This window comes from Schistocerca americana, chromosome X (genome assembly GCF_021461395.2).
Source record: "Schistocerca americana isolate TAMUIC-IGC-003095 chromosome X, iqSchAmer2.1, whole genome shotgun sequence".
In the NCBI taxonomy this organism is placed as follows: domain Eukaryota; kingdom Metazoa; phylum Arthropoda; class Insecta; order Orthoptera; family Acrididae; genus Schistocerca; species Schistocerca americana.
This window is the reverse complement of record NC_060130.1, coordinates 236886542-237130334: the sequence shown is the minus strand read 5'-3', so window position 1 is coordinate 237130334 and position 243793 is coordinate 236886542. Positions and strand designations below refer to the sequence as shown.

The following is a 243793-nucleotide window of genomic DNA, read 5'->3' as shown; positions in this document are numbered from 1 at the left end:
TTTTGAATGGCCTCAACTAGCTTTGGATTGATACAAATTCCATCCTGCTCTGTAATGTGACCCAAATACCGAACTTCTTGCAATACAAAATGACATTTCTCTAACTCAATGTTAACCATGCTGCGCACAGATGACACTTTGCGCAACCACTCCAAATTTGCTGGAATATTCTTTGAATACGTGATTATGTCATTCAGGTACACCATACAGTGATTTGGTTTTAATTCATGCAACACACTATCCAATAAACAGTGACAGGTTACCGGCATGTTTTTAAGTCCAAAAGGCATACAACAAAATTGAAAATGCCTAGTCGGTATTGAGGATACAGTTTTTGGTTGGTCCTCCAGCATTACTTCCAACTGGTGGTAACAACTACGTGAATCAAGTGTTGTGAAGTGCTGACATTGACCCCAAGTTGTCCAATGTGTCTGCTATATTAGGAAGGGGATACACATCTGACACCATTTTCTGGTTGAGGAACCAGTAGTCAAAACAGAAATTATATGCTTTGCCATCATCTGGTGATGTTTTGCTTACAATTACAATGGGAGCAGACAAAAGGCCTAAAACTTTATACAATGCCATCTCTTACTGATCTACAAATTCTTCCATAACTGGCTGTTAATACCTTGGAACTCAATACGGTCATTTGTAAATGGTTGCTTTACTTCCACTAGAAATTTGATGTTAAACGAGCCATTTTACGGGTAATGGATCAGACAGATTAAATGATTCCATGTACTCACTGAACAGTTTTTCCACTAATGCTCTATCCTGTGCTTCAAAATGTGCTACCTTACTCTTTAGTGCCTACCGATTGAGACTCTCCAGCATTGTGTAATTTGCTGTAAAATCATGGTCTAGTTCATCCTCATCCAACAGTTTTCAGTTCGCAACCAGGATACCCTGGGACAATGTTACTTCCTCGGGGCCAAAATTATCGATACTGACATGCACTACCCTCGTGTTGTCTATCTCACAAACACAGGACATGCTATAACGTATAAAACAACTAACTCCAACTAGTTCTCCTTTATTTGCCAAAGGTTCATCAATGTACAACGAGTTCACTGGCAGGTCAGTACCAACATCAATTCAGACTAGCTTTCCAGTACCTTTCGGTATAGGATCCTGTAAATTGACCTTAATGGATCTTGTATGCAGTTTAATTGGTTTCCCCTGGCCATGGGTTGGACTTTGCAACAATGAAGGTATTCTAGCTGCAGAGTCTAGCTGAAACAATTTTCCATCCAGTTCTGCCGTTCGAGGTTGCAACCAGTAGATCGAGTCTGAGAATAATGTTGTACCTACTGCTAGCCAAAGGAAGAACTTCTGCATCCAGTGCCTTTCTGGATCATACAATGGCTGCTGGTACCACGTGCTGTGGATCTCTGATACGATCGCAGTGGGGGGGGGACTTTGCAGCAGCGGCCGTGGGACAGGTTACTGCCCTGTCTCAGCAACTGTTCCTAGCTGAGGCTGTCTGGCATCAGTGGGCCATGGTCTCCGGCTCTGGCCCATCACAGCTTTTGTGGAGGCAACGTCCCAGGATGAAAGAGACAGCATGTTACCACAATGCACTTCAGATGATGGTTCCCATGACATGCAGCTGCCTGCTGATGGCATACAATGATCATTACAGCACCGATGTCACTCTGGCACCTCCTAGGTCATGACCTGCATTACGATGGTGACTTATGATGGACAGTGATGGCAGTGATGACTCCAAACTTGTGGCGGCACTGAGTGGCACAGGCTCAGCATCACTCCAATGCCTCATGAAAGTTGATGATGAGCCGGCTGCCACACCTTAAATACGGATTTCCACTGCTGCTGTCTGCAGTTTTTCTTCCCCAGTAGGTTGGTGGAATATTCTGGTGTTGCTTGGCTGGTGTAACTGACCCGATTACTGCCCTTTATGTAGACACACTGTCATACGGTGAGCTCCTTCTTGTCACATCCTTCACTGGCCATTGAGACAGCATTCTCTTTCATGTTGCTTAACTAGGCACTCTGCTGACCCACTTGTGTCACTGTACGATACCTTTAATCTGCGCAACACAATGTAACACACATATAACTTCTGATTCCCAATATTCCTTCACATTTTAATCATCTTCTTTACTGTAGAACTCCTACCTTTAACTAACTTACTCACTCTAATTATTTGACCCTCTACAGCATAGCAGAATCACTCTTCTTCAACGAACACAATGTGCCACCATTCATCAGCAGTCCATTCTTTCTGTTCATAGCACCACTCCAAAAGCAGATGCTTGTGTTGTGTTAATGACAAGCTACACACGGGATGGTAATTCCCTAGTCTGGCCACAGATAGTCTCTGACCAATCGGGCGGGATGACACAGAATGTTGCAGGGAGTCCATTACCTTATCTCGGAGAGCAAGCACACATGCGAAGGGATTACAATGTGCTCGGTGCACAATGTGGTGATCCTCTCTTGGGATGGTCAGATGTGATCAACTCGAAGCTTGATGACAAGTACGCTTGTGTCACGTTCAACACAGTCCAACATTGGGCCATGGTACATCCAAAGGCCCCACTGATCTGTATACTGTACAATTCAACCAGACAGAAAAATGGAGACCCAAAATGTGCTCTCTTCCAAACTGATAATGTTGACTCACACGAGTCTGCAGCATTTCCATGCCCTTCACACTGATCACTCAATATCTGATGCAAGTCACCCCCCATTATACCCTACCAGATATGGTACCACCATCAAAGCACACCCCTGTGACAGAGACCTGCAATGCTAATTATTTACATATCTGGAGTGTAGTTGTATGAAGTTCCATTGACAGCATTCTCAATCTAAAGGGGAAAACTGTCATGTTGCATTTAATATATATCAGTGCTGTAAAAGATTTGGTTGAAACTGTAGATGGGCAGACCATTTTGCACTGTTAAGTGCATACACATACCAACACCCTCTCCTCCCAACACCCAACATATGCGCGCGCGCGCGTGCGCACACACACACACACACACACACACACACACACACACACACACACACACACACAGAGAGAGAGAGAGAGAGAGAGAGAGAGAGAGAGAGAGAGAGAGATAATAAAAGCTGAGTTGGCAGCATAAATAAGCAACTAATCAGAAATGAGTAGAGCTTAAAGAACCGAGAAGTCATCATTTTTACATTCAAATTCATCTCAATGATCCACTTCAACCCACTTTCCAAAAGCTGTAATACAAACATCACCATCGAAGGTTGTTAAAAGGGAGTGAAATAATGTATAGTGCACTCAACAGTTAAAGAAAATTAACATTTATTAATTGCAGACAGCACATATTTCTCACTGGTAGAAAGAGCAATACAAAAATATTACCACAGTCTACCTCACATGATTTATTCTTTAGTTCCATTAATAACACTGTTACTATATCACATTTTTTACAACTTTTCAACTTTTATCCAATCAGCTGCATTCCATTTGATTTTAAACTGCCAGATGTATGTCATAAAATAATGACTAATAATCAGCAATTCATAAACTAAAAGTAATACAAGAAGTCATGCCTCATTTTGTGGATTTCTATAAGAAATATTGAAGATCAGATATAAACAATGGGTAGGAGAGATTAAAATTCCTCCACCTCAATAGCATCTGGTCACGATGAAAGGTGTTTCACAAATGGTGACTGAATATGCATCAAAAATACAATAGTCAAATAAAATGATGAACAAAATTTGTAGCCTAACAAGGAGCAAGGACAAACATTTGCACATGCATTGTGTACCTTGCTCTCCCACTGCCCCCCGCCCCCCCCCCCCCTCCCATCTGGTCCCTACAAACTGCAGGACAGTAGTAGTTGAAAAGCTGAGCTATAGTGTTAAACATCTTTTTTATGCGCATACCCACTGTTTCACACCTCAGGGTAAGCAGCTGTCTTTACTCACTGCATTGCAAGAAATGGAACTGAATTGAATGATAAAATATGTGTAAGCATAGGTAGGAACATACAACAGTTCACAGAAGTCAGTGGTGAAACTTGAGAGGTGAGTAGTTGGATTTGATGGAGGTGGTGGTGGTGGTGGTGGTGGTGGTGGTGGTGGTGGCTGTGCCAGCAAATGGCTATTGGATAGAATTTGTGGGTTAGGAAGCTTTGAAACTGACATATTATCTTTTTTCTACAATTCACAACAGACTGAGAAATAATGTTGCCAATGTCCTTGCCGTATTCTCATTCTCACAAAAAACTCGACAGTAAATCATTAGTGAGAGTACTTACAATTGCACTGGAAACAACTGATGGTCTCACAACCTAATCCTTAGTCAGCTCTGCAGACAGATGGTGTCTATTGGCCTGGATATGAGACTATTGGCATACAAAAAGTTGGGACAGCATACAAGACTGATAGCAGCCACAATCATCATCACACAATTGCCACCTGCCATGTAAGATATTTTGTCATTTATGTCTTATTGTGCCGTTCATTATCTTGCAATGAATATTCTGGCCTCTCTAGGTTTCTATCTCTCAAGAACATATTACCTTACACACACACACACACACACACACACACACACACACACACACACGTGCATATTACCCATATTACTGTTCACTGTAATGTGAAGGAACTCTGTGATATAGACTTTTGCTCTCCACCTAATTACACTACTAAGCTGAGGGAAGAATACTTTCCTAAATTTTTATGCACGTACTCTGGTAAGCACTCCATTGGCACCCCCCCCCCCCCCCCCTCCTCCTCTTAATTCATTTCTTCACATTTCTCCATTCAGTAGGACTTCAGAACCTGCACAATTTACAAATATTACGTAAAACTGTTTCTGTAAGCTTGCAATTCTTCTTTCTGCCACTTTTAGTGAAACTACTTCACAGCAAGTACAGTTTCACACTCAATCAATTTAAAATTATGTTTGAAATTATTTACCCTCAATTTCAGTCACCATGAGCATCCAGCATTTTCATGAACATTTGTGACATTACAATGTGGTAACACATTAGCACTATGTTAAAATATTGAGTGTTTAGTGTGTTAATATAATGAGCCGAGATGAAATTTGAAGAGATTGGTTGGTTGGTTTGGGGAAGGAGACCAGACAGCGTGGTCATCGGTCTCATCGGATTAGGGAAGGATGGGGAAGGAAGTCGGCCGTGCCCTTTCAGAGGAACCATCCCGGCATTTGCCTGGAGCGATTTAGGGAAATCACGGAAAACCTAAATCAGGATGGCCGGACGGGGGATTGAACCGTCGTCCTCCCGAATGCGAGTCCAGTGTCTAACCACTGCGCCACCTCGCTCGGTATTTGAAGAGAATAGCAGAATAAAAATAATTAACAGAATTAATTGTATTGCTGCAGCATAAATGTTCAGATCAAATGCTTTAGTTTCATTCACTAATAGGAAGGAGGATATCCATAATGGAGAGATTAGTCTTTAAATATATCCTGGCCTAATAATAATAATAATAATAGTAACTGTGACTGTATAGATAACTTCAAGGATTCAATTTTTTAAAATGTAATAGGCACTACTAGGATACACAACTATGGATAATAGGTCACCCAAAGGTAATTCCCAGAGTTCAAAGACACATGAGGATAAGAGAGAGGTGTCGCCTATACATGAAACAAGGTCCCAACAGCATTCCACAAATAAAGCTACTACAAACTTTACTGAGGATTAGGCAAAATTAAGCATTCAGTCTCTCAGACACTGCTCTGCATGTTCGAACATATTCACTCTGTAATAAGTTTTTATCTCCAGACCAGTGTTCATATTAATCTAAATTAGCCAATGACATGTCACACCCAGTCCCCCTCCTGCTCTCACCTGCTTTTTTACTCAGTTTCCTTCTTTCTACGTATGTGGCCAACAGAAACTCAGAGCCCCAGAATTTTTCAACCTAAGTACTTATCACAGATTACATTAAATTATATTTTCCAAATTATCCATGCTATAATAATTTTAGTCTTTTTCCATCTGAAGACATTAACACACTTCTGTGAGATTGACACCGACATGTGTCTTATTGTCCAGAATGTGTTTCTTTACCAGCTGCTTCTTGTCAGCTGCAGCACAGGTGATACATCAGTTTCCCAGAAATGGGCAACTGTGAAAATTTAGCAACTTGTATGGAACCTGTAATATAGATAATACTACAGTTAATACATTGCCAACAATTATAATTGTGAACATCCAATAACAGAACAATATGCATCAAGCTAAATACCAGTAAAAAATTAAACATCATCCATTCTTACAGATATAATATTAAGAGCTCTAAAGTGACATTTAAATTAAATAGAATGTAACTGGACAATTACATAAAAGTACAGCAGAGAGTCCACTATGAGTGTTTTCGTATTATCTATGATGACTCTCGACCTGTGATGCATGCAAATCGGACTTTCAAAACACGCATTCTTGCTCAGTTACAAAATTGTTCAATTGTGAAATACTTACAGCAACTCTTAAAAAATATCACACAGGGTTATCATGAACTAACAGTAGCAATATTAAAGGCAGTGCAAGTATTAGCGAATGTAGCAGGAACATCTCCCGCACCACCTGTGCCTGTAGCCTTTCAACAGTTTCTGATACAGAAAAACAAAAGGTCACATCCTTGTCAGGAAATCCCACACTGTATCAACTAATACAAAAAGTAGAACCATTAATAAATAGAGCAGAACTCGAGTTACCTCGAATGTTTTCTTTATTGTGAGAACATCTGTTAACGAAGAAACATATTATTGCAGACAGGTTAGAATTCTCACATCAAAGGAAGGGCCCCAATCAATTGTCTGAACTGGGCTGCTGACCAACTGCAGTTAGGAAGGAACTGCAATTTGAAATATTGACATGGGTACAACTTTGGGGAGATTGTACTGAGAAAATGAGATCCATCTCTGATGCAAGTTATGCAAATTGCTGAAGCCCACAAGACTGCCCATGAAGCACAGATTTGTTTCCGGTAGAAGAAGACACCATGACAGTTAACACTCTTGACACCACTTACGCAGGATGCCATGCCGCCTGGCAGGTCCCACGCTTACTCTGCAGCCCAGCTGTCCTCGTAAAGGACCACATTGGTGGTGATGGACCATTTCACCAGCAATGCCACTGCTCAGCTGTAAACGTCATTTCATTCACCCCCCCCCTCCCCACACACACACACACACACACACACACACACACACACACACACACACCACACACACCACACACACACACCTGCCCCCATTGGTATGCAATATGTCACAGGTGTGGCAGAAAAGAACACCTGCAAGAGACACATTGCAGCAATTCTGATGCAGATATGTAGCAAACCAAGTGAGTGAGAAATCTATTGTGCTGACTTCTCAAAATGTGGCCCAGATAATTTACTCAGCTGCATTCATTGACAAGCATCCTTTGAGATTCCTTCTGGAAATCTGTGCTTCTGTGTCACTGCTAAACCAATCTAATTATGTTTAGGTTCACCAGCATTGCAGACAGTCGAGGCAAATCTTTAGGCCTATGGATGTCATTGTGTGCCTTTTTCAGGTAAGTTTCTAGTTTTACTTACTTCTAACTGAGTCACTCATCCAGTAAATTTTCGTTAGTAGCTGACTTGTTAGCGGACAGTGTCTCTGGGACAGCTTCAAATTTTTGGATTTACAGTTCATGAAACAGTGCACACCACGCCATCTGAAGGGTCTCCCAGTGAATGCATGGGAAAAATAATTCCCTGAGAATTCCAGGTGTGAGCGTGACGATGGTGTCGACAAGCTACTGATAAATAAATGGTGACTGGGCAGCACCATATCACAATAATGACTTTTCTTTCCTTTCAGCTGAGCTATATACCAGCTATAATCTGCAGTTTAATCACAGTTTTTAAACACTGATAATCTATATGCAACAATATTTATATAATTAACACACTTTGAAATATTAAGTATTTTAAAATTTGTAATTTATAAAACTCAATGAAATTTAATGCTAGGTTAAAAATGCAGGATTCCCTGAGATTTTATCAAATTTCGGAAATTCCCTGAGATTTCCCATATTTTTCTGGGTAAAATGTTAATTCCCTGAGAATTCCAGGTTTTCCAAAAGAATCGCCACCCAAATGATATTTATACCCAAATTACTGATTTCTAAGCTTATATTGTTAAAGTGGCGGCAGCTCTGCGCTTCTTCAAAGCCCTGCCAGTGTCTTTGGTTCTTAAAGATGGCCTCAAATTAGAGCCAGATAGGTTCATTCACGGAGACATTGTAACCCCTAGTCTTTGTAGTCAATGGGCCACTCCCATGGTAACTGTACATAAACCAAACATCACCTAGAGACATCGTGACAATTTCAAAGTATCAACAGATGCAAAAGCTGAAGTGGAAACTTATCCTCTACTGACCACAGATGAACACACTGTAAAATTTGGCCACTGCACTGTATTTAGTTGAATTGACCTCACAAACATACTTTGTACTAAACAAGCCACAGTGGACTTAACCATTTATAATGGGGATCTTATGGAATATCTCAGCTCTTACTATATTTTACTATTTTATGGATCAACTACTATAGGGCATTATCAACAGTGCTGCATAACTTGATGATATTTTGGTCATGGGTACGACTTCACAGGACCATCTTCACAACCTTGAGCTTTTGTTCTAGAGATAGATAAGAAGAGGACTTGAATACAACATATTTAGTGTTTAAACACTCAAAAAATGGACTAAAACTAACAGAGGATCACGATGTGGCAAGATGCAGGCCCGCATAAATGTCAAAGACTTACAAGTGGTTCTCAGAAAGATAAACTCTTATGATCGATCGACTGAAAACCTATCAGAACTCTCATACACACTGAACTAGCTACGGTGTCAAGGCATGCATATGGACTGGTCATTTAGTTGTTGACATGCTTTCTAGACTTTAAAATACTACCTTAAGACAGCACTATATTTAGAGATGTACACCCCTAGTTTGCTTATGGTGATAGCAACAGACATGTCTCCCCGTGGTATCAGCACAGTCCTATACTGTAAATACCCTGATGGAACAGTATGCCCTAGCGCATATGCTTCCAAGATCTTACCTGCTTCTCAGCAACACTATTCTCAGAGTGTGGGAGCCCCCTTCCCATTATTTACACAGTTCGGAATTTCAGTTATTCCTTTACAGACAGAGATTTCATCTCATTACATATCATCGTCCTTTGCTCACTACATTTGGCCCCAACCATTCCATACCAGACTGGACTGCCCATCATCTCCAGCACTGGACACTGTACTTGTCTAACTTTCATTATTCTACCCACTACTCAGAAGTGACGTTACATGCAAATGAGGATGCGCAGTCCCAGTTCCCAATGAGACCTCACTTTCAGTTGACATGAATTTGTGGTTTCCATCTAAATTCAGACGGGATTTCCACCTTTCCCACTTTGGCTTTGCAGCAACTGGCAGGGCCACTGATCAACGTCAGCAGGCTGACTTCATGGTTGCCTTCACTGTACCCTTTCGGATATGCTGTGTCCACTGCCCCAAGTAGCAGCTGACACTTCTCTCTTCCAGGCTGGCTTATTGGTTTGGGCTTGTCATTTTGGGCACCACCTAATCTGGGTGCATAAGGCACTCTCTGCCTGCCACAGATCCATTCAGTATATCTCAGCGTGCCACCACCGATTTCTGTGGCATCATTGAAACCGATTTTGTCTTCACCATCCCACGCAGCAGCCATTTGCTCCTCCACCCCAGCAGACTGTCTGGTCTCCTGGCAACTCTTTTATCCCTCATCAAGCATTGTCCTGCCTCAGCCTTCTGCAGCAATGTATGTGGACACCTACTTGTTGCCTTCCCTAGTAGTGGCCTCTCCAGATCTCACACCACCTTCCTCTTCTCCCCTGCTGGTCGCTGCTTTTGGGGGGGAGGGGGGGTTATGTAGCGGTACCAGCCAACATTACAATGGAAACTGAGTAGCTGGAGCAACATTACCACTAATCAGAAGGCACCAATCCTCAGGCATGCGCCCTGGCAGAAACATGCCAGACTCTGGCATACAAGCTGGCCTAAGCTCAAATGGCTTTAAGCACTATGGGACTTAACATCCGAGGTCATCAGTCCCCAAGACTTAGAACTACTTAAACCTAACTAACCTAAGGACATCACACACATCCACGCCCGAGGCAGGATCCGAACCTGCGACCGTAGCAGCAGTGCGGTTCTGGACTGAAGCGCCTAGAACCACTCGGCCATAGTAGCCGGCCAGCCTAAGCTGATGTCAATGCAAATAATGGAGTACACTACACAACTATTATTATACTGCCTAGGGTGTTATTCTGATGGACTTTAATTGTAACAGACAGAATTTGATATGGCTTGGACTGAACTTTGCTTGGAAACGCAGACTTAAGATAGCTTGCAGTGTCCTTAATAGAACGTTGTATATGCATTGTGTCCCAGGAGGAATGGTAAATATTTAGGGATCTGACAGGAATGGTCATATGAAGCAAGAATGTCTAATAAAAACGAGTTCTAGAATGCATACTATAAGTGCTATGAGCACTACTACATGCTGTGAGACAGTTCTCTTTTACTGAAAGTACATTGCTTCATATTTTGGGAGGTTGTAGTACAGACCAAAACAAGAAAAAAATGTGCAGTAAATATGGGCTCTAAAATGCATACCTTAAGAGCTAATTAGACCATGTTCAGTAGAAGAGATGAGTTTCAAGAAACAAAGATGACCAAGTGTTCATATCTCTTGAGGTATGGATTTTGGAGCCTATGTTTATTCAACTTTTTTGCTTCAAATGATCACTCCTATCAGATCCCCACATACTGACCATTCTTCCAGGGACACCCTATATATCTCTCTTACTGGTAATAAACTCCGTTGTTTGTACTGTAGATCACCTTTTACAAAAAAAAGCAGAAGGCAATACAGTGGTGTGTAAATACATGTATTCTGAATATTCAATGTATTGTATGCAAAACAATATATAGTGTACTGGAGAAAACAATTAGCTCTGCTTGTGAGTTTAGTTCATACATCATAATTTATACTCACTACTCTTCAGCTGACTCCAGTCAACTGTCATACAGTCACATAAATTTTACATTCGTATTTGGAAACGTCCAGCTTTAGTAATATATTTTACACCTTTAAAAGGTTTGTACTTTTCACCATACATATCCAATCGATTAACTTTGAGACCAGAAACAGCTAGCTGATTAATGGTGAACTGAACCTAGAAAAATAATAAAACACACAATTATGTTTTTACCAAACATTTTAATTTCAACACACACACACACACACACACACACACACACACACACACACACACACATTCAGAAGTTATAAGTGATTTACATTGACAGCTTAAAATGTTTTTTCATGCTCATACAGTCCAGTTTGTACTTCTGTATGTAAATGGGCAGTGCAATTAGCAAGGTCATATTTGTGAGTGTTAGAAACGTTAGTGCAGCTACCTGCCTACAGTGTCAAGAAGGGAACTAATACAGGAATGACACATGCAACGTCACTCCATGCAGAGGCAAGATTGTGAAAATGGAGAGAGGAGAAATAATTAATAGCTGTAACATACTACAGAGGCCCGGGATGGATGAACTCCACAGTAGCTGGGCTGAACCGAGGTGGGGGTGGTTTTAAGATGACGACCAATGGTTGCTCAAAGAAAAATAATCATTAGTCACGCATTTTGTTGAACAACGAACTACAACATTTGTAGCGCACTGCATGGTGGCAATGCCCCCTGTGCATGTGCTGTACGCAACGACTGAGAAAGTGCTGATATGACAGACGGCCCATGACCTGCTGCGACGCCAGTGGCTTGACAGCAACACTGATGTGTTGGGTATTTGTTGGGCCATGTGCCATCTGGGCACAGCTCTGCAGTTCAGGGCAGGGCAACTGGATGGTGCGGGAACCCGCTGTTGTTCTTGTATAGGAAGTCAGCCCTCAGCAGTGGTGTCCAATCTTGCAAGCAGAGACACACACATCAGTATGCCCACCAAGGTGTAGGTGGTTGGGTAACTGCACTACCCTGGCCTTGAATGGCTGCCCCAGGGCAGAAAGCTGGCTGCGGCTGAAGTGAGCCTGGAGGTGAACTACCGGCAGCAAGGCACTAAGGCCACAACAGTGGACTTACCACCCAGCAGTAAGCTCACCATTGGCAGAGGTCAAGTTTCATGGCGGCTGTTTACAGAACCATGTTGCCCCAACAACCGGCATATACCCTCCCTTGTACGTGGTTGCCACCAGACTGAGATCCCTTTGACTAAAATTGACAAGTATTTGTAACAGCTCCATGTGTACATGTTTTTCTGAAGAAGCATTTTCAACTACATAAGTCATGACAAGCCTGTGGCTTGGATGTGTAGCAAGTGGCCTGCCAATGCTGCAGTCACCCTGTCTTTGTACACCCCCTCGGAGGTGTAGCCAGGATTGGGAAGTGATATGAGCTATTAATTAATACACAGTGCTCAGGTTTAGAAAACTAAACCATATCAGTTTATACATGATATGAGGCTTTCCCGGCATATATGATGCTTCCAAGGTTCTCTGGTGTACTGCCGGAGGCAATCGTTGGAGTTCCAAGATATTGCAGTGAACAACCATTCTGCCATCATCATGTGGTACTGATGGAATGAGGGGGTCTGCAGTGCACTACCAGTATATATACCTGTAGGTCCAGAATTCTGGTCTCACAAGTTTCACGCTGTGCTCAGTGGCGGGGGGAAGTGCGGCTGTGGCGGTGTGGTGGAGAGCCTTAGTTATCTGCTGGTCACTGTCTGGATTGCATCTCATGTACGGATGTTATGATTTTCTTTGATTGAGGTAAGTACGGGTTTCCATGCCTTACTTAGTCAGAAACCCGTGTCCCATAACTATTTTCTGGAAACTCCCATAAATGAAAAATTATGTCAATTTATGTTCCTAATTGTATTTTCCTCGTGAATTTCAATATTCTTTTATAAAAACAGAAATGAAATTCATATAATTTGATAGCCCATAAAAACGCTCCATTTGAGTCACGACGCCTGCAATGCCAATGGCTAGCTCGCTGCTCCTACTGTCGTAATGTTAATTCACAGTGCCATCTTGTTTTGGAATTTACTTTTCGGAAAATGGGTTATGAATGGTGTTTAGTACAGTACTGTACAAATACATCTATAAAAACTCCTAAAAATTTGTTTTTGAGTGTTCCAAAGAATGAGAAGATGCGTAAAATGTGGTCGCAATGTACCAGCTAATTGCCACCATGTCGACGTATGAGTTCCTAGCTTCATTAAATAAAGTTTTGCACTGTGAAGTTAACATTAATTTACTTCCAATATATGCTTTCCCACTGTTACAAGGAAGGATAGCGTCATTCAAATGGAATTCTTAGTGAAAATTGTCATTTTAACCATTTTTACCTAAATTATTTGGTAGCTCAATTGTTAGAGTGGTGGACCGTCAAATTATAAAAGAGGACGTCCATAGATTGCTGGTTCGAATCTAACTTTAAAGAATATATTAACTTTTTTTCAAACCAACTGACAGTCCTCTCATATGAAAACAAAATCACAATTACAAAATTTTACCACACTGACCAGAAAAAGAATTATATTGTATTTTTCTCCTGGGTCCAAGGGGTGCTGAGTGAGATGCTAACTCAAACCCGAAAGAGCCAGTGGGATAAAAACTCGTAGACAAAAATGGGGATGGGGCTGCGAAAGCCCAAGTCATGGACAGTAACTAAAATGCGATAGCGCCAAGCCATGTCATATGCCTTATGTAGGTCAAAGAAGACCGCGACAAGGTGTCAGCAGTTAGTAAAAGCTCATCTGGTTGCTGTTTTCAATCCGAGTAAATAGTCGGTTGCAGACCATTCTTCGTGGAAACCACACTGATACGGGGACAAAAGGCCCTGAGATTTGAGTATCCAACACAACCGGAAGCTAATCAGCCTCTAGAGCAGTTTACGAAGTATGTTGGTCAGGCTAACCGGTCAGTAGCTGTCAAGAGACATTAGATTCTCCCCAGGCTTAATGACAGGGACAACTACGCTGTCTCGCCATTGCAAGGGGAAGGCACCTGTGAGCCAAATGTGGTTGAAGACCCTGAGCAGATGTTGCCTCTGTCTAACTTCCAAGTGCTGGATCATCTGGTTGTGGATGGAATTCGGCCCAGCGGCCTGCAAGAATTCCCATTCAATGAAGGGTTCATTATAGGTTTCAGCTTGTTGGGGGTTGGAACGGAGGAGGATTTCTTCAGCACATCATTTTTGATGGGGAAAGGTAGCAGGATAGCAAGAAGACTCTGATGCTGTCGCAAAATGTGTTGCAAGGTGTTCTGCAAGGACTTACAAATCAGTACACAGAACACACTGTAGGATAAGACCATGGGCAGCTGATTTTCACTGGTGACCCAAAAGGCTATGGAGCTTGGAGGTGGCAAACACAATGCTCCCTACATTCCTTTTTACTCTGCTTAGTAAGGTTGTTGGTCTCAGCATAGACAGACTTCAAAGTGGTAAGGTTGATCGGTGAAGGGTGTTGTTTATATCATTACAGCACCTGTCAGTGTTCTTTGACAGCACTACGACGTCCTTGGTCCATCACAGTACTGGTCGACAATGAGGGGGACCCGTGGACATGGGGGATAGCAGTGGCAGTGACATTGGCATGAAGGATAGTGTCACAGAAATCCTGCACGACCACATCAATGCAATCCAAGACAGAGGTGTTGAAGTGCACAGCCGATGTATACAAAAGCCAATTGGCTCTGTAGAATGCACAACATGGGGGCCTGTCTGCCTGGTGGTGGCAGGGGAGTGACAGGATCACCGGAAAGTGGTCAGTATCACAAAGACCATCAAAGGATGACCAATGTAGGGAAGTCATGAGAGCAGGCAAAGAAATCGCCAGATCAACAGCAGAAAAGGTGCTGTGAGCGGCACTGAAGTGGGTAAGGGAACCATTATAGAAGAGACACAAATCAAAGTCTGTAATAAATTGGCCAATTAGAAGACTCCTACCCATCAAAGTGGCACTCCCCCCGCAGGGGGTGGTGTGCATTGGAGTCCCCAAGAAGGAGATACAGGGGCGGGAACTTGAGTGTTAAAACTGGGAGTCAACCATAAGAAAATGTCCTACCCAGAGGGAGGTAGACACTGCAAATGGTGAGTGTTAGGGTCGTTTGCATGCATACCGCTATTGCTTCCAGGGGTTCCAACAGAATGCTTGATAACAAATTCATGAAAGTGCATTTCTTGAAGAGCAAGACAGATTAAGAGGAAACAGTGTTGTATTTCCAGTACGTGACAATAATATCCATTGTAATTACCTGGATGAGCATGTGGTGGAGTCCAGGTTAGACATAAAGAAGCTGAGGGGAGGTCTGTTACTCAGTTACAGGTCGTCACCGACGAGGATGGCGTGACATCCATAAATAAATGTCAGATGGGGGGAGATGTCACCTATGAGGACAGTGGGGGAGCCTTGTCCTGGCACTTCTTCTTCTTCTTCTTCTTCTTCTTCTTCTTGTTGTTGTTTCGGAGGATGAGGAGGGCAGGGTATGGAAGGAGAACAGGCTTCTGCAAGATCCTAGACCGAAAGAGAAGGAGTAACCTTGGGATACACAGACTGTGCGTCTTGTGGCCGAGTTGTGGTAGCAGGCTTCTGGCCTGAGAGACGCCAAGGGTAGAGCCCCATCACTGGTGGGTGCCACGGGGGAGGGGGAGGGTGTGGAAACTATGGGGGAGGTGGAGGGCATGGTAACTGTAGTAGAGATATGAGGAGGAGGAGGAGGAGGAGGGGGGGGGGGGGAGGGGGAGGAGAGGGGAGGGGGAGGGGTGAGGTGGAGGCAGGAAAGGGAGGTAGGAGGTGGAAGGGGAAGGTGGAGGGGGGAAAGGAAGGTAGGATGGGGAGAAGGGAGATGGAAAGAAGACAGGCTGCAATAGCTCAGAGCCCTGTGTGCACCAAGCACAAACTCAAGAAAGAATCGTGAGGCCCATGGGGAGGGGGGGGGGGGGGGATATGCACATAGACAGTGGAGGAGGCGACGGGCAGAGGGGGAGGAGGCGACGGGCAGAGGGGGAGGAGGCGACGGGCAGAGGGGGAGGAGGCGACGGGCAGAGGGGGAGGAGGCGACGGGCAGAGGGGGAGGAGGCGACGGGCAGAGGGCGAGGAGGCGACGGGCAGAGGGCGAGGAGGCGACGGGCAGAGGGGGAGGAGGGAAAAGGCGACGGGCAGAGGGGGAGGAGGGAAAAGGCGACAGATAATAGAAGATTAGATTAGAATAAATAAATACCCTGGCAACGCCAAGTTTCTCAGCTAGTTTTGTAGTAAAGTGTGGAAATTTTTACCTGGTTTGCCCACGAAGGTGGCAACCAGAGACAACATCAATTACACGCACATGGTGCTCAAGTTCAGAAACAGAAACTGTACTGCTTGGGGAGGGTGGAGGACATTGCCACTGCAAAGTGTGCTACAGTTGTGGTAGTTTGTTCTTCAATAAAATTTGTGGTGAATAATCATGTTTCTTTGAGCAACCACAGCCTGACAATAGACCCCTCCCCACTTCAACTCAACGCTGTTACTGAAGAGACTCTGGGCCTCTAGGGGGCATGTAGCATCAGCCCTCCCTGAAGCGGAAATCCGCGGCTGGACCCAGCATCTGTCACAGCTGTAGCTGTTGGCGTTGAAAATTACAGTTGAGCAAATGAGTGGACTCTTTTGCACATCATCTCCTACTTTAGTGTGCAGGGGACATGGGTCAAAGATAGGACTGTCATAAAAAAGAGGCTATAATATCTAATACATATGACTTTCATTTATATTTGGCATTTTAGTTTAAAACAATGGATACATCTGTATAAAATCTATGTAGTCATCTTAAACAAGTTTCTTAGTCAGCAAAGTTAATTAAAATTTGAGGAACTGAATTTAAATGATTATTTATTGTCCTTGCAGCTGCATCATCCATTTCAATAGCCACTTCATCTATGAACACAGATAATTAATTTATTAATTTACAACTGTCAGTCAAGACTGATTGATCACTAAGGAATATTAGCAGCAGCAGCCGAAGTGAACAGCAAAAGCTTTATAATGGGGGAAAAATGCTTAAATGGGAATAAATGAGAAAGGCAGCATCTAAGAATTAAAGAAACAAAATATATTCAAATCGTAAGAAAGGCCTAATACACACATGCATATCATTACTTTACACAAGCCGAAAGATTATATGCGATACAAATCTGCTCATTATCTTTTACACACTCACAACATAAAACAAAGCAGCTGATGATGAACTGCATTCACAATAAGCTATATGAAAACTGGAACTACAGTTATGGGAAAACTACTGATTACTTACATTTATTGAGGGATTTGATTCTACGGCAGGAGCACCTGACTGCAAATTGATCTGAAATTTGAAAAGGTCATAGGCTTGTTATTTATGGCAATGTTAACAAAAAGGATTGCAGATAAATCAGGAATTTAACTATAAATATTCTGACAGTATATTACACACACTTCTGCTTCATCATCAAGTGGCTTCAAAGCATCTTCCAAATATTGTGCACATAAATATGTAACTATGACATGTCGGTATAACAAAACTGAATTATAAAGAAAGGTAATGCTGAACTTAAAAGCAAAGGTCAGTTTCACTAGCAAAGCACTTTAACGGGAAGCAGCACACTCTTGCATTCCTCATGACTATGAACTGAGTTATACAGCAAGTCGTAAGAGGGTCCTCCACCAATATAATATGGAATCCGAAGCACAGTGTAACTTGGCATTTTTCACTTGCATGGAATATATACAAAGATGAAAGAAATGATTAGTGACAAAAAGAAATAAAAATTAGAGATTAGCAGGTCTCAGACCCTGAACTGTTGGCTTGCTAATCTCACACTTACAACAACATGACAAAAGTCATGTCAAACCTTCTTTGGCCTGGCAGAGTGCAAAAACTTGATGTGGCAAGGATTCAACAAGTCATTTAAAGTCACCTTCAAAAATAGTGAGCCGTGCTGCCTCTATAGCTGTCCATAATTGCAAAAGTGTTGCCAGAGCAGGATTTTGTGTACAAACTAACCCCTCCATTATGTCCCTTAAACATTCAATGGGATTCATGTTGAGTACTTAAATTGTCCATAATGTTCTTCAAATCAATCGTGAATGATTGTGACCCAGTGACATGGTGCACCATCATCCACAAAAATCCATAGTTGTTTAGGAACATGAAGTCCATGAATGGCTGCAAATGGTCTCCGAGTAGCCAAACATAATCATTTCGAGCCAATGATTGGTTCGGTTAGACCAGATGACCCACTCCATTCCATGTGAACACAGCCTACACCATTTTGGAGCCACCATCAGTGCACGCACAGTGCCTCGTTGACAACTTGGATCCATGGTTTCATGGTGCCTGTGACACATTCGAACCCTGCTATCAGGTCTTACCAGCTAAAATCGGGATGCATCTGACAAAGTCAACATTTTCCAGTCATCTAGGGGCCAACTGATATGGTCATGACCCTAGGAGAGGTGCTGCAGGGAATGTTGTGCTGTTACCAAAAGCACTCACGTTAGTCGTCTGCTGCCATAGCCCACTAATGCCAAATTTCGTCATACTGCCCTCATGGGTATGTTTGTCGTGTGTTCCACATTCACTTCACAAAGTGTTGCCTGTCTGTTGGTACTGATAACTTTATGCAAATGCTGCTGTTCTCGGTCATTAAGTGAAGGCCATCGGCCACTGTGTTGTACGTGGTGAGAGGAGATGCCTGAAATTTGGTATTCTCGGCATACTCTTGACACTATGGATCTTCGAATGTTGATTTCCCTAATGATTTATAAAATGAAATGTCACATGCCTCTAACTCAAACTGCCATTCCGTGTTTGAGGCTGTTCATTCCCTTCGTGCAGCCACAATCACATTGGAAATATTTTCACATGAAACTCCTGAGTAAAAATGATATCTCCACCAATGCACTACCCTTTTATACTTTGTGTAGGTGATACCACTATATGTAGATGCGCATACCACAATGCCATAAATTTTGTCACCTTAGTGTATGCACAAGGCCACTCAGTGATGGCATGCCTGCTATTAATGCAAAGATGTCACAGTACTATTTACTATTTACTTGTGAAAGATTAAAAGGTAGCACTATGCTGCACAGTTACTGATTATCGCCATCTACATATTATTCTTAGTTATGTTCGCCTTTTGTATAGCATCATCAGTCTGATGTGAGAATATTATAATGAAACACTGATAGTAGTAGAATTATGTGGTGCGGCCCACAATGCTACACACAACGCAGCAATGTTGATTTGGAAGCATGATGTTCAAGCGATTGAGGACCTGTTCTACAAAATCTCACAAATTCCATACAGCATTCTGTCTGGGCAGGATGGAGTGTCGTGCACATCACTGAACATGTGTACTGAGTTTCTCAAAGAACTGCTGCACCATTTTTGTCATGAGTACATGCACTGTCATCTCAGCAGATGGTACTGCAATTGGGGGAAAAAAAAACCAGTCTTACTCAACCGATCCAGAAGACCACAACTCTGGATACCAGCTGTGTACTGGTTACATACACAGTGAAGCCCCGCTTTTACATTTTTCAGGGAACTTTACAAAAATGGTGTGGGAAAATGTAAAATATGGGAAATCACATCTTAAGTAGCGGAAGTTACATATAGGATTTCCCCTTTCATTTTTGCAATTTATTATGTATAATTACGTACATAATAGGCATCAAAATACTCACCTGGGACTTTTTTTATTATTGAAAAAAGATTGAGAGTTTTTTTATATATGTTTAGCTGCTAATGTAACCAGAACAGGTAACTGTCTGGGAAACACAGTCATGTGACGTAATTTCCTACATATTATCATTTTTGGAAAACATGTAACTGTCATCCATTATTTAAATAATAAAACATTGCACCAGTTAAATATTTTTTTAACCTTAGCATAATGTGTTTCGAGAATTTATTCTCATTCTCAAGCATAAATATTTACGTAAGAATTTTTGTGGTGTTTCCATATGTGGTGTATTGCATTTATTGCACTGTAGTTGTCTTTTTGAGGTTAAAAATTACTGTGTGTCCTACATTAGCCAGAAAACCACATACACAACCTGTCACCCACATTGTTTGAAGGTAAAACATCACAAAAACTACTTACGTAAACATTTGCACTGGATGGTGAGATTAAATTCTTGAAACATGTCTTGCCAAATATTAAAAATACAAAATTTTGCTGTTTAAACCAAAAACAATCGGGCAACGCAAAGAGAGCAATGGTGTCACCTAGTACTACAAGTGATCAAATAACAAAACATGTGAAGTATGCGCACATTTGCATTCGAGTTAATGTAAAGGTTTCACAAAGATCACAGCAATCGTGAAGCTGCGAGTGCGCAGTAGGGACAGTTTGGAAACAGTTGTGACTAGACATGATACCTTTATCTGAAGGCACTAAGTTAGTCCCATCAGCCACCATCCCGAGTAGAGCTGGGCAGCAGCAGAAGATAAAACAGTAACTGTTAAGACTTTTCCCAATTCAGATCTGCTGAACAGAGTGTGCTACTGTCAAGAAACTTAACCACATAACATCTGTAAACATTACTTGAAGGCCAGCATCATTTTACCTCACTTATGTCATATTCTTTCCCCGCAAACATTTTTTTCATAAAGTGTAAATCAGGAACATTATAAATATGTTAATGAAAAATTGGGTGTGAATTACCATTTTGAACAAAGGAAGTTTAATGGGAGTGGTAAAGTCATAAATGGTGTGAAAATGTTAATTCTGGGAATGTAGAACCAGGGTATACTGTACCACAGATAGACATACTAGGAAAATGTACATGGCGGCACTATTCACTCACTGTCAACAGCCAGGGCAATATTCACGAGAAGTCACTACTGTTAAATTTACTCCAAACTTTTACACATCCATTTGTAGGATGAAGTAGAAATCTTGACACCACAATTTTTAACTGTCTTACTCACACAATTTTTTGAACTGGACAGTTGTTTTCACTACTGAGCTTATTTGAGGTGTGGGTGACACAGTGGGTGCCTTTCGTAATAAGTCACATACACAAGTGTCCAATGTAAGGTACCACATATATGTTTCTTGGTTAACTGTGGCTGATCAGCTGTCCCAGCGCATCTGTCAACTATCAACTTTTTCACATCTTCTACTGTTTGACAGCAATCTCTCTTTCACTTAAGTTTAGCCATCTCTGAAAATGAGGCACCATCTCTGAAAATGAGGCACCATCTCTGAAAATGAGGCACCATCTCTGAAAATGAGGCACCATCTCTGAAAATGAGGCACCATCTCTGAAAATGAGGCACCATCTCTGAAAATGAGGCACCATCTCTGAAAATGAGGCACCATCTCTGAAAATGAGGCACCATCTCTGAAAATGAGGCACCATCCTCTGCTCCCCCCCCCCCCCCTCCCCCAATTGATTCATTCTTTACATAAAATCAAGGAACACTTTTGTCTTCACATTATACTCAAATATACAACTCGTGTCAATACGTACACTGGGATTTCAGTACATTTTGTCATGAATGTCACACAGTCAGATCGAAAATTTGACGAGTGTCTCAAAATTATATTTTCTTGTAATATAGGAAACTGCAGAAAGACTTTTTCCTTCATAAGATTGAGTGTTCCTTTAATAGTAGTAATTCAAAGTACTGGCTAGATAGGCAAGGTGACCTCAGGGACTGCACTACCCTTTCCCATTTTCTTCACACTTACATGATTTCAAGTCGTACCCTTATATCAATACCCTAAAGAAGTGCAAAGCACTTTTTGTAAAATCATGAAAAAAATCTACTTTGAAGATCTACCATGTGCTGTTGAGTATAAAAGCTCTCCCCTTGGACTTTAATACCTACTACAAATTTTTCTTTTGTTTCCTTTACTGTTTGCTCAATACACAGACTGAATAACATCGAATCTTCGTTGATCCATTATGGATCGTGGGATGACAGCTGGTATGAACTTCTTGATGCAATAATTTACCAACAGCCTTATGATTTGTAGAAGTTTATATTATTTTATGGACTTCTATGTGCTGCTACCAGTTTCGGCATTACATCGATGCCATCTTCAGGCCCCACTCGTCACAGTCACGGATCCAGTTATATGGCTCCTTCCGTGTATAGCGATTTTACGACTATGACAAGTGGGGCCTGAAGATGGCATCAATGTAATGCTGAAACTGGTAGCAGCACATAGAAGTTCATAAAATAAAATAAACTTCTACAAATCATACGGCTGTTGGTAAATTATTGCATCAAGAAGAATAACATCGAGGATGTTTCCACTCGTATATCACCGAAATTAATTATCCAGTTACTTTTCCTTAAGACTCACTTCTAAACCTATTACAATTCTTATGCTTGAAAAGATGTGTCATACTGCAAAATGAAAGGAAGGTCACTGAGTTAGCTGACAGATCACATCTATTCCATTTTATTTTATAGCATGACACAGCATTTCACCCAGCCAGAATTTTGCTACACATTATTACCCTAATACCTTTGCGTCAGAAACACTTTCCTTGTCTGGACAAACATGTTTTACCCCTCATCCATAGCTTTTAAACACCAAGTATCTGGATTTTATACATTATATACGAAAAGTTGTAGTACAAGTAAAACTAAAACTGTCAAGAAAATTTGTGTAACACCTATGATTCGAAAACAATGCTGTACAGCTAACATCTGCAACAAAGATAGACAGATTTTTCAACATCTTTCCTAGTTGCTAAGAAGAAAATGTGAAAATGAGAAAGAGCAAAACCTTATAAATCGATAAAAAAGGAGGAATTAGATGATCATCATATAGTTTGAATATGTGAGATGTTGACTAAATGGGAGTTTGGAACAATGGAGTGCAACAGAAGTGGATTCTTGGTAAGCTAATAAACTGCTGAATGAGAAGGGCAAAGAGAGAAGGCTAAAGAGCGCACAAATGTTCTGTGGCAGTTGGGCACTTGCAGTTTTATTACGTCAGAGAGATTGGAAGTGTATCCAAATGTACAAAACAGAAGTCCAGCACAGCAAAAATGAAAACTGTCATGTGCTCCAGTTAACAATCTTACCTGGACGATGCCAATGGACGTGTTAAAAGGCCTTTAAGTAATTGGCCCATTCTCTTTCAGTAATCAACTAAACACACAAATTGTGTGCAAATTAGCTACTTTATGTCTTACACTTTTGTGTGTGTGTGTGTGTGTGTGTGTGTGTGTATGTGTGTGTGTGTGTGTTTAAATACAACTAACAAATTATAATGTGTAAGTGAACTCACAGTGCCTCGGAGATTTGGCAGTCTCGATGTATCTATACGTCCAATATCCCACATCAGTACTTTACTGACAGGATCAAAGGAATATTTCCCTTGATTAGGAACAAGACTACAGTTTAGCACAGATTTTGGCATTGGAATTTCAATAACAACATTCTCGACCTGTGAAACAGAAGAACAGCTATGTACATTAAATGTTTCCTCTAAATTTCTGTTTAGAAAACTAGGTTCTCTCTTTCTTATTGTAACAGTTCCCCCCGTCCCTCAGGCAATGTAAGAATGTGAGGAGGATAAGTAAAAGGTTTTGCCGAAAGAAACATCATTTGTTAAAGCCGTTATTAATGATTCTGTCACATTTACAGTATTATATTAGGCAACCAGTTTCAAATCTTAAAAGTTCATTTTTAAGCCTGGCCTACTGAGGCTGCACTAACAGTGCCTGATCTTAATAATAAACATCAAAGTGGCAACACATGCTTTATAAATGTTTGCAGAATGAATGCCACAACCCACACGTGCCTCTTACCAAGTCAGAATTTTGATTTGGTAAGAGAATTGTTAATAAAAACTTTAAGAAATTTAACAAAGTTGCTGGTTCCTTGTCAACAAAACGTTGAAAAAATAAAATTAAAATAAAATAAACAAATAAAATATTTGGATACATGTCTAGTCTCTTCTCTCAGTTATAAAATGTTAAGCGGCATAGATTTACACAACATGACCTGCTACTAACACATCTCTAAATGCTAACTTCACACACAGTGTTTGGCCACTAATAATAAAAAAAATTAATTACTTATAAACAAAACCTTACTCACAGTTCTACCAATTGTCTGTTTTGGTCCCACAGTGAGATCCAGTCTTCCTCCTCCAACATCTTTAAAGGAAATACTATGCCTTACATATATAGGGATCGCTACTATATTTTGAGATCCAATGTGGTAAGACATAAGACGGAAGTTCCCATCAGGAGGGATAAAAGACAACAGTCTTTCAGCCTGCAATAAAATAAAAAAACATGTAATCAATTCATAAACTGTAATCAGGACCATTATGTCAATTAGTCAAAAGCTATTTGTGCAAATCAAGAAACGTGCTCCACATACCCCATTACTACAACACGCTCTTTCTTCCAAGAAAGATGTAACATTTCTAACCTTCTGCAAATGTCACTATAGTGAAAGTCTCCATAGCTCTCCCACATAAAATATCTTTCTCATTATAAGGCATGTTTGTCACACGCATCTGGATGTTTTCATAGAGCAATAAATAATACGTCTGTTAAATTTTGGGTGTGCTGCCACAAAAACTTTATTTTTCTAATATTTAAGCCGCGCATCTTCTGGCCATTGAGTTAAAATAAAGGTTCTGACTGATATATATAATATCTGTAATATTTGTATTCTTTGTCAGGAGCAGCATAATGGCTACACAGCAACTAAATATCACAAAATGGCTACACACAGATACTAAATATGAACATTTTGAAAGATCAATATTTTCTTTCAATCTTTGTGCATTTTATTTCACTTTTTTGTGCAAGAATTCCCTAGTAACACTCAGAACAATATTTTCACACAATACATATAGCTCTCCATAGCAAAACTACTGCAGAATTTTAGCATATCAACGTAATAAAGTACAACATTTTAAGTAAATTCAAAAACATATTTCTTTGACATTTTTCACAGAAGATCATAAGCTAGAGGTATGCAAGAGATAATACTGAAATTTATGACAAGATGGACAAGTTGAAAACCATTTGAGCACATTATTTGACAAGGAGAAAATGGTATGCAGCTATATATATCTGTGAACTGATTTTGAAGAAATGTCTTTCTTTGGGCAAAGAAAGAAAGAAAGAAAGAAAGAAAGAAAGAAAGCACACCCATGAACAAAGCTGCATGAAGGACACTACCTAACAAGATCAACACACTAAGAAACACCAGCCAAAACAGAACCAAAACACAGGACTATCTTATATGACATACTAGGTCAAAATTTTTAAAAACAGAATCTCACAGTACACAAATAGAAAGAAGAAATATAATGCAAAATAGAATAAATTGAAGACATCAAACACAGAATTCTGTTTTGTGACCACCTAGAATGAACAAATGCTTCCAAATGGACAAAACATTGACCAGGTTCTCGTAATCTCTCCTCAGTAGCACCACTTTTAATCACCTAAAAGCTGAAAGTGTAATTGAGTGTGGGATGGTGTTTCAGCAAAGATGTATATGGCACCTCAGTTTAGTTTGCACTCATGTTGTTGTTGTGGTCTTCAGTCCTAAGACTGGTTTGATGCAGCTCTCCATGCTACTCTATCCTGTGCAAGCTTCTTCATCTCCCAGTACCTACTGCAACCTACATCCTTCTGAATCTGCTTAGTGTATTGATCTCTTGGTCTCCCTCTACGATTTTTAGCCTCCACGCTGCCCTCCAATGCTAAATTTGTGATCCCTTGATGCCTCAAAACATGTCCTACCAACCGATCCCTTCTTCTAGTCAAGTTGTGCCACAAACTTCTCTTCTCCCCAATCCTATTCAATACCTCCTCATTAGTTACGTGATCTACCCACCTTATCTTCAGCATTCTTCTGTAGCACCACATTTCGAAAGCTTCTATTCTCTTCTTGTCCAAACTGGTTATCGTCCATGTTTCACTTCCATACATGGCTACACTCCATACAAATACTTTCAGAAACGACTTCCTGACACTTAAATCTATACTCGATGTTAACAAATTTCTCTTCTTCAGAAACGATTTCCTTGCCACCGCCAGTCTACACTTTATATCCTCTCTACTTCGACCATCATCAGTTATTTTACTCCCTAAATAGCAAAACTCCTTTACTACTTTAAGTGTCTCATTTCCTAATCTAATCCCCTCAGCATCACCCGATTTAATTTGACTACATTCCATTATCCTCGATTTGCTTTTGTTGATGTTCATCTTATATCCTCCTTTCAAGACACTGTCCATTCCGTTCAACTGCGCTTCCAAGTCCTTTGCTGTCTCTGACAGAATTACAATGTCATCGGCGAACCTCAAAGTTTTTACTTCTTCTCCATGAATTTTGATACCTACTCCGAATTTTTCTTTTGTTTCCTTTACTGCTTGCTCAATATACAGATTGAATAACATCGGGGAGAGGCTACAACCCTGCCTCACTCCTTTCCCAACCACTGCTTCCCTTTCATGCCCCTCGACTCTTATAACTGCCATCTGGTTTCTGTACAAATTGTAAATAGCCTTTCGCTCCCTGTATTTTACCCCTGCCACCTTCAGAATTTGAAAGAGAGTATTCCAGTTAACGTTGTCAAAAGCTTTCTCTAAGTCTACAAATGCTAGAAACGTAGGTTTGCCTTTTCTTAATCTTTCTTCTAAGATAAGTCGTAAGGTTAGTATTGCCTCACGTGTTCCAACATTTCTACGGAATCCAAACTGATCTTCCCCGAGGTCCGCTTCTACCAGTTTTTCCATTCGTCTGTAAAAAATTCGCGTTAGTACTTTGCAGCTGTGACTTATTAAACTGATACTTCGGTAATTTTCACATCTGTCAACACCTGCTTTCTTTGGGATTGGAATTATTACATTCTTCTTGAAGTCTGTGGGTATTTCGCCTGTCTCATACATCTTGCTCACCAGATGGTAGAGTTTTGTCATGACTGGCTCTCCCAAGGCCATCAGTAGTTCTAATGGAATGTTGTCTACTCCCGGGCCCTTGTTTCGACTCAGGTCTTTCAGTGCTCTGTCAAACTCTTCACGCAGTAGCTTATCTCCCATTTCATCTTCATCTACATCCTCTTCCATTTCCATAATACTGTCCTCAAGTACATCGCCCTTGTATAAACCCTCTATATACTCCTTCCACCTTTCTGCCGTCCCTTCTTTGCTTAGAACTGGTTTGCCATCTGAGCTCTTGATATTCATACAAGTGGCTCTCTTTTCTCCAAAGGTCTCTTTAATTTTCCTGTAGGCAGTATCTATCTTACCCCTAGTGAGATAAGCCTCTACATCCTTACATTTGTCCTCTAGCCATCCCTGCTTAGCCATTTTGCACTTCCTGTCGATCTCATTTTTGAGACGTTTGTATTCCTTTTTGCCTGCTTCATTTACTGCACTTTTATATTTTCTCCTTTCGTCAATTAAATTCAATATTTCTTCTGTTACCCAAGGATTTCTATTAGCCCTCGTCTTTTTACCTACTTGATCCTCTGCTGCCTTCACTACTTCATCCCTCAAAGCTACCCATTCTTCTTCTACTGTATTTCTTTCCCCCATTCCTGTCAATTGTTCCCTTATGCTCTCCCTGAAACTCTCTACAACCTCTGGTTCTTTCAGTTTATCCAGGTCCCATCTCCTTAAATTCCCGCCTTTTTGCAGTTTCTTCAGTTTCAATCTGCAGTTCATAACCAATAGATTGTGGTCAGAATCCACATCTGCCCCTGGAAATGTCTTACAATTTAAAACCTGGTTCCTAAATCTCTGTCTTACCATTATGTAATCTATCTGATACCTTTTAGTATCTCCAGGATTCTTCCAGGTATACAACCTTCTTTCATGATTCTTGAACCAAGTGTTAGCTATGATTAAGTTATGCTCTGTGCAAAATTCTACAAGGCGGCTTCCTCTTTCATTTCTTCCCCCCAATCCATATTCACCTACTATGTTTCCCTCTCTCCCTTTTCCTACTGACGAATTCCAGTCACCCATGACTATTAAATTTTCGCCTCCCTTCACTACCTGAATAATTTCTTTTATCTCGTCATACATTTCATCAATTTCTTCATCATCTGCAGAGCTAGTTGGCATATAAACTTGTACTACTGTAGTAGGCATGGGCTTTGTGTCTATCTTGGCCACAATAATGCATTCACTATGCTGTTTGTAGTAGCACTCATGCATACATTTATTCTTGACTAGGATTATTAATAATGGTGACCAGCTTGTCAAGCACAAACGTTTATTAGCATGCTGGACTAGATCATCCCTACGATTACAATGGCAAAGGTAATGATTATGCTGTGGCACAACAACACAGTTCACATTTACTCTACAATGTCACAGTTCATACTTAGCACTACCCAGTGGCAGTTTATTAGAGAAAGTACTAAACTTTGGTAGTTCAATTAACCCAGTTCATAATGAGCTTCAGTGTGTCTAACTATCACTTGTATCGATAACAATGACATTCCACACTCTTACTCATCACAACACAGTTCAATTAAAATGTTCCTTAATTTAGGTTACAGAAATCACTCTCAAGTCTTTAAACATTAAAGTTCTCAAATTTTGTGATTTTCAGTGTGCATATTTTCATATACTGAATGTGTGCAGTATTGGCGTGAGTTAACATTGTGAGTGTGCCCAACACCAATCTTACTTGCGAACTTACAAATTGTGAACTGCCAATTTCTGGTGATGTCTGACTACTTATAGATGGACACTACAGTGAGATGTTATTTTGTATGTTACATTATGCTTTGAAAATAGGCTAGGCTAGATTTTATTGTTTTGGAAGAACTAGCAAAACTAATGTGATTTTGGTTTACAGAAAATGATGGTGGTCAGAAATTTATGAAAATACATGCAACGAATTCTCCTCATGCAATGTGTGTCCCCCTATTTACACATGATTGCCATATGGTAAAATACATGAAATAACTGATTAGCAAGTAAATTAATCAATGCTGTACCTTATTTTTACAGAAAAATTAAGGCAACAAATGTATGCAGTCAAAATTCAGAATCTAACAGTAGTTATGACAAAATGTGTGATGGAAATTGGCATGGGTTATGAACTTTGAATTTAATGATTTTAGAAGATAATTAGTTTTGGATAATTTAAAGTACTTTATAGGAAAGTCAGACTGCTTAGCTCTGTGTTTATGTGGGACATTATATGTAACTAAGCTGATTAGCTCACAAAGTTTTTCATATATCAAACTATAGTGCTAACTGTAATTAGCTGTAACCTTTAATTAACATGCTATATAGCTAAACCAACGTTACTTCTTGAATCATTGTAGTGGAAAGAATAAACGGAACTATAAATTTTAGTGATACTTAGTCTAAATAAGAACTTGAGATTTTTTAGAAAGTATACATGCCACTAGGTAAATGTATGGAAAAATATGACAAAAATTAGCCAAAGAGTTTGGTTAATTATGAGAGTCATAACAGATGGGAGGAATACAACAGCTAAGTCACATCATCTTCAACATCTCTGATTTGAAGCCAGGGAGGGAGAGGGTGGGGAAGGGGTTTGGAGGGGGGGGGGGGCAATCCCTAGTACATGATGCAGAATGTTGACAAAGGTCTAGAGGAAGTGCGCATATGGCCAGAAAGTACACAAAGCTGAAACATCTTCAGAATAACTATGGCGACATTTGAGATGTTCTGAGACAAGAAATTGACAACTGGTGCCAAAAGGTTTGATAAACACAGTGAATTAATGAAAAATAATGAATGAGAACATCTGTCATAATGTGACTATGAAGTCTTTTGCAATGTACTCCTTGGATAAAAGTCAGATAAAATCCCAAACTTTCAGTGATTGCCTCCATCACCACCACCACCATCAATAATAACAATAATCATCATTATCTTGTCAGGAAATTTGTGTGTGACAATTCACGTTTAGAACTGAGATTGTAAGTACGAAGGCGTTATTTTAGCTGGCCCTCACATGGGCTATGGATGCAGACCAAATGCCACCAGATACGGAGATGGGCCCATTTTGATATTCCAATGGCTTCCTGGAGAAAACAGAGAGAAAGACAGGCACAACATGAACAAGAGGAGGAAGAGCAAAACATAGGGAACAAACAAAAAACTCCTGGAAAAGAAAGAAAGGGAAGATTTTAAGTTTTTTCATGAGGTCCTTAGTAGTACAAACAAATCAATTAAAAAAATACATTAAAAATAAATTAAAGTAAATTAAAAGAATAATAATATCATCATCATTTTTATGGAAAGGTGGCAGCACAAATTATTATTGATTTCAGGGCCATGAGTGCCTTTACCAAAAAGCCTGAAGACTTACATGTCTGCTTTCAGATGCACTAGTAGGACATAAATTAGTCACCAAAGGACAGATTAACAACAATTTATGTGTGTGTGTGTGGGGGGGGGGGGAGGGGGGGGGAGGGGGGGGTGTTTAGAAACAATACAAATTTTAAAATATGTACTATGATGTGTAATTTGAGCTTCTCTCACACATCGAACATTTTGTTAACTTATGGGAAGGCAGCTGGGGAACATCATCAATATTTCGACAGGTGAACATGCATCATTTTCATGGAGAGCATATTTATCGTTACTTCTAAAAGTTAAATAAACTTTGTTTTTGTCTTTACTCACATGAGTGCTGTTGACAAGGGATTTCAAACTGATTCAGAAGGCTTTTGACACTGTACCACACAAACGGCTTGTAGTGATATTGCGTGCTTATGGAATATCATCTCAGTTATGTGATTGGATTCATGATTTTCTGTCAGAGAGGTCACAGTTCACCGTAACTGACGGAGAGTCATCAAGTAAAACAGAAGTGGTTTCTGGTGTTCCCCAAGTTACTGTTATAGGCACTTTGCTGTTTCTCATCTATATAAACTATTTAGGAGACAATCCGAGCAGCCATCTTTGGTTGTTTGCAGATGACGCTGTCATTTATCGACTAGGAAAGTCAACAAAAGATCAAAACAAATTGCAAAATGATTTAGAAAAAATATCTGTATGGTGCAAAAATTGGCAATTGACCCTAAATAATTAAAAGTGTGAGGTCATTCACAGGAGTGTGAAGAGATGTTTTGACACTGTACCACACAAACTTCAGTTACATGAGAAATCAGTCAAATTTAAGACTGCACATTCTACTAAATACCTAGGAATTACAATTACAAACAACTTCAATTGGAAGGAACACACAGAAAATGTTGTGGGGAAGGCTAACCAAAGACTGCGTTTTACTCGCAAGACACTTAGAAAATGTAGCAGATCTATTGAAGAGACTGCCTACACTACGCCTGTCCGTCCTCTTTTAGAATACTGCTTACCAGATAGGATTGACAGAGTACATAGAGAAATTTCACAGAAGGGCAGCACATTTTGTATTATCGCAAAATAGGGGAGCAAGTGTCACTGAAATGATACAGGATTTGGGATGGAAATCATTAAAACAAAGGGGCTTTTTAATTGTGGCAGAATCTTCTCATGAAATTTGAATCACTAACTTTATCTTCCGAATGTGAAAATATTTTGTTGATGCCGACCTACATAGGAAGAAATGATCTTCATAATAAAATAAGGGAAATCAGAGCTAGCACGTAAAGATATAGGCGTTAGTTTTTTCCATGCACTGTACAAGTTTGGAATAATAGAGAATTACTGTCAAGGTGGTTCGATTAACCCTCTACCAGGCACTTAGATGTGATTTGCAGAGTATTCATGTAGATGTACATGTTTTGATGTTTGCCATGGTAGTTCATTACATTAATTCCCCTGCTGTTAATCACATGAAACCAATGACTCGGTTTAGCTCAAAAAATTTGTACTTTGCTCTGATGCCCAAATGTTTGGTGGACCACCAAAACAATAATGTTGGACAATGCTGGACATACCCTCATATGTCAAGAGGTGTGAACAAGTAACACACCCAGGTATGGTGGTATGGGGAGGCATAATTTGGCATGGGTGTACTGATCTCAGTATATTTCAAATGCACAGTCAAACCAAACAGTGTTGGTGGAGCAGCTCTTGGAATGAGAGGACATTTGGTGAATGGACTAACCTGCATGTTCACCAAACTTAAAAATCCTATCAAGCATGTGTGGGATGGTTTGGGGAGATGTACTGCAGCACGGCCACATGCATCGATGGCCATCCAAGTAGTTGTCAACTGCACTGGCAGAGAATGGAATGCCCTCCTCCAAGAAACCCTTACAACCTTTTGGCCAGCATGGAAGCACATTGCAGAGTACGCATCACTGTTCATTGTGATCACACACCATATTAAGAACCGTGCCTCACCTTTTGTAATGTCCAGGGGACCATCAACAATTACGGTAACTTCAGTGTAATGGTTGTCATTGAATAAAAATGTCATACCTATTTGTCTCACGGAATATTTCTTTCAGTTACCTTCAATACTATACTGCAGCAGTTCTTTCGCTGTGCAGTACAAATTTCATCGAGCTATGTTACTTGGCTGTGATTTGTCATTGAGCAATGCCACTTGGGAGTAACGTCAAATGAAAGTTACTTCCATGCTTACGTTCTGCACATAGGTATATTTTTTAAGAGCAAATAACATTAACTTAAGTAAAAATGGTACAACAAAGGAATCATCTGTAGTATTAATATTGAGCAATAAGATAAGCTCATGTGCCCAGAAAAGGCATAAAAATCCTAAAACAGGATTAAATACCAACAACACTATGGTTACAGATGGTAGAGAAACAGCTAACATATTCAATGATAACAACTTAAATGTGGTAGAGAACTTAAAACTGGAAAGACACAGTCCACAAAGGAAGGTTACTAAGTTATCACAAAAATGAAGCAGAATCATGTTCTTGAAACCAGTCACAGAAGATGAACTCAGGGAAACTATAAAGAAACTGCAGTCCAGTAAATCAGCTGGTGATGGTGAAATATCGAATCATGTAATAAAGCAAGTAAGTGAGCAAATAATCTCACCATTGTTGGACATAGCAAACAGCTATCTCAGAGATGGAATTTTTTCCAGAAAAACTGAAGATAAGCAGAGGGGTATCAGCGTAAAAGAAGGCGATAAGGACAACCCCAACAACTACAGGCCAATTTCACTGATATCAGGTTTCTCAAAAATCCTGGAAATGCTTATGTATAACTGATTAGTTGACTATCTGGACAAATATAACATACTCATACGACCACAACACGGTTTCAGGAAGAGTAGATCTATGGAATGAGCAATTGGCAATCTGACAGAATACATTATACAGTCCTTAGATGAAAAACAAGTTGTATCTGCAATGTTTCTGGGTCCCTCCAAAGTATTCAACACTGTTGACTGTGAAATACTGATAAGAAACTTGGAAAACTATGGTATTCGAGGGCAAGCAGGGAAGTGGATAGAATAATACATATGCAACAAGAAGTAATATGTATCAATAGGGGATGCATATCAGTCAGAAACCAAAACCATCAAATACGGAGTGCCACAGGGATCAGTAATGGGGCCATTGCTGTTTAATCTGTTTGTTAATCACATAGGTGTTGACGGGAAAGAGAAGAAAATATTGTACGCAGGTGACATGACAATACTGAACAATGACCAAACTGTGACACAGCTTGAGAGAAGAGCATACATGTCTGTGAACACCACAGCTCAATGGATCCTGGAAAATGGAATTGTTATAAAACTAAAAAAGACTATGTATGCAGTGTTCAGAATTAAAGAGAAGGCTGTGGATATGGGTTTAGAGGCGGATGAAACGAGACTAGGAGAAGTGGAACCCACTAGATTTTTAGGTATTACGATGGATAACAAGCTGAAATGGAAAAAACATATTAATTCTGTCTGTAAGAAACTCAGCTCCATCATATTTATAAAAATGCAGCTAGCACAGCATGCAGACAAACAGCTTCTGAGCACAGTATGTCATGGACTTGTGCACAGTATACCATGGACTCTTCGAGCCATACCTACAATGTATGTGGTAGTGTGGGGAAACTCAAATATTCAAGAGATAAAAAGGGTGTTCACATTAAAAAAAAGTCAGAATCATATTAAGAAGAAAAACCTCTGAAACATGCAGAACTGCTTCAAAGGACCACACATCTAAACTTTTTCCTCCTTGTACATATATTAAACTATACTACATGTTACAAAAGATACTGCAGAAAGGACTACAAATGCAAGTGTACACACCCACAGCACACACAGGAAGAATGACGTATGAAGCATACCCCTCTGACTGGCAATGTTTGAAAAAGGACCCCAGTACTCAGGTATCAAATTACTAAGAAGTGTGACAACATCCATGACACTAAGTTTTCAAATAACCTAAAAGACTATCTGGTGGAAAATGAATTTTGGTGTTGATGAGTACTGCTCACATTAAATTTGTAAATATTGTTAATTATAATCAATGATGTTAGAATAGTTAGGAAGTATTTGATAATGAAGGTTTTTGTATTTTTGACATGTCCTATTTCACATGCACATTCACTGCATACCATATAATCCTACAGGAGCAAATAAAATTCAGTTCACTTTTATGATCACTGACTGACTCACACCCATCAACTAGACATGTACAGAAGACATTCTATTTCACACAATAACATAACATTCTTTGTTACATATTGCATGACATAGCTTTCCTATTTACCTATATCACCAACATGGCAGATATGCAGCACATAGTGTATTTCAACAATAATATGTGTTACATAATTCTTTGTTGAGATTGAAATTTTTGGCAGGCAGTCAGACACTCACAATGAGAATTTGCACAAAATTAATGAACCAGTTCTTCTCAATCTTAACAGTACACAGTTAAAAATGTTAAGGATAGCCAGTCTTCCAATTCATACACAGTTCAGCTACAAGAAAGTTGGGGTCATAGAGATGTATTTCAGTATTTAAACAGCTAACCTGCCAATGACCCATGCCCGCAACTAAATTATGCATTAAAATTAATTCACTCTGATAACGTGGAAAATAGTGTACCAGCATTTATTAAGACTACAGACAGACTGTGTACACACAGGCCCTAAAGCGACCTCTAATTTCCTGGCCACCCAGGTGTTCTAGCCCCGTTCGCTTTAATGGTCGGCTCAGACTGTTTCCAGCTGCAGGGTGAAGGAGGATTTCCCTAATCCTAAAGGGTTGGTGGTCGAAACTGGCTAGGCAGGCTTTAAGAGTGAATACAAGGTGGAATCCAAAATGTTTGGGACTGGTGCTGCCATTTGGAAAGTAGGAGTATTAGATCTTTGCACCACTAGGTGGCAAGAGCTCCACATCTGATGAGCCAGTGTGTGGAGTGGCATTCAGCTGGAAGGACGTGTTGTGTGTCCACAGTGATTTCCGTAATACTCTGTGTTTTGTGTGTGGCGATTTTACGATGGATCTATGAACAGAACAGCGCGTGTGTATCAAATTCTGTACAAATCTCACGAAAAGTGCTACGGAGACCCTAGAAATGATTCAACAAGTGTTTGGGGGATAGAGCATGAGCTGTACATGTGTGTTTGAGCGGCATGCTCAGTTCAGGGCTGGCCGTACAGACATTGAAGATGATGCTCACATTGGAAGGCCCGTTAGCTGCACAATGCCAGACATTGTTGCCAAACTTCAACAATTGGGTTGAAGTGTGCACGGACCTTCGTCAGACCACATCTGATGACCCAACCTTCTTGCCACAGGTTATCACCGGCAACGAGAGGTGGATTTATGGTTATGACCCACAGACAAAGCAACAATCGTCCCAGTGGAAGAGAGAGGGCTCTCCAAGACCCTAAAAAGCGAGACAGGTGAAGAGCAATGTGAAGAGCATGACATCATACCAAGAGAACTGTGCAAAAAGAATTTGTCACACCCAACCAAACAGTGAATTCTCGCGCACTACTGTGACGTTCGCGACGGTTCCGTGAAAAACATATGGCAATGATGGCCTGAACTTTGGCGTCAAGGGAACTGGCTGCTGCATCACGACAACACGCCCTGTCACATGTCCTTGCTCACCAGGAACTTTTTGGCAAAAAAACATGGCAGTTGTACCCCACCCACCATACTCGCCAGATGTGGTACCTCGCGACTTCGCGCAGTTCCCAAAACTGAAACTCAAGTTGAAAGGCCTTCAGTTCGACACTCTAGAGATGATTCAAGAAGCATCGCTGGCGGTGATAAACACCCTCAAAGAACAAGACTTTCAGAAAACGTTTGAACAGTGGCAGAAGTGCTGGGACCAGAGTTTACTTGCAGATAGGAACTGCTTCGAGTGTGATGGTGACCATTAGTCCAAAGGTAAGCAGGGTGTATACATGGACAAGGAAAAAAATTCCCAGATTTTTCCCAGATTTCCCGGTAAAAAATAAACTTTCTCCCAGGTGAAAATACACTTTTTCCGTGTTATGTGACAGTATGCTATTCCTCAAAACTGTAAAACTTATCAATCCTTTGAATGATTATGGTTTTATACACCGGCGTAGAATTTCCTGCCACCTCAGGAAACGAAATTCAGGGAGGGGAAAAAAAAAGTTTTGGAAAGATGTCAGATGTGCAGCAACATCTACACTGTATATTTTCATGTTAGAAAGTATAAATTCGAATTCCAACAAACACCGCACGTTACTTTCCGAAGCATTGAAATCGAGATTGCGATGTACTTTTGTAAGCCAGTCATAGCTCATGTTACGTGATCTCGCCAGCCAATAACAGAGGATATTCAGGGCACAGGACGTGATGTAGTCACCCAATAGGAATATTACCGTTAAGTAGTGCGAACACACAAATAGGAAACGTTAATGGTTTAAATTAATATACGCAATGTTGCTACAAGGGAAAAAAAGCTTTCACATATTAGTCTCGAAGATTAATAAGCTGCAAGAGAAGCTAAGCTTCCGCATATAATGTTGATCTTTTTTGCATGGGTTACACTTTAAGATACATTACAAATGTGCCAGTAAAATTTTTAACAACGACATAAATGTGTGATCTTCTGGGCTCCAAATTATATTGGTCATCCTCAAAGAGTTTATTTTTAGATGAGATTCATATGCTCAGTGATTTAAGAAATTCATCGTACATCCTCGTACATAGATCATCTTGCGTAAAAGGAAATTTACTTTGAAAGTAACGCTTTTCAAACAATCATACGCAATATTTTCCCATGACCTGTTAGAAATAGGTTTTGTTTAGGCAGTTTCCAGAGAGCGACAGATAACAGGCATCACTCGTGCAGCTACGATGACGCAGGAAGCTCGAATGATCGTATGTGTAAGACATTAAAAGATCTTACATTATGTCTTTTACAAGACATTAGCGGATACTGTAAGAGCATCGGAATTTCGTGGACCATACTAAAATGCATAATTCGGCTAAAAGTGCACATTCGCATGTCCAGATTTGGATGTAAATTTTCTTGGAGTACCAGCACTGTATTATCTCATGTTTGGTTCTTTATTATGGTATAATTCCAAACGTGTTAGAAGATGAAAATGTGCACTTGAAATTCAGCGAACAGTTAGAACTAGCCAATAATGTGGAATTACACATTTAGTTTCAAATAAATTGAATGCCTCAGTGGAAAAGAGTAATGAAAGTCAAATTTCTTCAGCAAACTGACAAAAATAACTTCGTTGTTCTGCAAGGCAATTAATGTTTGACTGTCAGAAAGGCGGAAATAAAATACTCTGAAACTAACAACAAGTTTTAGCCTTCCGTAATTATGTGAAATTATTTTAATTCACTTGATAGCTCCTGGTCACAGAAAAAATCCTTTTTGTTTTCATTTGACGTGAGAGCAATAGACGAAGAGGAAACAGCAAAATCACTAAAACGTAAACAAGGGTCACGTGGGGACTATCCACCTCTCCACTACAACTCTGTGCATCAGCCCCAGATCTACGATATTTCCGAACTGGGGCAATACAAGATAGTGTCCCCCCCTCGAGTGTTTGAGGCAGGACGCAAAAAATTTAAAAAATCCACTTTTCAAGAAATGGTTCAAATGGCTCCGAGAGCTACGGGACTTAACATCTGAGGTCATCAGTCCTCTGGAAATTAGAACTACTTAAACCTAACTAACCTAAGGACATCACACACATTCATGCCCGAGGCAGGATTCGAACCTGCGAGCGTAGCAGTCGTGCGGTTCCAGACTGTAGCGCCTAGAACCGCTCAGCCACAGCCACACTTTTCAAAAAAATATGTTTGTTTTGTAGCGCACATCTTTCTGTAGAGTCTGATACATAAAAACATACGTTTTCGAGGAAATGTGAGACATTTTGAATGGTCGTAAGTGTGTCAAAGTGCAGTGTCATGCCTCTTCACACAGCATTTTTCTATTGATGGTCACTGTATTTCGCTCTGTGAAATTCAAACGTGTAATATTTTGTAATGGATGCCATCAAACTATATTCAAGACAGTGGAAATTAAAATGTCCTGCGTTGCCTCTCCTTCTCCCGGTTGGCCAGTTTGACATCCTGCCCCTCTTAAAAAAAAAAACTCTGAATTAATATTGGATGGGCTTATTTGCAACTGGAAGAAAAAGAACTCTTCAGAAAATTTGCACTCTTTATTGCTTATTAGCTAGTAACTTGCTGTTCTATGACACAAAATTAAATACAGGATACATAAAACCAGTAAAGACAAGAGACAAGCAAGACAGTACACATTTCTTCAATCCTTAAGTTCCAGCATTTCTTTCTCTCTACTCCTGCTACAGCTTTACATGGCATTCTTTCCTTTCTGGGAAACAATCTATTACCTTATCAAAGTTTGTCAAACGTTTTGCTACATGAAAAAACCAAATGTAGTTGTCGAATACTGAAAAAGCTGTTAATACAAATAGTAACCAAGATTGGTGTGGTTTTTTGATCTGATTACGTATATTTTGTCACTGTCTGCTAGATAAAATGAAATAAGCCTGCCTAATGTTGCAGCAATTGTTATACACTCCAAATAAATGATACAGTTTTGGCATTTTTAATAACACCACAGAATATAATTCAGGAAGTACCAATATCAAATGACTATTAGGCCACCTACAAGCAAAAAGTTTTATGTTAGGAAATAGTTTCACATTTCATTTCTACGCTCCAGCTTCTCAAGCATGAGATCAAAAAGTAGTAGTAAGAAATTTTTATACAAATGATGTCCCCGTTTCTTCTCCTTTCTCGTCCTAACAAACAACCTTGTCATAACTAATTCTGTAACTCTCTCTGCCAGTGTCAAAACTTATTCTCCGGTTAACTCCACTAACCCCGCCACAATCACCGGTTTAGTTATTCCACATTTATTCTCCAGTTAGTCGTTATTAAGTGTTCGTACAACACGTCTTCTGCGCTACTCCCAGAGTACAACTTTAGCGGCTGCTATCTGGGCACTGTACAACTGGCCCTTACTAGTGTAAAGGTCTGGCCAAACCTTTTGTGTCAAAATTTCATTTTCTTGGATACACCGAGAAGATAATACATAATCTTTTTTACCTCTTATTCCTGTTACTCGTTTATTTCCACTCTGGTAATCTCAACCTATGGATTTCGCTAGTAATTATAACAACGCAGATCATTCACAATCCCAGTCAACCACATAAACAGCGATTGGCATTCACCCGTTCGGCTTATTCTGCTCAGCTCGTGTAGCCCCTTTTGTCTGCAGGAAAGTTTATTTCTGGATGGAATGGGGATTCCCCTGGTAGAGACATCACATACACTATGCACGCATTCAAAAATCAACTTACGATTCATTCAGAAATCAACTTAGAATTTGTTCAAAAATGTTCAAAATTCTACAGGGATGCATTTCAAAATCAATCAATAGACCAACGTGCGCAGGATGCTAGGCGCTTTGTGAAACAAGGTCTGTTTCGTCAAGAATATTAATTTGGTGCTGCCGCCCCCTGAAATTGCCACCCAGGGAAGATACCCCGGTTTGCCAGGTCTGTTACACACATGTAAATCTGCCAGCTTAGGGCGCGTCAGTAAAATTTTTCCAGGTAGCATCTGGCTGCTATTACTTATACAGCTAACTGCCACACTTCTGTAGCCAGAAGTGGCGACTCAACTGCGCATGAGCTCACTTGCAACTGCTCAAACAAATTTAATGTAAGCTGTTTTGACGTCACGCTTATCGGAAGCAATTTGTTGTTATGAGGCACTGCACAGTCTTCCTAAAGCCTTTGACACATTTTGCTGTTGGCAGACGCTTGTATGACCACTGTGTTTTGGTGTTCTACATGGCGCATTTCCTTTGGAACGTAAGTCTTATTTTAGTTTTCTTTCTCTCGTTCATGTTTTATTGCTGCAATATTATTTGGGCAGTAGCGAGATACAGTAATATCCTTTGTTAGAGTATTGGTTCTTACAAATCAAAGTTACAAAAATTTAACTAAAAACTCAAACAATGAAAACTTCCTGGAATTCTAAAATATTCCCGGGTTTTTCCCCGGTTTTCTCCTGGATGAAAAAATTCCCGGGTTTTTCCCGGATCTCCTGGTTGTCCCAGGTCATATACACCCTGGTAAGGTTTTTACCAGATGGCAGCACCAGTCCTGAAAATTTTGGATGGCACCTCGTACTTACGCAGCTCGGTTGCTGTCACCAACATCCATTACAAAAAAAGGTTCTTGAAGTCCTGTATAGAGGCAGCACCTTACAGAGGTACTGCTTCTGATTCCAATTGGCTGAAAGGCCTATGTCAGGCCTGCCAAAGTACGGCCTGTGAGTGCTCCCCCTTCAACACAACACGCACGGTGTTATCACGGCCTGTCCACAGCCTTTGGTTCATCTGTTTATCAGCTGTCAAGTGGGGCACCATCTCTCTGACTGTTTACTCAAATTGTACACTGTCATACCTCCACTCGCCGTCCAACTTCAAAAAGGCATCGCTGTTTTGTTAGTCAGCTTCCTCTCGGAGTTTTTTTTTAGCTTTATTCCTCTTAATATTCCACTACTTTTCAGGTCATCATTTTGGTTATTCTGTAGCTATTATCCTGGTCATTACTGTGACTGTATTTCTACTATGGTTCTTATGAATGTCGAAAACAAAGAACATAAAAAACACATTTACAATGATGAGTGGGAGATTAAGTACTTTTTTGTAAATAATTCCAACGAAAAACCCCAATCATTAATACGTAAAAAATGCTTTAGTCAAAACAAAGGTAACAATCTTTCTCGACATTTCTCTTTGCTCCACAAAGCCGACACATAGGTGTTACTCTCGTGACAAACAATGCACTTCAGTTGATAAGTTAAACAAAAAAAAGGAGTTGTCCGAACCATAAAGTCTTAGAGAAAAGATTTTAACTGCATTGGGTACAGTATGCTTCAAATTATCCAAAGCTCAGAAATGCTTCAGTAATGGCTTACTTGTGAAAGAATGTGCAACAGAAATGGCAAAAGCATTTCCTTTTATTGTGCCACATATTCATTGGCAAGTATTAGTTCCTTTCTGGCTGTCCATATTTTGACTACATGATATGTCACATCCTAAAGCCTTGAAATGGGCTACCTGTCCATTCAGTTTACTACTGAGGACTATTTTTGTTGTACAATGTAAGCAATGTAAAAATTACAAATGAAGTTTCCGCATACGGACTCAATCCCTTAACCCTGGGATTACCATTCTGTACTCTTTTATGCTGCATCAACTGCTGTCTGGAAACTACACTAACATAAATGGGACGTGTCTGGCCCACCGCAGACAGAAAGTTTTAGTTTTTCTAAATGCTTGGCCATTGGGAGCTACTACTCCTGTCACTTTCATTTCTAGCCAAGCACTGCACATACCAGAATAAATTTGGACGAGATCTGTGATGACAAGTCAGTGCAGCTGCCTCCTTAGTGCAGTATGGAAGACAGAGAGAATATGAAGAGTGTTCACAGATGCATGCATGGAGTTCTACTTACAAGGAGAGGCATCCAGGGTGGGATCGGCTTTATGGAACTAAATGTAGGGTGATATAGGTTAAGATCCCAGGTATCATACCCTGCAATCATTCACCCTGGTGAGTTCTTGTTTGCAAGTAATTGATGAAGAAAGTACCAGAATTTTGCATGATGCTCAAAAATGTTAAGAAGTTCTGATTACACAGTTTCCTTTATCACATTATTTTAATCACCATAAGAACTTTTCATCTATTTCATTTTTTTCTTTATACTATTTTTTTCCAATTGGAATTTTTGTGAATACGAATTTAATTATGCTTATCTACTATAATATTAAATTATCTGACAATTCTAACCTATCAGTTAAAAAATGAAAGACCAAATAATCTATTTATACTGACACTGTAGTGGTGTGAAAAATGTAGTTTTCGTTAACAGCCGGGCAATTTTTTTGCATGGTAATCATCACAAAAACATTTAAAACATAACCTAAATACCTACTGCACTATAGACAAAATACAGCAGACGAAGATTTAAAGGAAAGATGGATTTATAATTACAATGAAATTCAAAGAAAATGCAAAAAAGATCTAATGAATGCATTAATGTGGACGAAAAAACAGTGTGGTAAAACAAAAGAAATTAAATTTAAACGAACACACAAAATTAATGAAAACCTCACAAACAAAGGTTTCAAGTGGAAAAAGATTGATAGGAAAAAAATGAGAGCAAATGAAGAAGTTGATATTATGATTAAAATGATGTGACAAAGGAATGAAATAAAAAAATGACATTTAAATCAATTGATTAAATAAAATGATGATCAAAGTCATTTTGATAAAAATTTAAAAATAATAAAGATTTACTGCCCCAGGCGAGATTCAAACACACAACCTCCTGCCTGTGAGGCTACTATCTTGTCCATTACACCTCACAACCATGGGTGGTCAGGCAGTGTGAGAGTGATCTTTTGGTGTGGAAGGGTTTACAGCTGCCAAAATGCAGATACTGTAGGCGGTTAGTGGATTTAATATAGACAGAGGTGTGGATGGAACCGCAAGGTGGACGTCAATGTCCAGAAAGTTGGCACTTCTGGTTGAGAAAGACCAGAGGAAGCAGATAGGAGAGAAGTTGTTGAGGTTGGAAAGGAATGAGAATAGGGTGTCTTGGCCCTCAAGCTAGATCTTGAAGATATCGTCAATGACCCCTCACCAGACAAGGGGTTTGGGGAGGCTAGGAAAATTTCCTTTAGATAGCCCACACCAAGGTTAACTTGTAGTTTGCCAGGCAAGTGCCCATCGTTGTGCCATGGATTTGTTAATATATCTTCCCCTCAAAGTAGTTGTGTGTCATGAAGTAGTTGGTATATTCTCAATGGCATCCTGCACACCTAGCTTCTACATGCTCCCCAAAATCCATAAATCCAACAATCCTTGATGCCCCACTGTGGCTGGTTATTGTGCTTCTACCAACAGATTTCCCCTCTTGTTGGCCAACACCTCCAATTAATTGTGTGAAACCTAGTCTCTCACAAAAGATACTAACCACCTCCTTCACTGACTGTTCATCACCCCTACCTCTTTATCTCCTGGACCCCTATCCATCACAGTTAATGCCACCTCCCAATCCACCAACATCTCTCATGCCCATGCCTTGCTGTAATCAAACACTACCTCTCTTAACATCTTTCAGACTCAAAACCCATACTCCTCACCAACACTACTACTTCTCCTTTGAGAGGAAGATGTATGAACAAATCCACATAATGGCTATGGGTACACACACGGTGGGCTATCTAGAGGAACCCTTCCTACCCTCCCAAAATCCCAAACCCCTTACCTGGTGAGTGTTCACTGTTGAAATCTTCATGATCTGAACTCAGAGCAAAGATGCCCTATCCTCAATCCGCTTCAGCCTCAATAATTTCTCACTTATCTGCTTCACCCAGTCCTCCTCAACCCAATGTGCAACCTTCCTGAGCATTGACCACCTCCTCTCTGATGGCTTCATCTACACTTATGTCTGTTATTAAACCCATTATCCACAAACAGCACCTGATTTTGACAGTTGTCTTGCCTTTCACACCAAAAGATCCCTCCCATACAGTCTGACCACACGTAGATCTGTAGTGACAAGCACTCCCTTGCCAGTATGCTGGCATTCTTATAAGGGCCTTCACAAACAGGCACCACCCCCCAAACTTTGTATGTAAACACATTTTCCATGCCCTATCGTCACATACCCCTAACCCCTCCCCCACCATCCACAAGAATCAGTTACAAGGGAGCTGCCCCCTCTTCACCCAGTGTCACCCTGGACAGGAACAAATGAACCATATCCTTCACCAGGGCTTTGATTATCTATCATCGTTCCCTGAAATGAGGGACATCTTCCTCTAGAGCCTTCACACCCCTACTCAAGTGGTGTTCCATCGCCCACCCAACCTACACAACATCCTAGTCCACCTCTACGCCATGCCAACTTCTAACCCCTTGCCATAGGAATTGTATCACTGTTGAAGACACAGTGCAAGGCCTGCCCAATCCATCCACCCCGCACTTCCTATCCCAGTCCAGCCTAGTCACAGGCTTATCTCCTATAACTATCCTAGCACCAAGTTCTGTTAACACACTGTCCGCATACTCTCCACCCAACAGTTTCTCCTTCCCACGTCCTGTCACTATCTCTCAATTAAATGTCTCTTCACTTTCATCGGGCGTTGTTCCCCACCAGCTCTGAGACCTGTGCATCACATGCCTAGTCTGTGCACTTGCCACCCCTCCCTCTCGCATTCCTAGCCAGAAAACTGGCTGCCTTCCTCTGAGCCACTAGCTACCCACCTCCCACCTCAAGTCCCCCTTCCTGTGTCCCACCTCCCTCCCCCCCCTCCCTCTACTCACCCCACCTGCGACAATCACCACCTAACCCTGGGCCACCTGCCGAACTGCAATGCATTGTGCGTCCACCCATCGCTACAAAGGGGCACAGAGGTGTGGGCTCTCTCTCTCTCTCTCTCTCTCTCTCTCTCTCTCTCTCTCTCTCTCTATCTCTCTGTGTGTGTGTGTGTGTGCGCGCGCGCGCGCGCGTTTTACACTTTAACCTGACGAAGGCTTTATTACAAAAGCTAGCAAGTTTTCTATGTTTTTATGTGCACCTGTCAATGACTCAAAGGTTGTGCTTTTGCGTAAACATTTTGTATACAACCACGCATGCAGATAATCTCAAGGTTAATGCCAGATATTCATTGTATTTCAAACATTTCATAATTGTGCAATGAATATCTGTAAAGATATACCATTAAATGGGGTGAAGTTGACCCCTGGGGTAAAGTTGACTGCAAAGTTCAAAAAACGTATGATGTTTAAAAACTGCACATTGGTGATGAAAATTCTTTTATTTTAGTTATTACATTCACTGTCAAAAGTTCTTAATTTGTGGTAATGGCGAACATGTACAGTATTCTGAACCTGTATCAGAATGCTAATCTTTTCAGGAGGACTGGTTTTTTTTTCTCTCTAAGTTTTTTAATGAGTTTTTATCTGTGTGACAGGCATAAAACAACCCAAGCAACTAAGTCATGTGTCATGCACTGATCCTTCATAATGGTAACTAGATCAATAGTAAACTTTATTATATTTACTTATTTATGTACACACAAATAAAACTTTGTAAATTCTTGGTGGAACTGGGGTGAAGCTGAACGTATTCTCTCCAGCAGTTACTTTATGAAAAACATCTGTGAATGTGGCAACACTGTGACCTAATGAACACAGCAACAAAGTGAAAGTGGATGCAGCAACAATTGTTTATTAACAGTATAGTGGTGGAGTGAGGAAGTCACAGTTGCAAGTGTCTGTTTGTTAACTTAGGAATTTGTCACGTAGATCGGTTTGTTATAATGTACAGTTGAGATTGTTAAGGGTAGTCACTGTGAAAATGCCACGTAAGTACACTCGTGAGTGAATTTAAGAAATATAGCCTGGGTGTTTTAGAACTGTCTCACAGAAATTTTAAATGGAAAAATAAGCATTAACAAGGCTACCTAAGTATCTAAAATTCCCAAAGGAACACTGACAAAAAGGATTCATGGTTGTTATGGTAAAGCACTAGGTGATCAGCCAGTTTTTAGGGCTAAAGAAGAAGAATGTGTGTTTCTCTGGAATTTCACAAATCAAAATTGTGATCACATTTTTTAGTCCTTAAATTTTCTTGGCATGTTCCACTGGAATTAGTATTAAAATTTAAATATTATACCAGAATCATTTTCTGTCATTCATAAAGCTCCAGAACAAATAAAGTTACCCTAGAGTCAGGAATAATTGACAATTACCACATAACAGATAATCAGTAACTTCACCCCCAAGGTGGAGTGAAGTTGGCTGACTTTTTTTCCATCTGTTACAGCAAAAGATAATAAACACCAAACATTTTATCAATACAGCTCAATACCCATGCTCTGAAAGAAAAACCAGTACATTAATTTTACTTGTTTCAGAAATATTTGACGTCCAAAATTTGTCAACTTCACTCCATGTGACAGTACCGAAATTCTTTCATGCTAAACTTGTAGTAGATGAAAAGTTTTCTCCCAATCACGGAATGACCCCATTGTGGTAGGTGTCGGTGTTTACTTTTGACTGTCCCTCATGCCTTGTTTTTATAATCACAGTGGCATCAAAAAATTTCACTGCTTTATTTAAGTTTATAACAAATTTTCCCAAGACTAAAAAGAAGGTGTTCTCCATGTTTAGAAGATTGTACCTCCATTTATTGCTTGAGAACACAAAAATAATATTGCCTACCCACTTTCCAACCTCACAATCAACAACAATAAAGCAAAGGTCTTTATTTGATCCCTAATAGCAATACTGAAGGGCTTATCTTTCTATCTATGACGACATGATGATATAATTCACAGCAGTGTTTGTATAAATATCCACACCACACACAATCACCTTAATAATTGAAAATTCAGTACATAATGCTTTAAATTTCAGATTTAGTTTTTCTCAGTCACTGTATTTTCACCCTGTAACATATACACCGTCTGATCAAAAGTATCTGGACACCTCTTTCTGATGTAGAATTGACCAATAAATATCAGGAGTCAGACCAACCAGTATAAGAGGAGGTGGGAAGTATTGTGTTGTCAGTAGAGAAGCAGTAACACCAGAATGAGTCAGTCATGAGAGCTCAGTGACTTCAAATGTGGACTATTCACGGGCTGTCACCTGAGTAACAAATCCATCTGGTACATTTCAACCCTTATAAAGCTGCCCAAGTTGACTTTTGGTCCCTGGGAGAAGTTAGATCACTGATTTCCCTTCAGACCCCAGTGATCAACATTGCTACCGATCTTTGGTTTTACCTCTTGAGGAAGAATGAGCCACCATAATTTCACAGACACCCAGGCAACTTCTATCAAAGGTCAAGCCGTCATCAACATGAAGGGTGGACAAACCTCATATTGATGTCCACTAATAGATGTTCTGATACTTTTGACCAGATAGTGTACAGTAGAGGAACTACTGATTTGTAACATTCAATACCTTCAGTCAATCTGCTCTAAAAGATTTTTTAACATCCTACTGGTGAAATGACAGGTGTTTTAGCAATGCATGCTCACTTCGCTAGCACAACAGTCCTAATTTATTCGCATCTCAGTATTTTGCACACCTAATTTCTTCTAGCTGTCTCTCAGTTTCAATTCAGAATAGAAATAATCTCAACTTATCAACATACGATCATCCAGCTGTTACAAGGGTGGTTATAATTAAACTTTTGCTACCTGAGCCAGTGTATGTGGAAAACTATTTACTTTACGTGTACCCAACTTTATAGGAATGACGTTCAGACTGTGCGCTGCAGTATTTGCATTGTTAGTAGTGTTAGTGTCATGACTTGCCATTAGGTGTCAGTACTGGTACAGTGACACAGGGCGGACACACAAGCATCAGTGTGCATTACAGCTGCAGTCAGTCAACATGGATCTGGACAAGGGCAGCAGGGCTTTACTCATAAAGCTGTTTCATCAAAGGAATAGCAATAGTGCTGCTGCTCTTCACAATCATTGATACAGTAAGGGAATAATGAGCAGTCTTCTCACTGCACCAGAGTTGAAAGAATATGATTCCAAAGTCTGAATTAACTGGCAATTTGGGAATTACTACTGGGAGAGTCCAATGGCCAATTGTGCCACAAATTGTTGAAGAAGTTACTGTTGACATGGCTGAGGATGCTGGATGAAATGTGCAATCTTCAAGCAGTGTCACGACAGCTGAACATTCCATCATCCACCCACCTGTACAAACGTCCAGGCTGTCGTGGATGTAGATGATCATTACACTGACCAACATCTGTGTAGCTGGAATGCAAACTTGGAATGTAATTAACAAATGTTACCCTCTCACATGGAAAATACAATTTGTTTCTTTCTACAGTTCATTTGTTATTTCTCTTCCTTATGTCCTTACACGTGTTTCCACTGTTTCATTGTTCTACAATCACTCATTTTTCATGGGGCCCTCTCAAGTAGTGAAAGTTAATTATAACTGCCCAGTATATTTACTGAGATGCTGTTAATATTCTGCTCTGGGAGCCTCTAGCCTGTGCTGAACTCTAAGTGGCTGTTTTACAATTCTGAATTGTTTGAGCATAATTTATTCTCTGCAATTTTAAGTAACCTGTTTAGACTTGTACCTTTACTGATATTGTAGTAGCTTCAAAGTACAGTATTGCATTTTGGTCCTTGGTCCACAACTTTACCAGTAATAATTCAAAACAGCACTGCCAACTTCTTCAAATTTAGTGCAATGTACATTACCTCTCATTTTACCATATGCATACTATTTCACAAATGTGAGCCTGCACCTAATTTTCAGCTGTCATCCTAATGGCTTGGAAGCATTCATTCAAGTAAGTTACAAATACAAATAACGGTAGTTTTTCCCACAGTTTTTGGGATTGTCCTTTGGCAACCTACACAGACTCAGTACTGTTTTTTAAATTATGCACCTAATGATAGTGTCCTTTTCTATCCATCATGACAGTTCACAGTTTTTATCAGTTCTCTTTCTTCCCATATAAATTTATTCAAACTTCAAATCTTACTTTCAATCTGTGTAAAAAAATCTGTCAAACTGAAGATTATACAAAATTTGATATTTGTTTTACACTTTTAATGAAATCAGATTGTTCTAACAGCATTTATACAATCTGTTTTGACTGTAAGGTTATGTGGTTTCAGCATACTGACCTCAGCTAATTTATGTCTCTTGAGGGCAGTGTGCTCTGCTTCTAAATGCCACCGTCTGCTCTGACCAGTAGTTCATGTGATGATTTTATCAAAGCATCATGTGGCACTGATAACATGACAGTTTAACTCTCTCAACATTTCAGATATCCTTATACATTTTACTCATTATTCTTTAATTTTTAATGTTTACTGAAGAGTCAAACTATCTTCTCTTCTGTTTCCGTACACAATTTACCTTACTTGATTACTAACGTCTTCATAGAGCTCTATTTTCTATTCTACTTTCCCATACAATGTGTGTGTGTGTGTGTGTGTGTGTGTGTGTGTGTGTGTGTAAAAGAAGGGGTAGGAAGGAGGATTGTTATATGATACAGGGAGGTGTGATGTAGAGGGAAAGGGGGTGAAAGACTGATATGAGAATGAAGAAGAAGAGATTTTAGATTGGATTGATGAGGTTAAAGGGACCAAACTACAAGGTTATTGATCCCTTCATTGTAAGTGCCTAAAGACGGGAACAGTCCTCAGAGAGGAAGAACACAGAAGACAAATTCTGATAAACCTGAATGCAAGTAAGAATCAGTAAAATCAAGAGAGAGAAAGAAGTAGAATGTGAGAGCAGGCTGAGAAGGAGTAAGGTGGTGGGCAAGCTGTTCCGCCCAGAAAACAGCTGGTGGCCCCTGGTACATGTTATGTGGTGGGAGATCCATCCTCTGTATGTGACCACTGCTTCCTCACCCTATGTTACCATCAGAAAACAACCAATGTGGGTAAGTTGATAAAATCTCAGGAAAGAGAACAACCACAATGAGACATTAAAACAACAAATATAGAAGACTAAGAAGAATAAAAGAAGTGGGAATGGCAGGAGCTAAGATGGACCACTGAGCAAGGGTGACCATGAGCCCCTTGGGTCAGAGCAGGCAACGAGTCCAAAGTGGCCTACCTCACAGAAAGGAGAGGAAACTGTATTGATGAGTAAAATATAAAAGCAGACCAGATGCTTTGGCATCGTCTGGCAACAAGTTAGCAGTATACAAAGCCAACAGAATGGTGGGTTCCCTGTGAAAAGCATGAAGGTAAGATTCTCACATGGCTGTGGTACCGTTTATTGCTCACAGTTAGTTTGGAGAAACCAGAGCATACTATTCTGTGTTCCAAGTCTCCAACAACTGACAGCATAGAGTCAACCAAAGATCCGGTTCCAGTACCCAATCACCAAAGTTGGCATCTGGGTAGCCAACTGGGATCCCAATGTGACTAGAGGTCCAGATGAAGATGGCTGACTATCCAGCTTTGTCCGGATCACAATGGAGATTCTGGACAGTCACAACCAATGGATGTCGACGGTAGCGCTGGTTGATAGCCTGAAGACTACTCGGAGAGTCACTGCCGATTATAAACATCTTGCTGGTTAAGAACATCTTGCTGGTGCCAGGTGAACATGACTAAGGGCTTGATTGATAGCCACCAATTCAGCAGTCAGCACACAACACACTACATCTGTTTCGCAGGGAGTGTAGTTCACTGCCCATGCATATGTGTAGGCAAAACCAGTTCATCCGTTTACCATTGAGCCATCAGTGTATAGCACTTCCGAACTCGGAAAAGCACCAAGGATGGCCAGGAACAGGCAGCAAAAAACCATGATATTAATAGTCTTCCAGTCCAAGGGCTAGGTTGACACAGATCTGAGGATGGGGTACACACCATTCAGAGATAGTGTATGCGAACTACTATTGTGACTCCAGCCCTGGGCCTATGCTGTGCGAGGTGGAAACCGCGACCAGGAAAAAGAATATGGCAGTTCAGATGCCTAGGGGGGGCAGCAAATGTATAACACGCAGGCTATTCACAGGGCTAGTCCAAACGGCACCTGTCATACATCAGACCCCACAATGGTGTATCGGGTCCAGCATCCGCAACACTGAAGGCGATTGTGAGCCATATGCCACACTCCCATAATCAAGGCAGGACAGGATCAGAGCTTTGTAAAGCTGCAGATCTGGCACCCCAGCTAGTGTTACTGAGGCAGTGAAGAAGTATTAAGGTGAGTATTAAGGTGTGGCCAGCACTTTTGCTTATGTTGGCAAAGATGGGGAGGCCACGCAAAGAGTGATTAAACTCCACCATACTGAGTTATTAATAGTCGCGGTGGAGGTTTGGTTGTGGATCAACAGTGCAAAGGTGACAGAAGTGCATCACATGTGTCTTGGCGGCTGAAAACCAAAAGCCATGGATGAGAGCCCAACGGGCACACACAATGCAGGACCCTGTGGCACACCATCCCCTTGTACATTGGGGCGGGGGGAGGGGGATGGGGGGAGGGGGTTGGAGAGAGGACTGTGGGAAACCTCAACTTGAACCCAAGAAGTCCAGTGTGATAAGTTTCAGATAAAAACCAGGAGTGGGCCCCGGAGACCCTACTCGTGTACGGTTTGCTGATGCCATGTAATGTCGTAAGCCTCTTGTAAGTCAAAGGAGAAAGAACGTGTTGTAAGCAGGCAAAAACAAACCCAAATTGTCAGCTGTAAAACAGCCTTTGTGAAAAATGCCCTGGGATGGAGTCAAAAGGACCTGTGAGTCAAGGTACCAACACAGCTGTGGGCTCACCTTAAGTTCGAGCAACTTGCACAGAACATTAGTGAGACTTGGGTGATTTCGATGCCCACACAGGCTTGTCTGCCCTAGTTTCAGGTACAGAGGAAGAACAGAAAGCTCTACAACTTGTGGCACCTTCAACCACTGGCTGGTATCTGGTTGCAGATTAGCAGAACCCTGAGTGTGGAGTACCCTGAGGGACCTCTTATGAGGGGGTGAGGAGTCAACGCTTCCAAAGGAGTAGGAAGTAGAACAAGAGTCCCCAACCACCAGGGGAGCAGGTGTAGTCAAGAGGTCCCAAGGACCCAATGTAGGATGTACAAAGAGTGAGGGTACTGCTGCCAGAGAGGATGATGTCATAGCTGTAGCATAGGTCATTGTCATGCATGCAGAATGCAAACTATCACGTTTCTTCTTGGCCTCTTGAACCTGTCATTGGTCTGTAAAACAAGGTCGTGGTGGAAGACAATACCATATATCGTACTGAGAATGTTATTGGGGTGTGGGGGGAGGGAGAGGGATGGATGATAGTAACAGGAATGTCATCCAGCTTCTCACAGGTCAGCAGCACTTATGACTAGGGTATGGAGGCCATTTTAATCAGAACTGAAAGATTGCTGGGGCCATGTGGTCACTAGTGGAAGAAAGCTTAATTCGTTTCATATGCATGTCATCTGCCATGGTGTCACCCACTTTGAGTGCCACCCATTCTCATGAATGGCCTCTAATGATCTCATCATCAATGGAATGTTGAACTTAAATCTTCATCTTCTTAATGACCACAAAGATGTCGGAAACCAGAGGGAGACGGAGAGGGAGGGGGGAACTATACAAGATTAGTATATTCCCAATACCATCCCTCCAGGTCCTTGGTGAATACAGACATGAAAGGAACAAACACAAATAGTTGCATTCCTCTTTATACAATACGCACTTATTTTTTATCTCCACTCTTCTCAAAGTCCTGTATCGCCCCCCCCCCTCCCCCGCCCCCTCCAGTCCCCATCCAACAACATAACTTGCCTGTATTATACTGCACCTACGGTTGTCATCTCCACACTTGTGCAAATGATCTGTTGCCTCCCTCCCTCCCACTTTCCTACTTCTCTTCCTTTCTCTGACAGCCCAACAACCTCTTATTAAGTTGACATTTGAAACATCACATAACGAAAGAAAGAAAACACAAACATCAGCAAAATAAATACAGCAATGTAAGTGCAATATGATATTTAAATGAATGCGATGTATGAGAGATATGTACCACTTAAAATAAGAAACAGGCAGGAAAAGCAGTTCAAATAGTGGTAATTCATGTGGAAATTCATGCAAATGTAAGCTAGAAACAAATGAGGGTATGTAATTAGTAAATTAATTCCATTTCAGTACTTTATTAAAAATATTCTTTATGAGTTTTTGAAACCCTCATGTTGGAAAACATGCATTTTCCAAATTGCTGATGATGTTTTAACTAAATAAAATTGATGGTACAGTGTCAAAAAAACTAGTTTGGAAGAGGCTGTATAAATGAACAATATTATAAATATATTACTGAAAGAACCTCAACACTCTAGTGTGTATTTAGAAAAATGCTTAATGAAATCATGCAAATGTTATCAATGCCTAAGAAAAGGCATTTTCACAAATTCTATAGGGACTGCAAGCAAGCAAGCAATAATTAGTTAATCATGGTGTTCATCAAACTGTATCATCTTACATGACAATATATCAATTTTAAAATATTAACACTTAGAAGTTACCAACAAATTAAACAGATATATCCACATTTGCTTACAGAAAGTGAACTTTACCTCCCAGCGCTTGAAGCGAACACAAGGATGGAAGCTGACATCGTCAAACAGGCGAGGGTTCATAAATGACAGAGTCAGATCGGGCATCCCACTCAATTTTATGCAGCAGTCAATCTGGAACAAACAATAGGAGGGAAACAGCAAATTAGTTTACATAATTGACAACACAAAATGTTAATACTGAAAGAAAGAATTATAAAATGATCACAATGTGAATAACTGAATAATATTAGGACAAACACTATCTTTTATATTTGAGCCCTTACACATATTATTAGAACAGATGTGTTGCAATGCAATTGAATTAAAAAAACTCACACGGAAAGTGTGTCATTCTGATCACAGGTTTTGATAAAATTTTGCACAAATTATGTTTACTTGAAAGAAAGATATCAGCATTATTCCTGGGAATACATACAGATCAGAATTTTGCATCAATGGAGCATTTCATTAAATATGTCTCTCCCCCTCCCCTTAGGTGAACAACTGTTCATTCTGCAGTTACAGTGCTGCTGTGTGTGGTGCAGGTGGAGGGTGTTGTGAATATGTTTGGTATATGGTTCTATGTTAACAAACTAAAAACTAGTCAGAGAATTAGTAGGCAGTATGCTGCTTGGTATATTATTTTTGTATATAAGCTTATTTAAGCTTTGTTGCCTTCATCAGTACATCTGCAAACAATCACATTTATTTATATTTTGCATACTATACAATTTATAAAGGTTTTTGACATTGGATGTTTTACTTGAAGGAGACGGACATATGTCAACTTCGAGTAAACTATTACTGCTGCCTGTAGTTGTTGGAAGTAATAGTTTTTCAGTAATATTTTGAAGTGGTTTATGATTTGATACTGTACATATATTATAAAACATTTCTTACTATTTTGACAGTCGTAGAAATTAAAGTTCGAAAGCTGGTTGTTTACTCAAAGATATTTATGTTGTTGCAGGTCATGCATCTATGGAAATGTTATTCATGTGTTTGTGACCTCTACTGTTTTTGTCATCCATTATCCCTACATAAAATATTGATAATTTTTTAAAAACTGTTTGCTTGAAATCCATTTATTTATTTAGTTTATTGTGTGGATAATCCTTTGTGTGTATGTATAGTTCAAATTCCTCCAAATTATTCATTACTGGAACTTTTGGGATTTTGTGCACGATTTGTAGTGTGTTTTCAATGTTGTCAACTTCATGTTTTTCATTTTTAAGGTGAGTAAAGGAATTTGATTGGTTGTTATTTGTTTCTCTCATGTGTTCTCTGAATCTGACAATGAAATGTCTTCCACTCTGTCCTATATAAAATTTTGTACAGTTGTTGCAGTTAATTTTGTAAATTTCAGCATTTAAGTGTTTTGTGAGTACAGCTTTAGTTTTGTGCTAATATTATTTGCTGTTATGTAGGCTAATATCATGTTTGTATATTTTATGAGGATGTTTATTTTATCAGATAATTTTCTCATATCGTTTGTTGGTATGCAGATGATGTATAGTTTCTCTCAGTGTGATTTTATGATTTATGGGGTCTTTTTTTTTTACCTTTTTTGTATAGCTGTAGAACCATATTAGGGTTATAACTGTCCTTGTATGTGAAGTATTGAAGTGTAATTATTTCTCTATGTATGGCCTCCTGTTGCAGTAGCAGGTTTAGGATTCTGTTAATCATGGGACGAAATGACGCATATTTGTGAATTTTTGGATTTGAAGATGTATGGTTAATTATTCCATCTGTAGTAGTTGGTTTCCTGTAGATTTATATAGGGATAACAGATAACAAAAACACCAGAGATTACAAGCACATCAGTAACAGTTCGATAGATGCATGATCCGCAACAATATAAACATCTTTGAGTGAACAACAAGCTATCAAACTTGAATTTCTATGACTGTCATAATAATAAAAAATGTATTATAATATACACGCACCAAAAAAAGTTCTGCATCACCTCTGTTCCGAGAATTCCGGAACCTGTACAGAAAACTGGAAGAGAGATCAACACAAACATCATTTCCGCCTTTTTTATTGCTCATGAAAACCACACATTGCAAGTTGTACTACCATACAGTGAGACCTTCAGAGGCGGTGGTCAAGATTGCTGTACACACCAGTACATCTAATGCTCAGTAGCATGTCCTCTTGCACTGATGCATGCCTGTATTCGTCGTGGCATACTATCCACAAGTTCACCAAGGCACTGTTGGTCCAGATCGTCCCACCCCTCAATGGCAATTTGGCGTAGATCCCTCAGAGTGGTTGGTGGGTGATATCATCCATAAACAGCCCCTTTCAATCTATCCCAGGCATGTTCGATAGGGTTCACATCTGGAGAACATGCTGGCCACTCTAGTTGTGCGATGTCGGTATCCTGAAGGAAGTCATTCACAAGATGTGCACGATGGGGGCGCGAATTGCCGTCCATGAAGATGAATGCCTGACCAATATGCTGCTGATATGGTTGCACTATAGGTTGGAGGACGACATTCATGTATTGTACAGCCGTTACGGTGCCTTCCGTGACCACCAGCGGTGTACGTCAGCCCCACATAATGCCACCCCAAAACAGCAGGGAACCTCCATCTTGCTGCACTCGCTGGACAGTGTGTCTAAGGCATTCAGCCTGGCCAGGTTGCCTCCAAACACGTCTCCGACGATTGTCTCGTGAAAGGCATATGCAACACCCATTGGTGAAGAGAACTAATGCCAATCCTGAGTGGTCCATTTGGTATGTTGTTGAGTCCATCTGTACTGCGCTGCATGGTGTCGTGGTTGCAAAGATGGACCTTGCCATGGAAGTCGGGAGTGAAGTTGCGCACCATAGAGCCTATTGCGCACAGTTTGAGTCATAACACAACATCCTGTGGCCGCACGAAAAGCATTATTCAACAAGGTGGCATTGTTGTCAGGGTTCCTCCGAGCCATAATCTGTAAGTAATGGTCATCCACTGCAGCAGTAGTAGCCCTTGGGCGGCCTGAGCGAGGCATGTCGTTGACAGTTCCCGTCTCTCTGTATCTCCTCCATGTCCAAACAACATCGCTTTGGTTCACTCCAAGATGCCTGGGTACTTCCCTTGTTAAGAGCTCTTCCTGTCACAAAGTAACAATGCGGAAACGATCGAACCGCGGTATTGACTGTCTAGGCATGGCTGAACTACAGACAACACGAGCCATGTACCTCCTTCCTGGAGAAATGATTGGAACTGATGGGCTGTCGGACCCCCTCCTTCTAATAGGCGCTGCTCATGCATGGTTGTTCACATCTTTGGGCGGGTTTAGTGGCATCTCCGAACAGTCAACGGGACTGTGTCTGTGATACAATATCCACAGTCAACATCTATCTTCAGGGTGATGCAAAATTCTTTTGATGTGTGTACATGCTGCATCAAACCATGAACAACTTTAAAACAATACTGAAAAAAATTTTACATCCAAAAAGTATGGACAGCAGTAATAGTTTATTCAAAGTTGAGATATGTCTGTCTACAATGTCAGGATGTCAGTACAACATCAAATGCAACAAACCTTTATAAATTATATAGTATGTAAAATATAAATAAATTTGATTATTTGCAAATGTAGTGATGAAGGCAATAAAGCCAAAGTAAGCTTATATGCAAAAATAAAATACTGAGTAGCATACTGTGTACTAATTCTCTGCATAACGTCTTACTGTGACTTAACATATGCTGCAGGTCCCACAATAAAGGAACTAATAACTATTTTATTCTTATCGCATATTTCATGTACATACCGTATTTACTTGAATCTAAGCCGCACTCGAATCTAAGCCGCACCTGAAAAATGAGACTCGAAATCAAGGAAAAAAATTTTCCCGGATCTAAGCCGCACCTGAAATTTGAGACTCGAAATTCAAGGGGAGAGAAAAGTTTTAGGCCACACCTCCAAATCGAAAAAAAGTTGGTCTATTGTAATATGAGAGACAATTTAGGTAGGATAAATGACGATACAGCTACAGTAGTTTGGTTCGAGTCGTAAGCTTAGCAGTTAAGCTTTACCAGGTAGCCATTACTATGCGTCAAGCGTGCTCCATCTGGTTTGAATCGATTGCTTATTTTTCTTTGATCTGATAAGTGCCGTTCTCTTTGTTATAGGTGTTTACGTCACTCTAGGCTGAAAATGCATTATTGTACTGTGTCATGCATTGTTTGTCGCATTCTGATAATAAGTGTTTACGACCTGTCGCCGCTCTTGGCATGGCTTGCTTTGTGCGCGTTACCGCCGCTTACAATAAAAAAAAAGAGAGGAATTGTCTCATTAGCGAAACAATGGCAAGAGACTGCTATTTGTTGTTACACTGCTGCTTTCTTTTATAATGATGAACAAGAACCAAATAATAGACTGCGTATGATAGATGTTTTGAACGAGAGTTTAGCTAAAATTTTTCTCCTTTTAAAAATCTTTGCAAACGCCTCTTTTGTACATTACATTCTGCACAGAAATTAGAGTCATCTTAGATTTTAAAATCTAGTCAATCACCGTGCATCATTTCTGATTGTATCACTATTAGCCACAAGAATAATATGAATATAAACATGACATGATATGTATATTCTTCCACATTTGCTGCTGTCTCACACTAGTTTCGTAGGTTATTAGGCAGACAGGATTTAAATGAGATAGCAGCAAACACGAAAGAATACATGGCAAAATGTTTATATTCGTATTATTCTTATGTTGAAGAGAATACTGCATGTGATTCGCAATTCATAAAAGTTCCTATTACCAACCATCTCTTCTCACAGGTAGGAAAAAGTTCAGAACGTAGATTTGGCCATATTGACAAACATCCCAAATAGTCTTGCCAGTCGGACTTTCGTAGTACATTGAAATGCTGTTACATTCGAAGATGAACAACACTGAATTTGTATTTACTTCGTTGGATAATGTATGAAAATACAGTGGTTGAAACTCGGGGAGGAGTAAAAAGCTCGTCTTACACCTTTTTTTTTTAAATTTATTTACTGTCGCAGAGGTTTTGGCGCCAGTATTTATCTTTGTGCCAGCAAAGCATGCCTGTGTAGCGCTACATATATTCGACGGCAGAAGTTAGTTGTGGTGGCACCTACCAACATTTTTCAGAACTTCCGCTTACTTTGCACTCTATTCTAAGCCGCAGGCGGTTTTTTGGATTACAAAAACCGGAAAAAAAAGTGCGGCTTAGATTCGAGTAAACACGGTACTCTTGGGATACACAGGGTTAGGCATGCTGTGGGCAAGATAACAGTTGAACAGCATGGGATGTCAGGGATATTGCTCCACAGCCACATTCTACACTGATCTCCTTCCATTGGAAGCACAGCCAGATTCAAAAGGGTTGAATGATTCTCAAAACTTGTTTTAACAGATCAGGCAATGCTGCCATGCAATTATACCCAGTCCGCTGAATCTTTGCACTTAAGATGTGTGTTTCAATTTGTCTGCATAACAGTGTAACAAGTGAAGAAAGAGATGTACACAGTGTTAGGCGTGGGTCACAAACCAGTCACAACACAGTAATCATTGCCAGTTGGAACAGTGAATTTCCTGCATTTCTGGCTTTGTTTTAAGTGAACATAAACTATGTGCATTGTGTATGGTTTCTATCACATGCCTGCGATGTACTGCACTCTGTTTTGCTGTGATTTAGGAAGTTCTGCCAATTGCGAAATGCCACCAAAAAGCCTTTGTTCACCTAGTAACAATCCTTCACGTCAAGGTGTGCCGCTAAACAGCCAGGCATTAGAGTTATCATGGAGAATTCTTGAGATTCACAAGCAGGATAAAGAAAACAAAGTACTCATGAGCTGCCACCAATTCCTGTTGATATAGTTGTGGAATGAACATGAAAAGCTCTTGCAATTAGTCCAAGAACAGTAGTAAGTGAGGCAGTATTACTGCAAAAGTTGAAACATGCAGACATGAGCTGTGACAATTGCGTGCCATCTGGATCAAATAACATATTTTTACTGACTCCTGTAAAGAAGAAAAAGCAGCCTCACTCTGCCAGTGACTTAGATTATTACCAGACTGATGAAATTCACAGGCATGTTTATGCTTGCTGAAGCAGGGAGGAGTGTCCTACCACAGAAAAGTTATTTTTGTCATTAAGTGAAAGTAAACTTTTCAGGGGTGGGAAAAGTCACTAAAACTTGTGCTGTAAAGTATGGGTTGCAATAAAAAAAAAAAAAATAAAATAAAATAAAAAAAACAACACTAGACTGATGCATAGTCATGTTAGAAAAGGCAAATATTGTTAAGGCTCTAAGCATTTTCCTGCACAAAGTATTGAGCAAAGACATTCATTTGATAATATGGCTACACAAAATGTGGGTTAAAGGCCAGGGGAAACTGTCAGTAAATGCTGGATGGATGGCACTCTAAGCAGTAGAGGTCATCAGCCAACAAGAAGAGGAGCTAGATTAACTGTGGTCTATGCAGACTCTTCCAGTAGTTTTGTACCGGATGTACTTTTAGTTTTTCGGTCCAAAAAGACAGTTGATTACCATGAAGGCATCGGTCATACATGGTTTGTTGAGTGGTTCAGGAACTGTTTAGAACAATTTCCTGCCTACCTCTCAATCCATACTCCAAAAATCACTGGATGGTGCATGGCGGAGGGTACCTAGTATCACTACTAGTCATTTCCTCTTAAGTTCTACTCGTAAACAGAGCAGGGGAAAAATGACTGTCTAAAAGCCTCCACACGAGCCCTAATTTCTCACATCTTATCTTCATGGTCACTACACGAAATGTACGTTGGTGGCATAGAACCACTTTGCAGTCGGCCTCAAATGCCACTTCTCTAAATTTGGGCAGTAGTGCTGTTTGGAAAGAACACTGTCTCACCTCCAGGGATTCCTATTTGTGTTCATGAAGTACCTCCATTATACTTGCATGCTGATTGAACCTATCGGTAACAAATTCAGCAGCTCAACTTTGAATTGATTCGACGTTTTCCTTTAATCCGACCTGGTGGGGATCCCAAAGATCTGAATAGTACTCAAGAATGGGTTGCACTAGTGTTCTATACACAGTCTCCTTTATAAATGAGTTACACTTTTCCAAAATTCTCCCAATAAAATGAAGTCAAGCACTTGCCTTTCCTATTACCAACAACTGTGATGGACAATGCTCCCTAGCATTCAGTAATACTGAACAAAGCCCCAACCATAAATGGTCACAAAGAAGTTATCAGACAGTGGTTACAGGTGTGCCATATTACTACCGATGTATGATGAACCTTCGTTGATATTCACTTCTTAAAGAAAATAAGCCAATCACTCCTACATATGTAGTAGACGAAATCAGTAAGGAGCAGAATCAACCCCATGGTGTTAGCATGAAATGATGTAAAGACGAACAGACGGAACTCTTGTGCTTTGCAAAAATAATAAAAACTGTGGTGCAAGATACACTTAAGAACTATTTAAATAAATATAACCTCCTTTCCAATGACCAGTTTCTGATCAGGAAAAAGGCACTGAACTGGCAAAAGCATATTTCAAAAAACATGTCCTAGAAGCATCAGATAAAGGGAACTCTACAAAAGATAACTTCCTCACTGTAATTAAAGCATTTGACACAGTCGATCAAAAACTACTGTTAAATAACCGAGAGGAACTGGGAATGAGTGGGGTAATAAGGAAGTGGTGCTAGTCATACCTAGGAAATAAAGTACAGTTGAGTGAAATTACACACATATCAAATAGCTCTAAATATATTGTAAAACATACTTCTGACCTTTAAATACATAAATATAGGCATACCACAGGCCAAAGTGCTAGGTCCAGTATTGCTCCTAAATTAGATTAAGGATTTCCCACAAAGTATCAAGCATTGGGAAAGAATACTGTTTGTAGATTGCTAATGTACTGATCACTGACAAATCACCAGAAGCATCAAGAGAGAAAGCTGAAGACACATCGAGCAGAGTATAAAGATGGGCTATAAGCAATAAAGTCACACTTAATATAAAGGAACCAAGCACTGTGAACTTCTACATAAACAAAAACCCAGATTACAATAACTTGGAAGTAAATAATGAATACATACAATGTGTGGAAAGCATAAAATTTCTTGGAATGCATACTGACAGTCAAAGTGGGGAGAGAGTGTAAAAATAATTAGTAATGGAATATGTACAGCATGCTATTCCCTCCAGATTCTTACACCAGTGTGGGATATTCCTTGTATCAGATCAGTGTATTTTACTTATACACTGCATGGCAGAGTACACGTCACATTGTACCATTAATTGGGGTTTCTTCCCACTCCATTCACACACAGTGCATGGAAATAATGATTGTTTAAATGCCTCTGTGTTTTCTGTAATCAATATAATCTTGTCCTTACAATCTCTGTGTGGGCGATTAGAAGGGGGTTTTGGTATATTCCTAGAGTCATCACTTAAAGCCAGTTCTTGAAACTCTTTCTTGGGACAGTTAACATTTGTTTTCAACAGTTTGCCAGTTCAGTTTCTTCAGCATCTCTATGATACTCTCCTATGGGTCGACAAACCTTTGACCGTTTGCACTGCCCTCCACTGTACACCTGCAATATACGTTTGGTACAGATATCCATCTACATCTACATCCCACATGCTTAAGCAGGAGTCCAGAATGGGTTGTATGAGTGATTTTTAAGGAATCTCCATTATAGACTGACTGCATTTTCCCAGTATTCTACGAATAAACTGAATTTTACTGCCTGCATTAACCCACCCGCAATAGAGCCATTTCATTTCATATACCAACAAAGTGTTATATCCAGGTATTTGTAGGAGTGGGCCAATTCCAACTGTGACTCACTGATGCTATAGTCATACGATACTACATTTTTTTCATTTTGTGATGTGCACAATTTTACATTTCTGAACTTTTAGAGCAAGTTGCCAATATTTGCACCATTCTGACATCTTATCAAGATCTGACTGAATATGTAGGCAGATTCTTTCAAGAACTATAGATAACAGTGTGATCTACAGAAACTCTGGGGTTACTGTTAATATTATCTGCAAGGTCATTAATATACAACACGAACAACTAGGGTACCAACACACTTTCCTGAGGCACACCTGAAATTACTTCTACATCTGACGATGACTCACCATCCTCCTTACCAAAAAATCCTCAATCCAGTGACAAATTTCGCTTGATACTCCTTATGATTGAGCTTTTGACAACAAGCATAGATGTGGAACTGGGTCAAACACTGTTTGGAAATCAAGAAATACTGAATCTACCTGACTGCCTCCATCCAAAGCTTCCAGTATGTCATATGAGAGAAGTGTGAGCTGGATTTCGCATTATTGATTTTTTCGGAATCCATGCTGACTGGTATGGAGTAGGTCATCCTGTTTCAGATATCTCATTATGCTTGAACTCAGAATACGTTTGAAGATTCTACAACAAATCGATGTGAAGAATATTGGAGGAACGTTTTGCAGATCACTTCTACTACCTTTGTTGTAAACGAGTGTGACCTGTGCTTTCTTCCAACTACAGAGCATGGTTTTCTGTCTGGGATATCTACAATAGATCATAGTTAGAAGCAGGGCTAACTCAGCCACAAATTCAGTGTACAATATGATACGAATTCCACTGGGTCCTGGAGCTCTGTTAAATTCTAAAGATTTTGGCTGTTTCTCAACACCACTGACACTAAAAGTTATTTTACTCATCTTTTCAGTGGTATGAGGATTAAAATGGAGGAATTAATCTGGGTTTTTCTTTGTAAAGAAACATTCGGAAACAGAGTTAAGCATTTCAGCTTTTGCTTTACTACACTCAGTTTCAATTCCTGTCTCATTCACGAGTGACTAGATACTAACTTTGGTGCTACTAACAACTTTTACACATGACCAGAATTTCTTTGGGTTCTGTGAAAGACCATTTGACAATATTCTGCTATGGTCATCATTGAAGGCTTTACACATTGCCCTCTTGATGGCCAAATGCATTTCATTCAGGATCTCTCTACCTACAGACCTATGCAGTAACATGATTCTTGTAAGGTTTCTTTATAGTCACTGTACAGGTACCATGGAGGGTCCCTCCCACTAGGAACTTTTCTACTGTGTATGTAACTGTCCAGTGCATGGACCATTACTCTTTTAAACTTGGGTCATAGTTCCTTCACATGCCCCTGGTCTGCACCGAAAGTTCAAAGTTCCTCATTTAGATATGACACTACTGATCTTTTATCTGGTGTACCGAGCACAAATATCTTTCTGCTCATTTTAGATGTCCTTTGTACCCTGGTTACCATTGTTGACACAACTGTGTCATGGTCATTGATACAAGTTTCAATGAGACCTCCTCAAAGAGAGCAGGTCTACTTTTTGTCATTAGATCTAATATATTTTCTCATGAGGGGGGTTTCTGAACCATCTGCTCTGGTAATTTTCACAGAAGGCATTTAGTAATGTTTCACAGGATGCCTTGTCATGCCCATCACTAACAAAACTAACTTCCCCAACTGATTGTTGAATGATTAAAGTTTCCATCAATGATTACAGTGTGACTGGGGAACTTGTGTACAAGCGAACCGAGGTTCTCTCTAAAGGTTTTGGTGGGCGATAGAAGGACCCAATTATCATCTTACGCCCACCTCTGATACTGAGTCTTGCCCAAACAATCTCGCATGCAGCTTCAATTTCTGTCTCAGTGGATCTGAGTTTCTTGTCTACTGTGACAAATACACCACCTTTATTTCCCATTACCCTATTCTTTCTATATACACTTAAATTTTACCCAAAACTCTCATGGCTTTCAATGTCAGGTTTCAACCAGCTTTCTGTACATAGTATCATGTGACACAGTCAGCTACTTGCGTAGTGGCTCCTGAAGTGTAGTTTATTTTTTTTGTTTACACACCAAGTTCCATAGGACCAAATTGAGCAGCAAATCTTCAAGGTCAGGGAACGTGTCAGTACATGAAATAACAACATAAAAGCAATAACAGAAAAAAATAAATGTTTATGAACCCAAAAAAAGTCAGTCCATGAGGTTAAGTAAACACAATCAACAATGCAACAAGAATAAGCTAAATTTTTCAAGGAACTCCTCGATAGAATAGAAAGAGTGACCCATGAGGAAACCTTTTAGTTTCAGTTTCAAAGCACGTGGATTACTGCTAAGATTTTTGAATTAGAGTGGTAGCTTACTGAAAATGGATGCAGCAATATACTGCACACCTTTCTGCACAAGACTTAAGGAAGTCCGATCCAAATGCAGGTTTGGTTTCTGCCGAGTATTAACTGACTGAAAGCTGCTTATTCTTGGGAATAAGCTAATATTGTTAACAAGAAATGACAGTAAGGAATATATATATTGAGAGGCCAATGTCAAAATACCCAGACTCATGAACAGGGGTCGACAACAGGTCCGTGAACTTACACCAGTTATTGCCCTAACCGCCCATTTCTGAGTCAAAAATATCCTTTTAGAATGGGAAGAGTTATGCCAAAATATAATACCATACAACATAAGCGAATGAAAATAAGCAAAGTAGACTAATTTTCATGTTGAATGACCACTCACTCCAGATACCGTTCAAATAGTAAAAATGACAGTATTAAGTCTTTGAACAAGATCCTGAATGTGGGCTTTCCGCGACAGCTTACTATCTATCTGAACACCTAGAAATTTGAACTGTTCAGTTTCACTAATCATATGCACATTCTGTGGAATTAAAACATCAGGTTTTGTGTGTTAGGAACTGTAAAAACATAATCTTCCTGTGATTTAGCATTAGTTTATTTTCTACAAGCCATGAACTTACGTCATGAACTGCACTATTTGAAATGGAGCCAATGTTACACACAACATCCTTTACTACCAAGCTAGTGTCATCAGCAAACAGAAATATTTTCGAATTATCCCTAATACTAGAGGGCATATCACTTATATAAATAAGGAACAGGAGTAGCCCCAACACTGATCCCTGGGGCAGCCCCCCCCCCCCCCCCCCCCATCCTCACTTGACTGTACCCCAAACAGACCCCACATCACAGCCATTCTCAACATTGTGAATAATGACATTTTGCTGTCTGTTGCTAAAGTAAGAGGTGAACCAACTGTGAGCTACTCCCCGTATTCCGTAATGGTCCAACTTCTGGAGCAATATTTTATGATCAACACAATCAAATGTCTTAGTTAAATCAAAAAATATGCCAAGTGTTTGAAACCTTTTGTTTAACCCATCCAGTACCTCACAGAGAAAAGAGAATATAGCACTTTCAGTTGTTAAATGACTTCTAAAGCCGAATTGTACATTTGATAGCAAATTGTGTGATATAAAATGATCAATTAACCTTACATACACAGCCTTTTCAATAACTTTTGCAAACACTGATGGCATAGAAATACGTCTAAAATTATCTACATTATCCCTTTCCCCCTTTTTATAGAGCAGCTTTAATACTGACTACTTTAATCGTTCAGGAAACTGACCATTCCTAAAGGAAAAATTACAAATATGGCTAAATACAGGGGAACATGTGCAGCACAGTACTTTAATATTCTGCTAGGCACTCCATCATAACCATGAGAGACCTTAGTCTTCAGTGATTTAATTATTGACTCAATCTTCCCCTTGTCTGTATCACTGACGAGTATTTCAGACATCGATCTCGGAATGGCAATTGCCAAGAAAGTCATATGATTTCCTGTAGAAACTAAATTTTTATTAATTCACCAGCAATGCGCAGAAAATGATTGTTAAATACTGTACATGTATCTGATTTATTAGTAACAGAAATATTTTTACTGCGAACTGACTTTATATCGTCGACCTTGTGCTGCTGACCAGACACTTCCTTCACAACTGAGCATATAGTTTTAATTTTATCCTGTGAATTAGCTACTCTATTTGCATACCACATACTCTTTGCCTTCCTAATAATATTTTGAGCACCTCACAATACTGTTTGTAATGGGCTACTGTAGCTTGATTGTGGCTACTTCTAACATTTTGATATAATTATATAATTCCCGCTTTGTTCTACAAGATATCTTTATCCCACTAGTCAGCCACCCGGACTGCCTATTACTGCTAGTACCCCGTTTAGAACGTTCTAATGGAAAGCAACTCTCAAAGAGCATGAGAAATGTGTTAAGGAAAGCATTATATTTGTCACCTATGTTATCGGCACTATAAACATCCTGCCACCCTTGTTCCTTGACGATGTTTAGAAAACACTCTATTCCGGTTGGATTACATAGTTTGTAATTAAATGTGACATTTGTTCGAGTACTAAACCCTTGTAGTGTTAAAATTTGTGCATCATGGTCTGAAAGACCATTCACCCTTTTACTAATAGAATGCCCAGCCAGTAACGAAGAATTAATAAAAATATTGTCTATGGCAGTGCTATTGTTCCCCTGCACCCTCATTGGAAAAAACACAGTCTGCAGCAGATCATGTGAATTTATGGGATCTATCAACATCCCTTTTATTGCACCACCATACATAAAATTTATATTGAAGTCACCACAAATAGCTAATTTCTGGTACTTCCTACAAAGTGAAACAAGAACCCTGTATAGCTTGAGCAGAAATGCTCTGAAGTCAGAGTTAGGGGACCTATAAACAACAACAATTAGAAGTTTACTTTCATTAATTTCAATTGCCCCTGCAAAATATTCAAATATCTGTTCAGTGCAGTGCCATGATATGTCTATGGAATCAAATGGAATACTGTTTTTTGCTTACATAGCCACTCCCCACCCTGCAAGGAACTCCTTGAAAAACAGCCAGCTAATCTGTATCCTGACAAAGGAAGCCACTGAATTGTCCAATTATTTAAGTGGTACTCTGATATACCAATAATTTCAAAGTCAACATCTACAGAGCAGTTCACTAACTTTACCCCTAATACCTCCTATATTTTGATGAAATATGCTAATTCCTTCTTTACTTTGAAACATTACGTCCTCAGAAGGTGAGCACTTAGTTAGAGGGGCTTCCTTTAAGCAGGTATATCTAAAAAAGGTGCAGCTCTAACACCACCAACTACAGAAATTTTTCCATGAGTGATCCCACCACCATCATCACCCACTACCTATAAGTTTGCCAACCTCCCCTTCCCATACCTATTGAGGTGCAGGCCATGCCTAGTGAATCCTGATCTACTGATAGACCCAACTGGCACCAATGAGATGTGACCCACACCCTCTGCCATCCGCACCCTCCCCAGCCCCATGTTAATTGGCCTACCAGCTGCATTAAGATGAGGCCGATCATGATGCTGAAACAGTTGCACGAAATGTACATTAGTGCCACCAGTTTGAGAAGATATCTTTACCAGGTCACCACCTACATCACATTCCCTGTCCCTATCAAGACTGTTCCCTGCTCCACTCACTATCACTACCTGATCCTCCTTCGTAAAATTCCTACATAGTTCCCCTATGCTGTCAGCCACTTGAGATAACCCTGCACTAGGCTTCACAATGCTGGTGACCTGGTATTCACTCCCCAACACTTCCTGCAACTGCTGGCCCACACCTCTACTGTGCGAACTACCTAACAGCAGAACCTCCTCCTTTCTGTTAAGAGTTTGCAACTAACCTAGGCCTCCTAATTGATGAGGACCGCTGCATGATCCCTACATCTACAGCTACACGAGGCTCCTCTCCACTCACTCTGACAGCTGGTCAAATCTACTGCATATACACAACGTATAACTGTCTGAATACCTCCTCTTCCTAGCTGCCTTCTTGCCAACTGCCATTTCCCATTCTCCATGACCCTTCACCTTCCTCAACGTATCTAGTTCCTCCTTTGTGCATTGTAACTGCACCTGAAGGGCCCAGATATTATGCTCTTGCTCCTCTATCAACTTATTTCTTCTACAGATTCTGCATTCATAGGAGAGGATCTCACTATAATGACCACTGACTTCCCCCCTGCATTCCCCCCCCATGAAAATTGTAGTGTTGGCTGAAGTGCCAACACCGTGTTGCTAAAGGAGGCGGAAATGCACGCTTTAACTCACGCAGACTGGCGTGAGGTCTGGAACAGTTAAGAGAATTAATAGTAGCAAATAAAGTACGTAGTTGATGTAATACTTAACTTTAATCCACAATTCGTGTACATCGCTCTTGTTGATACATCAATATAACTGGTAATGGCGCCTTGCTAGGTCGTAGCAAATGACGTAGCTGAAGGCTATGCTAACTATCGTCTCGGCAAATGAGAGCGTATTTGTCAGTGAACCATTGCTATTAACGTCGGCTGTACAACTGGGGCGAGTGCTAGTAAGTCTCTCTAGACCTGCCGTGTGGTGGCGCTCGGTCTGCAATCACTGACAGTGGCGACACGCGGGTCCGATGTATACTAACGGACCGCGGCCGATTTAAAAGCTACCACCTAGCAAGTGTGGTGTCTGGTGGTGACACCACAAAAATACTTTGAACAAATCTCACATCGTAACCCACTACTCAAAAACCTACAACAAAGCCCACACTCCTCACTCATGGTAAAATTGTACAGTTACTGAAAACAAACTATATGTCTACATTACAAAAGTTGAATTACAGCAGTAGAACTATTTATTATGTTAGTGCACACCTGATCCATTTATGGAGTCCCTACAGTTCTCAACCCTATGGCTACCATCCAGAAAATCGCCGCCCAGCTTATCACAAAACCCTCGGAGTCTCTGGTTCAGTCCTCCCATTCAATCCAGAATCAGGAGGTCACGTTCAGTTCTGGTTAGAATGTTGCAAATAGTGACACTTGTTTAAACTCTGTCCTCACCCTTCTTTGCCAGTCACTGAAATGAGCTAAGTATGACCTCGGAGCCCAGATGACACGCATCGTGTGTTCCAATGTGCGCCACAATCTGCAGTTGGTTGCAGCCTGTTCCCTCAATGGCTGCTGGAATAGCCTCTTCAGTATGTTGAATGAGGCCCCCAGGTGCACACAGTGAGTCCACCTGGTGTTGCTTACTTCCCTTGCTGCCATTTCACTGAGAGGTACCATTACCCACCGTACAATTGAACTGTCAACAGTTAATAGAGCCTTACCCTTCTGCGTTTGCCGCCTCTGCACACAGAACAAAGAAAGTTTCCCCAAAACAGGTGAATTGAATCCTACTGGATCAGTTTCAGTGACAGATAACACCTTGAACTCATTGATTAGGGGGACTGGCATAACACCCTGAATTCGCCCTGGTGCATGTGTACCCTGTATAGGACGCCTGGATCTGTCATTGACAAATCACTTGCAGTCAAGTGGATGAGTAATGACAGATCCTGCACTTCCTGCAGAGGAGATAGGATCCACCAGAAAGGATAGTACTCAAGGTATCACAGGTAAAAAGACTTTTAGGAACTCTTCCAACACAAACATTCACAGCAGCTGCCAATCATTTGACAGTAGTCATGGAGATTTCCAGCTGCTTATGAACATCAACCAACTCATCTGGTGTTCGAGAACAGCAGTCACAATAGGGTCGCATTTTGGTTTGTATGATGTATTACAGGACAGTGAACAAATAACTTTAAATTAAGCCTGCTGATTATCTTTTATATCTATTGGGCCAAAAAAATTACTAATCCCCTATAAGACCTGAAGCAAATACACCAAACGAGATTTCTATTAAAGCAATAGAAAAACCTGTAGTAAAAATTACAGGCTTCCTAAAACTTTTTGAGGTTAATTACTGTCATTAACAAACTTGAAAATAGAGTGAATTTATGATAAATGTAAATAATATATACTCCTCCTGAAAAGGAAAACTAAATGTAACACAATAAGTTAGTTATAACAGTAACTAAATCATGAATGCCAATTAGTTTATGCACAAGACAATGGAAACTTCCAAAAATTCTCAAAAATGTATGTTTACTTACACTAATGTACACTAAAATTTTGGGTGATCTATTCTTTGGCAGCCACTCTGAATCACAAATGCTGATCGGTTATGAAGTAAGTTATCCATAGCTCTCTCAACTTTTGAAAATTTTCAAAAACATAGTTCTGCAAGAGTCCAATCATTCTCAACAATAACAGTTTCTTACATAATTTTACAATAAAATAAGAGAATGATTGTTTTCAAACATGACATGCCTAGTGTTCTCAAAAAGTTTAAAAGAGCACAAATAATTTTAAGCCTAAAAATAATAACAGTACAAGTTTATCACAATACTCACAAATATTTGAAATTTCACAGTATATGAGTTTGATACTATCAATGCAAGATTACATGGAAGTGACAAAAACTGTAAAACATATGAATCCAGAATTTAAAATCAACATACAAAGCTGGCATAAGCAACATCACAAAAAAGTTATTCCAAAGTAATAAATACATAAATAAATGTGCAATTGCACAGATTTTTTACTCTACAGATTCCCTTGTAGGTTTAGGCACAACTCATGAAAGAGCTGTGAGCCCCCTTGTGTTGGGTATGGGGCTGGTCCTGTCAGCACCAGTGGCCAGCCTAATTCCCTCATGGTAGATAGCATCAATGATCTTCAGATATGAAGGTCTCACCGATCCATACACTGTGACCCACAGTCTAGCCACGATACCACAAAAGCATAATAAAAATGGAGTAGATGTGCTGTGTCTGATCTCCAAGCCCTGGATAAGGTATTCTAAGATGTTCAGTGCCTTCTGCGTCCTGGCTTTCAGGTTGCTCAAGTCTGGTAACCACCACAGTTTGGTGTTAAAAAAAGTTCAGAAATATCATAAAGCCTCTGAAATGTAGAGTGGTGTCCCTCATAAGCAAGTTAGGTGAATTAAAAGTACAACGGGAATGATTAAAATGAAAACACACACACACACACACACACACACACACACACACACACACACACACACACACACACACACCCTTGTCTGCAGAAAACAGAAAATCCACCTCTGCAGGCCACTTCTCTAACATCTGCACTGTAAGTTACAACTGATGAGTCGTCGTTGCAATACTGGAGGAGGAACAGAAAAATGCAAGATCTTCCACAAATATCGAACATTATACAAGACTCCATACATTAGATTTGATACTATTAAAACTATGGAAAAGAGGATAACACTTAAAACACTGCTCTGAGGAACACCATTCTCCTGCTCAAAACGACCCAAGAGCAAGTCACCAGCTCAGGATGTAGAAAGTGATAGGAAGGACACTATGAAGTTGGATTTGTCCTAGAATACTGTGTCTCCAAGTACTGTAGTACGCTTTACTGATGTCAAACAATATACTGATACAATGACGTTTACATAGGACAGCCTGTTGGGTAGCCACCTCTGGCAGTCATGTTGTTGACATTGGATCAAAATCTCCGGAATACATACTGTAAGTGGTTAAGGAGTTGCCTGGTCTCCAAAAACCAGACCAGATGATGGTTAACCATTCATTACAGAGTCTTTATGACACAGCTCGTTAAGGTGATGTTCCCATAACTACTGGGGCATGTGCAGTCTTTTCCTGTTTTGGGGAGAGGTATCAATATCGCCTCTCTCCACGAGCTGGGGATGTGACCTGTCTGCCACATCAAATTAAAACAGACAGAGAGAATTTCCTTTGATGCTGTTCGTAAATGTCGAAGCATGCCGTACCGGATTTGGTTGTGACCGGGTACAGTATCATGAATCTCAGACAGTTCTGATTCCAGCTCCCACATGGAGAAAGGATAATTGTAAAGTTCATAATTGTCAGATTTTATGTGTAACTTGTTCCTCTCTACAGTTTTACAGTAGTGGCAAAATGCCAGATCCTGTCTGGCAGTGGCAGTAGTCATTGCAAAATGCTCTGTTCTTATCTGAGCGATGTCTGGGTGTTTGGAAACACCCCCGTTTCAGCACTGCTGCTATTGTTAAACAATTTAGTTTACCAGAAATCCTCCTGACGGCTTACCTTACTTTTGCAGAACAAGTGGAAAGATTGATACAGTCCAGGAACACCTGCCATGTCCTTTTATTGCTCTCCTTAACTATGTGTCAGGTCTTGGCTCTGGTGACCTGACCCAGATTGCTAAGTGTACAGGTAAGTCAGACGTATAGAAGATCACGTGTGTGACGTGGTCCACCCATTACTGGATGCTGCCTGTGTGTTCAAACACGGCCATCTGGCTGAACAGCATCCAATTAGCTCTGTTGACCATCCATCATGGTGGCTTTCTTTAAGTAATGTTCCATCCGGTTGATGGATTCACAGTGGGAAGTGGTCGCTGGAATGAAGGTCACCAGTTGCTGCCCACTGAGCGGGGCCTGTGAGGGCTGGAGAGCAGAAAGAAAGGTCAATGGCCAAGGATCACCCAGCAGTAGTCCTTGTAGACGATGCAAAGCTCTTGAGACATTGTGAGGTTCTCCAAAATGTATCCCTAGGACAAACAGAGCTCAAGCCCCAGAATATATTATTTTCCAGTGGGAGAAATAGGTGGGGATGTCGTTCTATAAGGCCTGTGAGAGTCTCAGAGTCCATCGCAGCCTGTGGAAGTAAATACATTGAGCAGATATTAACATCCGACCTACACAAACTTCGATGGCTACTGCTTTTAGGTTAGTAATCAAGGAGAGAGAAGAGGAGGTGTGTGTGTGTGTGTGTGTGTGTGTGTGTGTGTGTGTGTGACAGACACAGCAACCCCTCCCTTGGATCCCCAGTCAGGTCATTTTTGCATTGAAGGGTATAGTCCCATAGCACAGGGGCGCCAGTAGCTTTAAAAAGTGTTATTTGTAAATACAAGCACAGTGGATCAGTGCCTGTGCTAGGCGTTTCAGCTCCTCCACATAGGTCCTGAACCCACTAATATTCCACTGTAGTATGGGAGCCATTTATCACTGGGGGTTTACCTTTCACACTGTCTCTCCATTGGTGTGGGGATCCTACAATGGGTGGAGATTGAGTCTTGGGGCGACACGGTTGTCCTGGGCTGATCCCACATTCCATTGGCTCTGAAGGAGAATCAGTAGTACCATCAGATAGAATGACACAGACATCACCTGACAGTTTACTATCTGTTTTTGCCTGTGGCTGAAACTTCCCGTTTGCTTTTTTTTTGGATGGAAAGGCTTTGTAGGAACTACCACAACAGTGGTAATGGTGGTGATGGACAGTTTACCAGACCCTGCTTTCGAAGGTATTGTGAGATCTGCAATGTTAGCAATCATGGCTTTTCCTGATTTTGTCATGAGAGGGGTGGGGGGCCATGGGTTGTGAAACAACTGCTGCTTCACAAGTTCACTGAAAAATGAGTTAGTAGTACTGACACTAGCAAACTCCATTTGTGTACAGATATGCTGTCAGAATAGGCCTTTTAACAGCTGAAGCAGAATATTGGTGAATGTGGGAGGCTGCATAGCCTTGTAGATCTATCTTGCCTCACCATACGGGATGTGCTTCGTTGGTTTACGCTCCTGTGTCTTCCTTTCTTCAAGGCACTGGTACTTCAAAACCAACGTATTTAAAAGGGGAAAAAAAAAATTGTGGTTTGTGGCAGAAAACCACAGGGGCTCAAAGGGTTAAAACAGAGCACTGGCTCAGGAACAGAGGGACAGGGTTTGAAGTGAAGGAATCCTACCTTGATATGCTTTGGGAGTTTTGTGGTAGTGAAGGCAAGGATAAGTGAGTCGGATTTTATGAGCTCCCCATCCACCCTTTCCATTACATGTCACATCTCAATGATACCTTCTTGAGCCCACTTATCTTTCAGTTCTTTTCTGGGAATATCTAACAGCTCTCTAAAGGACAACATCTTTGCTGTAGTTCAAGGTGCTGTGGAGCTCTGTTTCATTGGTTTTATTACCCAGGGCATTTAGCTTTCCACAATTTCATTGCTTGCAATGTCCTCCAAATCTTTTTGAATGTAAAAAGGTTAAACTTTCTCAAAGCTGCCCCCTTTCCTTTTACATGTTATAAACACATTCTGAGTATCAGCATACATTTTCTTACTATAAACACAAGAACTCTTAGCATTTACTGAGTATGGAGGACTGGATAAACAAGGCCTCTTGTGAGATTGGGTATTGAGACCCACCAGCAGTACAACCATTCCACTGGGGGGCTGATAACTTACAGTTTGAGAGTTTCACCTCAGTTTCATGAGCAGCTATGGATATAAAGGTCCATCCAGATAGAGTCCCACTTCCCTAGGTAAGCCTCAGGTACAACAGATTCCCCAGGTTTTGACCATCCACACAACCTGATTGTTTAAATCAACATCTGCACCACTGTGCAATATGGTGGGTGGTCACTGTAGCATGCCCAGAGATTATAGTTGCAGCGGACTAGCGGTGCTTGCCAGTTCCCAGCTCAGGACACCCAGGCTCTTCAAGCCAGTATCCAGCAAACGAATGTGAAGTTCCTTTAGGGGCTTGCCATTTAGCAGCACAACCTGGGAGGCACCTGTGGGTTACTGAATACCATGGAGAATGCAGTGAGCAGTACCTGCTCAGCAGGAGTAGGGTCGACTGTCACTATTACTCTTTTGATGGAGTACGTCTTCAATTAGTGTCCATGAGCTGGAAAGACTGCCATGGTCTGTGCTATGATTTTGCACATGTGGAAACTGACAATGGTGTGCTCACAGCAAGTCCGACAACTGTGTCACCAGAAACCAGCATGTAACCAGCAGAGGCTCCTCGTTTAAGGTGGCAGCTGCCATTGGCAGTGGAAGTCAGATGGCTGGATTGTGCAGTTCCAGCAGTGCAAAAGTACCCTGTGAGACCAGCAGTGGCACTGGCTTTCCACAAGGCACACAAGAATACCTCCCACACTATCCCATAAAGTGCCCTGTCACCAACAGGATTCATACGCATATCAGTGAGTGGAGGCACATGTGTGTGGCAGACCCTTACAAACCTTACAGCGTGAAGATAGCTCTGCACAGTATGGCTACTCCCCAGTTGTCATCTGGCACCAAACTCACCACACTGTAGGTAATCTATCCATTGCTACAATCTGCTGCAGCCAACAATAACCTCAATCACTGACACAGTGACACCAACTGCAACTGACTCTGTAGGTAGTCATTTTTCTCAAATTTAGGTATTTAGTGTACACACACAACATGGTGGCACGCAGAAACCCCAGTCAGAATTGTACAGGTCACCCTTCTGATGCTCAACTGTCACACTAATGGCTAGCACAAGGTGTGACAACACCCTAGTTGTGTGATATCGCTAACTATTTCATTCTGTCTGGCAATTGTCGCACATGACAATTCCCGATTCTCTACTCCAAGTTTGGATGATCAACCACACAGTGTGTGACTGACTGTGACAATGCTTTTGCTTTGTGGATTTGTCTCACCATGAGAAAGTGTCACTATGTTCAGAGCAGTGGTTCATCAGCCACTCAGAACTGGACTGATGTGACAGGTGCCTGTTGGCAACTTAATATTCTGATGACAAATACCATTTAGCATCTTGAGATAGGATGCACATGCTCATCTGGCCGAGTACTGGTTTATGCAACTCTCTGTGCTAGTCTATCCTGAGGAAGTCGCTTCATCTCTGCATGAATATTGCAACTTACATACATCTGAATTTGTTTTCTGCAGTCACTTTATTTCCCTCTGTAATTTTTACCTCCTGCACTTCCCTTCGTTGCCAAACTGATGATTACTTGATACTCAGGATATTGTATCAACCATTCCTCCTCCTAGTTATGCCATGCCATTTCTCTCTCTCCAATGCAATTCAGTACATTCTCATTAGTTATTTGATCTACCAATATAATCTTCAAAATTCTTCTGTAGCACTACATTTTGGCAGTTTCCACTGTCCACATTTCACTCCCATACAAGTCTACACTTCAAACAACTTCAGAAAAGACTTCCTATAAATTTATATTCACTGTTAACAAATTTCTAAATAAATTGGACAGTTCAGAATGGAAAAACAACAATACGGAAAGGATAGATTGCTACTCGCCACACAGAGGTGGTGTTGAGTCATTGACAGGTACAATGGAAGAGACTACTAAAACACTAAAGCTTTCGAACAAAGTCTTTCTGCTGTAGCATAAAATGTGCACGTGCACGCCCACATCCGCAATCCCCCGCCCCCACAAATCTCTCTTTTTTAGAAACACTTTTGTTGCTATTTATGTCCTCTCTTCTTTTACCATAAGTTAATATTATGCTCAGATAGCAAAACTTATCTCTATTTTTGCTGTCTCATTTCCTGATCTAGTTCCCTCAGTATCAGCAGATTTAATCTGACTACATTCCATCACCCTCATTTCACTTTGACATTGTACTTCATCTTCTAACCTGAACTGACAAATTATCCTTTGCATTCAACTGCCTTTCCCAGCCCTCTGCCATCTACGAAAGAATTACAATGTCGTTGGCAAATCTCAAAGTTTCCCCTCTCTTCTCCCAGAACTTCAATCCCCTTTCTTAAATTCTCCTTAGTTTCCTTTACTGATTGCTCAATGTACAGATTGAATACCACTGAAGTAGAAGTGACAGGGTCAGTATTTCCTCGAGTGTTCCTACATTTACCTCGAAGTCATATAGTTCCTACCCCGAGTATGCTCCTGCCAATGTTTCTACTGTTCTACAGGTACTTCCTGTTAATAAATTAATGTGTAAAGGTAATCACTCACCAAACATCAGAGGCATTGAGTAGTTGAATGACAGATAAACAAGAATGAAATGTTCACTAGCTTTCAGAATCACCATTCTCCGAGTTAAGGACACAAGCACCAAGTATGTCCTATTCCAGTCCAGTCACACTCTTATCCTGTCAGATGCAGGTCCACCTGTGAAAGAAGTCATGTTACATACTGACTCTGCTATAGTTTAGGCACAGTGTTCTAATTGAGCATAACCATCTATCAGCCATTCACCCCTACAAATGGCCACTACCGAACTGCAGCCAAGAGCAGAGTCCACCACAAGTCAGCACAGCACACCGACGAGCACTACACACACAATTTTGGTGCCTACTTTATGATCTGTGTCATCCAGACCCTTTGCCTGGTACCTCCTTCTCTGAATTACATAGACAGCAGTTGTTCTGGCACAGCATAATCTGATCCTACAATTCTCCCGACTTCAATGTACTGTTCACACCTGCCTCTGCCATACTCGTAGATCCTAACTTCACTTGTCCCGTACACCTGCATACTCTTCCTCACAGTCTATCCCCCCTTTGTCCTATTTCCCCCATTCTCAATCGACATTACCGCATCAATGTGCACTGCATGATCTCACTAGTGAGGGCACTTGCGCTGTAGTTCTATTCTGTACATCTGCTGCCTCACACCGATTGGCCACCTTTCCCAAATCCCTCTCTGCACTCTCTGCCTCCCTTCTGTCTTCAACACAGTTGAGCTGCAGAGTTACAGTGCCAGCACTGTCTTGTTAGCCGGTGTGTTTACACTCTATAGCTCACACAAGGATTGTCCAGAGGTTATCAATTTTCAGTGCTGTTGATTTGCATTCTGACAACAGCTCTTCTATTTGGTGAATTATTAACTTTACATCTTAAATTATTTCCACCCAACACGATTTTCCACGACCATATTGATAATTCCTGTCAATATTTTGCAAGCGTGACTTATAAAACTGATGGTTCAATACATTCACTTGTTGGCACTCGCTTTCTTTGGCATTCATATTATGTTTTTTTCTAAGTCCAAGGGTATCTCATATATCTTACATAATGAGGAGGAACAGTATAATCATGGTCAGTTCTCCCAAAGATCTAAATAATTCTGCCACATTTTTATACTTTCTCCTTTCATGAATTAAAGTAAATATCTCACATTTTTGAATGATTTCTATCAGGCCTCATCTCTTCACTTATTTGATCCTCTGCTGCCTCCATTATTTTGAGTCTCGAAGCTACTGATTCACTTTCTACCACGTGTCTTTCTTCCCGTTTCACATGATTGTGCATAATGCTCCATTTGAAACCCCAGACATTCTCCAGTACTTTCCGTAACTTTTTATGTTACTGTAATTTCTGAAGTTTTACTCTGCCATCTGTAGCGTATAGATCATCGTCCGACTCCGTATCTGCCCCTGGAAATGTTTTGCAGTTATGGTTTCAAAATCTTTGCTTTACCATTCTATAAGCTATCTGAAACCTTCTAGTGTCTCCATGTATACAAACTTCTTTCACGATTTTCAAACTAAGTGTTAGCAACAATTAAATTATGCTCTGCATAAAATTCTACCGGAGACTTCCCCTTTCACTCCTTTTCACCAGCCCATGTACACCTACCAATTTTACTTTCTCTTCCTCCTCAAATTCCAGTCCTCTGCTGCCACCAGATGTTTCACTCTCTTTACTATCCAAGTAAACTTGTCTACTCTCATGGATATTGGCGTCACATTTATCTCGACTTCAGCAATACATTCACTACACCATGTCTGGTTTTAATAGAGGAGTAATTATTGTCTCCCTTAAAGTTTTCATACACTGGTAGATTAAAATGACTGTTGCTTTTTGTTGTAGGGTCACAGACGTCATCCACCCACAGATTTGATTGCAGTTCCATTTCTGGCATAATACAGTGGACTCTTGTCTCAGCCGCCATAACATACTAGCACACAAAGTCAGCTGTACAGATTTAAAAAACACCACATTTTTTCATAAAATATATCATCCATCTAGCAGAAAGATTTCTCTAACACAATTCTTCATGTAAAATGAACTGTATTTTTCTTCTGATATGTCTATGGTGTTAGGTACTTTGCATGGCTTTAATCATCAATTATAAAACACAGTCATGTGCAGTTTCTTGATGTTCTCATTTACCACAGCAGTACTGGGCTTTGAAATGACGCACAAGACACTCTATAAATCTTAATCAAAATCAAATGAATTTCTGTTGGTGATAAACTGTGCCAAACAAATAAAAAAAATAAAAATAAAAAAACAACCCTTTGATTGATCTCAAAGTCATCTGCGTGTCAAGCAAAGAACTTTTCACACTGCCACTGTATTTGCCAAACTTGTGAGATAACAAATTGTATGTGACAACCAGAGCTGAACTGTAGGCACAAGGCATTAAGTAAGGAACAAAAATACACCACTGAAATTCTGCGAATGTTATTGGCAGCCGGAAAAAAAGGAAGATTTATATATGAATGCAATTTATTACTTACACTGAATACTGAAAGCTAATTATGCAACTACTGAAAATATTTTGCCACACAACCCTACCACATTAAATAATTAAGAACCCCCCCCCCCCCTTTTATCAAGTACTGCAGGCAAACCAGATTGTCTGTCACAAGAAATTTCACATGAGGTTCTCAAAATTCCATTTTTCCTCTTTCTTTAAGGAGCTTCCAAATAACAGATGTCTCATAAAGCACTGGTAACATAACAGTATTAATAGTTTAGACACACTTTCTCTGTGTAATAGCTCACCGAAAAAAGGTGTTCCATTCATATACCGAATGCAAATCTGGTTGCATTAATGACTGTAGGCATAGTAATGCTGCACTGCACGATTTTACTAGGCAGGATTACAATTTTGTTAAAGTTCTAACAAACGAGCTCATAACAGATTAAGTTAGTGCTGGGATGGTGTGCTAATCATTGTGCAACAGTTCTCCAAATGGGGCAAACAGAAACGCAAGCACTGCTGTGCTACTTAACAGGACACAGTGAGGTAATACAACATAACTTCACCGACCAAGTGCCACTGCAAAGTCAAATGCAAACAGAAAGAACTGAACTCAGCAATACAGAATAATCATTGAAATTACCACAGCATGGCAAGGAGTGCTGATGGATTCAATAAATGAGTAGAAATGCGCTCACACAATCAGAGCCACAACATCATATATGCAGGCCAAAGAAATACAGAAGCTTTCAGAACTCAAGAACACATTCTGTAGTGCTGCTATGCTGTCCCTGTCACTAGAACCAGAAAGACTGACAGTCTATTGAGTTTCAGGAAAACCGCCAGACGTTGATTGGCGATGGTCAGCCTGCTACTTACTTGTTGACTTCAACACCAAGAGACGGTCAACCTGATGCAAATCACAGCCGTAGTCTGCCACTGCTGCTCACTAGGACATCACGGATGAGAAGAGAAGACTGGTGAGCACCCAGATTTTTTTGACAAACATCACGCAAAATCCAATCTTTTGCAGTATACAATACAGCTAAGTGAGACGGTTTTCACTGGGGGATACTGCTGCATGTGAGGCAATGTCACAAGATGCATCCCTCATGAAGGTGTTGCTGACTACACTGCGAACACATATCCTAAGGATTGGTTCTTGTGATAAAATACAATCAGACATGTGGAAGTTAGTGTGGGTTTCTGCTGATACCAATTTGCCACAGGAAATGTAGTAGAGCCACTATAGGAAAATTACGAATTGAATAGAATGCACTGCATGATGAAAGAGAAATTCTGACATCAACTGCAATCAGGATTGAAATAAATCTAATGGCACCGAGTGAAAATTTGTGCTGGATCAGGACTCTAACCCGGATTTCCCATTCATCACAAACGGTAGCCTCAACCACTTTGGCTATCTGAGCACACTTCCCATCTGCTACCCAAACAAGTTTCTCATCAAATCCAAATTCCCATATCTCACACAATACAAATGTAGCGTCCCATGTTCTCTTAGCTAGCAGCCTCACCTCATTTCCGCAACAGGTCAAGCAAAGGAGGTATAATTATTTGTCATCAAGGTGAACGTGAGTGGTACTTGACAGCAAATAATGATACCTTCAATGTCTGTTCCTCCATACATGTCTGAAAGAACAAACACCATACATATAGGCGAATTTGTGGTTCCTGTAAGCCTGGATAACTTTAGCACGTAAGTGGTTAGTGTGTCGAAGGGCCTATTTATTGTCACATTAGAGACATTAGATGAGAAAGATCTTTTTAGGTCAAGTTATGACAGATTCACAACCTAACTATCAATGCTGCAGCATTAAGATAAAATGTGGGTCACTTGCAGGAGAGAGTCCTTGATTACCCACCACTGTATACCTATAGGAAACAATGTGCCAGTTTGTAAGAAGCTTTACAGCATAGCGAGGCATCTTCAGCCCATAACAAAAGAGTTTATAGCTCAATAGTTAATGGAAAGTATTATACAACAAAGTGATAGTTCGTAGGGAACAAATATTGTCATCACATCAAAAAAAAGTCAACAGATGGCACCAGAAAGTATAGATTCTGTTACAATTACAGCTACCTAAATACGAAGACCATGGCATATGCACATCTGATCCCCAGAATTACGGAAACATTGGACAACTTCCTACAGTGCCAGTACTTTACAACAGCGGATCTGAGAGGTGGGTACCATCAGCTGGAAGTAGTCCTGGAGGATAGACCAAAGACTGTTTTCACAGTCCCATGCGGACATTATCAGTATAAACAGATGTCATTTGGGTTCAAAAACACACTGCCCACATTCCAGAGGTTATCAGATGGAGTTGCAAGTGGGTTAAAGCAGACCACTTGCATGGTGTATCTGGACAAAACCATCGTATTTTCGAAGGATATGCCAGAGCATGCGACATGCTTGGAGGATGTATTCAGCAGGCCGTGATCTACCCATGTAATGCTTAGCCTACACAAGTGCCATTTTGCACAAACACATGTAACTTACCTTGGGCATGTGGTTAGCAGGAAAGGTATTCAAACTGATCCTCATCTAACAGAGGCAATTCAGACTTCACAGCACCACAAACAACAAAATTAATGGGTTTATGCAATTATCACATATTTGTTAAGGATTCAGCACATATCATGGAAGCCCTGAATCAACTGTAGAGCACAGGTGAGAAATTCCACTGGTCAGCATACCGTATTTACTCGAATCTAAGCCGCACCTGAAAAATGAGACTCGAAATCAAGGAAAAAAAAATTTTCCCGAATCTAAGCCACATCTGAAATTTGAGACTCGACATTCAAGAGGAGAGAAAAGTTTTAGGCCGCATCTCGAAATCGAAACAAAGTTGGTCCATTGTAATATGAGACACAATTTAGGTCGAATGAATGATGATACAGCTACAGTAGTTTGGTTCGAGTCGTAAGCTCAGCAGTTAAGCTTCACCAGGTAGCCATTGCTATGCGTCAGGTGAAATACGGGTACCCTTCCTTTTTCACGTGCTTCATCTGGTTTGAATTGACTGCTTATTTTTCTTTGATCTGATAAGCGCCGTTTTCTATGTTATAGGTGTTTACATCACTCTAAGCTGAAAATGCATTACTGTACTGTGTCATGCATTGTTTGTCGCATTCTGATAGTGTGTGTTTACGGCTTTTCGCCGCTCGCGGCATGCCTTGCTTTTGTGCGCACTATCGCCACTTTAAAAAAAAAAAAAGAGAGAGAGAGAGGAATCGTCTGATTAGCGAAACAATGGCAACAAGAGACTGCTATCTGTTGTTACTTACACTGCTGCTTTCTTTGATAATGATCAACAAGAACCAAGTAATAGACAGCGTATGATAGAAGATGTTCTTAACGAGAGTTTGGCGAAAATTTTTCTCCATTTGAAAATCTTTGCAGGCGCCTCTTTAGTACATTACATTCTGCACAGAAATTAGAGTCATCTTAGATTTAAAAATCTAGTCAATTGCTGTGCTTCATTTCTGACTGTATTAGGCATAAGAATAATATGAATATAAACATGACACGATATGTATATTCTTCCGCGTTTGCTGTTGTCTCACTCTAGTTTTGTAGTTTATTAGGCAGACAGGATTTAAATGAGATAGCAGCAAACACAAAACAATACATGGCAAAATGTTTATATTCGTATTATTCTTATGGTGAAGAGAATACTGCATGTGATTCACAATTCATAAAAGTTCCTATTAGCAACCATCTCTTCTCACAGGTAGGAAAAAATTCAGAACGTAGAGTTGGCCATATTGACAAGTAGAGTTGGCCATATTGACAAATATCTCAAACAGTCTTGCCAGCCGGATTTTTGTAGTACACTGAAATGCTGCTACATTCGAAGACGAACAATACGGAAATTGTATTTACTTCGCTGGATAATGTATGAAAATGCAGTGGTCGAAACTCGGGGTGGAGAAAAAAAGCTCGTCTTCCACCTTTTTTTAAAAAAAATTATTTACTGACGCAGAGGATTTGGTGCCAGTATTTATCTTTGTGCCTACAAAGCATGCCTGTGTAGCGCTACATATATTCGACGGCAGAAATTAGTTGTGGCGGCACCCACAAACATTTTTCGAACTTCCGCTTGCTTTGCACTTGATTCTAAGCCACAGGCGGTTTTTTGGATTACAAAAACCGAAAAAAAGTGCGGCTTAGATTCGAGTAAATACGGTAACTTCAAGCAGCATTAATTTTTGTTGCAGCACTTGGCTTTCCTGATTTTGAGAAGGTCTTTATCTTCTCCTGTGATGCCAGCAATGGAGTGGTTGGTCGTGTTTTGAGCAAGAACATCCAGTAGCATATGCGTCAAGACAATTGAACAAAATGTAGTGTAACTTCACTATGGAAAAGGAGATGGAAAAGAAATGGTCAAATTAATGTAAACCATTTCTTTTCAATTATTTTATTTCTCCTTGTATTATCAAAGTGTAGACAATATATGGCATAAATTTAGAATAGGTAAATGTTAACTTTTTTGGCAGATACTGTATCTTGATAAAATGGTTTGTAATTTTGATTAGTCAGAATAAGGAAAAAAAATTCTCAAGAAGACTGTTGGAAAAAAAAGGGGGGGCGTGGTCTTCTTATAGTCAGGGGTGTCTTATACCCAGGTAAATATGCTATCTGCAGTATGTAGTTTGCACTTATAATACTGAAATGCATACTGGTTCAGGTCTGTTGCCTTCCAACGTGGTGTACAGTAGAAAAATGGCATCCCTCTTTGATACCATGATTCCTAACAAGGGAACCTCCCCATCGCACCCCCCTCAGATTTAGTTATAAGTTGGCACAGTGGATAGGCCTTGAAAAACTGAACACAGATCAATTGAGAAAACAGGAAGAAGTTGTGTGGAACTGTGAAAAAATAAGCAAAATATACAAACTGAGTAGTTCAAGGGAACATAGGCAACATTAAGGACGATGCACACGCAGGAGCGCCGTGGTCTCGTGAGCAGCTGCGGAACGAAAGGTCCTTGGTTCAAATCTTCCATCGAGTGAAAAGTTTAATTTTTTATTTTCAGTTTATGTGACAAACTCTTATGTTTTCATCACTTTTTTGGGAGTGATTATCACATCCACAAGAAAACCTAAATCGGGCAAGGTAGAAGAATCTTTTTACCCTTTCGCCAAGTGTACAAGTTAGGTGGGTCGACAACATATTCCTGTCATGTGACGCACATGCCGTCACCAGTGTCGTATAGAATATATCAGATGTGTTTTCCTGTGGAGGAATCCGTTGACCTATGACATTGCGATCAAATGTTTTCTGTTCCCATTGGACAGACACGTCCTTTCATCTACTAATAGCACGGTTTTGCGATGCGGTCGCAAAACACAGACACTAAACTTATTACAGTGAACAGAGATGTCAATGAACGAACGGACAGATAATAACGATGCAAATATAAAGAATGTAAAATTTTCAGTGAAGGGAAGACTTGAACCAAGGACCTCTCGTTCAGCAGCTGCTCACGCTACCACGGGACCACGGCGCTCCTACACTCACTCTCTCCAATATGTTGCTTATGTGACCATGGACTACTAAGTTTGTATATTTTGCTTATTTTTTCACAGTTCCACACATCTTCTTCCTGTTTTCTCAATTGATCTGTGTTCAGTTTATCAAGGCCTATCCACTCTGCCAACTTATAACTAAATCTGAGGGGGGTGCCATGGGGAGGTTCCCTTGTAAGTTAGGACCAGACTGTGAATCAGTTAAGAAATTTGCTAAAAGAATACGTGAGGTATGGCAGAAAGTAAGGTGAGCCAGTACTAAAGCTTTGGAGTGACAGGAAAGTCCAAACAGCATGTGAAACTACAATAATATGAAGTGGGTCAAAATGGTATTGGTCATCAACCCCTTACACACCTAAGAGAAAGGTGAAAAGGTTTTTGACAAAGTATCAGAATCCTTATTAGGTCATCGAGATGACTTCTCTGGTTACCATTAAAGTACAGTTTCTGACAAATGTCTCTCCATGTGTATAGAGTTAAACCTTTTTGAGGAATGGTAGATCCATTTTCACAGGTCCCAATGATGGAGTCAGTGCGTGTGAAAACAATTAGCAAAGTTTGGAAGTATGTACCAGTACACAAGCAGGATGCACATAGCATACCCTATGCATTACGGTCACATGATAAATAGTAGTAAAGTTCAGCTGTGCCATGTCTACAAGTTGTTCTATTCTTGTCAAATGTATATGGAGTTGTACTATGGGTCGTTATAGTACTATTATAGGCACTTATTTTTTATTAGTTTTATTGTATATACATGTTTTTGAAGGAGGGAGGAGATGACAGGAGTTCCTTTCCTAGGTGACGAACAACCAAGTGCAACCAAATGGATTGTGGTAATCATGATGTGTCTGCACAGCATCAGTGGACAAGCAATGCATGAAGCTTGCGTCCATCCGTTGGAAGCAGGTCTGTTATTTTCTTGACAATTGAATGTATTGGAGATGAGTCACCAACAGACATTTAGATTAAACACTGACATGTGGGAAGTAAGAAACCAGTCCAAGGACTGCAATAAGCATTTGTAGGGCTGTATAAGGAAGTGGAGGATAACAAAGTCCTCACTGAGGTACAGGGTAAATACAAGGAATTGAGCACGTCACAGGGCAAACTGAGAGCTCAACTGACACAAATCACTGACACAAATCACTGACACTGTACCACAGATATTAATTTGTAGGAAATGAAGGTGGTTCAATGCAGGAGGGAAAATATTAAAAACAGTATTTGGGACAGCAGATAACAAAGGTATTTGGGAGCTGAATACCACAGTTAGGCAAGTGCAAACACTGGCATACACCACCAAAGCTATAGTAGATTGGCATACAGCACAATTGTCGAACTTTGAGCAAGATGTTCTGACCAGATCCAAGACGGTATGTGAGTTAAGCATGGGTTTACCCCAATACACCCAGGATATGAAGGGAACAGTAATTTAGGAGAAATACAAAAGCAACTGACCTTACTATACAGTAAACGATCAATAGCCAGTTTTTTATGAGCAATGGCACATAGACTCAATGATGCACGAATTGAAGATGGGTCACTGCAGAAAATAGTTTACCATAAGGCAAACAAACCATTAAGTTCAGTGTTGCTGCCACCACAATTCTTAAAAGGGTTGCAACTAGTGGAAGAAGAATTCCCTGTAGAGCTATGGCATAAAGGAGAAGTGTCGGAGAAACACTTTGCAATGTTTTACCACATGGCAAATGTGAACAGAGCAAATGGACAGAGCACAGTTATACGTGTTAGTTCGACCACCAGTTGTAGAGATGAACACGCCATATAGATATTACACAGTTCACCCATATTCAGTAAGACGGACAGTTATGGGATGGTTGGTTCAAATAAAGATGCGAGATATTTTAATTATGTTTGAGCATGGACGAGCTCACACTCTTATGTCTCTGTGTGACCTCGAGGAGCATTCGAGGAGAATATCATCATTTGTTAAGCCACAAAAATGCAGACTGATGCACTGACAGGCAACATGCAACTGTTTCTGGGGAAACAAAGACAATGGAATGATGGACAGAAATATTTGCATCACAGCCTCATTTTCAAAAGATAGACACACATTGGATATACTTAGTCTTTGCACCAGCGTCATAATTACGAAATGCTATAGGGAGGGAAAACTTCAGGGCACAGTATAGTTTGAGTTATGTGATAGTGGCATTTTGGTGAATGGCTCAACGTGTGAGATAGCTGTGACAAACTTCTGCCTCTCAGCTAAACTCAAGGGTATGACTGTACTCCAATTTACTCTCTCTACTTCATATTGGCCAGAGAAAATTCCTGCGGTACTGCCAACACAGAATCTAACTTATCTTACCAATACCCTGAATGCTAATCTCATACACTCCTTACACACACTGATAGTATCTCAGCAGGGCAAAATTTCCATGGAGCAAATGTTCCAACATATTCAACAATACTACAGGAGAACCAATGCTGAAATGTGGCAACTATAAACATTATGACCACTAGTTTTGCCCCATTACTGATAGTAATTTGCTTGCTTATTTTACTTTTTTATCAGATGCAGGAGTCTTCATATATCCAGAATTAGCCACATATCAGACACCTATCAAGTGGTTAACTAGCATAAACCAAGACATGAAATAATGGAATTGTAAATTAGTATAACTTTTGAGAGAAGGAAATAAGTATAATGGAACATAATCATAAAAGAGAGCTCAGCAAGCCAAAACTCTATAATGATAATATAGAATTAGGAAACAATCCATGTAAGCCAGTTCCCAAGAACAAAAGTTTTGCGCCATGTACATTTACATAAGTAGATCTAAAAAATGTCATAGAGGGCAAGCAGAAGCAAAATTTGGGACGATTTTCTTTGAAATAGGGGAGGAATGTTACACTGCAGAATAATTTTACTGAGCAGGCTTAAAATTTTGTTAAGGTTCTGACAGGCGAGCTCGTAACAGATTAAGTTAGTGCGGGGCTGGTGTATCAATCACTATGTCAACATGGTGTACCACCAGTGCAACATACCACAGAATAGGGCAGACAGATATGCAAGCACCACTGTGCTACTCAACAGGGCACAGTGAGATAACACTATGTAACTTCACTGACCAAGTACGACTAAAAAAGTCACACGTAGACAGAAAGAACCAAACTCAGCAATCCACAATCATCGTTGAAATTACCACAGCAAGGCAAGGAGCAATGACATGTCTCATGAACGGGGACAAATGTACTCCTACAAGCAGAGCCACAGTGTCATAGATGCAGGCTCAACCTGTGAAATAGAGATGCTTTTGGAGCTCAAGAACACACTCTGCTGTGTTGGCAGAACCAGAGAGAATTACAGTCTGATCAGTGAAACATGCTGATTGACGTTCACCAGCCTGTTACTTGCTTGCTGACTTCAACACCAAGAAGCAGGCAAACTGATGCAAACCACAGGTGTGGTCTGCCCCTGCTGCCTAATGGCATATCATGGATGAATGAGAGGACTAATGAGCAGCCAACCCTGCCCAATGCTCAGTCATCACAGGTTATCTGCAAGCTGCCATCTTCACATTGATCAGGTGAGGTACATCCATGCTGCCCCTTCGTTGACTCTTGAGTATCTGGTGCAGTATTGGTCAATCCCTGGTGGATGACTGGGGGCCTAGTTTTGACGACAACTGGTGCCCTGGACCAAAGCAGTCTTAAATTGAGTGCACAACAGGCTGTCTTTGAGACTGTTGAAGTGGTAGCTGCACTGGGTCACTGCAGTACATCTGGGTGGTCTGCACCTTCCTCATCCCACTACTATAATCAATACAGCATGCTGCCATGGCACTGACCTGTGGAGGTGACATCATAGCTCACTGATGAGGTATCAGCATTCCTTTATAGTACATGCACCTGCAACCACCAGCCAAATACAGCACTGAAGACCACTATACCTTTGTAAACTGTGCTTGATCAACAAAAGCTATTACAGATAATGCTGAATCACTGATGTCTCTGGGCATACACAGGACCACTCACTCTCACTCTTTGCTCAACCTCTTGATAATGTGTACCCATCTCTGGGTCACTACAGTAGGAAAAAACTGTGTGTCAATCATGGCTTCAGCTTCTGAAGTTGTTTAATTAATCAATCCCCAAACAAATGGCATCTTATTGGCAATTTAAATTCTTAAATGGCGGTAACATACTTTGCTGAAGAACAATCCTCACTTTCCCATTTCATCCACATAAAATTTATAGAAAATTATACTGCTGCAAGTTAATAATAGTATCAATATTGTAGTAATAAATTTAATATACATAAATTCACTATATCAGCATCTGGTGCAAAATCACTCAGAGATTCAACTGAAAATAGAAATTTGGTCTTTATATCATGCACAAGCAAGTAAAATAAATGATTTCATCTTTTCTTAAAGCAGATGAACGACATACTTAGCTGCTTTATTGTTCCAATAGAGGAGAAATATTTCAACAGGTGGAATTTCAAGTGAGAGAAAGCTGACTATGCGAGATCAGGTGAGTCAAAATTTATAATGAACATTTGATTAAATAATAAAAATTTTGTGAGACTTACATCAATACATTACTTATGGAATGAAAGAGACATTTTATTGTAAAACAGACTGTGATCACGAGACAGAGTTGTGTGGTTTACAATTATTCAAAATTAATAAAAAATTTACTTACATATCCCTGTATTTCTGCAAACACTGTAGAGCCAGCCTTGTCAATTATTGCATCCACTTCCTCCACCACATCGAAGTACGCTTCATTATTTGTGTACTTCACACCCGTTCTTCGCCATGGGATATTTGATAACTGACCGCTAGGCAACGTTGCACTCACACTGAAATTGAAGAAATTGATTATTAAGGTCTTTTCAACACAATCTAGCAGCAATAACTTAGGAATAGTAACAAGCACTGCAGTGAATGAATAATGGGTCATGACAAAACCTATAAGGTAGAAGAATGACAGGCACAGACTAAAACGAGGAATGGAAATTAATTACCTCCAATTTTAAATATTGGTGTTCATTACTGACACTTTCAGTGTTCTGTCGTTCAGCTGTCAGAGTAAGGTTGCTCAGAATACAGCATCGATGTGTGAAGTCTTTATTTACTGAAACTTTTTAGTGCACTATATGGTGAGTGAATCAATTGCTTAATGAGATATCAAGAACATTTGTTAAGAGTTAAAACTGGGCTGTTAGCAGATTGCCAATAATCTGCCTATCAGAGTTTTGGAATTAACGTGCCAGTGGTGATAGCACAAGTGGATTATCAAGAAAAGTCTGTTTCCATAAAACAGGCAAGAAGTATAGCTCACAAGAAAGAAAACAAGCAGGAAGGGAGAGCAAGATTGGCTGTATGGTCACAAAACAAGATACATTAATTTTTACAGGTGTAATCAAGTGAAGTGTCGGTTCATTTGGCAGATGATTAAAGCTAGCAAATTCAACCACTCTTCCGATAAAATGATTTTAACAAATGTGGATTTACTTCATGGCACTGTTACATTCCAAAGGTTGGAATTCAGTAGGAGTACCAATATGCCTACTTCATTATTTACACAAGCTCAACCTCAATTTCTTCTGTACTAATACCTGCCATTTATTTTGTACCATCACCACCAAGTTATTACAGTTAAATATTAACTGAAAGATGAGGAACAACAAGTGGTCACAGGGACAAACACAGCTTAAACAAACACAAACAAGTCAGATAGTATAGTAAATTAATGGAAATTCCATGATGAAAATTACAAATAAAAATTGAGGGTTAAAAACAACTCAACTGCTTGTGATGAATGAGTGGTCCATAGGCCCTCCTAAAGCACAGAAAAAATTGTAGCAGTTTTTGGTTCTCTTTCAGCAACACCACAACATGAGTTGCTGAAGTCACAGAAGACTTACACAGTGAGACTGTGTGTGTGTGTGTGTGTGTGTGTGTGTGTGTGTGTGTGTGTGTGTGTGATAGCTAATATACACACAACACCATGGCTCACCACAGTAATTTTACACACACACACACACACACACACACACACACACACACACACAAATAGTTCAACAGGTGAAGAGGTTGAAACAATGTAACATGAAATAAGAGGAATTATGCAAAGAGGAGACAAAAATTTAACTGTGATAAGGAGGCTGGAATTTAATAATATGAAAAAGAAGAGGCATGGTAGGAGAACATGGATTGAGAGATAGGAATGAAAGAGGAAGCAACCTGTTAAATTTTTTCGCAAAACAAAATTTAATCATTGTAAAAATCTGGTTGAAGAATCATGAAAGAAGGTTTAATATGTGGAAAAAACACTGGAAGGTTTCATATGTATCATATAATGGTAACGCAGAGATTTTGAAATCAGTCTGTAAATTGCAAAACATTTCAAGGAGCAAATATGAACTCAGAACATAATATATAGTTATGCACTGCGGATTAAAACCAAAGAAATTGCAGAAAAAAGAAAAAAAAAATAAGTAGATGGGGCCTAGATGAGTTGAAATCACCAAACGTTGTTGATAGTTTCAAAAGCAACAAACATTAGGCAACAACTGGCTGAAATAGGCAAAAGAAATACAACAGGAATTCCATGGGTAGCTTTGAGGAATGATACAGTGATGACAGCAATGGATCAAATAGGCCATAAGACAAGGCTCAGCAGAACTCTTTGGATAATACAAAAACATGTGAAGGCAATAAATACATCAGACAATTATACTGACAGAGAGAAAAAAGCATGCAAGACAAAAGGAAAGATGTGTGTCATGTACAGGAACATCAATTAAACTTCTGGATAAAAGAGAAGCACAAGAGCACAGATGGTAATCCAGTACTATGTGAAGAAAGGAAGTCATGGAGATGACAGGATATATACAAGAGCTGTTTACAGGAAATACATTTAAAGGCAATATTACAGGAAGGGAATAGGCAAGGGACAGATATGAGATGAGGATGCACTACTCGAGAAGAATTTGAAAGAGCACTTAAAGACAGCCAAAACAAGACACCTGGGGTAGGTGACACTCCATCAGAATTATTGACATTCTTGGGAAAACCAACCCTCACAAAACTGTTCTAACTTGTATGTGGGACAGAGGCAGAATTTCCTCAGGTTTCACGAAAATCTAATAACACCAGTGTCTAAACAGTCAGACACTGAAAGGTGTGAGTATTATGGACTCAAAAGTTCTGGATGTAAAGTAACACCTGCTGTCTACAGAAGGATGAAATGACTGACTGTAGCTGAGCTACTGGTAAAATAACAGTATGCTCTGGGGAAATGCAAGAAGATAGTTTGAAGAAAAGCAAATCCATATTTATACAATTTGTAGATTTAGAGGTTTTGAAAATATTAGATGGAACACACTATTCGGTATTCTGAAGTTATTATGGATAAAAATACAGGGAGTAAAAATGTATTTACAACTTGTACAGAAAACAAATTGCATTTGTAAGGATCAGTGGATGTGAAAGGGAAGGAGCAGTTGAGAAGGGGGCTATATAGGTTTGTAGCCTACTCCCAGTGTTATGGTGCTGGGCGAGAAGTAAAGAAACTAAACAGAAAATGGAAAAAGAATTAAAGTTCAGGGAAAAGACGTAAAAACTTCAAGGCTCAGTAATAACAGCATAATTCTGTAGGATGACAAAGTATTGAGTATCAGCTGAACAGAGTGGATAGTGTCTCGAAAAGAGATTATAAAATGAACACTGACAAAAGTAAAATGAGGGTACTGAAGTGTAGTCAAATTAAACTGTGTGATGGGGAGGGAATTAGATTAGGAAATGTGAAAAAAAGAAAAAAAACAGATAAGTACTCTATTTGAGTAGCAAAATAAATGACAGTGGAAGAAGCAAAGTGGGTATAAAATGCAGACTGGCAATAGCAAGGAAAGCGTTTCTGAACATGAGAAATGTGTGTAAATTGAATTTAAATTGAAGTGTCACGATGTCTTTTCTGAAAGTACTTGTCTGGAATGCAGGCTTGTACTACAGTGAAATATGAACAGTGTACAGTAGTGACAGAAAGGAGAATAAAAGCTATTGAAGCATGGCACCGTATAAGAAATGTTGAGGATTAGATGGGCAATCGGTGAACTAATGAGGAGACAGACTGTTGTTTGTGCTGGCAGATACAGTACACAGCCATACATACAGAGGGTGCCCCAAGGCATGACCAGTCTTTTGTGTGGCACCAAGCAGTTACAATCAGGTACCACAGAGAGGCACTTTATTAATGGCAACTACATTCTGTGGTAGGGGGAATCTCTTCCTGTCACCTTTATGTTGGACACCACGTTAATTGGTGAAAGCAACGTAACTGGCAATGATGAGAAACATAAATGGCAATGTTTAATCAGCGACAAGCGCAAACGCCAAAACTGGTTATGAGTAGAAAAGCTACACCTGATTATGGATAAAAAGAGTGATAAAATAACTAGTGATGGGAAATAAAATACAACAGAATTGGCAACAAGGAAAACAAGGTTGCAAGCACAACATAACTGGCAAGTGCTTGTCAAACCCATGGCAATTGTAAGGATCAGTGGATGTGAAAGGGAAGGAGCAGTTGAGAAGGGGGCTATATAGGTTTGTAGCCTACTCCCTACATACTTTTGTATGGAACTATGAAACACATTCTGGTTGCTAACCCAATTTCTTTTTCAGGGTGATAACAGAGAATTTCAAATAATGTTAAGAATTCCATTTTTACAGAAATGGTTCAATCTGATGTCCTCAAGTCCATGATGCCGCTGCTGAACAGCTATCCACCACCCAGGAATTTATTGTGGCCCATCTGTCCAAACTAGCAGGAGAGAAGGAACATGACCATGAAAAATTTATGATGTCACTGCCACCATTTCCAGCTTTTGACTAGAAGATACAATTCTGACTCAAGTATGTCTCCAGGAAGGAGTACATTTGATTGTGCATCAATTATCAGGTGATGTTGAGCACGAAGTTTTTCTTCTTGCAAATGCTGGCACAGAAATTTTCATATTAAACCAAGAGCGATGCCCTGAAGTAGATCTGATGATGCTCCCCACTCCCATATACACTCAAATGCTAGCATGTTACTTTGAGGCTCAAGTGCAAATGGCAGCAGCTAGGCATAAAATTTTTCAGTGCTTTGAGAAACCCACTCAAGGATACAGGGACTAAACAGAGATCGCAAATTTCTGTGTGAGAATGAAACGTGCAAAAAGTCATATGTTGTTTCTCTCATTTGTGACATGCCCATCATGTACTCAGCTTACAATAAGTTGAAGTCTGACTACTCCATCGACATTTTCTTTTAATCTGGCCACATAAACCGACATTAGTATCAGCTGACTCACTTCAGTATGGAGACACTAATGTGCTTACAATGCATCAAAACAACCCGCATGGACAGGCTGTGAGTGCGACTATGTGCATAAGTCACTGGGCAAAAAAAGACACAAGCAGAGAAGATTGTAAATAGCTTCAATAGACAAAAATTACATTTATGTGCATGCTGTTTCTTAATCACAAGTGAGAAGGTTGTTTCTTCCGAAACGCACACCGCCCTTAATAAAAAAAAAAGGTCATAAATTTGAAGTGTGCAACACGAAGATAATCAGGCAACACAATAAAACGCTAAAGTACACAAAAGTGATTCATAACAAAAATAAAATTGATGTTCAAGATGAACATAAGGAAATAAATAAAATTTCACAGGCAAAAAGTAAAGTGAATGTTATTTTCCCAGTAAATGATACAGTTCTATCTGTGATGCTCAAAGTTACTCAGTGCCACTGAAGTTTCAAATAGACACGGGCTCTTCCATTTCTTTAATCAGTTCACAGGCATACAAAAAATTGGGAGCATCAGAACTACTTGAATTTCAGAGTTTGCTACTTTAAGTCAAGTCAGCATAAGATTATCCCTGTCAGCTGGCAGCTCTGTTGTCAGCTTTAACTGTGAAGTGCAAATGGCTGCAGGAGAAGCAAGAGTCTTCTGTAGAGCTGCGACACTGATACATTGTCGCAGAGATGTTTATGAAATTGCATTACATGACTGGTTGATGTGCGCGTGTGAAGTGACCATGCCCAACTCACCGCAACTGGCAGGGATCTAACATGCCTCAACTATAGCAACAGCTACCAACAACTTCCAGTAAAAGGTGAATTCTTAATAGATTTTGCATACAATTTACAAAAGAGACCAAATTTATAGTACTAAGCCCACACAAATCACAAAAATTAGTAGAAACAATTTATTCAATAAATTAAACTTCACCATCCATGGAGGACTGAATCAGATTCACACTGAATAGTTGCAGAAACTATTGAAACAACGTCATTTTTTATTAATCAACCGCACCATTAAAACTACAAAGTGCACATCACGAAGTGGAATGCTGTGCCAAAATTCTGTAAAGCACACAATATTGCATTTGCATTAAAGGAAAAAGTGAAACAGGAACTTTGTCGCATAGAGCAGAATGACATTACAAAATCAATTACCAGCAGCTAATAGGTGACACCAATTATTGTTTTACAAAAACCGAATGTCATGATGAGGATCTGTTCTGATTTCAAGGCAATAATGTGCAGGCCATAATACATGCATCTCAAATTCCAAAATCGAAAGGACCAATGTATACATTAGCTGGCAGTGTATATTTGGAACAATTATGTGCTGTTCTTGGCCAAATTAAAGGAGCTACTTCACAAACTGTTATGGATCGGAACAACCTGTACCTGGAACATTGAACGCCAATGTGCATTTGACAAACTAAGATAAAGTTTACTAGGTACCAGATTTCTTGCCACATTTGATCCCAATAAAATCTTAATTATTGCAACAGATTCTTCCAAATATGAGATCATCACAGACTTGTCATATAAACAATATTGTTTCGAGAGGGTGATCATATTCACATCCAAACACTGACAGCTGCTCAGAGGAATTATAATCAAACTGAAAAGGAAGGTCTTACTGTTATCTTAGCTGCAAAAAAGTTTCACGAGAACATTTACTGCCAAAGATTCATTCTGCGTATGGACCACAAACTAGTGATAGCTACATTTGGACCAAATAATACTGTCCCTTCCAGAACAGCTCAATGCCTGCAGCACTGGGCAATGCTTTTGTCAAACTATAATTATGAAATTGTTTTCTGGTCCATAGGTCAATATTCAAACCAGACTTGCTATAACGACTGTCAATAGGGCAAGATAAAATAAAACTGATTCTTCTGCTGATATATGACTGCTTCAGATTTCAGAAGTAAGGACACAGCTGAAAATTTTCCACTGAATTCCAACTTGATTGCAAAACTTGTGCCAAAGGCCTTCAGATAAAAAGTTAAACTATCAATCAGAAATTAAATCATTTTGGAACACGAGACATGTTCTCACTATCTATAAATGTGTCATTCTGGTACATTCAGAATAAGAAAAGATACAAATGATTCATGAAATGCTGAAATCGAAAACCGAACGTGCTTAAAATGATACATTAATGTCATTGAGACATTGTACATGTCAAATGCATTGCTCCTGAAAGCACTGATGGAGATGTAAATAACGCTTATGCAAGAAATACTGATCACTCCCCCACGATAATATTTTCTGTGGCCACAGGCATAAGGACACTCGTCATGTTTACATATTGACTATGCTGGACCATTTTTAGGAAGCTATCTGCCGACTGTCATCAACGCATTTCTGAAATTTCTGTATGTGATAAAAACTTCTATGAACACTGTCAAGAGCTGTCAAAATCAAAATTTTGGTACAATGGCATTAAATTTTCTTAACAGAAGTTCAAATTTTTGGGTTCAGAAATGTCATGTCAGATTTCCAAAACCGTACTATTTCACACTGAAGCAAATGGACTCGCTGAAAGATTTGTGAGGACATTCACATTTCATATGATAAAATTTACCTAGCAGTACAATGATAATGCACTCCACATGATACAAAATCTACAGCAGAAAAATTGCATGTGAGATCACATCATACTGTAACATCAATACTGAAGTTACTTGTGCATCCACAAATCAAGCACTGACAACAGTCGAGACAAAAATTTTTTGAAGTCAATCATCAGGTAATTATTACCATCTACATAAATGGAGAGCAGTAATGGGTACCAGTGAAAGCAATGCAACAGCTTGAGAACTTATTGTACAGTGTCCAAACTAATACTGTTATAACACTGAAACCCAGTAACCAAATGAAGCCACGCTACATGAATGCACATATAGGCAAAACTCTTGGTCCCCCCCCCCCCCCCAATACTCACACGACTCAACTGACTCTTGGGACCTGCAGTTGTAGCCAGCAGCCACCTCTGTCTTTGTCACTAGCAGCAGAGCTCAGTTGTAGCATAATGGCGATGTCCTAGACCTAGCTGGATATAGTACCCCACCACACAGACGAGGGGATGGATGACAGCAGAACGGATTAGCTTGATCGACTGCCCCCTCACCGAGATTTTGGGTAAAGTTTTCGATGGGTGCCAAAGGTAAAAGTCAGAGGGAGGACCATACTCTTATGTCGACAAGCACTGAGATATGCGAAGCTAATGAAGTAGACAGATGCTGTGTCCGCCAGTACATATGGTACACAAAAAATGCAGAGGGCACTGCAAGGCAAGGCCGTGTCCAGTATGGCACCATGTAGTTATGTTTGAACACTATAAAGGGTGCATATAAAAGACTATATTATGTATCTGCCTGTTATTCAAATAGTCCTATTCATTTGCCTCAATTATGGTCCGCCACCATAGACAGCAGTCAAAACACAGACTACATCTTACTTCCACATGCCATCAGACAAATAGTTCACAAATTAACATTCACCCACCAATCACAGATTTAAGCAGATGCACAGTTCCACTCAGTCAGTTTCTCCATTGTCTCTTGGTGGCACAGTTTGTGTGTGTGTTTATTAACATCCTGGACTTATCTCCTGTCACTGTCAGCACAGAGTGTATACACGGACAAGGAAAAAAAATTCCTGGATTTCTCCCGGATTTCCTGGTTAAAAATACACTTTCTCCAGAGTGAAAACATACTTTTTCCCTGTTAACTGACAGTATTTGTTCTCTGGGAACCGTATAACTTATCAGTCCTTTGAACAGTTATGGTTTTATACATGGGCGTAGAATTTCCTGGTGCTTTAGAAAACAAATCACAGGGAAAAAAACACTTTTGAAAAGATCTTTAAAGTGCAGCAACATGTGCGCTGCATGTTTTCGTATTATGAAAGTATAAATTGGAATTCCACCAAACACCGCATGTTACTTTCCGAAGCATTGAAATCGACATTGCGATGCACTTTTGTAAGACAGTCATAGCTTACATCACATGATCTCGCCAGCCGATGACAGTGGGTATTCAGAGCTTAGGACATGTGACGTAGTCAGCTAATAGCAACATCACTGTTAAGTAGCGCGAACACACAAACAGGAAAAGTTAATGGTTTAAATTAATACACATAGTGTTGCTACACGAAAAGCAAAGCTTTCACATATAATATTGGTCTATAAGATTAATATGCTGCAAGAGAAGCTTTCACATATAATTTTGGTCTTCTATGTGTGTATTACAATTTAAGATATATCACACAAACGTGCGAATAAAATTTTTAATACCAACATAAATGTCTGATCTTCTGTGCTCGAAATTCATCTAAATGGCTCGTCATCAAAGAGTTGATTTTTAAATGAGAATCAAACGGTCTGTGATTTAAGAAATTCAGCGTACATTCACACGCATAGTTCAACTTCTGTAAAAGGAAATTTACTTTGATAGTAACGCTTTTCAAGCCGCCATTAGGAATAAATATTTTTCCCGTGACATGTTAGACATAGGTTCATTTCTGCACCTGCCAGAGAGCACCAGATGACAGGCGTCACCGAGCTTGCGCAGCTACGATGTCGTAGGGCGCCCATATGTTCATACGTGTAAAACATTAAAAGATCTTACATTATGTCATAAAAGAAACAAGTCATCAGAGGACACTCCAAGAGCATCGGAATTATGTGACTCATACTAAATGTGCACATTTAAAAATGTACATTTGTACGTCCAGATTCCCAGTAAAGTAGGCCACGACCTCATATTAAGCTTTTCAATGTGGTTTATGGTATGTACATTTTCTTGGAGTACCAATACTGTGTTATGTCATGTTTGGTTGTTTATTACAGCATAATACCATACAAGCTAGAAGTTGAAAACGTGCACTTGAAATGCAGTGAACAGTGTGTGTGGAATTCAACACTTCGCTTCAAATATATTGTGCGCCTCAGCGGAAAAGATTAATAAAAGAAAATTTCTTTAGCAAACTGGCAAAAATAACTTCATTGTTCTGCAAGGCAATTAATGCTTGACTGTCAGAAAGGTGGAAATAAAATAAAATCTGAAAGTAATAACACATTTTAGCCTTCCGTAATTATGTGAATGTATTTTAATTCACTTGAAAGCTCCCAGCCACAGAAATCTGTTTTGTTTCCATATGACGTGAGAGCTGTAAACGAAGAGGAAACAGCAAAATCACTAAATGTTAAATACAGGTCAGGTTGAGACTACCCACTTCTCCATTGTAAGTCAAGACTGCCTCTGCCCCCCCCCCCCTCCCCCACCGCACCATCGAGCGTTTGAGATAGGACGTAAAAAATTTTAAAAAATCAAATTTTCAAAAATGTGTTCATTTTGTAGCACACATCTTTCTGAAGAGTCTGATGCATAAAACATGTGTTCAAGGAAATGTAGGACATGTTATTTGGTCTTAAGTGTGCCAAAGTGCAGTGCCCCACCTCTTAACACAGCATTCTCCTATCGCATGACACTGTATTTCACTCTGTGGAATTGAAACGTGTGTATTTTGTAATGGATGCCATCAAACTGTATTCAGGACAGTGGAAATTAAGATGTCCTGTGGTGCCTCTCCTGCTTACAGTCCGCCGGTTTGACATACTGTCTTTTTCTTAAAAAAAAAAAAAAAAAAAAAAAAAAAAAAAAAAAAAAAAAAAAAAACCCTCCTCAGAATATTTGCACTCTTTATTCGCTATCAGCTAACAACTCGCTGCTTTGTGTGACACAAAACTAAATATAGGATACATAACACCAGTAAAGACATGAGACAAGCAAGACAATACACATTTCTTCAATCCTTAACTCCTAGATTTTTTTTCTCTCTAATCTTGCTACAGCTTTACATAGCATTCTTTCCTTTCTGCGAAAGAATCTATTACCTCCGCAAAGTTCGTCAAATGTTTTGCTACATGAAAAATCGAAATGTCACTGTCTAATACTGAAAAAGCTGTTAATACAAATAAGACCCAAGACTGGTGTGGTTTCTCGGTCTGATTACATCTATTTTGTCACTGTCTGCTAGATAAAACAAAACAGGCCTTTCTAATACTGCAACAATTGTAACACACATCAAATAAACGAGACTGTTTTGACACACATGGTCATTTTTATAACGGCAGAATATACACTCCTGGAAATGGAAAAAAGAACACATTGACACCGGTGTGTCAGACCCACCATACTTGCTCCGGACACTGCGAGAGGGCTGTACAAGCAATGATCACACGCACGGCACAGCGGACACACCAGGAACCGCGGTGTTGGGCCGTCGAATGGCGCTAGCTGCGCAGCATTTGTGCACCGCCGCCGTCAGTGTCAGCCAGTTTGCCGTGGCATACGGAGCTCCATCGCAGTCTTTAACACTGGTAGCATGCCGCGACAGCGTGGACGTGAACCGCATGTGCAGTTGACGGACTTTGAGCGAGGGCGTATAGTGGGCATGCGGGAGGCCGGGTGGACGTACCGCCGAATTGCTCAACACGTGGGGCGTGAGGTCTCCACAGTACATCGATGTTGTCGCCAGTGGTCGGCGGAAGGTGCACGTGCCCGTCGACCTGGGACCGGACCGCAGCGACGCACGGATGCACGCCAAGACCGTAGGATCCTACGCAGTGCCGTAGGGGACCGCACCGCCACTTCCCAGCAAATTAGGGACACTGTTGCTCCTGGGGTATCGGCGAGGACCATTCGCAACCGTCTCCATGAAGCTGGGCTACGGTCCCGCACACCGTTAGGCCGTCTTCCGCTCACGCCCCAACATCGTGCAGCCCGCCTCCAGTGGTGTCGCGACAGGCGTGAATGGAGGGACGAATGGAGACGTGTCGTCTTCAGCGATGAGAGTCGCTTCTGCCTTGGTGCCAATGATGGTCGTATGCGTGTTTGGCGCCGTGCAGGTGAGCGCCACAATCAGGACTGCATACGACCGAGGCACACAGGGCCAACACCCGGCATCATGGTGTGGGGAGCGATCTCCTACACTGGCCGTACACCACTGGTGATCGTCGAGGGGACACTGAATAGTGCACGGTACATCCAAACCGTCATCGAACCCATCGTTCTACCATTCCTAGACCGGCAAGGGAACTTGCTGTTCCAACAGGACAATGCACGTCCGCATGTATCCCGTGCCACCCAACGTGCTCTAGAAGGTGTAGGTCAACTACCCTGGCCAGCAAGATCTCCGGATCTGTCCCCCATTGAGTATGTTTGGGACTGGATGAAGCGTCGTCTCACGCGGTCTGCACGTCCAGCACGAACGCTGGTCCAACTGAGGCGCCAGGTGGAAATGGCATGGCAAGCCGTTCCACAGGACTACATCCAGCATCTCTACGATCGTCTCCATGGGAGAATAGCAGCCTGCATTGCTGCGAAACGTGGATATACACTGTACTAGTGCCGACATTGTGCATGCTCTGTTGCCTGTGTCTATGTGGCTGTGGTTCTGTCAGTGTGATCATGTCATGTATCTGACCCCAGGAATGTGTCAATAAAGTTTCCCCTTCCTGGGACAATGAATTCACGGTGTTCTTATTTCAATTTCCAGGAGTGTAATTCACAAAGTACCAATATCAAGTGACTATTAAGCCTGCTACAAGTAAAAAAGCTTTATGTTAGGAAACAGTTTCACACTTCATTCATACGTTTCAGTTTCTCAAGCACGAGATTGAATAGTAGTAGTACAAAATTTTTAAATAAACTTGGAAACGTCATATTGTTCCACAATTTGTGTGATGTCCCCGTTTCTTCCCCTTCCTCGTTCTAACAAACAGTCTTGTTATCACTAATTCTGTAACTATTCCTGCCAGCGACAAAGCTTATTTGCCAGTTAACTTCACTAACTCTGACAGAATCATCGGTTTAGTTATCCCGCGATTATTCTCCGGTTAGGCATTGTGATATGTTCGTACAACGTGTTTTCTGCGCTACTTCCAGAATAGAACTTAAAGCAGCTGCTAGACAGGGACTGTACAACTAGCCCTTACTAGTATAGCAATCTGGCCAAAAATTTTCTGTCAAACTTTTCATTTTCTCGGATACACTGAGACAGTAATACGTAATCTTTCTTGCCTGTTATTTGTTTATTTCCACTCTGGTAGTCTGAATCTATGGATTTCACTAGTAATTATAACAATGCTCATCATTCGCAAATCCAAGCAACCACACAATCAGACAGCGGTTGGCTTTCATCCGTTCAGCCATACTCCGCTCAGCTCATATAGCCCCTTTTATCTGTAGAAAAGTTTGTTTCTACATGCGACGAGGATTCTCCTGACAGAGACATCATATACACTATGCACGCATTCACAAATCAACTTCATTCAGAAATAAACTTAGAACGCATTCAAAAATGTTCAAAAACCGACAGGGATGCGTTTCAAAGTCATAAGAATAATCGATAGACTAACGTGCGTTCGATGCTAGGCGCTTTGTGAAACACATTTGCCGCGGTCCATTTAGTACATGTCGGACCCGCGTGTCGCCACTGTGTGATCGCAGACCGAGCGCCACCACAAGGCAGGTCTCGAGATACGATATAGCACTCGCCCCAATTGTACGACGACTTTGCTAGTGACTACACTGACGAAGCCTTTCTCTCATTTGCCGAGAGACAGTTAGAATAGCCTTCAGCTAAGTCTTTGGCTATGACCTAGCAAGGCGCCATTAGCCTTACATAGTTTGATAGCTATCGTATGAAATGTCTCATCAAAGGATAAAAGGTAAGTATTCGAGGAGCTGCATACTTTTCTTATTAGAATTCACTACTTATCCTGTTCCAGAATTCACGCCCGTCTGCGTTAGATAGCGTGCCTTTCGGCCTCCTTTATCTACAAGGTGTTGGCACATTTACCAACACATCATCCTCCTCGGTCTCTACACAGCTCCATACGAATTTTCCACTGTTCATAGCAATGCTGCAGATCATTTTCGGTAAGTCCATACATTACTTCCGTCGCTTTTTCTTTTACTGCTTCAACAGTCTCAAATCTAGTTCATTTCAAAGCTGACTTGACTTTAGGGAAAAGAAAAAAGTCACAGGGGGCCAAATCAGGTGAGTAGGGTGGATGATCTAAGATGGGAATGTTGTGTTTTGCCAAAAATGTCTTCACTGACAATGCACTGTGAGCTGGGGCATTGTCTTGGTGAAGGATCCATGACTTTTTTCTCCACAAATCGTTCCGTTTTCTCCGTACTCGCTCACGTAGGGTAGCCAGGACGCTAATGTAGTAATGCTAATTCACTGTTTGTCCCTCTGGTACCCAATCAATGTGCACAATCCCTTTGATGTCAAAAAAAACAATCATCATTGCCTTGAATTTCGATTTTGACATTCGTGCTTTTTTTTGTCGTGGAGAACCAGGAGTTTTCCAATGCATCGATTGGCGTTTAGTTTCGGGATCGTAAGTAAAAAACCACGATTCATCGCAAGCAATAACATTTTGTAAGAAGGTGGGATCACTTTCAATGTTTTCCAGGATGTCAGAACAAATCATTCTTCGGCGTTCCTTCTGTTCAATTGTGAGACACTTTGGAACCATTTTTGAACACACTTCGTTCATGTTGAAACTTTCATGAAGAATTTGCCTAACACTTTCCTTGTCAACTCCTGTTAACTCAGACACTGCTCCGATTGTTAAATGGCGATCTTGTCGAACAAGTTTACCGATTTTTTCAATGTTTGCATCAGTTTTTGCTGACAATGGTCTGCCAGTGCGAGTGTCATCACTGGTGTCTTCGCGGCCATCTTTAAATTGTTTAAACCACTCAAACACTTGTGTTCGCGATAAACAATCATCGCCGTAGACTTGTTGTGACATTACAAACGTTTCACTTGCAGATTTTCCTAGTTTGAAACAAAATTTGATGTTAACACGCTGTTCTTTCTGTACACTCAACATTTTCCGATGCACAGACAAAACGTCAACTACTTAAAACAGACGCCACGGGCAGACTGAGTGCAGGAGGCAGATGAAACTCGAGCAGTAGGCGGAGCGAGAGTCACGTGACAGGCCACGCGACTTTCAGCCTTATTGCATTCGTTTTATTGTTTCACCAGTACTAGTCCGGTTTTTTTCTAGCCATACCTCGTATCCTTTGTTAGAGTATCGGTTCTTACCAGTGAAAAATTACAAAAATGTAACTGAAAACAGAAACAATAACAAATTCCCAGAATTCTAAAAAATTCCTGGGTTTTTCCCGGTTTTCTCCCAGATGAAAAACTTCCCGGGTTTTTCCCAGATCTCCCGAGTCGTATACACCCTGCAGCAGAGCCAGACTGGGCATACTTTTAGTTTAGTTAGATACTGTTCAGTGGAATCAGAAACTACACCAGTGCTCAAAGTAAGATCTGTGACTTCTTGCCATATCTCATCTTCATACTCAATTTACGTACTATATAAAATTGTAATAAATTATTGTTAATTATATCTTAGCCTGTGTTGCTTTAAATTTTTCTTCCCATCTTGTTTTCCCGGTGACAGACCTGATTAGTTGTTACATGCTTAGCAAGTCACTTCAATAACAGGAACTACAGTCTGTTATAGTGTGTTTTCCTTCTGCCACCTTTATGTTGGATTCCATGCTTATATATATGGTGAATGCACCAGGACACGCCCCCCCTACCCCCCCCCCCCTCCCCCCCTGCCACCGCCACCACCACCAACAATAATTATGAGATCTTCCAAGGAGAACAACTGTTGCAGGGTGTTTGCTTTCAAACATTTAACATCATACACATCAATGGCCATCTGTTTGCTGGAGCATAAAACGTGACTGATCTGAAAAGGCCACTTGTCACCACTCAGTGGACGTCCATTTGCAATATTAGCATTCAAATTCCAGCCTTCATCACTGATGGACAGCACTCAGCATGGGAGCATGAACCAGGCTGTTGCTGAGGAGACCCAAACGCTGCAACAGTCATTGAACGGTCATTGAGGAGACACAGTAGTGCATGTGTGTGCATCAGTGCCCCAACAAATATTAAAAGAAATGAATGTTGATAAAAAGAACTCACAATGTTATACTGGGAGGAGTAAACCTAGAAAATGACACTCATTCACTCCTATCTCACTCACATTGACCCACACAGTCACTCTACCTCAAATGCCATGAAACAAAGGAGGAATAGTGAAAGTTCTATAACTGGGATTAAAAAACAAGTAAAATGACATACGAGCTAAACCAATGGCACAGGGAAATGTGACTGGCTGACGACTTAAAACATGGGTGACTCAGTCAGCCTGACCCCATGTTAAGAATATCTCCTTGAATTTTTTGGAAAAGAGTTGGACACATTATAAAACCTTAAAACTCTTAACCATATTCATCTAAAAGTCACTTAGTACTGAGTGAAAATCTACTGCTGCTCTCTGGTCTGACAATAAAACACAGTCTAGTAAAATGTGGAGCACAGTGATCTGTACACCTTAAGTGCCACAAACTGGAGAGTCCTCTCATCAGAGCAAGAAGCCATGCTCAGAGGGCTGCAGCCAATGCGAAGACAAGTAAAGAGGATCTTATCCCATCTTCGTGGCCAAAAGGACGTACATCACGGCTGCACCAAAGACTTTAATAAAAGCTACTTATCATCTCTCACTTCTAAACACTCATATTCTCAACAATAAATGACTGTACCTCAACAGTGAGATGAGTGCACATACTGAACTGAGTGCGGATTTCGATGCCTCCTTGCATGCTACATCTGTCCTTTTGTTGCCCTTAACACCCATGTGCCCTGGTACCCAGAAGCGAGAGACCACCTTCCCTACCCATTGTAGTTCGAGGACAGTGTCCTGAATATTCTAGACTACTTAATCTGCTGTGTACAAGTGTTGTAGAGACTGAGGGGCACTCACGAGTGCTAAATTCATTGCGTGTTCAGATTATCTAAGCACATCTCACCTGTTTCAGCACCTACTTCTTAAGTACTTCTTAAGTAATAGAACCCAGTACATTGTCCTCGACGGTGTGTGTTCATCGGAGGTGAGGGTATCATCTGGAGTGCCCCAGGGAAGTGTGGTAGGTCTGCTGTTGTTTTCTATCTACATAAATGATCTTTTGGATAGGGTGGATAGGAATGTGCGGCTGTTTGGTGATGATGCTGTGGTGTACGGGAAGGTGCCGTCGTTGGGTGACTGTAGAAGGATACAAGATGACTTGGACAGGATTTGTGATTGGTGTAAAGAATGGCAGCTAACTCTAAATATAGTTAAATATAAATTAATGCAGATGAATAGGAAAAAGAATCCTGTAATGTTTGAATACTCCATTAGTAGTGTAGCGCTTGACACAGTCACGTCGATTAAATATTTGGGCATAACATTGCAGAGCGATATGAAGTGGGACAAGCATGTAATGGCAGTTGTGGGGAAGGCGGATAGTCATCTTCGGTTCATTGGTAGAATTTTGGGAAGATGTGGTTCATCTGTAAAGGAGACTGCTTATAAAACACTAATAAGACCTATCCTTGAGTACTGCTTGAGTGTTTGGGATCCCTACAGGTCAGGTTGAGGGAGGACATAGAAGCAATTCAGAGGTGGGCTGCTAGATTTGTTACTGGTAGGTTTGATCATCACGCGAGTGTTACGGAAATGCTTCAGGAACTCGGGTGGGAGTCTCTAGAGGAAAGGAGGCATTCTTTTCGTGAATCGCTACTGAGGAAATTTAGAGAACCAGCGTTTGAGGCTGACTGCAATACAATTTTACTGCCGCCAACTTACATTTCGCGGAAAGACCACAAAGATAAGCTAAGAGGGATTAGGGCTCGTACAGAGGCATATAGGCAGTCATTTTTCCCTCGTTCTGTTTGGGAGTGGAACAGGGAGAGAAGATGCTAGTTGTGGTACGAGGTACCCTCCGCGACACACCGTATGGTGGATTGCGGAGTATGTATGCAGATGTAGATGTACAAGATTGCATATAATTCTGCGGCAAAGACAGTAAAGTCTCAAAGCAGTCAGATATTGAGGACACGGGCAGGGAAAACAACAGAGCAATCAAGGGAATCTCCCGTTTTGACCCACCTGTAAAGATAGCTTAGAATTCTGGCGCTGAGATAAAATGTCATAAAATAATGTATTAAAAATATATGCAGGAGTGAAACCCCTTCTTTATTTCACTAAATCTAAAATTACTCTGGGTCTCTGCAGTAACCAGGGCGGCAAGCAGCTAAAACCCAATTCTGGGGGTGTACTTGCTCCATACCAAGTGACTCCAGCACACACTGCATGCAGAGCCCAAATGGCCTTGTTGAGCCCAAATGGCCTTGTTACTCATGGACTATTGGAGAAAAGGTATTCCAGATGCAGATGAGCTACAGTATGGTACGCAGGCAAATTCCGTGCTGTGAGGAACTTACGCGCCTAACATACCATGAGGAGATGCCGCTGGATGGAGATTGGCAGTTCTCCTGCCTCAGAGAGGACTACAATAGCTTGGAGTCCTTTGTGCACCACGCATGAACTCACTAAAGAGCTGTGAGCCCCCTTGGGGGCAGTGGGGGGGAGGAGGGGTTATGTGGCTGGTCCTATAAGCACCCGTAGCCAGCCTAATCCTCTCATGGTAGATAGCATCAATGATCTTCAGATAAAAAGGCCTTGCTGATCCATACACTGTGACCTACACTCTAGCTGCGAACACATGAAAGCCCTATAAAACTGGAGGAGACATGCCTTGTCTGCTCCCTAAGACCTGTGGTTAAGCACCTTATGGTATTCAGTGCCATCTGGGTTCTGGATTTCAGGTCTCTCAGGTGTGGTAACCACGACAATTTGGAGTTGAAAATGAGGCCCAGAAACCTCACTTAGTCTTTATAAAGTAGACAGGTGTCCCTCAGCTAATTAAAAAATATGGCAAGAATGGTTAAAATGACACAAACACACACACACACACACACACACACACACACACACTTACCTGCATAAAACTGCAAACCCCTCTTTGCAGCCCACTCCTCTAGTCTCTGCACTTGGAAACTGACAAGTCGCTGTTGCAACACTGGAGGAGGAATAGAAAACTGCAAGAAAGCCTTTTAGAAGGCTCCTTACAAAAAATGTTATACTATTTATGGATATGGCAAAGAAGGTAACGCTTAAAACACTGAGGAACATTATTCTCCTGCTCAAAACGATCCAACAATGACTAACTCGGAACCTAAAAAAACTACTTAAGACAGCAAAGACTCTATGAAGATGGGGAGGTGGTCATGAAAGCCCCATTGGTGCAGTTCCTCTAGAACACTGTCTTCAAGTAATGTCATACTCCTTATTAAAGACAAAAACTGTATCGAGACAGTGATGTTTACATAGGAAAGCCTACTGAACAGCCATCTCTAGCAGAGTCAGGTTGATGACAGCGGACCGAAATCTCTGGAAGCCACAATGAGAGTGGCTAAGGATTTCTATGGCCTCCAACAACCAGACCTGAGAATTGTTAACCATTCACTCCAGGATCTTTTTGATAGAACTCCATACGGCAACACTCTGATAACTACTGGGACATGTGCAGTCCTTTCCTAGTTTTAGGAGAGGTATCAAAACTGCCTTTCTGCATGAGTTAGAGATGTGACCTGTGCCACTTCAAATTAAAACATTCTAAGAGGATTTCTTTTGAAGCTGTGAGCAAATGTCAAAGCATGCTGTCCTGGATTTGTGACTGGGTGCAGTATCACGAGTCTCAGCCAGTGCTGATTCCAGCTCTCACATGGAGAAAGGGCAGAATTGTTGAATCTGAAGTCCAACTTGCCCCTATCTACAGTCGCATGGTAGTAGCAAAAAGTCCGACCTCGGCTTGCAGTGACATTCGTCATTGCAAAATTTGCAAAATGCTCTACCCTCGTCTAAGCAATGTCTCCAGGTGTTTGGAGACACCCCTCTTTCAGTACTGCTGCTGCTGATAAACAACTGTGTTTACCAAAGTCTTTCCGATTGCTTACATTACTTTTTTAACACAAATGGAATTGTGAACAGAGTCTAGGAACGCTTGCCATGACCTTTTCTTGCTCTTCTTAATTACATATTGAGCCTTGACTCTCGGGACTCAAAAGGCTGTGAGGTTGTCCACTGTTGGGCATTATTTAAACTATTGATGAGCCACATACTTGTCCCAGGTTGCTGAGCAGCACTCATTGGTCCACCAAAGTACAGGTTGCCTCCTAAGATGCACTGAGGACTTTGGGATGGATAAGTCAGCAGCACGATGCATCACTCATGTGCTGTGGTCCAGCCAATCCTGGAAGCTGTCAAGTGTTCAAACACAGCCAGCTGGCTGAGCAATTAGTGATAGGAACAACCAAAAGGAAACAATAGATTCATTCAGCTGTTGGAAAACAGTTGACTCATTTGGTTGTAGTCTTACATATCGGTTGAATTATTCATTCATTCTTTTGACAAACCAGTCTGTGGGAACAGACAGAGACTTATGTCAGTCTTTTGTCTTATTCAAACCTGGTGAGTGAAAGCATTCATATAACAGCCACAACCAATGGAGAAATCTTTCAATCCAGTGTCTCACACTGAGTGAAACCACTTAAATCCAGTGAAAACCACTTAAACCCTGTCAGTGATTGAGTGGGTGGGTGAAAACATTCATATAACAGACATGGCCATGGAGATTAGTTTCATTCAGCTGTTTTTGATTTAATGTGCACCAACGAAGCTCAAAATCAGTTTACCTGTAACTGTAGAGAAATGTGATAAAACAGCGAATAAATGACTGCTTACATGAAATCCTCTCAGAAGTAGAAGTATGTGTGGGACTAAAATTGGCAGAACGTGGAGGAAAAGTAGGTAACTCAATTATTTTCTTCAAAGGAAGAAACTATGTGAAACAATACAATGTCATGACGTCTGTACAATGTGGTTACAAAATGTAGCATACTGCAGACCTGCAAGGCTAAATTATAGCCTTTGATTTTTATTAAGGGGCAAGTGAAGCTTTGGAGAAGGAAACAAAGTTGTGAGTTTGGGTGGTTTTAGGTTTTTAAAAGAAGTTTTGTGGTGAAAACAGGAGGCTGGTATTTGATAGCTTTTTTATTTACATTTCACACATGGAGGGTAAAAGAAGAGAAAATTTTGGTTTATGGTGTAATGATGATAAACAGAAAAACTTTCTGAACAGGCCTCTCACGCTCCAAAGCAAATGAAAAGAGATGACTTTCACCATAGGATACACTCATCCAGAATTGGGGTATTTTTTTGAAAGACGATAAAACTGTGTGTCTGGCTTCCACTTACCATAGAGCACAAGTAATATTTGTCTCCAGACAGCAGGACAATGGTATTAAAATAAACATTCAATATTCTTCTGTACTAGAGGACTACAGTTGTAATATACAATTTGTGAACCATGCTGACAGACTTAAGACCTGCTGATTACAACAACATGATAGTTACTGACACAACATCAGAAGTCCTATTAGAGAAAGAAAATGAAATACTCAAGGATGTTTACAATGGCTCAGTATGTAATAAATTAACATGGAACACAAAATGAACACAGTATGCACATCAAATTACAGAGGTAGGTGTTTTTTTTTTTTTTTTTTTTTTTTTTTTTTTTGAGCTAATGGGCACTCAACAGTGAAGTTATTACCCTCTTTAAAACAAAAAATGTGGATTAAGTCTAACAATCATTCACTCACTCTGATCTCACTCACATGTAGCCACACAATCACTATCTCACATGATTGAAGACAACTGATAGAGGGTAAATGTCCTACACTTGTGATTAAAACAGATGTAAAACCATTGAAGATCTAAAAGAAAGACACAGGGAAATGTGACTGGCTGATCACCTACAAAAAAGCACGGGCGAGGCAGCCACCCTGCTAACACATCTAGAACATCTCCCCAACATTTTAGGAAACAAGTTGGACATACCACAAAACCTTAAAACTCTCACCACATTCATGTGAATGTTATCTAATATACATGGTAGGTCTGTCAGCAACTCTGCTGCCGCCCTCTGGTCAGAAAATAAAACATAGTCTAATTAAATGTGCTGCACAATGATCTGTATGCCACAAGCACCACACATTGGAGGGCCTTATCACTGGAGCAAGAAGCCATGCATCATAAGGTTGTGGCCTATGTGAAAACGAGTAAAGAGAGAACCTCACCCCATCTGAGTGGCTGGAAGGAGGTACACCACTGCTGCATTCTGACTCTACGAGATGGAGCTTATCATCTGCCACTTCCAGTTAGACATCTTCCAATCATAGCATGATGCTGTACGTCAACGGTGAGACTATAGCATGCAGGGGATGGCACACTGAACTAACTGAAGATCAAGGCATGCCTACTTGGTTGCTATTACTGCCCTTTTGTTCCTAGCAATACCAATTGTGCCCTGGCAGCCAGCAGAAGGATACTTCCTTTCCTAGCCATTGTAGCCAGAGGAGGGCATCCTGGATATCTTTAAGTACTTTATCAGCTGGATACAAACATTGCAGAGACTGAAGGGCACACAGGGGGGTCTGAACAGAGAACTAATCTGTATGGCACATCTCATCTACTCCCGCACCCTCAAGATTGCTGGTAGTGAATTCAGGAGCCAACCGAATCTTAAGGACACGATCTAGGGAAACAACAGAGCAACCAACAGGGTGCCCCTATTTATACACGTCTGTCAAGATAGCTACATACTTGTGGTGCTCACTTAAAATGTTGGAAAATACTGCATTAAAAACAGAAGCAGGAATGCAGTCTCTCCTGTATTGCACTAAATCTAAAATCACCAACTGCACAGCAACCAGGATGGCTGTCAGTTACAACCCTGGATTTGAGCCTGTACATGCCCCACACCAAGGGACTCCAGCACACACTTTGCACGGATCCCAAATGGTCTCATTCCCTACGGGCGTATCATAAAGAGGTGTTCCACAGCTGGACAAGCAATGGCATGATATGCTGGGGAAGTGGGAATAGCGAGGAGCTGACATGCCTGACACATCATGACAAGCTGCCACCAGATGGTATGTGGTGGTTCACCAGCCTCATCACAAACAATGTGTATAGTGCTTGTCCTTTAAACGCTCATGGACAGCCTGATCCCCTCATGGTGTACAGCGTCAATGATTTTCATGTATGATGGCCACGCCGACTTTTACACTGTGCACCCATAGTCCAGCTGTGATTGAACGAAATACCTATACAACTGAAGCAGACATGCCCTGCCCGCTCCCGAAGACCTGTGGCTAAGACACTTCAAAATGTTCAATGCTTTCTGAGCCTTGCCTTCAGATCCTTCAGGTGTGGTAACCAAGACAGCTTGGAGTAAAAAAATGAGGCCCAAAAACAGGAAAAAGGGAGAACAGTGTTCCACATTCGCAATTCAGCTAAATTAAAAATACGAGAATGATTAAAATTTACACACAAACACTTCTCTGCAGAAAACATAAAACCAGTATTTGCAGCCCACTCCTCCAGTCTCTTCAATGTAAGCTGCAACTGACGAGTGCTGTTGCAATACTGGAGGAAGAGCAGAAAACTAGAAAATCATCCACAACTAAGGAGCGTTGAACAGGACTCCTTATTGCAATGACAAAGAGGAACACCGTTCTCCCGCTCTGAACTATTTGACAGAGCATCACCAACTCAGTACCGAAAAAAAAATGCTTTGATTAAAAAGGACCACATAAAGATGGGGAGATAGCCACATAAGTCCCACAGGTGGAGCTGCCCTAGAGCAAGGTGTCTCCAAGTAGTATCATACACCTTACTGATATAAAAAAAATATACCTACACAATGCTGTTTACATAGGAAAGCTGCCTCTGGCAAGGTAAAATTGTCAACAGTGGATCAAAATCTCCTGAATCCACAATGAGAGCGACATAGGAGAAACCTTGCCTCAAACATCCAGACGAGACGACAGTTAACCATTCACTCCATGGTGTTTTCCAATACACCTAGTTAAAGCTTCACTCTGGCAACTACTGGGACACGTTCGGTCCTTTCTCAGTTTCAGAAGAGGGATCAAAATTGCATACCTCTATGAATTGGGAAAGCTGCCTGTCTGCCACATTGGATTAAAACTTCATAAGAGGATTTTGTTGGACACTGGTGTCAAGTTAAGCAGCATGCTGTATTGTATTTGGTCAAGATTGGGCGCAGTATCATGAGAGACAGACAGTGCCGAATCCTGATCCCACATGGAGACAGGGCAGTTATAGGACTCAGAATTGTTAGACCTCAAGTCTAACTCTTTCCTTTCCATGGTGGCACAGTAATGACAAAACGCTGGATCCTGGCTATCAGTGGCAGCAGTCAGTGCAAAATGCTCTGCCTTTGTCTGTGCAATGTCTCCAGGTGGTGTTTGGAGACACCCCTGACCCAAAAATGCTGCTACACATAACCAACTGCCTTTACCAAAAATCCTCCTGATGGCTTCCCATACTGTAGTAAAAACAAGTGGAATGGTTTGTAGAGTCCAAGAACACTTGCCATGACTCTTTTTTTTTTTTTTTTTTGCTCTCCTTGATGATGCATCAAGCCTTCAGCCTCGCTAATCAAAAGACTGAGATTTTCTGCCATCGCGGGGCTCTTTAACTGTTAGAGCTGCATGCCTGACCTGAATGACTGAAAAGCACTGTTAAGCCCACAAGGGCACAGGTGGCCTCCTAGGATGAGAGGACTTTGGGATGGACAGGTCATTGGCATGGTGGATTCTGGTGTGATGTGGTCCACCCACTCCTGGAACGGCAAACACAGCCCACTTACCAAACATTGCCCAGTTGGCTCTGCAGATCATCCATCGTGGCTGGGTCCTTCCAGGGAGAGCTCTAGCCACTAGATGAATATGCAGTGGGAAGTGGTCACTGGAATGAAAGTCGTCACTGACTTCCACTGAACTGAGTCTGCAGGGGCTGGAGAGCAGAGAGAGAGAGGTCGATGGCTGAAAGTGATACAGTAGCTGCACAAAAATGAGTGGGAGTGCCTGTGTTGGGAATGCACAGCTCGTGAGAAGTCAGGAAGCTCTCCAAACCCCAATCCTAAGGGCAGGCAGCGATCGAACCCCCACAATATGTGATCGGCACTGAAGTCTCCCAGTTGGAGAAATGGTCGGGGGAGTTGTTCTGTTAATACGTGGCAGAGTCAATCGCACTCTGTGGAGGTAAATAGAGTGAGCAAACAGTGATCCTCTGACATACATGAACTTGAACTGCAACCGCTTGCAGGTCAGTAGCTAGGGGAAGCATCCTTTTGCCCTTTCTCCAGTCAGGCCATCCTTGAGATACGACATATAGCCTCTCAGGAAGGGGGCATCAGACGCTTTAAAATGCATTTCCTGTAAACACAAGCACATGCACATTCCTGTGCTAGCAGTTTCAGTTTCTTTGCGTGTGACCTGAACCCAGTAATGTTTCATTGCAGTATGGAAGCCATTTTAACAGTGAGGTTTTAGTCTGTCTTTCCCTTCTTGTTCTGCCATGGTGGTGAGACGGCAACAACAGAGGGGTGGTGGTGGTGGTGGTGGTGGTGGTGGTGACAGGAAGTGCCACTTGAGGGACTCACTTGTTCCCTCAGGCAAAATCGACGTCCATACTGGCGATGGTATCAACCTCGTCAGATCCATCTGACGGCAAAGAGGCCACACAGTACGACGACTTCTGAGTGGAACCCTAAGGTCATTTGGCCTTTGTCCCCAACTTGGATTTTGGGATAGTGGCAAGGCTGATTTAACAGTCTTCTAATGTCTGCCATGAGGGTTTGCTATCTACACTGAATATTATGTTTGGCAACTTTCAATGCTTCAGTGATATAAGGACTGGGCTGTGGGACCTGCAATGCATGGTGGCAGCTGCATTTACAGGTGCAGGTAGATGTGCCCTCCTCAACTGTCAGTCTGAGTGCTAACACTAACCTTTCATACAGGCTGTTTCAATGCTGAGGCAAAAGACTTGACAAAACTTTGCGGCTGAGTGGCTTTAAATTCCTTCTTCGCATCAGAGTATGAGAGACATCGGGTGACTAATTCCCTGAATCTTCTTTTCTTCAGTGAAGACAGGACGGTCCCTGTTCTAAACTGGATGGGCCTGGGAGCAATTAACACACCTTGGTGGGCCGGTGCATTGAAAACCTTGTTCATGTGCCGCGCTGCCAAATCTTCCATATGTAACCTGACCACCACAAACAACAGTGGCATGACTGAAGTGTTGGCACTCCTCCTACAATATACTCTAGCAACTTCAGCATACTGAATCTCAGAATAAATGAAGCTGATTTTTGGAGTTCACCATCAACCCTCTTCATAACATTTGGGACTTCAGTCACCCTTTTACTTCCCAACAGTTGTTTTGTATCCATATCAATACTGTCCCAGCATGTGACAATGCCTTTAACAGTACTTAACACAGTGTGCAGTTTGCTGTTGATGGGATATTCTCCAAGTAGCTTGGCATTCAACAGCTTCTGTACTTGTGAAGCCTTCATAGCCTCAGGCAGGAGAGCAGCATTCTGCAGCCTCTTGATAGACTTGAGCTGCCCTGCAAGTCCATTGAGAGCTTTATGGGTACGGAATGGTAACAATTTTCTACAAGAACTGTCCAAATGTTTCATCACAACAAAAACATTATCTACCACAGGATGTGGTGTGTTACTTTGAGTAGTGCCACTGATAGAGATGACTCCGGTGGACTAGCTGTATGAGGCCTCTTAGGATTGTGGGTGTTCATTCTGCCCAACAGCCACCCAAATCATTGGGAGTAAAAACATGCAGCTAGGGAAGAAAGTCCACCCAGAGCTTGCCTGGGTAAGCCTTATACAACTGATGTACAGCAAATTCCCCAAAGGTTGCCTCATCATGACTGTTCTATAATCCTTGCGATCCGAGAGTCAAGCCAAGATCCACATTCCCTTTGACACTCAATGTTCCACTGCTGCACTGCATGGTGGTCGCTGAAGCATGCCCAGAGCTCACGATACTTACCAGTCCCCAACTCAGGAACCCTGGGGTCGCCAAGCTCTCACCCAGCAAAAGAATGCTGAGCCCCTGAAGGCAACATAGAGGTAGGAAGCAGCTGTCACTTTAAGCATAATGATAAATCTATAGACTTTGTAGCAAACATCAAGTTTTTAGGGATTAACATTGTTTGTCTGCTAACATGAAGTGAACATACAAAGATACTGGCAAAAAGAATGTCATCAGTATATTATGCTCTTAGGGTGTTAGCATTAGTTTGTTGCAGCCAATGTCTTGTGGTGACATACTATGCTTACATACACTCTTAGCTAAGGGATTTTTTTTCTGAAGATCACGGGCACAAAACATGGACACAGTTACTAAACCGCAGAAAATCCAAATGGAAGTAATAGCCAGGCTCATTGTTAAGAGCTATTTATAAAAGTGGGCATCCTTATTGCACTAATATAGTGCATATACCAATTTGTGGCGCATCATACAGGTATCAGGAAAAATATTGATATATACTGCACTAATAGCTCTATGCATAATCATGGAACAAGAGCCAGTTTGGAGTTACGTTTACCCAGGCAAAGCAAACAAAAAACTCAAAACAGCATTTTATACCAGGGAATAAACCTGTATAACAAATTGCAAAAGGAAGTGAAAAGATTACTAAAAAATATTTGTTTGGAAACACAGTGCCTCACACCTATTGAAGTCAGCAACTGGGCCACATGACAAGCATGAAAGTGCATCAATGTTGGAGTGCTGTGCGGTGTGCTGTTGGATCTCATGCACTGAGGTGACAAAAGCCTTGAGATACTTTCTAACATCATGTCGGACCTCCTTTGCCCAGTGTAATGCAGCAATTTGATAAGGTATGGACTCAAGTTGTTGGAAGGCCCCTGCAAAAATACTGAGCCATGCTGCCTCTATAGCCGTCTATAATTGTGAAACTGTTGCAGGTGCAGGATTTTGTGCACAAACTGACCTCTTGATTACGTCCCATAAATGTTCAACGGGATTCATATCAGGACATTTGGGTGGCCAAATCATTGGACTGAACTGTCTAGAATGTTCTTCAAACCAATCACGAACAATTGTGGGCCAGTGACATGATGCACTGTCATCCATAAAAGTTTCATCATTGTTTGGGCACATGAAGTCCATGAATGGCTTTAAATTTTCTACAAGCAGCTAAATCTAAACATTTCCAGTCTATGATCGGTTCAGTTAGACCACTGGACCCAGTACATACCACATATACAGCCCAAAACATTATGGAGCCACCACCAGCTTACACCGTGCCTTGGTGACATCTTGCATCCATCGCTTCACGGGGTCTGGGCCACACTTGAACCCTACCGTCAGCTCTTACCATCTGAAATTGTGACTCATCTGACCAGGCCATGGATTTCCAGGTGTCCAGGGTCCAACGGATATGGTCACACGAGCCCAGGACAGATGCTGCAGGCGATGTCGTGCTGTTAGCAAAGGCACTCGCGTTAGTTGTCTGCTGCAAAATTACACTGCCCTAAATGACGCATTTAGTGCACATCCCACATTGTTTTCTGCAGTTATTTCACAGTACTACTTGTCTGTTAGCACTTAGAACTCAACACAAATGGTTCTTCTCTCGGTCATTAATTGAAGGGTGCGAGCCATTGCATTGTCCATAGTGAGAGGTAATGCCAGAAATTTGGTATTCTCGGTACACTCTTGGCACTGTGGATCTCAGAATACTTTATTCCCTAATGATTTTCGAAATGGAATGTTCCATGCGTCTAGCTCCAACTACTATTCCACGTTCGAAGTCTGTTAACTCACACTTACATCGGAAACCTTTTCACATGAACCACTTGAGTTGAAATGACAGCTCTGCCACTGCAGTAATCTTTTATGCCTTGTGTATGCAATACTACCATCATCTGTAAATGTGCATTATTGCTATCCCATGACTTTTGTCACCTCAGTGAAGGTATAGTTACTTAAGCTATGTACACATTTCTTGTAGTGTATCTGTACTGTCAGTAACATAGTTATATTCTTTTCATATCGTTTGCTACATTATGTCTAGAGACAAGAAAACTGTAATGATATGTGGTGCTGCATTATTAATACTCTAAGGTTAATGCAAACAAAATGAAAGGCATCAAATATTGTTGGTGGGCAAAAATATACTACAGAACAATTAGCAGGAATAACTTGCTACAGGAGTTGAATATGGAAGATGGGTCTGGCTTTCATAACTTCCCTCCAATGCCATCTACTGATTAATTTCTGGCATATAATAACTGAAGTTTGTGGAGAACTGGTAGCTGTCCTAAAGGGTCGAGAATAAATGAGTAAATGAAAATGATCATTAAATTTGAATATTATCAAATTTTTGTTCATTTGGTATGATTTCACACAAATCATCGAAAATTACTTCCTGAACAATGTAGTCTGTCTTGGGGTTGCTTACAAATGTGTCAATATCAAATGCAGCAGTAGTTCCACAAGCTGTGACATTGTCACGAATAAAACAGTGACCCGTATACACAATAAGTTTCCTTTAATTTACGTCTATGGCCTTTTTTTTTAACAACCATAGGAAATTTATTGCAGCAGTAGTTCTCTGCAGAGCCCATTGTTTTTTATTGCTCTTCTTCAACTGCTTACTTCGTACATTCCACAAGCCTCATTCATTCTTTGAAAAAAACTCAATACAGCAAGTGGAAACACAACACCTAACAACTCTATAAAACAGACAATGAACATGGCATAATAGGTACACTAGCACCGTGCAGCAGTGACATGGTAGCTGGCCTCAAACATAGTTTCCTTTTATCTGTAACAACACTGCTACAGATAGCTGTTTCCACACTTTGAAACATATTTCTGAACAGTGTACAGATGCAGTAGCCAGAAACATGTTTTGACATGTTTCAAGTGCAGTGTGTACACAGCTTTAGGAACAATGCCCACTGTTGCAGCTGCTGCATTTTTTTATCGGGAAGCTTCAAGTGGAGGCCAAACAGCAAAATAAGGGGGCTTGTGATCGGTGATCAAGTGAAACTTAGTACCTCAGAGATGTATGACAGAGGTTTGATAAGTTTGGTAAGAAAGCAAGGGAAAAATGTTTGTTTCATAAGCAACCCACCCCACTCCTCAACAGTCTCCTTTGAAGGACACACATTTGATCTAGTGATTCACCAGCTGTGTCATCCCACCAGAAAAATACGTTCTATCAAACTCTGCAAAATACTCACTGCCTACAACCATAAAGTTTCAAGTTGGGGAACAGGAAGAAGTCACTTCGGGTTATGTCTGGTGAACTGGGTCGGTGAGGAACCAATTCAAAGCCCAATGCATGCACTTTTTACTGTTATTACTGATGTGTGTGCATTATCATAGTGAAAAAGTACTGTTTTGCATGGTTTATTGTTGGTCCTTGTCCACCCATGTTTATGTTCATTAATCCCAAAGTAAATGGTTTTCAATGATGGTGCAGATCCCATATGAACTTCATCCAATTCTGTTTCGATTTGTGAAGCAGTCCAACCCTTCAAATGGAAATATTTAGCAACAGTAAGAAAGTCTGTTTTCTACATTTTCAATCGCAATTGATACATTCGTTTCCGATGGAGGAAGGCAGGGTGATAGTGGGTGGAGCTCAAAATCTCTGCAAAAATAGTGACCTAAGATTTTAGAGATAGCAATGGAGTCCACAATGGCATCGTGCGCTACAGTCAGGCCGGAAACTGGACATTGGCCCAGAGGACCGTCAGAGGTTGATCCACATGATGGAAGAGGGAGTGGAACTGGTAAAAGGACCGGTAAATGAAATCCAACTAGCTGTTTTTTCTATCATGAAGACTGTGATGACACTGCGCACACAACTGTTTATAATGAATGCAGTTGTAGGATGAAAGTTAAAATCACAGAGAGTAAAGCTCTGCATGCGAACTGTGTCAAGGCACACCTCAGTCCACCAAGGGACTGGGACATGGCACAGTAAAGGTGGAGGTGAAGTGCAAGGAACGGAATGTTCTGCAGCAGTAAGGATAATGTTTGTAAGGTATTCAACCTGGTCATCACAACGGGGAAGAGTTGCTTGTTGAAGGTCACCAGGGAGTAGTAAAGCCTCCAGTTGACCTTAGAAAGCTGCCAATTAGGTTTACATGTAGGTGGGTTAGGAGTCAGCAAACAGATGGCACATGAGAAATGGTCGCTCAAGTACGAGTCAGAGAGAATGGACCACTCGAGATGATGCAGCTGGGCAGTGCAGTATGAGAGGTCCAAATGGGAACAGGTGTTTGTGGAGTCTGAAAGGAACATCGATGCTCCAGTGTTACAGCAGATGATGTTGAGTTGATTGAGTAGGCCAGCCAAGAGGGCACCCCTCGGACATGTTCTGGAAGAGCCCCAAAGGAGTATTAAAGTCGCCGAGCAGCAAAAAGGGGTGAGGGAGTTGCCCAGTAAGTGGGAGGAAGTCTAACCTGGTGTCAACAAATGATGGAGAGTGTAGATAGTGCAAAGAGAAACATGAAGAGAGGAAGGAAAATGCAGACTGCAACAGTTTGCAGCCGCTTGCTCAGTGAGATGGATCGACTATGATCATCATCCCAGATGTGCAGCATGACTCCCCCATGAGATGGCATGCCACCCTAGGGGGGGGGGGGGGGGGGAGGGAGGTCAAAGCGGACTGTAAAGAAATGAGATAGGTCAAAGCAGTCGCAAGGATGCAATTTTGTTTTCTGGAGGCAGAAAGCAAATGGACAATGAAATTCCAAGAGCAGCTGTAATTCCTCCTTGTTGGATCTAATGCTGTGAACGTTCCATTGGAGGAGAGTCATTACGAGGAAAAGGGAGCAGGGAGAAAAAATGAAGGGTTGTCACCTCGACAGCTACCAAGACACTGCTACAGGACACAGAGGCTGGAGGATCCTGTTCCATCTCGTCCTGAGGATTTCGGTGGATAAACAGGTGGCAGTGCGCAGCAGCAATATGGAGGTTGGCCAGGTGAGGGTGCCACGCACCACCACCGTCGAAGAGGATCTTTGAGTCAGTGAAGGAGAAGACATTTTGCCTTTGTTTTATTTCTTGGAGCCTTTGCCGGCTGGAGGGAAGTAAAAAGTCTTCTCGGGAGTATTCCTTCTGTCCTTCCCAGCCTGCTGGTTGTGTAGCGGGTGATTTCACTGCCAGAGGCAAAGATTTGGTGGCTTGTTGCACAGCTGGAGGAGGAGACAGGAATATGACCATGAAAATGGGTGATTTTGCAACTGCAGCGTTGAATTTCAGGTTGCAGGTGTACATGGCCTTGTCCTTCATGGAGCGAGATGGAGCAAAAACGGTACTGTAAGTGGCAGACGGTAAAACAGAAGGCTTCTGACTAGCCAACAACTTGTGAGTGACGGGGTAAGGTACTTTTCCTTCACCTGGATCTCCTGGATGGTCCACTCAGCGAGATACATGGGACATTCTTGGGATGAGGCTGCATGGTCATCACTGTGATTGATACAGTGGGGAGAAGGAGGTGGGCAATTGCCCTCGTGAGCATCTCTACCACAAGTAACATATCTAGCCGTGTTTCAACAGGACATTCAAGTGTGGTTGTATTATTGACACTGATAGCAGAGCATCAGGTTTGGAATGTATTGTCGGACCATGATGATTTCATAACCTGCTTTAATCTCTGATGGAAGCACTATTCTATCAAATGAGGGAGAAAGAGTGTGTGTAGGCACTACAGTTGCATCAACCTTTTTCATTACCTGATGGACCGCAGTGACGCCCTGACCGAAGAAGTAAGTTTGGAGTTCTCCCTCGGTCAGACCACCGAGCAGTCTAGTGTAAATAACACCCCACAATACAATTCAGCATTTGATAGGCCTCGACACGAGCAGAATAGCTGTGGAATCTTCAGCCTCATTCCGTTTACATTTAGTAGATGTAGACTGTGATGGTGATTGACTCAATGAAAAAAAAAAAAAAAATCCGCCATGATTGCCACCATCTCAGATTGCACACTCCTTCCAACTGGTCCCCCTCTTAGGTGATTATTCACATCTCAGGTTACACCTCCTAAACTTCTCACGGAGGGACCAACTGGCAATTTGGGAAGGTAACAGCTGAGGCCATCACGCCTCCCTGGGCCTGGCCTGTACAAGGGAGTTTGTGTGAATCCTACCTGTCGCCCCGGTGCTGGGAATTACGTGTTACACAGTTGCCTGTTACGTGTCAGACCCATGGGCCAACCTTCAGGAGCACACAGGGAGGAAGAAGAAACAAACAGGAACCTCAAACACCAAAGTGGTGGAAGGATCGGAGATGGAGAATGAAGAAAGAAAAAATGAAAAAACCTGGGGGGGGGGGGGGGGGGGGGGGGGGAGTGTTCTGATGTCAGGCTACTCAAACTTCAGAACACATTCCTAAAAATATCCCAGACTTGTTTCCTAATGGATGGGAAAAAGAACACCAGGAGGACAGACATACAGCATGGGAGGGAAAATGTGCTGCAAAGGCGGACACCCTGTGGTAGCCAAGCACAAACTTACCACAGAGTGGTGAGCCCCTGGGAGCCCTCATTCCTATTGCACCACAGTTTCAGTCATTAAGCAGTTGAAGACCTGTGGCCAGGTCAGCAGCAAAATGTTGCCATATGCTGACAAGAATCCTTAGTAAAGGGTAGAGGGCAGAAGCTAGCATTTGTGCTTTTGTAAGATGCCACAAGCAAACTGACAGTCCAGCTATCACTGCCAGGATGCCAGCACCTTTGACACTGCAGAAGTATGCAAGCAGGCTGCTGCCATTGCAACCTGGATTTTAATCCATTCCAAGATTAGCAGCTGGCTATTTCCTCATTCTACATGAGGAGCACTGATGGGCTGGTAAAACTGTGGTAGACTTAGCTGCCATAAATGCTCCTTATTTCAGCCATGCAGAATCTTCCATTGCCTGCCACCAGCTACAAGAGGGACATTCCACACCCCATCGACGATCCAAAATGAGTCGCCTAGTTGCTATTACTAGATGCTGCCTTCACTAACTGCATGACTACTGGATGCACCTAGGCCCGATGCCACCCTAAGTCAAACTGGTGGCCTTTCAGTCAGGGAAAGAGGTGCATGGTTCACACCTGAGCCTGTCTAGCTGCAAAGATGCCACCACCTTGCAGGCACACACTATCATTGCAAGCTTTCCCCTCCAGACTGCTGTTTCTGCCACCAATGCTGAGGCCCTCAGTTCCACTCTACATGCTCAAATGTTTTGCACACTGAGTCACTCAGTTACACTGCATGACCAATTTCTGTTGATCCAGTCATAATGGATTGCTGCCTGCCTGTCCAGGGAGCAGATACAGCATAACATTGCCAGAATGCTGACCACATAACCTCAAGTCAGCTGTTGCCCACTCAACAGGATGAGACCATGCGGTTGCCATTACATGAAGCCACTTGCTGAGCTGAGAATCTTTCCACAACCAAGATCAGCCGGCACCTGGGGAGCACTGACAGTCACCTGGCAACGCTACAACTGATGTATTTATCACTCAGAATAAATGTATTACTGTAACTGTTGTGTTATGAATTGCCATAGACAAACACCTGGCTCCATGAATGCACTGCTCAGTGAAGCAACACTCGATGCCTTCTCTGTCAGTAATGAGGTACCTGATTACACCAGCCATTCCGATACCCTGCTAGAACTGTCATCAGAAATACTACCCAGCTACAACTGCTGACAGAAGTGGCTTCTGACAGTAACAGTCAGAAAGGGTAGACTGGATTTGGGACACCAACAGCTGCAACGTGCAGCAGCACAACAGTGGGGCGAGCGGAAAAACTGCTTCCTGGTTATTTCCTGCAATGACGAGTCAGTCTCCTACCAGATTTCCAATTCTGGTTTGCATGTGCAGGTCATGAGACACTCACATGATGATTTGAGGGTGTGTAAAGTGAATTTTGAAAGGATCACATGTTATTTTGCGCTTAGTATGGGCAATGTAACATTCTGAACAAGGAGTCTGGCCCAATTGTCATTTGGAAATTTGTTTTGTAGAAAGTATTAAAGATGAGCAGCCAAACTGGAGAAGAAATTGAATAAAATGAGAAGTATTAATATAGAATTAGATTTGTGTGCTCCTCCCATCATCATATTTTATTCAGCTGTTGTGTTTTTGTGTATTAGTAAAAGGTTACATAATGACACGGTTAAAGACACAATGGGGCAATAGACAAACCAGTTAAACTGTGTGCAATATCACTGAGGCTCAATTTGCATGACAAAGTACTGCAAGGTACAGGGAAACATAACACTGTAGAAAGGATTCCACCTGTAATTAACATTGAAGTGAGGGAATTATGTGCATTGCGTCAGCATAGTTTTAGGGATGGATATCCTGGAAAACCTACGACAAACCGCTTTTGCAAAGATAAAGTTATCACAGTAAAATATGTCACCAAGTAACTTCACCTTGTCTATGCAGCCTACATCTATTTAAGGTACACAACCACAAACCCACCTGAACTCCCAGTACACCAAATTCTGACCGAACGGATCGTCTTTAAGAAATATTAGAAATAGTAAACACCACAAACAGATTAGACCTTCAGCCTGTTCCGATTGGAGAACTGCTGCCTACAGGACAATGCGAGGAGGGCAAACTACGATCATGGAAGTTTGTCACCAATCCATCAATCCCTCCAACTCTTATCCTAATTATGCTGCAGCCTTCCCGACACCTTGCTACAACTGGTGTCTGAAGTGCTGTGCCACTATACATTCCTTATTTATCTAATCAAGTTACACCCTCACACAACTACTTCTCCATCCGCAGCACACCTTACTATGCCAATCTGTTTATGAGCCATCTAGAGGAAAACTTTCTAACATCCCAGAACCCCAAGCCCCTTGTGCAGGTTCACTGATTGCATCTTCATGATCTGCACACAGGGCCAAGACACCTGGTACGCATTTCCAGACAGCCTAAACACATCTCTCATTCACATCACCTGGTCCTCCTCCTCAGTCTAACATGCCACCTTTCTGGACCTCAACCTCCACCTCTCTGATGGCTCTGTCCACACTTCTGTCTGCACCGAACCCACTAACCATCAAAAGCACCTGCTCTTTGACAGCTGTCATCCCTTCCACACCAAAAAATCACCTTCATATTGTGTGATCATCTAAATCTGTGGGTGCATTGGGGGAGTGGAGAGCTGTGTAGCGCTGGAGTGGGAACAGGGAAGGGGATGGGTTGGTGAAGGTCAATGACTGACTAAGGTTAAGGCCAGGAGGGTTACTGGAATGTACATTGTACAGAGAGTTCCCACCACACAATTCAGTGATCAGGAATGGAGAGAGTACAAGTCTAATGTCGAGGGTCACATAAGTTAGAAATTGAGGTGCCATTTTTCCGTCAGTGCTATACTGGCTTGCTTGCTTGCTTGCTTGCTTGCTTCCTTCCTTACCTCTACAGTTCTGCGACTGACGAGTTCAAGAACAGCAGGACTGCAGTCACTTCCCACTCGTTGAATTGTTCCCTCTCACTGAAGCATGCAATACTGTGAGGCTAGTTGTGACTCAGTACAGAAGTTGATTGTTTGATTTCGCTGTTGTCAAGTAGCACGGGTAAGATGTAAATCACTGATGACTCTCAGGATCAGACTGCCTATAACAAATCTGCATTTTGAGAGACTGTGGAAGGCGTAGGACGAAAATTATGTGATGCATTGTATATAAGTGCAAATGTGCTCCGTAAGAAGAAGAGTGATATTTGGAAAAAAGTTTGATTTTTGCAGTCCATGATTCCACTGAAAAATGTGCAGTGATCATCTAATGCAAACAAAAGATTTGTATTCTAGTTTATTCATCCTCCACCTTGAGAAAACGTGTGCTCCAACACACAAAAACAGGTCACAGAGAAATGTCAACATTATAGCCCTACAACCGAAAAATGCACTATGTGTGAATTTTTTGGTCACAGCAACTTGCATTTTAGGATTACTAGAGCATTGTGAAGCTTATGATTCATTTCTGTAACTTCTGAGAAGACCGATGTAAATTTATGTCAATAATTAACCAACACTTAGCAAATATACTTCATCCTTGTAACCTGTTTTCTTGCACTGTCTTTAATAGACTTGGTAACTCGTCAAAAGGATTTATAAACAGAATAATTTTCACTGCTAAGCCATCAATCACTACTGCTAACTCATCAATCACTGTATCAGTATGTAGTAATCATCATAGCCAACAATTTTTCAAGCATCAATGCCAGAAGTCCTCTTTCATACTTGTGAACTCATGTATTTGCTCTTCTTTCTACCCTAGTAAAGTCCACTTGCACCTGAAAACAGGCTCCAGTGAGGAGTTTTCACTTAAATGGGCAGCAGCAGAGACTGGTGAGACTAGGCTCTGAGCATACAGAGACTGCAAGCTGAAATAGTGCACTTTAATTGTGAACAATGAAAATACTAATGTCATGGGCAACTGTTCCCCATAATACAAGTAGTCCGCAGTCAGGATTAACCATACACATGTCATGCTTACCAGTCTGGCAGTTCACTCAAACATTAATAATGAACACACAACTACTCTTAATGGAAGTAAATACAATTAGAGGTCTGTTTCCCATGTTTTGAAGCACCTCAAGAAACGAACAGTGAAGAGATGGTGTGTACACCATATCGTGGGGCTAAAATAATGACGTGTGGCAATTGTACAAAGCAAAGAACAGAACCATATGGTGTCCAGAAGATGTACAAATGTATAATCAGCAATCCATAATAACCAATGCCTATCCTTAAAACAACAACACAATTAAAGCAAGCCAACAAAACTGTGTTGTTAATTATTGTGAAGGTGCTTTCATTACTAATGTCATGAGCTCTCTCATAACATTAACTGATCACAGAAGTTACTCCACGAGTGATAATTTCATCCAACATCCAAGTAAATGAAGAATAAATAATGCTATATATAAAAAATGCATGTATCTTACTTTGACTTTCCTGTTACAGTGTTGGCTATTGTTCTCAAAATGTTTGGTGGTTTTATCAGCTCTTTCAAAATATTAGATTCAGTAGCTAATGGAAACCCATTATCCAACATTTCATCAAGCAACTGAAAAAACAGAATAAATATGTTATTAAAAGCATAGAGAAAATCTATGACCAACCCAGTTTTTTCCTTCTCACTCACCTCATATACCACTACATAATGTTCCTTTATAATTGATTCTGTACATTCACCAAAATAATCTTCAAAGGTGTCCACAACACGATGAAGGAACTCAATAACAAATAAAGGTGGCACTGGAAAGCAAGAAAGTAAAGTATTATGTACTTGATTTATGCCAGAATGCAAATCACTCTATCTGCTACGACAGTCAAGATGTGTCTATGAAAGCAAGACAAAAGCTGAAACATGTATAGCGTAAAAGAACCTAGGCTTTCATTATTCTGCGTTAAGTGGAGCATACATGGGGCCAAACTCAAGACCTGTCCCTGTTATGAAAATTCATGCAACACACATGAATGAATAAATGTTTTAAAGTAAGTCATAGCTACAGTGTTTTGCACAGGAAATAGGTTTGAAACCGACAAATACCATCAAATATGAAGTGTGCTCCATCACATGGGTTCTTGGTCCCAAAATGAGCAGCAAGAGAAAAGTTCATTGCCAAACTGTGTGTGTTTAAGGCAACATTAGGAATTATTGAAAAGAATAAAAAGATGTCAATTGTTCTAGTGAAAACACAAATGTTCATAACAAAGAAACAGCAGTGATATGTGGTTACACACACGAATGAAAAAAGCTATCTGTGATATGATAAGGGTTTATGGATGACTGAGTATCCAGACTGGAGTTGAACAGATCACAGGTAATTGTGTAACTTTGACACTCATTAACAGTGCTCTTGTTGAAATAATCTGTGATTAATATGGTTGAAATGTAAAGAATGAATCAACAACAAAAAATCAACAACAATGCTTTCTTCATATTACAATGGTTATCTTACAATCTTCCCTACTTTGAACCAGACAAAATGAAACAAGGTAACAGTGGGTATTCTTCTAAAATGTACTCCTAAAAACTACATTAAGGAAGGAAGGAATATTAAAGTTTAATGTCCCATTGACAATGGGGTCATCAGACATGGAGTACAAGCTCATGTTGTTCAAGAAAAAGGAAGGATATTGGTTGTGCCCTTTCGCTGGAAATACCTCGACATTTACCTGGATTGATTTAGGGAAATTACGGAAAACCTCAATCAGGATGATCAGACACATGTTCGACCTGTTGTCCTCCTGAATGGGAGTCCAATGTGCTAACCGCTGCACCACCTCACTCAGGAAAACCTAGATTAATTAATAGACTAAGGGATAATATAAGAAAAATGTGCCTGGCTGATCACTTACATAAGCTGTGATCATTCATAAGGTTGGTTTGAACATAGTAGTGCTTTACTAGGCAGGTGCTTTTGGATGTGGTTTGCCTTTGCCTGTCTCTGTCCCTGAACCGACATACCCAGCCAGTTATAGACGAACCTACACTCCTATGTGGACTCCGAACCACAGTCCAACTTAGCATTTCTCATATTAACAAACATTTCAGAGGTGAAAGAAGTGATAAGTGACACACGAAAACCCTTTGACTGACTGGGGATTGAACCCAAGACCTTTGGTACGTAGTCTGGCACATTACCAAATAGCAACCCTGGTAAGTCACAGAAAACTCCTCCCTTATAATGTTGCAAGCAGACTGAACATTGAACAAAATCTATTCATTCACAGCAAATTAATCTCTGCGTCCCTTAAAATAATAAAGAGGGGTGATTGTAAACTAACCTCTGGGCTCTTATCTGAATATAAATAATCAGGTAAAATGTGTCACTTTGAGTAATATACAGCAGTTCCTCTTGCTAGATGCAGTATCTAAATGTCAAAGGACAGTGCTCAATTTGTAAATGAATTAGAACCATTTAATATTGCTGGAGTGGCTGGATGAAGAGGAGGACCATCTCAGTCAAGCTATCAGCTTAGTCACCCCCTATGTAACGCCCACCACTTGTGGCACTTTACCTCAACAGTGAGATGGCAGCAACTAAAGAGGATGTGATGCAGTGCAGGCCCCACTGGCTGTGAACAACTGAATTGATTTTTCTAAATTCTTATGCACTGTAGTACCTGCATTGAACATCAAGATGGTCTGAAGGGAGCTGGAGTTTCTAAGTTGTGTTCCATTTCACAGTCTTTTACATTGACTTTGATAATCATATGACACCATACTATACTTTCATGTGTAGAAGAGTGGGAGTTTTCTTACTTTTTCAAAAATCAACACACACAGACTATATGGTATTTCATTATTACTGCTGTTCACCATTTCACACACTTTATCAACAGATGCTCATTTCTCAAGTTGAACAAAACTGATACTTAGAGGAGTAAGAAGCATTCATAGAAATCCCAGCTGGATCTACATATGTACTCAGCAAACCACTGTAAAGTGCCACAATATTCCCTTTAGTGTGTGTGTGTGTGTGTGTGTGTGTGTGTGTGTGTGTGTGTGTGTGTGTATATTTAGATTTGAAACTGAATACTGCTGTGCCTGAAATTAAATATTCTTCTTGGACCACATCGAATTATGACATTTTAACCGTCACTGGTTCAATTGTGTCTGTGCTCGAACCTGAGAATGTTTCAAGCAATTTCAACTTTCTACAAAGTAAGACAACACACTTCTTTTCTCAAATGCTTAAATTGTATCCCAAAGGTACAATACTTCAACAGTTAGTAATAGGAAACATTGCTTGTCTCTTCAGTTTGATATCAGACATCCGACTACAAACAGTTTTGGCAGATAGCTATGAGTTTTGCGTTCTGATGCAATGTCATTTTTAGCATTGTCATGGTACATGCATTTTCTTGGTGGTGCAATGTGCTAAAGATGTTACACAAACTGTTTGCAGGTATTGCAACATGTGGTAATACTCCAGTCGAAGTCCCACCTTGAACATCTGTCCATCTGTGTAAGTGTCACATATGTTTTATGTAACACACACACACACACACACACACACACACACACACACACACACACACACAGTTTTCTTTCCTTAATTAATAAACTATTATTTTGATCATCGTTCATTGGCTACATAGACGTAGAGTTACACATTAGTCTGCTGAAGTGATATGTTACACCACATATTCCCCAGCTTTGGCTAAAAATGTCACAATGAATATATAACTTAAGTAAATGAATATGTGGTAGTACCTAGGTTTAAACTCTTAGCCATTTTAATTACGGTGCAGTCTTTACACCTTTCATATTTTGTGTAGCACTGCATTAATTATCTTTCAACCCAGAATTCAGAAAATTATTTGTTTCTTTTCTGAAGTTGACATTCGATTACTTGAGCATTGCTACATCTCAAGCAATCCTATGAAAGCAGGTTTAAGTATACTAACACGAGAAGGGTTTACATGAAGGAACTATTGAATGTGGATTGAGGGAGGATAGAATTGTGCCCCTGGTGGGGCAGTAAGAAAGGAAAGGTAAGCCTAGGAATGCCAGAGCCTGAGAAAGAAAGAAGACAGACCCCGAAGGCTAACCCCAAAGACAGACACCCTCCCCAACCTCGTTCAGGATCCTTCCCTGACAGGCAGACCTATGCGCTGCAGACTGCTAACCCACCACAACCCACCAGGTGTTGCTCACTACTCCGCGTAAGTCTTAGTCCATCATGCGCCCGGGCTGGCCCGGCAATCCCATCCAGCCCAACCCATAGCTCCTGAGATGCAGTGTGGCCAATGCCACAAAAGTCACTCCGTGAGCTACGTCAGCACCGCTCATCTCATCCAATTCTTGCAGGCTCATAAAATTTAAAGTAATCTACCCAAGTGTATATGATAAACTAAAGCTGCAAGAGCTAGTTTGCTACAGCATAAGCAGTCACGTGTACTTTTATATTTCCATACAAAAGATTTCATAAAATATAATAAAAAAAAACTACATCCATTAGGAACATAACTACCACAAAATATCTTATTTGGGTAACAGGATCAAGAAGCATGAAGCAGGAAGGTTTTGTTTCTTGTAAGCTTTCTGAGAGAATTGTTCATCCTGTACTTACATTAAATAAAAATATGCAATTTTATAATAAACAATTTTGGTGAGAAACATACCAAATAATTGTATATAAGTAGACTGTCCTTCAAATTTTGAGCAGTTATTGTACTCTCTGAAATGGCAAGTACAGCATGACTTAAATCTTTTCTGCCAAGGCAATAAATTTACATTTATATCTATGTGGCTATTCTTCAATACACACTTAAGTGTTCGGTAGAGGGTTCACAGAACCACTTTCACACTAAAAGGAGTGTTAAATAAGAAACACAACACTAATATTTGAAAGCAGGTTGGTTTTATTTAGGGGCCTGCACAGCACCACTCTACTGGTCAATGCCATAGTCAACGTCTTGCTGCATCAGTAACAGCCCAATCATTAATGTACTGCTCCCTGTGGATTGCATCCTTCATTAGGCCACAGGTGGAAGTCGGAAGGTGCGAGATCCAGGTTGCTGGGTGGATGACAAAGAACAGTCCATTGGAAGTTCAGTGAGCTCCTCTCAGGTGCACAAACTTGTAAAGCCCTGCGTTCTCATGGAGAAGGAGAAGTTCGTTTGCACTTTAGTGGTGATGAACACGCTGCAGTTGCCTCTATAATTTCCTGAGTTTAGCACATTGTTCATTGCACCATGAGGGAGGACAGAAAACAGAATGGTCCCTTCAGAGTCCCAGAAGACTGTCGCCATGACTTTAGCAGTTGAGGGTGTGGTTTTGAACTTTTTCTTCAGAGGAGAGTTGGTGTGGTGCCACTCCACGGATTGCCATTTTGTTTTCAGTTCAAAGAGAAAGATGAACCCATGTTTCATTCCCTGTGATGATGATCTACAAAAAAATTTTACACAATCAGCCTCTTAAAGTGCAAGCAATTCTGCACAGATGTTCATTCATTGCTCTTTACGGCCTTCTGTCATGCGGTGAGGAACCCAGGGGGCACACACCTTTGAGTACCACAACTAGTGAATAAGTGTGTCAGCACTACCAACAGAGGCGTCTAGTTGTGCAGCGAGGTGTTTTATTGTGATCCACTTATCACCTGGGATGATTGTGTCCACACGTTCCAACACTGCAGGAGTCACAGCTGGGTGCAGTTGCCTGGGACGTGGGAGATCGGACAAGTTTGCGCAACCTTTCTATGATGATGACAGACGCCTCGCCCAATGACTAACGGTGCTTTTGTTTACTGCTAGGTCTCCGTACACATTCTGCAAGTGCCCAAGAATATCAGCAATGCTTAGGTTCTCCGCCACAAGAAACTCAGTGACAGCTCTCTTCTTGGACTGCACCTCTGTTTCAGACATCATTCTGAAGGCTATGTATAGTGGCACCACCTATTTGAACTTCATGAAACTATAGGTACTGAAGTGGAAATATGCCATGATGTCCCACCACAAAGTCCACAGCTTTTCACCTGAAACTGGCTGAGGAAAAAATGTGTTGCATTACTTATTGAATGCTTCTAATATTTCTTGATAGGTCCATTCTTGAATAGCACGTGTTAAAAATCAATACCTTAATAATTCTGTGCAACCTCTAACAAGTTACCCCTTCCTTTAACTTTCTCAATGTCTTCCATATATACAATTAGATAAGTATCCCCCACCACGCAGCAATACTCCAGGACATGATGAGGAAGTACAGTAGATTCATTACATCATGTAAGCATTCTACCAATAAAATAGTCATCAGTTTGCCTTCCCCATCAGTTTCATTTTTTATGTTACTTCCAATCTGAAGTGTTTGTAATTGTGTAGCTTTCTGCAAATCTATAATTAAGGAATCAGCTTTACACCCCCTGTCAATAGCATAGTTATTTTGTGTGAATGAAGAGCCAGTTGTGTTTCACATTTGCTGACTTCGTGTTGGTTATGTGTCAACAGATCATTTTCTATGAGATATCTCGTAATGTTGGTACACAGCATACATTCCAAATACCTGATAAAAATCTATGTCAATAATATGGGTCTATAATTCAGCAGATTACTTCTATTTCCTTTCTTAGTTATTGGTACAAACTGTGCAACTTTCCAGTCTTCAGATATGCATTATTTGTCAAGCAAGCAGTTGTATATGACTGCTAAAAATTGAGTTATTTCGTCAGGATACTCCGATAAGAACCTAACTGTTATAAAGTCTGGACCACAAGATTTGCTTTTCTTAAGTGACCCAAGTTGCTTCACTACACCAAAGTATCTACTTCCAAATTACTCGTGGTGGCAGCTGGCCGCGATTCAAATTCCATAATACTTGCAACAACATCTATTGCAAAGAAATTTTGGAAAACTGTGTTTAGTAACCCACTTTAGTTAAACTGTTGTTGGTAACAGTATCACTGACATCAAACAATGAAGGCACTGAGTATGACTCACTTCTGGTATACTTTACATATGAACAGAACCTCTTTGGATTTTCAGCCAGATTTTGTTTTGTTGTGGAAACTACTGAAAGCATTTCACACTGAAACCTGCACTAAGTTTCGAGCAGCTCAAAAATGTTGCAATTTTGGAGATTTTATGTCCCTTTTAAATCAGGCATGCTTTTTTCACTGTGTCTGCAACAGTGTACTGATCTGTTTTATGTACCGTTTGGGACTTCTTCAGTCCCTTATTAATTTGCTTGGTATACGAAGTTCCATTGCTGCCAACACTACTTCTTTGAATGGAATGGTATTCAGTCTCGCTATAACCACCTTTTGGCCACTAATTTCCGCATTCTTCAAGACACTGTTTGCTAAGGATTGTTTGTAGCTATGAAGTGTTATTGCAACTGTTTACACTTCATGTGGACTCCTGAGCTAATTTCTCAAAGTAGACTAACAGCAGCAATGAATAAAATCTTATATGCCAGTCCATAAAGGTTGGGATATTTATACACAATAATTTCCAGCAGTAAAGCAACATATTTGGTTCTTCACCATCCTGTTTGTTTGCTGTTAGGTACTGTTTCTTTTCGTCTTCAAATACATACTGAAATTCCTCAGTGTGTCACACTCAGAAGCCCTTCTTCAAACTTGATCTTCTTGGATGACAGTCTTATTCTCTTATGTAGTTTCATTTCATGTATCTGGAAAAAGAACCAGTAACTTCAACTACAATAAATCACTTTCAAATGACTCTTAGAATGAGTACAATACCACAAAGAGGGAGGGTTAGCTATTCCCATCTCTTTACCTTAAAGCATTTAGCTAAATCAGGATAAGAGCTAGTTTGACTAACCAGCAATGCAGATGAATTAACCAGTTATGCCTTGAGCTTGATCTTCAATTGAGTTAAGGGGAGATGGAAGGCAAACGGGCTGAAAGAATCGATTTTTAGATTTTTCCATACTTGAGGTGCCCACTATTTCCTGTGTAAAACAGTTTTTGTTTCATATAAATACGACAATTTTTTCGTGAGCTATGATGGTTTTACACAATGTGCAATCTGGCATTTAAATGCCATCTTCTTTTTTTGCACTGTGCAGAGATAATGCACAGGTTTCCTTTATTCCTTGTAAGTTATTTCCTGCTTCTACTGTTTACCCTGAATCTACTGTCAATACTCATCATTCTGATCATGTTTGTTATTGTTTCTGAGTGCTATTTGTTGTACTTTGTGAAGTTGGTTGTGAGTGACATGTCAGAGTATGCCATTCCATATTCCGAATCCTTCGAATTGACAGTGCAATACTGATCAAAGGTCTGATTCCAGAGTACTGATCTCAATTTGGCAAGCCTGGTAGGGAGTTCATTCACTGGGATCCCAACACAGCCTGGGATCCAGACAAACACTGATTAGCATCCACATTGTCCTAGGGAAAAAAAGGGAATCGTGGATAGTCAGGACCAATGGATGACAAGGGTAACTCTGGTCAAAAGCTTGTAAAGTATTCAAAGAACTGCTACAGATCAGGAAAGGCTCACCAGTGCAGGAATGCATATGTCAAAGAGCATCAGAGATGGCTACCAACTCCACAGTGAAAGCAATGCAGCCATCGGGTAGGGAGTGGAGTTCATTACATCCCACTAGAATGTGAGCAAAGCCAGCGTGACTGGCTGCCATCAGTATAGACTACTTCTGAACCCTGAAACACACTGAAAATTGAGCAGAATTGCACCACGGAGTTGTACGTGATTGGGCCTGGAGAAGAGGTGGTAGACAGGAAAGCTGAGTTCAGAAAAAAAGGGACCAGATGCAGATGGCAAATGTAACCCCAGATCTGGGCCACCACTGCAGGAGGTGAGTCTTCATATCTGGAAAGAGGAGACAGTAGTTCGGGTGCTCTGGGGAGCAGCGAATGTATAACATACAAGTGGTTGATTGTTATTAGCACAGAACCTTAAATCCCAATGGTGGAACTCTTGCCTTTACTAGGAGGCTGAGCATGGGGCTAATCGAAAAGGCACTAGTTGCCAGTCATACCCCAAAATGGTGTATCAGGTCCAGCATCTGTAATGTTGAGACTCCTGTAATCTAGAAGGGATTGGACAAATGTTGTGTAGAGCTGTATCACAGTAGAGAAGCTCGCACCCCAGTTGGTGGTGCTAAGGCATGGAAGAGCTACAGTTGATAAAGACGGGTAAGTCATGTCAACTGAGCATCAAGGACCAGTCCAAAAAAATATGAAAGTCCACTACATTCTTGGACTGACCATGAAGGTACAGATATGAGCGGGGATGGAGAGTATGGCAATGACAGAAATGAATAAAGTAGGTGTTGGCAGCCAAAAAATGGAAGCCATAAGTGAGAGCCCTAGACTGCACCCAGCATACTGCTCCCTGCAGTCTGCATTCAGCAATGTCCATTGCGGAGGAACAGAAATAAATGCAAAAATAATCAGCATGCAAAGTGGGGGGATATCATAGATCCAGCAGCCAACATCAGACCACTGACTGCCACTAAAATGAGAGGGGGACACAACAAAACCCTGCAGAATCCCATTCCCCTGCAGATGGGAGGTGCTACAGGAGGCACCAACATGTACCTGAAAAATGATACATGAAAGAAAGTTCCACATAAAAATCAGGCATGGGCTATGGAGGCCCCACTCATGTAATGTGGCAAGAAAGTGGTTGCGCCTTGTGGTATCATAAGATCTATGCAGATTGAAGAGGACTGCAAAAAGCTGTTGCTGGTGGGCAAAGGCCATTCGGGTAGCAGGCACTAAATTCTCTGCAGTAGAGCGGCCTCAGCAAAAACCACCCTGCACTGAAGCCATAAAGTCCCAGGATTCAAGGATCCAATACAGCCTTAAACACACCATAGATTCACGTAACTTGCAGAGGACATTGGGTAAATTGATCGGATGATAGCTGTACATCTGAAGAGGCAGTTTACCTGATTTCAAAACTGGAAAGAAGGCACTTTCTCGACACTGGGAAAGAAATTCCCCTTCACTCCACAGACATTTAAAAATGACAAGATATGACACTGGCTAGCCACCAACAAGTGTTGAAGCATTTCATTGTGCACCTGGTCCGGTCCAGGAGCTGTGTCAAGGCAGAGTGCAAGGCCCATGGCGAATTCCTACTCACTAAAAAGGGTATTACATGGCTCCACGCAGTGGAGAGCGGAGAATAAAGGGAGTCATTCCAGACTCTGTTTGAGAAGATGGAACAGGTTGGGTAGTGGACTGACGCTGAGGCCAAAAATACACCTGAGCTTTCCCCATACCTGCAAAGATGGAGTATGTCACCATACGGCAGCGACATATCACTTCCAACAAATCTGCTTCTGTCATTTAAGAAGATAATGGGCCTGGGCTTGAAGTCACTTAAAGGCCAAGAGGCAGTCGAGAGATGGATGCCATTTGTAGTGCTGAAAGACATGATGACAGGCTTTAATGGCTCTGAGCACTATGGGACTTAACCAGGCTTTAACAACCGTAGCAATTTCTGAGGTCCACTAAGGGGCAGTCTTCTGTTTGGGAGAAGCCAAGAAAGAAGGAACTGCTGAAACAGCTGCTGAAAGGATGGTGTCAGTCAAAACTCATATGCACTCGTCAATGCCACTGTGTGGTGAAACAGTTGGGATGACAGCTGAGGAAACAGCATCTCAATTGACATTCGAAAAGGCCCACCTGGGAGGGCATCCAGGCAAGTGATGATGGAGAAAAGACGAAAAGTTTTGAAAATGATTGCTATCATACAAATCGTTATGAACCTCCCACTGCATGTACGGAAGTAATCCAGGGCGACTGACTGGCTGACTGACTGAGGGTTGTTATGGCACCAAACGGAGAGGTCCTAATCTAAATCTACATCAATACTCTGCAAATCACATTTGAGTGCCTGGCAGAGGGTTCATCAAACCACCTTCACAATCCTCTATTATTCCAACTTCGTATAGCGTGAGGAAAGAACGAACACTTATATCTTTCTGTACAAGCTCTGATTTCTCTTATTTTATCATGGTGATCATTTTTCCTTATGCAGGTCGACATCAACAAAATATTTTTGCATTTGGAGGAGAAAGTTGGTGATTGGAATTTTGAGAGAAGATTCCTCTGCAATGAAAAATGCCTTTGTTTTAATGAAGGCCATCCCAAATCCTGTATCATTTTGGTGACACACTCTCCCCTATTTTGAGATAATACAAAATGTACTGCCCTTCTTTGAACTTTTACGATGGACTCCATCAATCCTATCTGGTAAGGATCCCACACCGTACAGCGGTATTCTAAAAGTGGACGGACAAGTGTAGTGTAGACAGTCTCCTTAGTGATCTGTTACATTTCCTAAGTGTTCTGCCAATAAAACGTAGTATTTGTTTAGCCTTTCCAACAACATTTTCTATGTGTTCCTTCCAATTTAAGTCGTTTGTAATTGTAATACCTAGGTATTTAGTTGAATTTACAGCCTTCAGATTTGACTGATTTATCGTGTAACCGAAGTTTAATGGATTCCTTTTAGCACTCATGAGGATGATCTCACACTTTTTATTATTTAGGGCCAACTGCCAATTTTCACACCATACATATATATTTTCTAAATTGTTTTGTGCTTTGTTTTGATCTTCTGATGACTTTACTAGTTGACAAATGACAGTGTCACCTACAAACAACCTAACATGGCTGCTCAGATTGTCTTGCAAATCGTTGATATAGATAAGGAACAGCAAAGGACCTATAACACTACCTTGGGGAATGCCTGATATAACTTCTGTTTTGCTCAATGACTTTCCGTCAGTTACTATGAACTGTGACCCCTCTGACAGGAGATCACAAATCCAGTCACATAACTGAGACAATATTCCATAGGCATGTAATTTCACTACAAGCCGCTTGTGTGGTACAGTGTCAAAAGCCTTCTGAAAATCCAGACATACGGAATCAATTTGAAATACCTTGTCGATAGCACTTAACACTTTATGCGCGTAAAGAGCTAGTTGTGTTTCACAAGAACAATGTTTTTTAAATACATGTTGACTATGTGCCAATAGACCATTTTCTTCGAGGTAATTCACAATGTTCGAATGCAATATATGTTCTAAAATCCTGCTGCATATTGACATTAATGATATGAGCCAGTAATTTAGTGGATTACTCTTACTACCTTTCTTGAATATTGGTGTGACCTTTGCAAACTTCCAGTCTTCAGGTAAAGATCTTTTGTCGAGCGAAGAGTTGTATAGGATTGTTAAATATGGAGCTATTGCATCAGCACACTCTGAAAAGAACCGAAGTGTTACACAGTCTGGACCAAAAGATGCTTTTATTAAGTGATTTAAGTTGCTTCAATACTCTGAGGATATCTACTTCTATGTTACTCATGTTGGCGGCTGTTCTTGATTCGACTTCTGGAATATTTACTTCATCTTCATTTGTGAAAGGTTTTCTGAAGGCTGTGTTTAGTAACTCTGCTTTGGCAGCACTATCTTTGGTAGTATCTCTATTACTATCACACAAAGAAGGCACTGATTGTGTTGCCACTAGCATACTTCACATACAATCAGAATCTCTTTGGATTTTCTGCCAGTTTTGATACAAAGTTTCGCTGTGGAAACTATTTTAAGCATCTCGCATTGAAGTGCGTGGGAGCTGAACCAGATGTAAAAATCATCAACATACAATGCCAGCGTAACCAGAGGCCCAAAGAGGTTATAAGCCCATTGAAGTGCATGGGAGCTGAACCAGATGTAAAAATCATCAACATACAATGCCAGCGTAACCAGAGGCCCAAAGAGGTTATAAGCCCATTGATGGAGATGAGGAAGAGTGTGACCCTGAACACAGAACCCCGTGGAATACCATCCTCCTGGATTCGAGGGGTGTTGACTGAAGTGCCAACTCTAAGCTGGAAGAGCCGGTGGGATAAAAATTCGCAGATAAAAATCAGAAGGGGGTCACAAAATCCCCAGTCATGGAGGATACCTAACATATGATGGCACAAAGCTGTGTCATATGCCTTATGTAGGTCAAAGAAGACCGCGATACGGTTTCGGCGTTTAGAAAAACCCTGTCAGACTGTTGTTTCCAACTTGAGTACATGATCAGTTGTAGACCGCTCTTCCCAGAAGCCACACTGATACGGAGACAAAAGGTCCCAAGATTCGAGTACCCAACATAACTGAAAGCTAACAATCCTCTCTAGCAGTTTAAAAAGTAAGTTGGTCTGGCTGATAGGTCAGTAGCTGTTGAGAGACATTGGGTTCTTCCCAGGCTTAAGTACAGGGATAACTATGCTGTCTCGCCATTGCAAGACGAAGACACCCATGAGACAAATGCAGTTGAATTGTCCTGAGTAGATGATGTCTCTAGGTAATGTCCAAGCGGTGATCATCTGGTTTTGGATGGAATCCAGGCCTTGGGCTGGGTCATATGAAGAAGTAAGAGCCTGCAAGAATTCCCCTTCAATGAAATGTTCATTTTAGGCTTCAGCTTGGCGGGGGATGAAACAGAAGGGGTTCCTTCACCTCATCGTTCCTGCTGGAGAAGAGCAGCAGAATACGAGGTGCATTCAAGTTCTAAGGCCTCCGATTTTTTTTCTCCAGACTGGAAAGAGATAGAAACATGCGCATTGTTTTAAAATGAGGCTGCGTTCATTGTCAATACGTCCCAGATATGGCAGCACCGTCCGGCAGATGGAATTTTACCGCCAGCGGCGAGAATGAGAACTGTTTTAAATACTTAAAATGGCGACATTTTCCTTACTTGAACAGCGTGCAATCATTCGTTTTCTGAATTTGCGTGATGTGAAACCAATTGAAATTCATCGACAGTTGAAGGAGACATGTGGCGATGGAGTTATGGATGTGTCGAAACTGCGTTCGTGGGTGCGACAGTTTAATGAAGGCAGAACATTGTGTGACAACAAACCGAAACAACCTCGGGCTCGCACAAGCCGGTCTGACGACATGATCGAGAAAGTGGAGAGAATTGTTTTGGGGGATCGCCTCCAGAGTTGGCATTTCTGTGGGTTCTGTGCACACAATCCTGCATGACGACCTGAAAATGCGAAAAGTGTCATCCAGGTGGGTGCCACGAATGCTGATGGATGACCACATGGCTGCCCGTGTGGAATGTTGCCAAGCAATGTTGAAGCGCAACGACAGCATGAATGGGACATTCTTTTCGTCGGTTGTGACAATGGATGAGACGTGGATGCCATTTTTCAATCCAGAAATAAAGCGCCAGTCAGCTCAATGGAAGCGCACAGATTCACAGCCACCAAAAAAATTTCGGGTAACTGCCAGTGCTGAAAAAATGATGGTGTCCATGTTCTGGGACAGCGAGGGCGTAATCCTTATCCATTGCGTTCTAAAGGGCACTACGGTAACAGGTGCATCCTACGAAAATGTTTTGAAGAACAAATTCCTTCCTGCACTGCAACAAAAAAGTCCGGGAAGGGCTGCGCGTGTGCTGTTTCACCAAGACAACGCACCCGCACATCGAGCTAACGTTACGCAACAGTTTCTTCGTGATAACAACTTTGAAGTGATTCCTCATGCTCCCTACTCACCTGACCTGGCTCCTAGTGACTTTTGGCTTTTTCCAACAATGAAAGACACTCTCCGTGGCCGCACATTCACCAGCCGTGCTGCTATTGCCTCAGCGATTTTCCAGTGGTCAAAACAGACTCCTAAAGAAGCCTTCACCGCTGCCAGGGAATCATGGCGTCAGCGTTGTAAAAAATGTGTATGTCTGCAGGGCGATTACGTCGAGAAGTAACGCCAGTTTCATCGATTTCGGGTGAGTAGTTAATTAGAAAAAAATCGGAGGCCTTAGAACTTGAATGCACCTCGTAGGAAGAGGATGCTGATGCTGTCGCAAAGTGTGTCGCACGGTGTCCTGCAAGGACTGAAGGATCAGTCCACAGAGCACCCTTTAGGATAAGACGCTGAACACTTGAGTGTTGCTGGCAGCCCAGAATCCTACGGAGCTTAGAACAAATCTGGAATGAAGAGGCATACACCCCAGGGAGGAAACATAGCACTCCCAGCATTCCTTTTTACTCTGCTTACTAAGGTAGTGTGCCTTAGCACAGAGACGCTTAGAAGTGATAAGATTAGTCTGTGAAGGGTGTCATTTAAATCATTGCAGCCCGTCGTCGGCCCTGGATAGCAATTGCTATGTCATTGATCCAGCACGGTACCCATCGACAATGCTCTCGTACAAAAGCAAGCACACATCGACATACGTCATCAGCTTCGTGGTTGCACCACAATTTTCCCACGATCCATTTTCATAAGTTTCTACATAAAATAGTATTATGTTTTTACGTATGTCCCACAGACACTCTCTCATTCAGTCCCGTGTATACACACAACAAAAATAATTAGCAGATAAAGTGATTTTATATAGGCCTACTGAGATTTCTCGTAAGACTTTAGAAGATAGTAAAAGACAAACTGCTATTGTTCCTAACTGAGTTTTGAAACATAAGTGTCGGTTTTTTTTACTTTTAAGTAATTTTCTCAATCTCTGGAACTATATGAGATAAAAATCTGAAATTTTGATAGGATTCTTTTATTAATGACAAAGGATGGTATACCAAGTTTGAACAAAATCGGTTGATAATTTCTATGGTTTATTTAGATTCGTAGGGGGTAAGAGTTTACGTTCCTACTAGATGTTACTGGAGACCTTTCTCATGGCTAGAGGCATCAGCTGCACTGTGACTCATAGCAATGACAGAATTCTACAGCCACCGTGATACACAGCTGCGTGCTATATTGCAATAAATATTATTCAGCAATAACTTGCTATGTTACAATATGTCAAATAATTCTTATTAAACATTTTTTAGACTTCGAAAACTTTAGCTTGGCTTGATGAGTTACTCCAAAAAATAATCCTGTATGACATCATGGAATGAAGGTAGTCATAGCATCCTAGTTTTTATTTTTTTATTTTTACGTCATCTGTGTCTGACAAGATTCGCATTGCAAATAAATATTTGTTGAGGCACATCAGCAGTTCTGAGCTATGCACCTTCCTGTTGAATTTATTATCGAGTTGTAATACCAAGAATTTAACACTGTCTTCTATCTGCTCCTCCTCATCTTTTGGGCATATGCAGGCACAAAACCTCTTTAAAAGTTGCAAAGTGTGTATAGTGTGTTCTTTCAAAGTACAGTGGCAAACAATTGGCTAGGAACCATTTATTAATGTCCATGATAATTTCATTAACTGATCTTTCTGAGATTATACTTGATTCGCTATTTATTCCAGTGTTTGCATCATCTGAAAACAAAATGAACTTGGCACCTGCTAATGTCACTGATGAAAGGTCATTGAAGAAGAAATGTTAGGACCCAAAATTGGAACCTTTTGGGACACCACATGTAATTAGTTACCAGTTTGATTATGTCTGATAGCTTAATACATCTATCTTTGCCATGGACACCACCTGTTTCATGTCAGAGGTGAAGCATTTGAACAGTTTTGCAGCATTTTCTTTTATAATTCTAATTTACTTATAAAGATATTGTGATTTACACAGTCAAATTCCTATTCGTGATCACAATATAAACCACTAGCCAGTAATATATTGTCGAATGAATGAACTAAATTTTTGCTGCCTGTGTGGGTAGCCTTCTCAATATCAGAATACTTTAGATAGCTGAACTATGGCTTTGAAAATGTTTTATTTGTTGGAAGATGGTTATGAAGCTGGTTGTACGCCACATTTTCTAGAATTTTTGGGAATGCTGTCAAAAGTGAAATTGGATGAAAGTTTGATATTTCTTTATCTCCTTTCTTAAACAAAAGCTTAACTTAAACACATTTCAATTGGTCAGGTCCCCCTCTTGTTAGCTGCCATTTAGTGTACTTGTTATAGCTATCCCAGCTACTACTGAAATACCTAATTTCTAGTAACTCAAGAGTCAACTTTTCCCGAGTACTTGACGACCAATATTTCTTTTTAAATTTATCTTGAAAGTCACTCCAAAAAGACAATTCTTTTGAACGGGCTGCTACCCAATTGGTATCATCCCCTTCTAAATAATTGAGGACAAAGTCAATTTTCTTTGTGTCATCCAAACATCTAGGCAGTCATCTGGAAAACAACCCCAGGAAATAAGTAGGATAAACATTTGAAACAGTATCCCATTGCAGACTTAAGGAAAGTATGAGCATAGGGAATAGGTTCCCAGATATGTGAGTGGCTCGAAGACTTTTTCTGTGATAGAACCCAGTATGTTGTCCTTAATTGGCAAGTGTTCATCAGAGACAAGGGTACTGTCCAGAATGCCACAGGGAATTGTGATAGGACCACTAATATTTTCTATATACATAAATGATCTGGCCGACAGGGTGGGCAGCAGACTGTGGTAGTTTGCTGATGATGCTGTGGTGTATGGGAAGGTGTCCAAGTAGAGTGACTGTAGGAAGATACAAGATGACTTACATAAAATTTCAAGTTCATATGATAAATGACAGCTGGTCCTAAATGTAGGAAAATGTAAGTTAATGCACGAGTTGGAAAAACAAACCTATAATGTTCAGATACAGCATTAGTACTGTCCTACTTGACACAGTCACATTGCTTAAATATCTGGGCATAATGTTGCACAGCAAAATGAAATTTAACGGACATGTGAGGATTGTAATAGGGAAGGAGAATAGTCAACTTCAGTTCACTAGAAGAATTTTAGGGATGTGTGGTTCATCTGTAAAGGAGACCACAGAACACACACTAGTGTGAGCCATTTTTGAGTTCTGCTTGAGTGTTTGGGACCCACACTAGCTCAGACAAAAGGAAGATATCGAAGCAATTCAGACAGGCTGCTAGATTTATTACAGGTGGGTTTGGATAACACGCAAGTATTACAGAGATGCTTCAGGAACTGAGTTGAAGGCGACCTTTTTTTTTTTCCTCGGTGAATGATACTGAGAAAATTTATAGATCCTGCACTTGAAGCTGACTGCAGAACAATCCTACTGCCACCAACATACATTCTGCGTAAGGATCACGAAGATAACATATGAGAAATTAGGGCTCATACAGAGACACAAAGGCAGTCATTTTTCCATCACTTTATCTGTGTGTGGAATAGAAAAGGAAACAACTAATATTGGTCCACATTACCTCCACCACACACCATACGATGTCTTGCGGAGTATGTATGTACATGTAGATGTACACATAGAACATCTCCTTTATGTTTGAATTTTGGAAACTGCTTAGAAGAGTTTGGCTCATTCTCATCCTTTATTTTAGTTAATTCCTTCAAGTCCCCATCATGCCTACCCATACAGTTACCAGACATGCACCCCTGCCCAGAGGGTTGCAATACTTCATTCAAATTTGATGTCATTCTGAGCAGTGAGTTTTTTTTTTTTTTTTTATACATCATTTTGAAAGTCAAACTTTAATTATAATCAGCCTGTATACAGCATACAACCTAGACTAGAAAGAGCAGTTTCTCTTGGTAAGCTGGCCACATTATTCCAGAGAGAAATATCTGCTATTAAAGTGGGCACGGAGGAGAATTTACACAGGCACTACAAGAATTGTAGCATCTACATTTAATCTGATAGCCAAAAAACTCTGAAATCTCTATCAGCCCCTTCAACAGGATCAAAAGTCACTGTGGAATGCCATGAAGCCCTTGTGAGACTAGGGAAAAGCAACATGGTCAACCTACTGAGGGTACCTGGTCACTCACGAATTAGTGGCAATGGACAAGTTGAAAAACTGATCAGGATAGGCTTGATAACTCCATTTACTGGACCAGAAACTGTTCACACAATCACCAAGGTAATGTAAAATCAAAAGCACATAGCTGGATCACAAGAGGCAGCACACAGAATATTGGCCTATGCTACAAAACAGAAACATGGCAAGCTAATGATGCTGAAGCCATGTTTCAAGAGAAAGTATGTAATCCTAGACTTTAAGAGGAGACAGACATGCCCAGACACATGAGTACCCACGTGCATGCTCATGCGCGTTTTGAAATTAAATATTCTTGGAACGCTTTGGCACACCACATTTTGACTTCATCACCACTGTGGTTGTCTCAGTGCTGGAATAAGACTCTTTCAAATGATTTCAACTTTCTACAAAGTATGACGACATATTTAATATTTTAACAATAGAAGTACCAGACTTTGATGCACACATGGTAGTACAACATGGGTCATTTTTAACCCTCAGTAGAAAACCATCATTTTATTAGTACTTGGGTGGTGTTTTGAGTGTTGCCATGTTGATGATACATTTAGCAAGACTCTAAAGTGTAACCAATGGATAATCTGGTTTCTAAAATGAATAGTACACTGTCAAACTTAAATTTTCAGAAAAAAACTTTTTTATTTTAAATTTTACAGAAGAATTTCCACAGTCTTTCATCAATCATTGTTAAAACAAGTAAGTAAAACAATGTTACAGCGGTTTTCCTTATAAAAAGATTGAAACTGTCAAAACATACTGTTTATGTGAATACTAATGCTATTTTTACTTTTACAGATAAATAAGGTAAGTACTGAGTGTTTGTGAAAGATTCTAAAATGCAGCAGGTGACTAAAATGCTCTGTACGTTTTCTTGATTATTGCAATCAAGGAACTAAGACATAAGAAGAAACAACTTCAGTCTATAATTATAAATATTTGGAAATATTTAGGAACAAAAAGTTGACAGAATTGTCTAAGTTGGGATGGGCTCACATTTCAGATGTTCAACAAGAGTTTTTGCTTGGCACCTTTTGCACACATACTAGTTGCACTTTAAGCATACGTTTCATGTTTTATTTCCCTTTTTGTTGTTTGCAGGAAACCTATATTTGACAATGCCTTCTGTTCTGTATTGGCCAGTGCCAGTAGTGAGTGCATGCGAGGGGAGATTGGCTCCTCTCTGCAGTTTGTAGGGATCAACAAGCTCATCTGCTACTCTGAGGATAAAGTCTCAGCATGAAATCTTTTTAAAGGTAAGAAACTTAAAAACTGTGTGGGCATTGATCATGGCAAGGTCAAGAATATTGTAAAAGACATGCACAGGCCATAGGTGGGTGCCAGCTCTGACACTGTAGCATCTATCCATTTGGTCAATTATACTGACTCCGCCCTTAGTTTCATTCTAAAACTTCTCAGTTTCTGGTAGTTTCTTCTCAGAATTCTAATTCACCTGACGTACAGTTCGCATGTTACTCGGAGTAAGTGCTTTCTTTTCTGTTTCTCTTGGTATACTGTGAGAAGATTGTCACCTGACTTTTACAAGTGTGTTTCTTACAATATGTTGTCTCCACTTCATGCCGCGTGATCTCCAAAGAGTGCCAACTAAACTTGTTCCTTTTTGTTTTAGCACATCTGCCAGTTTCACAGAGGTGAAGAAGTTGTCAATTGGATGTTACGACCACAGTTGAACAATGGCTGTTCCGGCTTCATAATAGCATGCTGACCAAAACTCTTGCTTGGATTAAGAGTTTCACATCTGCCACATTTAGGGAATCCGTTCAGGACGTAGCACTTGACAGCATCACACAAAAGCCAGTATTTTATCCTATACTTGTCAGGTTTACTCAATTGTACTGTAGGAATGGAGATCTGTAACTGCAAGAATATAGTTGCTCATCAACAGTCATGTTCTCACCTGGCATGTAGCAGACAATGCAATTGTCAGTAAATGTATTCCATATTTCTCAAGAAAGGCAAAATATATCAGTTTCCCTACACTGTCTTCCTGACATAGTATCAAACCTAAGACCACTGTATATTTCTGCAAATCTGTTCCTTGACATGGTGCTTTGAAAGAAAGGAGGTCCCCACTTATTGCTCCATAAGTCTTTGTATGAAATACCCTGAGCGCCATATTCTCCACGGTCGTAGAGTAATCCAGTTCTTGCAGGCTTAGGGACCACTCATTATTACCATCTCTGCTGTGAGCCTTTTCTTCGGTGTAATTTATCATCAGTTTCAAGATCAGGTCACTGACACACAGCCGCACTGAAGAGGTTGGTGAGTCATTTACAACATCTCGTTTGGTGTGTCCCATTGGCCCAGGTATCTCCAGCGACACATTCTGGGCACTGCGCTTACCTGCTGTGTGTCCACTTGGTGCCACTGGAACTCTCCACATCCTTGCCAGGGAGTGAATGTTGCACTGCACTTCCTCTTCCTCATCCATGATGAGCTGTTGCACCACATCTGACACCCAATGTAATGTGACCGTGTCCACCACTCTGTCAACTGTCTGACTGCCATTCCATTGCCGTCTTGTAAGCTATTCTTTTAAATTTAGGCCATAGTTCCTCTCAATGCTCCTGTCCTAAATGACAATCCTTATTGAGATATGACACTGGTTTCTTCATGTAGTTTACTGAACATATAAATCTATTTGTTGTAGTTATCCTTTGTAGTTATTGTCGCTACAACTGTCTTATGGTCACTGATACTAGTTTCAATGCAGACATCCTCAGGTATATTTCTTGTCACTGCACCTAATATTTTCAGCATGAGTTGGATTCCAAACTCTCTCTTCTAGGTAGTTTATGGAGAAGGAATTTAGTAATGTTTTGCAGGCTGCATTCTCACACCAACCGTGCACAAAACTCTAACTATCCCAACAGATTATTGGATGACTGAAGCCTCCTCCAATGACAACAGTACAATAGGGTACTTCAGTAGTAGTGAACGAAGATTTTCTTTTAAGTTTTGTGTTACATCAGGAGTGGGTCTGGTGATTGATATAAGGATCCTGTTATAATTTTATGCTCACCTCTGATACCTAGTGTCTCCCAAAAAATCTCGGTGGAATAAAGTTTCTTGTCTACTGTGAAAAATACACCACCTTCATTTTCCATTAGCCTATTCCTTCAATAGATGACCAAATTTTCCCCACAAATTTCACTACTGTCAACTTTGGATTATAACCGCCTTTCTGTACCTAATATTATGAGTTTCTCTGCTTTTTAGGAGCACTTCAAACTCTGGTACTTTGCTGCAAATGATTCAGCAGTTAACAACAAGAATTTTGATAATCATCTGTGAGGTAGGAGTAGTTCTTTGTATCTTGCACCGATACCTCCGGGTCTCCTGCAGCTATTGATATTTCGACTGAATGGAGAGTCGTATAATCTATAAAAATCCTTGTGTTCGCCCCACATCAGCTACTTGGGTAGCAGCTTCTGATGCATACTGACTATGAGACCCATTAACGGCAACCCTACCGTTCTCAGCCTTATGGTGCAAGTCTCAGAAGTTGCAGTTTAGCTTGTCATAGAACCTTCCTAGTCTCTTGTTCAAGCTTTCCATTCCACTCAGAACAAGGAGAGCCATTATCTGTTTGGAGAGAATTCTGCAGATTGTGAGCTTTGTTGAAACACTGTAAGTGAGGCTGGTATATTCTACCTTCTCTGCCAGCCACTAGAATAAGTCAAGCATGACCTCCGAGCCATGATGAAAGGCACAGTTTGGCCCAACATGCACCACCATCTGCAGTCAGTCGCATGCAGTTTCCACACCAGTTCCTAGTATCGTCTCTATAACATGTCAAATGACGCCGCCAGGCACACACATTGAGTGTACGAGGTGTTCCTTCCTCATCCCCTGTTTCTGTTTCCCAAAGGAGTACCATCATTATTTGTCACAGGTATGAACTGTTGTTGATTAATTGACCCCAGCTCTTTTGCGTTTGCCTTTCCTTAACAAAGAACGGAGCATGTTCCCCAACAGGTGAAATGAGTCTCACTGGCTCAGTTCCAGTGGATGACAGCACCAGAAACTTTTTTGTTGGGGGTGGGGGGAGGGTGGGTGGCAAAGAATTCTCACTGGTCCTAGTTCCCACTGTATAGCACTCCTAGACCTACTATTGACATGCCAGCCAGAGTTGAGTGGACTTTCAATAGAAGATACAAACTACCATACCTGGTAAAGTCAGTCCAAGGCAGGTAAACAAGATTTGTTTACGTGCTTCGTATTGACTTTACTATATATGACATCTTAATAGTGTAAGAACTGTTAGCATTGTACTCGATAGTGGCATAAAATCCCAAATTAGGTAGCACAGAAGAAAAATAAAGTACTATACAGTCAAATTGACATTTGAAAGAGTGAGGAGAGCTCCCAAGATTCTTTAATTATTGTGGTAGCTTACGGAAAATGTGTGCAGGCAGAATAATGCAACAACTCCCTGCACAAGAGCCAAGGAGTTATGTTCCAAATGCCAACTGGATTTCTGCCTAATATTATCCGAGTGAAAGCTGCTATATCTTGGGAACAAGCTCATATTGTAAACAACAAAAGACCTAAAAGACAACATATATTCAGAGGCCACTGCCAGACTTCCCACACGCCTGAACAGGGATCAATAAGAGGTTCACAAACTTACACCACATACTGCTCAAACTCCCCTTTTTCAGAGCCAAGTATATCCTTTGTGAATGGAAAGAGTTATCCCAGTAGATAATGCTGTGTGTCATAAGCAATAGAAAAATAAACAAAGTAGACTAATTTTCGAGTTGGACCCTCACATACTGCAGATACGGTTCCAATGTATACTAAGAATAAAACTGTAAAACTGTCACTTCTGCCAGTCTGGAATCGCTCATCTTCAAAGCTAATAGATGAACTTTCACAAAGTTTTCACAGGTCACTTGAGAATAGCTTAGGCCAACACATAGCTTTTATTTCATCAAAATTTTATCGCAGATAAAAAGATATAATTTAAACTCAGCTTAGCAGTTCAGATATTTACCTCATTGATGGTGCAAGCGCACCAAAGAACCAATATCAATTGGGTGTGCTTCTTTTTACCTCAGTGACAGAAGTATTTTAGTAAGTTACATCAGTCACAAAAATAAGTGCCACAATCTTATCTTTACAAATGCAAACTAACTTGAATTTACATGGCTAAGACATGTGGATTTCACTGTGTGTATAAAAAAACTTAGTAAATCTTTCTCTTATTTCAATATGTTTCATTTACATTTGACTTTTCTGATATGAAAAATGACACTGACAATGTGATCCTATAAGGATTCCATTTTTAACGACTGATGTACAGAACCCAAGAAAGCAACAACATACAAAGGTCGTTCTTTAACTTTTCTTGTGAAGCACAGGCATATAGCTAGCGGTAAATATAGCAGCATTCAGTTTTTGAGCAAGATCCTGAACATGGGCTTTCCATGACAGATTACAATCTATCTGAACACCCATGATTTTGAATTCTTCAAACTCAGTAATTATATGTTCATTCTGTGTAATCAAAATACCGGTTTTAGTTGATTTGCGTGTTACAAACTGTAAAAACTGAGTCTTACTGTGATTTAGCATCAATTTATTTTCTACATGCGAAGAATTTATGTCTAGAACTGCACTATTTGATACACCCTCTATGTTGTGCTTGACACCCTAGGAAGTATTTTTATTTAAATCATCTGCTGTAGTCAGAAAATATTTGTTAAATACTGTACACATATCTGAGTTATCAGTAACAAAAACATTTTTATTGTGTCAATTTTATATCATCAACTTTGTGCTGTTGGCCAGACTCTTCCTTCATGACTGACCATACAATTTTAATTTTATCCTGAGAATTAGGAATTCCATCTGCATACCATATGATTTTTGCCCTCACAATGGCATTTTTAAGAAGCATACATTACTGCTTGTAACAGGCTACTGCAGCTTGTTTATGCCAAGACTGCCAGTCTTGTTTGCGAAATGAAAGAAGAGCTCACCGTTTGCAGCATAGTTGACAGGACTGACTGAGGACCTCTAGTACAGAGCTGAGCAGAGGGTCTGATTCAGAAGCTCAGACAGTTCTGCGACTGTGCAGCCTGCAGATTCCTCGACTTGCGCCATAGGGTGGTCTGGTTTTGGGTTCCACTTAACAGGTCAGGAGTCCACCATGTGCAGGAGGCAGCTTCACAGGTAGCAGGGGCCGTGTGTCATGGACTGGGCAGTTTTTTTGGTTAGAGGGTGTCAGGGGAACACAAAAAGGGCTCCTGTCTCAAAGTTGCGGGTCAAACACAGGAAGAATGTATATCCAGGAACCATCATTATCACAGTTGTAAATTGTCGTAGCTGTTTTGGGAAAGTACCAGAGCTCCAACCATTAATAGAAAGCACTGATGATGAAATTGTTTTAGGTACTGAAAGCTGGCTAAAGCCAGAGATAAGTTCAACTGAAATCTTTGTGATGAACCTAACTGTGTTCAGAAAGGATAGGCTAAACACAGTTGGTGGTGGTGTGTTTCTTGCTGTCAGAAGTAGTTTATCTTAAACTGAAGTTAAACTAGGTAGCTCCTGCGAGTCAATATGGGCAGAGGTCATTCTTGTTAACCAAAATAAAATAATAATTTGATTTTTTTACTGACCTCCCAACTCCGATGGTACTATGATGGTACTATTGCTGAAAGGTTCAAAGAAAACTTGAGTCTAATTTGAATCACATATTCATACAATTATAGTTGGTGGTGACCTTAATTTATCCTCAATATGTTGGCAAAAATACACATTTAAATCCGGAGGTACGCATAAAACATCATCTGAATTTGTGCTAAACACATTCTCTGAAAATTATTTCAAGCAGTAGTTCATGAGCCCACACGAATAGAAAGCGGTTGCAAAAACACACTTGAACTCTTAGCAAAAAATAATGCTGAGCTAAGTGAGACTGAATATTGTAAACCTCAAATTCTCCAAAACGAAAAATATACCTATTCAAAAAAGCAGATAAAAATTCACTTGACGTCTTCCTGACAGACAATCTCCACTCCTTTCAAATTAACAATCTAAGTGTAGACCAGACGTGGCTTGAATTCAAAGAAATAGTATCAAAAGCAACCGAGAGAGTTATACCAAATAAATTAACAGCAGAGCTGACTCTCCTTGGTACACAAAACAGGTCAGAACACTGTTGCAGAAACAACGAAGAAAGCATGCCAAATTCAAATGAACACAAAATCTCCAAGATTTGCGATCTTTTACAGAAGGTCAAAATTTACCCAGACTTCAGCGCAAGATGCTTACAATGGTTTCCACAGTGAGACTTTGTCTTGAAAACCGGCAGAAAATCCAAAAAGATTCTGGTTGTACGTAAAGTATGCTAGCAGCAAGACACAATCAATGCTTTCTCTCCACAATAGCAGTGGAAATACTATTGATGACAGCGGTGCTAAAGCAGAGGTACTAAAGTGCTACTAAGACAGAGGTAATAAAGTGCTACTAAAGCACACTTACTAAACGTAGCCTTCCAAAGTTCCTTTACCAAAGAAAACAAAGTAAATATTCCATATTTTGAATCACAAACAGCTGCCAACATGAGTAACTTAGAAGCGGATATCCTCGGAATACTGTAGCAACTCAAATCACTTAATAATAGCAAGTCTTTCGGTCCACATTGCATACCAATTAGGTTCCTTTCAGAGCACGCTGATGCAATAGCTCCATACTTAACAATCATACATAACTGCTTACCTGACAAAAGATCCGTACCCAAAGACTGTAAAGTTGAGCATCTCACACCAATATTCAAGAAAAGCAATACGAGTAATCCACTGAATTACAGGCCCATATTATTTATGTTGATATGCAGCAGGATTTTGGAACATATATTGTGTTCCAACACTATGAATTACTTCGAACAGAACGGTCTATTGACACAGAGTCAACACAGATTCAGAACACACCGTTCTTGTGAAACCCAACTAGCTCTTTGCTCACACAAAGTGCGAATGGTACTGAGAAGGGATTTCAAATTGATTCCATATTTACAGATTTCCAGAGGGCTTTTGACAGCGTACCACAAAAGTGGGTTGTAATCAAATTACGTGCTTATGGAACATCATCTCAGTTATGTGACTGGAGTTGTGATTTCCCGTCAGAGAGGTCGCAGTTTGTAGCAACTGACAGTCATTGAGTAAAACACAAGTGATTTCTGGCATTCCCCAAGGTAGTGTTATAGGCCCTTTTACTGTTCCACATCTATATAAACAATTTAGGAGACAATTTGAGCAGTCATCTTACATTGTTTACAGATGATGCTGTCTTTTGTCATCCAGTAAAGTCATAAGAAGATCAAAACAAATTGCAAAATGATTTAGAAGAGGTCTCTGAATTGTGGGAAAATTGGCAATTAACCCTAAATAATGAAAAGTGTGAGGTCATCCACCTGAGTGCTAAAAGGACTCCATTAAACTTCAATTACACGATAAATCAATCAAATCTAACAGCCATAAATCCAACTAAATACCTAGGAATTACAATTATGAACCACTTGAATTGGAAGGAACACACAAAAAATGTTGTGGGGAAGGCAAACCAAAGACTGCATTTTCTTGGCAGAACACTTACAAAATGCAACAGATCTACTAAAGAGATTGCCTATACGATGCTTTCCCGTCCTCTTTTGGAGTACTGCTGTGTGGAATGGGGTCCTTATCAGATATGATTAAGAGAGTTCATTGAGAAAGTTCATAGAAGAGAAGCACAAGTTTTACTATCGCAAAATAGGGGAGAGAGTGTCACTGACATGATACAGGATTTGGGGTGGACATAATTAAAACAAAGGCATTTTTCATTCACTATGAAATTCAGTCACCAACTTTCTCCTCCAAACACGAAAATATTTTGTTGACGCCAACCTACACAGCGAGAAACGATCACCATAATAAATTAAGGGAAATCAGAGCTTGCAGGGAAAGATACAGGTGTTCATTTTTTCTGCACGCTGTTTGAGATTGGAATAGAGAATTATTGTGAAGGTGGTTCAATGCACCCTCTGTCAGGTGGTTGGTTGGTTTAAAAGAGAGGGGGGGGGGGGGGGGGGGACCAAACTGCTAGGTCATCGGTCCCTCATTCCGATGAAAATAACTCCACAAGGGTGGGAGTAAAATAATTGAGACCTACAAAACACAACTGAAGAAAGGAGAAAACCACAAGGATGACAGAAGGGCAACAAACACTAAAATGGACAAAAATCGGACAAGAAACCCACAGAGACACAATAAACATGTAGAAGAGATCAAAACAACAGAGCAGATTACCATGGCTGGCTGACCATGAGAATAAAAAGGACAAGCCAGCCACTGTGTAACACATTACAACCTCCACCCTAAAAGCACTAGGGTGGAGGATACAGAGGGACAAAGGCCATGTGTTAAAACTTAGATCAAATGATGAAACCCTTCCTCACAAAGAAAACGTAAAACTAAAGCTGCTGCTGAGACACTGTCACCCAACACCAAAGGTAGGATGCTTTGAGAGATAAAAGTCTGCCGCACAGCGGCTAAAAGTGGGCAGTCCAGCAAGAGGTGGATGACTGTCATTTGTGAACAACAGCGACACCTAGGTGGGTCCTCGCGACAAAGGAGGTAGCTATGCGTTAGCCACGTATGGCCAATGTGGAGCCGGCAGAGGACAACTGATTCCCTATGAGAGGACCACATGGAAGACTTCCACACGTTCATAGTCTCCTTAATGACACACAGTTTGTTGAGCATACTGTTATGCCATTCCATCTCCTAAAGCCGAAAAACCCTGCAGCCTAAGAAAGCAGGTGAGATTTGGAGATGCCCATCTCCAGAAGCAGTTTCCGCAGAGCCTATTTGGCCAGTCTGTCGGCAAGTTCGTTGCCTGGGATTCCGACGTATCCTGGGGTCCACACAAACACCACTGAATGATAGGATCGTTCCAGGGCATAGATGGACTCCTGAATGAATGCTACCAATGGGTGGCGAGAATAGCACTGGTCGATAGTTTGTAGGCTGCTTAAGGAGTCAGTACACGGGAGAAATGACTTGCCAGGGCATGAATGGATGTGCTCAAGAGCACGAGATATGGCCACCAGCTCTGCAGTGAAAACACTGCAGCCGTATGGCAAGGAGTGCTGTTCAATATGTCCTCCATGAACATATGCAAAGGCTATGTGACCACCAGCCACTGAGCCATCAGTGTAAACCACTTCATGGCCCCTGTACATGTCAAGAATCTAGAGTGATAGCGTAGAGCCGCAGGGTTAACAGAGTCCTTAGGGCCATACAACAGGTAAAGTAGAATCTGCTGCATAGGTGTACACCATGGAGGTGTATGTGAATGGACCTTGAGGAGAGGTGGTAATGGGAAGAACTCCACTGCAGACAGAAGGGACTGGAAGCGAACCGCAATCGTAAGCCCCGACCTGGGCTGCCAATGCGAGGATGGGCAGGAGAACTATGAACATGTGCAACATAAATGGCAACCAGTTGTACACGCTAACCTTCAATGTAGGGACTCTGGACTCCACCAGGACACTGGTCACTGGACTCTTTCTAAAAGCTCCTGTCACTAGGCCAACGCCACAGTGGTGCACTGGGTCAAGTAAATGCAACGCTGAGGGTGCCACCGAAGTGTAAACCAGACTCCTATAGTCAAGGCAGGATTGAACAAGGGCTCTGTAGAGCTGCAGCAGCGTAGAGCGATCTGCACCCCAGATGGTGTTGTTCAGGCAGCGGAGGGCACTGAGGTGCTGCCAGCACTTCTGCTTAATTTGACAAAGGTGAGGTACCCAAGCCAAACGGGTGTCGAAAACCAGTCTTAAGAATCGATATGTCTCCACTACAGTGAGTGGATCGTCATTAAAGTAAAGTTCCGGTTCTGGATGAACGGTGCAATGGCAACAGAAATGCATGATACATGACTTCGCTGTTGAAAACTGGAAGCTGTAGGCTAGAGCCCATGACTGCACCTTGTGAATGGCTTCCTGTAGGCAACACTAAGCAACACCAGTACTGGAGCAGCAGTACGAAATGCAGAAGTCATCCACATACAGAGAAGGTGAGACTGACGGCCCTACAGCTGCTGCCAGACCATTAACTGCCACTAAAAATAGAGAGACACTCAATACGGAGCCCTGCGGAATGCCATTCTCCTGAATACGGGGAGAGGGGGGGTAGGGGGGCACCGACTTGCACACAGAAAGTACAAAGCGTCAGGAAGTTTTGGATAAAAATCGGGAGCGGGCCCTAGAAAGCCCACTCGCACAATGTGCAAGGATATGATGTCGTCAGGTCATGTCCTATGCTTTACATAAGTCAAAAAAGACGGCAACCAGATGTTGGCATCTGGAAAAGGCTGTTTAGATGGCAGACTCGAGGGACACTAGATTATCAGTGGTAGCGCGACCCTGGCGGAAGCCACCCTGACATGGAGCCTGTAGGCCATGTGACTCCAGGACCCAACCCAACCGCCGACACACCATATGTTCCAGCAGCTTGCAAAGAAAGTTGGTGAGGCTGATGGGACCATAGCTCTCCACAGCAAATGGGTTTTGAGCAGGATCGAGCACCGGAATGATGATGCTCTCCTGCCATTGCGATGGCCCAGGAGCTGTGTCGGGGCAATGTGCAAGGGTGCTCAGGAGCTCCCACTCTGTAAATGGGGCATTATAGGGTTCACTGTGGCGTGTAGTGAACAAGAGGACTTCCTTTTCCATCCACCATGTGAGGGTACGAATGGCTGGGGGGTAGTTCTCCAATGCAGAGGCTCAAGCATAGTGCTCAGCAAAGTGCTCGGCAATCGCGTTTGCATCGTTAGATAACACTCCATTGATGTTAATTCCAGGGACATCTGTTGGGGTCTGGTACCCAAAAAGGCATCTGATCTTCATCCAGACTTTGGAAGATAACGTATGGCATCCAATGATCGACACGTACCTCTCCCAACACTCCTGTTCCCATCATTTTATAAGCTGGCGCACGCGGGCACGGAGCTGCTTAAAGGCTATTAGATGCTCTAGGGAAGGGTGCCGCTTATGTAGCTGTAGAGCTCGCTGACGCTCTGTAATTGCCTCAGTGACTTTCGGCAACCACCAAGGGACTGTCATTCGCCGGGGACACCTTAAAGAGAGAGGGATCACGATTTCCGCTGAAGAAATGATTGTTGTTTTGACCTGTTCAACGACATCATTGATGGCACCATTTGGGGAGATTCAGCAGTGGCAGCAGAGGTGAAGTCTTCCCAGTCTGCCTTTTTTTAAAGCCCATCTGGGTAGGCATCCGTGGGCATGACGCCGGGAGAGTGACAGGAAGATGGGGAAGTGGTCGCTACCACACAGGTCGTAATGTGCTCTCCAGTAGATAGATGGGAGATGGCCAGGGCTGCAAACCAAGAGATCAATGGCCGAATATGTGCCATGTGCCACACTGAAATGTGTGGTTGCACCTGAATTTATGAGACACAGGACGAGTTGTGACAGTAAATATTTGACCTCCCTACCTCAGCCAGTATGAATGTCGCCACCCCTCAAGGGGTTATCCGCATTACAATCTCTAAAAAGTAGGAAAGGTTTAGGGAGTTGATCAATGAGTGCAGCCAATACGTTCAGGGGTACTGCACCATCTGGAGGAAGATATACATTGCAGACTGTTATTTCCTGCGTTGTCCTTATCCTGAGAGCTACAGCTTCAAGAGGGATTTGAAGGGCCACAGTTTCACTACATACGGAGTTTAGGACATAGATGCAAACTCCACTTGACACACTATTATAGTCGCTACAGTTCCTGTAATATCCCTTACAGCCGCAGAGGGCAGGGGTCTGCATTGCCGCGAACCAGGTTTCCTGGAGGGCAATGCAGAAAGCAGATGTAAAGCTTAACAGTTGCCATAGCTCAGCCAAGTGGTGGAAAAAACTGCCGCCATTCCACTGGAGGATTACGTGATCGTGAGACTGTGAAGGCATGAAACACTCAATGACTCAGTCTATGACTCAGGGTCACCTGCTGCCACCAGATGAGTACCTGTGCGAATGACATCCATTGTGTCTGCGGGCCCAATGAGATCTAGGTCCCTAGCAGACGCCAGACTCTCCACCTCATCCTCAGACACGGAGCTTGTAGGTAGTGGTGGTGTTGGGGCCACCGCAGTGCCTCAGTTCTTGGGGGTCTTTTTCTTTTTAGGTTTCTGTCGTTGATCCTTTGGTTTGTCCGGCTGGGATGGCTTCACTGATTCAGTCTCAGGGGCTGAGGAGGACTGTGAAGCTCTACGACCAGCTACCTGTGGTTGCTTCAGCCACTGTCGAGTTTCAGCTTTGCTACTGGTAGGAACCTGGGAAGGAAGTGACCCAAGGGATCCATTCCTGGCGAGAGGAGTCGAAGAAGACTTACGCTTCTAAGGCTTCGGCTTAGAAGTGGGGACTGACGTCCCTGATGGTGGGGGAGGGGGGGGTGGGGGGGGGGGGGATGTTGCTCCTGAAGTAGGTTGTGCAGGAGCAACAGGGAGGGAAGTGGCCCCCCACCATCAAGGGGGCAGGTGGAGCCTGAAAACTCTTGAGAGCCAACTGTATGCGGTGGAACAGAAGATGGTAGAACTATTGTCATAGCAGATGCATAGGTTGACATCATATGCATGGGATGTAGCCTCTCATATTTTCTCTCAGCCACAGTGTAGGTCAGTCGGTCCAGGGTCTTGTATTCCATTATTTTTCTTTCTTTCTGGAGAATCCTGCAGTCTGCTGAGCAATGCAAATGGTGCTCTCCGCAGTTAACACAGATGGGAGGCGGGGCACAGAGAGTATTGGGATGTGAAGGACGTCAACAACCCTGACAGGTGATGCTACAAGTCCAGCGGGAAGACATGGCTGAATTTCCAGCACTTTAAGCACTGCATTGGTGAGGGATATATGGCTTTACATCACAACAGCAGACAATCACCTTGACCTTCTCGGGTTATGTGTCACCCTCTAAGGCCAAGATGAAGGCACCGGTGGCAACCTGATTATCACTCGGACCCTGGTGGACGAGGCACACAAAATGGACACCTCACCGCTCTTAACTGGTGCGCAGACTGCAAAAGAAGGTCCCTGTGAAATATGATACCCAGGACCATATTTAAATTCTTATGGAGTGTGACTGAAACAGAAACCTCCCCCAGCTTGTCACAGGTGAGCAGTGCCCGTGACTGGGCAGAGGATCCTGTTTTGCTAAAAGACCGACCCTGACCGCATTTTGGACAAGCCCTTCACTTCCCCAAATTTTTCCTCTAAAAGCTCCACAAAAAACTGAGGTTTCATTGACAAGAAAGATTCCCCACCAACTCTCGTACATACGAGGTACTGGGGTGAATAAGCTTCACTGCCATCCTTAGCCTGGCATTCCTCCCATGGTGTGGCCAGGGTGGTAACTATTTGGGGTCGTATTTCTTAGCACTGAAGATAGACCTTGACCGCTTAGAGACCGCTGGTGTTTGACCACCAGCAAGAGATGACGTACTACGCTTCATGGCTTGTCATCCAACCTGATGCCACCCACTCCGACCAGGAGCCCTACCCACGGGTGCCACCCAGCTGCAGCGAAGACCACCTGGCAGGATGGCCATTGCCAGGAGTCCCGATGTCCCAGGGTGACGGGCATCTACCCCTTGGCATACGTGGGGAGTTAATGCCGCAGGCATCAGCAGAGCGATCCCTGTGTGGTTAGGGGGCTACAACCAGCAGGGTACATGGCAGCCCCATCATAACAGACTGGCTACTGTGCTGGATATCAGGCGCAAATGAGCTAAGAAGTCCACTATCATCGACAGTGCAGAAAGCGATACTGCACAGAGGATGGAGGAAAATGCACCCAGGAGGGTGACCTTGCCCAACAGCTGGAGAATGAGGGGAAGTGCACATCCACTCGACGAAGGATGCAAGAGGTCTCAGCACATGATAGACATTATACACCATGTAAGGCGCCCTTCCCCAACCGGCTCGCTCTTTGCAAAATTTTGAAAAATGGAGGTCACACCCTACATGGGACAAACACATAAAGGCCAAAACATGAGACTCCTTTTAGTTGCCTCTTACGACAGGCAGAAATACCTTGGGCCTATTCTAACCCCCAGACCTGCACGGGGGACTGCTAGATGGTTAAGTGTGATTGCAGAGTATCCATGTGGATGTCATTTTGATATAATACCTAACTGGTTCTGCTTGATATCCTTATTCATTTAGTCAGCCACCCACAGGTTGCCTGTTAGCGCTAGTACCCCCATTTTAAATATTCTAACGGTACCTTTCAAAGAACACAACAAATGTTTTGAGTAAATCATATTTATTGTGTACATTTTTGGCACTATAAACATCCTGCCACACTCTTTCTTTAATGAGTTTTAAAACAGGTCTCTGTTGCCACTGGATTAAGATCTGGGGCTATTTTACAGTTTACTGTGATAGAAGCTCACAGGTCATCATGAACCTGATACAATTGGGCCCAGCAGGTACCCCAGAATCACCATCCACTGTTTTGCCTTAACATTTTGCCACTAAAACAGCTAATCCTGAGGTTGAGGTTCTTTTTGATAGAGGTTGGTACCATTCTTGTAATCCAGGCTGTCAGGTCCAGATATTTATTCTCTTGTATAAACAACATTCCATTGTAATGTGCAACATTGCTTGGAAGAAAATTGCTATTATCTTTTTCACAGTGACCATCCCAATATTTGCCTTGAGCAGTTAAGGAAAATAACACAAAACAGTTGTGGTGCGACTGAGGCCTAAATTTATACCCTACTCACTTTCACAACAGTAGTAGCAGTAGTAACAAATACAGCAACAACACACATGTTGATAGTGGTGATTATGACAACAGTACTACGACGACTACTACTACTACTACTACTACTACTACTACTACTACAACAAATAACAATAATAATAATAAATTAACAACTTTCAATTAAGACAAGCTGACAAGTCTACTGTGGAAGAAATTTTTATGTGATAAAGCTACAGAATTCTTTAAATGAAAGGTAGTTGCATTTTACCTTCAGTCATACAAACGGCTACAAAAAACATAGAACAACGATTGATGCTGATGAGGTAATGATGTGGTGTTGCTATTACGGGTGGCATATCTTCTGGAGAACTGATTTTACGTTGCTGATCAAAAAAATAATCACACACAGAGCGAAGGATCACACTCTTCCAATGTTTCTCCATAAAGACATCCCTGCAGAAAGAAAATGAATTCTGATCCTCAAGTAACAATGCACAAAATTATTATTTTAATTTAGATAAGTTAACAAACATTAAATGTTATATTTTTATTACTGCATTTTTTATGTGGAGACTGCACTATACAGAAACACTTAATGGTCGAAAAACAAAACTGTATTTAATAACATGAAAGAACAATAAAAATTACAAAAATATTGCTATACACAAATACAGGAATACTGCAATTACAATTGAAGTTGCTCGAAATGTTTCCTCCAATAACAGATTTCAAAAAGACATGCATTGATTGTATTCATAGCACATGATTACAAAAGCGGGCAAACATACATGAAAACAAAATATCAATTTAATTTCAAAAGAAACTCTTAAAAAGAAAAATCATCACAAAAGAGATGCAGCACTTCTTTTCTTTGCTTTCTCAGTTACTGCTCCACATTTATCTGACAAATTTCCTGCCAATATATACAGTACCTTAATATATCATATTTATTATTTCACATTTGGCACCTAGTTGATGCTGAAGTAAGAACTAATATCAAACTTCAAAATACCTGGAATCCCAAAATTCTGCTTAAAATTTACAATAAAAGGTAGTTATCTTAGACTATTTACGTACTTTCACCTACTGTCTTTAATCTTCTCGTAAAAACATATATGACACAATCAGTCCAACAGAAGAGATTTTTTTTTTCCATAATGTGGGGCCACATTCATAATATATTTCTTTAAAGTCAGTACCGCCATTAGACTTTTTTTTTTATTTGCCGTGTTACATTTACACGACCATGATTTCGGCTTTAAGTTGGCATTAAAACACTTGATAATGGCAACTTAAAGCCAAAATCATGATCATGCAAAAAGTCTAATGGCGGGTACTGACTTTAAAGAAACAAAAGAATGATTTGAGGTCCCCACCTGGCCAGGTTAAGTGAACAAATGAGACTTGCAGATTTGTCCAGTTGCAAATTGTGACCACTTGTTTAACTATCCAACATCAATCAGTTGCATCAATGAAATACTGTGAGGATTTCACAATGACATCCAACGTTTGTTCGAAATTCATTTCTTAACATGTTTGCATAGGTAAGCAGCGAATTAAAAACAGAGATTATTCAATAATGAAAATAATGGCTTTCCGTAAGTAAGGGCAGCTGAGTTGAAGAAAGCCATTCAGAGGGGTATCTTAATCCACTAGATATCAGTTTTCATTTGTGATGCTATACATGCAGAAAAAGTGATAGAACACTGACAGCATCTATTTTGTTACCATATCAGTTTTTGGAATGTACACCACTTAACAAAAGAAGACATGGTTGGATGTCAATGTAACACACACACACACACACACACACACACACAAACAAACAAAAAAAGTGATTAAAAAAGCACCAGCAGGTATTTAAATAATGGAGAGTTATTATTCTCTCTCACAGGTAGAATAGCCATCAGGGTGCATTAATGTTGTCCATGTTTAGTATTTTTACCAGGCCCACTGGGGTATATAATGGGTTTGCACAATGTCACGTTGAGCAATCACTGAAGAACAAGGAGATCCCACATACTCATGTGAGATGACATTATCAGCATCTGACAGTTTGAAAGGGGCCTCACTGTGGGTCTACATTTGGTTTGCTGATCAAATCTAGCAACATCCAGATTTGTGGGGCATTCAGATGTGACAGAGGTCTGATGGTAGACCACATGGGAACATGAGGCCATGCATACTCGTCGTCCACATTCCGATCAACCACATCTGACCACCACAAGGGTAGATCACAATATTGGGCACCAAGCACCTTATAATCCCTTCACATCTGCATCTGCCATTGAAGAACAAGTAACGGACTCACTATAACATTATATGTCGTCCCGCACCATTGGCTGGAGACTAGCAGCAGCCGTTAACATCACAACACATATGGCTGTGTTTCGAGTGGTGGGAAATATTAAATGATTGAGTGAACTCTTGACAATACATCAAATGCATCCTTCTAAGCTAGTTTTCATGAGACAGTATCATAGCATCATCATTCAATAGGACAGTACTCGTCCAAACATGGTACATGTTTCTGTGAACTGTCTCCATGATGTTGAGGTACTCGTGTGGCCAGCAACATTCCCAGTTCTGTCAACAATGGATAATGTGTGGGACCTGCTCTGGCATCAGCTCCATGCTAGTGGCAGTATTCAGGATATCAGGGACCAGTGACAACAGTTGTGAGTCAGCTTGCCTCACGAGAGGATACAACAGCTTTATGACACCCTACTAAAACCAAGTATATGCGCACATCCAGTCAACAGAGGAGGCAATGTCATACTGATAGATGGGCTCATACTGCCATGTTCTGTGTAAATTTGACTATTTTGGAATAGCTGAAATAACAGCACAACATCATACACCCTCTAAACCCACTAAGTTTCATTTTGTTTCCTCCTCCCTTTCTGGGGTTAACATTTTTTTGTCAGCCACTGTAGATTAAATGTGATGTTATTAGAATAACTACAATTCTTTTTTTCTGCATATTATAGACATATTGGATTCCAATGAGTCATTTATGTCCACCATTTTGATAATATGGGTTGAATCAGATGAGTCATGTTGGTGGGTTCAATAATTCCCATTTGAGATATAAAGAAAGAAGGGGCAGCTAGAGAAATGTTGTTTTAATAGAAACAGTTATGCTAGAGAAAAAATAATATGAAATGAACTTGCAAGAAGTCTGCAGAGTAAGATATTTCTTCAAAACTGGAACAGTGTTGCAAATACATCCTTGGCGATTCTGGCTTTGTGGGCATTACGCTACTGTCAAATGCATGTTGCTATGCCTAACATTTCATCTCCTCCTAGGTAAAAGTTACATATTGCAACCCCTCCCCCTCCCTCCTCCTACATTTTTCAGTATGCCACAGGTGTAAACATTATGCTTAATAAGTTTGTTACCACAAGCTGATTTTCTATTCTCACATTCGTCAGCTTTGCCAACTCTCAACCAAATTGTCTCTTCCCAACCTAACCTAAACACCAGGCTGTGCTACAAACCAGTCTGTCACCACAACTACAATTTGGCCCTTTAACCTCCTCCTCTGGAAGGCACCTACTGAGGCCATAAAGAAGAATCAATAAAGCTGTACACATCAGCCGTGAATGCCTGAACTGTATGAACAAACAGAAAGGAGACTGCCAAGACTCAAGAAATAGTAAAGAGTTACATACCACAGATGCTTGCAATTTTTGTAGGTGATGTAAGCACACCAGACAAAAACAATTAGGCCTAGTTATATCACCTTAATAGAGTCCACAACTTTCTTTAGGTATGCAATATCCAGCTGAAGTCACAAATTGACAATTAAATCCCAAAAAGTTACCGAACTGCAGGTATGTTAACTTCTACAGTTCGCCTACTGTTACAAAAAGTCGCAGACATTTTCCACGAGATTTAGACTGTGTTATTTGGCCATTTGAGGTGTAATAAGGTGTGCGACTGTTCTGTAAAACCAGGAACATATGCCTGCAGCAGAATGAATGGGGCAGCTGTTATTTGGGGAGACAGGAGCAAGACATCATACCAGTATTCACTATAAGATGTAGAAGAAAGGGCAACACTTTGCCACTAGGAATCTTCAAATAAATATCATGGTGGCTATAGTGCTGTATGCTGATTTTGGTGATTTGTTGATGTCAGTTGCGGCCAATCCGGTAGTAGTATGTGGTAGCCAATGACAATTGCTGAATGTAGCGTCTTACTTCGACAGAAGATATGAATTGATTACATCTGTTTTCAATGTGGAGAGCCCCAGAGTAACTTTTAGTGATCTGATTATTATAAATTTTAAGATTGCTTACTGATTTCTGTATTTCTTTGGGGACTGGGGGGAAAAAAATGTTCTGACAGCAGACTTACCTGTAGCACAGCTTGAGACCTAGGTTGGCAAAGTTAACTAATCTCAACATGATTGCCACAGTCAATTCATGTGACATACATTCTTCCCTGCAAATACCTATTTGTATCTTATTTCCCGTTGTGCCAAAAATTCCAGAGATGTGGTTAAATTATAACTAGCCTACCTAGAAAAAATACCAGCTAACTTTATGAATCCAAGAACATTACGAATGAGGACCTCATTGGCTACCTATATCTAATTCATGATTCATCATGTTGACTTCCCATGATTCATTGCGTGAATCGTTACAAACAGCAACAGGAGGAGGAGATTAGTGTTTAACGTCCCGTCGACAACGAGGTCATTAGACACAGAGCGCAAGCTCAGGTGAGGGAAGGATGGGGAAGGAAATTGGCCGTGCCCTTTCAAAGGGACCATCCCGGCATTTGCCCGAAGCGATTTAGGGAAATCACGGAAAACCTAAATCAGGGTGGCCGGAGACGGGATTGAACCGTCGTCCTCCCGAATGTGAGTCCAGACAAACAGCAACAGACAATGGGAAAATTACCGACACTATACATGAACTTTTAGTCACCACAGTTCATGTTCACAGTAACCTGTATGTGTAGACCCGAGTTATGGTACAAAGACACCCCCACAGCTTCCTCCAGCCCCAACTACATCTTCCACACACTGAGTTACAGGCCTCATTAGGCCATCACTATACTCAAAGCCATGAATCATTTGGAAAGTGGCAAAGTTACAACTTGAAGGACCATGAATTTACTTGCAGTGTTAGCCAATAAAATGAAAGGTCCGTTAAACACGTGAGACTGACCTCAGGCTAGGTTACACATAGATTTGTTACTACAATCTTCATTTGGTATCCACATCAATTGGCTTTGCCACCTCACACACTGACATCACTGAATGTAACCTAGTTTTTGAGCTACGGTACAAATCAATCCGTCACCATATGCAAGATACTGATAGGAGTGGGATGCTATCACCACACACCAACCTAAGAAACTATACACCACAGAGATGTCTCTGTTATGTACAAGATATTCACTGAAACCATACTGAAATACATGAAAAAACACATCAAATTTTAATCGCATAAAGGAATGAGCTGGCTTTAGAGGCTACGGACCACTTACAAGTGAACAAAAGTATAAAACAAAGCAACAAGTATGAATTAGGATACCAGTTTTTCTGGTATTCTTAGTCCAAACAAGCTTTTCACCCAGTTTCAACAAATCTTCACAAATTTTCCTTGTGAAACAAGTCATTAAATCAACTTACACACCTCATCAGAATAGTGGGAAATTTAGAATCAAAAGAGATAGGTAACAAGCTGCCATTTCACCAAAACTATTTTCTTGTACACTAGAGAAAGTTGTCAGATTCTTATATTGGTTAAATGAAGATGGATTACAGTTAATGAAACATATCTGAATCACCTTTATTTTTCTGATATTTTAGTGTCTCCTTCTGATGCAGATAGTAAACAGCAAATGAAAGAACTTAACAGAGCAAGTGTGAAAGTAAGCCTGAAAACCAACAACAATAAGATTGAAATAATGTACAGGGAACACAATGAGAGGTACAGCAAAAGAAATAAATAAAGACAAGAGTAAAAATACCCTGGCATGTCTGGTACACTAAACAGAGTTTTCAAATTAAGTTTCTCAAACAGAAAGTTCAGTGTGTATTATCAATTTTGACATAGCTATATGACAGTGACAGATGTCAAAATCATCCACAAACAGAAAGGCCTCTAATGATGCGGATATTTGGAACTACTAGGAGACACATGCAAACCAAGATCAGAGTGAGTGAAATGGAGCAGGGTAAATTGACAGTAAGTAGAACACTGGGATTCGCTGGAATGTTCAATACCACTTGGATACCAAACTGTCACCATAAAACCTAACCTAGGTAGCAGGCTGCAAAACTGATCAGTCAAAAGAAATAGTATCTGTTCTCGTCTCTTTCTGTTTGCACATGTATGACATCACATGTCACATCACTGTATCATGTGATGAAGCAGACACCTAATATCATTAAATTCAGCTGACAATGAAGTTCTTTGCTGGATGCCAACATATAAGTACAAGCTGGCAAAACAACGGAGGATCAAAATAGGAATGTACAGAATGCATGGTACGTCAAACTCGGCACTAGATGACTAATGGCTGACACTGTATAAAGCAACAAGAACACACAATGATACATACATCTGATAAACATAACTTACACTATAAATTCATTTAAAAAACAATGCAAATTTGCGTAATTTAAATTTTTGCTATGGTACGCACATGACTACATCCTCAACTCCTCCCCCCCCCCAAAGAAACAATGTGAATTTGTGTTAGTTATTACAGTGCACAAATGACCAAACTTGTTGGGTCCTCAAAGCTGTTCACCTACAGTCCTAAAATTTCACTGTTCTCGGGACTAGTGCAGCAGGGGATACAAGCCGTCGGCTTTGGACAATGACGTCACAAGTGGCCAATCGAGAAGCGATTCTTCTTAGTGTTGTAGCTCCCTTCAGTGGCTGATAAGTGTTTTTTTGACTTTTTTAAAAAAAAATCTCACGAGATAGAATAAACAGATCCACTTTATTAAGCAATCAGTAAAAAAACTAAACTGAAACATAACAGCAAAAGCGAAAATGGTAAACTGCTCTCTGGCGGCTTGTGACGTCCTTGTCCAAAGCCGACGGGTTGTATCCCCTGCTGCACTAGACCCCTGTTCTCCTTACGAACGCGAAGATGATGAAAAATAACTTTCAGACCACGACAAGTGATTGTATATATGGATGTATAAATTGAATGGTCCTCAATGTAACAACATGAATACTGATGTAAGTCCACTGAACATCTGGCACGTCATCACATCATACCTTACGGTCAACACTTACGGCGTTGCTTGCTTCTACTACACCCATTCGCAGGAGATTTGCACCTCTATATTATTAAACACATGCATACACACATAGAGTTAAATATTTTTCTCACGCCTTCACGCATTTACAAACGCCACTCAATATTTTTCGATAAACGTAGGTCTCTGTCAATGAAGTACGAAGGCGTATCGGTATTTTGTGTCGCGTCAGTTCCACATAACTCTATGTTGTGTCAGCAGCTTGTACACAAAATGACAGATCTATGCCTCAGCCGTATAACTGACACCTCTTTGTGCACCATCTCTCCATCAGTGTTTGACAGCCACTAATGATCGCTCGAGTCTCTTGGTCTCATACAGTTTTAGTAATTTTTGACACAAATTCTCAGATATCCAGTTCAATGTAACTCATCCAGCAAGTAATAATACTGTGGCACTACTTCAATAGCCGTGCACCACACCAGCATTTTAAAACACTGTGAAATATCGGAAACACGTTTTTATCTCTAAATAAATATGTACAGTGACACATTAATAGGTAACAACTACATAATCCAAGCTGCTTCGTATTCTGATAACTTACCCGGAAGAATTTATTATAAACAAACTGTGAATCATAATGTTGATTTTTTATAGAAATATGAACGTTCAACAATAAATAAAATGTTTCTCCGTTCAATCACAACTTTCTCACTCACACACATCTGACAGTGACAAAACAAGCGCCTCTTTCGGAACTTCATACACGCACGTGTAAAGATATTCCTCATCATTAATCAACAAATGGTCGGCGATAGTGCAAAGTTCTTGTAAAAATAAGTGCCAGAGCTATGATATGACATGTCAGCGCGATGGATAAACCTTTTCCGGCCATTTACCCAAGCTGCACCTCATCTGGGACAGGCTGTGACCTGGACTGTCTAAATGACTCTTTACACGTTCAGGTTTGCCTGAGCAGGCCACGTTCGCAATGACCGTCTGTGCAACCGGTTTGTAGCATTCAGTTTGCACTGATCATAAAACGTAAAGAAATGTGTTATGTTAATTTCAAGCAGATATAATTACTTCATACGTTTCCAAACAATTTTACTGATTTTGTTTGCTAATATTACAGAACATAACTTCAAGCATTCAAATGACCTATCTGACACCAGATATCTCGAAGTTACTCCTACTCTCTCCTCGACAGAGAATGACCCCTCGTTAACGTACTTTCTTCTATATTTTCTTATGTATCTACAATAATAATTTATCGTACGATGCAGGACTGATCATAACACATTCTATGAACTCTTTCTGAAACGTGATTTTGATTTCAGTTATAGGAAAGTGATTCTGATTTCAGTCAGTAAATGCAAGAAGTCACTTCCCTTTTCGAACAATTTTCTGACTAATTATCTCTTTTTCGTTCTTCCCTGTTGTTACACATAATACAATTGTGGCACACGATTTCTTATGAGTGTCCGACATCTTAACATGGTAAAATCTCATTGCCAACTGACAACATTGATAAGAATGTTGATAGCGTGCGTTTGCTTCAACATGTTGAAGGTTTAACAAATTAGTATTGTCAATAAATATTGAATGTGTGCAGGCCTCTTGACGTACCTGGCAACTGACAAAAGCGATGTCGAACTGAAATTTTCTAGTATGATATGACCTTCATCGTCGAGCCACATAATTCCGGAACAATGTTCAAATGTGTGTGAAATCTTATGGGACTTAACTGCTAAGGTCAGCAGTCCCTAAGCTTACACAGTACTTGACCTAAATTATCGTATGGACAAACACACACACCCATGCCCGAGGGAGGACTCGAACCTCAGCCAGGGCCAGCTGCACAGTCCACCGGAAACATGCCGCGATAAGTTTCACTGGTGACGTCTGCGAGATGGTTGAAGGCATCTACATTCCCACTCTTGCTGTTTGTCGTAGTTCAAGTTCAGCCGATAGATGTCATGTTAAATCCCTGTAGTTTAAAGCTATGAGTGATATCCTTTTGGTGGGTGTTTAATTTTCCTCTTGAACAGGTGTGAAAAATTTGTTGGTAAGCAAATTCTTATGTAACAATTGATTTCAAATTTCCCAATACATTTTTAATATAAATTAGTATTACTGTCATCACAGCAAATCTTATGAGTGATATTCTTTTGGTGGGTGTTTAATTTTCCTCTTGAACAGGTGTGATAAATCTGTTGGTAAGCAAATTCTTATGTAATAATTGATTTCAAATTTCCCAATAGATTTTTAATATAAATTACTATTACCGTCATCACAAAATGGACATAGGACCTAACACACGTATTTCTGACAAAAAATCCAGCAGTAAATATTTTAAGCATACATTAAATGGATTAATTGTAAAATTCAAGTTAGAGGTTAGGTACTCAATGACAAAAAGTGTTCTAGTTGCAATTTGCCACCCGCTAGGTGAATAAAATAGTGTCTGTCAGGAATCCGGTATTTATTCCCTATTTGAGTCACTAAAATGAAAATGTATTCTTACAATATAACGCACTATATGTCTCTAGTTATTTAATAGAGTTTGAATTATGTACTATATATAGAACCACATGACAATACTAACAAATACAGTCATTAAACGACTGATCAGAAAAGAAGCAACACTGGTGTATTGCCGCATTCCATTATGTAAAAATGAAGACTCAAAAGTGACCGATTCTTCAGTCCAAAAATTTCCAGTAAATGACGACTTGCATGAAAAGCCGGTACGGCTCTACTATGACAGGGAAGAGAGGAAAACAGTATTAAGCAGCCTACCAGAACATCTGTAGTACATAGGCAGCATTTTCATGATAGTTGCTTTAGTATTTATACCATAACTGGGAGACATCTTCCCAGTTACATCCCAATAATGCTCGCTGGATACCCATCATATAAGCAGGCAGAAACTGAATACCTGCACAGAAAAGGAAATTACTTTAACGCTGTCTTTGATGCACAAGAAAGTAGTCTAAGGCATTTCTCCCACGCTGCACATGATAATAGAAACTGCAGCTGACATTGCAGTCATATTTAAAAAGAAGCAGAGGTAGGAATTCAAGTGTACATGTCTTGTAAGGGTTTCTGCTCTTCTAATAGGAACGCAGGGAAGTGTTATTCAGGAGTCATTGCAAGGAAAAACAAAATCATAGGAAGGCTGTGTGCAGAAAATAGAACACTAACAGAAAAATTCGAAGTTAAAAATGAAAAATTAGAAGCTGACGGAATGTGTAATGCTCTACTAAATTCCACCAAAGCAGCTAAAAGCATTATAAAAAGGAAGTAAAGTACAGTAAAGAAGTTGTAACGATTTCTGTTCTCTAGAAAACGTATCCAACAGGTGATACATTTGCCACAGGAATGGAAATCTTGCACCTAACACTTTTAAAAAGTATGTTTGTGTGTCTTGCGGTCAGACAGGAATTCCCAAGGACATATGAAAGAGAGTGAAAACTGAAATTGAGTTAGTCTCCCTTGACAAAGATAAGGTGGGTTCATTAATTATTTATTAAATGTCTATTCAACCAATATTAATGTACGATAGACAACCTGACCAATACCACAGTAAAGATGAACTTAATGACAAACCCTAACAGGATGGTGAATAGTTGACAAATAGCCTGTTACGTTTTTTTTCAGAGGGCTCTCAGCTAAATACCAATTACTCATGGCATTCTTCTTCTGCTGTTACTTAAATGGGCTTCACATACATCCAAAAACGCTACACATAATTGTTGCAGTAGAAGAGGCATCCCTTAGATTAAAATCGTTATTTGTTTGTAAGTTATGATCAAAGCAACAAAATCAAAAATGTTTGCTCTCAATTTCTATACAGTGCACTCATAATAGATGGGAGAGATATAAGTGGCAATCCCAGGTTCGATTTCCGGCGGGGGGATCAGGGATTTTCTCTGCCTCGTGATGACTGGGTGTTGTGTGCTGTCCTTAGGTTAGTTAGGTTTAAGTAGTTCTAAGTTCTAGGGGACTGATGACTATAGATGTTAAGTCCCATAGTGCTCAGAGCCATTTGAACCATGTAAGTGGCAAACATGTTAGCACTCTCTACAAACTACAAAGTAACCTGGTGTTCAAGCTGGAATGTAATCACAAAGATGGTGTATCAGACTAATTTGGTGATAGCGAATGTCAAACGAGCAAAGCAGTTGTTTTCAGACTCCATTGTAGTTGCTCTTAAAATTTGCACTTTTGGCGCAAGTGAATATTATCTCAACCAGGGAAATCTTCAAGCTACCATTGAGTTCATGCAGATAATACATAGATGATATGACATTCTCAATATATGCAGTATCACATATGTACTTCGCGTAACAACGACAAACTACGCTTCTTTGGAATAAATGATGACCAACTTATATGGCTCACCAAAACATTTCTTCCTTACATGAAGAAAATACGGGAATCTGGACAAAGTAAACAAGAGGCTTTTACTCTGTAGACGTTTGATACAGTTGCCATCACAGCAGGATCGAAGGTAGCGTGTGTATGATATCGATTGAAAATTGGAATCTATTACGTGTTGATGAGAAATTGTTCGAGTGCTGACACTGAATTGTTTTTTAGACACCTCAGGTAGCTTGGAGACTTCAATGATATGATGGATGCACAATTCTGTATGCATGCAATAGACATCAGTTAAAACTGGTCTCTTAACAGTTGTATAGAGCCGCTACATGGCTTGATACAACAGTCATATACTTAAAACACAGCTGGGTGCCATTCTGACACTCAGGGAAGATCATTATAAGATTTATTATGTTATGTTATATTATCACTCTTAGAATAGTCTGCAAATGTGAATGCAGATCATCTGCTGACATATGCGTGGACTGTCTGCTGTGGGTTCTGTGAATGTGGAGGTGCAGTTTGGCCAACCACGGTATTAAGTAGAGTGCAACTGCACTCTACCAGAGAGATATAAGTTCCCCACACGTTAGCAGGTCCCATTGGGTTGGCAAATAGTTGCTGTTCAGACTCTTTGAGCCCTTTCGGCCACCATGTGTGGACCCCAGACGAGGGGAGACGGTTAGGCATTCCCTGCTGAGACCCTGGTGAGTATAGACGCTCTGTGTGATGACTCCTATAGTCATCTTAGTTAGGAGAGATGGTCAGGTTGGATAAAATTGCTATTTTTATTTTGTATCACTGATGACGGGCCAGCATTCCATATCATTGTACTATTAAGTAATGTGAGTGATCAACGAGTATTCTCATGATTTTTATTAAATAAATGTTGTTATATAAAATTCTTAACTTGGTCTCACAGCAACACCTTATTTCTGTTACCATTCCAATTAAGTTATTTAAACTTTCAACTTAAAGTCAACCAATACACAGAGATTTTGTGTAGTGATATTTGCTCATGCAAACGGTTGTAGGCATCTTTCACAAAAGATACAGGTGCCATTTTCAAGTTGAGGATGCCTGCCAAGGCTTTGTGGAAAGAAAGTAATTATGCATAGTGGCGACCCTTTAGCCTAGGATATCATTCAAATTAGGAGTCCTTTTGTGATGATGTGAGATTGCTAGGATGTACTAATAAATGATTAAATTTCCACATTCTAATTTGTGAATAATCAAATTCTGTGTTGCATTGCTTTGTGATTTTATTTGTGTGATTTTGGGGGCAATTTTTGTGTGTGTTATATTCATATATTCTGGGGAACTTTAAATTACATTGCATGTGACAATAAATGTGTTAGGTTGTGTGTGATGACTGTGCTAGGTTCCATGTAATTATAGCTTACTCTAGGCTACAAAATATAATAGGTGGTAATTCGTGTAGTCAAGGTAGGGAATCTGTTTTTCCGTGAGCACAGCTCTGTTAATTAGGTACTTTGTGCAAAAGTGTGGTCCCAGTATCCAAAATGGAGACACATGGTCGCTCAAGGAGTGGTGCGAAGATAAATAGGTCAGGTGCAGAGGAAGTTACCATTAATCAGATAGCCGTGGAGAAAGAGGAGACAGGTGTGGGTTAGACAAGTAAAGGGAATGTCCCCAATTTCAGTTGTGCTGTGGCAATCCTGAACTTAGAAAATGTCAAGCTGTCTCCCCAACCAGTAGCAAGACTTTGGACCCAAGCACGAGTGTAGACGAAACTGAGACAATAACGAGCAGACAAATTACGTCAGCTAACACAGACCTGAATAACATGTGGGTGGCCAAATTGGTCAGGGTGATGAAAGAAAGTACGGCGAAACAGGAAGAAAGTAATATGAAATTTAACCCAAAACTCGAGGGCATCATGACTGGAGTAAATGCGAAATTTGAAGAGAATAAGGCGCTACTCGAACAGCTTCGAAAGGACGTTGTAAACGAGGTCAGCGAAAAATTTAAAGTAGTAGGTATTAGATTAAGCGCTGTCGAGAAAGAGCAGAAAAGAGTTCAGGTCGAAATGAGAACACATGGAGAAAAATTAGAAAAGAGACTCCAAACATTAACAGAAAGATGTAATAGCGAAAAAAAAGATGATCAAATGTATAAAAGCCATCGAAGCAACTCAAGGAAAGGTAGATGCGAACACTAGGGCAATCGTGGATCTTGAGGGAAAAGTAGAAGTGGTAAAAGTGCAGAATAGGTAGGAAATAAAGAAGGTGAAAGAAGAGTTAGAAAAACTCGCAGATAAGGTTTCAGATATTACAATATTGGGGAAAAGTGAGAAGTCGCTACAGTGGGCTTTTATGGGCCAATAACGCGGATGAAGTCTGGCTACACGTACATTGTCGTAGCCATGGAGCTAACATCAAAATTTGTCTGCTTTACTTCGCTGATGAAAGCATTGGGGAAAACTGTGGCGGTGGCATTTGTAAACAATTTCGTGCGAGAGATCGGGCCGGTCATATGGGTAATTTCGGACATTAGGCAGCAATTTCAGTTGCAACATGGGCTGCAGATGTTAAAGTGGAGAAAAATGAAGGCGAACTTTATCTCGTTCCACCCACCATCTAACCTGATGGCACACATCATGAAAGAGTTGGGGCGGGTGTGTAGGATGTACTGTTACCACAAGCTCAATACGTGGGACATGCATATAAAGGCATTCCAAGTAATTCTGAACGAGTTGCTGAATGCGTCAATGATGTTGCCACTGGTATTAGTATTGAAAAATAAGGAGCCTCCGAACCAAATCAAATAAGTGGTACCATGGCCAAAGGAAAGACAACTCCAACACAAGGAGATCACAGACATAGCTTTGAAAAACACCAAGCGTGCTACCGAAATAAAGCAGAAGAAGTGCCAAAAGACAATACTAAAAATCGACTTCTATATTGGGCAAAAGGTTTGGGTTTGGTCACACAAGCTAACAGACAAGAGGAAAAGGATCTGCAAAAAATTCCTCAGCCATTACAGTAGATCTTACCAAGTCTGCCGCATCCCTCACCCCAATGATATCAAAGTCCAGACCTTATGGACAAAGAAATCGAGGGGCTGCATCACATGACCAACGTGAAGCAAACAGTGTAGCAATGTACAATTTATGTAATACAGGTAAATAGCGTTACCTTGTATATTAAATATCAGTCATAGACTTTGTTGCCCAAGTATTATGTTGTATACTGTCAACAAGGCAATGTAAGTCGTCAATGATAGAGTTAAAAGGGTAAAAACAAGATTTACCAGGAAGATTTAAAAGTAAAAAAAGATAATGCATTTTCTGGAGATAATTTATGTTGTAGCAAATAAGTCTTCAACAGCTTGAAGAGGAATGAAGCAAGACGCCACATGAAGCATGCCAGGAGCACGGAAAGGGAAAACAAAAGTAAGGAAGCCAGAGGAGTAAATTACCGTATAAATTAAGGTTGTAGATTGCATGGTAGACATTGAAAAATGTATTTTAGGTTAATGGTGGATCTGTGTTTGTATTTGTTAATGTAGCATTGGCATATTCTGTAATCATTGAATATGCATGGTAAAAAATATAGTACATGTTCTACGTATTGAGTGTGAAAGTAGCTTGAACTGAGTAGTCATGCATGCGGAAAATTTGACGTCACTAGGGATGCTTTCTGCGTAGTTAGTCAAGATTGACTGTGTGTGTTACATATATGTATAAAAGAATGTGAAATTTGAGGTGTGAATGACATGAGAGTGTAAAGAAATGATTTGGGTTGTTTTCATACTTGATATTCTAGCTTCCTAAGTAGTGTTGATACGATACACAAAGAATCGATAAACGATTCATGGAATTAAAGTTCTATTTATTTCTTATTTATCATTAAGTAATAATACTTTAAGTCTTGTAAAAAAAGTTTTTTCCCTGTTGTAAAGCTATTGAGGGAACGGTTAAGAAAGGAGACTATTGTAAATTAGTGATAGAGAATTTGTTTACATAATAATCAGCTGAATCACAAACCTTGGTAAATATAATTTGAAAGTTGACGCCCATAAGGCACAATATGAAGAATCATTGAGAAGAGGTAAATGTTAGAAAATTATTATGAAGTGTGTATTGAGAACAGTGTTCCCCTGACCACAGATTCCTGTCAAGAAGCAGCTTGCAGCTGGAGGAAGTGGAAGCCACTGGTGAAGGCAGTTAGCGGTTGATGATGGGGTGAGCGGACCACGTCTGGAATTCCCTGATTCACGAATGCTGTCCACAGCCGCCAGAGGCGATAATGTGGGCTCCTCCCACCACCCGGCGGAAGCAGTGGCCACTCCAGGTGGACGAGAGCAGCACGAGCAGCAGAGGGGTGTGGCGAGAGGTAGTGACCCACACCTGTCGAGCACCCACACTGAAAGGCGAGGCGATGCCCCTCCCCACTCTCCCCCCCCCCCCCCCGCAAACTGAGGGAGTCGTGCAGAAACTTCAAATGGTCATGGGTGGTCCATACAGATGATCCATAAGGCGACGTGCTGCCAGCTTGGCAGCCATTGCCAAATACAAAACTGAAGACTGCAGCACCCACAAGAGGCGAGCTTGGCTTACCCTAAGTCAGGTGTTGCGATGCAGCAGGATGAATGAGAGAAGAAGGACAGGTGCACGCAAGGGGAATGGCACCAGTTGTGACTTGTCAGCAACACCACCACACCCATAGTGTCTGCAGTACCAAATCAAGAGACATGTCAGACTCACCACCAGAGTCGGGCATAGCAGGACTGTGGGAAGAAGAAAAGAGAATGACACTACCGAGGGGCTGACGTCATGAGTAGTGTCTGTCAGCACGACACTTGCTGATAAGGCCACACTACTATGAGATGTCAGCCAGGTGGGTCCAGGCACTCGTTACACAACAAGAGGCGATGACAGCTGGGGTGAGATCATCCTGCCCCAGAGGTCGACGCTCACCTGACGCAGAAACGCGTGCCGCCATGTCGTGATGCGGCTGTAAACATGAGGCACCACAGGTCCTGTTGAGCTGCTGCCAAATCGTGAAGGAGAGGACAGAGGTAAGGAGTTGATCTGCGTGACAGAGGGACAGGCTACAGCCCCTAACACCTACGGGACAAGTTTCCCTCCACGCCCCCAACAACCACCCAGTTGCCCAACAAGAATGTCCTTCAAGTGCCCCAAGCCCAATAGTGAAGTGTATAAAAGTGCTCGAAAGTGCTATGTATTTAACAAATGTAGAGTGTGAGTTTCTTTTGCAGCAGATCTGATTTTATACACATATTATCTTTATGTAATTTTTCAGAAATGTACATATGTTAATGACACAGACTGATTTCTTAAAATCTGTGACTGTTGTAGTGAAAAGGAAATTCTACTTCCAAACTGATCTTTTGATTTCTTACTAAAGAAATATGGACCAATGTTAAAGAAATGACTTTACCACATTAATCCGAAGTTCAATAATGAAACTTAAAAGAATTTAAATGGCTTTATGTGATAATCTCAGAAATTTCCATCATATTTGTTTGCCAATTTAAAAAAAAGGGAAATATTGATGAAGTGCCAAAATAAGCTTGTGAATGTTGCATTAACTGTACTTGGCTAAGTTTCTCATGTAATGTGTTTCGATTTTTCAGGTTTAAAGATTTCATATGTTTTGCTCTGTCTTGCAGATTATTTCAAAGGAGGACACACTTACGAATACATGTTTATAATTTGAGTGCCTAATAGTCGATTATCGATTTGTATACATGTTTTATGAGAATTATGTATTTGTACACGAGTATTGAAAGATTCTTGAAATTTCGAATGTTTAATATGTAGAAAATGATCATGTCTTTGTTAACAATTTCAGAATTGCACTCAATTACGTAACATTTCAAACGGAATGCTTGGCCAAGGTAAAGATGAAATGACGTGTGTTCAGCTTAAATGCTGTATGTTTCCATAATGATGTTTCAGAAGGGCATGGGCCTATATGTTATTGCATTAGGACTGTGTTGATATTCACTGATGGAGAATAATTTGTTAATAGTTAATAATTTCCATATATTATGTTCTATATATTAGATTATTAGGATTTTGTGTACTTAAAATTAGTGATCAGTCATATATTTACATGAGTCAAGTCTTGCCACTACGATTAAAAAAATGTTTGAAAGTTCCCATCCAAAGCAAGGACACTTACTGCTCATTTTTTTCTCAGAAGTGGAAGGTTATGTAATGGCTCCATGTGAGCCGCTACATGGCTTGATACAACATTCATATGCTCGAAACACACATGGGTGCCCTTCCAACACTCAGGGAAGATCACCATAAGATTTATTATTCGGAATTATGTTGCATTATCACTCTTAGTATAGTCTGCAAATGTGAATGCAGATCGTCAGCTGACTTATGCTTGGTCTGTCTGCTGTGGGTTCTGTGAATGTACTGATGCAGTTTAGCCAACCAAGTAAAGTGCGACTGCACTGGACCAGAGATACATAAGTTCCCCATGTGTTAGCAGATCCCGTTACATTGGCAAATAGCCACTGTGCAGACGCTTTGAGCCCTTCCGGCCACTGTGTGTGGGCCCAGGACGAGGGGAGACGGTTAGGCATTCCCTGCTGAGACCATGGAGAGTATAGAAGCTCTGTGTGATGACTTCTATAGTCATCTTAGTTAGGAGAAATAGTCAGGTTGGATAAAATTTTTATTTTTATTTTGTATCACTGATGATGGGCCAGCATTCCATATAATTGTACTGTTAAGTAAAGTGAGTGACCAACGAGTATTCTCATGATTTTTGTGATATAAATGTTGTTGTTATATAAAATTCTTTACTTAGTCTCACAGCAATGCCTTATCCTGTATCCATTCCAATTAAGTTACTCAAACTTTCAACTTAAAGTTAACCAATAAGCAAAAATTTTGTGTAGCGATATTTGCTCATGCAAACGGTTGTAGGCGTCTTTCACAAAAGATACAGGTGCAATTTTCAAGTTGAAGATGCCTGCCAAGGCTTTGCAGAAAGGAAATATCATGCAAATTATCTACGCATGCAAATGTGGAAACCACCACCAGTCATTCATCTGAAAAAATTCTTCATACAGCATCATCTTCAACACTGATGTTGATGGTGCAATTGCCCGATTCTGTGCTGGAAATACTTCACTGAACATTGAGCAGTAAGTAAGAACTATTTATTTTACACACTTTTTAAATATTCTTTGTAATATTTTAGAATTGTGAAGAGAAAAACATTATCTAACCCTGCTACCAGAGGAAATTATTTTCAGATTAATATAACGGTGGTACTTAATTTTAATACTAAATTTATCATCAGCATTTCGTTAATTAATTCTTCCACTTTGTCATATAATTTAATTAATTATTTCAGCTTGTCAGGTGAAAACGAAAACAGCCTTTGTCACTTTTGTATGCAGTGTCTCGTAAGAGCTGCAGAATAAAAAACGACATGTGATAACTGCATAGACATGTTAACTATTGGTAATAATTGTTTGCCATGGAATATGTTCATAAAAATCAAGATCGTGGTGGGCTATGATATCCGAATCCTTCATTTGTCACACTGTGCTATCTGTAGTGGGTGTCTGCAGAAGCACTACACTGTTCTTGCCTAACAAAAAATCTAAGAGCATTGCTCCAGCAACCCTTTAAGGTGAGGTTCACAAATGAGCTGAAGTGTTCTACAAGTGACAACGAGAAACTCAATGTTGTTTTATTAAATAAACTGCTCAACCCACTTTTGGGTAATATTGGAAGAAAACTAACAGAGAAATATCTTGATCCAAAGCAGCTTAATTACAAGCTGTTAAGAAGGAACTTCTTGAAGATCTAAATGCACAGGCATATACTCCAGCTTTTTTTCAGTCACCATAGGGTTCTTAAAATGTGCACTATATTAATGTGATATATTAGCTCCTCAATTTAAAAAAAGAGTGAACTCATATGGAGCAATGAAAATAGGGTTCCAAATTAGCGCAATATTATCCTGCAGTTTAAATGTCTATGTTTATATTCCACATTAAACTAATATGAGTGAGAGAGTAATGACCTTTACTATGCATACTTAACTTTTATACCCTTTTTTCGAAATAATATAAAGATTACTAGTATTATGCCATTTAAACGGGTAATAAAGTACATGGAAATAAGATGACATCTAGCCATCGTGTCAGAGCTGCAGGCACAGTGTCAATTACAGATCCAAAAAGCAGCCCAATACAGAGTTCTTGTGTATCACATAGGTAATGTCAGTGCAATAAGAAACATGTAAACAACACTGTATACAACATGCTGACTATAATGTAATATTAGTGCTATTTTTTCAAACGGTCTAAGCTGCAGATCAGTCTGTCACCACAATAGATTTTTCTCTTTCAATTCATTGCCTTGGCCAACTAACAACAAAACTGTGACATCAGAGCAGACATTAATATTAAATCGGTGGTCAACGCCGATGACTCATACTGAATATTCCTCTTGACTCACATCTCATGCCGTATGAAGCAATAAACCACGAATACGTAAACATGACAATTGAAGAGAGGCAAAGGTCCCGAGTTCAAGTCTTGGTCTGGCACACAGTTTTAATCTGCCAGGAAGTTTCGTGACAATTGAAGTTCAGTGTTTTGTTGTATTAGCCTACACATTATGCACTCTTTTAATATAATTATGCATCTTCATTCTTGTGTACTACTACTAATCATAATTGAAAGCAGAATTGACATTTTGCCTAACTTATTAACAAATGCTTTTATAATTTGGTCTGAATCTTTGCAAAAACTGAGTAACTGAGTTGTTTTGAGATTCCACAGGTGTTATTTCTTCTTAATCTATTTGACCACCTCGAAAATGAGTAGTCCTATGATATGGCTGCAGTGGACCTCAGACTGTTGAGAATTAACCTGGTTTTCCAAGGCCGATAGTCTAGTGTAATTAGTGAGATTCTTAAGCTGGGCCTCGAACAAATCGTCGACTGTAAGCCTCTCTGAGCAGATTCTTTGCATTGGATCTAAACACCTCAGCTTCTCAGCATTCTGTACTCCTTAGCAGCAGCATCAGTAGCATCTTCTTTTCCCATTTCATGTAGTTTAGTGATGACTGCTGACAGAGGATAGAAACCACTTTTGACGCCGATATAGTGCTAATGAAGAAGGAAGCTGATGCTGACGAATGAACTTCTTCAAATGTCTTGCAGTCTCCCAGGTCTAATTCCACCTTATCCATTTCATCCTAACTTGTGTTTGCATTCTGTGGAGGTAGAGAATATGGTACATCCTGTGACGCAGTATCAGAATATTGCAGCGTAGGCCCACTCTTAAATAAAATAATACAAAGTAAATTTAAGTAAAAAACTACCTTCTTGAAGAACTTTATGTTTACTGTTAGTTTCAAAATTCTGAAGATGACTGAACGTAAATTGTAATGGAGACTGAAAAGGTGAAAATTTTCAAATGCATTTTGGGCGTTGGATGGAAAGCATGTATGCATCACTCTTCCATTAGATAGTGTATCATTCTATTTTAACTATAACGGTTACCACAGTTTATTTTTATTGAATATAGTTAACACTAACTTTAAATTTATTTTGCTTGATTTTAGAGTCCATGGCCACGTATCTGACGAAGTCTAAAACTACAGCATGATTAAAATTACTTGATAACTGACATCTCGTGTGTAGGAGCTATCTTCCTCCAATCAGAGTGCTCAATGTCACACCCAAATTGTGCACTGTTGCCAAACTGCCAGAACAAATGGTCAGTTAACTTTCATTGTTGGGCTAGTGCTGTGTATGAAATGTGTGTATCTTCTTACCGTCAACGGCCTTGCCACAGTGGTAACACTGGTTCCCGCCAGGTCACAGAAGTTAAGCACTGTCGGGCTGGGCTAGCACTTTGATGGGTGACCATCCGGTCTGCCGAGCGCTGTTGGCAAGCGGGGTGCACTCAACCCTTTTGAAGGAAACTGAGGAGCTACTTGATTGAGAAGTGTCGGCTCCAGTCTCAGAAACTGACATACGGCTGGGAGAGCGGCGTGCTGACCATATATCCCTCCATATTCGCATACAGTGACGCCTGTGGGCTGAGGATGACACGGCGGCAGGTCGGTACCTTTGGACCTTCATGGCCTGCGTGTGTGTTGTTTTTGGAACGGTTGTCATGTCTGATGAAATGCGAAAGAAACGGGCCAGACACCAGATTTGGGATATAATGCCATGGAAGAAAGCCGGGCAAGCGACTGCATTTAAAGGGTAATTGTGACAACTCATGTGTAATGTGCACGAATATTCTGAGAGAGAGGCAGAAAATGGGGGACTCCTCTTACTGGTTTCTAAGGTAGTTACGCAAACTGCAGCTGTAGTTAAGGTTAGTGAATCGACCATACTTCATATTGATCAAGAAAAATACGAGAAGGAAACAGCTGAAGCAGGATGCTCTTGACTTCATGGATCATGCAAGAAGAGAAGTATTCAGAAACGCATACATCATTTCACACAAGAAGCGATTGAGCATCACATATACAAATATTATATTAACAGAGATTGGCCTACATTAGATAAGCTTAGTTTGAGATTTTGCGAGGTCAAACTTTTTGAAAGAAACAAACTGTTGCAAGCTAGCCTATGGTGGTGGGAGTTCTCCGTCTGCAAAACAGCTAAAGAGTCGTAACCACCATACCGAAGGGGTGCCACATTTATCAATAGCAAAGGAAATCTGATATTAAACAGTGGCCCCTGCGTGGATCACTCCTGAGATGGCTAATAGACATAAAATTAATTTAATTACTTCAAACCCACAACCCACAACAAAATAAATGACATCCTATGGAATGAGAATGGGTGTCGTTGAAAAATTAGTGACAAGGACCTACGGCATCACAAAGGTCAAGAGAGAACAGACATATGAAAAGAAACTTCAACTGTATAACATTTCATTAACACGAACTCGGGTTGGTTAGCAATAGACCTGTGGGGCCTAACTGGAATTTACGTGTAAATGAGACTGGCTACCGTGCGTGGAAGGATGCCAATCTAGGCAAGCACACTCTGCTGTATCGTTCCACTGATTGGTCTCTTGCGTCAAGGTACTATTAAACATGCAATGGACACTGTGAGTAACTACTGTGTGTACAAGGCTGCTATGGAAAAAGACGACCGTGAAAACAACTGATAGGCTTCTGAATTTGGCGAGGCTGCGCAACGTTACCGATGTAGCCGGTGAACGGCGAGACGTGGTCGAGGTGCTGGTGCTGCTGAAGCGTCGTACTGCAAGAGATGACCCCACGTCCACCGGTAATTGTCTCACGTCCGCGAAAATACACTCCTGGTTCAAATGGTTCAAATGGCTCTGAGCACTATGGGACTCAACTGCTGTGGTCATAAGTCCCCTAGAACTTAGAACTACTTAAACCTAACTAAAATAAGGACAGCACACAACACCCAGCCATCACGAGGCAGAGAAAATCCCTGACCCCGCCGGGAATCGAACCCGGGACACTCCTGGAAATGGAAAAAAGAACACATTGACACCGGTGTGTCAGACCCACCATACTTGCTCCGGACACTGCGAGAGGGCTGTACAAGCAATGATCACACGCACGACACAGTGGACACACCAGGAACCGCGGTGTTGGCCGTCGAATGGCGCTAGCTGCGCAGCATTTGTGCATCGCCGCCGTCAGTGTCAGCCAGTTTGCCGTGGCATACGGAGCTCCATCGCAGTCTTTAACACTGGTAGCATGCCGCGACAGCGTGGACGTGAACCGTATGTGCAGTTGACGGACTTTGAGCGAGGGCGTATAGTGGGCATGCGGGAGGCCGGGTGGACGTACCGCCGAATTGCTCAACACGTGGGGCGTGAGGTCTCCACAGTACATCGATGTTGTCGCCAGTGGTCGGCGGAAGGTGCACGTGCCCGTCGACCTGGGACCGGACCGCAGCGACGCACGGATGCACGCCAAGACCGTAGGACCCTACGCAGTGCCGTAGGGGACCGCACCGCCACTTCCCAGCAAATTAGGGACACTGTTACTCCTGGGGTACCGGCGAGGACCATTCGCAACCGTCTCCATGAAGCTGGGCTACGGTCCCGCACACCGTTAGGCCGTCTTCCGCTCACGCCCCAACATCGTGCAGCCCGCCTCCATTGGTGTCGCGACAGGCGTGAATGGAGGACGAATGGAGACGTGTCGTCTTCAGCGATGAGAGTCGCTTCTGCCTTGGTGCCAATGATGGTCGTATGCGTGTTTGGCGCCGTGCAGGTGAGCGCCACAATCAGGACTGCATACGACCGAGGCACACAAGACCAACACCCGGCATCATGGTGTGGGGAGCGATCTCCTACACTGGCCGTACACCACTGGTGATCGTCGAGGGGACACTGAATAGTGCACGGTACATCCAAACCGTCATCGAACCCATCGTTCTACCATTCCTAGACCGGCAAGGGAACTTGCTGTTCCAACAGGACAATGCACGTCCGCATGTATCCCGTGCCACCCAACGTGCTCTAGAAGGTGTAAGTCAACTACCCTGGCCAGCAAGATCTCCGGATCTGTCCCCCATTGAGCATGTTTGGGACTGGATGAAGCGTCGTCTCACGCGGTCTGCACGTCCAGCACGAACGCTGGTCCAACTGAGGCGCCAGGTGGAAATGGCATGGCAAGCCGTTCCACAGGACTACATCCAGCATCTCTACGATCGTCTCCATGGGAGAATAGCAGCCTGCATTGCTGCGAAAGGTGGATATACACTGTACTAGTGCCGACATTGTGCATGCTCTGTTGCCTGTGACTATGTGCCTGTGGTTCTGTCAGTGTGATCATGTGATGTATCTGACCCCAGGATAGTGTCAATAAAGTTTCCCCTTCCTGGGACAATGAATTCACGGTGTTCTTATTTCAATTTCCAGGAGTGTATAAAGTTTCGCCCGGGTGTCCGGACGTCTTTACAACTAACTGCTCTCTCCATAAAAACGGAAGAGCTCTCGCGACTGTCCTCCACGACGGTCGAGAAGCAAGACCTGTCTCTCCCTTTCGCTCAAAACCTTCCGAAAAACAGCCGTTCCCCCCGATGTTCTCAAATAAACCTATCATGGCCCAGCAGTGGTTACCGTTTTCTAGTAAGGAGACCCGATCTTCCTCAACCAATCAATGCAGTGCAGTACACATTCTGTTCTCTGAAAAAACTGTATACAATGCCTGGAGGTCCTGCAGCCTACATGAGGGAAGCTTCCTAGTGAAAACAAGCTCCGTCTCGCCCACAAACGATTTCGTTGGCGCCGTTGTGGCGGGGTGCGGCGGCATCTAAGAAATGCGACATCCGGAGAAATTCGTCGTCCCGTCTCACAAGGTACGCTGTTCTTATAATAAACACATTAGCTGGGTGCCAGCCCGACGCCACATTACCTGGATCCGCACATGGGATATGGAGAGCAAGCTTCCACACCACGTCCATTCGCTAACAAAGCAGTTAGGCCGGCGCCAGGGTGCCCGGTGCCACCAGTTTCTAAAGAAGTGTCATTTCGCATTCAGCTTGGCCGATAGCGGAACAAGGCCGGCCGCCAGAATGGAGGCCCCATAAACTACTGCCCTGCCAGGCCCACGGCCCGTTTCGGTGACTCCAAAGGAATCCGCGAACTGGCTTACTGCTTGGGGAAAGGTCTAAAGCTGCCCCTAGTGCAACGGTCACCTCCAGCGTCCAATAATCTCGCACTTTAGCCGAGTTTAATTCTACTACTGCTACTCAAGTATGCAAGCACTGTGAGACCAATCAGTGGTTTACGCTAACCCTAATAGTCCACCAGATTAATATAAATCAGGGAAAATTTAGATACACGAAAGGTGAATGAAAATGTGTGATAATCACAAAAAAAGAAAGGGGAGGTGCCTGACGGGTATCACCACAGCAGTGGTCTGCCCGAAAGGCACCGCCATCTTTCACTGTCATGGCGACTAATTCTGCAGAGTCTCGGTTTTAAATACAACAATATTTCATGCTGTAAAATTAGGTTGTAATGAGGAGACATAGCTGCAAGGTGATGCAGATTTTTGTGTGAAATAAAAGACATTATTTTGAGGACATCGTTTGGATCTATGAAATGCAGGTTACGAAAGATTGGAGTGATGACAAAAGAGGAGGTATGGCACTCTCCACTGGCGAAGGTGGTAGACTTTGTGGTGTCACCGCCAGACACCACACTTGCTAGGTGGTAGCCTTTAAATCGGCCGCGGTCCGTTAGTATACGTCGGACCCGCGTGTCGCCACTATCAGTGATTGCAGACCGAGCGCCGCCACACGGCAGGTCTAGAGAGACTTCCTAGCACTCGCCCCAGTTGTACAGCCGACTTTGCTAGCGATGGTTCACTGTCTACATACGCTCTCATTTGCAGAGACGACAGTTTACCATAATAGCCTTCAGCTACGTCATTTGCTACGACCTAGCAAGGCGCCATATTCAGTTACTATAAGAGCTATCTTCAAGAATGTATTTTGAACAGATATTGTGAATCATGTACCGTCAAGAGCGACGTTCATCATTAATGGATCAAAGTTAAGTACCAAACTAATTACGTCCGATTTCTGAATTCTCAATCCTTGTCATGTTCCAGACCTCACGTCAGTATAGTTCCTCCCTCCTCACGCTAGCCTGCTTGAGCTAAAACGCGTGCATTTCGGCCTCCACTCGTAACACGGTGTTGGCTCTTCTGCTAACACAAAAGACTTATTCTTTTGCACGCTAATAGCTGTTAATCTTCTTTTAAGAGCAGCAGGGAACATGTGCAATTGCACAGCACATCACAGTTGAACGAACGTATTTTATTCCGATGTGACACACATTCAGGGGTAGAGTCCTTCCATTTCAACACATCATAACACAAGCAACAACATATCAAAGATCACACAAGAGAAATAGTCCATATTACTGAAACCATCCCTGGCCCATGACCCCCATTAACTTCTGATGGGTTTCGAATTTCAAGTTTTTGACTGCCTTTGTCAGACAGACAGCGGCGTTCTTCTCACTTGCAATGTATCCCAAACTTATGTTGTTGGCCTTCACCTCCTCTTGTACAAAGAACATCTTTATATGCATATGTTTACTTCTTTTTGAAGCCTCACAGTTATCGATGACAATCTTCATAGGATGGCAGTGAAAACAATCTTGGGCAATCTCACTGAGAAAACTGTTCATCCACTTTGATCTCTTACTGTTTCACTCAGTGCAACAAACTCTGCTTCGGTAGTGCTTAGTGCCACAGTTCGTTGTTCCGTGCTGCTCCAACTTACAGTTGCACCCCCAAAACTAGCAAATATCCACTAAACGATTTACAGTGATTTGTACCAGCTGCACAGTCTGCATCAGCATACATTTCAGTTTTCTTACCAGTCTTCCAGTAAGCAAATGCATCATTCGTTGTACCTTGCGAGTAATATAGTGTGTGTTTGACAGCATGCCAGTGCCCCTTACCCTGATTGTTGCAGAACTGGCTCGTATACGACGCTGGGTATGCTAAATCTGGCCTTTTGCCCATTTTCAAGTAATGAAGACTTTCGATTGCGGTTCTGTACCTTGATGCACCATGTTTGCTGAGCTTGTCTTCATCTGTTGCATTTTGTAACTTTACATTCATGATGAGTGTATTTTGAACAGGTTTACAGTTTTCCATATAGAATTCCTTTAATATTTCTTCTGCATTGCTGTCTGGTCTAAAATCAGTGTTCTATCTTTGTTCGTAACTCGATTTGACTGTACATGTCATTTTATTCCGAGGTTCTCACTTCAAATTCAGTGCTCAAAATATATTTCATTTTACTTTCTTCAGTTTTGTCTCTATACAACTTTATATCATCTACATATGTAGTTATCGTCAGTTCATGCTCTCAAAAATAGTAAACACACTGGTCAGCTACTAATCGTAGCATCCCTTGCTTGTGCAGGAACTCATCAAGTGTTTCATTCTATCTCCTGCCAGACTGATGTAACCTATAGATGTACTTTTCAAGTTTGCAGATGCACTCACCATTACACAGTTCTTCCTGATCCATTATACCATTGAGTTTTCTTCTTAGTTTTTCAGTGGCACTTGTGAAACCCATAGGTAATTCCACATAGGCTTTATCTCTTATATCAGCCATCACATACACCGCAATGACATCTAAATGATGAAGTTCCCTATCTCGTTCAACTGTTGTTCCCATAAGTAGTCACATACTTTTCATTTTACACCTGGACTGTAATTTTTGTCAAAATTTATGCCTGGTATTTGGTCATTTCCTAAAGTCATCACTCATGCTCGTCCAGGTTCGGTTTCACATTAGGTTTTCAATTTCTCCTGACATTGCTGCTTGCCATTTGTTTTTATCTTCCGCCGACATGGCTTCCTGTAGACTTCTTGGGTCCCTTTCTCTTGGTATACTCTCATTTTCAACAGCATACGCCTTCTTCCTTTCTTTTGTCTTATAGTCTGTCAGCCATTTTGGTGGATTGACTTGGCACCCATAACTTGTTCTGCAGTTTTCATTTATTTTAGGTTCTTGTAGGTGATGGTCAATATCCTCTGTTGTGAAGCAATCATTGCCAGCAGTTTTGGTCTCCTTTTCTACATCAATGGTTTTGGAAGCCATGCGTGTTTCCACAGATTCACTTCATTCAATGTCAGGTGCGTCTCCAGTTTCTACAACAACTACATTCTGCAATGTTTCTTCATTATCTGTGATGATTGTGAGCTTTAGGTCAATCACTTTCGCAACACCTTTGTTCAATACTGCAGGAAAGATTCTTTCATTAAATACGACACCTCAAGTAATAGTTTTTTCATTTTTACTCATACATGACGTCTGAATAATTGCAGATGGTCAGTATTTGGTTCTCCTCTATGCCATCGTTTTTAGGGAGTTTCGTCATCATCTGCTGTTGTCGCACATCCATTTCACTTGTAATTTGCCATTACTATTGCATCATCCCAGAAATTTTGTGGCAATCCACTCTCTAAGAGCAGACATCCTACAAAATTTGAAAGAGTTTGGTAGAACCTTTCTGCTACACTGTTCTGTTGAGGTGCGCCAGGGATTGTCAACTGCCCCCAAATTACTTCTTTTAGCAGGTATTTTTCGAGTTCTTTATTCATATATTCGCCTCCATTGTTTAGACCTAGTGTTCCTACTCTTTTCTGTCGTCAATTTTCTGCATATGCCTTATATTCTTTCAATGACTGAAACATTTAAATTTTGGCTTTTAGAAAATGTATCACCACATAAGTAGTAGAGAGATGGTTGCATGAGGACACTTTTGATATAAAATTGATATGCAAATTAATTCAGTTTTGCTCATAAAACTAATAAAAATCGGCTGTATTTATTATTGTGGATTCATGACTGTTTTTATTATTATCGTCACGATTGCTTGTTTAAAAATAGGTGTTACTGCAAGTCCTGTGTTATTTCATACTTCACAGCCTCTAATTATAAAGAAGACATCACTTGAATTATAGCTCTTTGTCGGATCTAGAAATGATAGTCTTTTTCCCGACATGTGAGTAATGCGTGAAACAGACTGTGGTGATCAAATTTCTAACAAAACTAGAACACAAGAACCTGCTGCTATTGCAAATGATTGTCTACTGTATGACAGAAACTTTACACCGGTCGGTAGAGGGGAGTTATGAAACAAAAATGTCAAAGGTAATCACTTACACGGTATTTGTCTTTGATGTATTGGGAGAGAGATATGTGGTAAGATCTTACAGGAGGTTCTCCTCGTATTACAAGACGGGCTCGCATGGTTTGTTTCGTAATCGCCAGTGTGATATTGCATCGCACTGGTAAAACGGCACCTGCCATAGTATATAAAACAGCAACGTCCCCTTGAACTATAGCTTGTTGTTGTCGAACGTAAAATGATCGTGTTTCTTTCAGACATGTGAGCAAATGGCGTGAAAGGCTGTATTCTGTAATGTTATTTCCCTTGCCTGGAATGTTTGTAATACACAAGAGCATGACTGTTTATTTTCAGATACGGGCTTGAACCCGACAGACGTTCTCAGGCCGTATAATTTGTCCATCAAGCTGAAAGAAATGGCTTATAACAAAGATATTTTTTCTTTGGAGTTTAAATTCTCCCTTTTTCCTTACTTTGTTGCCGGTTTCTAAATAATGAGGACATTCTGCCTTAACAGTAAAATAGTGGTAGTTTTTTTATCTTGTTTTACGCAGGTTGGACATGTATAGGGCTTGTGTAGCCCAACCCCAGCATTGCTCCAAGCCAGGCTGGGTGCTGCGCGTGGCTCGCCCACTCGTCCGTCTATGAGAGGGCGGTAGGCTGCAGATGACCAAAGACTCTTCTTCCAGATATGGCGGGGGACTTGTGGTCGGCAGAGGGTGTGGCAGCTGCCTATTCTACAAGCAGCAGACATCCGAAAATGCGATCTGGAAGGTTTTGCAGAGTTTCATTATTGTTCCAGGGGCATCCAGTCTTTCCGAGAAATACGTTTAACAGATTGCATGAAGTCTTCTGTTGTTGTCTATCTTGACGTATTTCCGGAGACCGGAGACACTATATCAGTGCCACCAGCAGGATCTCTTTGTGGACCAACAGTAACGAGATAGAACAGGCCTCCATCCATACCTACAGTGAGGAGAGGTAGGGATGAGGGGTGGTTCGTGGAGGGTAAGACTACCTCTAAGATGGTTAGTTCGTGAATGCCCATTGAGGAGGACACAGGTGCAACTGCCGCCCCTCTCCCCTGTTGTAATCTTCAGGGGTCGGTTTTTGTGGTCGCTGTGTTATTACGATGATTTTCCCAATCCACAGTACATGTGTTGTATTATGATCCGTTGTTTATGGGGGCTGGTTGTTTTTCCCGACAACTGCGATTCGTTATCAGAACAGAGAAGCATTTTCCATCAGTTATGGTGACGTGTATTGGCTTCGATGAGCTGGGTTGCAGGGTGATTGTCGAGTAATGCAGCAGGAGGCGTCTGTAGCGAACTCTGATGTCAAACAGCGATAGATACAGTCGTCAGCTATATGCTTACAAGTAATATACTTGTTAAGCTCCTGTATGTCCAGCGCCAGCATCTTGTCAGTTGAGCACAATACCCACAAAAAAAAAAAATGTAGTACTTCCACTCCATCCTTCTTGCAGCCAGCTTGTAGGTGAAGCTTAGAGTTTGAGTACGTCTGTCACTAGTTTCGAGTGGTACTGTGAAATTTTTTCCAGCAGGATAACACCTGTTGTATGGCATCTTTAATTTTTGAGCTGTAATGCAATTTTAGGCACTCCGTGTGTAGCGCCATGCATATACGTGTGTAATTAGGAGTGACCTTTATGATTAATTACTTAATTAGGACTAACTTGTATATCAGTTTCCCAACCAAAATAAACAAAGTACACTAACCTAACACTCCTCACCTGCACCTGGACAGTTTCCTTAAGTTGATTGGTGCACTTGTGCTTTTTTTCCAGGAGGACTAGGGTTCGAGTCCCAGAAGGGGTGCCGCCATTTTTAATTTCCCGCCAATTCTCGGATGGTGGTGGGGTGGGACGGCAGTACAGCCCTGGGACAAAGAAATTCTCACCAAAATTCGAAATTCCCGCCAAAATTCCAAATTCCAGTTAAAATTCGGAATTGCCGTCAGTAGGACAGCTGGGTGAGAGGGAGGAAGTGTGGGGAGGGGCAGGGAACGGTCACCCAAGTATCAGCTGAGGAAAACATATGACGTTATTGCAGGATGGGGGTGGGGTTGGGTGGGGGTAATTAATGGACCATTTTAATTAATTTGCATGTGAGTTTGATAAGTGTCCTTGTGCCGCCATCTCTTTACTACTCACATATCTCCAGTAACTGTCAATGAATGTGATAAAAATTTCGCTCCACCAAGTGACTGTGAGCCAAAGACACACATTGCATCACTGTGTATCAAACGTAGCGATTCATTTCTTCTGTTTTCAGTCAGTTTGTGGAAAGGTTTAGCTTTCATCTGCCTTCAGTGCACACACTGCACATTTGATACATCTTGTCATTAGATGCTTTGAGAGTTTATACATTGCATTTGACTTATTTCTTTGTTTTATCGATGTGAATATGGCCTAGTCTTGGGTGTCACAAATCCAGCTCCTGGTTAGTGTTAGGATTTGTGACATGGCCATGTCCACTCATTGAAGTATTGGAATTGTCTTTTCTAAAGTAATAGAGATTCCCTTTACTTGAATGTTTCACAATTATTTCCCCACATTGTTTCGCTATCCTAGCTTCAGTTTTTGTTAGTGGCGCCAACATTCCTCTATCGGTCACCTGAGGGACTGATATCAAATTACACATGATGTCTGGGATGTACAGAGCGTTGTGCAAGTCGACTGTTCGACCTCCACATTCTTCTGACAAGCATATGCATACAATGCTGAAATCATACTCAACAAATATCTACGAGCAGCTATCTTCACTGATTCTTCATGTTTGTTGAATTTATCACACTAGCAAATCATGTGGTCTGTTACTCCACTGTTCAGAATCCACACGTCGTTTCTTTCGTTTTTATGGAAAGTGGTGTATGTCGTACGTGATCAGTGTCCAACATCATCACACCCAATTCATTTGTAGAATGACACTGTGTGTCAGTGTGTTTTACTGTGAGTAACGAACTTTTGCTATTAGTTAACATAATATAATCTGAAGATGATTTGTGTGCTTCCCTTCTATGGTTCGTTTGCTCATTGTTTAAACTGTTGTCACCGACGTGTGGGCAGTATTTTTCAATATGTCCATTCTCCTGTCAACGAAAACATCGTTCACCATGGCCATGTGTTTTCTTGTAATTTCCGTGACTGTTATCACGCTGGCTGTTTCCATGGCCTCGTCCCCTTTGAATACTTCCGCCACGCTTTGTTTGTTGTGGTAAGCATCTCCTGAAAGTCGAAACGTTTAATGCTCTCTTTTCACTTCTGCATTCCATGTTTGTAAGTCGTCTTTCTTCTTCTGAAGAAAGGCTTTTGAATTTATTAAGTGAGGAATCTGTCTCATCACACCACATGCTTCTTGCAAAATTCTCGTATTCAGAAGATATACCCATCGAAGTACGGACAACTGCTTGCTTGTCTGATAATTCAACGCTGGAACCGCGAACTTTGAACACCGGTGCACTGCGCCTCGCCAGGTAATCTAACAATGAAGAATGAGATTTTTTCACTCTGCAGCGGTGTGTGCGCTGATATGAAACTTCCTGGCAAATTAAAACTGTGTGCCGGACCGAGACTCGAATTCGGACTCGAACTGCCGAATTCGAGTCTGGGTCGAGCACACAGTTTTAATTTGCCAGGAAGTTTCAATCTAACATTGAGTCGTTCACTTTCTTTTCTATGTTCGTGTAATCCTTTAGCACAAGCATGCGTCCCCACAAATCTAAATGCGTATGGGAATCTTTCAGCATGTCTCATATCTCTATCGCTAGTTTCTAGTCTTGTACATCAACTGAATTATTATCTACAGTTGTTAGTAGACTTCTCGTCTCCCCTTTATGTGTTTTTCGTTCTTTCGCCGTAGGCATGTTTCCCATTCCAGAATCGAAAGCATGTTAATATTGTTTACTTATGAGGATTCCCTTAATTTTTTGTGCCTAGTGACAGTAATTACCTTCATTTAAAAGTTCGATTATTTGCTAGTCCGCCGAGTTTTTAATTTAAATATATTGTACAGTAAGAGAAAAAAACTTTTTGTTCATACGTAGTGACCTTATTTTCCAGGAATTAGTAGCGTCTACCATTTTCACATTGTTCGTAATATCGTTTACGAATCCACTTTGCAATCAGCAAAATGGAAAATTTTCAATACTGACAGTTCCTCAGCATTTCGAATGATTTTCGAACTTGTCTTCCTTTAGATGTTACCTTGACTCCCTGTCGCTGTGGATCTGCGATCCTGTGCCCGTAAAATGTTAATCTTCTTTTGAGAGCAGCAGGGAATACACACAAATGCATAGCATATCACTGTTGAAAGAATGTATAGTGTTTCGACATGACACACACACACACACACACACACACACACACACAGGGGTAGAGTCCTGCCATTTCAACACATCATCACAAAAGCAACAACATATCGAAGGTCACTGAAGAAAGATAGTCCAAATCACTGACAGTACCTACCATGGCCTTTTCCCCAGATGTTGGCTGCTTTTCAGACAAAGAAAACATCAGAGCAGCATCAGCAAATGAGTCATGAAACATTTTTCAGTTGGCTCGAAAATTCTTTGTTAGCAAGTTTAGAGATTCTTGAAAATGCTCCACTCCATTCAGTTTTAAAGCATAAGACTCCAACCTTGTCCTCTTGAAAGGAAGACATTATTCAGTGGTGATGACAATACAAAGATATTGTGGATAATATACTGAAAAAGTGGAATTGTTAGAACTCGTGTCAGTTCATAAGTCACAATTCCCAATATACATTATCGACAAGGCAATGTATAAATGTGAACATAGGGTCGTAAGAATACCGCCTTATCACTGCCACTTCAAACCAAATCATCTTATTTGGACGCAAATGGAAGTATATAATGCCCGTGAAAGTAAAAAGTTTGCTGTGAGTGACTTTAAGAAACTGTCAATTCAGGATCTGGAAAATGTCACCGAAATCGACAGGAGGGCTGTTGTGATACATAAAAAGCCAGTAATTGATGAAGTGTGGAATAATTAAATTATTCTCAAAGATAATGTTAGGGAACTTATTATAGTGAGTAACTGATGAAGCATAGAATAATTAAGATCTTCTCAAAGATGGTATTATGAATCATTACAGCTTCCAGCTGCTCATCCACTTTGGAAAGTTCCAGTGACTCTGAAATGAGTGTTATCTACCCTCTTTCGAACAATGAATCTTTCTGCTGCTATCAATCGGTGCTGGTATGTACTCAAGAGTGTTGCCTTACTTTTAAATGGATACCCTACAGTACAGAAGACTTTGTGCAAACATATCATCATTTTGACGTCACACACACTTACCGAAGATCGCAGGAACTGTTATCGGCTTTCGTTAACAATCGATGCTGGGTAATTGGGAAACACCATATTGGATTCAGTAGTTGTTACAGTACAAAAGGCAAGCTGTTGTTAGTTCATTGTGGTGTGGTGGAAATAAGTGTTGAGTTATGGCATGCAGTATAGCTGTATAGTAGGTTTGTGTTCAACTGTACCCAAAATAATTTTTTCCACCTTCACATTTATAGGAGGTACGATGTTATGTAAATACACTCCTGGAAATTGAAATAAGAACACCGTGAATTCATTGTCCCAGGAAGGGGAAACTTTATTGACACATTCCTGGGGTCAGATACATCACATGATCACACTGACAGAACCACAGGCACATAGTCACAGGCAACAGAGCATGCACAATGTCGGCACTAGTACAGTGTATATCCACCTTTCGCAGCAATGCAGGCTGCTATTCTCCCATGGAGACGATCGTAGAGATGCTGGATGTAGTCCTGTGGAACGGCTTGCCATGCCATTTCCACCTGGCGCCTCAGTTGGACCAGCGTTCGTGCTGGACGTGCAGACCGCGTGAGACGACGCTTCATCCAGTCCCAAACATGCTCAATGGGGGACAGATCCGGAGATCTTGCTGGCCAGGGTAGTTGACTTACACCTTCTAGAGCACGTTGGGTGTCACGGGATACATGCGGACGTGCATTGTCCTGTTGGAACAGCAAGTTCCCTTGCCGGTCTAGGAATGGTAGAACGATGGGTTCGATGACGGTTTGGATGTACCGTGCACTATTCAGTGTCCCCTCGACGATCACCAGTGGTGTACGGCCAGTGTAGGAGATCGCTCCCCACACCATGATGCCGGGTGTTGGCCCTGTGTGCCTCGGTCGTATGCAGTCATGATTGTGGCGCTCACCTGCACGGCGCCAAACACGCATACGACCATCATTGGCACCAAGGCAGAAGCGACTCTCATCGCTGAAGACGACACGTCTCCATTCGTCCCTCCATTCACGCCTGTCGCGACACCACTGGAGGCGGGCTGCACGATGTTGGGGCGTGAGCGGAAGACGGCCTAACGGTGTGCGGGACCGTAGCCCAGCTTCATGGAGACGGTTGCGAATGGTCCTCGCCGATACCCCAGGAGTAACAGTGTCCCTAATTTGCTGGGAAGTGGCGGTGCGGTACCCTACGGCACTGCGTAGGATCCTACGGTCTTGGCGTGCATCCGTGCGTCGCTGCGGTCCGGTCCCAGGTCGACGGGCACGTGCACCTTCCGCCGACCACTGCCGACGACATCGATGTACTGTGGAGACCTCACGCCCCACGTGTTGAGCAATTCGGCGGTACGTCCACCCGGCCTCCCGCATGCCCACTATACGCCCTCGCTCAAAGTCCGTCAACTGCACATACGGTTCACGTCCACGCTGTCGCGGCATGCTACCAGTGTTAAAGACTGCGATGGAGCACCGTATGCCACGGCAAACTGGCTGACACTGACGGCGGCGGTGCACAAATGCTGCGCAGCTAGCGCCATTCGACGGCCAACACCGCGGTTCCTGGTGTGTCCGCTGTGCCGTGCGTGTGATCATTGCTTGTACAGCCCTCTCGCAGTGTCCGGAGCAAGTATGGTGGGTCTGACACACCGGTGGCAATGTGTTCTTTTTTCCATTTCCAGGAGTGTATAACAGTGCTCTCTCTCTCTCTCTCTCTCTGTCTCTCTCTCTCACACACACACACACACACACACACACACACACACACTGTCATTGGCATTGTCAATAATTTACAGTCAGTATGAAACACGTAAATGCGAATAAATGTTAAAAACATATCAATCAGCTCGTAAAAACAAACTACCAATCAGAATAAAAAGCGTAGAAAAGACTGACATATTTGTAAAAGAATTAAAAGGCGATTTATTCTCAGTTACCTGAAGAGTATAAAATGAAATTTGTGAGCTAGTTCTTTAAGGACACTTCTTTGCCAAACAAAAATGTCCTCAATGGAAGTAGATCTTTAACAACCGTTTTTTGTAATTTTGTTGCATTAAATTATACCAGTATCAACGCGTTTTCGAGAGATGCTTAATGTTTTAAAATAGTATTTAGTTATTGGACATACGATAAATGAGCTGCTGCTTTAATTCCACTAATTACAGACCAACTCCTGAAACTAGTTTTCAGAGTTTCTAAAAATAAGCTTATTTTGTTGAGACATCTTCATGAACCCTGTAGAATATATACGGTACTGGATTCAATGTTAGCCTTCGTCAGAATTTTTTTTTGTAATGAAGTAGTCATCTCATTTTCAGAGTTATTTAAGGTGTATTAAGAAAAACACTACAACGTCTTCAGTAAGTTTCAGAGTTAATTCTTGCTAACACTTTAATTTCTCCCTTATCCACAGCCCAGTCCACATGAATGCACCACTTTACACACACTGATCAGCCAGAACATGATTTCCACCTAATAGCTGGTATATCAACCTTTTGGCATGGATAACAGTGGCGGAGCGTCATGGCATAGAAGAAATGAGGGCTTGGTAGGTCTGGAGGGAATTGGCACTACATCTGCACACGCAAGTCACCTAATCCCCTTAAATTCCAGGGAGGGGGAGATGAGCTCTGACATCACATTCAGCCACATCCCAGCTATGTTTGATTGGGTTCAGATCTGGTGATTTGGGGGGCCAGCACTTCAATTGGAACTCACCACTGTGTTTCTCAAACCACCCCGTCACTCTTCTGGCCTTGTGACATGGTGCATTATCTTCTTGAAAAATGGCACAGCCGCCAGAAAACATGATCGTCATGAAGGATGAGTGTGGTCTGCAACAAGTGCAAAATACTCCTTGGCGATCACGGTGCCTGCCATTAGCTCCACAAGACCCATGAATGCCCACATGTATGTCCACAAGAGCATAATGGAGCTACCGCCAGATTACCTTCGTCCCTCAGTATAGGTGTCAAGGAGTTGTTCCCTTGGAACACGATAGATTCGCGCCCTCCTATCGGCATGATGAAGCAGGCATTGGGATTCATCAGATCATGCAACGTTATGCCAGCACGCCAATGTACAGTGCCAATGGTCGTGCCCATTTTAGTTGCAGTTGCCGATGTGATGGTGTTAACATTGGCACATGCATGGGTCGTAGGCTGTGGAGGCCCATCGTTAGGATTGTTCGGTGCACTGTGTATTCAGACAGACTTGTACTCTGCCCAGCATTCAAGCCTGATGTTAGTAGCACCACAGTTCACCGCCTCCCCAGCCTACGACGTCCGATATCTGTAATGAGCGGTGCCCACCCAACTCTACGTCTGTAAGAGGTTTCACCTTGGTTTACGTCATGTGTTGAAGACACTCACCACAGCACTCCTTGAACACCCGACAAGTCGTGCAGTTTCTGAAATGCTCATGCTGAGGCCCTCGTCCATCAGAATCTGTCCTCAGTCAAACTCAGATAGATCGTGTGCGTTCTCCATTCTACACATGGGCAGCATGCCCACTGATACTACTTGCACTGTGTGTGCGTCTCACTAGCAGTCATTCCTTGCCAGGTGATGATACTGTCGCCTGGACGAGTTTATATCGATATTAGGTCGGTGGTAATAATGTTCTGGCTGATCATTGTATCTATGAATGATATAACTTCGAGTTTAATGTAGCCTGCAGTAAAGATAAAGTGTAACCTCCAGTTCTTTTTACTTGCCTAATTGGATACAGTAATACCTGTCGTATAACAACATACTTCATTGTTCTTGTCAGAAGAGTGGTTTTAAGGTAACAATTTTATTGCTTTGAATGTCATGTTCGCTTCACATGTTATGTTGTGAACCAGTCAGAAGGACAGAAGTCAGCCAGGTGGAAAGGTGGGAACATAAAATAGGAAGAAACATGGAACTGAACAGAAGAAACTGTACTAAAACATATGAAGACAGTCGATAACTTACTTAAATATTTTGAAAGCTTACACGAAAATCATTTTTATGCTTAAGAAATTTTTATTCATAAGGAAACAAATTTAGAAAAAAGCTTCAGTCTGCAAGAATCTCTGTTATATCAAGAGATATACATATAATATTACTTACATTTACAATATTTATTTGCATTTACAATATAACATTATTTACAGGAAAGTTTACATAGATTACATTTCATATTGGATTTTCTTTAAGAACAAATTTATTATCTAAAATTATATTAGAACCAGGCTTTGGTGCACAAAAAGCGAAAGGAACGAAGGAAAATCGGGTTTAACGTACCATCGACGTCGATGTCATTAATGATGGAACATAAGCGTGGATTGTGTCAAGGATAGGGAAGGCGATTGTCTGCATCCTTTCAAAGGAAACAGCCCAGCTTTTGCCTGGAGCAGTTTAGGGAAATCATGGAAAACCAAAAGCTGGATGCTAGACATAGGTTTAAACTGCCATTCCCCAATGTGAGTATTGTGTGATAACCATTGCGTCACCTTGCTCTGAGGTGCACAAAAACCAAATTACAGTCTCACCAAGGGAATCCATAGTATAACCTATATTGTAGTGTGATGTTGTTGGATGGGCATGGGGGGGGGATTGTGGGGGAGGATGTATGACACTAAAGAGGGCAGTTAGTGGCATATAGTAGAAGAATAATGAAAGTGAGGGAATGAAAATGTACCAAAAGAATAATTGGACACTACATAGCTTACACGAAAATTTACACAATATACCTAAAAATATTTATGGCTTAAGGAACCTAATGTATACAAAGAACCTATTGAAGACTAATTTTTGTTAAAGAATGGGCCTCTCTAATATAGTGAAATGGAACAGTACTACCTGGCATAGAATACATTTGCCTAATTGGATACAGTAATACCCGTCGTATAACAACATACTTCATTGTTCTTGTCAGAAGAGTGGTTTTAAGGTAACAATTTTATTCAATACACTGAAACCAGATACTGATGTAGAAAAGAAGGATAATTTGTATATTTACTAATCGATATATGCACTTCTTTCAAAAATAGATCCCTATATCTAGTTATGTGATGTATGAGAAATGAGTGAATGGTTTGTTGCCCGCTGACCACAGATAGTGGGTGTAGAATCTGTAATTATCTTTGAGACAGTCCTCTGGTCACCTTTGGCAGAACCAAAGAAAGGAAGTATTACAGAGCACTAGAGGGCCTGGAGTGTGGCTGACCAATACAGTAACAGGATCCTCCACCACTTCTGAGGAAGGGTGGGATGGCCTGGTGAACGGAAATATTCTGACATTCTGTCGCTGGTTCCTGAAGTTGAAACACCTTTTTTCAGTATGCTCCGCAAAACTAAAGAATATGGGAATGGTATGCATGTGGAATATTTTAGAGTAGCTAGAAATAATGTTTTCCCTTTTCAGAATATCGACGAGAACAAAACTTTTTGCCGGGAGAGTCATGTAACCGTAGGCAGGTAAAACTCATAGGGAACTTAGGATTCTTTGAAAGTGACCAGTGCTCACACTGAAACCATGTGTGATAATTTTAAGCTGAGATACTTGCATTTGGTAATTTTAAGCTGAGATACTTGTGTCTGTAAATTTAAGCCGAGAATATTTAAGAAATGCATGTACAGAATTTGAATTAGGGACAAGCACTTCCACATAATGAGTATTGACTTTGTCTCAATCTGACCAAGAGACAATGGCAGAAGTGCTTGTGCAAACTTTCAGTTGAGGATCCCTGTGTGAGATAATTAAGTAATCATGATACTAAAATTACCATTATTAATTACATTCGTGTGAAGCAAGTTAGAAATTTTGATACTCTGAGAGAGAAAAAGGTGAGTTAGCCATCTGCCCAGAAACACAATGAGGGTTACATTGCAGTAGGAGATGAGTGTAAATCTTCCAGAATATGTAGTAGGTTTGTAAGAAAGGTTATGTGTGGAATTAAATCCGAAGGTCTGTGACTTGTTAATTTGGGTTGAAATTTTGTTGTGGGGAAGATGTGATATGTCGGTTGTTGTGTTTTATTTTACATGTTTAATCACTGTTATTTGAATATGGCGACTTAGTTACAAGTACTGTATCAAAAAGCAAGAATTTTCTTTGAATAGCCTGACTGCTAGTAAATTCTCTAGGTTATTAATGAATGAGCTTATGCGAGTGTATGTGTGTGAAAGAGAAGTAGTGGATATCCATACCAATCCAGAAAGTACTCTATAGCAATAAGGAAAACCATTAAGAGACCATTAGATACTGAAAGGGAGTATGTAATACCATGCCGAGTGGGCAGAGAGTTCCTTGTTTTCTTTTATATTTAAATGTATTGGAGGAAATTTTGTATCATTGCGGTGGTAGAATCTCAGAAAATGAGAGAGAAGATATGAAACGAAATGGTGATCATGATCATTTAGTAGAGGATAGCCATATTGTTCAGATATTTTTGGCCATAAGTTCTCTTTTACTAGAATAGCCAAGCTCTGATTAAAATGAATACAACAGAATGGGATGTGGTCTTGCCAAGGTGGAGTCCATGGAAACGTTTACAGACAGCGCCATATTTAAAATTTATTAGTCAGATGGACTTAACTCCATTGCATTGAGATGTTTACAAGGAAACAAATTATAGCAAAGCAGCTGGGTGATAGGGCTTTGCTGTCAATGTACAGAAGCAGTGGCTATGATAAGTAATATCAACATTTCCGATGCACAAATGTTAAAAACACTCGCTTGGCAGGCCACACATCTAGTAGGCCTGACTGTTAGATGCAACAGGTGGGAGTGTTCCGACCAGAAAAGATAATGATAGTAACCTCTCGATAGGTGTATATAATATAGCATAATATCTACAGTGAATAATACATTACACCAAACATACTGGAAAAATTTAATTTCACAAATATCACCTTCTGGATAAAAGATATAGCAGATAGGCATATAGGCAAGATAAATGTTTTACTATATATTCTGTTGGTGAGATTGGATTTTTGTTTTTTTGTATGCCAAGGCCTACTCCTAATAAAATTTTTGATGAACAGTTAATTATTATAAAGGGATAAATTTTGTAAAATTTTCTTTTCAGTATGAAACAGAATCAAGGTAAATTCCCTGTAAATAATATTTTATTATATACTCTCCTTAAATGAGGAGATACTTACAGACAAAAGCTTTAAACCTAAATTCATTCCTTATGAATAAGATTTTCATACATTAAAAATGATTGTGATATAAACTTTTAAAATATTTTCATAAGCTATGGACCGCCTCATGTGTTTTGTTAGCACAATTTCTTCTTTTCATGTCCATGTTTCTTTGTACTTTATATTCCCACCTTCTCCCCTGGCTGGCTTCAATCCATCCTTCAACACCCCTCCCCCCCCCTGTCCCCACCCTACCACTACCTACCCCTTTAGCTTTCAACCTTTTTACATTTATTCATTCTCTGCCATCTATATCTATAGGTATAGTGACTTGGTTAATAATTTTTTATCAGTTCCCTTATCCTTATTTCCCCCTCCATGCCCTTTGCTGATTTGTATAAGCCAACACTTGAACATTAATTTCTTTTGTCTCTCTTTGGTTGTGTCCGTTTCTTCCTTCTCCTGTCCCCCTCCTCCATTCTTCTACCCTCTTTCTCTATTGCTTTTCTATTAACTTACATTATCCTGTGCTTATAGCGGAGCACTAAAATGTAACTTTGAAAAAATGATTCTACCCCACCCATCATCTTTGGTGATGGAGGTTAAAATTGGAATATTTTTCTAAGCACTCAATTCACCTGAATGCACTTCAGAATCAATATAAATTTATTACCAAACATTTTGGTCAGTTTTACTTCCTTTGTTTCTATTTCTACATCTGAATCTACATCTATATGGATATTCAACAAATCACATGTAAGTGCATGACAGATGGTTCATCGAACCACCTTTATAGTAATTCTTTATTGTTCCAATCTTGAACTGTGTGCGGTAGAAACGAACATCTATATCTTTCCGTGCGAGCTCTGAATGCCCTTCTTTTGTTATGGTGATCGTTTCTCCCTGTGTAGGTCATCGTCAGCAAAATATTTTCATATTTGGAGCAGAAAGTTGTCGAGTGAAAGATTCTGCCATAAGTAAAAAAGGGCTTTGTTTTAATGAGGTCCACCCCATCCTGTATAATCTCAGTGAGACTCACTCCCCTATTTCGCGACAAAATAAAACGTGCTGCTCTTCTTTGAACTTTCTCGATGTACTCTGTTAATCTTATTTGATAATGATCACATTCCACGCAGCAGTACCCCAAAATAGGATGGACAAGTATAGTGTAGGCAGTCTCTTTAGTAGATCTGTTCCATTTTCTAAATGTTCTGCCAAGAAAATGCACTGTTTGGTTTGCCTTCCCCCACAACATTTTTTGTGTGTTCCTTCCAATTTAAGTTGTTCATAATTGTAATTCCTAGGTATTTACCTGATTTGTAATGTAATCGAAGCTCAACAGATTCCTTTTAGCACTCATGTGAATGACCTCACACTTTTCATTATTTAGGATCAATTACCAATTTTAGCAACATACAGATACCTTTTCTAAAACATTTTGGAATTTGTTTTGATTTTCTGATGACTTTAATAGACGATAAACAACAGCATCATCTGCAAACAACCTAAGATGGCTGCTCAAATTGTTTGCTAAATCGTTTATATAAATGAGGAACAGGAAAGGGCCTATAACACTACCTTGGGGAATGCCTGAAATCACTTCTGGTTCACTCGATGTCTTTCCAATAAATATTGTGAACTGTGACGTCTGACAGGAAATCACAACTCCAGTCACTTAAGTGAGACAATGTTCCATTAGCAGAGAATTTCACTACAAGCCGCTTGTGAGGTACAGTGTCAAAAGCCTTCTGGAAGTTTGGAATACGGAGCCAATTTGAAATCCCTTGTCAATAGCATTCAACACTTCGTGTGAGTAAAGAGGTAGTTACATTTAACAACAACGATGTTTTCTAAATGCGTGTCGGCTGTGTGTCAATAAACCATTCTTTTCGAGATAATTCATAATGTTCGAACAGAATGTATGTTCCAAAATCCTGCAGCAAATCGACGTTAATGATATGGGCCTGTAATTTAGTGGATTACTCCTACTGCCATTCTTGAATATTGGTGTGACCTGTACAGCTTTCCAGTCTTTCGCTACAGATCTTTCGTCGAGCAAGCGGTTGTGTATGATTAAGTTTAGAGCCATTGCATCAGTATACTGTGAAAGGAACCCTTATTGGTATACAACCTGGACCAGAAGACTTGCTTTTATCTTTTACTATGTGATTTAAGTTCCTTCACTATGCCGCAGATGTCTATTTCTAAGGTACGTATGTCGGCATCTGTTCGTGTTTCGAAATCTGGAATATTTACTTCGTGTTCTTTGGTGAAGGAATTTTAAAAGGCTGTGTTTAGTAACTCTACTTTAGCAGCACTGTCATCAATAGTATTTTAATTGCTATCGCACAGAGAAGGCATTGATTGTATCTTGTTGCTAGCTACGGTGTACATTTAATGCTACGATCCATTTGACAGATGTAAGTTTTACTTTCAACCAAGGACTACTTTTTACCACTTTGTTTGTTTGGTTAAGGTTTCATTCGTTAGTATATGCTGTACTGTTTTTATCATCAACATGGCAATATCTTCGCTTGTTTTACATGTACTGCTTGATCTATATTTGGCTGTTACCGTGTTGTTGAGTTCCGATGCGAATAAGTCTTCTGGTAGCAGCTGCTCTGCACAATTATTATATTGCTGAGAAATTTGTTGCCTATGGTTGGCCTGCAACAGTATCTTGTCATAAATCACAGCATGGTATAACATTCGTGTCTTTTATGTCTGTAAGTACAATGTTTATAACCTTACACTAACTTGTCAAACTGTACAGTCTCTAACGTTTAGTACATCTACATCTACATATGAGGTCTGTTCAAAAATTTCTTCAACATTCGTAATTTCGAGCCAATGGCGTCTTCGAGCTAAATGCGATTGCCATCTCTGCACACATCTATGTTATAATGTGTAACTTCCGGAAGATTCATTGTTGTATGTCTGTTAGTTATTATTCAGTGCTGTATTGAGTATAGCGTTGTGTTGCACAGTTTGCGAATTTCAAGATGGCAGAGATGGAAGAACAACGCTATGCATTAAATTTTGAGTGAAACTCATGATAACATTTACAGAGGCACACCAAATGATGCAGGAACCCTACGGTGATTAGTACTTAAGCCGTGCTCTATGTTATGAATGGTTCACACTGTTTAAAAATGGCTGGACGGAAGTTGAAGTGACCCTCCTTCAGGAGGCCCTTCGACGTCAACCGACGACGCTCATGTCAAAAACGCTAACGAAATTTTGCCACTCGCACAAATGAGAACGAGATGTTCCTTAAGAGAACCATACCTGTTGATGAGACTTGGGTCTACAGATATGTTGTTGAGACCTAGGTTCAGTCTTCACAATGGGTCGCGGCAAAGTTCTCCATGAGCAAAAAAAGACAGTCAGATCAGGTCAAATGTCAAAGCCATGCTGATAGTTTTCTTTAACTTGGAAGGTTTAGTTCATCATGAATTCGTGCCACAGGGACAAAGTGTTAATTGACGGTAGTATCAGGGCATGTTGTGATTCCTGCTAGAAAATGTGAGAAGGAAACTACCTGAAATGTGGCGAGATAATTCATCGCTCGTGCATCACGATAATTCACCCACACATTCATACCTGTTGATGCGTGACTACTGCAGAAAAAACGAATTCACTGTGCTGGCTCATCCTCCATATTCTCCAGACCTGGATCCTGCTGGCGTTTTTCTTAGTTTCAAAGTTGAAAACCACGTTGAAAGGACGAAGCTTTGCAACGATAGACGACAGAAAAGAAAAATCGTAGACGGCACTTCTCATATGTAGTAAGAGACATATCAAGTATGCTTCCAGTGGAAACGGTGTTGGGAGCAGTGTATCAGTTGTGGAGGAGAGTATTACGAAGGAGACCATGCACAAGAAATAAAACGAAAGTGTGGAAAAATTTTGTGAACAAAGTTCTGCAATTTTTTGAACAGACCTCGTAGATACTCTGCAAGCCACCACACGGGACATGGCGGAGGGCAACCTGTACCACTACTTGTCATTTCCTTTCCTGTTCCAGCAGCAAATAGACTGAGGAAAAAATGATGTCTGTATGCTTCCGTATGAGACCTAATTTCTCGTATCTCATCTCCGTGGTCCTTACGTGCAAAGTATATTGGTGGCAGTAGAAGTGTTTGGTACTCAGCTTTAAATGCCGGTTCTCTATATTGTCTCAATAGTGTTTCTTGAAAAGAACGTCACCTTCCATCCAGGGATTACTATTTGAGCTCCCAAAGCATCTACATAACACTTAAGTGTTGTTCGAACCTACCAGTAACAAATGTAGCAGACTGCTTCTGAATCGCTTCAGTGCCTTCCCTCAATCCGATCTAGTACATATCCCAAACACTCCAACAGTACTCAAGATTAGGTTGCACTAGCATCCTATATGTGGTCTCCTTTACAGGTGAACCACCCTTCCCTAAAATTCTCCCAATAAACTGAAGTCGACCATTCCCCTTCTCTACCACAGTTCTCACACGGTATCTTCATTTCCTATCGCTTTGCAACGTTACGCCCATATATTTAAACGACTCGATTGCGTCAAGCATGACACTAGTAATACAGTAGCTGAACATTACAGTTTTGTTCTTCCTACTCATTTGGATTTGCTTACATTTTTCCACATGTAGAGCCAGCTGCCATTCATCACACCAACTAGGAATTTTGTCCAAGTTGTCTTGCATCTTCCTACGGTCACTCAACTTCGACACCATACCGTACACTACAGCATCATCAGCAAACAACCACAGAGTGTTGCCTACCCTGTCCACTAACTCAGTTAAGTATATAGAGAACAACAGCGGTCCTATCCTACTACCCTGGGACACTCCTGACGAAAACCTTTGTCTCTGATGAATATGCGCAGTCAAGGACAACATACTGGGTTTTATTACTTAAGAAGTCTTCGAGCCACTCATGTAGCTGTGAAATTATTCCCTATGATTGTACCTTCATTAAAAGCCTGTTGCAATTGGGCACCATGTCAAGTGCCTTCTGGAAATCTAGAAATATGGAATCTGTCTGTTGCCCTTATTTCCTCGTGTAGGTGAAGTTTGAAAGTGATTTACAATATACATCAGTAGCATGGTGCAAAATAAAAGACAGCTGAATGTATTCACCATGAAATTCAACGAACACACTGGTGTCCAAAAATTAGCAACAAATGGAAATTTTGCAAGGTTCCGTTTATTTTGCCACAGAACAGTTTAAACAGGTAGTAGTGAAGTAGAAACAATGTAACGGACACAGAACATAAACAGCTGCAAAATGCATAACAGTAGACAAAACACTCTTCGTTTTTTTCCAACTTAATAGATTTGCACACATATTCAGACAACTGGGTAATGTACTCAGTACTGGATGTGAGTAGTATATATACATAACGATTCTGGCTCAAGAGTATAATTTTTAAAAATTCTCTAATATAAAACAATATTTCAGTTTTGTCATTTCCCCCATTTTGAAATTTATCTATATCCACAAATGAAATTACCATTTCTTTAAAAAATAAAAATTTTATAAATTTTTCTCTTTATTAATAAGTTCTCGAAGATTGTGTTTATCTACATTCATGAACCAAATTTTCATTTATTTAAAAAATAGAGATGTAATAAATTTTTTTCTTTATAAGTAGCTTCCCCAAGATTGTGTTTATCTCGAACAATAAATGATATTTCCATTTCATTTAAAAAATAAAAACCTAATTAATTTTTTTCATTTATAAATAAGCTCTCCAAGATCTTGTTTATGTACATCCATGAACAAATTTCCTTTATTTAAGAAATAAATTTCTAATTAATATTTCTCCTTATAAAGAAGCTCTATCAAACCTCATCCATCTATATCACTGATTGAAATTTTAATAAAAAATCTGAGTAAATTACAGTTGCAAACTTTGTAATATTTTAAAAAGCTAAATTATTTATGTGTAAATAAAAGCGAAGAAAATGTACTCCAAACCTCATTTTTTTCAAAATTTAGAAAATTATTGTAAACAAATATGTGATTTAAGCTATGCTAATTTAGAAAATTATTGTAAGGAAAAGGTGATACAAATATAACTAAACAAGATCTAGAGGTATATATTGATTATTTTAATCTGAAAACATGAAGAAGAGAGAACTAAGATATAAAAATATAAAAGGACTTTGAACAATTTGTGAAACAAGAAAATTAAAGAATAATTCTAAATTTAATTATGAAAATTTAATCACTCTTATTCTAAATCCTGTTGACAATATTAACATAAATGATAGCAAATTGAATAAAAAAATCTTTAAAAGAATTTCATCAATCTGTAAAACATATAAATTGGAAAAGTATCCCAAAATTAATCAACAAAATTTAATCTGTCTGATAAAAAATCTGAATACAATATTAATAATAATGGCAACAGATTGAATAAAAAGTCTTTAAAAGAACTTCATCAAATCTGTAAAACGAAACATAAATTATTCTTAACTTAATGAACAACGAATACTCGATCTTATGAGTAGATCCAAGGGTAATATTAATAATATCAGATATATTCAGAACTACAAGGTTTATCACCACAAGGGCAACAAATATTCCAAAATCTTCCTCGCTCACCCAACAGAAAATGTCTGACATGAGGCTGAAATAATAGGTCTTCTCTGGCTTGAATTGTCACAGTTGAATATTAACGAGTTTTTGTGATGGATAGTGTAACAGTAATGACTGGTCTAATACTCGTCCCCCCAAATCCCTTAAGAAACTTTGGTAGTTCCTGTCATATCTGCTAAGCATGTAGATGGAGAGTAAGGTGGTTCTGTGTCTGTGTATTATTGAGAAATACGGTTCAAAACCTAGCAACTGACCACATGAAATCAAAGAAGAGTTCAACGTATGCGCCTTTGTGTGTAAATTTTCTCTGTGTGAAGAAATTTAACAATAAAATTACCCAAATGAACAACTGACTGCAATATGTCATTGACAGCAAACATGAGACGGAAACAGCAAAGAAGATTCGCGTGTCTGTGGTTAGTCCTGGTGGCATCGCAGTACATAAATTTGCTTCGCTAGCTGTGCGGTCAACGCTGCAGATTGCTGAGCGAAGGTGCTTGGGTTCGATTCTCTACTGGTCGGAGATTTTCCCTCTGTTCGGCCACTGGGTATTGTGTTGGCCTTATGTTTGCATTGTCGTAATTGACATTACTATTGAGATGACTGAATGGCCATTTAATTGGGAAAAAGTGTACAGTGGGGTATAAATAGTAAGACAATACTGGTTCTGGAACATTTTGATCTAATTTGCGATCTTGACCCCTGATGAGATAACTCAATTAATTGGTCTTATGTAATTGTGCTATCTCTGGGCCATCTCTGTTGTTTCTTTTCCCACTGCCCAGGTCCGATGAGCACGGGCTGCAATAGCGTTTGAGTATCGACGCCTTTCGGCCAATGGGCTTCTGGGCTCAGAGACTCCACGTGGAGCAGCATTTCATACTATCAAATGACTGAGCAGCACGAGCATCAGTCATCCTCCAGCAGCATCAGGAACAGCAATAACCACATAACTTCGCAATACTGCAAAAAAGACGTTCTCAGCAGCACCAGGCAGCAGCAAGAAGCCAGTAAGCATTAGTCAAATATATTAGTGGTATTGTTGCTATTATAATGGCTTTCATTGATACTGGTACTATTACAATTATTTATTTCAGCAGAGTCACTTCCAGCAGCAACAGAAGCCACATAAATTCGCAATATTGCAAAAAAGTTATTTTGAGCAGCAACAATACTTTACAGCATCGACAATATAGCTGAGTCAGTAACGAGTTGCAGTGCCCCCAGTTTATTTTCGCACCAGCACTCAGTGGCATTGGAAGAAAAATAAAGTAATATTTTTTCCTACCTGTCGTAATTTGACAGTGGTGTGGCCAGGTAGTTGAAAAAGTTAACATGAAGTCTACCTGTCTGAGCTATAGTGCCAATACACTGTGGTGTAGATCGAAAAAATAAAAAATATGTCTGTGTTAACGCAATGCAAGTGTGGCATTATTACTGTTATCAGGAGTTCTCCACTGAAATTGTGTGTGTGTGTGTGTGTGTGTGTGTGTGTGTGTGTGTGTGTGTGTGTGTGTTCGACAATACTATGACAGCGGCAGCCTCGAAGTACTAGAAGCAAGACCTGGTACATACGCTCTAGCTATAAAAAGGTGGTACTCTGAAGCAGGATGGCATAGGGAGATATTGAGACTGTGCCTATTACAAATAACGCCACTTGAGACCTATGACACCATTCGAGGCACCGAGCGGTTATTTAAGTACTCTCAATCAGCCACAATTTTTACGTTATCCATAGTAAAATTTTATAATAATCGTTTTTCTGAATCCAGTGGCAATGTTGCTTCCAGCAGCGGCCGTATAGTTGAGCCGTTAATGATCTGCTCATCAACAGATGGGGGTAGAGGGATGCGGAGATGGAAGAGAAGTGTGGGAGGGGGACAGAAGTGGGGGGAGGATAGGTGGGGTGGAGATTGTGGGGTGGGTAGGTGGGGGGGGGGGAGAGGGGGCAGAGCGTTTTTTTGTAAGCTGCTTCTCTCTCCTATACAACGAAGTGCATGCCTGCAAGTGCATCTGAATCCAGATTGTGCTTTACACATCCTACATTAAGTCTCCTCAGACGCTGACACCTAGGCGATCTGTAGTACACCCAAATACTTCGTATGATCGCTATGCCAGGTATACGATAATGGCGACATAATGGAATCACAGTCCACGCTGAAAGTATCTGCTACCAATACGGTTATATGAGAAATAAATCGTCTTTTTCCCGTCATATCAGAGTATGACCATTGTTACTTCGAATGATCCATAGAATTCCAAAGACACACGCTGGCCACTACTGAATTTCAAATGAAGACTTACCTGTGCATCAATAATAAGTAACACTGCATGTAGAGGGTGTGGCTGTTAAAACTATTTTGGGAAATATATGGGAATCTACACATCGGATTAAAGAAAGGGTTGTAATATAGGTTGTGCATCTTGAAAGGGGACGTGCACTGACACTTCACTCGATCCTCCTGCCCCATCCTCAGGTGGTGGAAGGGGGGTCAACTTTAAAATATTCAGTAGGAGCCCCAAATGTTTATTGTGGGTTATACAGGGCACAAATACATAGCTTTTGTATGGAACAGTTTTACCGTTGGGTAATAGATGGCGCTGTAGTCTACACAAATAAAAACGAGTTATAATCCGTTGAGACATGATAGTATCTGAGGAAACTACCCAATAGATTAGGATCATAGAAGGGTAGCTGGTCGGTATTCTCATGTTATGCATTGCAACACCAGTGTTTTAAAGCAAAGTAACCTGATTATTCAGACCATAACTCATTACAGTGTGCACATTATTGGTGTAATTACCTCTGCAGATCGCACTTAAGTGGATGTTGCTTGTTTTCGTTTATTCCTCTTGCCTCTCCCCATTGGGGTCCTTGTCTTAGGTGATTCACCTGGTCTCTCACCACCTGGGTGCTTGTGCTAGTTGAGTGCCCTTACCGCTCACCACTGGGGTGCTTGTATTGTGTGCATGCCCTTGTCTCTCACAAATCTTCGTTTTAGTAAAGCATATGTTTGAAATGGGTTTGCCACAATACACATTGCAAACTTTTTCTGAAAGAGAATCTTACCTCTCTAAATGTTTGCACATTCAGTGATAAATTCACTGTTGTACATTTGCAGGGGTTGTTGGTTCATGTTCATTCTTTTAGCATTCCCTATAGAAAAAAAATTTAGAGGCGCCAAATGAGGTGAATGTGCAGGCCACTGATTAATGACTAATGCGCTGGACAACCATCGTGTTGAAGATACATATCCATTCTTGTTTGAGGTGAGACAGTTTGCAGTAGTACTTGCACAATATTATCTAAAAAGCCGCCACACATTCGACCATTCTCATTACTGTCTATGAAGTATGGGTCAATTATCTGGGTACCTAAGACACCACATCTAATTTTGACACTCCAGGGGCATTACAGCTCGTCTTGCCTTAATCCGTCCATACTCTCCACTGCCAATAAAGCCTATTATGCCAATTCATATGACCACGATTTGTAAACATTGCTTCATCTGAGAAAAGTACCTCTGAATATCAGCATTGGCTGGTATTTATTGTTGTATCCAATTGCAAAAGTTCAAGCAGCTTTAAAAGTCGCCCCTATGTGGGGCTTGCTGCAACAACAGATATGAACAGAAAAGATCTACTGGTTCTGCCCCAAGCTGGCACAGATATGGGGCTACAGGCAATAAATTTCTTAAATGGCTCTGAGCACTATGGGACTTAACTTCTGAAGTCGTCCGTCCCCTAGAACTTAGAACTACTTAAACCAACTAACCTAAGGACATCACACACATCCATGCCCGAGGCAGGATTCAAACCTGCGACTGTAGCGGTCATGCGGTTCCACACTGTAGTGCCTAGAACTGCTCAGCCACTCTGGCTGGCTAAATTTCTTACTCATACTACTACTGATCCCTGATGACACCAAGCAATCCCTTTCAGAATCAAATTATTTCTTTAAATTCAATCAATTGAAAAGAAATTCGAAGGAATTATATATTTTGACTGATTATCAAAAAATGTTGTGGATGAAAAAATTTAAGATTAAAGGGAAAATTTAAAAAAAAATTTCTGTAAAACTTATATATTCCATAAAATAAACAAGTTCTACCGAATTTCGTCTTTCCATTCCAAGAAATATCTTTTTTATCGAAAAATTTTATAAAAATATTTTCGTATAAATTAGTTTTCCCGAATCTCGTCTTTGCACTCCCAAAAAATTTTATTTTTCCTTATGCATCGAGTAAAAATTTTATAAAAGTCGTAAATAAATTTGTCTAGATATATAAGACGCTTTTCATTTCATAAGAAACTCAACAATGTAAGTACTAAAATGTATAAAAAATCAAATGAGCTAGAATTATATTTTTATACAGTATCACTCGCTATGACTATTAAATACTACTAGATATGGAGAAAAAATTTCTTTTCAGCTTAATAATGAATTTAAAATTATTTTATCAGACACAAATAAATTAATTAATGGATATAATTTTAAATTTTTTAGGAAGACATTATTAAGATCTAAAAGAATGAAAAAATATAAAAATAAATTTCACAATATGGAATTCTTAAATAAAAAAATCTAATAAATTTTTTCCCTGTAAATTAGTTCTCCCAAATTTCGAGTTTCATTTTTTTAAATTAAAAAGTTTATTGTGCTGTTTCCTTATAACTGGAGGAACTTTGTCACCAGGTTAAAAGGAACTACACTGATGTTTAACCTGATGAAGTTTAAAAAGAGGAAAATTAAAGGGATATTATAAATTAGAAAAACATAACTTAGTTAAGTCTGTAGATAATCGCCAGTTGGTGAAGAATCCAAATGAAAAAATTAGAAACATTGCCTTATTCCAAAACTGAAAATTGTGATATATTTAAGTATAATGAAGATAAACTATTAAAAGAAATATTTCCATGTTCTACTTACATATTTAGGAAACAAGAGGATAAACTATTAAAATAACCACTTGGTCCTATTTTATAACGTGGAATAGAATTAGGAAGGAGCTTACTATATTTATTTTTCTTTTTGCCTTCTGGAGTACTTACCATTAATTCCCGATCTATTTTATGATTCATTTATTCTAGTAATGATTTACAGATAATTCATTAATAAAAAATGAGTTGCCATCAGTTATTTCAATTATGTGGTAATTCTGTTTTCATAAAAGATTCTCATAAAAATGTTGTTGTAGTCGGTTTTACACAATATTATTTACTCCAAATATTACTTCAAAAAATAATAAATTGTATTTTGAGCAAAAATTTAAGTCTCTGTTCTTCAGTAGTTAATAGATTTAGAAAATTGGATTAATTTTAAAAACCTATATATACATTAAAGAAGATAAAACTGTAAATAATTTTTTTATTGAGTGGTGTTATGTTATTTATGAATGAAAAAGGTAGTATTGGAAAAGTTTTAGGCTTAAATTTTTAAATTGTTGAAGCTAATAAAAATGTTTCAATAATTTATTAGAAATTATATCTCCTGAATCAAGAAATATAAATTTTAATGTAGATGCGGTTTTAGAAATGGATTATTTCTAGAAAAAGATAAATATTTATATCAAACTAATACTGTTGCTTCTTTTAAACCTAACTTAAAATTTGGTAAACCTATTTATGGACCAAAATGCCGTTTATCTGTACCGATTTATTCAATAAAGATTCAAAATACAGAAATAAATATTACTTAAAAAATTATCTTATAGATTTTTTAATGCTGCTAATATAAGAGTTAATTTAGAAATCAAATGATTTGATATATTATGTTATTAAAAACTGTTCTGGTGTATCTAATATATTGAAAAGATTCTGATGATATAAAAATCCTAAATTTCGTTGTTTCTTTGATATAAATTTATTGAGCTGGAGTAATAACCAAGTCTTCAAATTTGTTTGCAATTAGGGTGTCTATTTCTAATTGTGTTTAACTATTTTTCTAGTCCTTTCTCCCTTGTGGTCTAATAACATAAGAGTTATACCTACAGGCATCATTATATAGAACAAAAATACAAAATTTGGTCTCAAAATAGGGTTATCAGTTTGTTGTACAAGATGTGGTACTATTATATTTAGTTCACCAGTCCTTTAATATAAAATTTCTATAGCTCTATCAAATTTTTTATCTGAGTTTTACACCTATTTATTTTTAACTGTGTTTAGATTTTTAAATGTGTTATTAGACCTTTGTATAGTTGTTTTACATAATTCTTCATGTTTTAGTCTCCATTTTTCTAACTCCATTAGCAACCCACTTTTGAAATAATTTGGGTCCTTTCTTTTGCGATTTTATAACTGAACAATATAATCCAGATTCACTGATATAGTTGTTTTTCATTAACCCTTAAACCTTCCAATTTGGAATTACATATTCTAAAATAATTTTATCTTCTTTGTAATCTGTTTAAAGGCTTCTGTGTGACGGTTTGGCCCTCCATAAACATCTGTAGTTTTGTAATGCCCATCTATATCTTTTAATCACAAAAAAACCTTTTGATTCATGTTTTTGATATTTTAGAGTAAAAGAATTTTCCAAGCTTTTTTGTCAGTATCCATTTTTACTAACGAACTTTCAAAATCTGATTAAATAATGAAAGGAACTTTTGGTTAAATTAATAATTTTTAAAGTTTATGCATTGATCTTTCTCTTTTAGTTCTACTGTTGCTGACTTATTAATTAAAATGCAAAAAACAAAAACGAAAAATTTTTGATGGCCATTTTTATTTATCTGTTTTGAAACGAGTAGAAATGAACCTTTTATCCTACAGTAGTGTGAATTTTCTAAAGTATAACAAATAATTTTTTTTCTTTGAGTTTACTTTTTCTATCTTTGAATTAATTTCTTCTTTCATTGTATTTGTTGGTTCTAATGGCTATACTTGACATGTTACATCGAATGAAAAAACATTAATAGATACACTAATGTTAGCCTCAGTTGTTAGAATGCCATTAATTTTAGTATTTCTTTAGAATATCGTTAACTTTATTATCATTTTTCGAATATAATCAATTCTTGTCTCGATTTTTAGAGTACTTTTAATTGCATAAATAAATGAAAAATCAGGTATTTCTTCTTCAAGCTCTTAAAATAATTCATTGTAATTACTTGTACTAATTTGCCTATCTATTGGATTTAACACAGAAGCTATAGACTACAGAAAACTGTTTTCATTGTTTTTTACATCAAAACCATTTTTGTACTATTTTCTGTGGCAATTCCATATAAGATGCACCTCTAAATGTAACAATTATATTGATTCCTAATTATATTCCAATAATTGTATTTAATATCCATCCCAATCCTCCAAATGCAATACTTCTACTGATTCCTAATTTTATTCCAATAATTCAATTTAATGTCCATCCCAATCATCATATTTCAAGATTAGAGTTTTGTCAAAATATTTGTTCTCCCTTTCCTAAATTTTTATATTATATCTGCTCTATAATTTTGAGTTTGATGTCCATATTCTATATTTTCAGTTTTTGCCTATGTCTGTAGTCACAAAATATATTAAAAATATTTTCAAGCAAGTAAATATTTTAAGATTTTCTTTAGCTATGTTTATAATTTTTGGTTTTGCCACATTTCAAAAATAATTAGGGTCGCTTGAGTTTAGTATATTTTCGAAATTCACAGTTTGTAATTTTTTGTTTACTGTTGTATTAACTAAAAATTGATTAACTGTTTTTTATTTCCTTTTTCCCCAAACAATTTTGCAGAAAATGAAATTTTTAAAAATGTATTATCTCCGTTTTTTTTATTCCTAAACAAATTGATAGAAAAAGGAAATATTTCTTTTAATGTTTTATTGTCTTGATGTTCAAATATATCAACAGAAAATGGAAATATTTCTTTCAGTGGTTTATCTTCATTACACTTAAAACCTTAATGTATACAATTTTAGAATAAGTTAATCATTTCCAATTGTTGTTTTGACTGCTTTTCAATTGACGATTATGTCTTTAACTTTAAAATAAATGAAATTATCTTTTTCTAATTTATTATTTCCCTTTGACTTTCTGCTTTTAATCAATTTGAACCACTGTGAAGTTCCTTTTAAGATCTTTACGAAGTTGCTCCATTTATAAGGAAAATAAACATTAGAAAAGCTCCAAACAAATTCTTTCTTCATACCTCACACTTAAATTCTGCAGGTAGTAATATTGCATAATTTATTAAACAATTTAGAACATTGTTGAGCTTCTTAAAAATGAAGTCCATTTATATACAGAAAAATTTATTTAGAAAATTATAAATTTCTATTAAATTTTTAATGAAAAATAAAATTTTTGGGGGATGAAAAGATGAGATCTGGAAGAAAAAATTTCTAAGGAATTATTTTTATTAGATATTTGAAATAATTGATGAGATTTGGGAAGATTTATGTAAGAAAATTCTTCTTGTTGTTAAAATCTTAAATTTTTCGTGTAAGAGTTTTTATTTTTATAATAATTAGTTGAAATACATAATTCTTTCCGATTTCTGTAAAATCATTACATTAAATTTGATGGAATTGGTCAGATATTGGCAGTAGCAGAAAATATTTGTAGATAGTCCCAGATTTGGGTCAACCTGAGGCAGAAGCGGCAAATCTTTTCTACTGATACAGATGGTATTTCTGTTCACACAATATGTGCAGAACATTTCGTCGCGAAATTCCAGCACCTCATGTGATTTTCCATGAATAATGTGAGGATATGCGGCAGTTAGAGCTAAAACATCCACTGCGACCTTTTCGTTCGTTACATGTCGTGGTCGGATTCTTTGTGTAGGTTGAGCACTTCTAGTTGCAGTAAACAGTTGGATAATACTGCGAAATGTTGCGGAAGGAACTTTCCCCTCAGGAAACAGATTCACACACCATCGACAAACTTCTCTTACATACCTATTGACGCAAAGCACGAAGCAATATCTATCCAGTCTGCAATAGTCAAAATTATTGCACACGTAGGAATAGATGTTTGCTATTCGAATGTCTGCAGTAATGTGAAGCGCGACCCCTTCGCGACGTTATTTCCTTGTCCATCAGTCGCGGTATGGCCACAGTCGTGCTCGACACAATGGGACATCATCCTCGCACTGAGAGGTGTTGCACCTACAGCGAGAATATGACGATTGACTGCGACTGACGTTCACCGCCCTGCATCACACAGTTATTTGAATACAAAATGTATCGAACGCGATAGTTAACATATCGAACATTCCTCTATCACTTTTCAACGGTTTGTAGCTCTTTTTGACTTGTGTCGATTAGAGTTGCATCCATCATGCAACGATACAATTGTCCCATACAAAAGTTACATTTTTTCTGAGAATCCGAATCCACAATAAAAATTGATGGTTCCTACTGAAGATTTCTAAGTCAACCCTCATTCTCCACCTCAAGGGGGTGGGGCAGAGAAGTCGACTTCATTTCGAATCGAAAAACTTTTATTTCAATCTTTTTTTCATGTGGCTCAGATATTTCCACACCCTTTATATATATATATATATATATATATATATATATATATATATATATATATATATATATGTGTGTGTGTGTGTGTGTGTGTGTATACGGTTATTATAGTGGAAATCCAAGACAACACTGTTAACCTACTACAGCACGACATTTACACATATACATCCGGTAATGTTATTAGTTTGTGGCAATGCTTTAAGATTCGTAAATGCAACCCTGCAAGAACGCTGATTATGGACGAGGTCTATCAGGGCTCCCAGTTAGAACAGATTGACATGTAACTCACACATTATCAAGCAAGTGGTTGTCTTCCAGCTTAGAACCCAACAGAACTTTATACCAAGGCCCAGAATGTGCTATGTATATGTACTAGACACCGACAAGCAGTATTTACAATGTACAGAACAGACGCTGTGCATTTGTAACTAGTCAAGAGTCGTCATATTAATTCTTTAGAGCAGGACTGTTCACCGATCTGCTCGTCTGAGCTGGCTCGCGCTCACGCCTCAGCAGTGAGCAACCAGCTGGCTCATGACGAGTAACAGAGAGAGGAAGGGAGGGAAGTGGAGTGGAGGGGTGGGGAGGATGGATCAGAACAAGGCAGCTCGATGCGAGAAACTATTGTCAACGAGTCTATTCTACAGTCGTTAGTGTTAGATCTACGAAGATGTATCGCTTCACATTGATTAATTAATTCCTTACGTGACAAGCTGCTGAACTGAAATGACAATATAATCAAACGTGCATATATTTTAATTGATGAGGCGAAGAACAAAATCAGGTAATTCTTAAGAACAGTGTAGCCTTACGACGAAAGACGTTTTCGGATGAAGCTTAAATAGACATCAAGTTGTATTTCGTGACTGTTACTCACACATTAAACATAAAACCACTACATGTCAATGAAATCCAGTAACTTGACTTTTCCCTAAAGCGCTGTCTGCTACCACTTTCTGAGTACTGCTAATTCAAGGTAAGCTTCAAAAGTGTAGTTTATGAGAGATTTCCTATACTTATTTTGTTATGAAGTTTATCACGCAACTAGCAGTGACACTTTAGATTTGTGAGTTGTAACCGTAGCTAGGCATGCTGCACTGACGTTTTTAAATTGATGTGGGTTGTCTGGTCTTATCTTTGAAGTTAATGACTCGGACATAATTCTGTTCATCAGTTTAAAAATGAGTGTTCTCCACTTTAAGCACTGCGCCAATAAGTATACACGCTTACTTCTAAGGGTACGACGAACTTAACAAAGTCATTCTTCTGAAGATAGCACACAGTTTGCGTGTCCTCTACGCTATGTAATATCTGACCATCACATTTTACCGTGAGCGCTCACTACCCAAGGGGAGAGCGAGTATCCCTATTATGACTACCATTCAGCAAGCTAAAGGTCAGACACCTAATGTGAGAATTTGTGGAGATTTTGAAGTAACTGTTAACCCTAACCCAGTCATCCTCAGTATCCCTTACGAAACAGAGATGATACTTTTGCTATGCTAGGAGGAGGAGAGAAATTCACCAAACCTGACTTAAATGAAGCTTATTTACAATTTGATCGCAAGATCTGCAAACCACTGTTGGCCCTTGAGGCTTGTATAAGTTTACTAGACTGGCTTTTGGAATTATCTCTGCCCCATCTATATGGCAAGCAACATTGGATAATACTCATTTTGAAACTTCCTGGCAAATTAAAACTGTGTGCCGGACCAAGACTCTAACTCGGGTTCTCTCAAATGATTGCTACTTCCATCAGGAGAAAAGAACAAAATTATTCTACCTTGGATAAGGAGGCTAGAGCCATTTTATGGAGTGTGAAGAAGTATGATCTGCACCTAAGAGGGCTTCGTTTCATTATAACGGATCATAAGCCACTCATCTGCATATTTAAATCCCATAGCTTCACTGTCTTCGATTTATGATAGAAGGTAAAAATGGGCAAAATTTTTATTTCAGAAGATCATTGGCCGGTAAGCCTTATCTATATGAAGTTGGTGTCTGTTCTTTCGACATGTCCGAAAGAACAGTCGCACTATCCTCTGTGTCCTCGATGGCTCAGTTAGATAGAGCGTCTGCCATGTAAGTAGGTCATAGGTTCGAGTCCTGGTCGGGGCACACATTTTCAACAGTCCCTGTTGACATTTATCAACGCCTGTAAGCAGCTAATGGTCTGGATTTCATTGTAATTTCATTCTTCGAGAGCTCCAAGATCACCAATGGTATCTGTTCTTTCGGACAGATACCATCTTCATATGTTACTATATTTATTACGAGGGCTGAACAGAAAGTAATGCACCACAATTTTATTCTTATCCGGAAACATCGCTACGAATGCCAAACGTCACGTATGTAGTATGTGGTCTCCTCGGTGAGCGTGTCGAGTTTCCGTCACTTCCGACAGATAGTTTAGCTGCAAGACAGTTTCAAAATGTCGTCTATAGGTGATGTACGTTACAAGGAACACACCGACATTCAGTTTCCCACTGCTGAGAAAGAAACTGTAAGGAATATTCATAAATGCTTGTGCAAAGTCTATGGAGCATCTGCTGTCGACAGAAGTACAGTTAATCGCTGGGTATGGAGGCTGAGATCATCAGAAGGCGGTTCGGAGGAGCTCCACGATTTACAACGGTCGGGGAGAGCATTTTGCAACCATGATTTCTGAAACTAATAGTCCAGTAATTTTCACACGTGTCGGCACCCGCTTTCTTTGGTACTGGAATTATTATATTGCTCTTGAAGTCTGAGAGCATTTCGCCTGTTTCGTACATCTTGCTCAGCAGATGGGAGAATTTTGTCATGCCTGACACTCCCAAGGCTCCCAGTAGTTATAAGGGAATGTTGTTTGTTCCTGGGGCCTTATTTCGGCTTAGATCATTCAGCACTCCGTTAAATTCTTCTCACAGTATCTTATCACCGATCTCATCTTCATTTACGTCCTCTTCCATTTCTATAATATTACTCTCAAATATATCTCCCAGGTACAGACCCTCTATATACTCTTTACACCTTCCAGCTTTCTCTTCTTTGGTTAGGACTAGTTTTCCATCTGAGCTCTTGATGTTCATGTAGGTAGTTTTCGCTTCTCCAAAGATCTCTTCAATTTTCCTGTAGGCAGTATCTTCCTGTCCCCTAGTGGTATATGCTTCTAAACCCTTACATTAGCCCTTCAGCCATTCCTGCTTAGCCATTTTGTACTCTCTGTTAGCCTCATTTTTAGATGTTTGTATTCTCTATCGCTTCATTTACTGCATTTTTATAATTACTCCTTTCATCAATTTAATTGAATATCTCTTGCGTTACCCACGGATTTCCACTAGCCCTTGTCTTTTTACCTACTTGATTCACTGCTACCATCAATATTTCCTCTCTCAAAGCTACCCATCTTCATCTACTGAATTCCTTTCCTCTGTACTTGCCATTCATTCTCTAATGCTCCCACCGAAACTCCCAAAAACATCTGGTTCTTTCAATTTATCCAGACCCCGTCTCCCTAATTTCCTACATTTCTGAAATTTCTCCAGTTGTAATCTACCATTCATGATCAATAAATTGTCAGATGCACATCTGCCCCTGGAAATCACATACAATTTAAAATTTGTTTCCGAAATATATGTCTTACCATTACATAATCAATCTTAAACCTTTCTGTGTCTCCAGGTCTCTTCGACGTATATAGTCTTCTTTCGTGATTCTTAAACCAGGTGTTAGCGATGATTTAAGTATGCTCTGTGAAAAATTCGACCTGGCGGCTGCCTCTTTTATTCCTTCCCCCAGTCCATATTCACCTACTATATTTCTTTCTCTTCTTTTTCATGCTATCGAATTCCAGTCCCCCATGACTATTAAATTTGTATCTCCCTTAATTATGTGAATAATTTATTTTACCTAATAAAAATTTTCTTCTATCTCTTCATCTGCGGTGCTGGATGACATACAAACTTATATTACTGCAGTGAGTGTGGGCTTCACATCTATCTTAGCAACAATAACGCATTCACTATGCTGTACATAGTAGCTTATCCTGTTTTTTTATTCATTATTAAACATACTCCTGAATAACCCCTATTTGACTTTGTATTTATAGCCCTGTATTCACCTGACCAGAACTCCTGTTCCTCCTGCCACCGAGTTTCACTAACTCTCAGTATATCTAGCTTTAAACTATCCATTTCCTTTTTTAAAATTTCTAACCTACTGGTCAGGTTAAGGGATCTGTTAGTCCACCCTCCAGTCTGTAGAATGCCCGTTTTGTTTCTCTTGATAACGTCTTCCTCCAGAGTAGTCCGCACCCAGAGATCCCAATGGGCACTATTATACCTCTGGAATATGTTAATCAAGAGAATGCCATCATTATTTAACCATACAATAGAGCTGCTTGCCCTCGAGAAAAATTACAGCCCTAGTTTCCCCTTGCTTTCAGCCGTTTGCAGTATCAGCCCAGCAAGGCCGTTTTGGTTTATGTTACAAGACCAGATAAGTCAATTATCCAGACTCTTGCCTCCGCAACTACTGAAATCGCTGCTGCCCCTCTTCAGGAACCACCTGTTGTAAGTAGGCTGTTTAGGTTTTTATTTTGGTAACATCACGTAGCGCTCTGTACGAAAATCACTGGCTGTGCTGTGTGCAGTCTGTGGCTGGTTGGCATTGTTGGAATATTCGCTGTTGTAGTGTTGGGCAGTTGGATGTGAACAGCGCATAGCGTTGCGCAGTTGGAGGTGAGCCGCCAGCAGTGGTGGATGTGGGGAGAGAGATGGCAGAGTTTTGAGAGCGTATGATCTGGACATGTGTCCATCAGAAAGAGTAAATTTGTAAGACTGGATATCATGAACTGATATATATATATATATATATATATATATATATATATATATATATATATATATATGTATATATATATGTATATATATATACAGGGTGATTCAAAAATGCATGTAAATATTTCAAGGGTGTATTTGTGAGGTAAATATAAGACAAAAATGTTCTATACAATTTTTTCCATACTTGGCTTATTACAGAGTTATGAACAAAACAGGATAATACATTCAATACAACGTAAGGTATTTAATTCCCAGAGTTCACAGTTTAATTACAGTGCATTTGGACTAACAACGCAAACTGATAAATAAACGTGACGTAACAAACTGAAACAATTCCTCGCGAACACTGTATTAATTTAGGTCCTGTTGATTGAACTACAGCAATGCACAATAACTAAGGAAAATTGAAGCATTTTACAGACTGTACTGTACTGTACTGTATTTGCACAAATCTTAATGCAATGCATGTTCAAAATGCTGTCCCTGAACTTGCAGACAGACCCGTGCTCGTCGCATCAATGATCTCTGCACATTACACAGTCCGTTCAACTCTCCACGAATAATTTCACAACCACCTTCAATTCTTTGTTGTAGCACTTCTCTGTTCGGTACTGCAGAAGAATACACCAATGTCTTTAGTCGGCCCCATAAATAAAAGTCTAAAGGGTTCAGGTCAGGTGATCTGGCTGGCCAAGCAATTGGTCCTCCGCGACCTATCCATCGATGTGGATACGCAGAATTGAGGTACGCCCTTACGTTGCGGCTGTAATGGGCGGAAGCACCATCGTGCATAAACCACATGGTGGCTCGTGTTGCAAGAGGGACATCCTGTAACAATCCAGGCAATTCTCCCTCCAAAAATTCGCAGTACGCGTGCCCATTCAGCCTTGGAGGCAGAACATGAGGTCCGAATAAGTAATTCCCCACAATACCACACCAAATGTTTATGGAGAATTGATGTTGATATCCACGCACAATTCTCGCGCCAGGATTCTCGACAGCCCACTGGTGCATATTATGCGAATTGATTACACCCGCACGAGTAAACATGGCCTCATCTGTGAATAATATCCGCCGAATGAACATTGGATCATTCAAATGACGCTCTTGTAACCACTGGCAGAATTGCTGACGGCGAGGATAGTCTTCAGGTGTCAATTCGTGCACTTTTTGCAGGTGAAATGGATGCAACTGTTGTCTCCGAAGCAGCCGCCATACAGTAGATTGTGGAAGTCGTACAGCTGCACTAATTTGTCTCGTACTGATAGATGGATCTTGGTCTACCAGGTCCAAAACATGTTCCTCGACGTTCACTGCATGCTCAAGTGGTCGACCTGAATGTGGCCCAGGACGAATGCCATACTCCCGCATACGTCTGTCCACAGATACAAACGTCTGATGACTTGGTAACCGTCTTCCTGGAAACAGCTCACTGTACCTTCGTCTTGCTGCAAGTGCATTTCCATCTGCTGCACCATACACAAGCTGCATATCAGCATCTCACTGTTTGAGTACATCATGTGCACGAAACCTTTAGCCTTCCGACGATGAATGAACGACAGGACGTACTTTTCCATTACCAACAACATCAGCGCCATCTTCCGTACAGTAGGAGTAAACATCACGTGCAAACAAAAACAAACACTATTCATGCAGTTTCGAATCAACTGTTGGGAGATACGTATGTGAATTACGTACCAGAATATGGCATCCTGCTGCTTGCACTGCCGTCGTTTTGATACGGACATGACTTTCGTATTTAACGATAACTCTGGAATTAAACGTTTATGGAAAAACATTTATAGAACATTTTTGTCTTATATTTACCTCACAAATACACCCTTAAAATATTTACATGCATTTTTGAATCACCCTGTATATATATGTATATAATGACTTTTGAATATTATTAAGGTAAATACATTGTTTGTTCTCCATCCAGATCTTTCATTTGCTAACTATGCCTATCAGTAGTTAGTACCTTCAGTAGTTAGAATCTTTTATTTAGCTTGCAGTATTGGCGCTAGCTGTATTGCAGTAGTTCGAGTAACGAAGATTTTTGTGAGGTAAGTGATTCATGAAAGGTATAGGTTATTGTTAGTCAGGGCCATTCTTTTGTAGGGATTACTGAAAGTCAGATTGCGTTGTGTTAAAAATATTGTGTGTCAGTTGAGTGATGATCAGAATAAGTAAAGAGAGAAATGTCTGAGTACGTTCAGTTTTGCTCAGCTGTTTGGAAATCAAATAACGTGAGGGGGTTACCAGGACAGTAATTCATTAATTTTTCTAAGGAGAGGTTTCAATGTTTGTTTGGCCTCTCAACAGATGCCCCTCCATAGTGGTTGCACCTACAGTACGGCTATCTATATTTCTGAGGAACACAAGCTTGCTACCAATGGCAAGATCCATTGTTAATGGGGAGGGGCTCAATTAACCCTAACCAAATCATTTGGCAGCCAGCCAAATTTCAGATCCTCATGAATACTTTGGAAGAGTCGAACATTCAGTGTAGGACGTTTCGTGCACATGAAAAATGGCATTAACACTGATACATGGGAAAGAGCGTAGAAGGAATGTCCAGTAAGTAAGAACCATTTTGTTATACCACCACTGCAGCACTAGTGTCGCAGTTCCGTGCCTTTGCAGTTATATCTCTGGTTCACTGTCTTTCCACTGACGCCATTAGAGCCGGACTGTGTTGTGTTTACGTTTGTTAGTGACTGTTCAAAATGTTTAAGACAATCTCTGAGCTCGGTGACTGTGAAGTGCGTTCTGTAATATGGTTTTCGACGGCAAAGATGGCTACGCCAGCTGAAATTCATTGGTAGCTTATAGATGTTTGCGGTGAAAATGTAATGACTGATTGAATGGTGAGGAAGTGGGTTAAACAGTTCGATGACAGAGGAACCAATGTTCATGATGAAGCATGAAGTGGGTGTTCTTCTGTTGTCGATGATTTGCCTCAGAAAGTGAATAAAAAAATTCACAATAAGAATTATTTTTGATGAGTTTTCATAAATTTTAAAAAGAAATATTTTGCTGAGATTGTCACAAGTCGCTTAAATTTTCAAAAATTGAGTTCCAGTTAGGTTCTGAAATTGATTACAGATGTCCACAAAACGAAGCGACTTGGCAGTACATTGACATTTCTTACCTGATACAGCGATGAGGGGATGAATTCTTCAATGGAATTGTGACCAGTGATGAAACTTCAGTCTTTCATGTCACTCCAGAATTCCCCCAAAAAACAAAAATTCGAGACAACACTGTCAGACAAAAAAATCATGTGCATTGCTTTCTGGGATGGACAGAGCATTTGGCTTGTTGAGTTCCTACCAAGAGGTCCGATACTGTGAAACACTGAGGAAAATTCGGCACACAGTTCAAAACAAAAAGCGTGGAAAGTTCAGTCAAGGCAGTGTCGCTTTCTGACGATGCACGTTCCCATTCTGCTAGTGTTATTCAAAACTTTAATGAACAATTCGGTTGGGACCAGTCGTGTCACCTGACGTGCAGCCCCGATCTTGCACCTTCTGACTACCTCTTGTACTTGAACATGGAGAGTGAATTTGAAGGAAGGAGCTTTGACGGCGATGAGGACTCATAAAACGGTGTCTTCTCTGGCGGCATTTTTGTATGGAGAGGGAGTAGAAAAGTAGGTTTCTCACTACGACAGATGTCTGTCTGAACAGCGGTGGCAAATATGTAGAAAAATAGTTTAAGAAATTCTCTTTCTTGCAAAAACAAATTTTCTCTTAAAAATATTTCAAAGAGTTTTTTTTTCCAAATTCGGTGCTACTTTCCGGACATGCCTTGTACATTGAAGAGCCAAAGAAACGGGTACACCTGCCCAGTATCGTGTAGGGCCCTGAGAGTACACAGAACCGCCGCAACATGACGTGGCATGCACTTGACTAATGTCTGAAGTACTGTTGGAGGGAATTGACACCATGAATCCTGCAGGGTTGTCCATAAATACGTAAGAGTACGAGGGAGTGGAGATATCTTCTGAACAGCACGTTGCAAGGCATCCAAAATACGGTCAATGTTAATGTTTGGGGAGTTTGATGGGCAACATAAGTGTTTAAACTCATAAGGGTGTTCCTGTAACCACTCTGTAGCAATTCCATGTGAAGTGTCGCATTGTCCTTCTCGAATTGCCGAAGTCTGTCAGAATGCACAGTGGACATGAATGGGTGCAGGTGATCAGACAGGAATCTTCCCTACGGGTCACCTATCAGAATCCTATTTGCACGTATCAGGGGTCCCACAGCACACGCTCCACACCATTAGAGCCTCCACTAGCTTGAACAGTCCCCTGCTGATGTGCAGGGTCCACGGATTCATCAGGTTGTCTCCATACCTGTGCCACGTCCATCTGCTCGATACAATTTGAAACAACAGTCGTCCGACCAGGCAACATGTTTCCAGTCGTCAACAGTCCAGCGTCAGTGCTGATGGGCCCAGACGAGGTGTAATGCTTCGTGTTGCGATGTCATCAAGGGTACACGAGTGGGTCTTCGGCTCCAAAACCCCATATTGATGATGTTTCGCTGAATAGTTTACACCCTGACACTTGCTGATGGCCCAGTATAGAAATGGGCAGCAATTTGTGAAGGGGTTGCACAGCTGTCACACTGAACGATTCTCTACAGTCATCAATGTTCCCATTCTTGTGGTATCTTTATCCAGCCGCAGCGACGTCTGAGATTTGATGTTTTACCAGATTCCTGATATTCAGGTACACTCGTGAAATAGTAGTATAGGAAAATCTCCACTTCATCTCTACCTCGGAGATGCTGTGTCCCATCGCTTGTGCGCCGACTATGATACCACATTCAAACTCACTTAAATGTTGATGACCCGTCATTGTAGTAGCAGTAACTGATCTAAAAACTGCGCCATTTTTCTTCTTTATTCTAATTTCATGCCCTTGCTCCATATGGGAAGAGGAGGGCTGGCAGCTGCACAGTCCACCACTCTGCATCTGAGCGGCTTTACAAAAAATATAAAAGGGGAACTCATACATAAAAAGAGGGAAAACTGAGGGACATAAAAACACAGTAAATGGAGATAATGGAAGATAAAATATACACTAATGTGGGGACATTCACTGGGTGACAAAAAGTTGACATAAAATTAAAAGAACACAGCTGGCAATTGGTGGGGCATTTAAAATACACTGGAGTCAAACACAAGTTAAAAGTTGGCAACAGAGTGAGACTTAAAAAAAAACGCTGTAAACAATGGAGCACACACAAAGAATAAAAACCACTGGTAGGGACCTGCCGAGGGATGGGAGGCCTGTGAGGAGGGAGAAAAGAGGGGAAGTAGGTGCGGCGTGGGGGGTGGGAGGAAGACGAAAAGGGGGGCAGGGGGTGCACCAAGAGGCAGAAGGCGGGTCAGGCAGCAGATGAAGGGGGAAGACAAGGCAGGAGGGAGTGCAGAGACACAGAAGGTGAGCACGGGAAAGGGGGGGGGTGTAGGAGGGAGGAAAACCTTCCAGGGGAAGGGAAGGGAAGGAGAGAGGTAGGAGGTAGGGAGTCCTGAGGAGAGGGGGGCAGGAAAGTGGGGTTAGAGTTGGTCAGAGGGATAGATGTCAGGGCGAAGCTCATCATCCAAGAGAGGTAGGTGCTGGCAAGTATGGTGGGAAAGGAGGTGGAGAGTGTGGAGAGGGAGTGAGAGTGGGACACAACACTAAAGGTGCGGCAACAGGCTGGGGGTGGAGGCGAAGGGGGCAACAGGGGATGGGGGGATTGAGTCAGCAGACGATGTACAGTGTGTGGATGTGTTCCAGGAAAAGAACGTGGGAGAGGGGGATGAGGTCATAGAGGATGCGCATGGGTGACTGAAGGCGAATATGGAAGGCGAGACAGAGTGCATGGCGTTCCAGGATTTGGAGGGCTTTATAAAATCTGGGAGGGGCTGAAATACAAGCGACACTGGCATAACAAAGGATGGGGTGGATCAAGGATATGTAGGTGTGAAGGATGGTGGAAGGATGACAACTGTGCCAGACACTTATAGTTTCATATAGGCGTTGCCAACTGCAGTGCCGTATTCTTCCTGTTTACATACCTCTGTACTTGAATATGCCTACCTATAGAGGTAGGGGTGTAAATGTGGAAGCGTGTGGGTAATGTGGAAACGTCTAGTATCTGGCCTGCAGAGTGCTTCACTGTAGTGGGGCAGCCAGAAATTGTTGCAATAGTTCCTATTTGTCATGGTAGAGGGTTAGAAGTCAGTTGAGCAACAGATGCTGTGAGAGTGATGCAATTTACGTTCGCGCATTTTCTAAACCTTTTTCGAGGTAAGTTGTGGTATTATATTTATCTACATACTTTGTAGTTATCTTTCTTTACGTCTGATAGCTTATAAAGGGAGGTGCATGGAAGGTTTTAGCAGTCCTTTGTCAACCTTAAATGAATAGTTGCTTAATGTAATCTACCGAAATTTAAAATGGCCATTGTGTAGGTAATGTGAAAGCATACATACGATGGCATTGTGGAAACGTTTCCACAATACCAACATCAAATACATTACTTCTAATATGTTTTGCGTCTGTTTCTAGATGCCACGAAAGCTAACTGATCAGAGACCAAGAGCTATTGTGAAGAAGTGGGATGCTGAAAACATGATTAAGGCTATAATAGCCTTAAGGGAAAAGCAGATGGGGTTAAGCAGAGCAGTAAATGCTTTCAGTGTACCTCAGACGACACTTCAAAGATTTGTGCATAGTGATATGTCACCTGAAGAATGTGTTTCTTTGAGACTTGGACGTAAGTCTGTACTACCTGATGCTATTCAGAAACAGTTGGTACAGTATCTCATTGAAATGGATAAAGCAGAAGGTCACCATCGTTGTCAAATACCTCATCAAATGCGTGTGCGTCTCCAAAAGATATCATGCCACTCCCTCCTCTAAAGAGGACGGTTTCCAACAGAGGTCGTAAGCCAGCTTCATCAGCTGTTTTGACATCTTCGCCTCATAAAACACGCCTTGAAGACTCCTTACTGAAGGATAAACAGAAGCTTCCTAAGGCAGCTACCAAAATCAAGAAAAAACGTGAAGCTCCTCCTATAAAACCACGCAAAAAACGGCTTAAGTTATCTGAGGCTTCAGATGAAGAGCCCAATGCACCAACTGTCTCTTCAGGCGAGTCACATTTGGATCTCGCAATTGGGGAAGAAAAACCTACTGAAGAAGATGCAATTTGTATTTTTTTTTTTTTGAGGAGGCACATTTTCCAAAGGCATTTGGGGAAAACTGTGGATTAAGTGTGTAGTGTGTGAGGAGTGGAGTCACTCTTTGTGTGCCGGAAATGAAGAAGATATTTACATATGCGACTTTTGCAAGTGAACTTGGCTTATGAAGCATTTTTCTAATACAGTTGCGTTTAAAAATATTTTGTGTAATTTAAATTTAATATAAAATAACATAGTTTCTAACATTTTCAATAGTTTTCGTTTGAAGTAGTCAGTTTCACACATTTTAAAGCGTTTCCACATTACCCACACTTCTTGAAAAATTAATGAGTTGTTGTGCAAGCAGAAAATGTTTTTTAATTTTTAACATATTTAGTTTTTGTGTTTCATAATATTACATTCATTGCTAAAAACATTATGAATTAGCTTTGGCTAATTTTTGAAGCTGAAAGAGAAGTAAACATTTCTTTTATACAGCAAAAACAAACTGGGTTTCCACATTTACACCCCTACCTCTACCAGTTCCTTCGGCGCTTCAGTGTAATTGTGGAAAGAGACAGTAATGTTATGGACGTTGTAAAAGATCTTAATGGTAATATTCTTAGGAAACGTGTAGGCATTTTTAGTGCTAAGAATACCATTTCTGCAGCCAATGTATTTCAGCTCTGATCCTGAAACCGACAACATATCTGAGACTCAACCATTACCAACATATGTTGTAAAAGAACCACCTGTGGCCATAAAGAATAATGGAGTTGCTGTGACACCAGCTACTCAGCAAGTAGTCCAGGACATTCCAATGTTGCGCCGTAACTCGACAATTATTAAAAAAAAAAAAAACAGAGAGACTTAGTCTTAAGTTGTCTCTGCCTTAGATGGTCTGTGTCGTAGTCTTTAGTGTGTGTGCAAGATTGTAGATGACGAAATAAAATATTTGGTTTTCATGTCTGTGTATTACTAAGAAATCTAGGACAAAACCTAACGGTTCCTTTGCGAGTAATGGTAAAAAAATCACGTTGACATACGTGTATGAATTGATCTCCAGGACAATCTAACCTGTTCTCCTTGCGACAGGAGGTTCTGCAGTGTATATTGTTAGGCATTAATATTGCCTTCTCTAATCATTGTATATGCAATGTGGCATGTTTATAATATATGTCTGAAATAGTTGAAATGGCTCTGACCACTATGGGACTTAACTTCTGAGGTCATCAGTCCCCCAGAACTTAGAACTACTTAAACCTAACTAACATAAGGACATCACACACATCCATGCCCGAGGCAGTATTCGAACCTGCGACCGTAGCGGTCGCACGGTTCCAGACTGTAGCGCCTAGAACCGCTCGGCCACCCCGGCCGGCAATATATGTCTGCTGTGTGTAATTTACAATAAGAGGAAGTTAGTGTGGTAAAATCGAGGATTGTATAGTTACCTTTCATTCATTATGTACATATAGAACAAATTTCAAGTTCCACTCCCAGAACACAACTTCTTGCAATAGATCGTCTCTGTCTCTGTCTCTATCTCTATCTCACCGCTGTTGGCAGTCTACTAGGTCATAAACTTTAGCTACCACAATATTGTCACACAAACAGTTGTATAATGAGTGTACCGGTATACATATTTAAATTTTTCTTGGTAAGGAGCATTTAATTTTCGATGTAATTACCAATATCAGTATCAAGACTGGCCACATTATCCAGTGACTCTTCCCCATATTATTGTGGAATTTTTGTACAGATCTTCAAGTTTTTAAACAAAACAAATTGCTGTTAAAGTAGTTATTCCATCGGTTTATTTAACCTCTGAAAATGGATTTTCTGTTGCTAGATGTACACCATCGAGACAATCACGTTTAGATACAATGTAACCATCATTTTTAAAGCAGATGCAAAAGGGAAGGAAGGGTTATTAACATATTTTTGATGAAGCAGTAAACACTGTGGATCCATTGTTTTTCTGCAGTTATTCCAACGTGCAACTACTTACCATTGGCGTATTAAAATAAATGTAGATATTTTGCATTCCCCAACCGTTTTCATTTTTGTTTTTAAGTGAATGCCGATATTTCGTATTCTCTACTCTTATCCAGACTTTTTTTTTAATATAGTTCCCCAGCTTAAATACAACAATTACGTATAATCAGCCCTGTTTTTCTGGCGGTACGCAGTAACGGCACCCTTTTCCTCACGTATAAAAAGTATTTGATTTTTGAAAGCAAAATATAGTATAAAAAAGTCCAATAGCTGGCACTGTCTTCGCGAACGAAATTTTCAGTTTTATTCCGTACTAGCTACACGTCCGTGTTTCACAACGGATGTTGAAGAAGGGCCTTTGGATATCGTCGTTTTCTACGGTTCCATTTCCCAGTCAGTAAAAATGGCATCCTTACATGGTCACTTTGTCAATAAATTCGTTTTTCCTAGCCAAGAAGTCAAATTTGAATGAAACCTATCGAATGAAACAAAGTAGTATCGTTATTACAAAGAACGAAGTCAGTAAATCCGTATATACTGGCCAAGAAGTCAAATGTGAATGAAACCCATCGAAAGAGACAAAGTAGTTTTGTTAATGCAAAAAGCGAAGTCAGTAAATCCATATATCCTAGCTAAGTAAATTCAGTGTTGGTTTGTACTCGTAAAGATAAGACTGCTGTGCTTAAATCTATCACTGACAATGTTGTGGATTGACAAGACAGCCAATCCACTATGAGGAAGCCGAAAGGCATGCGTTTAAGCTCACGCAGGCTGGCGTGAGGTCTGGAACAGGACAAGGAATTGAGACTAGCAAAAAACGTACGTAGCTTCTGGAATACTTAACTTTAATCCATAATTGGTGAACATCGCTCTTGACGGTACATGTTTTACAGTATCAATAGCAACTGGTAATGGCGCCTTGCTAGGTCGTAGCAAATGACGTAGCTGAAGGCTATGCTAACTATCGTCTCAGCAAATGAGAGCATAATTTGTCAGTGAACCATCGCTAGCAAAGTCGGCTGTACAACTGGGGCGAGTGCTAGGAAGTCTCTCTAGACCTGCCGTGTGGCGGCGCTCGGTCTGCAATCACTGATAGTGGCGACACGTGGGTCCGACGTATACTAACGGACCGCGGCCGATTTAAAGGCTACCACCTAGCAAGTGTGGTGTCTGGCGGTGACACCACATTCCTCCCCCGCAAATCGGCGGGCGGTTGGGGTATAAGGCTTCCGCCCGCCGTGGAGAGGGCCCCATGTTGGCGTATGCGACGAGGTGGGGAGCCTAACAACAGGCGAGGCTGTGCCACCCGCACCCTGCCATTCGGCCCGAGGGGAGCTAGGAAACGCCTGAAAACCTGCTCCAGGGTGCACGCCAACATGCGGTGTATGCGCCCGTAGAGAGACAGGAGGGGCCGAAGGGTCGCCCTCCATCGGGCCGGGGCACCCGACGGGCGAAGACGACATATGGTCCGGAGCGGGCAAGAGTTCCATGGCGGAGGACAACTGGTCACGGAAGCGATCGGCGGCGCGTGACCCAGGCGCCCGTCGGTTGAAGCGACGCGTCCACTGCGGGCGTCGCCGGCGGGAGAACAGGCGGCGGCGGCAGTGGCGGCGCGTCGCCATGGGGCAAAATGGAAGGCATCGTCGGTAACACCTGGGGCTGAGGCGAGCCAGTAGATGGGTCCCCAGGGCGCTGACCGGACGGCACCGTCGCTGAAAGCAGACGGGGAGCGGCAGATCCCGCGCGACGACAGAGGCGCAGCTGATTGAGATGCCGACGCACCTCACCAGAGGCCCCCAAAACCAGATACATAGCGCGGCCGAGGCAGCGAAGAATGCGCCCTGCGAGCCAACGCCGTGAACCTCGATAGTTGCGATAGTAGACAACGTCGCCTGGGGCAAAAGCAGGTATCTTCCGCTGCACAGGAACCTGATGCGGCGGATGTAGCAAAGACATCAAGGATCGATGAGGGCGACCGTGGAGCAACTCAGCCGGCGAGCGACCATCTCGGGGCTGAGAGCGATACGAGGACAAAAAGAACAATAACGCGTCCTCCCGAGAATGCGACTCTCTTAACTTCAACATCTGTGACTTGAAAGTCCGGACCAATCGTTCAGCGGCACCGTTTGACTGAGGCGAAAACGGCGCGGATGTCAGGTGTTGAATACCATTAGCCTTGCAGAATGACTGAAATTCTGCAGACATGAATTGTGGGCCATTGTCGGAAACAATAGTCTGTGGAAGACCTACAATGCAAAAGATAGCGGATAACGCTTGGATGGTGGCAGATGACATCGTGGAAGACATCCGGACAACAAAAGGAAAATTACTGAATGAATCTACCACAACCAACCATCGAGCATTCCAGAATGGACCAGCAAAATCGATGTGTAAGCGTTGCCAGGGGGAAGTGGCAGCTGTGGGTCGGCAGCTGTGGCTGTAGCTACACAACGAAAATCAATCGGAAACGATTCGACCACGTCATCGGTTTCCGCATCAATGAACATGCAAGCAAGTTCGGAGGAATCGAATGCTCTATCCTCAGCAACAGGCAAACGGGACAACGCATCGGCGTTTCCGTGCTTAGCAGTGGACTGATACAAGATATCGTAGCGGTACTGCGAGAGGAAAATAGACCAGCGAATGAATTTCTGCGCTGTACGTGGAGGTACAGGCTTGGTCGGATGAAAAAGCGATGTCAAAGGTTTGTGGTCTGTGATGATGGTAAAGTGACGACCATACAAGAAATCATGAAACTTTGTAACACCAAATACGAGGGCCAATGCTTCTTTCTCGATCTGTGAATAATTTCTTTGTGCAGACGAGAGCAATTTGGACGCAAAGGCAATAGGGCGATCATGCGATCCATCTTTGTGCACAAGCACAGCACCGATCCTGAAATCCGATGCATCCACCATCAACAAAAGGGGTTTCTGGGGATCGAATGGCGTAAGGCAAGTACTAGAAAGCAACGCCGATTTCAACTGGCGAAAGGCGCGTTCGCATTCCGTCGTCCAGACGAACGGAACACCTTTACGGCGTAAGCGATGAAGCGGAGCTGAAATGGAAGAGGCGTGGCGCACATAGTGATGATAATAATTAATTTTTCCCAGCACACTCTGTAGCTGCTCCAAATTCTGCGGCGAAGGCAAGTCTTGTATGGCACGGAGGTGCTCTGGACTGGGATGTATGCCTTGGGCATTGAGTACATGGCCCAGGTAGGGTAACTCCCGAGCAAAAAACACACATTTGTCCTTCCGCAAGCGAAGACCATTTTGCCGCAAGACCTGAAATAATGTTCTGAGATTGGCTAAATGCTCTTCTTCCGTCTTTCCGGAAGTCACAATATCGTCCAGATAGTTTGCTGCAGTAGGGACCGACGCACAAACAGTTTGTAGATATTGCTGAAACAATGCAGGGGCGGATGCACACCTGAATGGCAGTCGTTTGAATCGGTACAAACCAAGATGCGTGTTAACCACCAAGACGCACTGGGATTCTTCGTCCACCGGTATTTGCAAGTACGCATCTGCTAGATCCAACTTCGAAAAATATTTACCCGGGCACAGTTGGTCAAAAAGATCTTCCGGGTGGGGTAAAGGAAAAGTTGCAGTCACTAGTTGTGGATTCACTGTTGCCTTGAAGTCCACGCAAAGTCTCAATTTTCCGGAAGGCTTTTGCAAAATTACTAAGGGTGATGCCCAGAGAGAAGCCTGCACACGTTCAATTACACCTTGTGATTCTAAATCGTGTAATGTTCTTGCGACCTCATCACACAATGCGTGGGGAACATTGCGCGTTCTGAAAAATTTTGGTTGCACGTTTACTTTCAGTTCCAAATGTGCTTTATAGTTCTTAGTGCAACCGAGGCCCGGTGCAAAAATGTCTGCAAATTCTTCACATAGACGAGAAACACTGTCTGAAGGCACAGTCTGGTTCACTGATAGGACCTGATTGACTATAGACAAGTTAAACAACTGAAATAAATCGAAAACAAACAAGTTCACTGCATAAGAAGAACGAAGGACGTACAATGACACAAGTTTTGTTTGTCCTTTGTATGTTGCAAGAAGGCTGCACTGTCCTAACACAGGGAGCCCATGACCTGAATATGCAGTTAGCTTAGCATTTGCGGCATGCAATGGAGGTGTGCCCAGCTGTTTGTACGTGTCTTGATTACTCAGTGAAACTGCAGCTCCGGTATCGAGCAGGAATGGTATCACTTTGCCGTTAATGTCCAAGTCTACAAAAAGTTTATTGTCCTGTTGACGACAAGAGTGACTGTCTCGAGCAACGTGAACTGACACTGGTACAGAATCACTTGCGACTGGACGGGATTTCCGGCGATGTCGACGCACACTAGTTGTGGGACGAACACAGTCACTGTTAGAGAGAGTGGCACTGGGCGGAGTGGAATGAACTACATGAATTTCCATGGGCGAAGTTTCACGAGCCGGATTATCCTTGGTTCGATTCCGATTCCAGTGTGAAGCAAAGGGCCTGGAATGGTTGTGAGTGTCTGATCGGAGCTTTTTCTGGCAAACACTTTGAACATGTCCTTTTTTATTACAGAAAAAGCAAATAGCTTGGCGTGATGGGCAATTCTCACGCGAATGTCTAGTAGCACACTGCGGGCATGATTTTTGCACTGCATTTGCTTGCCTGCGCTGCACACGTGGCTGAGAGCCTGGTGGCAGCTGCGCGGACGGGTGCGAGGGCTGTTTACTGTTCCGTGCAGCGCGCCCGGCGGGCCGGTTAATGTGACACACGGCTGGTGAAGTTCCAAATGATTCCTGTGCAAAGTCAAGTGTGTCCTGCCGATCCAATATGTCCATCTCTTGTTGAAGGGAGGGATTGACTAGTTTCAAAATCTGTTCCCTTATACGAACATCAGAAACGTTCTGTGCAATTGCATCACGTACCATAGTATCTGAATAAGGGAGTCCACATTGACACTCAAAAGCACAATCCCTAGTAAGGCCCTGCAAAGTTGCAACCCACTCCCTGTTAGTTTGACCGGCCGTACGTTTTGTACGAAAGAAGGTATACCTTTTTGCAACTACATTGACTGATTCTTTGAAATATGCGTCTAACGCAGACAAAATTTCTTCGTAGGACAGAGTTGCTACGTCGCGTAGGGGAAACAGTTTGACTATCACACGGTACGTGGACACTCCGACGCACGATAATAAGAGAGGCTGCCGCTCGTTACCTAGAATTCTGTAGGCGGCGAGATGGAATCCAAATTGGCGTGACCACTCCGTCCAACTTTCCAGTGCCGCATCAAAAGGACGAAAAGGTGGTGCAACTGCGTGTTGTGACTGTGTGAGCGGTGGAGCGGCGACTGCCGCATCGTTTTGCAGTGCACGTTGACCCTGGACGAGCTGTCCAAGGGCATCCAGTAAGGCCTGCGTCTGCTGGTTCTGTAAGCGATAAAATTCGGACAGTACATCTGGAGATTGTGGCGAAGCCATTACACAAGTAAATCAGGGCAGTATAGTTACGAACGCGAATTGGCCTCGTCGCCAATTTTGTTGTGGATTGGCAGGAGCCAATCCACGGGGTTTGTAGGAAGCCGAAAGGCACGCGTTTAAGCTCACGCAGGCTGGCGTGAGGTCTGGAACAGGACAAGGAATTGAGACTAGCAAAAAACGTACGTAGCTTCTGGAATACTTTAATCCATAATTGGTGAACATCGCTCTTGACGGTACATGTTTTACAGCATCAATAGTAACTGGTAATGGCGCCTTGCTAGGTCGTAGCAAATGACGTAGCTGAAGGCTATGCTAACTATCGTCTCGGCAAATGAGAGCGTAATTTGTCAGTGAACCATCGCTAGCAAAGTCGGCTGTACAACTGGGACGAGTGCTAGGAAGTCTCTCTAGACCTGCCGTGTGGCGGCGCTCGGTCTGCAATCACTGATAGTGGCGACACGCGGGTCCGACGTATACTAACGGACCGCGGCCGATTTAAAGGCTACCACCTAGCAAGTGTGGTGTCTGGCGGTGACACCACAGACGTAAACTTCTGAAAATACTTCTGCCACTGAGGTAAAAACTTTAAAAGCGCCATCTGTTGGTGCTTTAGTGTACTACGAAACTGACAGTGCCATCTATTGGTTCTTTGCTGTACTATGCCATCACTAAAGTAAACATCCAAACTACTAAGCTCAGCAACTAAGCAGGCTCCTTAAACTCTAAATTACGATATCTCTTTTTCCGTGATCCGATTTTGATGAAAGAGAGCCAATATGTTGCCCCAAGCTACGCTCAAGTTAGGTGTGAAAACCTGACGAAAATTCGCTTTATAGTATAGGAGATTAGCATGATCAGACAGGCAGATAAGACTGATTTGTACTTTTATTGTTAGTGTCGGAAGTTAATTTGGCATGATACTTTTTTTGTTTCATATATTGTTAATGAGAACAGGCAGCAGCGTTCAGTGCACTTGCCATATAAGTGTTTCTTGTTTTGTGGTATTTCCACTGTAACAAGCAGATGTTTGGGAGCTGCTCACGTTAGTTTTTTGTCAAATATCTTACATAATTGAGGATGTATAAGAACGTAGGCTTCCGCGGCCGGTGTCATAGTGATTAAAATTCTTCTGGGTATTATGCCGCGTCATTGCTACAAACTAACAACAGTAATAAACTAAAACCGACGTTTCGGCCGAATTGCAGCGGCCTTCCTCAGTGCACGACTGGTTTTGCATGGGGACAGGTGCTTCTATTTATTAGAGACTATCGATGTCTGACGTCACTGTTGTAAAACTTTTAATTGGCCCTCTATTATGATTGGCTAGTAATGACGTAAGGGAAGATGGAAGGAAAGAGGCTATTCGTGGATGTCCGTGTCGTCAACGATTGGTAGCTGTCCGCCAATCAGCGTTCGGCTTCTGGTCGGCAAGTTTTCCTCCTGATGTGCGCGGAAGTGGACTGACAGTTGCTCTACAGCTGTTTGTGCAGATACGTCCTTGTCCCGTGTAGCTTCTGACGCCCGTTGGGCGGGGATGGCTGGCAGCCAGGACGCCGGGAGTTTGTAGCCATCTTCTCTGTTGATGTTGTCAGGCTGCTTAATAATTTCGATCGCCTCCCGTATTTTTCGTTCTCGCATCCACGATTCTTGTGCCAGTACTCGGGCTTCCTGGAACCTGATAGGTTGTCCACAGTCACGGTGGTGTTCCGCTATCGCCGATTTATTATGCTGTTGTAATCGTACGTAGCGTTCGTGTTCTGCTACTCGTAAGCTGACAGATCTCCCTGTTTCTCCTATGTAGGTAGCTCCGCACTCACACCGTAGTTCGTAAACACCTGCAGTGTTAAGATTGTTGACTACATCTTTGGTGGAACCTATCATTTCGTGGATCCTGTGATTGCCTCGAAAAATCGGTTTGAAACCTCGTCCGCGGAGGACGTTGCCTAGCCGTTCACTGACGCCTTGAGGATGTAGGTTGCAAGTGCTACCCTGAGACCAAGAGGTTGGCACAGGAGAGGAATTCGTGGCCGATCGCATCAAACCAGTCAGAAGACTAATGACTCATAAAAGGAATCTTAAATCACTCCAATCATTCTTGAAAATGAGTAAAATAAGTAGTTATTTGTGCCGATTAGTAAGAACAGGAAGGTCAAAGAAGCAGAAATTGTCGAATCTACTTGGGCAAGACAAGTAAGATTCTGATTATGACTGGCCCGAAAGGTGGATGCTGTTGCACATAAATGACTTTTGGGGGACAAACGAGTGACTCAAATTAGGCTATAAACTATACCGTTGTGTCGGAAGTCCAGCCGTCGATAAAAGGACGGGAATAATAATTTCAGTGGACTGGGCACATGATAAAATCAGCCATTGTTGAGAATCCCGGAAACAATAGCTAATGTCAGTGAGAAAATAGAGACGCGGTCACATGGAGAGTCCGGGACACAAAGCATGCCAAAAAATAACATCTGAAGGAAAAAATAAAACACTAAAAAGTTTTCTCGTGATAAAGAGGTAGCAGAAAATATTTTTCTAACCGCTTATAAACTTGTGAAGAAAAACCAATCATTTAACAACTCTGAAGACGAAATAAATTGGCACGAACGTAATGGCTTACACGTGGGGTTTATTCCTGAACCTACAATTGCATATATAACATTGTGTGCCACATCGCAAATGAAATGAGAAGATAGTTACAGATAACACACAATATAGTGAAGTCCATGAACAGAGTATAACTAACAATGTCTAATTATTTACTGATGGATCGGCAGCTGTGAGTAACATATCCACACTCATTGCTATTATTCGTGTAGTTCTTACTGAACTTTCAGCTCCAGCGAGTCTTTCCCTAGATTTACTAGAACTGTAAGATGTAACTGCAACTGGAATTCTAAATGCTTTAATTAGTCGCATTGAGAATTCAGAACACTCTGAAGATAACTGAAACGATTATTTATTGTCTTCAACTGGTGATGAAGCAGCTGTGCTTTTTGTTGTGTATAATAGTGTTAAGAGGCTAATGGAAGGGAAGCCTTCTGGCCTTGTGCTAACAATCGCTTTGAAATAGTTTGTCTGTTAGTGACACGGTGAACAGTGTGGCAGGAGTGAACCGATTCAAGAGTTTCGTGGATACCCTTTACGTAACTTATTATGTTTCACCAAAGAGTGCCAGGGAACTACACGCTTGTGCAGCGACTGTGAAGCTTCAACATCTTAAAATTGGCAGCATTTTAAGCTCTCGTTGGGTTATATCAATAAGATAGGAGTCCTAGTTCGGGCGTTGCTGATAAGATGACATCCGGAGCATGGTTACACATTTGGGTGACTGATCCACCCCCTCTTCCCTCAAGAACCACCTGGAACTGATCTCGGTCACCCACGGGAACCCTCCACCCCATATAGATAATTATGCCACATAGTATAAAAATAGCGGTAACCACTCTCGGCCAGTGGGATGATAATAAAATGGTAGAAATCCCAGTTGACCAATGGGAATCGAGCTCTCCCCTGCCCTCCCTTTATGATACATTCAGCAGCCCAAGCTCCACCATCTCAGTGAGAGGATGACGAAGTGCCAGAAATAGCAGCAGGGACAAGCGAGCGCCCCCAGCACATGAGAAATAGGACTGGAAGTAAGTATCTAATATAATATTACTATTGTTATTAACTAATATATGTTCGAATATGTACTTATGGGTTGTTATTGTAACAGCAACACAACACGCCCCTGAACCTGTGGAAGCGGGAATGTTTGATGAGGATACGCACACGCTACTGGCCACATTGCAGCAGCAGCAGTGGGCCTAAGATAGTCTTCCCGATTTATCGGACCCGGTGTCTTTCAATCATACTGCACCATCGCCTTCGTTAAAATATACCATGCCGCAGCAGTAGTAGCAAGAATCACCGCTGCAACTTGCAGAACCGCAGGCAAGTCCCGCGTCAAGAGGACTACTGTTCGGAAGCACCTACAGTATAACGTTACTGCGTGTGGAGCTAAACGACTAAGTATTGGTCTTGATCCGGATAGTGACTTTGCTGTAATTACTGAGATTGAAAATGCGCAACGCGTTGATTCTAAAGTTCAGTATTCGTTGTCCGAGTGTAAATGTAAGACGTACGGGTATGATCCTTCCCATACATTGATTGACATTCAAATGCTAGGCTGTAAAGTCACTACATGGTTCAAATGGCTCTGAGCACTATGGGACTTAACATCTGAGGCCATCAGTCCCCTAGAACTTAGAACTACTTAAACCTAACTAACCTAAGGACATCACACACATCCATGCCCGAGGCAGGATTCGAACCTGCGACCGTAGCGGTCGCGCGGTTCCAGACTGTAGCGCCTAGAACAGCTCGGCCACACCGGCCGACAATGTCACTATAGTTGATGTTTACAGTGAGGCCATTGACACGGTCGTATAACTTTCAGTTCGCACTTCTGCGAGGCATACATGCGACTGTATCGGTTTCTGGTGTGAGTGGGCCTATACGCAAAGAAAAATTGTTCTGTGGTCAGAGATACCAGGCCTGGATAGCAGTTTTAAGAGCGCGCCAGGCGAGCCTGTTGTGACTAGTGGACTGGGTGACATAGGGCGGAGTAAGCCGTGTAGCGAGAGCCAGGAGCATGCTAGTTGTGCACGGCAAGCGCGGGAAATGCTACGGCGTCGTCCGAGTGATGGGTCGACGGATGGCGGGGAGCGCATCACACTGAAACTAGTGCCTCGCACTGCTACTGGTTTAGGTGAACGTCGGCATTCAGTTTGCAATTTGAACTGGATCATTCGCCTTGGCTGGAACATTAATTCGTCCGTCTATGTTCGACTCCGCTCGCGTGCAGGTTCATCCTTTAAATTAAACTGTTTCCTGTCAGCAAGTCACTGGGGGATTTTTCCTAGTTCCTCCACATTGGATGTTGCGCCGAAGAGTGAGTTGGGCTTATTATTTTCTGTAGTGTCGCGAAAGTGTACCCTGGCAGAGTTCTGCAGATTTTCATATATGAGTGGCTAATAGGATGCCTTTCTGTTGTAGACCTTCCAGGGTG

At 40.9% G+C, this 243793-nt stretch overlaps 1 protein-coding gene across 1 annotated transcript; it reads right to left on the bottom strand.

Moving 5' to 3' along the window:
* Window positions 1-5918: 5918 nt before the first annotated feature.
* LOC124555105 (AP-3 complex subunit mu-1) lies at window positions 5919-169652 on the bottom strand. Its single transcript, XM_047128906.1, has 11 exons — window positions 169331-169652; window positions 161760-161944; window positions 127682-127794; window positions 127482-127603; window positions 89923-90082; window positions 53644-53757; window positions 24193-24372; window positions 23378-23536; window positions 17389-17439; window positions 11068-11248; window positions 5919-6149 (listed from the first exon to the last, which is right to left on the bottom strand). The coding sequence occupies exons 1-10, from the start codon at window positions 169363-169365 to the stop codon at window positions 11114-11116; spliced, it is 1254 nt and encodes a 417-aa protein (XP_046984862.1). The 5' UTR covers window positions 169366-169652; the 3' UTR covers window positions 5919-6149; window positions 11068-11113.
* Window positions 169653-243793: the final 74141 nt, after the last annotated feature.

Bases quoted from the DNA above. Each gene is read 5' to 3' on its own strand.
- LOC124555105 (XM_047128906.1), bottom strand. From the start codon at position 169,365: ATGATTCACAGTTTGTTTATAATAAATTCTTCCGG. The intron at 127,604-127,681 runs GTGAGTGAGAAG...CTGTTTTTTCAG, and splicing joins ATTATGTAGTGGTATATGAG to TTGCTTGATGAAATGTTGGA. The intron at 11,249-17,388 runs GTAAGTAATCAG...TTATTTTTCTAG, and splicing joins AATCAAATCCCTCAATAAAT to GTTCAGTTCACCATTAATCA.